The following is a 216,366-nucleotide window of genomic DNA, read 5'->3' as shown; positions in this document are numbered from 1 at the left end:
GTTCTGAGGGGAATAAACTCAAATTTTATCCTATCCCTTTTTTACGCCCTATTTCCCGCCCGGCTACTCACTCCTGACACCCAGCTGACAAAAATTTCTGGGGAGAACGCTGATGGGTATCTCGAATGAACCCGTAAAATGAGTGCAGATACACAGAACACGTACTTTAAAACAGGAGGTGGACACACAGGCCGGGAGCATGGAACTGTATAGGCTGGGAAGCGGACGCCATAGGTTAAGTGTCACAGTAGCTCACATGGCAAGCGGGCGGGGAAATATGTGATGGTGGACAGTGCTCGAGGTATGAGGTTCGAGTCCTACATAAGAATATTTTTAACAGCCAGTTGCCTGGAATGTGGTAAGGTTGAATACTTGACAGCTTCCAAGGAGTGATTTGTTTATTTGACCCTGTAAAAGGCCATATGTATCGTTGCATTGGGTGTGGTGCTGGGTTGGACGAGGATGTGGAGATGATTGGTCTGTGGCCAGTATAGGCTGGGAAGTGGGTGCTGTTAATCAAGTGTCCCAGTAGCTCACATGGCTAGTGCATGGTAGGATGTGTGATAGTTGACAGTGCTCGAGGGTTAGCAGGTTCAAGTCCCATACAATTATTTTTTTAAAGCCATTTGCCTGGGATGTGGCAAGGCTGTATACTTAATACCGGTATTTTTCACAGACTGATTTGTTCATTTGGCCCTGAAAAGCGCTGTTGGTATGGAGCTGGGTTGATAGAGGCTGGGAAACATGTAACAGGATTTCAGTTATCCATGTCGTTTAATGCAGCACCTGCTCGAACTGACGACCTCCGTGGTCGATACAGAGCTGCGCGCGATGTTGTAAGGACCATCTGGCCCGTTGCAACATCTCTGGCGAAACGGATCGGCATGCCTCGGTGATGAGCTGTTTAAGGTGACAAGGACTGGCCGGCTTCTGTGCATACACCAGTTGTTTTACATGGCCCCCACATAAAGAAATCCAGGGGCGTAAGATCTGGCGGGCCAGGGGAGAGGTCCCCCACTTCCTATCCATTTATCAGGATACGTCGCATGGAGATGGTTCTGGACGACCACCACCGGGTGCGGTGGAGCTCCATCGTGTTGAAACCACATCTTGCAGTGCTCAGCGAGTGGCACATGTTCCAAAAACGGTGGTAGTTCATCTTGGATAAACCGCAGATTGTGTTGGCTGGTCAGATGGCCCTCCAAGAAATGGGGACCGATGAGGCGATCACCCATGGTTCCACACCATACATTCACGCCCCACTGTACCTGAAAAGCAGTCTGTCGCACCCAATGGAGATAATCCACACTCCATTAATGAATATTAAGGCGATTAACGGTTCCATCGTTGTGGGATCGTGCTTCGTCCATAAATAAGAGAGTCGCTGGAAAAGTAGGATCACTGTCCACATGCTGTAGGATCCATTGACAGAACACCACCCGGGCATCGAAATCATGACCATGGAGCTCCTGGTGTATGTGCAGATGATACGAGTGAAACCGGTGGGTATGCAGTATCTGCATAAGAGATGCTCGGGTGATGTTCGTCTCGTGTGCAATGGCCCGTGAGCTAGTATGAGGGTTTCGCCGGATAGCATCAAACATTACCTTTTCATTGTCAGCAGATGACATGGGATGATCTCGAACAGGCCATGTCCTTCTCAGGGAGGCAGTATACCGAAGGTGTCTTTCCACACTCCAAAATGTCATGCCCATGGGTTGTCTATCCGGAGAGCATTCTTGGTTCAGGCGTTGTGCCTTGTGTGTGTTCTGTCTAGCTTCTCCATAGATAAGTAACATATCCACATATTCGTCTCTGGAATACATCCCGAGGCAGTGAATAAGCTTTGTGTTGTGAATTGCTTCAAAGGCAGGGAGTTCGCGCAGCTACATACTATACCCGTAACATGGTTCTCGTTAAAAGTCCCGATGAATGCGGAGTTATGCTACCCGCCAAACTCGTTCCCCTGCGGCCATGTCAGCTGCGCGTAGCGGAAGTGAAACGTCATGACTGAGTAACATGTTCTAGAGTCGTGTTACGTCAGGTGGAATGTTCCATTTACTTCCATCATTAATTGCTTTCAGACAGATTAATGGTATTAAAAAAATGAACAACATCACTGCATAGCCTGATTTTTATAGTTATAACCCCTAAATTTTATGGAAATCCGTTTAACGATACGACAGATATTGGCATTCACGACGCCCAGGGAACACTGGATAAATAGGCGAGCATTTCGCTCGTCAGATCAGTGTACCTTGTACCACAGTCGAGGCCGGTCGATCGGCTGTTGGTTCTGCTGTCACCGTGATGCTCGTCGCCAGTTCGACTTTCCGATGGGAGTTCAAGTTCGCGCATCAGTGGACTTTGATTCTACGAACGCATCTCCAGGACTTAGAAAAAATTACAGTGTGATTTGCGTGTGGTAATAGGAGTTGTGTACAAGTTAAGACGCGAACAATTTAGGCGTGTAACTCTTAACAGGAACAGTACAATTTGAATTAGTACGATACTACGTCACCAAGTACTTAAATGTAATTTAAAGTTTAAATTACCAGTGATGATAGAAATTGAATGACAGTATTTAAACTTCACATTGACTGCTAATGGTGAGAGAACCTTGTCGTTCGAGAAACTTCGACTGTACATAATTTCGTCTTTGGTCCTAACGAGTGATAAACCTGTGCCGATAGTAAGACGTAATTCAGTACAGGTGATTGAATTTAGTGACAGTGATACTATACGTTTTTTTTTACAAGCTACTGACACAGGTAGTTGAAATTAACAATGCCATTGAACTTAAGATTTATTTCCAGCCTTAAGACTGTGGTTAAATAACTGATATAGTTAATATTTCTCGTATCGAACCCAGGACGGTTCTAGAAAAGACAGTGTTTCTTCATTTATCGAGAGCGGGAGTAAATTCCTCCCAGAATATATTCTTTGATTTCATTTGTTTCTAATTCAGACTTGAACTGTGTGGAATGTTGTATTTCCTACGTCACGATTCCACCGAAATTTTCATCTTTAAGTTTGATAAAGTGACTTATTTATTTCCGTGGTTGAGACCTTACAGATGTAATTTTGAGTTCAGTTCATCAGCAATAACTGTGTTTATTAGTGGATCCCACCGTGAAGTCAAATGTGCAGACCACTACTAACCATTATCTACTCTGTGCAGGCCAGTTTCTTAGAGTCTATTTCCTGTCCAGTGCCACATTACAACTAAAACTTCAGTTGCTCCTCGACCATCCGGACTTCGAGACACTCAGGTCCTTCCAGAGGTTCAAGACCAGCTCGGAAGATGGTGGCACCATAAGTAGACTTTCTGACCCACAATGCATCAGAGTCAATTCCACCCCAGGGAGAGGTATCCATTACAACTGAAGAGCTGAGGTGATGTTGAAACCTGATTTTCTTTCATGAATAAATTTTTTTAAAAAACAGTTATTGCTCCATTATACTTATTTGCTTCCCTCTCACCTGTAACCATTCAGATAGTGACCGGTCACCACCTGGGCCGAGTCTTATGTAGAGCTAGTCGTCAAATTAAGCTTTTACGGTTACAATACTTACCTGTCATCGCATGTTGTTATCGTTTCCTATGGGGCACACTTTGCCCTACCTGTGGCCTACGAAGCTTGTAACATGTACGGCGTAGCTAACTGACCACAGACCATCGTCTCCTCATCCTCGTCCAACCCAGCACCATACCCAATGCAACAATACATACGGTCTTTTACAGCGTCAAATAAACAAACCCGTCCTTGAAAGCTATCAACTGTGCAACCCTACCACATCCCAGGCAATTGGCTGTTAAAAAATTCTTATGTGGGATTTGAACCTCCTACCTTGAGCACTCTCCACTATCACATATCTCCCTGCCCGCTTGCCATGTGAGTTACTACGACACTTGACATACGGCGCCCACTTCCCAGCCCATACAGTACCGTGCTCCTGGTCTGTGCGTCTGTACGTGTTCTGTATATCTCTACTCGTTTCACGGATTTATTCAAGGTACCCATAATGAATTAATAGTGGCGCTCACGATTTCTGCTGTCTTCTAGCCCGTAAACACACATCTCTTTATATTACCCCTGTTTAGAGAGAGGAACCGATGTCTTTCAGAATTGTTGTTAATGTGAAACAACTCAAAAAACTGGATCGCAAGGGGCTGGTGGACCACCCGGTATAATTACTCCACCACGGATCAAGATGAAATGTATTACTTGTAATCCGACCGTTCCCGGGTAGCGCTACCAGCAGCGTAAACCTTAGTTACCTGACAAGTAAGTTATCGGCCACTTCGAGGTTTAGACAAGACTTCACCTGCCAGGCATGACGACTTGAAAAATGAACAGTATTAGCTAGTTTTAATTTTTGTGACATACAAATTAAATTAGCTTACTTTCTTGATAAAAATATACCGTACCATAATAATGATCGGTATTGTATTACAGGTTTTAAATCATGAATGCCTCACTTGACACCATTATATTATTATTATTAACGTGCTTGAGAAAATTTGTTATTACCTTGTGCCTGGATACCTCAGATTACCTTATACTTTACAAGTTGTCTTTGGTACAAATGAGGGCTCTTTACTTATTATCATAAGCTATTCATTGATTTGAAACTACTGGTGTATAACTCCTCCCCTGTGAACCATGTGACCTGCCGCGGTGGTGAGGCTTGCACATTGCAGTGAAGCAGATAGCCGAACTGTAGGTGCAACAATATTGGATGGGTATCTTTCGAGAGACTAGAATAACGAATGGTTCATAGTAAGGAGGGTAGCAGCATTTCGGAAGTTGCTAGGGCAGCAGTCTGTATGATCGTCTGATATGACCGTAGAATAATATTTAACATTGCTTAGCAGTGTTGATACTGCTACACGGCTGAAAGCAGTGGGAAGCTACAGCGGTAAATAACTACTGAGGATGGCTTCCTCTCTGGGTGGGGACTACATGAGAGTGGAAATCATAAGGAAGATGAATACTGACATCCTGCGAGATGGAGCATGGAATGTTAGAAGTTTGAATCATTGTGGTAGGTTGACAATCTGAAAACGGAAATGGATAGACTAAAATTAGATGTAGTTGGTATAAGTGAAGTAGATTGGCAGGAAGAGCAGGATTTTCGGCCAGCCAACACTGAATTATCAATGCAAAATAAAGGAGTTGGTTAATAATGAATAAGAAAATGGGGCAGCGGGTAAGCTAGTATGAGCAGCATAGTGACAGAATTATTCTTGCCAATGCCCACCACGATAGTACATATATATATATATATATATATATGCCTATTACTTTAGCTTATGATGAAGAAATCAACGGAATATATGAAGAGATAAAAGATTTAATACAATATTTAAAAGGAGATGAGAATCTAATTGTGATGAGAGACTGGAATGCAGTAGTAGGCCAAGGAAGAGAAGGTAAATGCCATAGGAGAAATCAGACTGGGACGAAGGAATGAAAGAAGTCTGCTAGTGTAATTGCCTAATTGTGCACTGATCGTAATTTAGTCCTTGTTAATAATTCATTCAGACACCAAAAACAACGGCTGTATATGTGGACAATACCTGGAGAGACAGAAAGGTATCAAATAGAATTCATTATGATTAGGCAGAGATTCAGAAACCAGGTATTGGATTGCTAGACATTCCCAAGAACAGACATGGGCTCTGACCACAACTTGTCGGTCATGAAATGCCATCTGAATTGAAGTTGAAAAAAGGAATACAAGGAGATGGGATCTAGACAAGTTGAATGAAAAGAGTGTGAGAGATTGTTTCACGGAACATGTTGCACAAGGAGTAAGTGAGAAGGCTGAAGGAAACAATAGATTAAGAGTGGACAGTCGTGATGAAGAATTAGATCTGTAGGGCTGCTGAAAAAAGGTGAGATCAAGTAAGAAAGTCATCATAGGCATTTATTTGTCAACAAATGTATAGTAAATAAATACAATGTCATTTGGATTTATTAATTGTGTCGTCTCAGATGGCTGAACAGTCCGATTCTGGATGCACAGATTTGATTGCAGTGACAGCACACACTAGTTGTTGCAGCAGGTTGTTGTGCAAGAACACCATCCCTCGCATTCGCTCGTTCTTTCCTGCAGTTCCTCCTCTCAGCTTCTAATCTTCTCCTATCTTGTTCTGGGTGTTCAACTCCACTGTGTATAATTTTACGCCATTTGGACCTATCCTCGGCTGTAGTTTCCCAGTTGACTGTATCAATTTGACATATTTTGAGATTATACTTTTCTGTGTCGGTGCGACGTAAAGCCCCTAGCAAAAAAAATTATAATTTAGAACATCCTTATATTGTTAAGCTGCCCTCCATGGTTATGCAGACCATTCTTTAGTTGGAAGTACATGATTTCCTTTGGGAGGCGTGTATCTGGCTTGCAGACGATATGGCCAGTCCAGCGTAACTGATACCTGACTATCTTCGTCTCCCTGCTTTTAATGTTGGCTTCCTCAAGGATACTAATGTTCGTTCGGTGATCTTGCTATTTAACTTTCAGTATTCTCCGCAAGCATCGTCAATGGTATTTTTCCAGGCATTTTAGGTTTCTCCTGTAAGTTGTCCAGGTCTTGTAACCATAGATAAGAGTAGGGATTACAACAGCATTGTAAACGCCGAGTTTGGTTCTCACACCAATATCGTGATTGTCAAACACACTTTTAGGACACAACCGAAAGCCCCACTAGCATATCTTAAATGATATTGGATTTCTGCATCAATCTTTGCACAGGATGAGAGGTGGCTTCCAAGGTAAGGAAAATGATTTATGTTCTGCAGAGATTGGCCATTGATTGTAATACTGTACAAGTAATGAAAATCATTTTTTCCATATTGAAAGGATCTCAATAATAAATGTGAGGAATTTATTTTAACTTCAACCTATTCAATACAGTACAAGATGTTAACGTGTGTTAGTTAAACATCATTGAAATAGTTGAGACATGTTTCGCTCCTTTTGTACGGCATCATCAGTCATATCAATACCTCAAAGTTCTACCATACGTCTGGTTAGAAAATTGTAAAACATGTTGCATAAGTGAGTACCCATTAAAAAACTTTACAATATCCTGTTATTAACAAAATATCAAATTGGTAAAAAATGTGTTGCACATGCTTGTGAATTTTCACATAAAACTAGGCTGTCATATGTGTAGTAAATGACAGTGATAGTCTAAAATCGTATGCGATGCTAAAGATCGAAAACAGTTTATAATGTATATACAAATATTGGGAATGAATACAGAATACATACAATTACAAATATTATACACATATTTTACATGTGAAATGATGTGGAAAAGCATTCCAAATTCGAGCTAATTTCACATAAATGTGATCTTGAGAAAAAATATAGGAAAAAACTAAATATATTAATATAATAACCCAACAATCTCTAAAATTAAATCCTTGGGATAGAAACCGGCCAAAAAGGGTATGCTACAAAGCGCAAGATTAGAAATATTAAAACAAACAGCCGTTAGTGGCATTTGATTACAAATTTCCTATGAACCGAATATCCTGAGAATCCTTTATATTATGAATCAATGAACCAGTACATATAAATAAAAGGGCCTTAAATAATGCATGTGTTAAAAGATGGAAAAAAGCTAATTTAGGAAATCCTATAGCTAAAATTCTCATTATCAAACCCAACTGTCTTAAAGTTGATAAAGCAATAATCTTTTTTAAATCAAACTCAAAGTTGGCTCCTAGGCCCGCTATAAACATAGTAAGACCAGCTATAAGTAGTAAAAACTTGGACAATCAAGTATCAACAAACGCTCTATTAAATCGAATCAACAAGTAAACTCCCGCCGTAACCAATGTTGATGAATGTATAAAGCTGATACGGGTGTTGGAGCAGCCATAGCCGCCGGTAATCATGTAGAAAAAGGAATTTGAACACTCTTAGTTATAGCAGCTAATACCACTATAGTACTAATTAATATTATAATAAAAGAATCCTTACCAAAATCCAAGTAATATACATAATTCCAACTCCCATACACCATTATCCAGGCAATAGCTATTAATCTCCAATTCGATTAGATACGGCCGTTAATAAACCCGCATTATAAGATGTAACATTTTGATAACAAATAACTAAACAGAAGAAACAAGTCCTAACCCATCTGACTGTTCAAGATTGGAGGACATAAGCGGCGGTAACTAAAACTCGAATAGGTGTATTTATGGGAAGTAGCCTACAGTTCGATTATCTACATCTAATAACCGAAAACCGTCTATAGGTATTTCGTTGTAAGGAAGTATGTATGAATCAAATTCATAAGGAGTGGTAAAGTCTGTATATTCATAACTTCAATATCATTGATGACCCACAGTTTTTACTGTGATAAGAGGGTCTATTGATTCATCAAGAAGATAAAGAAGTCGTAGTGACGGTAGAGCGATGAAAATAAGTGTAATTGCAGGGAGAATTGTTCAGATTACTTCAATTGTTTGTCCTTCAAGTAAGTAACGATGCGTGAATTTATTGAATAATAAACTTCCTATGATATAAGCTACTAGGATAGTAATTATCAATAAAATAAAAAGTGTATGATCATGGAAGAAAATTAATTGTTCTATTAAAGGGGAGGCACTATTTTGTAGATTTAAATTCGATCAGGTTGCCATGTTCTAATAAAAGGATGAACTTTATATGTAGAGCTTAAATCTACCGCACTATTCTGCCATATTAGAAATTAGTTAACATAGGTAACTCAGAATATAAATGTTCAGCAGGATTGATATCATTCTAATGAACTTACCATGTTTATAGGAAATAATACAGTTCGATTTGAGATTATACCTTCTCAAATAATGAAAATAAGGAAGATAACTCCAATAAATGAGATAGTTGACCCTAGTCTTGAAACAACATTTCAGGATGTATAACTGTCTGGATAATCAGAATATCGACGTGACATACCAGCTAATCCTAAAAAGTGTTGGGGAAGAATGTTAGATTTACCCCTACAAATATAGTTATAAATTGAATTTTTTAATCATTTAGGTACTACATCAACTTCGTGGTTAGGGGTTTGAATGGGATTAGAAATTAATCACCTATCCTTTATTCCCTTAATAACTGATACAAAAATCTCATATCAACAGAAGCCTCTCTAAAATACTTCTTAGTGCAAGCTTTAGCTTCCGCTGCGCTACTTTTCTCTATTATTTTAATGTTTGCATTCTCTAATAATCCTTTTTTATAAATACCGAAATCTTTTCAACCCTAATATGTTCAGCATTGTTACTAAAAGTGGGAGCCGCCCCCTTCCACTTTTGGTTTCCAGCAACAATAGAAGGTTTAAGATGAAAGAACTGTTTTATTTTAATAACCTGACAAAAAATTGCCCCTCTAATGCTATTAGCATATATTATTGAAATAAACATTTTCATTAGAATAATTATCCTTGCCTCAGTACTAATTGGATCTTTAGGGGGATTAAACCAAAGTTTCTTACGAAAATTAATAGCTTATTCTTCTATTAATCATATCGGTTGAATAATTGCCGCCATAGTAGTAGGAGAAAACCTATGAGAGTTATATTTCACTATTTATTCATTCCTCACCCTGTCTATCATTTTAATATTTAATATACATCTCATTTACCACATTAATCAAAACTTCCTAACAATAACTAATATTCAAGTTACAAAATCTTGCCTATTCCTCCTTCTACTTTCTCTCGGTGGGTTACCACCCTTTCTAGGGTTCTTACCTAAATGGTTGATTATTCAAACCTTAGCTGACTTAAAGTATCAATTTATCGTAATCATCATAGTGATCATAACCCTCGTGACACTATTTTATTATCTTCGATTAACATTCCTTGCATTCCTATCTCCTATACTGAATAAAAACTAACCTTAGTTGGTTCTTTTAATCACACTTTTTTCCTCTTGTATTAACCCTTACCGGAATTTCAACATTAGGATTACCCTTTAGCTCCGTCATCTATTTTATGCAAATATTACGTTCATCATGTGGTCTAATGGAATTAGCATTGATGCTAACTTTATTTGACCACTGCTCAGTCATTATCACCTCTTGAATGGAATTCATACCAAAGACACATCGCATACAAATTACAGAACATGCTAGACAAAAAGCAAAAAGCCATAAACCACAAGTTAACATGTCTAATGGAAGAGAAAGCTAAATTCCTAAACCAAAACAGAAATAGACAAACTCCCACCTCCTTATGGAACAACACTCCAACCACGATCAACTTATCCAACACCACATTTTCGGACAATGAAATACATTTGTTTAACCAAGGCCTAAAATATAATTGGCCTAATCCACATAAAGTTGAGGACATAATTACCACAATAGCGGAAGCCGAATCAAACATAAACAAACAAATTTCTCTTGACAGACAGGACGACGTGAGATACGAGATAAAAAAGAAGCTACCCACTCTTGTTAAAGAAGATTCCAATATCAATAATTTCACCTCACTAAAGCAAACTCAAGAATTAAGAAAAAAGGTAGATACCAATAATGTTATAGTAACGAAAGCCGACAAAGACAATACCGTAGTCCTAATGAATAAACGTGACTAGGCCCTACATCCAAAAAAAAACCAGATGATTTATTTTCCGACAAATCTTACTCAATAATATCTAAAGATCCTACCTTAAAAACTCAACGTAGTCTAAAAACACTACTAAAAATCTCACCTTTCTTATTTAACGAACACGAACATCAAAAACTCATTAACATGAATCCCAAATTACCCACTGTCAGATCATTGCCAAAAATATATAAAAAGAATGTTCCCATTCGACCCATCATAAATAGCCGAAATAGTCCGACGTACAAAACTTCACAATTCCTTCAGAAATTTCTTAAGAAACATTTTACATTCCGCAACAAACACCCTATAAAAACTCAATAGAACTATGGTGAAACCTTAAATAAATTTAATTTACAACCTAACCGTATAATGTGTTCTTTTTACATTACCAACATGTACTCGAACATTCCCGCCAAGGAAACTATAGAAATTATACGAAATAATCTTTCCAAACACAGCACTTCAAGTCTATTAGATATAGAAGAATGCTTAAAATTGCTAAACTTCGTCCGCCATAACAATTATTTGACTTTTAACAACAAGATATACGAACAGGAAGGTCTAGCCATGGGAGACCCCATCTCGGGAATACTCGCCGAAATTTACATGGATAACCTCGAAAATAGTAAAATAACAAAAAGCATTAATGGATTGTGTTTTGGGCTACGCTATGTCGATGACACATTAGCAATAATCGACAAAATTTGCAACAATAGTGAAGACATACTAACCTACTTAAATAGCCTAGACAACTGCATTAAGTTCACCAAAGTGGACGAAGACAATAGTCGAATCAATTTTCTCGACATTACAATGACTAGGACCTCTAACAATTTCGATTTTCAAATTCACAGAAAACCTTCGTTCACCCCCACAACTATAAAACAAAATTCTCTTCACCCACAGTCACACAAACAAGTCTCATTTTACAGTTTTATGTACAGAGCGCTAAAAATTCCCATGTCTACCGCCAATCTGAAAAAATAAATGAATACCATAAAAGAAATAGCCAGTTTCAATGGATACAATTCCTCAATCATACATAAAATAATCAATAAAGTGAAGTTGAAATTGACCACAAACCTCTCCCCAATAAAAACAAACAAATCCAAGTATGCAACCTTTACCTATACCAATCATATCATACATCAAATTGCCACCCCTCTAAGGAAACATGATATTAAGATAGCCTTAAGACCCAAAATTCAAATCAAAAAATATTCTTCAACCACAACAAGATAAACTCGGACAACAATAAATATTCGGGTTCCTGCATTTACAGACTGAAATGTGCTGAGTGCAACAGTTCGTACATCAGTCAAATCGGAAGAAGTTTTACAACTAGATATGCTGAACATTTTAATGCCCAGAAACACAACAAACACTCAGCAATGAGCATCCAAATGAAGGACACAGTTTCACCACAATCGAACAAGACCTTCAAATTTTAAAAAGAATAGATAAAGGCAGACTCATGACCGAGTTTGAAAATTTGAACATTTTCTTGAACCAAAAATACAACAGCAATAAAAACTTAAATGATCCAATAGATAATCGAAGCCCTTTATATGAACAATTAATAATTTCGTTTAATAAGTTAAATATGAAAGACAAAAGACTTGTTGATGTCCTCAAAACAACATCTTCAAGCATCCCCACTAAGCCGTTTAACTTACTATGCCCTTGTTCTCCCTCCAATACACACAACTCCTTCCCAAGTGCCAATCACAGACCCACAGCCCCGCCTTATCAGGTCCACTCCCCTCCACTAAAACGTCACACGTACAACACGAGGAGAAAGACATTAGTGACAGCCAGTGCTCCAAAAACCTCTTAGCAATAAGTTAACAGACCAACAACACTAAAGGTAAGCTTTAACTCCATATCCTCTCAGTTCTCTAACGCATTCAGTCTTTCTCTTTTCCTGTCGTTATTTCACTTAACTGATTTAAGGATTTATCCTTCCTTTCAGATTTTTCACATACGTAAGACAGCTCAACATTAATTACATCGCACAACGTTTTGACTGTCACCCATTCAATTAATAAACCGACATCCCATACTCCAGCAACTGAAACACACCGTTAAAACGTGACATTATTAGTCAAATGGGAAGATATTAACGGCATTTCAACCGCCTTCATTCAAGCCATTAATTCAACTGTTTCAACATAGGCTCAACTTGAATCCAATATCAACTGTTGTTTACATACACTAGGCACTCTCTCTCATAGAACGTGTCCAACGGAGTTTGAATAGCCCATGAATACTTCAGCGAAGTAACTTGTTTGGGTCCAAAATACAGTATAATTATGCAACTTAGACATCTAGGTTGAATTACGACGTAATGCAACGCTTTCACATGAGCTTGTTATAAATCACATACAAACTTTCACATTTTGATGCTAATTCCATTAGACCACATCATGAACGTAATATTAAGATCAAATTTATGTGAAATTAGCTCGAATTTGGAATGCTTTTCCACATCATTTCACATGTAAAATACGTGTATGTATTCTGTATTCATTCCCAATATTTGTATATAAATTTTAAACTGTTTTCGATCTTTAGCATCGCAGAAGATTTTAGACTATCACTATTGTCATTTACTGCACATATGCCAGCCTTGTTTTATGTGAAAATTCACGAGCATGTGCAACACATTTTTAACCAATTTGATATTTTGTTAATAACAGGATATTGTAAAGTTTTTTAATGTACTCACTTGTGCAATATGTTTTACAATTTTCTAACCAGACGTCTGATAGAACTTTGAGGTATTGATATGACTGATGATGCCCTACAAAAGGGGCGAAACATGTCTCAACTATTTCAATGATGTTTAACTAACACGTTACCATCTTGTACTGTATTGAATAGGTTGAAGTTAAAATAAATTTCTTGCATTTATTATTGTAATACTGTAGTCGGAGGTCTCTTATTGGAATCTGGTGCCGGCTGGTAAAGGATCTTAGTCTTATTAATATTAATTTCCAGTCCAATACATTCATATGCTTGATTAAAAGGATTTAGGATTAATTGCAGATCTTCCTGTATGTTGGCTAAAATAACATTGTCATCTGCGTACTGAAGCTCTATAACTGACACTGAGGACACCTTGGTCTTAGCTCGCAGTCTGTTAATATTAAACAGATTCCCATCAGTTCTATACACAAGTTCTACACTTTATGGCAGTTTATCATCCACAAGGTGCGGTATAGTTCCAACAAATACTGAGAACAATGTTTGACCAATTACATAACCTTGCTTGACTCCAGTATAAATACGAAAAGGGTCTCCTGGTCTTGTATTGGAATGAACAGTAGCAAACATGCAATCATGCAGAGGTCTGAGTGTCTGTACGTATTTCTTTGGACATCCAATCATAGCTAGAATTCTCCATAGAGCTTCTCGATTAGCAGAACCAACGCCTTGACAAGATCTATAAAAGCCATATACAAGAGTTGGTTTTGCTTTCAAGACTTTTCCTGTATTTGTCTTGCACTGAAAATCATATCAATTGTACTTCTGTTTGGCCTGAAATCACACTGCTTCTGGTAGACACATTTCAGTCAATGGCAGTAGACAATTTGACAGTACTCTAGCACGAATTTTTCCTGCAACAGAGAGCAATTATATTCCTCAATAATTGCTACACAGAGTCTTGTCCCCTTCATTGAAGATAGTGATGCTGGAAGCATTCCGTAGATCAGCAGGGATTGTTCCCATGTTCCATATTTTCAAAATCAGCATGTGCGTATGCTGAATTAGCAAAGGACCACCCTCCTGGAATTCCATCTTGTATGGGTGCCTTTTTATTCTTCAGCTGTTGAATGGCCTTCTCGAGTTCTTCCTTGACATGCCAGTTTCTGTTCAGGAGGTCTTGAAAGTGTTCCTTCAAACGGGAAGCTATCGAGTCAGGGTCTTTAAGAACTTCAGTACCGTCTTTGGATTTTTGACAATTAACACCTTTGGTGGAGGGACCATAAATAGCGTTGGTGGCACTGAAGAAGACACTAGTGTAGTTGGAGGCGATTAAATTCTCCATGTCCATTGATTTGTCTATCCACCATTTATTTTTGATCATCCTGCATCTTTTCTGGACTTCTCTTTTAATTTGTTGATATCTCTGTTTCTTGAGAAGTGAATTTGGATCATTGTGCTAAGCGTTGTAAGCTTTCCGCTTTTTGTCAATTAGATCACATATTTCTTTGTCGTTCTCGTCAAACCAGTCCTGATGTTTCCTCTTAATAAAACCAACTGCTTCCATGCCAGCTGCTATAATAGCTGATTTTAATAATGACCATTGCTGCTCAGTATCTTCTGGGTATTCATTTAGAAGTCTTATCAGTCAGTACCTGATAGGCAGATTTGTTACTGTTGTTCCTAAGTTGTTCAGCATTTAGTTTTGTTTTATCGCCAATAGTTCCAGGCCACAGTAATGATTCTTTGCCAACCCCAGCAGTAAAGTCTCCTAGCAGAATACGTTTATCTGACTTGGGTACATTCGACAGGAGCTCATCAAGTTGGTTATAGAACGCTTCCATTTGACCATCTTCTGACTTCAACGTTGGGGCATATGCACTGGTTACCATAGCTCTTTGGTTGTTCTTGATTTCAGACGGAGTGTCATGAATCTTTCATTAATTCCAGATGGGAACTCATCAAGATTGCGAATAAGCTAATTCTTTATTGCAAAACCTACTCCATGAATTATTAGTTCGCCTTCACCTTTTTCTTTCCAAGAAAATGTATAGCCACCGCCATCCTCCTTGAGTTGACCTTCTCCAGCATGCCTAGTTACACTAAGAGCAGTGATATCTATGTTTCATTTCTTCAACTCACAACTTATTATTGCTGTACATCGCTCTGGTTGGTTATCTTCATCAGTGTCCATGACAGTACAAATATTCCAGGTAGCAATGTTCATGTTGCAAATCCTTCTTTTGTTTCTACCGCAAATTGATGTACCCACTAACATGGTAATCAAGTCAGGTGAGAAGTTAGACTTCCTATGCTTAAGGCACCTTTTATAGCCCCCTCCCCATTCAGGGTGAGCAGAGGGGGTCCTAAATAGGTCTGCTCAGTCACAGGTGTAGCACACTAGTTGCTCTACAGTCTGTCCTCGAGCAAAACTGCGATCACACACTCGCCACCTACGTGCTGACTCATCACTAGGAGCTCCCAGATTACACTATCCTGCCACCTGCCCCCGTCACAACTTGTTGATCGCCACAGGACTTTGATATTGAGCACATAGTGTTGCTTTCCAAACGACGCCTGTGCGCAAAATCTTTTTACGTGGGAATGCTAGTGCACATTAACAGTCACACGGCTCTTGACAGTTTCAGGACGCTGATTCAGTGGCATAGAGTCTACGACGAATGGAGCTCCAAAAACTGCTGAGGTTGTTAGACCAAATGGACATAATCTGGTGTAGTTGGAGTTGTACCTTATCTGCCATTTGGAGATAAGAGGGTATCCTCCAGGAGTGTCTTTCTAGTTGTCGACTATCTCTGATTGCGCTCCTATGACTACAAGTAGTACAGCATGCCATATATGCCATAGTAATCACCACTCTTTAATGAATGATTGAGTAGTGATCCTCCCGCACTGATTTGCTAACTGGCCGAGTTTCCCGCTGAGATTGGATACCCAACCTTCCACTGGGTTGCTCAGTTTAACAAGGACTCAATAATAATAATAATAATAATAATAATAATAATAATAATAATAATAATAATAATAATAATAATAATAATAATAATAATAATAATAATAATGTTATTTGATTTACGTCCAACTAACTACTTTTACGGTCTTCGGAGACGCCGAAGTGCCGGAATTTAGTCCCGCAGGAGTTCTTTTACGTGCCAGTAAATCTACCGACACGAGGCTGTCGTATTTGAGCACCTTCAAATACCACCGGACTGAGCCAGGATTGAATCTGCCAAGTTGGGGTTAGAAGGCCAGCGCCTTAACCGTCTGAGCCACTCAGCCCAGCAAAACAAGGACTCCTCTTGTATGTTACGTGCTTGGAGTTGGAGTAAGAGAGGCTAGAGAACTCAAACTGGCCGTGTTCTTATATTATTGTTGCTAGGTAGACTGCAACGACGCATCTCACTCCCATTACACCCTCAAGAATCAGTGGATAACTCGGGAGATATTAAATCTGACTGAATGACGGTATAAATACAAGAATTAAAAATTGAGGAGGAGAGAAAAGAATGCAGGCAATTAAAGGATGAAGTAGAAATAAAGAGCAGGGCAGCTAAAGAAGAATGGCTGAAAGAGAATGGCAAAGATTTTGAAGTTTGGCTGGTTTTAAGAAAGGTAGATATTGCATGCAGGAAAATCAAGTAAAGCTTTGGAGAAAAAATACTAGGTGTATGAATATTAAGAGCTCAGATGGAAAATCATTTCTATGGAAAGAAAACAATGCAGAAAGTTGGGAGAACATATTAAACAATGGGAGACCTAAATAGAAACTAGGTACCTGGAGTTGATGACATACCTTCAGAATTACTGACTGCCTTACGAGAAACCAGCAGGATGAGGTTATTCCATTTAATGTGTAAGATGTATGAAATAGGAGAAGTGCCATCCAGGTATTTACAGAATGTTGTTATACCTGTTCCCAAGAATTTAGGTGCTGACAAGTGTGAAAACTAGCCACCATTAGTTTAGTATCTCATGCTTGCAAAATTATAAAATATATTATTTACAGAAGAATGGAAAGACAAGTTGAAGCTGATTTGAAATAAGATCAGTTTGGCTTCAGAGGAAATGTAGGAACAGGTGAAGCAATCCTAACTTTACGTCTTAGAGGATTGAATTAAGAAAGACAAGCCCACATACATGGCATTCATAGATCTAGAAAAAGTGTTTGATAATGTTGAATGGGTAAATCTATGAGAGATTCTGAAGGTGATCAGGATCAGATACTAAGAAAGAAGAACTATCTACAGTCTGAACAAAAATAAGTCTGCAGTAATAAGAATCTAAGGCTATCGAAATGAAGTAGCAATCCAGGAAATAGGCAAGGCTGCAGTTTGTTCCCTCTCCTTTTCAATGTTTGTAGAGAACAGGTAGTAAGAGAAATCAGAAGAGGTATTTGGAAAAAGAAATCCAAGAAGAGGAAGTCAATTTGCCAATGATATTTTTATTTTGTTTGAGTTCGCAGAAGATCTGGAGAAATTGCTGAAAGGTATGGAAACAGTCTTGGGGAAGAAGTACAAGATGAATATAAATAAATCCAAAACAGAAGTAATGGAGTGCAGTCGAATGAAGTCAGGTGATGCAGGAAATATTTTATTATGAAATGAAGACTTGAAGTGGATGAATTTTGTTACTTGGGTAGTAGAATAACTAATGATAGCAGAAACAAGGAGCGCATAAAATGCAGCCTAGTACAAACAATGAAGGTTTTTGGTAATAAAAGGAATCTGCTTGCTTCGAAACATTGATATAGAAATTAGAAAGATGTTTCTGGAGACTTTTTATATGGAGATGAAACATGGACAGTAACTAGCTCAGAAAGAAAGAGAATAGAAGCTTTTGAAATATGGTGTTACAGAAGAATGCTAAAGGTAAGATGGGGAGATCAAATCTCAAATTAAGAGATACTTAATCAAATTGGCCAGAGGAGAATGATTTGGCAAAATTTGACCTGAAGAAGAGATAGAATGTTAGGACATATCTTAAGACCCCCATGAGTTGTTCAGTTAGACTTTGAGGGAAGTGTAAGCAGTATAAATTGCAGGGGTAGACCAAGGTATGAATGTGACAAACAGATTAGATTGGATTGTAGGATATGTTAGTTACGTAGAAGTTAAAAGGTTAGCACAGAATAAGGTGGCATGGAGAGCTCCTTCAAACCAATCTATGGACTGATGACCCAAACAGTAAAAACAACTGTTTAAGACTCTTAAAGTATTTTATGGTCTTTCCTTAAATTCATATCTGATTTTCCCAGTCATTTTTTACAGATTCTGTTCCTTTAAGTTCTATTATATCCTTAACTTAACACCTACCAATAAATATGCTTCCTGAGTTGCAACAGTCGCATCACTCTCTTGTGTACATAGTTTTGGGGACACCGATTACATAATCGGTCTTTCATTGGGAAAATCTACTTGGGTAAGAAATCAAAACATATCTGGAAGTAGTCTCACATGGGCTTTAATTTTTGAGATTTTAGTGTTTCTGTGTTCAAACACCTGTTATAAGTCATTATATATGACCAATTAGGGAAGTGTTCTCGTAGCATAGTGGTCAAGGCACTGGCTTCAAAACATACGGTTGTGGCCAGTATTCGGGAGATAGTGGGTTCGAACCCCACTGTCGGCAGCCCTGAAGATGGTTTTCCGTAGTTTCCCATTTTCGCACCAGGCAAATGCTGGGGCTTTACCTTAATTAAGGCCACGGCCGCTTCCTTTCCACGCTTATCCCTTTCCTGTCCCATCGTCGCCATAAGACCTATCTGTGTCGGTGCGACGTAAAGCAGGTTATAATCATCATTGTACAGTTCCAGTTTCCTGGGTACTGTTAATGAGGTTCTTCCACTTCTTCCTGTCCAGATACAACTTGTCATGGGAACATCATCCATTGTCCATCCCCTGGCAACTAGATCAACCTCTTCATTTCTTAACTCTTCCATCTTGGTCTTCTGAATGATGGATCTAAGAAATTTCATCTCTGATGCTTGCAGTCTTGATGAATCTCTTTTTGTGAGGGTGCACGCTTTAATACCATAGGTCAATATTGGTATGAAATAGCTGTTAAACATTATCAGTTTAGCTGTTTTTGGAATCATGTCATCTCGTTTAAGTGTTCTTACTTGCTGGTAGAATTCTGATCCCTTTTGCAATCTGTTTGTAATTTCCTTTCTGACCAAATTATCACTGGAGATTACACTTCCAAGATAAGGAAAACTATCCACACACTCTAGCTGGAGGTCTCCTAGTTTTACACTTGCTTGACGCCCTTCTCTGTTGATTGCCATCACCTCTGTCTTCGTCTCGCTGATGTTGAGGTTATATTCCTGGAAGTGGGATTTCCATACGTTGAGTCTGGTCTGTACTTCCTCTTCTGTTTCACCTCAAATCATGATATCAGCAGCAAAGGCCACTGCATTCAGTTCAACTAACTTTTCCTGGACGTTCTTCATTATATTGTCCATAACAGTGATGAACAGTAGTGGTGACAGTGCACTCCCTTGCTGAACTCCACTCTTGGTCCCAAACCATGATGATCGACCTTCCCCAATTTGTACACAACTAGTACAGTCTTTGTACAACGTCTGAATTTTCCTTACTAGTCCTTCAGGCACATTTCTTTTCCTCAGGCACTCCCAGATCTTATCTCTTACAACACCATCAGAGGCCATCACGTAAAACCAAACCAAACCAAACCAAACCAAACCAAACCAAACCAAACCCCATGGCACTACAGCCCTTGAAGTGCTTGGGCCTACCAAGCGACCACTGCTCATCCCGAAGGCCTGCAGATTACGAGGTGTCGTGTGGTCAGCACGACGAATCCTCTCGGCCGTTATTCTTGGCTTTCTAGACCGGGGCCGCTATCTCACCGTCAGATAGCTCCTCAATTCTAATCACGCAGGCTGAGTGGACCTCGAACCAGCCCTCAGGTCAGGTAAAAATCCCTGACCTGGCCGGGAATCGAACCCGGGGCCTCCGGGTAAGAGGCAGGCGCGCTACCCCTACACCACGGGGCCGGCGGCCATCACGTAAAGCAACTTGTAAAAAAATATGGTACACACTTTTGAAGTCCCTGTCAAGTCGTTTTAAAAAATATATAAGCTGTTAGCCTTTTTTCATATGTCCCTTTTTAAAATATATTTCATTTATATGTTTAATGGCAATATGATATCTATTAGGAAATGCTTTATGTATGCTCTACTTACAGAAAGTGATGTTATGATTAAACATTAGATGGAAATAATTTATGTAGAACTAAATCAAGACACAGAGCTAGTTGCAAATAGAGGATTGTGACAGCATTTAGTAAATTCACCGAGACTTGAAGACTGAATGCTGAAAGTTTATAATGAAGATATATGTATGATATGATGCAAAAAGAGGCAGCTTAGCTGAAACTCAAACCAGCACACCTTTCACTTTGGGAGCACTTTGATCACTGTACTACAAGAACGTTTCCCAAAATGCTGTCTTAAATGATGGCTTATAACTGGTTTATGACAAGATATTGATTTTTGAATCCATATGGATCAACTTCATGAAAGCTACACGTATATGAGTGTCCATAATATTAGACTCCCCTTATTGCGCTTGATGGTGATAATCAGCTGATGCAAGTAAGACTAAAAAGAGATTCATACGTGTGATGATAGATAGCACCTCAGTCGAAAGCGAGGAATTGCTGAAAATTGGGCTAGCCAACCTCATGTATTGCTGTCTAGCTCCAAATAGCTACCTAGCTAGCGTTTACATGCAGGTGAAAATATGCAAGCCGAAGTACCAGGTGATTTACACCCTGGGTAGTTAACCTCCCATGTAACTGCCATCTAGTTTGCCAGCAATTGGTTGAACCAACTTATAGTTGAATTGTACCAGCAATTGGTTGAGCCAGCCCATAGATGAGTTGTGCTGATTAGTACAGGGAATGAACTGTTGAGCTTAAAATGATGTAACATTGTTTGTATATATGGTAGTTATCATTATAACAACATTGACATCATGCCATCTTCCCTCTCACTCTCACTCTCACTCTCACTCTCACTCTCACTCTCTCCCCCATTTTGCAGTTCTCTGCCTAGCACAATGATGCCCATTGGTTTTAAATGGCTACCATATAACAAATGCATAGTGCACTATCCGTGGTGTGTACGAATATTACTGCGAGTCATGATGTCTCCTGGAATGACTCCTGGTTTTTACTGTTAGTGGCTAGTTAGACTTAGCTTTACTGGAAAACACTGTCAGTGTCACTGGTTCTGATGTGGAGGGTTAGGTAATCAAGTGTCAAAATTACTGATAGGAAAGGTTAGGTTAAGGTTTGTGACAAAATTACTGATTTACTGGTTAGATTCTGGTTTACTGGAAGGCTCTGGTAGTGATAGTGATGGGGTTAGGTTACACAACAGCCTTAATGTTGCTGAAAGTATCAAAATTACCGCTAGGACGATTAGGTTACTGGTACTATTTGTGACAAAAGTACTGATGGTGGCTGGTTATATCTTGTTTGCCTAAAAGCATTGTTTGGGACAACACAAAACACACCAGTCACGTCCACCACCCCTGTATCGATCGATCCATCTTTTGTTGTCTTCTTTGGCACTAAAAGATTTGATCCTGTGAAGCTCACTCGAGGGGTGCTTGTAAATAATATTGACGTGCTTGCTATTTATTGACTTTTCTCCTTTTGTCTCCTTCTTCATGGGCTTTTTCGCAATTTATTGCGGTCGGCATGCAATATGGATTTGGCCCAGTTTTTGCGGCCGGATGCCCTTCCCGATGGCAACCCAATGTGGTGAGATGTATTTACTGTTGCGTGTTTCTGTGGTGGTTAGTAGTATGGTGTGTTGTGCGTATGCGAAGAGAATTTCAGCAATGGTGGCGAGTGAATGTCTCAGTGTGCGTATCCTCTGTGCTACTTTAGTAGTAGGCCTATGTGTGGTTAATCAAGCATTTGGTGTTTTTAATTGTGTTGGAATTTCTACCGAGGAATTTAGTGGTGATGTGGGGTATAGTGAATTGGCAATCTGTGACGATATAACTGTGAAATCAGTGATTTTGCGTTTGTGCGCCACGTGGTTCAACTGTGACAAGCTTACCCATGCTACGGGGTCGGCCTGTTCAAGTGCCACGAGTGATCCGCCTGCAGGTACCCGTACGCAATGGAACGTGGAAACTTCCCTCGCCCACTCACAGGCAGGAGACTGGTTACCTACGGATCGTAAGTTTTATTTACCTTCCTTATCGATAGCTAATCTGTCTTCTTTTCTTACGGTTCCAATATCGACCCATGATCCGTTGAAATTACGCTGTCATGCACGCCGTTCCTCGTTAAGTTTGTTACTAACACTGTTACTGCTATCTGGTGATGTACAAATAAACTCTGGGCTTACAACGAATAATCAGTTCTCTGTGTACTGTCAAAATATCAGGTCCATTAAAAATAAGATTACAGACTGTGAAGTTCATGTTCAAAAATTAGCTGCTTTCGACCTTAAATGAAAGTTGGTTGACGGTTTTTGTGTTAGACTATGAAATCCCACTCTGAAGAGTTTTCCTTTTTCAGAGCTGATCGTAGAAATGGATTCCGTGGAAAGGGTGTTTTGATCGCTGTCAAATCTAAATAGCATGCGACCCTACGGTCCGATCTGATGAATGACTTGAAGATCATAACATAAAATGTCTTTCTGCATGTTTCTGTAGATCACCTCGTTCTTATCTCAAGTACTGTGAAGCTTTTCTTTCCTCTGTACTTAAATCCGTTCATTCCAAAGCTAACATTGTCATACTAGGAGACCTTAATCTGTCCACCTTCTGGGATTCTCCTTCATTAGGTCAGACTTCTAATAATCTTGACAAATGTTATCTGGGCCACTATGTTACTGGACTGAATTTCAAACAGTATGTCTTGGAAAACATCTGCAGAAATGGTTTTCTTGAATCCCTGCTTTCTTGTAATGAGCCCTCATCTGTTTCTCGGGTACGAGAAATTTTAAACTCCAACCACAAGTCCGTTGAAGCAACTTTCATTCTCACCCCTCCCCGTGCTCAGATATCTCATCAACCTGTCCTTAAGAGGTTTGTGCCTGTGAGGCGCAAAGTTGACTGGCAGACTGTTAATCGTACCCTGCCCCTTTTACTATGGCATTTGTTGTACGTGGGTTAAGTTCAAGATGCGGTGGACTTATTTTCTGATTGGACCCTTGCTGTGATCCGTGACCTCGATCACAAGCTAATCTCGCGTTCTGTGGCGTGACAACTTACAGCGGGAAGCGGTCAACCAAACATCGAACGAGGTCGGAACATTTCGGAAGACCTCGGGTAATTAATAATGAAATTCTGGAAAATAACTTTCATTGCGAGAGATTTCGGCACTGTCATTAAGAAAGAAATAAGTAATTAAGAAGTTTGGGAAATGTTTGATGAAGCCAAAGTCCACAGGTTGGAAATGCATTTAATTAGGCTCGGAGAAAAGTTGGCATCCATATTGGCATAGTGGGGTACACGTGTCAAGGACATGCAGTCAAAGTGCGCGGGGATCCTCCTGCAGGAAATTAATTAATTACGTTCGCTAAAGCAACAGGAAAAATAAGCAAACAACACCATCATGATTGGAAAAATAGGTGGAATCTCTGGGGTGAGTCTCGAAGAAATCGATCCAGTTGGCATCAATTTGAATGACTGCACAACAGTAGATAACGCTAAGCAGAGCGTCCCGTCTGCATGCATAAATACCCCGTCCTCAGGCAAGAGCGTCAGTCATCATTGAATGGTCCGAGAGTGTGGATCTGCGTCAGGCGACATTAAGAAGAAAGCTTAAAGTGGGCTAAATAGACTTGTAAAATCTCTAAAGCCAGTTGGCTTGAGGGAGGAATATATTACCAAGTGGTAAGTGGTGAACGGAGACGAATTAGATATTGATAATATTGTATCTACGATATCCATCCCGGTTGGGGAAGAAAATCATAAGTTAAATAATTGTAAGATTCCTGAACTTCTGCATAGGGAGACAGCAGATTCATAGATAGTTCTTGTGAATTACTGCGGACGATGTCATTTTTGGCAATCGATAAGGGAGGGCCGTAGTCTGGCGGAGATAAGCTTGTATCTCACGGCCAGTCTCCGCAAACTGTATTAGTTGAGTTCTCGACATGAAGCGGGGTGGTTTAACTGTTGTAATATGTGTGCAGAATACAATTTATTATAAAGTGTTTTATATATATAAAAACGTTTAATGTGTGTTGGATCAAGTCAAGCGCAGAATCTGTGTATTTATAAGGTAGCGGTTTAAGTGAAGAATGTGTCCTGCAATTACGAGAGGCAAAGTCCGAGGTGGCTGTCATATAATGAAGCCAAGATAACGCCACGCCGACGAAATTGCAGGTCTGTCTAATTTAAATATGTTTTGTAGGTAGAAATGTAAATGCTTGCCCCTTTAAATGAATAAATCATAACATCGCGTTGTATATGTGGCGTGTGTAAATCGATGAAAAGTTACTTCACTGGACAGTACACGATGATACATGTTTGGAGTAGTGACATTGCAGGTCCGTTGGAGCCTCACACTCCAGTTACGCCGTGAATATCTTGATGGTAGTGATTATTGTTTTCAGTGATATTACATAATATAAACGAGAGTTGAGTTCATTTTTATTTAGCGAGTTTCACTGCATGGGTTGAGATTGTATTGAGGAATAGATAAAATTATTCGGACATGTTGTTTAATTTCGATTTCACGCTTTATTGTAGGAAATAAACAGTAATATTTCCAAGTTGGAGTTCATTTTTGTAGCGAATTTCATTTCATGTGTTAGAGTTTCAACGAGGATCAGATTTAAATATCCGGACATTGTGTTACAAATTCGATTTCGCCTGGCAGTATGAATGTGTAGATATTATAATGTTGGCTCAACGATAGATTTAGCATGGCGCGTGTATTATATATCATAAGGATGAGTAAACACTAACATTGGCCCTAGGACAGGATTAGGGTGTCGTCTGTACATAGTCGGGTCATAAGTTAGGCATTTTTGCGAATCGACTTGAACGATGTTGGTGTTTGCAGTAGTGGATACGAACGTGAATGATATTAGCAGCTACTTTTCAGGACATCTTCCGGCATAATTCTTACTAGCCAGAAGGTGCTCCCATAATAGCGTTGCATCAGTAGCGGCATGAATGTAGGGGTTGTACCACGTGGAAACCTAGCTAATGGACTGGTCCTTACTGCTGAGCCACGCGTGTTCAAATTTGATGAACTTTTGTTCATATTTTTTTAAATTTTCTTTACTTTAAGATTTATTGTTCGGGTGTCCGGTATATTATCATAGTGCCGTGTGTAAGTGGCTAGTAAGAATTATGCCGGAAGATGTCCTGAAAAGTAGCTGCTAATATCACACTGAATTTGTGATATTCTGCTGGATTTAGAATGTTAAACTAGCAGTATTTCTTCTAATATTTTCTCTTCATGGAATTGCTTGTTGTACTCTTCTTGTTGTACTTGTTGTGTAGTTTTGTTTTAACTTTAATCACTTGTAGCGTTGAGCTAGTAGTACGTTCAACCTATAGTATTGTAAGCTATAGTGTTAAGTAAAGGAAATACTTAAGTTGTGTGTGAATTTGTGTATAATGATGCTGGATTTAGAAAGTTAAACTCGTAGTATTTCGTGTCATATTTTTTTCGTTGTTGTTGTCGTTATAGTTGTAGGGTAATGATGGTTTAACTTCACTGTATTATCACTTGTAATGTTAAGCTAGTAGTAAGCTCAACCTATAGTATTGTAAGCGGTAGTGTTAAGCACTGGAAATACTGAATTTGTGTATGATGATGCTGGATTTAGAATGTTAAATTAGTAGTATTTCTTGTAATATTACCTTTCCATGGAATTTCTTGTTGTACTCTTGTTGTGGTTGTTGTTGTTGGATAATTATGCTAACTTTACATATGACGCGAATACTCTATAACATTGTAAGGAATTATTTCCTTCGTCACCAAATTATCGGTAAACACAAGCAGTGGTGATTATATGATATTGAATGTGGGGTCTGATAACAATGTACACCTACCTGTAGAAAGAATTGGAGCAAACTCAAGCATTTTAGATTACACATTCCACTCATGCGTAGTGTTGGTTGCATATGCAGCAGAGTGCATCTTGCCTCGTCTCGAGTTCGAATAATGCACGCCTCTAGTATCCAGGTAGCCGTCATGTTCTGTACTTAACCTATTCATTCGTATACTTACCACTGCATTCAATGCCAGAATGCGTATCCATTATAATTATGTTATATTGCGTCAAAATAGACCCCGCTAGAAATGAGATAAATTAACGCCCTAGTCGCTTGTTGACACGTATTTATGGAATGGAGATGGTGCGTTGTTTGCTGTTCGCATACTGGGCGAAAACAACATTCAGCTCCGTTTACCTGTAGGTCTACGACACGCTGCTCTCCAGGCAATGCGGGGACGAAATTTCTCGCGAGAAATAGTGTATGCGCTAATCTCGGGAAATCTCGAAATATCGTCCCAGACTGCCCATCACTAGTCGACAGGGTAGCTTCTTGTGATGCAGATCGGGCCGGAGGTGTTCTGTGACGATTCCTCTTCATTGATATTATGCGTTTGTAAGTGCCAGATCATCCCAGAAGTATTTCTGCCCACAGCTGGCTGTGCTATGTGACATCTCTTCAAAATAACCGACATCCACGACACGTTGCGTTTCGGACATCGTCTTCAAGTTGTCGCGTACAACTAGTACAATTTCACATTGCACCGTCATATATCGAAGTACCTAATAATACTCTATAATATTGTAAGGAATTATTTCCTTCGTCACCATAATATGGGTAAGCACAAGCAGTGGTCGCATGTCATTGAATGTGGGGTCTGATAACGATGTACACCTACCTGTCGAAAGAATTGGAGCAAACTGAAGCATTTTAGATTACACATTCCACTCATGCGTAATGGTAGTTGCATTGCAGCAAGGTGCATCTTGCCTCTTCTCGAGTTGGTATAATGCAAGCCTCTAGTATCCAGGTACGTGTACCTACAGTAGACGTCAGGTTCTGTACTTAAACCACTCATTCGTGTACCTACCATTGCATACAATGCCAGAATGCGTATCCTTTATAATTATGTTATACTGCGTCAAAATAGACCTCGGTAGAAATGAACGCCCTAGTCGCTTGTTGACACGTATTTACGAAATGGAGAAGGCCCGTGATTGGCTATTCGCATACTCGGCACAAACAACGTTCAGCTCCGACACCTGTAGGCCTACGACACGCTGCTCGCCACACAATGCGGGGACAACGCTTTCGAGATCTCTCGAAATTTCTCGCGAGAAATAGTGCCTGTGCTAGTCTCGAGAAATCCAGAGAAATCTTGAGACCTAGTACTGAAATGTAATCTATTAAGTCCCTCTTTGACTGTTTTCTGTTTTCAGTAGCATACATTTGCACTCGCTAAAGTGAAACCGATCATAGTTTACGCATACCCAGGCTGTGCAAATGTAGAAGTTAACAGGTTCTATCCTCGCAACGTGAAAACATTAGAGATTGAGTCCAACATTTAGTATATGCATTTGTACATTGCCGTTAATATTTGTATGCAACAACAGGATAGGATTTATTGCTCGTGAAGAAGCAGTCAGTTGTGGAGGTCAATCTCGAGCTATATTGGGAAAAAGCATCAAAGAACTTGTTTAAATAAGTCTATTCCTAGGCAGAACAATTTGTAAGTTGCTTTCTCAGAGGAAGATACGAGAGCTGTTCCTTTGTTAGGAGCAACTATTAATTACATCTGATACAAAATTTCTGGTGTCCTTCAGTTAGCTGCCAGCTATGAGAAAGCCGTAATATCGCAGCAGCAGCAGCAGTAGTAGTAGTAGTAGTAGTAGTAGTAGCAGCCGTTCTCTGGATGGTGGGAATGTGGCAGTCCATTACCTGCAGAACTCCGGGAACAGTTCGGAAGTGGATGTCATGGAGCAGTTCCTTCAACATCGGTATTAAATCAAAATTACAGGGGCTTAAGTCTGACGAGTATGCGACATGAACGTCTTGGACATACCGGGTGGTTCACCAGCCCCTTATTTTTCGGAGATAGGCAACCCAAATAACACGTAGGGCCTATAACGTAAATATCGTATAATTTACTTTTATGGACACTAAATAACATGAAATGTCTTCTTATGGTCGATAAGGCTCTCCGCTACCTGTGTGTCATCACTGTAAATTGAGCCATGGACCTGGCAAAGGAAAACTACTGTGCACAATTCCGCGCCAACTACTAAGGACCATTCTGCAAACATGTGATTTATTGCGCCTTGAAATAAAACAGGTACCCGTAATACGATGGAATTAATAGGTTATGCCGCGTGTTCTGAAATGTAAAGAAGTTAAATGAACACTATAAAACGTCATTGAAGACTTTGACACGGATCTTAACTTTCGAGGTGGAACGGCCATACTTAAGTACTAACTAAACCTCTAGCAAGTATCATATATGTTGACTTTGTGGTCGAATCGGTTAAGGGCTGGAGCGCAAGGTGTGTGGTATCGGCAGCGTAATGGTTTGAATCCAGCATAAGGCAAATTTTTTGAACGACAGAGGTGCTCCGCTTTAGCGACGATACAATAATAATAGATATTTTTCTTATTGGTTTCAAGGGATGCGCTCTGATTTAGCATCTTTTCCTTAAGGAAGTCGGCCTTGGTTTTCTATTAAGGTATCGTTCCGGCATTTGCCTGGTGGTGAAAGTGGGAACCTAGGAAATCCATTTTCAGGACGGCCAACATGGGATTCGAATCCGCAACGTCCCGAGTGCAACACACACAAATAATAATCCACACTGTGATAGTACATATATCACACCCTCGCACTATATGTAGAAGTGAGAGATATTACTGTCAGTATTCGATTATTATTATTATTATTATTATTATTATTATTATTATTATTATTATTATTATTATTATTATTATTATTATTATTATTATTATTATTATTAGTATTTCAGTTGTCTATTTTGTCATTTATATTTGTAAGTTGGCAGGTCTCCATATGTGATATGAGTAATTTGTTTTGTACAACGTCTGGGGAAACATTGCTTTATTGAACTTGGAAACTTTGCATGAGTCATGTGTACATTCCAGTGTGTGGTGAGATGGACTTCTTGTTGTCGTCGGGAAGTTCTATGAATAATGTGAATAGCCCAGAATCACATGAGCTTGTTGCTGTTGTAGTCGGAAATCTCCAATGAGTCATGTGAAACACCCCAGAGTTTATGTCATGGGACCAAGAAGGAGTTCACGGCGTGGTCTTGACTCGAGGATCCACTCATGATTGGTTGGCCAGGATCAAACTTGACGTATCATCTGAGAGGAAGGTGAATGCTGGTGTCTATTTAGCGTGTTATCAAACGGCGGGAAAGACACATAATGTACGGGAAGGAAGTAGTGCTAACACACACGGGAGTGAAACTGGATATACGGTACTGGAGTGACACTGCTGCACTATACTGGACTGGACTTCAAACTTTTGTGGAACATAGTATTATTATGTTTGTGGAACGTGACTGACGCACAAACTGTGGAGTGCTTACGCATTGAGTGTTGTATCACTTTGTGGCGGCTTGGTATTACATGTTGTTGAAAGCTGGGAGGTGCTCTATCTCAGATTTTCCATAATTTATATTCAGAAACGACAAGCGTGTGTTGCTAAAATATATATATATATCTTTAAAACAAGTGTTAAAGTCAGTGAACGAGGTACAGTATCTGTGTGATATTCTAAGTGCCGATTATGAGAATCGGCAATACGTGTTGATACAGAGACAGTGAAGGGTACTTATCTACATATATGTACATTGTTCAACGGACTAACCGCAAATGGTGGCTTAGTTCTCGCTTTCGTTTTCCCACTGTTTTCTTTGTTGTTGTTGTAAACATGGAGTCTTCCAGTAATATTTTGTTTGTATATATAAGTGTATTTTGGTGTGTTGATGAGGTGCTCATGCACGGATTTTATTGAGAATATAGTTAGTTATTTTAGAATCAGTGGAGTTATTGATGAAGGTAGGTGCAGTTCCTACCTATTTAGTCTCATCCATTGCTTTCAGTTTCGACACTGTCCACTTTCGAGTCCAATTCCTGTCGTTCACCACAAGTATCTGGTCACTAATATACGCTCTCAACCCCTGAATTTTTGTTTTCACGAAATGTTTCATTCGAATTTTAAAAATTCATACTCTCCTCTCTTCCGAAATCCCTCTTAACTTCAATTTTCTCACTCCGTAGATTACTAGCGTTCTTTGTCACCATATCTGCCATCAATGAGGATAGCAGTGACACTTTTATGGGTCTGCGCCCTCCCACCTTGTCAACTCTCTCCACATTGTCTATATCGACCTCACTAAAGATAATTTTCATTTTCCTTTGTATGACATCTATCACTTTGTAAATCATGTCCACTTTAGTTTATGCCTTTTCTTCCTCCACCCCGTAAATAAATATGGGTTTTTTCTTACGATATTGTCTGCAGACTGCTATTTCTTTCTTCGGGTTTACCACCTCCTCTTCCATATTTTTTATTTTCTCGCTTATTGACACCAGTTCTCTCTCGCTTTCTTCCATCATTGACTTCGTATTTTTCATGTAATCCTGGATCCACTGTCTCGTCTTTACGTGCTCCTGTAGCATCTTTTTTAATTGCTCAAACGGACATAACTCCTATACTACCTCTTTTACCACTTTCCTCATAACTTCTATGTCTTCCCAGCTCATGTTGCTACTCCTCTGTGGACCTGGATTTACCTCCACTTCTCCCATATCCAGCAGCACGGTGACCACCACTGCCGTTAGCAGCATCTCTATCTTCCCTTCCATCTCTACCTTGAATTCCATTTTATTACTCGTCACGGTGGTAGGGAAGAATGAAGAAGGGAACGAGGGCAAATGATTCACTACAAGACCATACCACAAAAAGCAATGAAAAATAAAAGTACATAGGACAGATATCTAGTATTATGTGTAATCGACTTAGCTTAGACTGCAGAATTCATGTTAAACGATGAATGATCATCCTTAGGTGACATGATTAGGGCGGATGCGCCCGAATTTCTTCTCCGTTGGCGATGGTCTGATGATCTAGTAGCTCATGGTAGAATAAAGGTTGAACACAGCGGTAAGTTGTATCATCGTTCCATGCTGAGGGTAGACGTCCTCTTCACACTACAGCAGTTTCACAGTAATACACTGAAACTTGTACAATAAAACTGGACGCATTTTCTTTACAATATCGTAAAACGATACGGACTTTGTCACGAGTAATTAGTAGCATCAGACGTATTTTGGTCTGAAGTTATGTATTTAACAACTGACTCATACAGGCGAGCGTAGTTCCATACGTAGCTGCCTACCCAACATATGAATAGCTCCAGTCGACTGTCGAATACATCGTTCTATCGTCCACTGGGAAGGTCTGAATTAGAGAGTGACAGGTTACACTGCCCTTCGCTATGTAAGCCTCAGTTCCACCGTAAAACGGAAGTGCACGTTCAGTTGAGACTCTGAATCCTTAAATCGTCGTCTATCCAGATAATCAGATACTACTGATCTGTATTTAGGGCAGCGGCACAGGTGGCAGATTCGCTATCTGTTGTTTTCCAAACCCTTTCTTGAACGATTTAAAAGAAATTGGAAGTTCATTGAACATCTCCCTTAGTAAGTTTTTCCAATCCGTAATTTCCCTTCATATAAACGGATATTTGCCCCAATTTTTCCTCTTGAATTCTAACTTGATTTTCATATTGTAATCTTTCCTACTTTTAAAAACACCACTCAAACTTATGAGTCTGCAAATATCATTCCACGCCATTTCTCCACTGACAGCTCGGAACATAACACTTAGTCGAGCAGCTTGGCTTCTATCTCCCAACTTTTACCAGTCCAAACTTTGCAACATTTTCGTAACGCTACTCTTTTGTGGGAAATCACCCAGAACAAATCGAGCTGCTTTTCTTTGGATTTTTTAGTTCATTAATCAAGTAATCCTGATGAGGGTCCCATACACTGGAACCATACCCCCATTTGGGGTCTTACGACAGACTTGTATGTCCTCTCCTTTTCATCCTTACACAACCCCTAAACACCCTCATAACAATGTGCAGAGATATGTACGGTACCCTTTATTTACAATCCCATTCATGTGATGACCATAATGAATATCTTTCCTTATATTAACACCTAGGTACTTACTGTAACCCCCAGAAGGAACTTTCACCCCACCAACACAGTAATTAAAACTGAGAGGACTTTTCCTATTTGTGGAACTCACAGGCTGAATTTTAACCCCCTTTATCATCATACCATTGCCTGCTGTCCATCTAACAACATTATCGAGGCTATTTTGCAATTGCTCACAATCTTGTTACTTATTTATTACTCTATATGGAATAACATAATCCGCAAAAAGCCTTAATTCTGACTCCACGTTTTACTCATATCATTTATATACATGAGAAAACATAAAGGTCCAATAATAATGCCTTGAGGAGTTCCACCCTTAATTATTACAGGGTCAGATAACGCTTCGCCTACTCTAATTCTCTGAGATCTACTTCCTAGAAATATATAAACCAATTCAGTCATTCTTTTGTCTAGTCCAATTCCACTCATTTTTTCCAATAGTCTCCCATGATCCACCCTATCAAATGGCTTAAACAGGTCAATCGCGATACAGTTCATTTGACCTCCTGAATACAAAATATCTTCTGTTTCTTAATGTAATCCTACAAGTTGAGCTACAGGGGAATATCATTTCGCAAACCCAAACTGCCTTCTATCGAAGCAGTTATTTATTTCACAAACATGTCTAATATAATCGGACAGAATGCTTTTCCAAAGCTTACATGCAAATGCCTGTCAAAGTGACAGGCCTGTAATTTTCCGTTTTATGTCTATCACCCTTTCCTTTGTGCACAGGGGCTACTATAGCAACTCTCCATTCATACTAGTTAATACAAAACGCATTCATAGATTGTCTCAAAATTACCCGGAAATCGTCTTCTAAATGTTGAGATTAAAATACTTCATTATCATTAATGTCGCCTAATTGGACATCGATAAATGCATTCCTACTTATTAGGCTACAGGTGACGCTGTTGTACTTCTTCCGATAATTGAATATTCCAACACATTATTCCCTCACATTTTAGCAACTGAGGATCAGCTGTTCAGAATGTAAGGTTTTATTATTTTATTTGCTTTAGGCAGCCTTGTCTGTCTCCTTGCAAGAGATAAAATTAGATGCACGAGTAAAGTAAAACATACTCGCTCGTTAAGGTAATGCAGCACGTGTCCAGCCGACACGGGTGAAGTTAATTGATACAACACTGATATAAATCAATGAATTCTCAAGAGAAGCATACTCTCACAATATATTGTAACCGTCGAGTGCTTAAAATTACGTAGATGACTAAATTTATATCAGTTATTATCATTATCATCATCAACATCTAAGGGTTCAAATTATGCCACAGCATTACTCACCGGTGAAACAAAAGAATCCACCTACAGCCGAACAGGTTATGGTAGACAACGGTTACATTTCAATAATCATCGCCATAATTGTTTTTATTATCATATTGGGAGGATGTATTTTCTCACAACTGATTGAGGTTATGGAAGGGTTCTTCAGCCTATAAATAAGAACTAGGGTTAGCTTTCATTGGAAGGATGTTCCAGTTTAATGCTAATAAATATCAAATAAACAGAAGTGAACATAACCTATATACAATTAGTATACTCATAATATTGGCAAGTAGCATTCTTGACTTCTTTGAATTTGTTGATGGTTAACTTTGTCTATGTTCTCGACAGATCAATAATCATGTCCGTAGTCTCTAAAATAATGACTGACATACAAAAAAATGAACAAGCCCGAAAATAATTGTCCTTTACATATGATAGGAATTTAAATATCATTAAAAGTATTTCAACCACTATACAATAACACCGCTAAATGCTCAAATCTCAAGAATGATAATTTAATCAAATTTACTCATCATTGCTATTTTAATTTATTCACTCTGAATTCGAATTTTGTACGTGTTTCCGTTCATTTGGTACAAAATATTGTCCTTTCATAATACTCCATTCCTATATTAATAACAAGGAAGTGTACCCAATTATTGTCGCTGACTTTTGAACGAAACCAGTTTATTTATGTTTCAGAACATCAGAAACGACATTTGGTGCAATTTGACGTTCTATGGACCGCTGGAAGCGGAATGGGGGGGAGGGAGTGGATTATCTACTTACTTCGGCGGTACATATACTAAAATTGGAACGATACAGAGAAGATTAGCATGGCCCCTGCGCAAGGATGACACGCAAAATCGTGAAGCGTTCCAGGTTTTTAGCCGGCCCCGCGGTGTAGCGGTAGCGTACCTGCCTCTTACCCGGAGGCCCCGGGTTCGATTCCCGGCCAAGTGAGGGATTTTTACCTGCATCTGAGGGCTGGTTCTAGGTCCACTCAGCCACAATTGAGGAGCTATCTGACGGTGATATGGCGGCCCCGGTCTAGAAAGCCAAGAATAACGGCCGAGAGGATTCGTCGTGCTGACCACACGACACCTCGTAATCTGTAGGCCTTCGGGCAGAGCAGCGGTCGCTTGTAGGCCCTGGCCCTTCGGGGCTGTTGCGCCATGGGGGGGAGTATGGGGCACAAAGAAAGGGGTAGACGCGGAACCGGTCTGTTAGTTACGTTTTAGGGGTGAATTTGACTTGTTGTACGCATAGGCTGTTACAAAATGAAACCAGGTGGGATCGTTAAGTTGTTAGTGGATTTCTTCTGTATTTGGAAGGAAAAACCAACTCGGGTAGATCGCATAGTTTTCGAACAGATTAGAAAACAGCTACTTGATGAAGACGTTCTTCTTGAAGAGTATAGAACTCTTATGGTAGATGAAGAAGTCGCCGATAAAGATGATATTAAAAGTGATTTTGGGGATGATCCAATGATAAAGCTAGAACCTCAGACGACTTCAGAAAGCGATCCAGAATTATGTGGCAGTGACGAGAGTAGCGGTTCCTCTTGTTATCCATCACCACCAAAATTTCCTGAAGGTTATTTGGCTGATGTTTACAAAATCTTGATGAAGCAGCCAAGAGGAAATAATCCTCCGAAATGGTGCCCTCCTGAAGTAGCAGTAGATATGTCCCCTAGAGTCAAATTCACTACTGTAATGGCACAAAAAAGACAAATAAATCGGAAGACAGATTTTAAAACTTCGAAGAAATATTGAAATGACACGGCAGAAACAGGAAGGTGCTACAAGAAAGAATAAACAACGAGGTACATGATCAGTTCATTGCATTGCGAAAACAAAATGGAATTATTCACGACCGAACGCTACAAATCTGGGCGATGTCTTTTAAAGCACAATTAGATCCAAACAACGCCTTAAGATGCAAAGCTTCCAAATCATGACTGCAGCGGTTCAAGAGAAATAACAAGATCATTTCACGCAAGATCACGTATAAAGTTGACAGCAGATTTGTTGGTGATACCGCTGATATAGAAGAGAAAAATGATGAGCTTTTTACGGAAGTAAGGCGTTTCATCGAATAATATAACTTTACACCAGAGCAGATAATTAATGTACATCAGTCAAGATTTTGTAAAGAGTTGCGTTCTGGGAGAACTCGTGCCGTTAAGCGAGCAAGAACGATTTATGGTACTGCGGGTTCAGTTGTAGCAACCACCCATTCATACATGATAATGCCTGTTATTGTAATGGATGGCACCCTTCTTCCACACATGTATGTTCTTGTCTCGGAACCCAGTGGGAAATCTCTAACCAGCATGACACTTGAATTACCCACAGTGAAGGCATATGCTAACAAATCATCAAAAATGAAAAAAACAGGATTTGAAGGTGTTCCTGGAACAGGTGTTATGGCCGGATTTGCACGACAGGTATCGAATTGCTTCCTTTGGTTGATTCTTGAACAGCAAATAAAGATGATTTTCTATACATTGAGACAATTTCAGAAAATGTTGAATTTCACACGAAGCTGATCCCTGCAGAATGTACTGAATTGTTACAACCAGCGGACGTTTTTTCTTTCCGTCCATTCAAAAGTTGTTACGATTCATCACAGATACGATAGTGCTATCGTCCACAGTTAATGTGGCAAAGAAAACAGTTTCTTCTCATTCAATCGTTTGTGCAGTTCCAAATTGCTGCAAATAGATTCAAACAATTGATCCGATTTGCTTTCTTCAAATGTGATTACACCTATGAACATCCAGGATCATTTCAGACACCTTCCGAATACTGTTTCAAGAGTAGTTCGGAAGAAGACTGTTTCAAAGATGATTGTGTTCAACTTGCTTTCATTCGCTGTGCTCACTGTGAAAGATGTTTATTTCTAGACCACGGATTACTTATCGACCTTCGTGTCTACTACACTTGAGCTGCCATGGGTGCGTAATATATTCTATCCAGTATTTAAACGTTACTAAATGCATTTGCAAGTCCATCTAGAATATTTAGCCGCGTATGGTCTAATCTGTACGAAGATTCCTGTCTTTATATGTACTCATAGTCTATATTTGTTCGCTCGTAGCTCCCATGTTTCCTGTCCATAGCAGCTGTAATTTGCATGGTATGTATCTTTTGATGTCGTCTATTCATCACACTACGTACAAAATACTGTATATTCAAAATGTGCGTGACAATCTCCTGTGAGAAATTCGCTTATTTTGTATTTCATCCTAAGACCCTTCAATGCAGCCTTCCAATCGAATCAGGTCACCAATAACACCTGATGAGAAACTGGGTGTATTAAAAAGTACATTTTGAAACATTTATATATTTTATATACAGAAATACGTGATGACCAGTGGGTATTGATTCAAAAGTAGAGAACTCGTATGAAGGAGGTCCCTCTCTAGTTAGAAAACGCCCGACACAATGCATAATTGATTACGTCATTCGAACCGAGAGGTTCATAATGTGCTGCGTGAGCTGTGGCCGAAGTAGTAGAACTTTATGAGTACACAAGGCACTGGCTATCATGCGAAAAAGTTGAAAAAGTAAAACCGTATGTCGACTGCCGTTGAACTTTCATTTCCATGTCAGTGACTGTTAGGAAAATGTTAATGTTGGTTTCAGTGACAAGGGAGGTTGGAAACTTCTTTACCTTCATGACCATCGTTTTGAAGAACATGTCGACATCATCTTCGGGAGGTGTCTGTTTCATGAGTTCTTCCACAAGGAGTACGATCCGTCTTCTTTTTTAAAAATAAATATTAAAAATGGTGAATTTTCCTTCCGCTTCTTGGATGGAGGATGTCGCATTGAAGCAGTCTTAGAACACTGTGGCTTCGGTCGAAGTTGGGGTGTAGCAGAAGATTAAAGAGGTTCTTGTGATGGGGTGTTTGGATCACTAGGTTCCACCTGACTGATAGAGTCATTGTTCATTTCGCTTTCAGTTTCATTTGATGTTCTTTGAGTTGCAGATTCGACATCTTCAGAGGAAACCATTTTGTGATGGTACATATCACATCCCCACACTTGATTTATTACAGCATATTATTTTTTACATCTTTATATTATCATTATCATTATTTTATTACGGTATTACGGTAAGAATATTTGAAGTTGGAAGGTCTCCATGTTCGATATTAGTAATTTGTTTTGTACGGACAGTTGGGAAACACGCAGCTATTTCCAGGTGTGGGAAAATACCCAAGGGAAACTTTAGGGAGTCATACGGAGAGCCCAGCCTGGCGCATGTACTGTATATCCTCAAGTCAAACTTCGGGCCCGGTAGGGATATAGCTACGTGTTACCACGGCACGGGATGTGCCTTGCTCATGATTGGACAACCAGGCCGGCAGGAGGCTGAAGATATCGAGAAGGAGTGGGAGGAGGAAGTCTACGTGCACTTGGGAGAACACGATCCAGCGAACATAACTACCACTCGTGAACAATTTATGGAGGAGTTTACTGTGAATATTATCTACTATGTATTTTTACTCTGGACACTAACTAGGGTACGTTTAATTATGTACGGACGGAGTAGTGTTGTTGGTTGCTTGTTAATACTTATACAACACTTGTGCTAATATTCTGATTTGGTATTCTATATCTTACGTGCAATTTTAGTTAATATATGGCCCGGTTTCAAAGCATAGATCAACAACGTGTGTTTGTGCAAACGAAAGTGTCCCTAAAACCAAGTGTTGGTGTCAGTGAGAAAAAAAGGGGCAGAATATCAAAGTGATATATCTGTGCTGATTGTGAGTGCCGACTATTTGTGGATACACGAAAATAATGAAGGGACATATAACGTATACTGTACATGCATCAGTGGCGGCTCGTTTGGTAGGGGCTAAGGCTCGCATTTTAAAATTATGCAATTATATAGGCACATACCATATTTTTAAACTGTATATAAACTATTCTGTTTAATAGTTTAATATTTCCATGTTACACGTAGTGTTAGTACTCGTAATATGTAGATAAAATATACAGGTGTCCTAGCTATTACTTATTAGCCTCTTGATTTCTTCAATTTTAGTGGAAAAATCCGTACAAACACTATTCTTAATTTTAGTTTCTGAAGATTTAAATAATAACATTTTTGAGCGCAAACTTTGCACTACTTTAATTTAAATTAAAGCAATTTTTTATTTCATATTCGCGTTCTACACGAACTTTCATAAAAAAAATGTCATTCATATTTGAGGAAAAATTCGTCCAAATTGAGAAGATTATTTCACCACGGCATTCAGCGTCATAAAATAGTGCTAGATGACATGCCGTATGATAGGGCTTACATTACTGGTGTTTATATTAAAATACTTTTAACTGCATACTTTTATATTAAAATGAAATACAATATATATTAATGAATATATACAATTTGCAAGTTTCTTGCGACAAGAAAATCTTATGGATCATTAGTATTTTCTTACCGCAACTGCAGTATGTACTTTCGTATCGAAAGTTTAGCTAAAACTGACGTTATTGCCAACCCCTAACCAAATAGACTGGGGGAAAAGGCCAAGAATTCAGGACTCGAAGGAAATTTCACAACTGTGTAGCAGCAATAATGATAGGAAGCATGTTAGAGTCGTAGCGCCCTCAAACTGGCGAAGTACCATTTTTTGAACTACAAAGGATATTTTTCGATCGTACTTTTCGGAAGTGTTGATACCAAATAAAAGTTAACTATTATTGACGTGGGTTCTTACGGATACGTCAAAGATGAGGCTTCTTGTGACAAAAAAGAAATATAATCAGGAGAATAGGAGAGGAAATATCCGCCTTTCAATACAAAATTAAATGGGATAACTAAAAATAACACCATATCATATGTATGGGACCGGTTTCGACCCTGCGTAGGGTCATCTTCAGCCACGTAATTTAAAATCGGCAAGTTAATAAAAGTATACAAAACTTTTAAAAACTAGTGAACTTCCAAAAACATGAAAACACTTTAAAATACTACATACACAGAGCTTAAAAACACTTTAAATTACCATATGTGAGCCGATAAATGCTTTGTCAAAATTCGTTAATGTTAACTTATTTGAAAAAGCCCGACATAAATGGATGTCAAGAAAGGAACACACCTTATCACATTTGATAACTGCATGTGTGTCCAGCTTGTTATGGACGTTCCAGTGTTCATTTCTACTGTGATGTGTCTTCTTGAATTGATATTGATAAAATGATTGTTGATGCTTTGGATTATAAACACTATATCCGATATATGGCTGTAACATGCATCCAGGGGTTCCTAATTGAAATGAAATGCGATGTAATTAGGTTGGATAGGCAAAGAGTATCCTCCTGACCGTATCGAATAGGATCGGATTACTAAAGACACTGCAAAATGTAAGAAAAGGGAAAGTATAAGCAATGACTGTTAAGTGGAAGAGCAAAGATAATAAGTAAGTTTGTATGAGACACACCCGTTTGTTGTCCATATACGTATCAATTGTGGTGGCCACCTTTTTAATAACTGCGCCCAGGTTAAAGCAGAGCTGGTGATGGGGGGGAAAGTGGGGATAGCGCTGATCTTGCCTGTGGTGTGAACCTTTTGTCGATTGGATAAATAATTGGCGTAGATGGGGATGGTGAGATCAAATAAGCAGTTGGATTTCTCAGAGCATTCATTAGTATTATAATTCGGGTTAGAGAACTGCTCTAGATGTTTGAAATAGCTTTCTAGAATATTCAACATAAGGCCATTGGTTGCTGATTTTATGTTGATCAATTCCTGTTCAATATCCGAAAATTTGCTTTGCTAGTTGCTTTACGTCGCACCGATACGGATAGGTCTTATGGCGAAAATGGGAAACCACGGTAAACCATCTTCAGGGCTGCCGACAGTGGGTTCGAACCCACTAACTCCCGGATGCAACCTCACAGCTGCGCTCTCCTAACCGCAAGGTCAACTCGCCCGAAAATTTGTGGCTTGAGTCTACCATATGCTGCGCCATGGCTGAGAACCTATTGTACTTACTAGCATTGACGTGTTCCGCGAATCGCGTTGACCAATGTAAATGGTTAGGCTATTTGCACATTTCAACCTGTATATCCCGATATGAAATATTTGTTTTGCGCATTGACTGAATGTGAATTACAAGTAAGGCAGCATTAATATCAGTGGCGGCTCAAAATCAATTCCGCCAGTGGGGCCCGATATAAAGTTTTTGACCATGAATAGCCTATGGGATTAAGTCAACCATTTTCTATACTGTACGGTACTGTACCACAAAATCTCCAAAAGATAGTACATATAGCAATATACGAAAGCAGATCAGAAAATAAATTGCACTTCCCAGTTATGGCCATGTATTACGCCATCTATACAACAGCAACACGACTATAACGACATACACTGTAACGTCACTTTTCCACATAGTTTCCAAGAGACTCCAAATATTTCTGCGAACGCACAACCAACTTGTCGATGCCGGATGCATAAAAATTTCCTCCAGCGTTCTGCAACCACTCCGAGACAGCGGCCTTCACCTCCTCATCGGTCTGGAAACGTTGACCACCGAGCTCCGTTTTGAGCTTACCGAACAGATGAAAGTCACATGGCGCTAGATCGGGACTTTAGGGTGGATGTTGCCAGATCTCCCACTTGAAACGGTGCAGCAGTTCTCTCGTTTGGCTGACACCTTGCCGGGAAATGGCCCGCTCCCCATAGACAGCACTGATTTCACGATGAATGTCCGTGCAATTCTTCCTTTTAGCCCATAGGAATCGGATTGTCGTATGCACCTCATATTTGGAGTGAATGGCCAGTTGACGCGCCATTGCATTTGGCCGCTATTCACACAATACTGGACGAGACACCACAGCGACCTGCCTAACAGACGTGTGGGCAGTGTCTGTCCCTTTCTCCGCTGTGCCCACGTTTGCGACACACAGCGCGTTGCTGCTGCGCGTTAGTGCAACTAACTTTTTGATCCACGTACGTATATCGGCCTAAATGTATACAGTAAATAGTTAATAATAAAGAAATAGAAATGAACTCACCAAATGGCACATAATAAAGAAATAGAAATGAACTCACCAAATGGCACATTACTTACATAGTAGATTCTTCTGACTGGCAAACATTTCAATGACTCTGTTGTTGAAGTTGGGAATTTCACAAATTTCTTCCTTATGAATTGAATAAACAGCGAGTGAATTCAGTCGGTTTTGACCCATAAAAGTAATTCTTGACTCTTTTTAATGTGCTAAAACCTCGTTCTGCTTCCGCTGTTAAAACTGGGGTAGTTATTGCAATTTGTAGAATTTTGTGTACCTCAGAGAACGATTCTTCGAAGGAATGTTTCATGAAGAATGTGAACAAACCACAGACTGAAGGAATATCTTTAAAGGTATCATTGCGATAAATTACTGAAAGTTCATTTCTCCATTTTTCTTGGTAAATAAATGGACTGCAACTCGATGAAAACATATTGACTAAATTCGTTGGGAAAATTTCTCTGAACGTAGCAAATATTTTCGGATCAATAATTTCGAATCTACTAAATACACAGTTTAAAAAATAGGGGAACTTGTTTTTGAACGTATGCCATGCTCCATAAAACGATACCCCGCACCCAGGTATATTACCAACTAAACCTTTATTCCTTACCGTTCAAGTATACAAAAGAACATCCATGGATTCGCGTTCATTTTCAGAACACAAACGGAAACGTCCAAATAGGGGCGAAAACGAAGTGATATCAGTTCTCTAGGGTGTATTTTTATCACTGCTGGAGCGCTTCAGTATGGGGTATGTCCTCCACGAACATTTATCACAGCTTGGCACCTACATGGCATACTCCAGGGAAGTCGACGGAGGTCACGTTGCGGTATCAGGTTCCATTCTTTAATGAGAGCCTGTTCGAGGTCTTGGAGAGTCTGTGGTGGAACAGGACGCCCACAAACACTTCTGTCAAGCCTGTCCCACACATTCTCGATAGGATTAAGGTCGGGGCTCACTGCTGGCCATTCCATCTCTTGAATGTCCAGTTCTCGCAAGACAGCTCTGGTGATGCGCGCTACATGAGCCCTGGTATTGTCGTGTTTGAGTACGAATTCTGGGCCAACACCGTACGCAGCAATCAACATATGCTGTAGCAGTATCTGCTCGATGTACCCCGCAGCGGCAAGATTACCACGGACGACGACAAGATTTGTACGGTCATCAATATTGATGCCACCCCGTACCATCACAGAACCTTGTCCGAATCGGTCGCCTTCCTGGACTACATTTGGCATGCACTGCTCACCAAGACGTCCCCATACACCTTGACGTCCATCACGCTGTGTCAGGGGAAATCTTGACTCGCCTGTGAACAACACAGGTCTCCATTGGCGAAGTTGCCAGTTGACGTGGGTACGGGCAAACATAAGGCTAGCTGCGCGATGTTGCTGCCCCACCCGAACAGGACGTCTGGGTCGTAAGGACACTTCTTTTAACCTGTTCCTTACTGTCTGGTCAGACACCGTGCCTCTAGTGACCCTCTTGAGGTCTTGTTGCTGTTCTCTGACAGTTACTGATCGACGCCGCAACGCACATATGGTCAGATATCGGTCATCCTGTGGGATTGCCACGTGTCCACGACCTTGTCCAGCCCTACTTTTGAACTGTTCTGCCTCATTGTAGCGATTCCACAAGCGTTGAGTAATGAGGGAGAGACATTGATATCCACAGCAACACGACAAAAAGACCATCCTTCCTGGATCAAAGTGACGGCCGTTGGGACTTGAACCTCATTAAGAAGTGTCACGGGATGTGCTGGTTTACGTACAACGAGCTCAAATGACCGCAGTAGTCTGTGTACCTAACAACTACACACGGACGCACCGCTATTCCCTTTGTTTTGAGGGGTCACCTGGCAGTTTAATGAATGGCTACGCCTACAGATGGAGTATAAGTTCTCTTTGACATACCCTGAGTATCTAAGTTATCAAGGTATGCTGTTCGACCATTGGAATCCCATCTACCAAATTAACGTTCACATACCACACGTTAAAAGACATGTTCCCCTAATTTTTTTGAACTGTGTAGATAGACTGTTTGAATCGGTCTTCCTTTTGGTTGATCACTATACCACACACTTCTTTGGCATATACAGTCAGATTTACACCAGAGATGCATTCAGATCTTTTTGTTCTTGGAGTGGAACATTCATCTTCATCTACCAGATACCTTGCTTGCTGCACTGCACGGTCAGTTGTTCCAGAGTTGTGGTTGGCTGAGGACGGTTGGCCAGTTGTCGACCCATCATGCCCCACACATGCTCAATAGGAAACAGCTGATTCAAAACGTTGTTATGCATTGGATATGGTAACTGCATTGAAACTCTGCATCGGAATCGTGTTATACAAAATATCAACATGTTTCATCATCTCATAGAAGAATTCCAGAAAGAAAACAAAAATTCCGAATTACACTGAAGAAAATGGAAATTGCAACACCCAGAAGGAGTGGTGCTACATTGCTGCAATTGAACATGCAAGACGAGTGTTCGGTTGTGATTCGATTATTACACTTTTAGGTCCCTCTGACCGCAACGTTTTGCAACAATCAATACAGGATGTGCCCACCACGAGCTGCAATACATTGATGAATTCGTGGAGGCATGGAGTCAATAAGGCCCTGGATCGCTTCCTGAGGAATTTTGGCCCATGCTTGCTGCACTGCACGGTCAGTTGTTCCAGAGTTGTGGTTGGCTGAGGACGGTTGGCCAGTTGTCGACCCATCATGCCCCACACATGCTCAATAGGAAAGAGGTCCGGGGAACTGGCGGGCCATTCTAAGGTTGTGATATCGTGGAGAGCTTCTCTGGAGATGCGTGCAGTGTGAACCCGGGCATTGTCCTGCTGAAACATCCCATTAGCAATGTTCGCCATCATAGGGACAACCACTGGATTGAGTACCCTATCAACGTACTGTCGAGCAGTCATAGTGCCCTCAACAAGCACTAATTGTGATTTCACATTAAAGCCAATAGCTCCCCAGACCATAATGCTTGGTGTTGGCCCTGTATGCCTCTCAACAATAAGTTCTGGGCGGCCCCTCTCCCCGGTACGTCGGCGCACACGATTCCGGCTATCACTGCGGGCAAGACAGAAGCGCGATTCATCACTAAAGACGACCCTATGCCATTCGTCGACCCATGCCGATCTTTCTCGACACCAGGCCAGCCTTACACGTCGCTGTTGTGGGGCCATTGGAACACCTGCAGGGACACGGGCTCGTAAGCCAGCTGCACGCAGGTGATTACCAACTGTTTGTTGTGTAACGTGGGGTGCCATAGCTGCTGGAATTTGCGCTTCTGCTGCATGGGGTTCCATCTGGGCCATCCGATTGATGCGCCGATCCTCTCTCACAGTTGTCCGTCGTGCTGGGCCTGTGCCAGGTCTACGAGTGTGCGTACCTTCATTTGACCACTGCTGCCATACACGTTGTACCGTAGATGTAGCGACAGTCCTTAGCGATAACGATAGCGATAATCCAGCCTCACACAGCCCAATTATCCGAGCCCTCTCAAACGGCGACAGTTGTTGATAGCGTGCTCTTCTCTGTGGTCGAGGCATGTTTGACGGGGAACACTTCACTGCCAAGACTGCAAGTCAACTACGCTACACCAGAGTCCGTATACTGCAGTTGATTCCTCCGCGACCAATCACGTGGAGAGACCTGTAGCAACAATCTAATGGGTCTGAAACTGTGATCGTTTACACACCTACATGTCATCGTTCCATATCTCGAAAATCAACACAAACGACCAATGTCTTCATGGTGTTGCAACTTCCATTTTCTTAAGTGTATTAAGTAAATTTTAAATTAAAACCCTCCATTATTTTTACATCATCCCAACCACCTTCGTTCTCAAATTTCTCAAAACATTCCAATAAATGGGAAGTGTTTTCATGAATACTACTCACAACCCGAGAATGAAAGTTCCATCTTGTTGAAGAAACTGATCGCAATACATCACTTCTCTTAGGCGATTATGAGAAAAACATAGTGAATGCAAGTAATGTTTGCGAAGAACAACCTAACAGATTTTATGTTCTTGCTACAGCCATTTCGTATTAAAAAAGTTAGTTGATGAGCGTAACAGTGAACGTACTTGACATAAGGAAAATAATTCTGCATAAGTGCATGAACACCTCCCTTACTCCCTTGCATTACCGCGGCTCCATCAAAGGCCTAAACTATGAGCTTTCCCTCAACATTGAAAGGTCCAAGCAGTATTTTCGGAACCTTGCTGAGGCCATAGGCTGTCGTATCAGTAACATTTTCAAAGGAAAGGAATATGTCAACAGGTTTATTTACCTTAATGTACCGCAATATGATAACAAATTGGCTTTGGTAAGTAATGCCTGTTGCTTCATCTGCCTGCACACAAACGAAAGTTGCAGCGTTGATATCTTTGACCAAGTCTTCAATGTACATTTGATACATACAATATAATAGTTCGTTTTGTAGAATTTGTGACGTACATTTAGAAACTGATGTGCGAGTGCCGTTCAGATGGTCATCTAACATACTGCCGAGATTACGAAGAAGATATAACAAATCTAAGAAATTGCCACGATTTGCTGAGTCCTGCATTTCATTATGACCCCTCAGTGCTAACTCGTGAGTTCCATAATATTTTAGGCACTCTACTACTCCATTTAGTATGTGTCTTTTGTGACTACTTCATTATGTTTCTAGATTGAGGTTTTATATTCAGAGCCAATTTGTGCAGCTATGTTGACAGTCCCAAATATTTTGTATTTACAGGCATTTTCTAAGTGTAGTGCGCTTTCCTCATGTGTTTTAATTCGTTCACTTAAATGTTTTAGATCCTTACATCTGGTCGTTGACCACAACCCTTCACCACGAAATAACACACAGTAAAAACAAAACAGACTTTGTTTCTCTTCACTCACTGTTAACCGTGACTATTTACTGAAACCATGTTTTACAGAAAATTCTCTTTTTCTTGCCATCAAGTTGAGATAACGTGAATTCATTTTGTTGGTAAGCAACTAAACGATTAATATGAATATTTTCTTCTAGACTTAATGGATTAAAAGGAGTCTTTAATAAACAATCCACTAGGTTCATCTTAATATAGACACTCGCTTGTCCATCTGCCAAGCAACTGAGAATTGTCGTACCACAATAATCACACTTCCGGGCAGTGGCGATGACATTGGGGGGAGGCATTTTCTGCCCCCCCAGATGCTCCTCCTAGATGTTAAGTGCCCTTAAAACGTGGAATTTCGTAGTCTTCGGTGGCCGCTGTGGCCGTCGTTTACCGACCTCCCAAGGGCTCGAACTGGCGGACTGTCAGATAAACGACAGCCGGGATTCGCAGCCGAGATTCGATCTCAGAATATCAAGGGAAATAAATCAGTGTCAGAGTAATAACCAGTAATGCCTTGTAGTGTCAGAACATTTGTATGGTAATTATATTAAGACTTAATAATTAGAAGGAAGAAGAAGCTTTTCAGTGAAGTTACAAGTAGTGAAGAGCATTAGTCAGGCAGAGGGCTTGCGGAACGCGCCCACGAAAATATGTTTACAACAGAGGATGTTTGCTTGTTTGTGTATTGACAAGCAGAGTCTGATAGTCGGTATAGGAACAGGCGGCTCGCCGACAAATAGCACAAAGCCAGTACAGTTGTACTCCAGTAGAGACAAGGAAACAAAAGTGCAAGGAGAAGGACAGAGACAGTAGTACCCAGAGCGCGGCACCTACCGAGACAATTAGTTCAGGATAGTAATTGAGGGCGCCACCTACAAGGTGACCAGTCAGGTAACGTCCATGGGCCCAACACCTAAGGTAGTGGGAAGGGACCGACCTTTGGTTCTAGGAGAGCAGATATAACCTTAAGCCAAGATGGCGCGGGGCTCTCTCTCGACCAGTAATTCGTACTCTTAGGACCAGGCTCTTCGGAGCAGTCAGTCGTGTCAGTGAAATTGTACATACGTGTCGCAGGGCAGAATTCGGACTTAGCGCGTAGCCGTAGGTTAGGCTCGTTAAGCAAGTTCTTCTCAGACCGACTTATTCAGAACCTGTAAATGAATTTGTATATAGTGTACATAGTCGTCCTGGGTAATAAAGGAAAGTGTAGCTAATTCATCTTTTATTTCTGGAGTTGCGGGATAGAGTTCGCACCTACATTTACCTCCCTACTTTACCGCTCGGCAGGACAGGTAATACGCCAACTCCAACGGCCTGGTGACCAACCAACTAGAACGTCTCACAGGACAGATAGGTCACGACAGACCTAGGGGTAGCAGTCCAGCAGCAGACGACGCCATCCGGTGGAGACGCAGCACTACAGCCGACTACTCATCCAGCCCAGCAGTGAAGCAGCATTGGAGATTTAAGGTAAGCTGAACATTATTTCAAATGACACGACAAAATAGTTCAGTACCAGCAGACCAAGGCACTGAGATGCTCGAGGACGAGGAATCAGTAAGTATGAGTGGGCCTTTTCTAACAGTAGTGGAAGGACATCGCCTCATTGGGCGAGAGTTTGATGGCATTCAACCAGACAGATTGCATGAGTTTGTAGCAAATGTAGATGCTGCTGTTCGTATGATTAAGGATGAAGATCAAGAGTTATTTTTATGTATATTTTAACAAAAATTACGGGCAGAGCCCGAGATAAATTATTGGTCAGACGTGGTATACTTAATTTTGAGAGAGCCAAGGGGGCATTGACAGAATATTATGACCAGCAAGGCACATTAGATCTGTACATATGTCAAATGTTCCAAACAGCGCAGGATCCGCGAGAAACAGTCGCGAATTGGGCACATCAAATAGAGACATTGTCAGCTTCTTTCAGAGAGGCAATACTTGAAGACGAACTAGAGGAAGATCGCGGCGCACAGTTAAAAATTACGAGAAAAATATGTGTAGCTAGTTTCATGCAAGGGTTAGCCTATCCTAGAATAGAAGCCAGAGTACAGTCACAAAAGTGCATCACTTTTGAAAAGGCAGTTGCACTTGCACAACAGGAAGAAACCGTAATAATGTCAAAGAAGGCACGAGAGGGCCTACGACACAAACATAGCTCAGGGTTTAGCAAGCGCAGACCAGAACAGGAGCGCAGTACAGCACCTAAGTGGCATACTAAGCCAACACATGCTAGTGTTAGGGTGGTCTGCTACAATTGTAACAAAGAAGGCCACATAGCAAAAAATTGTAAGAACACAGGAACGCAAGGAGCTCACACTACACAGACCGCTAGTTCCAACACAGCTACGAGGGGTACGTCCAGTAAATTTAAATGTCGCTATTGTGGGAAGACAGGGCACGTTGAACGTGAATGTAGGAAGAAACAAGGGGATAAGGAAACAGAGGTACGAGAGACAGTGCGCATAGTACGCACACAACCAAACACAGTGACAGGTGAAAACAGAACTTGTTATCGTTGCGGCCGGAAAGGGCATATACAGGTTAATTGTCGACAAGGTGAACGCACTCCTGTGATGCGAACGGATAGCCGTAGGTGCTATTCGTGTGGCCAACAAGGCCATATTCAGAGAAATGCTGAAACGCCCTAGACAAGAACAAGGGCAATAGGGCAATGAAAGGCCAAACTCAGGGAGATCGCATAGGGGTAGTGCTGTAAAATACCGAGCCCAATGCGAACATTGTGATAGATGGTCACACCGAACCCAACAGTGTTGGTTCAGAAAAGGGGGTGGCAGTACGCACGCCACGGAAGCCACGGAGGCGGCAAACTAGAACAGGCCGTAGCAAGGGGACAGTTACGGAGGCCCGCAGACCAAATGGTCCCAAGAACTTCGATATAGAAGGCACAGTGCTAATCAAGGTCACAAACCAAGGAAGACCGTTGAGATTTTTGATAGATACTGGGTCCTATGTCAGCCTAGTAAAGAGGCAATCGGTACCCAAGGAAAGCCTGATTGACAGGAGGGAACCAATTGAATTAATGGGTGTAAGTAAAGGGATAATTTACACCCAGGGTACTGTGCGATTTGCCGCTGGAAATACAAGTCACACATTTCATGTCGTAGGGAGTGACTTTCAGTTGACGCAGGATGGTATAGTTGGGCGAGGCATCCTGACAGATAACGAAATTAATTATAAGGAGGGCCATGTCACCATAAGAGGGCGAAAATACCTTATGGGGGTGCGAGAGACGAAGCTGATCCGTCTCGAACCAAGGGCCCAAAAGGTCGTTGTCATGAAAGTAGATCGAAATCTACCTTTGAGAATTGTTGAGAAGGAAGAGGTGATACCAGGGGTGTGCCTCGCAGGGTGCCTGACCAAATCAGAGCACAACGAAGCAGTGGTTAGCATGATGAATACCACTGAAAAAGAGGTGACTTTACGCAGTCCGCGAGTGCACATACAGGAGGTAGATAAAACCTGCCTAGCACAAGTGCGGAAGGTAGAGCAGAATAGTAGAATGGCGAACGGAGAACCGGCCACACAGAAGCCCCGATCACAGCAGGTAATAGAATGTCTGCGAGTTGATCACCTCACGCAGGCAGATAAAGAAGTTTGATAGTCGGTATAGGAACAAGCGGCTTGCCGACAAAGAGTACAAAGCCAGTACAGTTGTACTCTAGTAGAGACAAGGAAACAAAATGCAAGGAGAAGGACAGAGACAATAGTGCCCAGAGCGCAGCACCTACTGAGACAATTAGTTCAGAATAGTAATTGAGGGCGCCACCTACAAGGCGACCAGCCAGGTAACGCCCATGGGCTCAACCCCTAAGGTAGTGGGAAGGGACCGACCTTTGGTTCTAGGAGAGCAGATATAACCCTAAGCCAAGATGGCGCGGGGCTCTCTTTCGACCAGTAATTCGTACTCTTAGGACCTGGCTTTTCCGAGCAGTCAGTCGTGTCAGTGAAATTGTACATACGTGCCGCAGGGCAGAATACGGACTTAGCGCGTAGCCGTAGGTTAGGCTCGTGAAGCAAGCTCTCGTCAGACCGACTTATTCAAAACCTGTAAATGAATAAGTATATAGTGTACATAGTCGTCCTGGGTAATAAAGGACAGTGAAGCTAATTCATCTTTTATTTCGGGAGTTGCGGGACAGAGTTCGCACCTACATTTACCTCCCTACTTTACCACTCGGCAGGGCAGGTAATACGCTAAATCCAACGGCCTGGTGACCAACCGACTAGAACGTCTCACAGGACAGATAGGTCACCACAAGGCGTTAAATATCGAGAAGGTGGTAGATAGCTTTATATCAAGAAATTAGATTAGAAAGCGGGCATTCCTTCAGGAAACTACATTTCCCAATGGAGATTGTTCAGGCGGTACATCTGGTGATAGAGATTTTCACATTTCGTATCACCAAATGCATAATATACAGTACGGCAACGGGATATTTATTAGGAAAATGCTTTTATGAAGCAAGTTCTAATTTTTATACTTGTGATTATTTTTGGTAGCTTCGTACATAAAATATTCCTTCAAAATATTTATTTACGAATCAAGTTCTGTTTTTCTGTTTACTTATGTATTTGAGAAAAACGCTCTATTATTGTTCTGTCTTTTTTCTGTTTGTTTGTAAATATAGGAATGTTTGCATTAATAGCTGTTCCTCATTTCACATCCCTGTGTTCAAGTTAATCATGCCCACACCCCCACCAAAAATTACCCGAAGTCGGCGCCCCTGTTTCTGTGCACAGCCAAATGAAACGTGAAATAAATCCACCGCAACGGGACAGCTTCCTCTTGCCCCAAACGACGGGATAACTCGCCAGCAACAGCCATGAACACTGCTACTCTGCCAGGCCAGCGAGGAGGGGATGTAAGCCAGTCAGTAGTATAGCAATGTATGTTCTAAAACACCGAGACAGCGCTGAATCAACACGAGGTCATTGACCGCTGGTTGAGTAGTAAGGCTAGGGGTTCTGACCCGAGTTCATTGACCCCTAGTTGAGTAGTATGGCTATGGTGGTTCGCGCATTTTGCGCACGTGAGCAAGCCTAACCCCACAGACGCCATTTTGGAGGGTCCTAACCTCGCAGTCACCAACTTGGAGGGGCCTAAACTCACAGGCGCCACTTTTGGAGGGGCTCAGTTTTGCGGCCAGATACCTTTCCCGATCTAGTTTTACGGCTAGATACCCTTCCGTACTTGGGCCCAGTTTAACGGTCAGATACCCTTACCACTTCGCGGATTTTGCATACCAGAGCAAGCCTAACCTTACAGTCGTCATCTTGGAGGAGCGTAACCTCACAGACATTTTGGAGGGTCCTAACCTCACATGCGCAATTTTGGAGGGGCCGAGTTTTACGGCCAGGTGCCCATCCCCTCCCATCTGACCTCGTTTTACGGCTAGATGCCCTTCCTTCCTTGGGCGCAGTTTTACGGTCACATGCACTTCCCTCTTGGCGGATTTTCCGTACGAGAGCAAGCCTAACCTCATAGTCGCCATTATGGAGGGTGGCCCAGTTTTACGGTCAGGTGTCTTACCTCCTCCTTATTTGACCTAGTTTTACGGCTAGATACCCTTCCCACCTCATCTGGCCTAGTATTACCGCTAGATGCCCTTGTCACTACAGACGCCATTTTGGAGGGTTGGTCTGTTTTACGTTCAGATGCCCTTCCCTCATTTAGCCTAGTTTTACGGCTAGATACCCTTCCCCCTCACAGACGCCATTTTGGAGGGGCCTAACCTCGCAGGGCCAAGTTCCAACGTCAGATGCCCTTCCACCACCTCATCTGGCCTAGTTTTACGGCTAGATGTCCTCTCACCTCACAGACGGCATTTTGGAGTGGGCTAACCTCACGGGGTCCAGTTATACGGTCAGATGCCATTCCCTCCTCCCCATTATCCTAGTATTGTACTCCTGATCTGGCCTAGTTTTACGGTCAGATGCCCTTCCCTCCTCCTCACTCGGCGTAGTTTTTCGGCTAGATGTCCCTCCCGCATCTTCATCATCCTAGTACTGTACTCCACCTGATTGACCCAGCTTTACGGCCAGATACCCTTCCCCTCTTCATCTGGCCTAGTTTTAATTCTGGATGCCCTTCCCACCCGCCATCATCCTAGTAGTGTACTCCTCGTGATCTGTCCCAGTTTTACGGTCAGATGACCTTCTTCCTCTACATCCTCCTAGTAGTGTCCTCTTTCCCGAGCTCAATAGCTGCAGTCGGTTAAGTGTGGCCAGTATCCAGTATTCGGGAGATAATGGGTTTGAACCCCACTGTCGGCAGCCTTGATGATGGTTTTCCGTGGTTTCCCCATTTTCACCCCAAGCAAATGCTGGGACTGTACCTTAATTAAGGCCACGGACGCTTCCTTCCCACTCCCAGCCCTGTCCTGTACCATCGTCGTCATAAGACCTATCTGTGTCGGTGCGACGTAAAGCAGCTTCCAAAAAAGTAGTGTCCTCGTGATCTGGCCCAGTTCTACGGTTAGATGCCCTTTCCTCCTCCTCATTTGGCCCAGATCACCCCTTTTAGAAACATAATTAGGCGATGAGTACAAGAAATATTCATCCAACGCTGGCTCCTATTATGGAAACCCTTTCTTTTTTTTGCTAGGGGCTTTACGTCGCTCCGACAGAGATAGGTCTTATGGCGACGATGGGATAGGAAAGGCCTAGGAGTGGAAGGCAGCGGCCGTGGCCTTAATTAAGGTACAGCTCCAGCATTTGCCTGGTGTGAAAATGGGAAACCACGGAAAACCGTCTTCAGGGCTGCCGATAGTGGGATTCGAACCTACTATCTCCCGGATGCAAGCTCACAGCCGCGCGCCTCAACGCGCACGGCCAACTCGCCCGGTGAAACCCTTTCTTCTGGGGAACATGTTGTCCCTTATGTTCTGAGGAATGGGGTCCTGTGTTGCCCTTCGAAGCATGATCGGAAGATGAAAGTTGTATTTCCAGTTGTTCTTGTGCCCATGATCTTCATGTATTATCATGAGACCCCATTAGGGGTACATTTAGATATCTTCAAAACTAGAAAAAAAATTAGAGAGGTGCTCATTTGGAAGAGTATGGGCGGCGAAATTCGGGAAATGTTTAAAGCTTGTAAATCGTATATGCTTAGCAAGCCCACTGTGTCAACTAAGCAATGGTTATTGTCATCTCATCAAGCATCCCGTCCTATGGAACGCTTATACATAGATTACGATGGACCCTTCCCTCAATCTAAGGGGAACGGGAACAAATTCATTTTTGTAACGTGTAGATGGCTTTTCTTAGTTTTCATGGCTATTTTCAACTAAGATGGTCACCGCTCAGTCTACTATTTATTGTCTTATTACTATTTTTGCTTCTTTTGGTCCTTGTCAATACATAGTCTCTGATAATGCCAAGGCATTCAGCTCCAATTTATTCCGCAAATTTTGTTTTGACTTATCCATCCCTCATGTAACCACATCGGCCTATTGCCCCCCAACCATCGCTTGTCGAGCGTGTTAACTGTAGTCTTCGATCGGCTCTGATCGCTTTTCATCATGAAGACCATTCTAGGTGGGATACTTCACTGCGTTGGTTATCTTTTGCGTTCAACTCGGCTGTTCACGAGTCACACAAGTTTACTCCTGCTTTCCTCATGTTCAAGTTTGTTCCTAATACGCCTTTGTCTAATATATGGTTCATCAATGAGATATTGCCAGGGACAATAGATCCCGGTAATATCAGGGACCTGTGGAAGAAGGCCAAGAGTAACTTCAAAACTTCCCATGAGAAAGTGAAGAAAAGATATGATCGTGGTCGGAGACCCGCTAATTTAAAGGTTGGGGATCAAGTCATGGTGAAAAATTTTGTTCCTCCAGGCAAGCTTGCCCCCAGATTTCATGGGCTGTGCGTTATTCTAGATTTCTTAACGCCGTTCACCCTTTTGGTGGGTAACCCAGCCACCGAACGAATTTTTAGGGCTCATCTGTCCCAAATAAAACCCGTATGATATCTCTGTCTCCAGTATAGGCCACCAAGAGATGGCGCTGCTAATTTAATTCTACTTCTTTCCCTAACAGCTTAGAATCTTAAGGTTAAAAGTGGAGGACTTCTACCCTGTTAAATCTGAAAAAATATGTAAGGTATTTTTTTACTTTGTCAAATTTTGTACAAACCTTCTGTTTTTGCTATTTGTTTTACGTCGCACCGACACAGATAGGTCTTATGGCGACAATGGGATAGGAAAGGCCTAGGAATTGGAAGGAAACGGCCGTGGCTTTAATTAAGGTACAGTCCCAGCATCTGCCTAGTGTGAATTTGGGAAACCACGGAAAACCATCTTCAGTGGTTTCCCATTTTCACACCAGGCAAATGCTGGGGTGTACCTTGTACAAACCTTCCCCGTAGCAATTTTTTTCTTCTCCTTGCTTTTCCTGTCGGCCACTACCTTGCCCCTGCCTCCAAGCCTGTACGTGGATTCCGCACACTCGTCCTCGATGTCGCCCGCCTTGACTGCCCCATCAACCAAAAAATTAAAAGAAACTCTCTCCATAAAAACAGTCACTGTCGCCCAGGAATTTATTGTTTCAGTGCCCTAATGTCATCCGAGGCCGTGTCACAACAACTGGCGAGAGGTGCCGTCGCGAGAAAAGGGCCCACCCCGCTCAGGTCCAGTCTCCTTCACAACGGAAAACTTGAGCACCATCATTAGTGGGAAGGACTGAGGTGCGGTTTCACAACCGCCCACTTCATCATTTGGTAGTACATCAATATTTGGTCCGTGGCGACACTCACCATGGCTACCCCTCTCAAGGTAGTGGGAGAGACGTATCTGAGGGTACTTGCGGGGTCCCAGGGACCCCCACCCTGGCATCGGCAGTGGCGGCCGCTCTTGCCGTCAAACTTGGACATTACTTACCTGACTTCTACAACTTAAAAATTTCAAGAATTTTTTTTTTAAAATAGCTGGTGAATGAACTCTCCATCAGGAAATTTTCTGACCTTGTTATCTGGAATTCAAAATTTTCTAACATGTAAAATTTCAAAACTGTCAGCCGTGGAAAGGCTTTAGGGGGTGGAGGTCTGTACCGGATGTACACCAACTCGGTACATTTAAAACAAGCGCTTTTAAAAAGCCATCTGTGATATGAATTACGAAACTTTCATTGGAAAAAGTTTGAACGTTAATCCTCAGATGTCTCTACTGTCGATTTATATGTTCCCTCTGGTAAGAGGATGAACAATTAATTTTCTAAGAAAGTTGTAATTTTGAGGTTTTCAGCACTGAAGTGTTGAAAATTCCTTTTTGTGTTCTTAGGATATTAGCATTGTTATCTCTTCCTTATTCTGCTTAATGTTCGACCAATCGGGAATTTTTTATATTTATTTGATTATCCAATGATATTCGTGAGTTTGTCCAGGGCTTCGGCCCAGAGAATTCTGGAACCTTCCTCTCCGCTATAAAAGCTGGGACATCTTGGGCCATGTTGTCTTTTGATGGCTCCAGTCCAGCAGTAGAGTGTGTCCGTAGAGGGGGCTGGGGAGAGCTTGCGTCGTCCATCTACGGAAGGTCCACCAGCTCAAGGTAATGGAAGACATCTTTTAATCATGTAAAAGTTTCAGGCAGCTAATTCGAGGGGAGAGTTTCAAGAATCCTATTTGAATGTGATCTTTACATGTAACTTTCTCAACAAATCTAAAGACCTTTTAGTCTAACTTAGGGAATAAAGAGTGAGAACCCTCTTTTATTCCCCTTCAACTTAGTTTTGAGGTAACTATGATTTCATAAACTTTATAATTTACCTCTTAGGCCATTCCTCTCCCATCGTCGCCGTAAGACCTATCTGTGTCGGTGCGACGTAAAGCCACTAGCAAAAAACCATAGTTCTTCCTTTAGTAATTTAAATTTTCTCTCCTTATAGTCACCTCCGTAGCATAGGCTTAGCCTCTGTTACGTGGGCCATAGGCCCACATAGGGTTTTTAATTAAGTTCTTGTGAATTTTGTAGGAGTGCAAGAGATCGCCTCCTAACATTTTGATTTTTGGCCAATAATTTTAACCTCTTCTTTTACTAAGTAAATTTAGAATGGGCACTCATTGCCTCTATTAAGGTTAACTTATCTTATTTAATTTCGAACTTAAATGTAACTTAGACTGTTGAGCGGATAAGAAAGCGGCTACTGTTTGTTGTTTTTTTTTTGTTTTTTTGTAAAATGTAGATTGCGCCTTTAAGAGGCTTGGATCTTGTAAATTTTGGAGAATAGTCTCCTAGTGAGTAATTGTGTTGAGTAAAGATGCTCTGTCTAATGTCGTAAATTTCGGAGCCAAGTCTCCTGACTTGTAACTGATTGCAGCAGCAGTAATTGTAACTTTTCAGCTACCTAAATCTTCTCTTTAAAATATCTGATTACTCTTAAACGTCAAATAACTATTGTGCTCTCCTTACGTATATCTAATTGTTATTTGTTATTGTCTAACAAAGTTTGAATCTGAAATGAAAAAACCTAGGAAAGAAATAACATTTCAATTTTTAGAGTTTTAAATTAAAATTTGATCTTTTCTACATCCACCCATTCATGCCCGCACCGTCTTACACCTCTGCGTTCCACATATCCCCGGAACAACAACGACAATAATAATAGTAATAGTAATAATAATAATAATAATAATAATAATAATAATAATAATAATAATAATAATATTGGCTTTACGTCCCACTAACTACTTTTTACGGTTTTCGGAGGCGATGAGGTGTCGGAATTGAGTCCCGCAGGAGTTATTTACGTGCCAGTAAATCTACCAGCACGAAGCTGACATATTTGAGCACCTTCAAATACCACCGGACTCTGTTTTATTACTCTAATTTATTTCAGGATGACCCAATAAATGCACACACACATATACGGTATACACACACAAGTCTCTTCAGCTATGAAATTACTTAATAATTTAATTTCGTGTGGCTATTTCTAGCCGAGTGCAGCCCTTGTAAGGCAGACCCTCCGATGAGGGTGGGCGGCATCTGCCATGTGTAGGTAACTGCGTGTTATTGTGGTGGAGGATAGTGTTATGTGTGGTGTGCGAGTTGCAGGGATGTGGGGACAGCACAAACACCCAGCCCCCGGGCCATTGAAATTAGCCAATGAAGGTTAAAATCCCCGACCCGGCCGGAAATCGAACCCGGGACCCTCTGCACCGAAGGCCAGTACGCTGACCATTCAGCCAACGAGTCGGACTATGAAATTACTAATTCATAGCAATTAGTGAGTTGAATCGCTAATTGCTGACTATGTACAAGTCTCTCTATTCTTTACATACACCAGGGAGTCCCAGGCCGGTTGGAATTACTTGGGGGACAGCCATGATCTTTACTTTCACATCTCCAAACCAATCTCCCCATACAGCAATTGGAGTTGAACACAAAGCTACGGGCTACACAATACACGATAGCTATTCCTTGGTTCGACTGCAGTAATTCACACAGTCACATTCAGTGAATAACTAAACAGCAGCAGCTCAACAGTATTCAAAAGCAGGACGATACTCACAACAGCGAATATTAACACAGGTCCAATTACTCCACACTCGCAATAGCGGCTTCCCTCGCTGACTCACGACGACCCATAGTTCACAGAACTAAACAAACACACAGTACTCTCAGGTAGTACACAGTCTTCCGTTCCACACGTCGTCTTCAGTCCAGGTACTCGCCTGACACTCCGACACACTAACAACAGCCCCTCGTTCAGACCTCGATGGGAAACTAGCGGCAGCCAACACCTCTGTTGCCCTCAGCCCGGCCACCAAACCCCAGCACAAAAAGTCTCACACTGACTCCACCTCGGAGTCCAAAACTGACTCCGAGTCCAGCACTAAGACTGACTGTGACTCCACCACGGAGCCCAACACTAGCTGACTGTCCACGGCTGGCCTCCCTTTTCATAGCTCTGATGATGTGAACCAGAACATTCGCGAGGTGACTAGAGGTGGAACATTCCCGTTGAATCTCGAAGAAACTTACAGGTAAGCCAGCCGACGAGAACAGTGCACGGAAATGCCAGCCATGCCCTCCAGGCCGGTTGGGAGCTCACCGGTCAGCTGACTCATTAGTCCCTTCCAAGAAGTACCGAAAGCGGCTACGACATGGCTGGCGATGATTAAAGCCGTACTTCGCGGCATGCCAGCTAGGAGGTCCTGGATCGTTTCCTCAGTGGAGAACGCCCCCTCTTCCAGTAGTATTTCCCGCATTTCGTTGAGGGTGTCAAAGTTGCGACGCCGGACATTTTGTCCAAGCATATCTCACAAATATTCTAAAGGATTGATGTATGAACTGCGAGCTGGCCAGTCAAGGGTACATATCATGACGTCGCATAGATATTCCTTCACACAGTGAACGGCATGGGAGCGTGTATTTTGCATCAGGATGAAATAATCACCAACCTAGGTAGCATAGGGGATTACATGCTCTGCTAACACCTCTGCGATGTAACGCAGCGCATTCACAGCACCTCAATCGATGAAAAGGAGCTCCGTCCAGGCCTCAAAGCTGACATTAGCACATACCATTATGAAGCTACCCCCAAATGGTGACCTCTCGGAGATGTTGCAAGGTGAATATTGCTCACTAAACCTATTCCACACTCTATCTCTACCATCAGGTGGCCGGAGGCAAAATCGTGACTCATCTGTTTACAGTACCATTGGCCAATGCTCCTCAGACCAATTCGGATGCTGACGCGCAAACTGCAATCGTGCTGCTCTGTTCTAGAGGGTAAGCTGTGGACCAGATGCCGGTCTTCTTAAGGTCAAGTTGGCTTCTGGAAGTCTTAGTGACATTTTCTACCGCCTCGACTCGATTTCTGGCTTGGACAGCAGTAGTGTGACGTTCCCTCAAGACTTGGATGACCAAAAGCCTATCGCCCCTAGCAGATATAGCCCTCTGGCGGCCTGATCCATGTCGTCTGTGGCAGGTACCAGCTTCACGAAATCGTCTTAGAACACGCTGGATGCTTCCATATGATGCACCGATGGCATTGGATGCATAATGAATGCCGCGTCCATCATCCACCAACACCACTGCTCCTGAAACACCTTCTGGGCTAAGAGGCATTTTAACTTGTCAAATGTGAAAGAGAAACTGAAGGCAAATAATTCTTTGTGACAGATATGTTATACATCGATAATACATCAATAGCTTCCGCCCCAGTATGGTATAACTTGAAAGGTTTTATTGCTAGTCGATGAAATAAAATTGAGTTCTTATCACTTAAGGGTGGAAAGCAGCTATTTATGTTTATTTTTGATCTATAAGCATCATATTCTTCTCCAAAACTGCGGAATACATATTGGAAACCGCCTTAGTGTAAATATTAATGCAAATAATGGAACAATTCCCTTCAATAATTGATATTTAACAATTGAGTAACTAAGAGAAGGGGCAAACCCATAAAATCAAAGTTTCGAGATAAATAGGGTTTTACTAGATTATACAAAACACAAAACAAAATTGAACATTTAAATATCAGTTTATAGTCTTTAAATTAATTACATACCAGTGTAACTCAGAAAATCACTAGTAGAAAAATATAAGTTTAATAATTAATAAACCTATATGTTTTAAAATAATACTGCATGCAAAGAAGGTAATACTGTAAATTAGGATTTTTCCGTTCTTCGTTTTTAGTGTCAAGATCTTCATTCACTTTCTTAGTAGTTGGTTTGAAGCTTAAATACAGTCCGTGATGCACTGCTGGCAGTATGGCAGTATTGCAGTAGACGCAGCAAATTTCTGTGTTTTAAATGATTAATATCCTTTCCTGATTTGTACATGATAGTCAGGCTTGTTCAACACTTCATTTGTAAGCAACACTTTCATCTTTTTGTTCTTTTGTGGCCTCCCAGGTTGTTTTTTGGAAACTATGAACTTTTATCCATGACTGTGAATCTGGGTATGAGAACTTAAGGAACAGGAAAGCTGGCTTGCCTTTTGTTATTTTTATTGTTGTTATTTATCTACTCAGTACTTTTCTACCCTCAGCACTTAGTTTGTCCTTCACTACGATGTTTAAGAGTGTTTTAAATCCTTGAAGTCTGCACAATCCATATTCACTAGTGTAAATGTTTTGTGACCCGGGCACTGTTAACAACGTTTCTCCACTGTTCGGGAGTGTAAACATAATCAACTTGACGAGACTTTTTCTCTATCATTCCGAAATCGCTGTCACTTGGCAAAAATGTGTAGCCAGGCATCAGAAACGAATATTTTATTTCATCAAACTACCCAGTATGTACCAAAATGTAGTGCATAATAAAGATAACCATATTCGTATTTTGGCCGCTACAAGAATCTGAGAAGTACCAGAGTTTTGTTTTGTATTAACTGAATGTCAGCCAAAATGTTTAGTAGGCACGAACCTATTTCACAGGATCCCCGAGAAGCAATGTTTTCTGTCCACATACACTTGATACCAGATTCCTCATTGCATACATGAACACCTAGGTTATACATCCACAACTGCCTGAGATATAGCACTTTTTCCGCAGGTTTTTTAGATAAAGGTAAAGCCTGCTGTAAGCCGTATGTGAAAACTATGTATTTATAAGTAGGATCTTTAGAGTCTTTTCTGCCATCAGTTAGAGTTTTTTTATCTTTGCTCTTTTTTTGTTTGATGAAGCCTAACTGCATAAGAAGCATCATTCTCATCCATAGCCCTCCACTAATCGCATACTGCGCAGGTGTCACTTAATGGTGCCTTAAATCCAATGTTAAAGTTTTCATTAAAATATGTACCGGTATGTATTTCTCATATGAAAGAGGAGGGCATACGTCACTCTGTTTCCCGTGTTCTTTGAAGTAGAGTCTGTGCATTTCAGAAACTGATTCCACCGAACTTACGTAGCTTTTATGTGGGTTTTCCTTTCTACTATAGTGGCTAACGTACCTAGGAAACATGTTAATATTGTTTACACGCACAATTAATTTAACAGTCAGTTACTTTTTTCAACACTGCCCGTGTCTTCCCTTCTTGTCCTGACATGGTACTGATGAGACGGAAGGTGACCCAGAAAATGAAGTACTTCCATTCGGACTTGTATCACTATCACTAAAATCATAGTCAGCTCTTCCACATGATTGTTATTTTTTCATACCACGTCTAGCAACTAAAACACGCTTTCTAGATACAGAAAAAGTGTCACGAAAAGCTTTTAAACACACACTAACATCTTCACCGCTTTCATTTTTTTAGGTAATGGTAGAATATCACCTTTCTCTTAGGCTCACTCCTTTCTTTTGCATAGGCTCTCTTACATGATTTCTGTTTAGTTAGACCAAACCAAAAAGCATTTTGCAAGTTGTAATTTTCAAGTTTGTAAAATCCTACAAAACAGTTTTCTTTTTCAATATCAGATAGTTTGTAATACACCGCTTAACATTAACCTTTTCATTCTTCACTGCGCACTTACATCCTTCACCCATTCGCTTAGCTGGCCCAGGTTTCTTAGTTGTATCACTTATATAAGCTTTACCAATATATCCCAATCTCTTAACTATGGACCTCTTCCAGTTGTCTTCGTTTCGTTTTTAGTGCTTTACATTTACTCACATTAAAACCCCTGTTTGTGGCACCACAATATATTTTACTCACACTAACACTGCTATTTGTACCATCACAAGATATGTTCTGGTTAGAAAAGTAACTACATGTCACTCTCGCCCCTTCGCTTCAGTTGACTGAGGCATGTGGGTTAGCCCCTTCTTTTACTAAGTGTACAGCTGATTCCCAAGGTCCTGACATTTCTATGTGTATTTGGACAAACAAGGAACTATCCCACAACCACAAGCAGTCCACAGGATTGCTAAGAGATACCAGCACTATGCAAAAGCACGATAAAACAAATTTCTGAACTTTTGTGGGTTAGACCCCTCTCTTACTCAGGCACTCAATTACGATTTCATTTTTACAGAGCGATCCATTTTTTTTTTCTGCCAGTGTATATCCTATTTAAAAACCAGCATTTCCCCAACATATAACATCAGTTTCCCATTTCGGTGTAACTTCTTTCATTCTCACCATACGATCATTAGAAAACACAGTTTCAGTCACACATGTTCCTATAATATATCCAAGACTTCCAAAGATATGACGCTTAATACACCTAAATTTTCACTCAGGTTGCTCTTCATTTCTTACAGTTTTATCCTGTACACTAGGTAAGTCACTGTGCCTTTAAATCACTTGATTGAACGTTAAATTATTGCGGAGCACAAAATGATCGCGTGTAGGCTTTAACACCGTGACTCCATTACTACAATCACAATAATACATTATTGCAATTGGTTACCTTAACCTGTAGATAGTGGTGTATTAAATCCTGAATTGGTGCTGTTTTCTGACCAAGCGTGGTTTAATTTGCATGGATGTGTAAACTGGCAAAATAACCAGTAATATTTACGTGAGAATCGAAGAATAATTCATGAAATTCCACTTCGTGACCTTAAAATAGAGTTTCATGCACTATTAGAGCTGAAAGAATTTTACGGCCTTTGATAATGACACAATTTATTCTGACCGATACATAGAATTAATACTGAACGACGTTTTTCCTCAACTGACTGAAAAGGAAAAGTCGCTCGAATATATCCAGCAAGACGGAGCCACAGCACATATCACTCGCAATTAAACGAATGAAGTGCGTGATGTTTTCGGGGACAGAATAGGCCTAATTACCCCAGGGCAATGGAGAGCTCGCTCTCCCGATTGAATGCCTCTCATCTTTTATTTATGGCGAGTGTTTGAAGGACGGAATACAGAGAAGAATCCTCTGAACCTTAGAAGAACCGAAATTTTAAATATTAATGAGGCTGAATTACAGCGAGTGAACCGGAATATCATCACACGCTAGAACGTTTGTCTACAGCCTGAGGGAGAGAAGTTTCAACACTTACTGTAACAGGGTAAGTTTTATTGTTTTTCTACCTACATATATTTCAATCTTACTATCCATACCTTGAGGAGACACTTCCAGTTCTTCGGGGCTGGTAGATGATTTGGAAAAGAAGTGAAGCATGAAGTAAGACGAGAAAGCTATACCCAACTAACATTGATGGAAGTTTGGAATTTAAATTGTCCGATTTCAAAACAGACGTAAGATCCCAAAATTAATTTTCACGACGCCACTCTGAATTTTAAAGTTCTGAGGGATCATTTTCACGCCGACACGGAAGCTTTTCTGCGTGAATGACTTTTTCCCTGTCAGAGTGGAATATTGAAGCTGAAAGGCATCAAAACGAAAGAAAATCATGGCAGAGTCTCAGAAAGGCTGGTCTAACCGCAAAAAAATAAATGTAGGAAGGCATGATTGAACCACACGGCTGTCTTCACGTAGAAATGGATGGAACGTTCACTCTGATGAAAGATGCCGATTCCTAGTTCAGCTCCCTTCTCGACTTCAGTTTACATTGTTACGATGTTTACAGTAGGCGAGTTAAAGAATATGCCTTTAAGTGCAGAAGCTTGAGTGAAGGCTATACTGTGATTAATGGAAAGCAGCATTTAAAGAAAATGTTGTGTTGGAAAATGTTTCCTTCAACTCACGCTGAGAGAATGTCAAATCTTGAAGGGCTTCTCGATGTCACAGTGCGGTATGGAGATTAGTTCAAAGTGCACATTCCGAAGCTAACTATTTCAGTTTCTATTATTAGCTGTAAGTGGTCAGTCAGTAAGTTGAAAATGAAAAATAAAAATCCATAACCTGTTCCCAGTCATTTGACTGGGTCAGAAACGGAATGAATGAAGCCCCCATCTAGTGGCGAAGATATGAATTGTGCCGGCTGCCGAAGCCTGTCGCACTCCTCTGGGGCAATGATTAATGACTGACAGATGACATGAAATTATATTGGAGAGTGTTGCTGGATTGAAAGATGACAGGGAAAACCGGGGTACCCGGAGAAAAACCTGTCCCACCTCCGCTTTGTCCAGCACAAATCCCACATGGAGTGACCGGTATTTGAACCATGGGACCCAGCAGTGAGAGGTCGGCGTGCTGCCGCCTGAACCACGGAGGCTACTCAGTAAGCTGAACTGAACGCTTTTCTGTTTAAGAGCGTCTATAATCCAAAATATACTGCATGACCTTGCCGTCAAGACTATGGATAGAGAAAACGTGGAAAATCTAACTTTGAGAACAACACGCATATCTTTTTACCAACGACGGCAAGAAGAAAATTATCACCATTTGTGTGTAGATTATAGAAAAATAAACTAATTACAATCGTGAAGATATTTTGTACTGAATTCGTTTCATCAATTGACAATTTTATAATCTCTTTGCATTGATTATGAACGTTCAAGAAATGAAATATTTTTGCTAAATGTAGATGTGATAGATAGATAGATAGATAGATATAAATGTGTAAATGATTTATTTGATAAAGTTTATACAGACCTATACAAAGTACAATATATTGCAGAACTGTACGGGTAAAAATGGAATGGCGTATGGGTTTTAGTGCCGGGAGTGTCCGAGGACAAGTTCGGCTCGCCAGATGCAGGTCTTTTGACGTGACTCCCGTAGGCGACCTGCACGTCGTGATGAGGATGAAGACGACACATACACCCAGCCCCCGTGCCAGCGAAATTAACCAATTATGGTTAAAATTCCCGACCCTGTCGGGAATCGAACCCGGGACCCCTGTGAGCAAAGGCCAGCACGCTAACCATTTAGCCATGGAGCAGTACTTGGATGGGTGACTGTACGGGTAACTAACAAAGACAGTGTTCCTAATTTTCTACTCTCTTAAATAAAATAGACGTAGCAATGTATTGAAGTGGAACCTCTCCTTTTTATGACAATGGATGGGAAGTAGCTAGGAATTGAAGAGAGCCATGTTGTTATCAAAATATTTACTGAAATTTGCTTCAGTATTTGGAATATGTGTCTGAAATAAACATTTTCTCAATTGAAATAATATTTAGTCAAGACAATATTAACAAGCACTCTTCTCCGTCGATACCGCCTCAAAAACTTCTCCGTTAATCTCTGATCGATGGACTAACGCCTACGGCGTGAGTGTCTGATATATAACTCAATTACACGGATTGAGTATAGGCAGCACACTATATTTGGAACCTGGAAAATCAAAAGAATCATGTTAATGTTTTGACAACTGTATATATAAAGTAAATAGTGTAGAAGATGGGCGTTAATACTAAGTGATCATTCTTACCCGAACATATGGGTTCCAGTCAAAAATACCACCGATACTCCAAAAGAAGGTGACAATAAAGGAGCTCAGAATTCCAACGTATGAAAGGCCTTCTGTACGGTGAGTAGTGTTGATGATCGATGACTGGAAAGCGGAGAAAGAGAATTCACTCGCTAGACTATCTGTTACACACAATGAAAGTACAGTATAATACTACGATTCGTATTTGATATACAGACATGGACGCAAGTATTCGTACAGTACAATATGTTACATTAAGGAACTTTTATCTCGATTAATATTTCGTGTTCATATTTTATTAATAATAATGTTATTGGATTTACGTCCCACTAGCTACTTCTACGGTTTTCGGAGACGCCGAGGTGGCGAAATTTAGTCCCGCAGGAGTTCTTTTACATGCCAGTAAATCTGCCGACACGAGACTGGCGTGTTTGAGCACCTTCAAATACCACCTGACTGAGCCAGGATCGAACCTGCAAAGTTGGAGTGAGAAGTCCAGCGCCTCAACCGTCTGAGCCGCTCATGTCGGCTTGTATTCTATTCCCCTTGGGTAACATGTATGAGATATCCCGTAATACCATAAATCAGCGACAAGTGCAAGATCGTATTTGTGTGCTAAGACGAGAAATGTTTACGTTGTAACGTCCATTTCTTCCAGAACAGAAGTACTCGCACTTGGCTGTGAACAAGGAAACAACAGACAAACTAGTTTTCTACTGTACTGTTCTCCCTCAGGTGCCTACTGCATGTTAAGCGAGCAGTATTGGGTACTGGGTGGGATACAAGTGGTTGAAATGAGTCACAAAGGGAAGGAAACTACAGTGGAAATGGGGCTGGCATTCTCATATTACATCATATTACATAACTCCAAACATTGTTGGGAGAAGTCGTTCGACTATCCAGAGTATAATTAAGTGATTGAAAGAAACGGAATTGCTAATAAACAAAGAAGGAGGTCTCCCGCAAAAACTGACCATTAGAAAAAAAAGGGACACGTGGTGCAAATGACCAAGAAATATCCAAAATCCACATCTACAGCCGTATTAGCTTATGATGAAAAACAGTTCAGAAAGCAAGTGACATCCCGAGGAATAAGGCGACTCATCAATCGTGCAGGATACAGAGCTGGGGTACCCACAAAGAAGTCCTAAATAAGCAAGGTGAATCGGCAGAACATATTCAAGTTCGCAGAAGCTTATGCAGGAAATTAGCTCGATTTCTAAAAAAGCGTCGTTTTGTCGGACGAAAATAAATTCAACCTGTTTCATAACTATGACCGTGTTTTGGTTTGGAGGAGCCCCAATACTGCTCTTGACATCCAGAATCTTCAAGCTGTTGTGACCGGGCGAGTTGGCCGTGCGGTTCGGAGCGCGCAGCTGGGAGCTTGCATCCGGGAGACAGTGAGTTCGAACCCCACTGTTGGCAGCCCTGAAGATGTCTTTCCGTGGTTTCTCATTTACACACCAGGCAAATGCTGGGGCTGTACCTTAATTAAGGCCACGGCCGCTTCCTTACCATTCCTAGGCCTTAACTGTCCCATAGTCGCCATAAGACCTATCTGTGTCGGTGCGACGTAAAGCAACTAGCAAGTTATTGTGAAACATGGTGGAGGTGGTGTTATTACTTGAGGGTGGATGGCTGCGTCTGTGTCGAGGAGCTAGTTTTCACTGAGGTGAGCTACGTGCAGATTTACTTACTTACCTATTCTGAAAGAAAATTTGAAGAAGGGAATAGAGAAAGTGGATTTTGGAAATGATTACTACTTCCAGCACGACAACAATCCCTAGCCTACAGCCGAGATTGTGAAACCATAAGTGCTTTACGGTAAGCCCCACACCTTAAAACTCCCGCACAGTCCCCCGATCTCAATCCTATTTAACACCTCTGGAATGAACTTGAAATAAGAGTACGAAAACACCACATTTCTTGTAAATATCAGCTAAAATTTGCTTCTGAAAGAGTGGCATACGGTGATACTGGAGCAGAGACAACATGAAATCTGGCTCACAGTATCAGCAAGAGACAGAGGGAGGTGATTCATTGATGAGTTAGGCTTCGATCACATTGGAGGCACCAAATTACGTGCACAAGCGTGCCTCCAATGTGATCGAAGCATTAGGCACGCTGAGTACTGAAGGACAGAATTCATCATTGTTTTTCGTTCGAGAAAGATTAATGTAACGTGAATGTACGAATACCTTTATCCGGCGTAAAACTCGTATCGAGAGATTGTCTTTGTATGAAAAACGTTAAAATTGTATCATTATTGTGTCCATGCGTTCAATTGATTAGTTAATCTCATGTATACCTGAAATATTCATACTTGTTCGTACTGAGAGCTCCACAAATGAATACTGTACTTTGGTTTTTTCCTAGTGGACCGGGCGAGTTAGCCGTGCGGTTAGGAGCGCGCATGTGTGAGCTTGCATCCGGGAGATAGTGGGTTCGAACCCCACTGTCAGCAGCCCTGAAAATGGTTTTCCGTGGTCACACCAGGAAAATGCTGGGGCTGTACCTTAATTAAGGCCACGGCCGCTTCCTTCCCATTCCTAGGCCTTTCCTGTCCCATCGTCGCCATAAGACCTATCTGTGTCGGTGCGACGTAAAGCAACTAGCAAAGAAAAGTTTCCTAGTGCCTATACGAATATTTACGTTCAAGTCTGTAGATCCAACTTCAAATAATGCATAGAGGTCCATGTTGTTTCACCTAAGGTCATATCTGATCACTAGGCCAGTACAAAACTTGTTAAGTGTGTTTGATTTTGGTGTTATCAGTCACTTGACTATTAAAGTGGGTAATTTCAATTACTTTTGACATTGGATCTGGAAGAAAAGCCCATGCTAAAAGTAAGACAGTAATCCACCATTTCCTTTTTTCTTAAAATTATGGAACACTTAGAAGAATGTCAGTCTTAGAATGACATTGTAAGCGCTGAGAACCTTTCACCTTAGGTTAACGAACGATAACTACACTCGAATCTGCCAATTATTCCGTCTGAGTTTTAGTAGAGATTATACGCTAGAGAATAATGAGCTGTCAGTGATTTGTACATTTTCAGTATAAAGATCAATTAACTGAATGTATGAACAGTTTGCTCATCAGTCGTGCAGGATACAGACACGGGGTACCCACAAAGAAGTCCTACATAGGCAAGAAGAATCTGAAGAGCATATTCAAGTTCGCAGAAGCTTATGTAAGAAGTTAGCTCGATTTCTGGAACAGCGTTGTTTTGTCGGACAATGCACAATCTTGAAAGGAAATATTACAGGCTGTTAAGGGAATTATCCTAAAATGCTGCTCTAAAGATAGGCTATCAACTGCGAGAACACACGTCGGATTTTTGCTGCATTCCTTGTCACTGTCTTCCGTGTGTCCAGAACATTGCCATTTGAAATTCGCCATATGGAAGAAATGTCTACAATATGTTGGTTATGTTTTGTTATTGCAGAATTGGCTACATCCGATTAATACTTTAAAACACGGAACTACAGGTAACGTTCGTTGCTTGGAATGGTAAATGCTTCTACTTTCGGGAGAAAGTGGATTCGTTGCTCACCCTCAGCACTCATAAACGGTTTACCATGATTTCCCATTTTTACATGTTTCACGTCACACTAACAACTGCATTTTTCGTCGACGATAGGAAAAGAGAGGATCAGTACTGGGAAGGTAGTGGGATTTGGTCTTAATTAAGATACACGGTGTGAAAATTGCACTGCAATCTGTGGTCACTTTGGTAAGAAGCCAGTACACTAGGAATAAGCTATCCCTCCGTAGAAACAAAAAATACCACAAGGTTGTCACAAGGAAAAGTCGACCAGGGAGATGCTACGAGCTAGGGCCTATTGTTTTATGAGAGGGGCGGCGTTTTGAAAATCAGTTTAGGCATTAACTGGACCTCACAACATATATTTTCGTAAACTCAAGTCTATTCGTGATCAAAAAATTAAACTGATACCAGCTGTTGGGCCTTTAAACATTTGCGTTCTCTTTCACACTCACTTCCCTCCTTCTCAAGGTCAAGTTGTCGGTGCTGTTAACATAAGAGGGTAACTCTTGCCATTTGTGTTGAACCGGTGACAGGCCTACCTATAGTCATTTCGTTTTGTAACGACACAATATGTGTCCTGTTACTAAGTAAATTGTACATCCATTGCAGTTCACAGTGATTACGTTTATACTGTACTATCACATCACCCGAGACACTGATGCTGTCTTTTCATTTTTAAATTTCTAACATTTTAAAAATGTTTCTCTTTTCATCTGACCGTTTAAGAGGGATTCGCGATTGGTCACAGAGCGCTGAGAATATTGGTTTGTGTGTAAGTGATCTGTAGCTGCACATGTTGGCCGACATGCTCCTCTCCTACAGTTCAACGTGTATACTAACAGTGGTCAAATGAAGGATGACATCAGCAACACACAGCAACTGTGGAAACCCACGTGGTAATCGTGTGCTCGCAGGGGGCTAACGAGCCTGTGTCACTGCAGCAAGTGTTAGTTTGATCCCCACGTCAGAGATGGCAACTTGAGCCATGGCTGGCTTTGCCTACAGCCGTGGACAGCCTGTTCTACCGTGGCAGCTCTCCTTTTAACTCGCACTACGCAGTGAAAGGTGGGGAAAGAAGGTAAAATCAGAAGGTTTTGGATTGTGGGGGCAGTAGAATATATCGACAGTATCCTCTGGCTTCCTTTATATCAGTATTCTGCTTCTTTTCTGGCCGTTTTACCAATACTATGCGGGTCAGTACTAATGTAGATTAAGCTCAGTTTTAAGGCCGGATGCCCTTCCTCATGCAAACCCTATGTGGAGGGATGTATTCACTGTTGCGTGTTTCTGTGGTGGTTTTTTGTGTGATGTGTTGTACGTAAATGAAGATGTGTATTAAGAGAATTACAAACATAGAGTTCTCAAACTAGATGAATTAACCAAACGCGGTTAAAATCCCAAACCCGGCAGGGAATCGAACATAGTGCCCTCTGAACCAGAGGCAACTGCGTTGACCATTCAGCCAAGGAGCCAGACTGCATTTTAGTCAGTATAATACAAAATTTTCAAAGAATTGTGGAGTCAGAACAACTGAAGAAAATGATCACAATATCTACAGGGGAAAGTTAGTTCGTTTTAGTTTTATTTATTCATTTTTACAAGGTCTGTTTATTAATCTAAGTTTACGTACGTTTTATATTAACTGACTCTGAATAAATGAGTACTGAAATGCCATTTATTATTAACAATTTATTTTCATGAAACACATTACGAAATGTTTTGTGATGTAAGTTAAATAAAATATTTATGTCATTGCTCTATGAATAATATAATTTCAGATGCAAAGTACAGGTTCTGGGTCTCTGTTATAAACCCAGACCGAGCGCACGGTATTTCTACTCTGCGCTACGGCAGCTGCCTTACGACGCGCGCGGCCGCCCTGCTTTAAGCGTGTATACAGACTTATATGAAATCTTACCTTATAAAAGATGCCGGAAGTGTAATCCTTCATAATGAGGGACTTCAAAAATGCCATTAGGATTTTCTGCACACCAATAGCGAGAGTTATGGCTGTTCACACGACCATTAAGATGAAACCAGGCAGAACACAAGCTGTGGGTGGAATAAAGGATCATTCAATGATTCAAGTTACCACTCACAATATCTCACTCTTGTGACTGGATCAGCGCGTTTTAAACAATGGGCCCGTGTAAACCTGTACGGATTACACAGCTTTGTAGCTCTGTGTGCAGAAGAAACTGAAACCCCTGCTTGTTGTGCTAATTTTGTGAGTGATGTATTCGATGACCGTTCAAGATTGGCAGCCATGTCATCTAGTTTTTCCTCTGTTAAAACTGTTCGTGTGCGCGCATGCTTGTTTATTGAGCACTGAGCCAGTAGTTTCAAATTTATTTACAATTACGTGAATCTGTATATATGCAGGTGGCACTTCACCAGGAAATTGACCGAGCGAGTTGGCCGTGCGGTTAAGAGCGTGCAGCTGTGAGTTCGCATCCGTGAGATAGTAGGTTCGACCCCCACTGTCGGCAGCCCTGAAGATGGTTTTCTGTGTTTTCCCATTTTTACACCAGGAAAATGCTGAAGCTGTACCTTAATTCAGGGCACGGCCGCTTCCTTCCCATTCCTAGGCCTTTCCTGTCCCATCGTCGCCATAAGACCTATCTATGTCGGTGCGACGTAAAGAACTAGCAAGAAAAAACCAGGAAATTGCTGAACAAATGTATCGCGTACCCGTCGAACCGATTCGTACTTAAAATTATTTTCACATGCGAAAATAAATGTCTCACCATGTTAACAGCTGAGATTCAGACTGGCGACTGCTAGGTAGAACACGTGCACGCTCCTTGCAAGGTCAAGAAATATGCGCGCGGCTTCCGTACAGCTGCTTAGGTCTGGGAGAGTAGAAACATCGCTCGACGGTCTGTGTTTATAAGGGAGACCCTGTATGTATGTGTATACACATGTTCTCCTCTCCTCATTTCTTTCCAAAAGAATATGAAAATACGTATATTTTTGAATTTCGAGTGGCTATTTCTGGCGTGGTGCAGCCCCTGGAAGGCAGACCCTCAATAAAGCACTTAGCCAAGATGCCGAAACGCCCACCCAGTTCCTCCACCGATTCACCCCCCACCTCCCAACTACATCAAATCACCAAACCCGCCGAATATCCTAGCCGGAAAGAAGGCGTTACCTTCTAGCACCGCCGTCTCAATCCTATATACTGCCTGCTCTATGCTATGCAGTTAACATGCTACTCAGCGTGAGCTCTTAGTGTCACGAACCTCCGCTAGGGGCGCCAGCTAACGCACGCAACTTATATCCGTACCCACGTTGTTGTGTTCTAGTGCGTTTGCATCGAGCATTTGTGTGTGTATCTCTGGTTGTAAAATGATTAATTGTTGTGTTCCTCTCTGTATATCAAAGCAGGAAATCCAAATTCTTCAGGTGTGATGATTCCTGTTATACCTCCAACTAAAGAACTTTGGGAAAAGATCAACCAAGGGTAATCAATGGATTTCATCCGATTATTCTCGAGTTTGTAGCCTGAATTTTAGAGATGGAGATAAAAGATAAAACTAAAAGAAAAATATATTGAAGCCACAGAGCGTGCCTAGTCGGTCTTCGAATTATCCCCATTAACTACAAACAAGAAAAACAGCTCCACAAAAGACCAGACTGCGACAAGATATTTCTTCGGAGGAAATCTGTGATAAAACAAGCTCTTCAACCGCAGGAAATACATTGGATGACGAGTACGAAATTCATTTGAACAACGATGTATCAATCCAAGTCAATATTCCAACGAGTAAGAATGACAGCAGTGATCAGAAAATCAGACATTAGAGGCTCCGATCAAGCATTCTGAGACTGCAATAACAGCTGATGAGTAACCATAATGAAGTTAAAAGACTACAGAGACAATTCGAATACAACCCAGAAATTGATTGTCTGAATAAAGTAAAGGAAGCAGCCAAATATAAAGGAAAAACGACCGTTTTTTAAAAATCAAATTTATAATTTTCGCAAGACAAAATCCGGGCAGTCAGAACAAACCACGCGGTATATGTGGCGTGGAGAATAGTATCCCAAACGGTTAGAAATATGGCAGGACTCCTGGTCTAGTGTCAGCTCGGTCACAAAGTACTCTGGACAGGTAGCCTAAATGGAAAATGTTGATAGTGTTTGTCGGGATTTCCCAATTAGTGAAGGAAAAACTTAGAGCTGAATGTAAAACTCTCAGACCAACAGAGAGGAGTGTAATAGTGATCGCCGAACCAGTGACAAGTTCGTTTGCGTGGTCAATATTGAAGGTGTATGCGGCACAGATATTGTAAAATCTGCTCTCGCGAATAAACTGTTGTGTTTTCTTGTAATCCAACTTTCAAAGAAGTTCTCTAGTCCTGCTGCCTACTTCCTCGTTAAGGCTTAGAAGTCTCCGATCTATCCCTTTTAGTTCAGAAATAATTACTGTAATGCCTTTCGGCAAAACAATCCAAATTGTGTGCATTTCTATTCACCAGCAGATAAAATACTTACAATGGTTGAATGATGATTTCATCGAGTACGTTAAAATAATTCGGTTGGAATCAAAACGTGAAACACTGTAGTGTCTGACTAATGAGACGGCAGATGCTGTTTCACTAACTGTGAAATCTATAGTGGAACGTGTGTCTTATCTGTTACAACAACGGTTATTTTATGTTCTCACTAGATGATTTTCTGGAGACGCAAGAAAAGGTCTATTTAGTTCAGTGAGATTGGGTGGTGGGTTTAATGACATGACGAACGCACGCATTATGTGCTGTAAAACGTATCCAGAAATCTGATCATAAACAAAGGGTCAGCGAAATAGTGATAGAAATGTTTTTGCGTCCACTGCTGGTAAATAATAGTAAGAAAAGGACTGAAAAGGCGCTCCGTTACTCGTGTCGAGAAAATTTTGAAATTTTTATGTACCATGCAGCAGTGGGATGTTCCTAATATATCTACCGTAACTGGTAAGATTTCATGTATTTTACGTTTCTATATCTTAAGCCAAGCGCAAATGTGAAATCTTAGTTTCTGTATGTGCATTATCTTCTAAATTAATAATATGTTAAGGATTATTTTTCATTTTATATTGGCGTTATAGACCAACTCTCATTTAACCAACATGTGCTCTGGGTGCGGTAAGTGCTGTCATCTGCAATGTCGCTGTAAACGCAATTCTCGCGGCACAGAGCAGGCAGTATACAGAGATTGAGACGGCGGTGCCTTCTAGTTACCTCTCCTAGGTTCTAGTCCCTTCGACGAGGGTGGGTGGCGTCTGCCATGTGTAGGAAACTGCGTGTTATTGTAGTGGAGGATAGTGTTTTGTGTGCGTGTGTGTGTTGCAGGGATGTTGGGGACAGTAAGAAGATCGATTCCCAGAGGCAAGGGAATTAACCATTTAAGCCTAAAACATCTCCGACCCGGACGGGAATCGAACCCGGGGCCCTCTGAACTGAATAATACTACGCTAACTATTCAGCCAAGGAGCCGGACAATACGAAAATTATAGTTCATTTATACCCAGTCGTAATCATTCTGAGCGAGAATCAGTGCAATAAGAATGTTTATCATCGCACTTACACATTAATTATATTGTGAGAAATCCATTTACGTGTGAACGAACATATTGATTTTCATTTTACATACAGTATTGTTGAATGCAAGAGCTTTCAGTTATAAATATCCCAAAGTTCTAGAGAAATGACTTTGCGAAGTGCACATAAGTATGTGACCGACAGCCGTTTGCCATGACTGCGACCCCCTTGTAGTGGCCAGCGTCCTTGACCATCTTGCAGAACATTGAGGTGTATGGAGAAAGATCTTGTTGGTCATACGAATGACATAGTGACAAATTACGGTTTTGTCTCGGCAGGAATGAACGACATAATCGCGTCGACGACATACCAGGGAAGGAGGCCGAGCCGATCTTCTTGTCGAGAGACGCACGAAGTCAATACCGGGCATGCTGGAATGCTACTGACATTAATCTGAATTTGCAACTAGTAGTTGTCGAGGATAGTATGACTGCTCGACGGTATGCTGACAGGGCTGCCCCCCGGATGACGAACGCTGCAAATGGGATGTTTCAGCCCGATCAATTCCAGGAAACTCCCTCCAACATCATTTTGTAATCCTGGTACTCATACCTAAGCGCTATTAAATATGCATGGACCGTGCGAGTTATATTCGCTGCAAGAGTCATATTCGCTTGCATTTGGGAGACAGTGGGTTCGAACCGCACCGTCGGTAGTCTTAAAGATGGTTTACTGTAATTTCTCTTCTTCTTACCTACAAATGCTGGAGCTGTATCTTATTTAATACAATCCTAGTGTCACCAAAAACTCGTATATGGTAATACGACGTTAAACCGCTAGGGCACGATGGGTAGTTGACTACCTTTAAATGTGGACCAATTGAGCCTTGCGGTGCAGGTCTCTTTAAGCCGGTTGCTCGTTTGATTTCTTTTCTCCAAACGTGAGTACCGGAACAATGAAGTGCTATCATACTACTGCATGCTCAATTACAGTTTTGCAGCCCTACTCATTTACGGTATTTCCATTTTCATTATGAATGGTGTAGTATGCACCATTGCAGTTGCAGATACAGAGCATTCGTGCCCTATGGTAAACAGCAACACGTCGTCATGATCGACCAGTGCATCGCTGGATGGTTTTTGGTCGATATCATGCTCATATTGGAAATGTCTCGGAAAATATTCAAAACCTTAAGCATATTTTATAATTATCTTATAATACAATACGATTAAATTAAGATGTTGAAGGAATAATTTGGTCATTGCAATTTTTCCCCTTGAACTGCTTACATCAAAATTGTTTTCAGATGAACTTCCAGGAAACTTTACCGTCATCACATTCATTTAATTTCGTGTTGTACTAATCGTCCAGCGGACTTAACAATCAGCGTGGATAGTCCCTATGTATTCGTTAAATTATGACACAGCCAAGGTTTCTTATTACGTTTGGCTTCAGCAAGAACAGTTCGATGACGAGTTCTGTGCACTAGTAATCAAATCCTTAGAGAAGCATGTGGTATAATAATTCTGCTGTGCCATATGGTAACTGTGACAAAATATGTAGTATCATCTCATCACCACCATCTCAGTACGTGGTCTTGAAGATGATAAATAGCACACATTGTTGAAGTGTTTGATTTGAGTGAGGAATACTGAAGGCAGAATTCAATATCTCTCCACCTGACGTGATAGATCTTTAAGTTCGAAAGTGAAGTTTACGCGGAAAGAGAATAACTATTTCCATTTAGTTTCGTGTGCCTACATTCCATGGCCTAGTTGTCACACGAGGGTAAAGAAATAACACATTAATCATCAACTATATATTCTCCAGTCCAATAGGTGAAGTCTAACTTGCAAATAAATTAATGAAATCATCAATATAATATGCCTGTATACACCAGAAACCAAATTTTGGTTTTCTTAAAATATATTGACACAAAGAATTAGTATAGACTCTCATGACTTTTAACCAATGTGAAATAGTTAACGCTTCCTTAGAGTCGTTGAGACTGTCTTCTTTTCAGACTATCTCCCTTTTTCTTTCTTCGACCTCTTTGTTTCTTTCTCAAACGTTATCGATCTTTCTCTGTTCACATTAGAGGATACACATTCTAAGCCCCCTTATACTCGTACATCCAACTTCATACAACGTGTTCATTTCTAACGGTGTTTATCTCTAAATTATCAAGAGCCTTTTAATTGTTCCCACTTGTTTCTATCAGTAATAATACTTCCTTTTTTCATATTTGTTATTTTCGTTATTGGATAAAATATCCAAAGTCCATTCTGTTTTGGTCCAGACAACAACTGATCTGAAGATAGGATGATGTATGTATACCTTTATCTGCTAATTCACCTCCTTCTTGCCAAACGTGTAGATTGCATCAGCGAACATACAGTCAAAGCCTTCTTGCACCTTGATTTAATTTTTGTCACGATGCTTTATTCCAGAAAGAATATACGATCAAATATTTGGTACGGTCCACACGTTCCAATACGTACCTCCCACCTGATATTAATTAGTACGTCGTTTCTCTTCCGAGATCACTTAAGTCGTGGAGATGCTAATTTTTGTAACAGACTCACTGTACTGTATTTCACTTCACGTCCCAATACACTCGTGTTATGCTGTAAGATTCCGCAACAGTAGGCTGTTTGACCAAGTCACCTTCTGAAGACAAACTGCTTATAGGTATGTGCCTTACCGGTCTATACCTTTCCGTAAATTATCCCCGGAACGAGTACACTACGAAACATAACGACATATCATTGCAGCACTGTCAAACACTTGTTATTACTTAGAACGAAGAACTCATTCTACCATCGACCCTCTCTGCAGCCTTGTTAATATACACTGGCGAAAAAAAATATCCGAACACCAAGAAGGAGTTGTGCTAGATTAACGAACGTTAGTAGGCGTGTTTATACATCTTAAAGGTGACGTTGATTCAAATTTCCCACAAATCGCATTAGCGTGGCGCTAGTAGCGACCCCATGGCGTTGCACATCAGGTTTGCTGTACTGTGCGAGAAAGTTAGTTACCTATGAGATTGGACGGAGAGACTGTGAGTGGGTCGAGAATGCTTTTACGACGAAGAAGAGGCCAGTATCAACGGCTCACTTCTGTTGAACGAGGCCGTATAATAGGGCTACGTGAAAGGTGGATTTTCCTTCCGCGCTATTGAAGAAGGACTTGGCAGGAATGTCTCCACTGTGCATGAGTGCCGGCAGCAGTGGTCACGAGAAGGAAGATCGGGCTCCGGACGTCCGCATGGCACCACCGAGAGGCAGGATCGCCGCATTCGGTGTATGACTGTGGCGCAGTGGACTGCGTCTGCAGCAGCAGTTCGAGCGGCAGTTAACACCACAGTGACGGAACGAACTGTTCTTAATCGGTTACCTGAAGGACAGCTCCGAGCCAGACACCCTGCGGCGTGTATTCCACTCACCCCAAATCAATGCTGTCTGTGACTTCAGTGGTGTCAAGCGAGAGCTCATTAGAGGATGGAGTGGTGGTCCGTTGTTTTCCGATGAAAGCCGGTTCTGCCTTGGTGCCTACAGGATAATGCACATCCTCATGCCGCTGTTGTAACCCAGCGTGCTCTACAGAGTGTCGAGATGTTGCCATGGCCTGCTCGATCCTCGATCTGTCCCCAATCGAACACGTATGGACAGCATTCGATGACAACTCCAACGTCATCCAGAACCGTCTTTAACCGTCTCTGTATTGACCGACCAAGTGCAACAGGCATGGAACTCCACCCCACAAGCTGACATCCGGCACCTGTACGACACAGTGCATGCACGTTTGCATGCCTGCGTTCAACAGTCAGGTGATTACACCGGTTATCAATGGACCAGCATGGCACATTTGCGATGGCTTTTCTCGCGCGGATATTAACCAATAGCCTTGTGCCTTTAATCAATTAAATATGTTGCCTCGACAAATATATTGCCAAAATTTTCGTATTCTACATTCCTTATTTTATGATGTTTGGATATTTTTTTCCGCCAGTATATTTCATATTCTGTAACACCCCCGCTTGATCCCTTATCATGATAATAACTTCTATCTTCATTCCCTGACATAAGGCCGCGTGAGTTCTATAAAACCTAAATGCCAAACTTTCTTGTAACAGTTGTACAGAGCACAACTGAAATATAGTATGTCATTTGATCTGGTGCTGGAAGGTGGTATTCTAAGCAAACATCTTCAAACATTTTACTCCTATCTTAATTAGTGTAGGAGAAAATAAATCGCAGAACTCAAGTGCACTTCGACCTTCAGACAGGTACGAGCTCCGTACATGCGAAATGGTTTCATGAAATGTGTAATATGATTTTAAATTGTGGTATGTATTGCGAACGTTTTCCTAACCGAAGACACTCAAGTGATCCAAAATGTGTCGCTTTTCTTCAGATACTTCGAGACACTGGACAACTAAAGCTTGACAGACGAGGCATAACATACGGTTTTAACATACTTTCACACCGTGGCTAATTATCGAAATTGTTTTGTCCTATAAAACAATAAATAAATAAATAAATAAATAAATAAATAAATAAATAAATAAACGACCTCAACACTTACTAGGTAGGCTATTCGGTAATGCCAGTCCAAATATCCCTATCCATTATGGCGAACACGGATTTCGGTCGAGTTGTACAACTTGGTTCGTGGAGTCGCCAGCGACGAAGCATATTCTCGCGTATGTAGTGAAGGATGCGAACATGATCTTCCGTTAACTGTACAATCCGGCTTAGACCGGCTGAGTTGATAATATGAGACCAGGTAAACTATTGGCTGCGAGTGATTGATAAGTACAGTATTCGGGATGGCAGACACTGCGAACTTCATGCATCCTCGCTTCTTGACTTTCAGAGGTTTTCCTTGTCTTTGGAAAGTGAAGTCAAGTGAATGTGGAGACGGACATAAGCAGGAAGTATTACAGGAGCTACTGAGAATGACACGAGAGAAGATACCCGAGGCAGATTTAGCGTTTATACTGCGAGAGTTTCGGAAGGGACGTGAGGAAATTTAAACAGTCGAAAACTAAAGCGGGATCCTCGCAAGAAAGTGTACATGTATCAAAAATCGTGGTACTTCGGTAGTAGTAGAGCAATAGGGTTCCCAAACCATAGCGTCAGCACTTTTTCTGCTGAGCCAACACCCAAGGTCATTGACCCCGGGTGACGTCACGACCACGTGCTATTGTTGGTAAGCAAAGCCACGTGCTTTTTTTGACAGTTGTCAAGATGTCAGGTGCCCTCTTTAAACAACAGAGCATCGCAAATCTCAGTGTCTTGACGGAGCTAAACATAATGGCTGCCAACTTATGGCGCGGAATTTAAAATCCACGTGCTTTTCCGACAGCTGTCAGGGTGACAGCTGCCATCTTTAACTACGTGAACGTGGAAGTTTAAGCATCGCTAACCACAGTGCTGCAATCTTGACGGGGCTAAACATAATTGCTGCCATCCTATGCACGTGGTGGTGAGCAATTTAAAATCCACGTGCTTTTTTGACAACTGTCTAGGTAACTGCTGCCATCTTTAACCACGTGAGCGTGGAATTTTAAACAAGTAAACATAGCTAACTTCAGTGCTGCTCTCTTGACAGACCCTAACTTTATTGCTACCACTTTGTGCATGTGGTGGCGCGCAATTTTAAATCGATGTGCTTTTTTTGACAGCTGCCACCTTTAACTACGTGGGCATGGAACTTGAACAAGTAAACATGGCTGCTATTTTAAAAACCTAAATCTTACCCCTGCCACCTTATGCATGTGGTGCAGCGGGCAATTTAAGAAAACTACATGCTTTTTTGACATCTGTCAAGATAACAGCCGCCATCTTTAACCACGTGCACTTGTTTTGAACATGACTTACTTCAGTGCTGCTATCTGGACAGAGCTAAACATCATTGCTGCCACCTTATGCACGTAGTGGCGCGGAATTTAAATTGATCTTGACGGGACTTAGCCACGCCGCGGAATTTTCAAAGCAAGCTGCTCTTGTTGACATATCGCTATCTTATAGCAAGCTGCCCTTCTCAATATACTTACCATCTTATAGCAAGCTGCTTTTCTGAACATACCATGATCTTAGAGAACATAGTCCTTTCCCGACACACTTAACATTTTATGGCAAGCTGCCTTTTTTGACACACCAACATCTTAGACAACATAGATTTAAAGCAAGCTGCTCTTCTGAACACTCTCAGACCTTAATATCACTGCTGTTATCTTAACTACGTTGTCTATGGAATTAAAAATGTAACAGCTTCCTCCTCCTTATCCTCCTCCTCCTCTTACTACTACTACTTACGCTTTTCGATTGAGAAGGAAGTGGTACGAATGTCTTAAATCGACATCACAAAACATGTTAACAATTAGTGTTGAGAACAGAAAAACTTATAACGCAAAACATTATGAGATTAATGTACTTTTGTTGATAAGAACGCACTTGTATGCAATTAGCACATAGAATTACAAATGTTGTATATCTGTATCCGACATACTGTTTTCGTAATTACTGCAGATAAAATGATTACTACTTAGCAGGGGATACTTTGTCATAAGAAGATGGATTTTGCAGGATTCGAACACAAATGAAACAGAGAAGAATTTGTTTAGTTACGGTAACAGAATAAAAAATCATACTACTGTGCAGATAAAATAATTTACTACTTGGCAGGGGAGACTAGAATCGAACACTATAGTCGATGCCGACACCTACAACAGGTGTTTTGTGTTTAGAACACTGATTGTCTGATTGTAACGTGTTATGAATATACTGTAAATTTAAACACTAGAGTTATTTGATCGCCTACTGTAATGTTAACAAGACTAGAATCGAACACCTACAACAGGTGTTTTATGTTTAGAACACTATAATTTCGTGTGGCTATTTCTAGCCGAGTGCAGCCCTTGTAAGGCAGACCCTCCGATGAGGGTGGGCGGCATCTGCCATATGTAGGTAACTGCGTGTTATTGTGGTGGAGGATAGTGTTGTGCGTGGTGTGTGAGTTGCAGGGATGTTGGGGACAGCACAAACACCCAGCCCCCGGGCCATTGGAATTAACCAATTAAGGTTAAAATCCCCGACCCGGCCGGGAATCGAACCCGGGACCCTCTGAACCGAAGGCCAGTACGCTGACCATTCAGCCAACGAGTCGGACTTTAGAACACTGATTGTCTGATTGTAACGTGTTATGAATATACTGTAAATTTAAACACTAGAGTTATTTGATCGTCTACTGTAATGTTAACAAGACTAGAATCGAACACTATAGTCGATGCCGACACCTACAACAGGTGTTTTGTGTTTAGAACACTGATTGTCTGATTGTAACATGTTATGAATATAGATTAAAACACTAGAGTTATTTGATCGCCTATTGTAATGTCAACAAGACTAGAATCGAACACTATAGTAGATGCCGACACCTACAACAGGTTTTTTTTTGTGTTGAGAACACTAAATAACTGATTGAAACATGTTATGAATATAGAGTTAAACAGTAGAGTTATTTTATTGCCTGCTCTAATGTTAATGTCCCCATTCGACAAAACAAGTTCATTCCTGTTACATTTAGCACACACTAGAATTGATTGTTCAACAAGAGAAAACATATTGACTATCAATGTTCAGAACATAAAAAGGTTACAACGCGTAGTTACTCTGCTGTATGTTTCTATTTGACAAGGCAAGTTCAATCGTGTTACAATTAGCACACCCTAGAATTCATTGTAGAACAAGCTGATGTTGTATGTCTTCATTCGACATGACAAAACATGTTTACTATCAGTGTTGAGAACAGAAGAAAACTTGTATTGCAAACACAATAGTTACTGTGCTGTATGTTTCTATTCGCGACGTACAGTTGTACTACTTCTTAATTACTACATATAAAATGATTTTAGTTACTACTTAGGAGGGGATACCTTTGTCCTAATAAGATGGATTTTGCAGAATTCGAACACATGCAACAGGGAAAATCTGTATAGTAATTTTGTTACCGTAACAGAAAGAATGTTATACTACTGTGCAGATAAAATAATTTTACTACTTAGCGGTGGCGTAATTACGAACGTCGTATTCGAACTACCACATAGTTGGTTGGAGGGCTGTGTGTGAATCGAACCACCGACCCCGCAAGCGAAAAAACAATAATCACCACTACTGATAATATTGAAAATATCGTAATTACGAATGTGATATTCGACATTAAAACTGTGAGCTTACGCGCAAGTTCCCGAGTTCGATTCCAGACATTGTCTTGAAAAGACACACATTGTAACTGTTCGTCCCCTCATCAAAACACTTGGGGAGATGAAAGTTATTATCTTGGGACACATGAATATCAAATAAACTATTTGTGGCTTCCCCGCAAATTGCCACGCAAATAGAAACAATTAACATTCCATGGTTTCCCATTTCTCTATGTGATGTTTGGGCGCCAGGGTTACAGTTTTAAACAAAACTGTATACCAAAATTTATATTTACTAGCATAGAGACTTATACTTATATCACAGGGGTAGGATTTTAAATAATTAACCATTAAATATCGCTTAAGAAAGAAAATTAACGCAATATAAAATACAAATGAATTTATTATACAAAAAATGAGATGAATCGGAAAAGTTCCTTAAAGCGTGGAGGAATTTATAATTTACTTTACTGAATTTAATTTTGCTTGCTTTATCTAATTGAAGCTCACCAATTGCAGCTTCCGTTGAAGTCATCTGGTTTCCGTGGTTACTCGTTCTCTTCTTCTCGATGTAGAATTTGTTCCATGGACATCCTTCCTTCCTTCTCTGATATGGTACGGGCTATCTGGACTAGCACTCCCTACTTGCCTAGTCTTTAAATTAGACATTGGCCCTATACTTGTAAAAACTGATCAGCGTTGATCGTGAGAGGAGAAAATTCAGAGAAATGAATTTTTCCATATTAGTAGAAATCTCAACCCAACTGAGCTATACTATTCATACGGTACAGACTTGTACCAAATTCCGTAGGCTTGAACTAAACATAGTTCTTCGTCCATAAGATTTACTGAATATAACACAAGCCGTAAGCTTGTTTCGTCTCACGCAGAGCCGATAACATAATCGCACCTAAGTACTGTATTGAAGCCACAACACATTGTACAAAAATAACTATGTCGCGGAGAGACCACACACTGTTTCAAAAATCAAATAACGTCGTTCAAAGTAGATGTTCACAGTAGAAGTAGTAGTGATGGAGTATCCGTAAGTATCTCGCTCCGCACTTGATAATATCACCGGGCTCCCCCACTCTAGGTAACAGCTTAATCTCAGATCTCTATATAACGAAACATCTGATTCGTAGATCGCATTATCATCTCCCCTTCTCTTCTTCCTTGTCGAGTTCAGTAGGCGTGGCGATGATGTACTCTGCGGGTATGCAAGCCTCGCGCGCGGGTCGCTGTTTACTGCCTTCGCCAAACCCATGAGTCACGCAAAATCCCCAGCTTCAAGAATAGCCCTCCGTATACACAAATATGAGATGAAATGAAAACAACTATGTCTCAACATATTGACCGTATTTACAACATAATGAATTCCTATCCTACATAATATAATAATTTAAATAATAAAACGATGTTATCGTATATACAATATGATTCCAAAAGGCCTTGAATACAAATGATTGACGTTGAATAAATATGTTATTACGAATAATTGCCGATGGCGGATAAACTTGATATCAAATGATATCGCGTAAAATGATATTATATTAAATTAGTAGGGCTGGAGAAGCCTGGACGGTTACAACATTAGATAATACTTTCTCAGAAAATGTGAAACCACGGAAAATTATAGTAGCAACAATACAGCACACGCACACAAATAATATAAAATTGATTGTAGAACACGCAAAATGCTGTGAGCTTAAGCGCACACGAGTTTTAAATTCTCTGCTCACACACACACACACACACACACACACACACTTGATTCACAGAAGTAGCAATTACATTTTTTAAATATTCTTTACCTGAGATACTTACATGTGAAAAGTGGAGGGAATAAATCATATAAAAAATTTGATGCATGCTCTGTGCTTGATGTGTTAGAATTGAACGAGGTGACGTGTTCGATTCTGCTCGTAGCCCATCACCGGATGTGCGAGGTAAATCTGCCGACGCGAGGCTTTACTTTGACCTTCACAGGGAACATGCATTTGCTACGTACAGTACAGGCGCTCCATACAGCTTGACCTCGAGTACTATTAATAACAATCTTCCGCCTGCGGTAAAGAAACGTATTCTCACGAACTCGGGCCTCCGGGAGTGGTAGCTAATCCCTCTAACTACTACACTTCAGAGGCAGACTAGGAGTATTCTATTCTATAAATTTTGTAGAGTGTCTCTCTTAGATGTTTAGAAATATTCAGCACGACCTACCTGTAAGAATATATTCTACACTGATAAAACACCTTAAGAACAAAGGACAAAACGATTAACTCATTCGCAACTGCAGGACTGATTACGTTTAGCATCTCCTTGGACATCACTGACATCCTGTGTAACAATGAATCCCAAAAATCTTATGAATCTTGCGAGGGATTTAAAACTGATTGATTTATTTATTTATAATACTAGAAAGTCCGCCTCTGTAGTGTAATCGTTCGCGTGAATATCTGCTACCCCCCCGGAGGCCCGGGTTCGATTACAGGCTAGAAATCGATTAGCTGTTACCCCCTAGGGGCCTCGGGTTCGATTCCCGGCTCTGCTACGAAATTTTAAAAGTAATACGAGGACTAGAACGGTGTCTACACAGCCTCGAGAGGTTAACTGAGTAGAGGTAGGTTCGAGTCCTACCTCAGCAACATAACAATATATAAAATAGGTCTACGTAAATAATCACTGACCTTAGTAGACCTCGAAACAACTCTTAGGTATACGTAAAAATCCATGACCTTGCTGGGAAAAGAACTCGGAGCTTCCGGGTAAGAGGCAGGCATTAACAGACGTAAAAAATCCTGACTTAGCCGGGAATCGACCCCGGGATAGCTCCTTAGTAAGCTAAGTAGACTTTAGGTCTACGTAAAAATCGCTGACCTGGGTAGACCACGAATGAACTGTTAGGTGTACGTAAAAATCCCTGAACTGGGTGGGAATCCAACTCGGAACTTCCGGGTAAGAGGCAGACATTAACAGATGTAAAAATCACTGACTTATAAATACATCTTCTATCATTTGCCTAGAGCGACCGCGGAAACTCATATTGCTGTAACCGCGCAGCTAACTCGCTCCTCGGTGTTACAATATTAACGCTAAATATAAATACAGCTACCGGTACGTAAAAGTCCCTGTCCTAACTAGGAATTGACAGGCTGCTGCCTATCAGCCCGATTTACCTCTTACGAAAGGCCCTTTACAACAGATAGAGGATACATGAAAATGAAAACCTACAACCTGTATTCCAGTCATTGACCGGGTCAGGGATGTAATGAATGAAGCAGATATAGGCTATTAGTACGATGGGGTCGCCACTCCCAAAGTGATTTTATTAATGACTGATAAATGCTATGAAATGAGAATGGAGAGTGTTGCTGGAATGAAAGGTGACAGGGAAAACCGGAGTACCCGGAGAAAAACCTGTCCAGCCTCCGCTTTGTCCAGCACAAATCTCACATGGAGTAACCGGGATTTGAACCACGGTATCCAGCGGTGAGAGACCGACGCGCTGCCGTCTGAGCCACGGAGGCTCCCGGAGGATACTTAGGTGCACTTATAATAAGAGCTTATGGATAGTGCATTTTAGACGTTAGACAAAGAATACCGGCAGTGTTCACAATTTGCCCAGGAATAGGCCGCTAATAGCCTCTTAGAGCCCAGTGCCCTGTCGCCTAAGCTACACAGGCTCCTTTAATAATAGGCTGCTACCATCATCCCGATTTACCTCTTACGACAAGCCTTTTACAACATGTAGAGGATACTTAGGTGCACTTATAATAAGAGCTCATAGATAGTGGATTTTAGACGTTACGCAAGGGATACCGTAAGTGTTTACAAGTTGCCCAAGAATAGGCTGCTAATACGGAGGTTGCCCGTGGGCCAGCAGAGGTGAAAGAAGGTGCCGGGGTGAATGGGTCTAATTACAATGTCACGAATTGATTTAAAACTTTAATAAAGGTTATATTTCTTTAGAATTTCAAAAATCAACAAATAACAATGTAACAGGTACCAGTAGCAATAAACAAGTCTAGGAAAGGCAAGATTGGTGGTATAAACAGATCGTGGGCTTCAAGCCCTCACTTTACAGATCCTGAGCTCCCAAATCAAATTTACAAAAGACTCAAATTTACACAAGGGCAGAAATCCCTCAATACTTGGAGCGCTTGCTCCCAACATACAATATCCAGGCTTCAAAAGGCATTCGGTAATCTTACTTTGAAAAAGAGCTAACAGGCTCTCAGTTTTCAAGCCTACTCAAGGCAACACCAAAAATATCTTACATCTTTTGGCCTTCCATGGCCCAGCTTACAAATTGAAACAGGGGTATCTCGTACCCAACCTATAGGGCCTTCGTGTAAAAAGAAATAGCAGTTAGATAAATGGCCCGAAGACAAAATGAAAGGAGGCGAATGCTTGCACTCCTAGATATGAATTCTTAAAACCTAAAGGGCACTAGGCCGATGAAACAGGAGCTATTCCCAAACTATGGAGGTGACTCGTATAAGAATAAATTAAGACTTTACGGCAACGAAAAAAAACAGTTACAAAACGTAGTCACCTCAAACCAATATGAAGGGGAGCTCGAGAGGGTACGTCACTCTCTATCCCCGATTCACAGTTAAAGATTTGATGAAGTTATTACATAAGCGGGCAGAAGTTACATTTTCAGAAAAGTAGGTTACATAGTTAAAGTTTCGGACCTCTCCCTCGGGTTAAACTGCAGAGCTAACAAGAAATAAAGATGTTAATTGGCCATTACTTGGTCGCTGTACTGCCTCCTGCTTGACACACACACTAGTTCAGATGACGATCAATTGGCCAAGAGACGTGAAAATCCGCAGTTTATAAACCCACGGGGAAAGTTTGAGACCTTTCACGAATAATCAAGACACACCCACAGGATTTCATCGGTTAACTTCAAAAGTGGCACTTAGAACCGAGGAGGAAGCCTGTGATAGGCGGAAAATTAATTACAGAAATTCGTGATTGACTAAATTCAAAACTGGCGGAAACAAAATATAAATATTGCCAACCCAAAAATGAATGAACATAATTTAGTAAACAAAAACTTATGAATACAAAACTTCTTCAAATCAAAGGTTCTTTCACTTCGCACCAGGGTGCATGATCATAGTTTTTCAGCAGTGACATCTATGGAAGAATGTCCACACTTCTTGATGAAGGGTAAACAAAGCAAGTAGAAATTCACACAGTACTGGAAACTTCACAATAACAAAATTACGTCAAATTACAGTAGTGACATCTTCTTTGTAAATATATAAGTAGGTCCTATCATCCCGATTTACCTCTTACGAAAGGCCCTTTACAACAGGTAGAGGATACTTAGGTGCACTTATAATAAGAGCTTATGGATAGTGCATTTTATACGTTAGACAAAGAATACCGGCAGTGTTCACAATTTGCCCAGGAATAGGCCGCTAATAGCCTCTTAGAGCCCAGTGCCCTGTCGCCTAAGCTACACAGGCTCATTTAATAATAGGCTGCTACCCATCATCCCGATTTACCTCTTACGACAAGCCTTTTACAACATGTAGAGGATACTTAGGTGCACTTATAATAACAGCTTATAGATAGCGGATTTTAGACGTTAAGCAAGGGATACCGTAAGTGTTTACAAGTTGCCCAGGAATAGGCTGCTCATAGCCTCTTAGAGCCCAGTGCGCTGTCGCCTGAGCTACACAGGCTCTTTCAATAATAGGCTGCTGCCGACTATCGCGATTTACCTCTTACGACAGGGTCTTATAAGAGCCCAGTGCGCTGTCCCCTGAGTTACCTAGGCTTTTAATAAAAGGCTGCTGCCTATCGGGACTTGAGCCAGGATGAACTTTCGATAACCTGCAAACTCGGCCTTACAAACTATCCTATTGTAATAATGTAGCAGCAATTTCTATCCTTAATCTTTGGGAATACCTATTAATCATATTAACTAATGTTATTTGAATTCAAACTAGATGTGATAAGAGTCTGTCTTACTTGTGTGTGTGTGTGTGTAGGGACAAGGACAAGGTTATAAGTAGTTCCTGTGTTGTCACTTCCGCTCACGTTTGCGAACAATAGCATGATCTCACAGTATGTGTCTCGATCATTTGCTCTTATGCCTTGACGCAGACTACATGCTTACAAACAAAAATTATGATTTTATCCTTTTCCTCCCTTTTGACATGTAAGTATCTTAGGTAATTATTATATGTGTGTGTAGAGTGAAGTGCGTAAGTAGTATAAACTGTGTGTTTAAGTGTAGTGATAAAATGTAAGGGCTATCTCAGAACATTCTTGTCCGTGTGTACGATAGGGAGTGATGTGTGTGCGTATATCAGAGAGTATTAGTGTTCAATTCTTTCTGTAGACAGCATTTAAAATAAGGAGTGAGGTATTTTTACTTACGGTCTTACGTAGACACTAACTGAGTGCCTGCTCGGTAACCCGGGTTGTTTCTGCGGTTTCTTATTTTGCACCAGGCAAATCATAGAAGTTGTATCTTAGCTGTATTCATATTTAGCGTTGCTATTGCAACACCAAGCAATTTGTATCCTAGCTGTATTTATATTTTCCGTCACTACTGCAACACTGAGGAGCCAGTTAGCTGCGCGGTTATAGCAATATGTGTTTCCGCGGTCGCTCTAGGCAAATGATAGAAGATGTATCTTAGCTGTATATATATTTAGCGTTACTATTGCAACACCGAGGAGCGAGTTAGCTGTGTGGTTAGAGCAATATGCGTTTCCGCAGGCTCTCTAGGCAAATGATGGAAGTTATATCTTAGCTGTATTTATATTTAGCGTTACTATTGCAACACTGAGAAGCGATTTAGCTGAACGGTTAGTGCAATATGTGTTTCCGCGGTCGCTCTCGGCAAATGATGGAAGTTATATCTTAGTAGCTGTATTTATACTTTGTGTTACTATTGCAACACCGCTGTATTTATACTTTGTGTTACTATTGCAACACCGAGGAGCGTAGCTGTGCGGTTAGAGCAATATATGTTTCCGCGGTCGCTCTAGGCAAATGATAGAAGATGTATTTATAAGTCAGTGATTTTTTCAGTCTGTTAATGTCTGCCTCTTACCCGGCAGTTCCGAGTTCGATTCCCACCCAGATCAGGGATTTGTACGTACACCTAACAGTTGGTTCGAGGTCTACCCAGGTCAGCGATTTTTTATGTAGCCCTAAAGTCTACTTAGTTTAACAAGAAGCTATCCCGGGATCGATTCCCAGCTAAGTCAGAGATTTTTACGCCTGTTAATGCCTGCCTCTTACGCGGAAGCTCCGAGTTCGATTCCCAGCCAGGTCAGGGATTTTTAACGTACACCTAAGAGTTGGTTCGAGGTCTACCTAGGTCAGCGATTTACACGTAGAAATATTTTTAATACTATTATATTGCTGAGGTAGAAATCGAACCTACCTCTACTCAGTTAACCTCTCGAGGCTGTGTAGACCCAGTTCTAGTGCTCGTACTACTTTTAAAATTTCGTACCAGAGCCGGGAATCGAACCCGGGCCTCTAGGGGGTAGCAGCTAATCGACTTCTAGCCTGGTAATCGAACCCTGGCCTCCGGGGGGTAGCAGATATTCACGCGAACGATTACACTACAGAGGCGGACTTTCTATTGTATTATAAATAAATAAATCAGTTTTAAATCCCTCGCAAGATTCATAAGATTTTTGGGATTCATTGTTACACAGAATTTCAGTGATGTCCAAGGAGATGCTAAACGTAATCAGTCCTGCAGCTGCGAATGAGTTAATCGTTTTGTCCTTTGTTCTTAAGGTGTTTTATCAGTGTAGAATAGCCTATCTTTCTTACAGGTAGGTCGTGCAGAATATTTCTAAACATCTAAGAGAGACACTCTACAAAATTTACAGAACAGAATACTCCTCGTCTGCCTCTGAAGTGTAGTGGTTAGAGGGATAAGCTACCACTCCCGGAGGCCCGGGTTCATGAGAATCCGTTCTTTTTACAGCAGGCGGAAGATTATTATTATTATTATTATTATTATTATTATTATTATTATTATTATTATTCGAGGTTACACTGTATGGAGCGCCTATTCTGTACGTAGCAAATGCATGTTCCCTGTGAAAATCAAAGTAAAGCCTCGCGTCGGCAGATTTACCTCGCACATCCAGTGATGGGCTGCGAGCAGAATCGAACACGTCAATTCGATCACTTCTAACGCATCAAGCAGATAGCATGCATCAAATGTTTTTTATTTATTCCCTCCCCTTTTCACATGTAAGTATCTCAGGTAATGAATATTTAAAACAAGTAATTGCTACTTCTGTGAATCAAGTGTGTGTGTGTGTGTGTGTGTGTGTGTGTGTGTGTGTGTGTGTGTGCAGAGAATTCAAAACTCGTGTGCGCGTAAGCTCACAGCATTTTGCTTGTTCTACAATGAATTTTACATTTTTGTGTGCGTGTGCTGTACTGTTGCTACTATAATTTTCCGTGGTTTCACATTTCTTGAGAAAGTATTATCTAATGTGTGCAATAGCAAGACAATGTCGGGAATCGAACACGGGAACTTGTGCGTAAGCTCACAGCATTTTGCTTGTTCTACAATCAATTTTATATTATTTGTGTGCACGTGCTGTATTGTTGATACTATAATTTTCCGTGGTTTCACATTTTTGAGAAAGTATTACCTAATGTGTGCCTTTTCAAGACAATCTCTGGAATCGAACTCGGAAACTTGCGCGTAAGCTCAGTTTTAATGTCAAATACCACATTCGTAATTACGGTATTTTCAATACTATCATTAGTGGTGATTATTGTCTTTTCGCTTGCGAGGTCAGTGGTTCGATTCACACACAGCCCTCCAACCAAACTATGTGGTAGTTCGAATACGACGTTCGTAATTACGCCACCGCTAAGTAGTAAAATTATTTTATCTGCACAGTAGTATGACATTTTTTCTGTTACGGTAACAAAATTACTATACAGATTTTTCCTGTTGCATGTGTTCGAATTCCGCAAAATCCATCTTATTAGGACAAAGGTATCCCCTCCTAAGTAGTAACTAAAATCATTTTATATGTAGTAATTAAGAAGTAGTACAACTGTACGTCGCGAATAGAAACATACAGCACAGTAACTATTGTGTTTGCAATACAAGTTTTCTTCTGTTCTCAACACTGATAGTAAACATGTTTTGTCATGTCGAATGAAGACATATAACATTAGCTTGTTCTACAATGAATTCTAGGGTGTGCTAATTGTAACAGGATTGAACTTGCCTTGTCAAATAGAAACATACAGCAGAGTAACTACGCGTTGTAACCTTTTTATGTTCTGAACATTGATAGTCAATATGTTTTCTCTTGTTGAACAATCAATTCTAGTGTGTGCTAAATGTAACAGGAATGAACTTGTTTTGTCGAATGGGGACATTAACATTAGAGCAGGCAATAAAATAACTCTACTGTTTAACTCTATATTCATAACATGCTTCAATCAGTTATTTAGCGTTCTCAACACAAGGAACCTGTTGTAGGTGTCGGCATCTACTACAGTGTTCGATTCTAGTCTTGTTAACATTACAGTAGGCGACAAAATAACTCTAGTGTTTAAATTTATATTCATAACATGTTACAATCAGACAATCAGTGTTTTAAACATAAAATACCTATTGTAGGTGTCGGCATCGACTATAGTGTTCGATTCTGATCTCCCCTGCTAAGTAGTAAAATTATTTCATCTGCACAGTAGTATCCTTTTTATTATGTTACAGTAACTAAACATATTTTTTCTCCGTTGCATGTGTGTATGTGTATGGTATGTTCAGAAAAGCAGCTTGCTATAAGATGGTAAGTATGTTGAGAAGGGCAGCTTTCTAAAAGATAGTGATATGTCAACAAGAGCAGCTTGCTTTGAAAATTCCTAGGCGTGGCTAAGTCCCGTCAAGATAAATTTAAATTCCGCGCCACTACGTGCATAAGGTGGCAGCAATGATGTTTAGCTCTGTCCAGATAGCAGCACTGAAGTAAGCCATGTTCAAAACAAGTGCACGTGGTTAAAAATGGCGGTTGTTATCTTGACAGATGTCAAAAAAGGATGTAAGTTTTTTAATTGCCCGCCACACCACATGCATGATGTGGCAGGAGTAAGGTTTAGGTTTTTTAAATAGCAGTACTGAGGTTAGCCATGTTTACTTGTTTAAAGTCCATGCCCACGTAGTTAAAGGTGGCAGCTGTCAAAAAAGCACATCGATTTGAAATTGCGCGCCACCACATGCATAAGGTGGCAGCAATGAAGTTAGGGTCTGTCAAGATAGCAGCACTGTAGTTAGCTATGTTTACTTATTTAAAATTCCGCGCCTACGTGGTTAAAGATGGCAGCTGTTACGTAGACAGTTGTCAAAAGAGCACGTGGATTTTGAATTGCCCGCCACCACGTGCATAGGATGGGAGCAATGAGGTTTAGCCCCGTCAAGTTTGCAGCACTGAGGTTAGCGATGCTTAAACATCTGCTCCCACGTGGTTAAATATGGCAGCTGTCACCTTGACAGTTTTCAAAAAACACGTGGATTTTGAATTTCACCCCCTAAGGTGGCAGCCATGAGGTTTCGCTCCATCAAGATATCAGCACTGAGGTTAGCGATGCTCTGTTGTTTAATGATGGCAGCTGTCAGCTTTACAGCTGTCAAAGAAGCACGTGGCTTTGTTTGCAAACAATAGCACGTGTTCGTGACGTCACTCGGGATCAATGGTCTCGGGTGCTGACTCAGCAGAAAATGTGCTGACGATATGGTTTGGGAACTCTATTGCTGTACTACTTTCGGTCATCCTTCATTTCTCACCGACCAGGGGGAAGTACGAAGCACGAAATCCAACGATGATGTTACAGTCACTGAAGAAGGGGAGCCGGATGATGCTAGCCAGTGCGAGAAAAGTCAACTACTGGAATCGCAAATAATAATTTGTTGCATTTAAATATTAGTATTTATTAAATTTATTCTAACAAGGATTTGAAAGTTCAATACATTATGTTCCATATTGCTCATGTTACACTGAGGATACCATTCGGTCCTGCCAGGCAACGTTTCCCCAAGCATTAAAATAACGTACAAAATCCAATCTGCTCTGCTTTTTAACTTATTTCTTTTTTGTATAGTTTGCTTTGGCAACGTTTCCCCAAGCATTAAAATAACGTACAAAATCCAATCTGCTCTGCTTTTTAACTTATTTCTTATTTGTAGAGTTTGCTTTACGTCGCACCGACACAGAGAAGTCTTATGGAGGCGATGGGTTAGGAAAGGCCTAGGAGTGGGAAGGAAGCGGCCATGACCTTAATTAAGGTACAGGCATAAAATTTTCCGTCTGTTAACACTGTACGTCTTCACGTGTGTTTTTGGTTTAGTACTGTACCAGCAGTCTCAAACTTATTCACAAGATCGTGAATTGAAGTTTCGGAGGCATGGGAAGCGAAGGACAGGAAGCGAGCCAGACAGCGAGATGGGCTGTGGGTATGGGAGAAGCCGACCAGGCAGGCGACCGGCCTTGGCTCACCAGCACGTGAGTGGTCAGGTTTTATAAGGAAATCCCTGCAGACCGGTGACTTCCCTTCAGACCCCAAAGACTCACAGCGCTGAAGGACGAAAAGTCTGCCACTCCCTGGAAACGTTCTGACATCGGGTATACAGTCTCCCCACACAGAGCTCCAGTAATAATGAAGGCCAAGGGTGAGCCCACCTTCCAGTAAGTGTCCAGTTTTGATAACGTATATTACTTTACCCGTGCCAATCGAATTCGACAACGCCTTTGTGGTCTAAAACTACACCGATACTCATTGTTCTAATTTTCTACGAATAAAAACTCATGCTTTATCGATATATCGGTATATTGATCGAAGAATTAGCTCGAAGTTGCAATCTTCCTTGTTCCCATGCTTCTAAATTGGTGCTTCTGTTGATTTCTCGAATAAGACGGCAACTGACCAAATCTTAAATTACTTTATGAAGCCATTTAAGCTCCATATTGTCAGTATAATTATCTATTTCAGGTTTAGTTTCATTTGCTCTATTTCTTAAATTTTTTTTAAATTCACGCGCCAGATTGCTTCTCAGATGTGGTTTTGCTACCATATTCATTCAAGCTAACCTGAATTCTGAATTATGTAGCATAGCCAGAAATGATCTCCTCTAACATGGAACAGCTATAGAAAATATTCCCTACATATGGCCAGTGCTTCCTTTGCAAACAACAAGGTGTAATCTAAGACTTTACCTTTCCCTCTTCCTTTCGTTTCCTAGATGCTTTATGCCATAGTTTTTGCCCTTAGTGTCTTATGATGTTTCGAGATAACATACAAACTTCTCCATCGATCTTCTTTCGATCACTAAAAATATTTGTTTATTTCTGTTTTGCCTCCACAGGAATTTGTGTTCGAAGACATTATATACTGCTTTGATTAAGCTTTACCGGAGATACATATTTACACATTTACACTGACTGACAGTGACAATGCAACACCAAGGAGGAGTGGTTCGAAAGGGATGAAAGTTGGGGAAAAAACAGAGACGGCACGGATGAATAATTGATGTTTATTTCAAACCGATATGCAGGTTACACAATGCGCACGGCATCGACTCAGTAGGATGTAGGACCACCGCGAGCGGCGATGCACGCAGAAACACGTCGAGGTACAGAGTCAATAAGAGTGCGGATGGTGTCCTGAGGGATGGTTCTCCATTCTCTGTCAACCATTTGCCACAGTTGGTCGTCCGTACGAGGCTGGGGCAGAGTTTGCAAACGGCGTCCAATGAGATCCCACACGTGTTCGATTGGTGAGAGATCCGGAGAGTACGCAGGCCACGGAAGCATCTGTACACCTCGTAGAGCCTGTTGGGAGATGCGAGCAGTGTGTGGGCGGGCATTATCCTGCTGAAACAGAGCATTGGGCAGCCCCTGAAGGTACGGGAGTGCCACCGGCCGCAGCACATGCTGCACGTAGCGGTGGGCATTTAACGTGCCTTGAATACGCACTAGAGGTGACGTGGAATCATACGCAATAGCGCCCCAAACCATGATGCCGCGTTGTCTAGCGGTAGGACGCTCCACAGTTACTGCCGGATTTGACCTTTCTCCACGCCGACGCCACACTCGTCTGCGGTGACTATCACTGACAGAACAGAAGCGTGACTCATCGGAGAACACGACGTTCCGCCATTCCCTCATCCAAGTCGCTCTAGCCCGGCACCATGCCAGGCGTGCACGTCTATGCTGTGGAGTCAATGGTAGTCTTCTGAGCGGACGACGGGAGTGCAGGCCTCCTTCAACCAATCGACGGGAAATTGTTCTGGTCGATATTGGAACAGCCAGGGTGTCTTGCACATGCTGAAGAATGGCGGTTGACGTGGCGTGCGAGGTTGCCACCGCTTGGCGGCGGATACGCCGATCCTCGCGTGCTGACGTCACTCGGGCTGCGCCTGGACCCCTCGCACGTGCCACATGTCCCTGCGCCAACCATCTTCGCCACAGGCGCTGCACCGTGGACACATCCCTATGGGTATCGGCTGCGATTTGACGAAGCGACCAACCTGCCCTTCTCAGCCCGATCACCATACCCCTCGTAAAGTCGTCTGTCTGCTGGAAATGCCTCCGTTGACGGCGGCCTGGCATTCTTAGCTATACACGTGTCCTGTGGCACACGATAACACGTTCTACAATGACTGTCGGCTGAGAAATCACGGTACGAAGTGGGCAATTCGCCAACGCCGTGTCCCATTTATCGTTCGCTACGTGCGCAGCACAGCGGCGCATTTCACATCATGAGCATACCTCAGTGACGTCAGTCTACCCTGCAATTGGCATAAAGTTCTGACCACTCCTTCTTGGTGTTGCATTTGCTCTGTCAGTCAGTGTATTTTAGATTCATTCACGTCGACTGCTATTGACTAGAGTAGTATCGTCTATTCTTACATGACTCTATTTTTTCTCTAGGAACATTTCAGGCAGTTCATGTGAGAGACACCTGTTGAATCAGAAGAAGACCTTGTCACAATAATTGCTGAAACCATTATTGTGACAAGGTCTTCATCGTGACGTTTACGGCAATCAATGCTTCGACCCTGTAATGCATAACCTGATGCTGATGGCTGAACCTTCGAGCATATTCTGCAATAAATAGAGAAATAAATTAAATAAACTGTATATTTTCTATTTTTTATGTTACCCCACCAACAACTTCGAAAACATTACCTAGCACTAACAACTGACTTCAGCGGACGTACATTCCTGTCTACAATACATTTTTCTTGGTGTCCTCTAGCTCCTGTATTAATCTGTACTTTTAGTTTTTAAACACCTTGCATATACTGTATGTGACCCGTTGCGCGGAAAGGGTCTCAGAGTCGGCAATGAAAATTGTTCAACAGAGCTGAAAAAAAGTGTCTTTGGAGTAAAAATTGCATTTCTATGTTTTGACTTCTTGCGCTATCTATGGGTCTTCTTAACAAACTGAGTTACACAGCAGTTCGAGTCTTCGTCACTCAGTTTCATAGAAACGTTGTACAACTGGTAAGAAAATTACTGAAAGCTGTAACTGTGTCTTTCTCAAAATACAGTTTTCTTAATAGCAACAGTCAATAATTAATATATTCCGAAACATTGCACCCAGAAACATGAAATCTTTTTTAAATGCTCAGTATCTAACGCCAATTTTAGAACCACATAAATCTCAAAAATGAAAAGATCTTACTTTAGGTCCCTTTCCGCGCAACGGGTTACATATTCAGATTGGCTAAAATTGCACTTTCCAATCACTGCAAATTCAACTGCAGTAATTAGGTAATTTTAAATTAGTGTATTAATTAGTTGGCGAAAACTCACTCGTTTTTGTTTAAACTATTAGTCCAGATGGATACCACACAAGGCTTACCACTTTTGCTAGAGGTATAATGTGGAGACTTATGTAAAATAGTCCATTCACATATCCCACATTTCGTCGCACCGTGGTATAGTCATACTCATGCATATCATACAGAGCAATCGCAAATTGTAAAGTCATTGTGACTAGCAGCCTGAAGAGCATCTTTCCCTAAAAAGAGAAAAAGGAACATAAAGCATTAAGAGTAAATTATATTCATAAATACACTAACACTAAATGCAGAATATTTTGGTTAAAGATAAAGTAAAATAAAGTGATTTATCAGCTCTTAAGAACAGTGATCGGCAGAGTGGTTGTGAACGAGCCAAAAGCGGCTGATGCTTCTGGGGCTAGGATTTGTAACATCATCTAAAACAATCGACATTTTGCGGCATGCGATACATCAGAGGTGTATGAGTATGGCCAAAGCAGTCGCTTAGCCCGTGACAACCTGAAAGCTGTTCTGAGGTTAAATTCAGCACAGAATGTGTCTAAATACTGAATGACTGATTTAAGAGATGTTTTTCTAACCTTTCATTGAGTAATTCATTCAGAGGAAGAAATATATTTCTGTGTCATGCAAATCTGCGGCTTGGTTTGATAATTTGTGACATGTAAAAACACATATTTAGACAGCTGAAGAAGGTTATTTTTCAAATGACATGTAATATTAATAGTCTCCGAGTAATGAGAAAATAGGGGTCACAATGATGATTTGAAAAATGTATGCAATGGTAAATCTGTATTGTCTTTTAATTTTCTGACAAAGTACGATCGTTTTTTATGGATTAGTGTACAATATTCCTCTATCAGCAATATCATTGAGGGTATTTGCATGAACGTCACGGACGCCCCATAGTTAAAGTGGCATAGCCTTGCCATGGAGGAACGCATGAGGGCCGGCCTGCCGATCACTGCATTAGACACAAGGCTAAATTAAAACATTTTAAAAATTATAATAAGTGCATCTTTAGTTTTACCTCAGAGCTAATATAGCTATGTCAGGATAAACATTATTTCCAGAAACAAAATTTGTTGCCCGATCACCTATTCAAGAATGATGACGTATTACAGCTTTTGGTAGGTTCATGAAGAGGCAAGTATTGTTATGACAAATAATTCCTTTTTAGGAATTAGGAAATAGGCTATACATTATAAAAGTTCAGCTGCGGTTGATGGAATGAATCCTGCTTCAAATTAAATATCGCTATCGTAATATTACATTATTAAATTTCCGTGGGGCAGAGAAAAATATCCACTAGAAGGTGTAGTTTAACGTAGACTAGAGGGTTATTCTTCTTATGTTTAACTACTACTAACTACTAAACGTTTTCATCTCCCCTGAAGGGGGAGGCGGGTCTCTTAGACCGTGACGCCGTCTCTCAGGCCAGGAGATTTGTTACGGTGAAGATGTGTGGAGAAGGTGAGGGGTAGGCGGCCGTGGCCTATACTACGATCTGTCCCGGCATTCGCCTTAGTGAAGGAGAATGGAAAACCACGGAAAACCATTCTCAGGACAGCCGACAGGCGAGGCCAGGCGAGAAATGCAGCACTGTGCCCCAGGCCCGTCTCCCGAATGCAGAGGCGTAGAGCCACGGTACAGCCGTGACCACCTCTCCTCTGCTTGGTTTCCTCTTATGTTTTTTCCTTCTCCTTTGTATATAAAATCAGAGCTATATCCACTTGGAAGTTTTAACACGAATCAAGTGAATAAAAAGCGTTATATTAGCCTATTGGTTCCAATGGATGAAAGCTCTCATAGACCTATTTTAAAACTATCTCAAATCCATTCGAGGCTTTAGCCATGGGATTAATGAGACTATCCAGAGTATTGTTTCCCCCCAAGAATGTTCCATATTCACTCCTAGCGAAAACTGGAACGATTACTTATTTCAAGTCTTGAGGCACATAATACAATCCTAGGTCATAATAATTCAAATTACAAACTATATGATCGTCTTTAAAATATCGGGATTTATTAGGTGTAATAGCCTTCTATTAGCAATATCATTGAGGGTATTTGCATGAAGGTCACGGACGCCCCATAGTTCAAGTGGCATAGCCTTGTGTACTCTTCATGGAGGAACGCGTGAGAGCCGGATTGCAAAAGTGCCTGGCCTGCCAATCACTGCATTAGACAGAAGGCTGAATTAAAACATTTTAAAAATTATAATACGTTCATTAGTGGCGGTGATCTTTGTTCTAAGGGGCACAACCAAGCACCTGGGACGACTATCAATTCAAAAGTGGTGTCTATAACTAAGACTCATATCCTCGTTCAGAATACCGTATTCGTTTTATCTTGGCACCAATAGAAACCTTGAAAATGATAAAATATACTTAATTTGTGTAATAAAATCATTCTCCATCTATCATCATAGCTGAGTAACTTAACCTGCGCTCTTTGTAGGACTGAATAATTTAATTGTTGGATGGACGAAAACTTGTGTCATGGCCTAATAGTGACTGGCTTGTGCATGATTTTATTTCGAAATGTTTCGTATTCACTGTAGGTAAATGCTAATATAGTGCGTGGTTTCCAGTTTTCAGGGTACCTAGAACAATTCTGAGTTCAAATACTCCATACTACTTTCTACAGCACATGCCTGGGGTCATCAAACCCGTACGGCAGGCAATGGCACGTCATGGCTGAGCGTGTACTGAAGCAGTAGGACGCACTTTTTGACATTTTTTTGTAAAACAGCACAATTAAATTGACATGAAATAGTTTTATTCTCAGTCATCTCAAAATATACTTCAGCTATGGATTTCCGACCTATGGTTAAAATAAAGGAATATCTGCTTTTGTCTCTTCTATCATCTGTAGAAGTTGAGTATTGAATTTAGATACACCGTGTAGAAGGAAAGAAGACGTACTGCTATTATTTTTAATAATTTAATCTGCTGTATTAAATCTATATAAATAAAATTGTTCGTGTCTGTTTGTTTGTCTGTTTGTCTGTTCCACCATCACGTCGAAACGGCTGGATAGATCTCAACCAAACTTCATATTTAGAGTATACTCATCCCGGGGAAGGTTTCGATATGCATATCATTTTAAAATCTTTGAATACACGGGGGGTTTATAGGAAAACCAGAATGGTTTTTCCACCATCACGTCGAAACGGCTGGATAGATCTCAACCAAATTTCATATTTAGAGTATACTCCTCCCGGGAAAGGTTTCGATATGCATATCATTTTAAAATCCTTGAATACACGGGGGGTTTATAGGAAAACCAGAATGGTTTTTCCACCATCACGTCGAAACGGCTGGATAGATCTCAACCAAACTTCATATTTAGAGTATACTCCTCCCGGGGAAGGTTTCGATATGCATATCATTTTAAAATCTTTGAATACACGGGGGGTTTATAGGAAAACCAGAATGGTTTTCCACCATCACGTCGAAACGGCCGGATAGATCTCAACCAAATTTCATATTTAGAGTATACTCATCCCGGGGAAGGTTTCGATTTGCATATCATTTTAAAATCTTTGAATAGACGGGGGTTTATAGGAAAACCAGAATGGTTTTTCCACCATCACGTCGAAACGGCTCGATAGATCCCAACTAAACTTCATATTTAGAGTATACTCCTTCCGGGGAAGGTTTCGATAAGCATATCACTTTTAAAATCCTTGAATACACGGGGGGTTTACAGGAAAACCAGAATGGTTTTTCCACCATCACGTCGAAACGGCTGGATAGATCTCAACCAAACTTCATATTTAGAGTATACTCCTCCCGGGGAAGGTTTCGATATGCATATCATTTTAAAATCTTTGAATACACGGATGGTTTATAGGAAAACCAGAATGGTTTTTCCACCATCACGTCGAAACGGCTGGATAGATCTCAACTAAACTTCATATTTAGAGTATACTCCTCCCGGGGAAGGTTTCGATATGCATATCATTTTAAAATCTTTGATTACACGGGGGGGGGGTTTATAGGAAAACCAGAAAGGTTTTCCACCATCACGTCGAAACGGCTCGATAGATCTCAACCAAACTTCATATTTAGAGTATACTCCTCCCGGGAAAGGTATCGATATGCATATCATTTTAAAATCCTTGAATACACGGGGGGTTTATAGGAAAACCAGAATGGTTTTTCCACCATCACGTCGAAACGGCTGGATAGATCTCAACCAAACTTCATATTTAGAGTATACTCCTCCCGGGGAAGGTTTCGATATGCATATCATTTCAAAATCTTTGAATACACGGGGGGTTTATAGGAAAACCAGAATGGTTTTCCACCATCACGTCGAAACGGCCGGATAGATCTCAACCAAATTTCATATTTAGAGTATACTCATCCCGGGGAAGGTTTCGATTTGCATATCATTTTAAAATCTTTGAATAGACGGGGGTTTATAGGAAAACCAGAATGGTTTTTCCACCATCACGTCGAAACGGCTCGATAGATCTCAACTAAACTTCATATTTAGAGTATACTCCTTCCGGGGAAGGTTTCGATAAGCATATCACTTTTAAAATCCTTGAATACACGGGGGGTTTATAGGAAAACCAGAATGCTTTTTCCACCATCACGTCGAAACGGCTGGATAGATCTCAACCAAACTTCATATTTAGAGTATACTCCTCCCGGGGAAGGTTTCGATATGCATATCATTTTAAAATCTTTGAATACGCGGATGGTTTATAGGAAAACCAGAATGGTTTTTCCACCATCACGTCGAAACGGCTGGATAGATCTCAACTAAACTTCATATTTAGAGTATACTCCTCCCGGGGAAGGTTTCGATATGCATATCATTTTAAAATCTTTGATTACACGGGGGGGGTGTTTATAGGAAAACCAGAAAGGTTTTCCACCATCACGTCGAAACGGCTCGATAGATCTCAACTAAACTTCATATTTAGAGTATACTCCTTCCGGGGAAGGTTTCGATAAGCATATCATTTTAAAATCCTTGAATACACGGGGGGTTTATAGGAAAACCAGAATGGTTTTTCCACCATCACGTCGAAACGGCTGGATAGATCTCAACCAAACTTCATATTTAGAGTATACTCCTCCCGTGGAAGGTTTCGATATGCATATCATTTTAAAATCTTTGAATACACGGATGGTTTATAGGAAAACCAGAATGGTTTTTCCACCATCACGTCGAAACGGCTGGATAGATCTCAACCAAACTTCATATTTAGAGTATACTCCTCCCGGGAGAGGTTTCGATATGCATATCATTTTAAAATCCTTGAATACACGGGGGGTTTATAGGAAAACCAGAATGGTTTTTCCACCATCACGTCGAAACGGCTGGATAGATCTCAACCAAACTTCATATTTAGAGTATACTCCTCCCGGGGAAGGTTTCGATATGCATATCATTTTAAAATCTTTGAATACACGGGGGGTTTATAGGAAAACCAGAATGGTTTTCCACCATCACGTCGAAACGGCTGGATAGATCTCAACCAAATTTCATATTTAGAGTATACTCATCCCGGGGAAGGTTTCGATATGCATATCATTTTAAAATCTTTGAACAGACGGGGGTTTATAGGAAAACCAGAATGGTTTTTCCACCATCACGTCGAAACGGCTCGATAGATCTCAACTAAACTTCATATTTAGAGTATACTCCTTCCGGGGAAGGTTTCGATAAGCATATCATTTTAAAATCCTTGAATACGCGGGGGGTTTATAGGAAAACCAGAATGGTTTTTCCACCATCACGTCGAAACGGCTGGATAGATCTCAACCAAACTTCATATTTAGAGCATACTCCTCCCGGGAAAGGTTTCGATATGCATATCATTTTAAAATCTTTGAATACACGGATGGTTTATAGGAAAACCAGAATGGTTTTTCCACCATCACGTCGAAACGGCTGGATAGATCTCAACCAAACTTCATATTTAGAGTATACTCCTCCCGGGAAAGGTTTCGATATGCATATCATTTTAAAATCCTTGAATACACGGGGGGTTTATAGGAAAACCAGAATGGTTTTTCCACCATCAAGTCGAAACGGCTGGATAGATCTCAACCAAACTTCATATTTAGAGTATACTCCTCCCGGGGAAGGTTTCGATATGCATATCATTTTAAAATCTTTGAATACACGGGGGGTTTATAGGAAAACCAGAATGGTTTTCCACCATCACGTCGAAACGGCTGGATAGATCTCAACCAAATTTCATATTTAGAGTATACTCACCCCGGGGAAGGTTTCGATTTGCATATCATTTTAAAATCTTTGAATAGACGGGGGTTTATAGGAAAACCAGAATGGTTTTTCCACCATCACGTCGAAACGGCTCGATAGATCTCAACTAAACTTCATATTTAGAGTATACTCCTTCCGGGGAAGGTTTCGATAAGCATATCATTTTAAAATCCTTGAATACACGGGGGTTTATAGGAAAACCAGAATGGTTTTTCCACCATCACGTCGAAACGGCTGGATAGATCTCAACCAAACTTCATATTTAGAGTATACTCCTCCCGTGAAAGGTTTCGATATGCATATCATTTTAAAATCTTTGAATACACGGATGGTTTATAGGAAAACCAGAATGGTTTTTCCACCATCACGTCGAAACGGCTGGATAGATCTCAACTAAACTTCATATTTAGAGTATACTCCTCCCGGGGAAGGTTTCGATATGCATATCATTTTAAAATCTTTGAATACACGGGGGGGGGGGTTTATAGGAAAACCAGAATGGTTTTCCACCATCACGTCGAAACGGCTCGATAGATCTCAACTAAACTTCATATTTAGAGTATACTCCTTCCGGGGAAGGTTTCGATAAGCATATCATTTTAAAATCCTTGAATACACGGGGGGTTTATAGGAAAACCAGAATGGTTTTTCCACCATCACGTCGAAACGGCTGGATAGACCTCAACCAAACTTCATATTTAGAGTATACTCCTCCCGTGGAAGGTTTCGATATGCATATCATTTTAAAATCTTTGAATACACGGATGGTTTATAGGAAAACCAGAATGGTTTTTCCACCATCACGTCGAAACGGCTGGATAGATCTCAACTAAACTTGATATTTAGAGTATACTCCTCCCGGGGAAGGTTTCGATATGCATATCATTTTAAAATCTTTGAATACACGGGGGTTTATAGGAAAACCAGAATGGTTTTTCCACCATCACGTCGAAACGGCTGGATAGATCTCAACCAAACTTCATATTTAGAGTATACTCCTCCCGTGGAAGGTTTTGATATGCATATCATTATAAAATCTTTGAATACACGGGGGGTTTATAGGAAAACCAGAATGGTTTTTCCACCATCACGTCGAAACGGCTCGATAGATCTCAACTAAACTTCATATTTAGAGTATACTCCTTCCGGGGAAGGTTTCGATATGCATATCATTTTAAAATCCTTGAATACACGGGGGGTTTATAGGAAAACCAGAATGGTTTTTCCACCATCACGTCGAAACGGCTGGATAGATCTCAACCAAACTTCATATTTAGAGTATACTCCTCCCGGGGAAGGTTTCGATATGCATATCATTTTAAAATCTTTGAATACACGGATGGTTTATAGGAAAACCAGAATGGTTTCTCCACCATCACGTCGAAACGGCTGGATAGATCTCAACTAAACTTCATATTTAGAGTATACTCCTCCCGGGGAAGGTTTCGATATGCATATCATTTTAAAATCTTTGATTACACGGGGGGGGGGGTTTTATAGGAAACTCAGAAAGGTTTTCCACCATCACGTCGAAACGGCTCGATAGATCTCAACCAAACTTCATATTTAGAGTATACTCCTCCCGGGAAAGGTATCGATATGCATATCATTTTAAAATCCTTGAATACAGGGGGGTTTATAGGAAAACCAGAATGGTTTTTCCACCATCACGTTGAAACGGCTGGATAGATATCAACCAAACTTCATATTTAGAGTATACTCCTCCCGGGGAAGGTTTCGATATGCATATCATTTTAAAATCTTTGAATACACGGGGGGTTTATAGGAAAACCAGAATGGTTTTCCACCATCACGTCGAAACGGCCGGATAGATCTCAACCAAATTTCATATTTAGAGTATACTCATCCCGGGGAAGGTTTCGATTTGCATATCATTTTAAAATCTTTGAATAGACGGGGGTTTATAGGAAAACCAGAATGGTTTTTCCACCATCACGTCGAAACGGCTCGATAGATCTCAACTAAACTTCATATTTAGAGTATACTCCTTCCGGGGAAGGTTTCGATAAGCATATCACTTTTAAAATCCTTGAATACACGGGGGGTTTATAGGAAAACCAGAATGGTTTTTCCACCATCACGTCGAAACGGCTGGATAGATCTCAACCAAACTTCATATTTAGAGTATACTCCTCCCGGGGAAGGTTTCGATATGCATATCATTTTAAAATCTTTGAATACGCGGATGGTTTATAGGAAAACCAGAATGGTTTTTCCACCATCACGTCGAAACGGCTGGATAGATCTCAACTAAACTTCATATTTAGAGTATACTCCTCCCGGGGAAGGTTTCGATATGCATATCATTTTAAAATCTTTGATTACACGGGGGGGGGGGTTTATAGGAAAACCAGAAAGGTTTTCCACCATCACGTCGAAACGGCTCGATAGATCTCAACTAAACTTCATATTTAGAGTATACTCCTTCCGGGGAAGGTTTCGATAAGCATATCATTTTAAAATCCTTGAATACACGGGGGGTTTATAGGAAAACCAGAATGGTTTTTCCACCATCACGTCGAAACGGCTGGATAGATCTCAACCAAACTTCATATTTAGAGTATACTCCTCCCGTGGAAGGTTTCGATATGCATATCATTTTAAAATCTTTGAATACACGGATGGTTTATAGGAAAACCAGAATGGTTTTTCCACCATCACGTCGAAACGGCTGGATAGATCTCAACCAAACTTCATATTTAGAGTATACTCCTCCCGGGAGAGGTTTCGATATGCATATCATTTTAAAATCCTTGAATACACGGGGGGTTTATAGGAAAACCAGAATGGTTTTTCCACCATCACGTCGAAACGGCTGGATAGATCTCAACCAAACTTCATATTTAGAGTATACTCCTCCCGGGGAAGGTTTCGATATGCATATCATTTTAAAATCTTTGAATACACGGGAGGTTTATAGGAAAACCAGAATGGTTTTCCACCATCACGTCGAAACGGCTGGATAGATCTCAACCAAATTTCATATTTAGAGTATACTCATCCCGGGGAAGGTTTCGATTTGCATATCATTTTAAAATCTTTGAATAGACGGGGGTTTATAGGAAAACCAGAATGGTTTTTCCACCATCACGTCGAAACGGCTCGATAGATCTCAGCTAAACTTCATATTTAGAGTATACTCCTTCCGGGGAAGGTTTCGATAAGCATATCATTTTAAAATCCTTGAATACGCGGGGGGTTTATAGGCAAACCAGAATGGTTTTTCCACCATCACGTCGAAACGGCTGGATAGATCTCAACCAAACTTCATATTTAGAGCATACTCCTCCCGGGAAAGGTTTCGATATGCATATCATTTTAAAATCTTTGAATACACGGATGGTTTATAGGAAAACCAGAATGGTTTTTCCACCATCACGTCGAAACGGCTGGATAGATCTCAACCAAACTTCATATTTAGAGTATACTCCTCCCGGGAAAGGTTTCGATATGCATATCATTTTAAAATCCTTGAATACACGGGGGGTTTATAGGAAAACCAGAATGGTTTTTCCACCATCAAGTCGAAACGGCTGGATAGATCTCAACCAAACTTCATATTTAGAGTATACTCCTCCCGGGGAAGGTTTCGATATGCATATCATTTTAAAATCTTTGAATACACGGGGGGTTTATAGGAAAACCAGAATGGTTTTCCACCATCACGTCGAAACGGCTGGATAGATCTCAACCAAATTTCATATTTAGAGTATACTCATCCCGGGGAAGGTTTCGATTTGCATATCATTTTAAAATCTTTGAATAGACGGGGGTTTATAGGAAAACCAGAATGGTTTTTCCACCATCACGTCGAAACGGCTCGATAGATCTCAACTAAACTTCATATTTAGAGTATACTCCTTCCGGGGAAGGTTTCGATAAGCATATCATTTTAAAATCCTTGAATACACGGGGGTTTATAGGAAAACCAGAATGGTTTTTCCACCATCACGTCGAAACGGCTGGATAGATCTCAACCAAACTTCATATTTAGAGTATACTCCTCCCGTGAAAGGTTTCGATATGCATATCATTTTAAAATCTTTGAATACACGGATGGTTTATAGGAAAACCAGAATGGTTTTTCCACCATCACGTCGAAACGGCTGGATAGATCTCAACTAAACTTCATATTTAGAGTATACTCCTCCCGGGGAAGGTTTCGATATGCATATCATTTTAAAATCTTTGAATACACGGGGGGGGGTTTATAGGAAAACCAGAATGGTTTTCCACCATCACGTCGAAACGGCTCGATAGATCTCAACTAAACTTCATATTTAGAGTATACTCCTTCCGGGGAAGGTTTCGATAAGCATATCATTTTAAAATCCTTGAATACACGGGGGGTTTATAGGAAAACCAGAATGGTTTTTCCACCATCACGTCGAAACGGCTGGATAGATCTCAACTAAACTTGATATTTAGAGTATACTCCTCCCGGGGAAGGTTTCGATATGCATATCATTTTAAAATCTTTGAATACACGGGGGTTTATAGGAAAACCAGAATGGTTTTTCCACCATCACGTCGAAACGGCTGGATAGATCTCAACCAAACTTCATATTTAGAGTATACTCCTCCCGTGGAAGGTTTTGATATGCATATCATTATAAAATCTTTGAATACACGGGGGGTTTATAGGAAAACCAGAATGGTTTTTCCACCATCACGTCGAAACGGCTCGATAGATCTCAACTAAACTTCATATTTAGAGTATACTCCTTCCGGGGAAGGTTTCGATATGCATATCATTTTAAAATCCTTGAATACACGGGGGGTTTATAGGAAAACCAGAATGGTTTTTCCACCATCACGTCGAAACGGCTGGATAGATCTCAACCAAACTTCATATTTAGAGTATACTCCTCCCGGGGAAGGTTTCGATATGCATATCATTTTAAAATCTTTGAATACACGGATGGTTTATAGGAAAACCAGAATGGTTTTTCCACCATCACGTCGAAACGGCTGGATAGATCTCAACTAAACTTCATATTTAGAGTATACTCCTCCCGGGGAAGGTTTCGATATGCATATCATTTTAAAATCTTTGATTACACGGGGGGGGGGGTTTATAGGAAACTCAGAAAGGTTTTCCACCATCACGTCGAAACGGCTCGATAGATCTCAACCAAACTTCATATTTAGAGTATACTCCTCCCGGGAAAGGTATCGATATGCATATCATTTTAAAATCCTTGAATACACGGGGGGTTTATAGGAAAACCAGAATGGTTTTTCCACCATCACGTCGAAACGGCTGGATAGATATCAACCAAACTTCATATTTAGAGTATACTCCTCCCGGGGAAGGTTTCGATATGCATATCATTTTAAAATCTTTGAATACACGGGGGGTTTATAGGAAAACCAGAAAGGTTTTCCACCATCACGTCGAAACGGCCGGATAGATCTCAACCAAATTTCATATTTAGAGTATACTCATCCCGGGGAAGGTTTCGATTTGCATATCATTTTAAAATCTTTGAATAGACGGGGGTTTATAGGAAAACCAGAATGGTTTTTCCACCATCACGTCGAAACGGCTCGATAGATCTCAACTAAACTTCATATTTAGAGTATACTCCTTCCGGGGAAGGTTTCGATAAGCATATCACTTTTAAAATCCTTGAATACACGGGGGGTTTATAGGAAAACCAGAATGGTTTTTCCACCATCACGTCGAAACGGCTGGATAGATCTCAACCAAACTTCATATTTAGAGTATACTCCTCCCGGGGAAGGTTTCGATATGCATATCATTTTAAAATCTTTGAATACGCGGATGGTTTATAGGAAAACCAGAATGGTTTTTCCACCATCACGTCGAAACGGCTGGATAGATCTCAACTAAACTTCATATTTAGAGTATACTCCTCCCGGGGAAGGTTTCGATATGCATATCATTTTAAAATCTTTGATTACACGGGGGGGGGGGTTTAGAGGAAAACCAGAAAGGTTTTCCACCATCACGTCGAAACGGCCCGATAGATCTCAACTAAACTTCATATTTAGAGTATACTCCTTCCGGGGAAGGTTTCGATAAGCATATCATTTTAAAATCCTTGAATACACGGGCGGTTTATAGGAAAACCAGAATGGTTTTTCCACCATCACGTCGAAACGGCTGGATAGATCTCAACCAAACTTCATATTTAGAGTATACTCCTCCCGTGGAAGGTTTCGATATGCATATCATTTTAAAATCTTTGAATACACGGATGGTTTATAGGAAAACCAGAATGGTTTTTCCACCATCACGTCGAAACGGCTGGATAGATCTCAACCAAACTTCATATTTAGAGTATACTCCTCCCGGGAGAGGTTTCGATATGCATATCATTTTAAAATCCTTGAATACACGGGGGGTTTATAGGAAAACCAGAATGGTTTTTCCACCATCACGTCGAAACGGCTGGATAGATCTCAACCAAACTTCATATTTAGAGTATACTCCTCCCGGGGAAGGTTTCGATATGCATATCATTTTAAAATCTTTGAATACACGGGGGGTTTATAGGAAAACCAGAATGGTTTTCCACCATCACGTCGAAACGGCTGGATAGATCTCAACCAAATTTCATATTTAGAGTATACACATCCCGGGGAAGGTTTCGATTTGCATATCATTTTAAAATCTTTGAATAGACGGGGGTTTATAGGAAAACCAGAATGGTTTTTCCACCATCACGTCGAAACGGCTGGATAGATCTCAACTAAACTTCATATTTAGAGTATACTCCTTCCGGGGAAGGTTTCGATAAGCATATCATTTTAAAATCCTTGAATACGCGGGGGGTTTATAGGAAAACCAGAATGGTTTTTCCACCATCACGTCGAAACGGCTGGATAGATCTCAACTAAACTTCATATTTAGAGTATACTCCTCCCGGGGAAGGTTTCGATATGCATATCATTTTAAAATCTTTGAATACACGGGGGGGGGGGGGGTTATAGGAAAACCAGAATGGTTTTCCACCATCACGTCGAAACGGCTCGATAGATCTCAACTAAACTTCATATTTAGAGTATACTCCTTCCGGGGAAGGTTTCGATAAGCATATCATTTTAAAATCCTTGAATACACGGGGGGTTTATAGGAAAACCAGAATGCTTTTTCCACCATCACGTCGAAACGGCTGGATAGATCTCAACCAAACTTCATATTTAGAGTATACTCCTCCCGTGGAAGGTTTCGATATGCATATCATTTTAAAATCTTTGAATACACGGATGGTTTATAGGAAAACCAGAATGGTTTTCCACCATCACGTCGAAACGGCTGGATAGATCTCAACTAAACTTCATATTTAGAGTATACTCCTCCCGGGGAAGGTTTCGATATGCATATCATTTTAAAATCTTTGAATACACGGGGTGTTTATAGGAAAACCAGAATGGTTATCCACCATCACGTCGAAACGGCTGGATAGATCTCAACCAAATTTCATATTTAGAGTATACTCATCCCTGGGAAGGTTTCGATTTGCATATCATTTTAAAATCTTTGAATAGACGGGGGTTTATAGGAAAACCAGAATGGTTTTTCCACCATCACGTCGAAACGGCTCGATAGATCTCAACTAAACTTCATATTTAGAGTATACTCCTTCCGGGGAAGGTTTCGATATGCATATCTTTTTAAAATCTTTGAATACACGGGGGTTTATAGGAAAACCAGAATGGTTTTTCCACCATCACGTCGAAACGGCTGGATAGATCTCAACCAAACTTCATATTTAGAGTATACTCCTCCCGTGGAAGGTTTTGATATGCATATCATTATAAAATCTTTGAATACACGGGGGTTTATAGGAAAACCAGAATGGTTTTTCCACCATCACGTCGAAACGGCTCGATAGATCTCAACTAAACTTCATATTTAGAGTATACTCCTTCCGGGGAAGGTTTCGATATGCATATCATTTTAAAATCCTTGAATACACGGGGGGTTTATAGGAAAACCAGAATGGTTTTTCCACCATCACGTCGAAACGGCAGGATAGATCTCAACCAAACTTCATATTTAGAGTATACTCCTCCCGGGGAAGGTTTCGATATGCATATCATTTTAAAATCTTTGAATACACGGGGGTTTATAGGAAAACCAGAATGGTTTTCCACCATCACGTCGAAACGGCTGGATAGATCTCAACCAAATTTCATAATTAGAGTATACTCATCCCGGGGAAGGTTTCGATTTGCATATCATTTTAAAATCTTTGAATAGACGGGGGTTTATAGGAAAACCAGAATGGTTTTTCCACCATCACGTCGAAACGGCTCGATAGATCTCAACTAAACTTCATATTTAGAGTATACTCCTTCCGGGGAAGGTTTCGATAAGCATATCATTTTAAAATCCTTGAATACACGGGGTGTTTATAGGAAAACCAGAATGGTTTTTCCACCATCACGTCGAAACGGCTGGATAGATCTCAACCAAACTTCGTATTTAGAGTATACTCCTTCCGGGGAAGGTTTCGATAAGCATATTTTTTTTAAATCCTTGAATACACGGGGGGTTTATAGGAAAACCAGAATGGTTTTTCCACCATCACGTCGAAACGGCTGGATAGATCTCAACCAAACTTCATATTTAGAGTATACTCCTCCCGTGGAAGGTTTCGATATGCATATCATTTTAAAATCTTTGAATACACGGATGGTTTATAGGAAAACCAGAATGGTTTTTCCACCATCACGTCGAAACGGCTGGATAGATCTCAACTAAACTTCATATTTAGAGTATACTCCTCCCGGGGAAGGTTTCGATATGCATATCATTTTAAAATCTTTGAATACACGGGGTGTTTATAGGAAAACCAGAATGGTTTTCCACCATCACGTCGAAACGGCTGGATAGATCTCAACCAAATTTCATATTTAGAGTATACTCATCCCGGGGAAGGTTTCGATTTGCATATCATTTTAAAATCTTTGAATAGACGGGGGTTTATAGGAAAACCAGAATGGTTTTTCCACCATCACGTCGAAACGGCTCGATATATCTCAACTAAACTTCATATTTAGAGTATACTCCTTCCGGGGAAGGTTTCGATATGCATATCATTTTAAAATCCTTGAATACACGGGGGGTTTATAGGAAAACCAGAATGGTTTTTCCACCATCACGTCGAAACGGCTGGATAGATCTCAACCAAACTTCATATTTAGAGTATACTCCTCCCGTGGAAGGTTTTGATATGCATATCATTATAAAATCTTTGAATACACGGGGGGTTTATAGGAAAACCAGAATGGTTTTTCCACCATCACGTCGAAACGGCTGGATAGATCTCAACTAAACTTCATATTTAGAGTATACTCATCCCGGGGAAGGTTTCAATATGCATATGATTTTAAAATCTTTGAATAGACGGGGGTTTATAGGAAAACCACAATGGTTTTCCTCCTTTTTCTCTTATACTATTGATTATCTGTACACTTCGTTTACCGTACGTGAAACGTCTCTTCATTATAAACAACTTTCGTTATGTTCATTATTTACCTTACTCTTTACATGACGGTGAAATTTACAATTTTCTGCTGGTACCATGCTCTGCATTGAGTGACCGACAGAGCGACAACGAACCTTCAGGTTACCATGGCAACGTCTCTGACTGCATGCCAGCAGGGAAGTAACGTATTGCCATTTTCCTCATCATGCTTTTAAATTCGTGGTTGTTCCTTGGGTAGAAGGCAAGAGAGGCGTCAATCGGCCTATCTGCGGGATATTGGCGGAATATCGTTGGATGTTATAACCGCCTTCGAATAGATTAAGTAATAACACCATTAGTCATCTTCTTATTATTTGTTTACCTAGGAATCAATGGACCTAAATTTCTCCTCTGTTACCGCTTTATTATATCCATGACTCACACTAGGATAATTTATTGAGGGGCATTTGATTTTCTAATACATTCACTTGGCATTTACATATTTGTCGTTATCCGGCTGTCCTCAGTTATAATCCATTTTCTATTACTTTCAACTTTCTTAACTGTATTATTTTCTTCCTTAATTACGCCGTATGTACGCGAGTGCTACAAACTACTGGATGTATTTCCACCAAGACTCATTTTTAGAATACACCTGTCCTTGATAGGTTTTAGGGCAAATATTGTTTCTAAATCCCTGAACTGACTGGGGGTTTATACGAAACCGAAACAGTGATTTTGCACTTCCACAAAATATACACAACCAAAGTTAATTTAAATCTACCTACCTTGGTAGAAATTAATTTTTAAACCTTTTTTCTCATGTGCATCATTTCGATACGAGGATTAATAAGGGAGATATCATTAACGGACCGTTTTTTTTTGTACAAGACCCATCGGACTTAACTCACGAGCGGGTGCGTGTAAAGCGTATTCCTTACAACTTGAAAACTACTGAAGACATTCGAACCAAAATTCATATTTAGCATCCACCTGTCCAAAGGTAGGTTTTAAACGTAAATAACATTTCATGTTCCGGAATGGACTGGCGGTTTATAGGGAACCGAAATGGTGATTTTACTCTTCCACAATATATACAGAACAAGACCAACCTGACTGGAAATCGACCAAACGTGATGGAATTCCACCTCTAAACCTTTTTTTCACGTGCATTTTTTCGTCAGGAGGATTAATAAGGGAGATATCATGAATGGTCAGTTTTGCAGGTTAAGTCCAGCGGACATAGCCAAAAAGGTGTTTTACATGGAGCAGATTCCTTATCTATATAAATCAAATCGTAACGACTGTGTGCCTCTACACTGACTATTTTGGCGAAATTTCCGTACAGCTTTCCGTTTAAGGGGTAATAATGACCATCTGCATAATTTTTGGTTTAGTTTCCTGAAAGTCCTAATTTTTACCCGCCTCGCCCAAAATCCAGATTGCGGCATAATCTGCCAGAAGAAAAAGAAGATAATTGAAATTTGACAAAATTATACGTTTTAGCCTGTAACGAACGGAAAACATCCAAGATCATTAAATTTTTCACTTTTTATCCCCGAAGAATATCGAAATATGCAGGCAATTTTAATGATGGTGCAGACCTTCGGAAATTCCTATCACATAACAGATTGCACAATCTCCGTTCAATTTGGAATGATCTACAACCTTGGTCTTATGACTTTTTGCCGTATGTTTATCCCTTTTACGTTTGATTTTTCTCTATAAATGGATGTTAAGTCAATTTGGAATTTTCACATGCATAATTCATACCTTCGATTACTTATATGAAATACAGAATCATCAAACTCTTCACGAAAATTGGCCCACCCAGTAGCCATATATGAGCCAAATGCTATGTATGTAGCTGTCACATAATTATCCGAAAAGTAATGTAATGTGAGATAATCTTACAAGAACGTTACCCTGTTCCACGTTTCTAACTCAATCTGACCCAAGAATAGATGACATATCATAGGACCAGCCATTTAGGCCACTAAATCCGGCGTGTCTTATGGTATAATCCTTTGTCGATATGACGTACGTTTAGTAGCAGTTAATCTGTAAATGAAGGTCTTCAATATTGTAAACACGCATATACTTTCGTATGTCGATCTATATATAATCACTGATGTCGATTTGTAGCGATCGAGAAAGGGTGGGTCTGCTATTGTAATCAGTACTCCCCACACCGACTTTGACTGGCAGTATGAAAGGGTTCCTTCTCCAACTCCTGTGTAACTGTCATTAGTAAGGAAGGTCTACAATTGTAATGAATAGTTCACTTCTCGATTTGACTTGCAGAAGGCAAGTAAGCATGCAGTTTTCTTTAAAACTCCCCTACCCGATAGTGTTTGGCAGTAGGCAAGGGTGCCAGCCATTATAAAGAAATGTCCTCATCTAAAATGTGACTGGCATTAGGCATAGTGGCCTGCTATTTTGATGGAAACTCACCAACTTGGTGTGACTGGCAGTAAGCTGGCTGGAAGTAGGAAAATGGGCCTGGCATTATAATGATAACTGCACAACTCAATTTCGAGTGATAGTAGGGTAATTGCCTGCCATTATAATAAAAACTGTAATCTGTGTGGAAGTAGGAAAGGGGGGCTGCCATGTTAACGAAAACTCCCCAAATCGATTCTGTCCGCATAGTAGGCAATGGGGCCTGCAATTATAATGTAAACTTCCCAACTCGATTGTGAATGGCAGTAGGCAAGTGAGCCTGCCCTTATATCACAAATCCATAACAAACACTTTACATTGGAAACAACGTACGGGGACCTCCCCATGCTCTTTCACGGATAACGCTAAGAGACATCCAATTTTAAAACAATCTTATTTACTGCATGTACACTATTTACTTCGATATTCGAATACAATGTAGAGTACCGTAGCGAAGCACGGGTACATTCGCTAGTATACTATAATTATGTATATTATGTCTGAAGTACCTATATTGTCTTTATACGTTCAGTGAAAAATGAAAACCTACAACCTGATTTCCAGTCAGTGACCGGGTCAGAGATGGAGGAATTGTGCCGGCTGCCGAAGCCTGTCGCACTCCTCCGGGGCAATGATTAATGACTGACAGATGAAGTGAAATGATAGTGGAGAGTTTTGCTGGAATGAAATATGACTCAGTGACAGTGAAACCCGATGGAAAACCTGTCCTGCCTCCGCTTTGTCCAGCACAAATGTGTGTGTAACTTTGTAATAGATAAGCCCACCATGGGAAAATCGGTGTATGGACACTGTGAAGTGGGATCACCCTAGGGGTTATCTGAACTACGGAACTCAGAAGTGAGAAGCTGACGCGCTGCCGCCTGAGCCACGGAGGCTGCTTATACGTTCAGTCACCATGCTGATGAAGGTGCAACGTCTCACCTCTACCACCTCGAGGGCAGTGTCTTGGAGCTTCAGACTCTGGGTCTGGTGATAGAACTGGGGAGGATGACCAGTACCTCACCCAGGCGGCCTAACCTGCTTTGCTGAACAGGGGCCTTGCGGGGGGGGGGGGATGGGAAGATACGAAGGGATAGACAAGGAAGAGGGAAGGAAGCCCCCGTGGCCTTAAGTTAGGTACCATCCCGGCATTTGTCTGGAGGAAAAGTGGGAAACCACGGAAAATCCCTTCGAGGATGGCTGAGGTGGGAATCGAACCCACCTCTACTCAGTTGACCTCCCGAGGCTGAGTGGACCCCGTTCCAGCCCTCGTACCACTTTTCAAATTTCGTGGCAGAGCCGGGAATCTAACCCGGTCCTCCAGGGATGGCAGCTAATCACACTAACCTCTACACCACAGAGGCGGACCCATTGCTTTCCTGTTTCAAATAATCGCTCCAGGAAGCCCTATTTGTTATTTGGGCGTAAGTCTGATTTGCTCCGATTACTGAGAGTGCGACTTGACGGAGGCTAGAGATGGCCAGGGGACAGGGTGCGATTGGCTTGAAGATCCTGCGCTACAATGTAATGGCAGAATTAACCTAAACATGTAATTGTGCCGGCGGGAATTTGAAGGGGAATGTTTCAGCAATTCTTAAAGTCTAATTTGTAATCTTTCCTTTTTGGGCCGAAATGTAGGACTTTCTGCGCAGTCTTCGGACTCTATATTCCCTACTGGGAGAACATTTAATATAAGCGGCACGAGTGGTGACCCCCAGACCTCTCCCCTTCAACGTGGTGCTGGGTGACTAAGGTTCTCAACCTCTAAATTTTCAAATTCTTCTCTCGGCTTTTAAATTTCCCCTTTTAGTCACTCTTTTTAGTATAGAATTAGCCCCTCCATCTTGCGGCCTTAAGCTCAATTAGGTTCTTGTCTCTTCCCGAAAGTTCGTTAAGGAGTGCTGGTCTTTCGCCTCCTGGCCTTTTGCTTTGGGTCTGTTTTGTGTAACCTTTTTTTTCCCCTCTTAAGGCCTTGTAGAATGGGTAATTATGCCTATGTATATTCTTTGTGATTTTTCGGGTAACCGTGTCTACGTTTTGGTTCCCTTAGGGAGCAGTACTTAAAGGTGATTGTGTAACTTTTTAATAGATAACTCCACCATGGGGTAATCGGTGTATGAACACTATGAAGTGGGATCACCCTAGGGGTTATCTGAGTGTAACTGAGATTGTAAACAGCAACTGATTGCTTGACTAAGGCTGGCCTCTATTGTATCTGGAAGCTGAGATTCCTATAATATTGTACCTGTTCGGAGCAACTATGCTCCTTCATAACATTGTACCTGTAAGGGGCAATTATGCTCCTTTCATATGTAAGTTAACGACTGGGAGTTCTCCCAATTAATTTTGTACCAGATTAAGGACTTCTAAGTCCAATGCCTTGTTTCAGCTGACGAGTTCGTTGTTAATGTAAATATCCTCGAGTTGTATTTCAACTGTTCCTTGTTACGCCATTCAATTACTTCCTCTGAATTTTAAGAGAGGAAAGAAATACAGTTTCGAAATTTATTAAAGTAAAATTTGCTCTAAGTAATTCTCTGTCCAGCCATTCAACCCTGGCGCTTCATATTCCTCTGTGAACCACGGAATAGCGTTAAAAATTATTATTATTATTATTATTATTATTATTATTATTATTATTATTAGGCCTATTATTATTATTATTATTATTATTATTATTATTATTATTATTATTATTATTATTATTATTATTATTATTATTACTAACTTTCAGGACGTCATCATGGGTAAAAAAACGGACGACAGATGGAAGTAATTTTACTATGGAAATGTTTGATAAGACCTAAGAAATGGAGAGAGTCAACGATCCAAGGCAAAATAATAAAAAAATGAGTTAAAGAAGCTACCCTCTGAAAAAGGCTTAAAGGAGTCAGTAATGTATTTTGGCTCCAGCTGGGCTGAGTGGCTCAGACGGTTGAGGCGCTAACCTTCTGACCCCCAACATGGCAGGTTCGATCCTGGCTAAGTCCGGTGATATTTGAAGTTGCACAAATACGTCAGTCTCGTGTCGGTAGATTTACTGGCACGTAAAAGAATTCCTGCGGGACTAAATTCCGGCACCTCGGCTTCTCTGAAGACCGTAAAATTAGTTAGTGGGACATAAAGAAAATAACATTTTAGGCTCCAAAATACTTGACATACTGTAAATAGTAAGGTGGGAAAAATACATTTCATTATTCTTGCAGGTACGTTTCCGAAATCATTAGGCCGATTAAATAAAGTATTTAAAGAATCCATGGAATGTGAACTGGCAAAATATATAAAAACATTGGATTCAAGATTTCATGGAATAACAAGAAACCCTCGTGATTTCACAAGTTTGAACAGACTTCAACATCCTTACAATGAAGAAAGAAAGCAAGCAGGCAGGGATTGGGCAGTGTGCTGTGTTAAGAGATAGGACCTCTTTCTTCGTATCCCCGAACAGTGTAGGTTTGGCAGAGCTATGGGGTTTAACAGAGTTCAGGTAAGTAGATTCTTCTCCCCCAAAACCGTAAAAGTAGTTAGCGGGATATAAAGCCAATAACATTATTTAGTAGATTCTTTGATAATTTGAAGGACTCCTTCGAGAGATTCCGGTCTCAACCTCATCGAATAAGACAAGACAGAAGTTTCTACTGTCACAGATAAGTAACTTAAGGTCATTTGCAAAAATTGGCACGAAGAGTGTTCGGGGAGAGACGTCAGGTAATTTCAGCTATTGTCTGCATAAGTCGGCTGGCAATTACCAGTGTGTCTTATCTTCCTTAGAAAACACATGAAATTGGAACTTTCGAGGGTGCATCCACAGACACCCATGATTTCTGAATCTGGCCATATGGACACAGAGCTTTTCTTTCGGTGGTTCATTAATAACGTAAAGCCTTCTGTCAATGACCCTATTCCCCTCATTGTGGACAATCATATGTCCCATTGTTCTCTCCCAGTTATAGTTTTCTGTATATAGAATCACGTCTCTACCACATGGTGCAACAACTAGATGGAGCCCTTCAAGAAAATCTACGCTGTAGAAGTGAAAAAATGGTTGTGTTCTCATCCAGGGGGAGCTACCACTCAAATGCAGGTATCTGAGCAATTTAAAGCGGCGTACACGACAGTAGCAAACACTGAAAAGTTCGAGCACTCATTTTCTGTTAAGAGTATCTACCTATTCAACCCTAATGTTTTCTCGGGGAAGATTTTAATCCCTCAGAGGTCTTGCATGTTAGAATACCTCAATAGGCCTTCAAAAAAGACTCGGTAGAAACAGAAGCTATGAAAGTGGCCTCAGAGGTGAAAAGAGCTAAAAGGACGATCGAGGAAACAGCAAACGATAGTGGAAGTGTCAGGATCATTGTTCTTCACCCACTGTGGAAGTACAATTAAAAAAAACTCACACCAGAGAGCATGGAAAAAGGTCTGAAAATCTACGAAATTCTCCATACAAAAATGCACTCGTGGAGAAACAATAACAAAGATTAAGAGCTTCGTAGGAAGGGACAGAGAGCAAACTCTAAGTCTGAGAAATACGAGGGAGAAAAAATACTTGCGAGGAGCACGACTAAGGTGAAAACTTACCTTCATCACGTCCAGAGCCTTCAACCTGAACTTCAAAGGTGGCCGAAAATGAGGAATGTATCTGTTCAGATTGCGGTGAAGTGCAGGATGATGTCTAAGTGCAGTGCAATGAGTGTTCTGAGTTTTGGCACAAACTCTATTGCTCTTTCGAGGGCAAAGGCGTTTTTGTTCTTGACTATAGCTAGTTGTGTCCAGACATCGTAGCTGTTTTCAGACATTTATTTCCTCACTGTGTGTATTTGAAACATGTTTTAATTTTAGTTTCGTAAATGGACAGTATAATTTTTATTTACAGGAACAGTCATAAGTCAAATATTTGATATGGGTAGACTTGGCCTCCGTAATGTGTACTCTTACCCACACAGGATGGCCAAAATTATTTTTAAAAATTAATATATATTTATAAGTGAGCGTTCATGAAGTATAACTACTAATTAAAGTTGTTGGTTTCTTTACCCTTAAAATGTTCGTGTACAAAGTCTCTCAAGGGAAGGAAGGACATTACTATCGATATGATGACACCCACAGGATCTCTAGTTTTACGCGGAATCCGAACCACAGGAATGTTATTTTCCTTTCCAAAATTCCAAATGCGTCTGCCCGGGACATAAACCACGGCCAACTTGTTAAGAAGCCAGTGAAATGATGATGATGATGATGATGATGATGATGATGATGATGATGATGATGATGATGATGCTTGTTGTTTAAAGGGGCCTAACATCGAGGTCATCGGCCTAAAGCCAGTGAAAGAGCTACTCGACTATCATGCCCCTATAATGAGATTTCTGTTGTTTTTTAGTGGTTTATCGTCGCACAAACACATGGGAGATATTTGCAGTGGAAAGGTGGGAAGGGCTAAGACTGGGAAGTAGCAGCCGTGGCCTTAATTAAGGCACAGCTCCAGCATTTGCCTGGAGTCAAAATGAGTACCACGAAAAAACTCAGGGTTGATGACAGCAGGATTCGACCCGCTACCTCCCGAATGCAAGTTTACAGCTATGCGACGCAAAACAGGCGGACCTTCGTTTTAGATTTTACTATAAATCCTAAAGATTAGGTTCAACCAGTACACGCAATACTTCATGGACAGACGATGTTCTTCTTCTTCTTCTTGAAAGTTGCTTTACGTCGCATCAACACAGATATGTCTTATGGCTACGATGGGACAGGAAAGAGCTAGGAGTGGGAAGGAAGCGGCTGTGGTCTTAATTAAGGTACAGCCCCGGCATTTGCCTTGTGTGAAAATGGGAAACCACGGAAAACCATCTTCAGGGCTGCCGACAGTGGGGTTCGAACCCACTATCTCCCGAATACTGGATACTGGCCACATTTAAACGACTGCAGCTATCGATCTCGGTCGGAGAAGATGTTGTTGTTGTTAATGAGTCATCAGTCCATAGACTGGTTTGATGCAGCTCTCCATGCCACCCTATCACGTACTAACCTTTTCATTTCTACGTAACTATTGCATCCTACATTTGCTCTAATCTGCTTGTCATATTCATACGTTGGTATGCCCCGACCGTTCTTACCGCCTACACTTGCTTCAAGAACCAACTGAACAAGTCCTGGGTGTCTTAAGATGTGTCCTATCATTCTATCCCTTCTTCTGGTCAGATTTAGCCAAATCGATCTCCTCTCATCAATTCGATTCAGTATCTCTTCATTCGTGATTCGATCTATCCATCTCACCTTCAGCATTCTTCTGTAACACTACATTTCAAAGTCGATATACTATATAAACCTACAGTAGGTTTTTCTGAAACCTCCTGTGGGCGGGGGACGCAGATGAAGAAATATACCCACAGCATCCCGTGCCTGTCGTAAGAGGCGACTAAAAGGGGCGACCAAGGAATGATGGAATTCGAACCATGAGATTACTCGTGATTAGTACCATTACACAAGGAACAACATGGGTCGATGTTACTCGTAATTAGTACCGAAGAACACTATGGGTTTGGACGTTGCGTGTGACTACTACCATCGCGTGCATCCCACCGAGGCGGGGGAGTGGGCACGCTCTTCTACACACATTAATGTCAATGCGTGAGAAAGAGCCGTGCGCTGCGCTAAATTGTGTTGCTTCCCTGTATTCAGAACGGGGCTGCGTTATCTATGAGTAGTACCACTATATGAGGAACACCATAGGTCTACGTTGCCTGTCATTAGTACCACTACGTAAGGAACACCATGGTTTGAACATTGTCCGTGGTTAGTACCACCATGTGAGGAACACCATGGGTCTGCATTGCCTGATTGTAGTACCATCATGTGAGGAACACCATGGGTCTGTGTTGCCTGTGGGTGGTACCATAATGAGTGATAGACCGTAGGGTTTATATTGCCTATGATTAGTACCACTATGTGAGAAAAGCAATCAGTATGGGTAGCCTGTGATAAGTACCATTCTGTGAGGATATGAAATATGAAATCATGCATAACAGGCTTAACTTTCACAAAGTCTGTTCGAGATGGGTTCCAAAACAGCTCAATGAAGAGCAGAAGCGCAATAGTGTGAGAATCTGTCAGCACCTACTGGACCGTCATGCTAATGAAGGCGAAACGTTTCTGAAACCGATCATCACTGGAGATGAAACATGGGTTCACCACTTCGAACCAGAGAGCAAACGTCAGAGCATGGAATGGAAGCATTCCGGATCCCCAGTCAAAGAGGAATTCAAGAGTCAACCTTCTGCAGGAAAAGATATGCTCACAGTGTTTTGGAACTCTCACGGACCAATCCTGGAACGTTACCAGGGAAAGGGAGAATCAGCAAACATTACAGTGATATGCTGGTAAACAAGCTGAAACCTGCAATTCGCAACAAACGCGGAGGTCGATTGTTGGATGGAGTTCTTTTGTTGCATGACAATGCGCGTCCACATACCACCGCCCATACCGCTCAAACCCTTCAGATGCTGCCTTTCGAGGTGTTCCGATCTCGCCCCTTCGGATTACCATCTGTTTGGTCCACTTAAAATGCTCTAAGAAGCCGTCAATTCAGCTCCGATCAACAGGTGAAGGAAGCGGTGCATACGAGGCTTGCTGTGCAACCAAAAACCTTTCTTGCAGAGGGTATCAGAAATTATGTGAAACGGTGGCCAATGTGCATTGAAGAGCAGGGAGACTATGTTGAAAAATGATATCAATAAAAAGTGTGTACTTTTTTGCAATAAATTATAAGAATTGATTGTCGATACTTACTGACTTGCCCTCGTACCAGTGTCCTTATAAAGACTCTCAGGTATGCGCACACAAGCACCCTCATTATGTTCTATCATCATTTTGTAACCCTCCCTTCCCCCTCCCCCCATCTGTTTATCCTGGCTACGCTACTGACTTTTATAGTATCACCCTCAAGTAACTAGGATAGAAATTAAATAAATATGCAAATAAATATTTGAATGTGAAAATAATAATACAGAGCACATGAGCTAAAGTTTGAAATTACTTCGCAATGAATAACGCAAAATACAAGCGTTCAGTAGTGCGCATGCGTGAGAATGTGATCGCTTACAACCAATCAGTAACCAGAAGCAAATCTTGGATTTCTGGTCTGTTGATAAATGTAGGGCCAAGGGTGGGCTAGTGTTTAGGAAGACATCGATGGCAGCGGTCCGCAGAGCCCAGAGGGGAAAACGGAGACGTTATCCTAGCTGTCTAAAATACAAGGAGGATTCTATATCGGATTGTTTAAAACGTATTTGAACCCTGCCGTGCGGGTTGCCTACCTTACAGGCGCTACTCCCAATTTCGATTCAACCCTTGAACAACTTCCCTTACTCATATCGTATTCCTTCTGAACCACTTCTTGGACATTGTCGTTTTTCAGAATTCCATAGTTCATATTTTCTCATCCGCTATATTTCTTGTTTGAGTTCTTGCATGTATTATGTTTTTCATCCCGTAATTTTTCGTGCTGACGACACTACTTAGTGATGTCTAAACGTTTTCCGTTATCAGACTCTATTGTAGATTTTATGATTTTATTTCACTACTTCCATAATCGTATGTCCATATAGTAATTATTCTCACCGTGTAAACTTCAGATACCGTAAGTAAGGTATTCGTTTGTGAACATAGAAATAAATCACGTTAAGGGAAAAAGAATCCCCATTACCTGCTCATGTATGTGTGTGTATGTTAAAATATTCAATAAGTGCTCGCAATGATTTAGGAGGTTTAACATGTAGGTCTAAGCATCACGAAAACCTATATTAAATATGGAATTTTTCGGATGCGATGAGGTAAGAACAGGTCTATGAGTTATTATCCTTAAAGGATTGGCTAAAATCTATTGATGTACATGTGAGGTAGTGGTCAGTAGTTAACTTCCAAAGAATCAAGGATTAGCTGAAGGTTGTTGATGAGGTGATCCACAGGCTTTGGCGTATTGACAACATCCACACTCTCTTCTACACATTTCATCCCCATACCGGAACACTAGGATCTAATTATGGCTTCTGATTGGCAGCCCTAAAATTATCACGCTTCCGCATTGCTAGGAAGGTATTTCGGTATTATTCACAGTGAATTAATACAATTATTACATATCCTCCACCCCTCCCCAACCCCCACCCCCACCTCGATTCCAGCAATCAGCGCTCGATTCAGTGACCGGTCGCCATAGACAGAAGAGTGACGGGTTGCCTCCTGTACATCTTACATTCACCTCCACATTTCTATTCACCTCATTCAACCCTGACGTGCCACTTCATTCCGGTATTCATCGTCTAACACACACAGGGATCCTCTCTTCCAACATTGATCGTCTAGAGCACACAGTTAAGAATACTATACTGTATTTGTTACCGCACAATCCCGTCATTTCTCATCACATTAAAGACCACTTTGTACTCTATGTGTTAAAATGAAAATTGTTCTTTTACCTTGCAATTTCCTCCCAGAGATCCGTGTTCTAGTCCGGCATATTTATTTTCACGTAACAATGTGCTAGTTTTATTCGGTATAAATTATATTGAAAATGTTTTTCTGATAGGTCTACGTTGTCAATTCGTTTAACAGTTCCGTGTTTTCCAATATTGTTCCAAAGTCTCCCGAGTTCTTTTCAGGTATTTGTGTTTCTTCTTTATTAGAATAGAAATTTAAAATAATGATCATATTTTCGTTATGTTCTTTTTTTGCTGTCTATGTCCCATCAATACCAGCGTGAAAAGACACTTTGTGGCGTGTCCTAAGCTTCAGTTGTGAAATAACATCCATCCACTCTCTTTCCGTCCTTATGTACTCCGGAATGAACTAAAATGAACAAACACTATAAGAAACCGTTTTTCTAATATAAATTATTATTTCAACTCTAATGTACCACGGCCCGAATTTTCTTAAGCAAATATTTAGTGTACATAACACCAAACCCTCATGACAGTGGCGCCTTGCTATCAAAATCCTGGTATTGTGATCTACTCTTAAACGTAGGTAAGTCTGTAAGGAAGGCAGCATAGATCATAAAAAGTAAATAAGAGGATTTGGATCTGAACGTAGCGGTTGCACTGTGAATTTTACCTACGGCTAGACTTAAGAAATATTAGGAGAGAGAAACTGAAGCATTTGCACCATACCAGCTAAGTATTACTACTTAAGAGGAATTTCTACAGTATCATGCTCGTATATCCACGGTCGAGTAAATGCGATAAAAACTAAATAACTAAGTAAATAACTCATTGAATACGACGATAATAATACAGAGCATATGAGCTACAAGTCCGCCTCTGTGGTGTAGTGGTTAGTGTGATTAGCTGCCACCCCCGGAGGTCCGGGTTCGATTCCCGGCTCTGCCACGAAATTTGAAAAGTGGTACGAGGGCTGGAACGGGGTCCACTCAGCCTCGGGAGGTCAACTGAGTAGAGGTGGGTTCGATTCCCACCTCAGCCATCCTGGAAGTGGTTTTCCGTGGTTTCCCACTTCTCCTCCAGGCGAATGCCGGGATGGTACCTAACTTAAGGCCACGGCCGCTTCCTTCCCTCCTCCTTGCCTATCCCTTCCAATCTTCCCATCCCTCCACAAGGCCCCTGTTCAGCATAGCAGGTGAGGCCGCCTGGGCGAGGTACTGGTCATACTCCCCAGTTGTATCCCCGACCAAGAGTCTGAAGCTCCGGGACACTGCCCTTGAGGCGGTAGAGGTGGGATCCCTCGCTAAGTCCGAAGGAAAAGCCGAACCTGGAGGGTAAACAGATGATGATGATGATGATATGAGCTACAGTTTTAAATTACTTCGCAATGAATAAAGGAAAGTACAAGTGTACAGTAGTGCGCTTGCGTGAGCATGTGACCGCTAAACTCTAACCAGAACCAAATCTTGGATTTTTGGTCTGTTGAGAAATGTAGTATCAAGGTTGGGCTGATAGTTGGGAACACGTCGACGGCTGCGGCCAGCCAACCCTAGAGGGGAAACCGGAACCATTATACCTGCTATCTAAAATACAGGGAGGATTGTATGTCGGTTTGTTTAACCCTTATACGCTCAGCGAGCCGATCTATCGGCTCGGGTGGTATTGCTTAAAACACTCAGCGTGCCGATCTATCGGCTTTGTGTTCGGACGGCTGTATAAGTATCTTAATGGACCCCCAGATATCAGGAAAATACATTAATAGTAGCTTTTGGATTTAGTTTACACTTTTCTCGAGAGATACAGACACTAAGCTCACCTGTTTGGAACAAATGAAGTTATCAAACCGCGTATGTTCACCGCATGACGAGTTGAAGTGTGCTGCTTGCGAATACAGTCTCATTTAAGCTTCAAAATACGTGTTTTCCTTCGTTTTATTGTTTCCATTTTAATAATAGATTATTGTTAATTATATTTTGTTTATATTCTACATTTATCAGTGTTCTCAAGTGAATTTTAGTTTAACATTTCGTGTTATTAGATTTTCGTGCCACGAGTAGGCCTAATTTTTTTACATGGCTGGGCCAAGTTCTAGACTAAATAATTCCGATGTTTTGGATTATTTAGATGCTTTAGACGATAACGGTGACGTTATAGCCGATATTGATTCGTATTTCAGTCCGACTCATTGGCTGAATGATCAGCGTTGAGGTATTCGGTTCAGAGGGCCCGGGTTTGATTCGCGGCCAGGTCGGGAATTTTAATCGCCATTGATTAATTCTTCTGACCCGTGTGTTTGTGTTTGTTCCAACACTTTCTTCTTCATATTCAGACAACACACTACACTACAAACTACCACGGTAACACGCGATAGTGATTACTTCCCCCCATATAGGGTTGGCGTCAGCAAGGGCATCCGGCCATAAACCACCAGCCAAATCCACATGTGCGACACAGTTCGCACCCGCGACCCCACAGGTGTGGGAAAAGCTGTAGATAAAGAAGAAGTGATTCGGATTTTACAGGTACTGATGATAGGAGAATGTTTTCCAAAACACAAATGCTGACTCCGGAAGGTACGTGTACAGTTCTTTACGTCAGGTGCTATAACTCATGACTAAATAAGAATACAAAAAACAAAATTATATCATGTTATACAGAATTAAATGCTCTTATTTTCAGAATGACTGAACAACAATATCACTAAAGAACATATTACTTTTTTAGTATTTAAAAACAGATTTTTATTTTTTGTAATATATTTTCAAATTTCAAAATTTATTTTGAAGTAAAATATGCCATGAACAATTTTGGGATATTTGTTTCCTAAAACGATATTAAATAGTGTACTACTGTAATTTTTTTCAATTTTGTAACTGGGGATTTCTTTATACGGCAATTTTTTTACATTTTAACATGCATAATCATGAAAAATGGCCTGAGTGTTTTGGGCTTGACCGGTGAAAATAGCCTGAGAGCAAAAGGGTTAAAAGTAGATCGTTGGCTCCTGCTGTGCGGGTTGCCTATCTCACAGGCGCTAGCCCCATTGTCAAATCAATCCTTGAACAACTTCCCTTACTCATACACTATTTCTTCTGAACAATTTCCTTGACATTGTCGTTTTTCATAATTCCTTAGTTTATATTTTCTTATCGGTCATATTTCGGATACTTGCTTCTACGTTTCTGAAGCTATCCATGTCGCCACCATGACACCTTCTACTCAGCTGTTCCTATTGGCTGCTCTGCACCTCCCACTTCCTGGGTACTCTATAACTGAAAGTTATATTCATTTACTATTCAGTAAAAATTCTCCGCTCCTACTGTGTTTCGAACTCCTGTGCTCAGCATCCACACTCCACTGCGTTACCCCAAGACCATACATCACTGTTCGATGTTGTTGTAGTGATACTGGGTAATGAAGTTCTAAAGTGAAGGGAGCTAAAAAGATTCATTCACTCAAGTACCATGAATTTGATTTAGTAGACGCAATGTACCTCTGTGGCGTAGTGGTTAGTGTGATTAGCTCTCGCCCCAGGAGGCCCGGGTTCGATTCCCGGCTCTGCCACGAAATTTGAAAAATTGAACGGGGTCCACTCAGCCTCGGGAGGTCAGCCGAGTAAAGGGGGTTCGATTCCCTCCTCAAACATCCTTGAAGTGGTTTTCCGTGGTTTCCCACTTCTCCTCCAGGTAAATGCCGGGATGGCACCTAACTTAAGGCCACGGCCGCTTACTTCCCTCTTCCTTGTCTATCCCTTCCAATCCTCCCATTCCCACCACAAGGCCCCTGTTGAGCATAGCGGGTGAGGCCACCTGGGCGAGGTATTGGTCCTCCACCCCAGTTGTATACCCCGATCCAAAGTCTCACGCTCCAGGACACTGCCCTTGAGGCGGTAGAGGTGGGATCTCTCTCTGAGTCCGAGCAAAAACCAACCCTGGAGTGTAAACGTATTAAGAAAGAAGAGGAAAGAAAATGTAGTAAAAATATATACGTAATGAATGTATTGATTTAAATAAGAATGAGTTATTTACTATTCAGAAAAATTTCCGCCGTGCTGGGATTCAAACTCCAGCTTTTAAGGGCAGAAGTACGTGAATAGAACGGAAATTTCGAAAAAATATTTTGCTCTTAATTTGAAAAGCATGCCTACCTGAACAAGAATATGTATGATTTATATGCATTTTTATTTGATTTCACAAATAAATTAAGAATAATGTGAAGCCTTGGTTTTGCCACGCCCCACTTTTCAAACTCCACTATTGACATACTTAGTCAATCAATCATAATATTTTACTAATTGCACGAGGATCTTGTGAGATGGCTCATTTCAGAAGTTGGTACTTCCCGCGTGTCGTGAACAAAAGACTGCTCACGGACGCAGTGAAAGAAACGTGTTTGTTTTTGTTATTACATGAGGTAAACATACTCCGAAAGTTGTGAATTGTAGCTCTTAGAACGTCTTTCGTAGAATGGGTGGTATTTAAAATATGTAAATATGCCACGAATTAAGATTTTCCATAGGAAACAACACCATGAAGGCAACAGATACACGAAAAATACACTGAATGTTAGTTCGAGTCCAGCGTAAGACAATAATTCATCTTCTAACCCCACAAATACAATAGACAAACATCCAGAAGGTGCGGATTCATGGTGTGGCTTTCAGAAAGAAAAGGCAGGAGGTCCTAATTACCACCATAAGAACTCACTTCCATTGGGTGTTTCGAATGCCATAAAACCTGTGTATAAGGGACTTAGTGATGACACTCTGTTATCTAAGTGTTTACATGGCGGCACACAGAATGTCAATGAAAGTTTTAATCACCGTATCTGGCAACGCATTCCAAAAACTGAATTTGTGGGCTTTAGAACCCTTCAAAAAGGTGTATTGGATGCAGTGATATGCTTCAATGAGGGCATGATGTCAAGAAAGCATGTTCTTGAAGACATGGGTATTAAGCCTGGGGCAAACATGTTGAAGGCGATGAGGGGCTTTGACAGTAACCGTGTGAAAAAATCACAAAAAGCAAGTGCAGAATCCACTGAGGAAGGTAAATTTCAAAAAAGAAACAGAAAAGGGAAGAGAGAAGATGAGGAAAGCCAGCAGCAAGAAGAACATGGTTCTGGAATGTTCTGAGACAGGTGTGAGTGAAGCACAAACTTTGACTGCAGTTTCCCGAAAACTCTTTTTTTCACATTTAGGTACACATTGCTCCTAAACTATTCTACCTAGAGATATGGAATTTTGCACACTCATGTATGACTGTACTGCGATACTAAAACCCTAGAACTTTTAATGTTGCTTCTAAATTGTGTTTTTATAAACCTTTCTTGGTTGCTAAAAGTTAAAATGTTTTAAAATTAAATTTTAATTTATAACTGAAGACATAAATATTTATCTAATGTTGAAATTCTAGAGTTTCAAGACTTTCATGCATCTATGAATGTGTGGTGATAATTAGGAAGCAGTGGTACCAATACTTCAGTAGTGATGTGTACCAACATGACTACATGTTTCAATAATACCTTGAAAAATTTCTCATATTCAAAAAATTCCTTACAAGAAACTAGAAGTCTAAATACTATAAATTGCAATCCATTAGAATCAGAAGGGCTTTGACATGGTAAAAATGTGCATTTCTATCTTTCATATTATAATAGATATTGTGAGAAATGTTATGGTAATTTTCAGCATTATTTCAGTGGGCGCTCACGTACTTCTGCCCTTAACAATCATAATACAGTGCGTTACTCCGAGACCCACATAACTGTCGAACGTTAGAATAGAGATACTGGGTAATGAAGTTCAAAAGAGGAGGGAGCTAAAATATCCATTCGCGCTGATAAGTGGAAGTATAAGGGCGATCAAGTTGTTGGGAACACGTCGAAGGCAACTGGTGCTCGATCCCAGCTGTCTTAATAGAGAGAGGACTTTCGCCGGTTTATCCAAATTACGTGGTTGACTCCTACTGAGGGGGTTGCATACCTCACGGGCGAATGTTTCACTTTCAGTGCAGCCCTTGAACGCAGTCCTTTACTCATATCGGATTTCTTCCTAACCACTTCCAGAACTACCCTTCTTCAGACTTGTTTCTTCGTTTTCTCACATCCACCATATTTCAGACATGCGTTTCCAAGTTTCTCCAGTCCTGCATATCGACGGTATGACATAATCTATTCTTCCCTTGTATCTAGCTTTCTATTGCCTGCTCTGCTTCACTCACTTCCTCGACACTCTCTTACTAAAGGCTATTTCCATTTAATATTCAGTAAAAACTCTCCGCCTCACTAGGATTCGAACTTCAGCAATCAGTACCTGCACTCCAGCGCGTTTCCCCGAGACTGCTCACAAATGCAGCACAGTGGCATGAAGATCTTGGGTGATGAAATGCCAAAGAGAGTGGACCTAGTAAGAACCATTCACACAAGTGCAACGAATTTGTTTTGTTTTGTTTTGTTTTTTGCTATTTGTTTTACGTTGCACCGACACATATAGGTCTTATGGCGACGATGGGACAGGAAAGGACAAGGAATGGGAAGGAAGTGGCGTGGCCTTAATTAAAGTACAGCCCCAGCATTTGCCTGGTGTGAAAATGGGAAACCACGGAAAAGCATCTTCAGGGCTGCCGACAGTGGGATTCGAACCCACTATCTCCCGCATGCGAGCTCACTGCTGCACGCCGAATTTGGTTTAGTGGGTACACTACTGAAATAATATGTTGAACTGAATAAGATCGAACGATTTCCAATATTTAAAAAATATTTTTGCAACTTCTAATTCGCTATCAGGATTTAATAAACTACAAGTACTGTTCCAAAAGTAAATGGCATAACAGAAAATGACGGGTATAATAGGCAGTCCATGCTAATTAAGAACTCTTGTACAGTCTACAAAATAATTTAATATTAGGATAATAATAATAATGGGAGCAGTAATATAGAATACTTAAAAGTACAACACAGCACGTCATTGACCTAATCGGAACGTGGGGCGTGGCGTGGCGTGGCGGAAGTCAATGGACTGGCTAGCCAGCTGGACTCGCACCAGTGACAGACCAACAGTTTTCCAACACCTGACATTCTATGTTAGAGTGGAAAGGAAAGAGGACTTCATTAAGGTAAGTTCCAGATTTCAAGTTCCTAAGTATTTAAACAGAATAAACACACATGTTTATACATTTCTAAATATTTGTGTGTGATATTATAGAATCTGATGATGTTTCCGGTTGTGACTTCGTGTGAAGCACGCGAGTGATATCTTCCTCTATACTAAGACTTCACGTGTTACATGAACAGGATTTCGTGAATATGTGTTCTTAGTATAAACATAGCACCTTGACTCTCAAAATATGTTCGCTAACATAATTCCCAGTGCGATTGAACGCACGTGTGTTCGTATCTATCTATTCGGTAGGTTTTGAATAAAGTTGAGTAGGTATATAAACCTAAAACACAAACTGTGTAAGTTATTTTGTGCTCAGTTTTCCTTCATCCTGTTCAATTCCCATTAAAGTTGTAGGTTCGTGGTTGGCAGAATTGCTTATGCAAGTTAAGTGTGACAATGTTAGTATATATAGGTAATTTATGCGTTACGAAATAATTACCAGTAACAATTTTTTATTAATTTGTATTCCACAACGCGTTTCAGAGCTTGTACTCTATCGTCAGGTAGTGAAATTGTGACATGTAATTGTTGCTCTATTTAATACACAGTTCTTTTCAAAGAATATACTATTTTATTGAAGACTAGGGGTATGTGCATTATGAATTTATTACACCTATGTTGAGTCAACTATAGGTGTGTGTAATCTCAGAAATATTCAGTTGCTACTGAAGCTTCATTTTTCTTTCTTTCTTTCTTAATCTGCTTAACCTCCAGGTCGGTTTTTCCCTCGGACTCAGCGAGGGACCCCACCTCTACCGCCTCAAGAGCAGTGTCCCGGAGCTTCAGACTCTGGGCCGGGGGATACAACTGGGGAGGATGACCAGTACCTCGCCCAGGCGGCCTCACCTGCTATGCTGAACAGGGGCCTTGCTGGGGGATGGGAAGATTGGAAGGGATAGACAAGGAAGAGGGAAGGAAGCTTCCGTGGCCTTAAGTCAGGTAGCATCCCGGCATTTGCCTGGAGGAGAAGTGGGGAAACCACGGAAAACCACTTCCAGGATGGCTGAGGTGGGACTCGTACCCACCTCTACTCAGTTGACCTCCCGATGTTGAGTGGACCCCGTTCCAGCCCTCGTACCACTTTTCAAATTTCGTGGCAGAGCCGGGAATCGAACCCGGGCCTCCGGGGGTGGCAGCTAATCACACTAACCACTACACCACAGAGGCGGACAGCTTCATTTTTAAATATTCATTTTCAATTTTATCATTATCTGTTAAGGATCTATTAACAGATGCCTATAAATTTCTAGAGTTTGTAAAATGTTCATTCTTATCTCTTTCGGACGTATTTGTAAAAAAGTAAGAGAATTTTGTATATTTGATGCAACAACTGCTGATTTTTCATGATTATGTAAATAAAATAAAATTCATATTATTATTATTATTATTATTATTATTATTATTATTATTATTATTATTATTATTATATAAGCACTTTCAAAATTCGTAAGACTCAGGGGTGTAGCCAAGGGGTGAGGAGTTACTGGGGTAAGAAATCCTCCCTTCTTGGAATTTTACAAAGGAAAATAAACTGAAACTGACAATAAGCAAGTGAAAGTCGACTCAAAGTGTTGGTTCTTTTGAGCATTCACAGAGACATAACTGTAAAACCAACAGGTCTCTTGAATTTATTTTCTAAGAAACCTCAAAAGTTCGATTTTAGATTGTAAATTGAACATACCATTAGCTGTAAAACTGTTGAACTTGATAACATTGTTCTCGTTTTGTAAGATCTTGTAGTGTACTGCAGTCTGAATATCAACTTGTATCAGTGTCATTATAAACGCACTCATGCATGCGCACACCACACACTGACAAGCATATTCATTATGTTCTATCATTTTGTAACCAAAATCTCCCCCCCCTCCCCCTCTCGGTCGACCGGCCTACGCTACTGGATGATACATTTTGAAATTTTAATTATCGTGTCATTTCGTTGCACTTCGTATCATTAGGGGTCCATGGCGTAGCTGCTAGACACCTTTAAACAACAAACATCATCATCAGACTATTTTAAACACCTTACACAGATCTCAAAAATCACTGCATAATAATAATAATTATTATTATGAATTTTCAGATCAAGCACATAACTATAATTTCATTAGTATCTCACCTTCTTGTGACAGTACACGTAAAATATTGGCACATAGATGAGGTAACATATTGTTCCCACGTAGTAGACCGTAACAAGCAATGGCTCATCCTCACTTATATATGCAAATCTGAGGTAGGTGCTGTATCTGTAAAACAAAAGAACACAAGTTCTCAAAGTTATATAGTCCATTCTTATATTCAGTACAGTAAGAGTTTTATCAGTAATGTATGTCCAGCCCTTGTCCCACTTCTCTACGGGGCCGGGTATGAAGTGCGAGTCAACCTCATCAGAGGAGCTGATGAGATGAAATGAACGACGTGATATATGATAGTAGGAAAGGAGAGGGTAAAACCCGGTTCCGGCACATAGCCTACTCCTGTCGAATAGAACCAATGGGTCTGCTCAGGGAATTACGTCCCAATCCGACGGACGAATCTCCATCAACAGTGGCATATTCACTCACGCCATATGAGCACTTCGGGGAGGTTTTGGAATTGAATACAGGCTTTTGGCACGCAATCTAGTGATTAGAACTTATATACCACCACATCTCCTACCCCACCAGCCAAATTCTGATAGTCAAATTTATCAGTGTATATTGTTTAATATCGAAAGAAAATGATGGGGCTGTTTGGTGTCGAGTTACTGCGTATTCATGGCGTCTTTGACAACTTCACCTTTTCTACTGTTCCTTTGTATATTAAGTATTGTATCATTTTTCAAGGTTAGGTAAGGACATCATAAAATGTCATGGGTCCAGGCCAGCTGAAATAATTGGAAAGCGTTGTTTTGTTGTTCAATGGAGAAAAATATAAACTGTTTATGAACACGGTCTATTCAGTTTTTTATTAAGGCTCTCGGCAGTGACTATAAAGTAGGCTAAATGTAGTCAAACTTGAAGGGCCTGATTATTGGACAAAGTCAAAATAGCATGTGTCTATTGTACCCGACCACCTGCCCTAAAGTACACCTGGCTAAGCTCATCGCTTCAGGATGTGGAGCGTCTGGATTGGGCCTCCCAAAACTAGCTGTCTTATCTTAATCTCAATTTCAATGGACATGGATCGAGGACATAGATATGAATGAGAGCTATTGGACGTAGTGAGATGAAAACAGATTTTTTTAACCTAGGACCTAGAAATACATGAACTAAATCCTCTGATGTAAACATTTTTCAAATCTGTCACTAAAGTGACCACGGGACCTAGTGCCCCTATGAAATTAAACATGATTCCTTGGAACGTGAGATGTCACTAGGACACTGAAATGGTGGAGCAGAAAAATCGGATCAGTGTTAAGCCTAGGGCCCTGTAAGTACGTGATTAGTAATGTGAGAGAGTAATACTATTTTCACACTCATAATTAAATAAAATCCCACAAATGTAGATGCACGAATACATATAAAAACACAACTCTTGGTATGACACCAGTTCCTACAACCCGCAAAATTACACTGAGTCTACTTCCATGGTCGCGGTCTGGACAACACGGAGGGGTCAGAACACATAACCTTGAAACAGCGCACGGCGCTGCATCCCTTATCTACCGAAATGACCTAAACAAACACATTCGGTTTCTTTTCTCCCCTAATTAGTTTCCACCAAATATCTGAATGGCTGTAAAATTATTCTTTTCGTGGGAAACTAGAGAATTTTTCATTTTATACAAATATTTTCGTGTTCAGGAAGCTTTCATTTTATTTATTTACTTTTTGCTTACAAGACAAAATGCACTCCTTTTTTAAGAAATTTTGTTATGATATTATCAGAATATCATAGTTTTTATTTATTACAACTCACCTATCATTTTTTGGATTGTGAATAATATTTTTCACTTATATATGTTTTAAATGTAACATTGTCTCCGTATTTTATTTTTATACATCGTTTTATCCCATTTAATTTCTCTATCATTTCCCATAAATATATTATGAAAAAAGCATGGTACGATATTTCAATAAAAGAGTATGTCTTTCAGTGAAACACGAATTACCTTACTAAGTGCTTACTGAAGTTTAGCTTCCTTCACCTTAATGTCTTGCGTCCAAATTTGATATCCGTGCATATTTTACTGCAAAATATATCCATTCTTCATTTAGCAGTGCTTGCAAAATTATTAATATAGAGTAATTTAAATGGTCCTATATAGTCAAAAATAAATGTCATTCTTTCTTATAATGGTCAGGTGCGAAGCCATTTGACAATGAAGTCATGGTCGAAACCGCTAACATTTCAGCCAGCCTTCGCACACAGGAATTACAAAGAAATGGAAGAATTTGACTCCCAATGAATCGACATACGAGTCCGTGTGTTTCATCCCTTCCCAGGCATATTCAAGGTTGAGACAGGTAAGGGCGTGTGGGCAGGTGGAGAAGCATGTACCTTCCCCTCTGTGCGTGTTTGGCTCATGTAGGATCTCCCGTCATTCGCTCTCTCAATCTCCCCTCGCTCTTCAGGTGTGCCCATGTGTTATGCTTCAGCATAGATCTGACCAATGAAAGAGAGATTGTAAGCTAGTACCGGGCGGTTCTGAGAGCTGTACTGATTTCCTTGCCTGAAATTAATATTTATGGCCCGAGATTTAAATGAACGCCAGTTTACAACTCTAAATAACTATTTCCCCACCAGACATTCAACAAACAAAAGAACAAAACTATATACATACATGCATTCCGGTCCCAAAGAAAACTACACTGTGAAAGGACTCGCCTTAAACGGTGTTAATGAATTATTATCTACATATTTACAAAAATGACATGCGAAACACCTCTCTCCTCTATTATAATTGATCGACTTATCTGCTTTCTACATCATATGCCAATTTATCCCCTCTAGGCTGCCCATGGAAATTTAGTTCGCCATCGATCTCACTGTGACGATTAGAGAAGTCCTTGGTTCCATCCACCCGCTGTCAATCACCTCGTGATGCCGTCTGCTTGATGTTAGTGATGTGGTGACGTAGTCCTCTGGAGCTGTGCACACCAGAGTCCTGCAGCCAGGCCCACCGCGCAGCACTTAAACCCACGGGCTCCGGTAGCCCAGCCCGTGCAGTGCCGTTCCCTTCCGACGCGGCCGCGTACTGGCCCACAGCAATGGTCTCATACAGCCCACCGCAGTCCACCGCACTGGGCAGGCTCAGTAGAATAACCTTGAGTACTTCTCCACAATAACATGTGCGCCGTGCACAACGAAATGTTCGCGTCACACTACTATTCGGATCACGCACTCTTCGCTAATAACATATTTCAAAGTAGACTAATCGCATTTTGAAATTAAACGGCAGAGATTTCTCCTGCACTGTAATAATAATAATAATAATAATAATTGAAAAGAAACAGAAACTTTATTATAAACTAATATTCGTCTGCAATTGACATAAAGTTAACTGAAAATCAATCTAAATAACACGAAGCATATTCATAGGACTTCATTCACGTTTACCTCAAAATAAAATACAAACTTAAATGACGGGTATATGCCAACAACAAAAACAAACCTGAACATAGCTTTTACATAGTGTCCGTAGTTTATTGGTCATTACTAATGGTGGTGGAATGGAATTACTGTGAACGAAAAGAAGAGCATCAACATTGTCTGGTTGTAGAAGAGAAAGAGACCGTCGCGCGTTGAGAATGAAGCCCGCTGAACTGAAATTTATCTCTGAAACTGAAATTGATGCTTGCATACATAATACTTTCTTAGCGATCTGGTGAAATTTTGGATAGTTTTGTCCATTTGTTCTCCAATAGGACGCTATATCTATCTTCTTCCATTCCACAATTTTGCTTTAAATATCTTTCCAGCTCATCTGTTGGAATTGGAGCATCATGAACGTCAGTCGACGAAGAAAACTTCATTATTTTGGCAGGTTGTGACATAGTCATGGAGTCTGATGACACGGAAACATTAGAATGCTCGTCATTCAAGCACACCTCGTTCATCATAAGTCTTTTTATCTAATCATAAAAAGACCAAATCAGTCCGACTCCTTTAATAAGAGAGTCGAATTTTGTTAGTTTGTGTATATCTGGAGGGTAATCTCAGAAACTACTGGACCGATTCTAAAAATCCTTTTACTAATGTAAATATACATTATCCCTGAGGGACATGGGCTGTATTTTCCTTTCAAAACAATTCTAGGTAGGAGCGACGGGGAGATATAAAATAATAGGGTAATATAGGCGAAATATCGAATTTGCCGTGCAAGGACGAGAAAAAGCTCATTTTAAGCCCCTTGACGCAAAGGACAAAACTCGGTAAGCCCTACGGGCCCGAAAACCATGTTTTGAAGCCCTAAAAGCAACCGTTATGGGGATATTGGCACCACACTACCCCTGCTCTCGGAATCGGATAAAGAAATGCACTGCCGTAACCATGGCAACGTCAGCTCCAGGATTCTACAATAGCGAGATTATGTGTGCACGTTTGGGCATAGCTGCCAACCAAACTTTGTACACATAATCCCTGAGCATATCTACAATATTCCTCAAGAACTTAACATGTTACAGACGTGAAGTGGTATTTTTAATCTCTTAAAAGAATAATGAGACATGTATTATTTGTTTTCGGAAAAAGCACTTAAGGGGGAGGGGTAAAAAGGACTGAAATGTGGGTTGCGAAAATTTTTAAGATGAGCATACCTACAGTATATCTCAAACACTTAACATGTTACCGATGTGAAAATTGGTATTTTTAATATTTTAAATATAAAAAACAGGTATTATTTTGTTTTTGAAAAAACACTTCATGTGGGGGGTAAAAGGGACTGAAAAAGGGGTTGAATTATTTTTATTAGGGTACTGATAGCTAAAAAACTGAAGTTGTTACAGACGTATAAATTGGTATTTAGAGTCTGCGTTAAAAAGACATAAATACGTATTCTTTTGGTTTCGGAAAATCCACCTAAGGGGGGATGAAAGGACTAAAATATTAGTTGAATTATTTGTATGAGGATACTTATATCTAAAAAGCCTAAAGATGTTGCAGACGTGAAAATGGGTATTTGAAATCCCTTTAAAAAGGATACACATTTCGGGGGGGGGCGAGGTTTTAAAATAGGTATTGAATTCTTTTCATGAGGATACAAATATCCCAAAAACTGAAGATGTTACAGTCGTGATAATTGGTATTTGGCAGCTCATTTATCGATAAACACGTATTTTTTGTTTTCGGAAAACCACTTAAGGGACAGAAAAGAATTGAAAAAGCAGGTGAATTTTTAAAATGAGTACCGGAATATCTACAGTGTATGTCAAAAACTTTACATGTTACAGACATGAAACTTGGTACTTGTGTCGTGGACGGCGATTCGCGACGCGCCTTTCGCACATATCAGAGTGAGCGAACGGACTCGAATGGAATTCGAATCCGCGAACTCCAGGGTAGAAAGCCTGTGATTTGGAAAGTAGCAGGCATATAAATGCATGTATATATGAGGGGAAATTACAGGATAGTCTGTATATGTCTATAATTCATAATTCATAAATGGTAATAATAATAATGGGAATGATAGAATATTTCAAAGAAGGATTTAGAACATTCGATGTTGCGTAGGAGCTCGTAAGCCAAGAGCTTTGTGTCTTAATATTGTGAAACATTGTGTAAGATAAATGCGCACTTCCTTTGGGTTGGGAATATACAGAGTCACGTGTAAGAGACATAGAAACAGTTTCCAAAGTGTTCTGGAACAATGTGTGTAGTGCAACGTGACAGGGAGGTTCCATACTAAGGAACCAATCACAGAACAGTACCGTCGTGACGTGAACTAGTGACTTGTGGTGGTGGTATATGAATCAGTAGGATTATTCGAGAAATGATAGAAATAAACTATATAACTTGGTAACTTGTAAACAACAATACTTTTTGACTCACAGCACTCGAAGAAGGCTTTTGACTGTGAACTCTCGGAGAGGCTATTTGACTCTGAAAACTCGAAGACAGCAGTTGACTATTAGCTCGTGACGGCCGTAGGCCCTATCGCGCAGAAAGGTGAATAATTAACTAGGGAGAACTGTTGGAGTGCTGGTAGACTTAGCATTAAGCTGCAGTACGCAATAAAGTGATAGTAAGATAGAGGGATATCAGGCTCTTGAACTGAGTGTGATTTGTTGGTGAACAATCGCAAAGGTTTTACACACCGATTGTCAAAGTAGGTGTTGGAATATAAGCTTATAGACCAGCAGCTCAATTTTAATTGGGAGAATTCACGTCGCCGCGAAGGGTAACGGGCTCCAGGGATATCTACGCAGAAGAGGAGAAGGCAAGAAAGAAGAGCGAAGACGTCAGCTGTACAAGGATCAGCTATACTTCGTAGTGAAGTATTCAACCATTGAATATATATATTATATGTATTCTTGTGTGTACTAGGAAAAGACTTATGATTTTCACAGAGATCTGAAGTTGAGAAAGGATTGGGAGTAAATGGTGTCGGAGATATTGTGTTTAAATTGTACATTTATTTTCTTGGTTTTAGAATATAATTAATTCTCAATTTTTTCCGATCTGACTATACGCTCCCAAAACTCCGAACCCAAGTCCTCAGCCTCTTGAAAATACTTACGGTTACGACACTTGGAATGTACTTTAAAACTAAAGAAACATGTCTTTTTTGTTTTCGGAAAATCCACTAGGTGAGGGTGGAGGATGGGCTGATAAAGGGGTTGAATTCTTTTTTAGGGATACTTATATCTCAAAACCTGAAGATGTTACAGATGTGGAAATATGTATTTGGAATATCCTTTAAAAATAAAGATTTTTTTACCTGAGAGAATACGTTCTCACGTGTACAGTTCTATGTCGCATGGTCACCTTAGCCCCAAAAGGCAATACCACAAACGTGGTTTACAAAGAGTTTCTGGTGTAAATAAAACTCAATTTTTCAGTGAGGTTTTATACTTTAGACATTTTCAGATAATGTCTTAGTACAGTACCGAGGAACGATTACTTTAACAAATTACGAAATCCACGCGAGAAGCCACGGGTAACTATTAGTGTGTACATAAAGTTCACCGCAGATCGTACAGCACACAAAATTAACGTCTTTCCCATCACCGTCAACTGCAGGCTTGAATACCAACCAAATACGACTTTTAAGTTTAGGATGCAGTTCAGAAGTCTTGTATTGTGCGGTTTTTAGTTCGTTTGTTTCTTCTTTTTTTACTTCACGTTCTTTTGCCATGGGTTCTCTTCTTTTGGAACTACAGTCCACATTCGTTTCAGATAACAGAATAGACGGAGAAGTCAAACTGAAAACCACAGCAAACTTGATCGTCTCCACTCGACCGTAATGCAACGCACTCCGCTGACACGCAGTACACTGTACTGTGACCGTATCGGTCATGTACATATTTATTTTTTAATTATTTGAGGCGATGAAAACTTTTGTTAAGCTCCCTTGTCCATATTACAGAAAATTGCATTAAGTTGCACCTGTTTGCACAACGCCTCTAACTTGGTAAACATGAGTCCGTCATAGCTGGAGGATTCCCAGCGAGAGAGAGAGAGAGAGAGAGAGAGAGAGAGAGAGAGCGCTACGAAAAGTGACAAGGAAAGAAAATCAATACTAATAACTCCGCCCACTAAAAATGGCCGAAACACGGCAATGCCAACGTGCAAGCTTGATTTGTATGGTAAGATTTCGAGATATGCATAACAATTAGTAAGGGAAACCTCGGCATGTCATATGTTTTCATAATAGGCCTATGCCAAAATTCGAGTTGTTTATAAAATGTTAACATGTGGAAAATACGCTACCATCTGATTATATAACCACTAGTAGCGTACCCACGCTAACGAAGTACGCAGACTACTCACGGGGGATCCCCGTAAAGGCATCATTTTGATAATAAATTTTAAATAAACCGCCGATCGATGCGTGTTCCACTCATAACAAGGGTACTTAAGAGTCTGAGTCACGCAGTTGAGCGCATTACCGATGACATACTGTACAACACGTAGAACCATTAATTTTTTTAAAAATGTGGTGGGGACTGACCGCCGTCTATTGTGCGTGTAGGGGTAATGTTATAAAAGGGGCAGCCATGATGACACAATATCCGCTTGACGCGAAAGATTGAAGGCAGACCCACGGTCCGCTGGTGTTCTGACCTTACCTGTATTTGGGAGTAATAATATACATTTTGCAAATACGCGGTATGAAAAAACTTGTCCAAATGATAGTATTGAAAGTATTTAAGTAACGTGACCGCGAGAACTGTGTTACAGTTTTGAAAAATTGTGTTTTGAGTGACGCAACTCATTTCAACGTCATTAGAGTTGTCACAGTGAAGAAGATGACCCTGGGATTATGAACATGCTCAGCAGGAATATCAGTGGATTCGAACCTGTGATCCACGTCAGCGCCATGAGAGGCTAAGCGAGAATAGGGGCCTTTTCCTGGGCCCGAACCATGGATTTCACGACATGATGATAAGTACAGAAAATATAAATTTTTATCTAAATAAATGCACGGTTACGTAATATGTAGATCACATAAATTAGGTTAGTAATGTAAATTGCATGTATTCTTGAATGAGAGAGAGAGAACTTGTGAGTGGTCTTCATATTGTTTATATATTCATATAGATGGGAATTAAAATTCTATTATACGGGCTAAAATTTCGGGCCTGAAAATTATAATTTTAATGTAATGCATGTACTTGATTTAATGGAAAAATATCAGTAAGTCTGAGAGTGCTTTAGACTAGGTGGGAAAAATGTAGATTTATATCATTGATGATTTCAAACCGTAATATGTATATTTTATTTTATGGAATATTCAAGCCCGTTTTGGTAGTGCATGGTGACAGTGTCTTCAAAATGCACTATCGGCATAATAATCATGCAGATAGGAAGGCACTCTTGCTTTAATGTAATTTTGCATGATAAGAATATGTAGATGGCTGTATTAATTGAGGAGCATCTTTTCAAAACGTATTAAATGCACTCGAGGTCAGAATACGTTTTAAAGCGGTTTCCCTCCAATTGGGATATGCTCTTTAACGCTGTTGAGTTAGATCGGGTCATTTCGTATTCTTTCCCATAGGAATTCAGTGTTGAAAAACATGATTAGGAACAAATCGTATTATGTGCACCACGGCGAACGGTTCAAAACGCATTATGTTCACGATAATGTTTCCCAGCCTGCATTTATCCCGCTCTTTTGTTGGCTCTTCCCGCTATTTTTATATCGTACTTGAGAGTGTGGTATTGCTTGCATGCCCGTTCACTTTCGATTCCCATGGAGGGCTACTTACCCATAGGAGAGTGTTTCCGCGGACCTGAAAGTAAAAAAGTGGTTCTTCCAGAATATTTTCCGTACACAGTTTAACATTGGATTTGGGACACCATCCACGGATGCTTGTAGTTACTGCGCTCGAATGCTCTTTCAGATTAAATCTGAAAAAGGTAGTTTACTAGTTGACTTAGGAGCGGATCAAATTCGCTCACAGGCTTTTCACAAACGTATGAGGAAACGACCTGCTGACACAATGTCCTTCTGCTTTGATTTGCAACAGGTACAACTACTTCCTAAATTATCAATTGGCGAAGCGTTCCATTCGCGTCAAATATCATTTTACGCACTGTGTGTTAGCGATGTCATTATTCAGAATCCAAAATTTTATGTATGGAATGAGACTGAGGCTGGAAGAGGGCCAAACGAGGTGTCATCAGCTGTTACTTCGTTTTTATATTAGGTACATTTCGATAAATCGATCACCTGTATCAGGCTGTTCGCAGACGGATGTGGAGGCCAAAACAAGAACATGCATGTTATCCATGCTCTAGTTTACTGGCTACAAACCAAAACACCCGCTAACATTTCCATGATTGTTGTCATCTTTCCTGTCAGAGGACATTCCTTTTTACCCGCAGACAAGGTTTTTGGTGTTTTAGAAATGTTTCTTCGTAAGTGCTCTGACATCGTTACTCCCGAGGAATACAGACAGATCTATCAGTCTGTGGGGATTGTAAAACATCGAGGAAAAGAATGGTTATCAGGGACTACAAGATCCTCGCCAAGCATTTTAAGAAATTGGACGGGATTAAAGAAATGAAGACGGTGATTCTGAAGAAAAGCGAGAAGAGTGGTCAGTACCACGTTACAGTAAAAATGGAACCGACGTACAGGTTTGATGACCCCTCAAAGCCATTCGTAACCCTTCTGAAACGAGGCATAAGGCATGGCCAGGTACATGAACCTCCCGTAATCGATAAACCGAGAGCATTACCAGGCGCTAAGAACTGGATGTCGAGAACCTGCTGAAAACCAGATTTGGAGACAACTGGAAGGAGTTCGACAGTTTACACTTTTATGTTTCAGCACTAAATATTGGTTTAACGTCAGATATTGGTAGGCCAACTCATGATGACAACTGTGACCGTTTGCATGAGGAAGAAGGATTACTTGCAAGACTGTAAACATCCATATAGCATTAACAATGTGTTAATAATAATAATAATAATAATAATAATAATAATAATAATAATAATAATAATAATAATAATAATAATAATCTTAATTTATTGTACATGATGCGATGCTGCTAACAATAAAGTCAATAAAAATCTTTGGGTCAAATGAACGTTTCAAATCGTATATTGTGAATAAAAGGTTGTATCAAAACGTATTTTGTTCAGTGAATTGGTTCAAACGTATTAAGTAAAATTTTATAATTAGAATGACGCCTTCATATATTGGGAAATTATTTGAATCATGGTGATTCGGGAACATAACCCCAATACCTAGATTTTGCCGTTTAGAATTTTGACATGTCTTATTTCGTTAGGAATTAAAACGTTTTTTAACTTCCTATAAAATTATAATCTGTGCACTTAATACGATTTGAAACGATGCTCCTCAATTATATGTGCAACTTGTGACAAGCCTGGACAACGAACAAACGCCCTCCCATTTTAGATAAATGTTTTCCCATTATGTCACGTATTCCTTTTCTGTAATATGAGAATAATATTATGGATACGTTTAAATCCATATTTGATTTTTTGTCTGAGTTCAAACTGTAGGAAAACATAGACTGAGATATTCTATGTAGTCGGATGGACGTGAACCGGGACATTTTAAGTCCATGGGTGTGAAATTGAAAAGATGAACAGTGGCTTGATATTGAATTAAAGAATTGTAACAGGGCAGTGAATTAATAAGCCAGTGGAGCTTTGGAATATGATAAGAGGATATCAGTTGAAATGCTATTATTTACCAAGATGTATTTTCAGGAGACGGTTTGTCTCGCCTTGAGTTTGTTGACAAGAAGTGATCTGCGGCCGCCCATTATTAGGTGCGGTTCTGCGTTGTATGATTTATGATTTTAGAAAGAGTGAGCGCTAGCAATCCCTTGTTAGGAAGTAAACTGCCAAGTGTATTGTTCAAGCCTGTCCACTACGACTGAATGTTTGGGGTTTCGCATAAACCCAATTACATTTAAAGGATTCTTTTAACTCGTTCATGTATATATCTATAAAGAAATTAAATAACTGGAACGCCAGTATTATTATTGAGTTGTTGACCTTATGAATAATTGAGATAGGGAGTTTTAGAGACCCGTTTGTCGATGGCATCTTGGTGATCATCGGTTCGAACTCCAAGGTAGACCATGGATTTTCTTTGTCACACAATATTTCTTTTACGTTATACAGCCAGTTGCATGCGTTTATTTGTTTATAGTTTGTTTTAAAATATGTGTACATATTTTTTTGAATACGCTCCTTGAGTTGTGTTTATTTTATTTGGATTCCAAAACGGGTTATGTCTCGTTATTTGCCATCGGATTCATTGTGCTGTGGGTTCGATTTCTGGACCCAACATCAGTCAAATTTTATTTTGATGATTATGATTTTATCCACTCGTGTTCGCTGGTTCTTTTGTTTACTTATTTAGTAGTATAATAATTCAGTTAGGCGACCACTCCAAGTTGTCTCCAATTTTTCGCATAGATAATTGTTTCTTCTAATAGTGAAGAAGGATTGTAACGAGAACCGTCGCATTTATAAGGATATTTATGTTCTTAAAAAGAATTTTGTACCGATTATTTAATGTAATACTTATTGCCATGTCAAAAAGGGAACGGAACAAACAACTTCGATATTTAATCGATAAATATTAACAAATATGAATTATAAATGTTTTTAATGAAATGAGTGACATCTCCAAATTTGTATTTTGTCCATCGGACATTGTATATTTTATTTTCATTATAGTAGAATTATTCAGGTTTAATTTCAATTAATCGTGATTTATGAGGGAATAATAAATTGGATTTTGATCTTTTCTTTGCTTTTCATTTTGCCGGAAAAACATTGCATCCTAAATTTCCCTCCGTTCATTTATGCCTTTAAGTTAGTTTATGATCTTTTGTCGCGAACGCACCCTGGCCCTGGGAGGCCGTTGGTTTATTTCTTTGGAACGGAGGAGTGCAGTTGATCCTTGCACGGTCGAAAGAGCTTTTGCTCACCCATCACTTTGAAGTTTATTTTTTCTTCGTTTTCCTAGATGAGGTGGCATTTGACTCTAGACTAGAAAGGTCCCATACCATCTGTTACGGGCTTACCCGTGGAAGGCAGAGGTGAAAGAAGGTGCGTGCTGGAATGGGTCTAACTACAAGGCCGAAAGATGAATTAAAATTCCAATAAAGGTTATATTTTCAATAGGCAACAATATTTAACAAATTTTCACTAGGTGAAATAACAATAAAAACACAGGTACAATGATAATATTACAAACGAAAGCACAAGTTCAGGGGTCTTTCCAAATTCTGGGCTTCGAGCCCCAATTTCACAATCCTTGAGTAACTAGCCCAACTTTACCAAATCACACATTTGATCAAAGGGCAGAAAACCCCTTCATTTAAGGAGCATTAGCTCCAAAAACCATATCTGGCCTCCTAGAGGCTCTTTACCACATCAGAAAGAGCTGACCTGCTCTCAATTTTCCAAGCTTATTAAAGGCACTGCCAGGCTTTTACACATGATTGCCATCAAGGCACAACTTACAATGAAACAGGGGTATCTAGTACCCAGCCTACTGGGCCTTAATAGAAAAATAACAGGTTAACTTACATGGCCCTAAACGCAAAAAGAATGGAGGCGTGTATCAGCACTCCCAAATATACATTTTAAAACCTAAGAGGCACTAGGCCGATGACACAGGGGCTATTCCCAAACTAGGGAGGTGACTCGTATAAGAAAAATTTTAACACATTAAGGAAGAGTAGAAAATCGGTTACGAAAACGTAGTCACCTCCAGTCAAATGAAGGGGAGCTCGAGAGGGTAAAGCACTCTCTAACCCGAATTACAGTTAAAGATAAATGAAGTTTTACAAAGACTGAAAAAGGTTTGCATTTTTCAAGAGATAGGTTACATACTAAAGGTTTCGGACCTGCCCCGCGGGTTAAACTGCTGAGCTAGCAAGAAATAAAGATGTTAAACGGCCATTACCTTGTTGAAGAGCTGCTGCCCGGATGAAGAGGCGCTACCCGCCCCTGCTACACTTCCATACACTAAACTAGATGTTGTTGAAGTGGCGAGGAGCCGTGAAAATCAGCAGTTTTTAAACACTCAAGGAAGATTCGAGACCTTTCATGAATAATTAAGACACACCCACTACATTTTATTGGTCGCTTAAAGTTACACATCAAAATCGAAAAAGAAACCTATGATTAGTTGGAAATTAATTGCAGAAATTACTGATTGGCTAAGTTCAAAACTGGCGGAAAGAAAGATTAATATTGCCAACCAACAAATGAAAGAACAAAATTTAGTAAAGACAAAAACTTCTGAATACAAAATTTCTTCAAGCAAGTTCATTCACTTCGCACCAGGGTGCATAATCCCAGTTTTACAGTAGAGACATCTATGAGAGAATGTCCACACTTCTTGATCAATAGAAAACAAAATACGTTGAAATACACACAGTACTGACAACTTCGTAATCACAAAATTTCCGGTAGTGACATCTTCTGAGAAAACTTATAAATTGATACAGTTGTTAAAGTTCAGAGTTTCTCCTGTAGAGGAGTACTTTGCGGCGGAAAATTCAAATGTGCGGCGTAGAGGTGTACCAGCCGGTACACCATCGAACGCCTTGGCGTATGGTGCTATATGGCGGTAGCCCGAAATTATGGGGACTATGATAATGTCATGTGGTTCTATGGGGCAATGGCGTGGGTGGTATGGTTGCAGTACACATTGAAGCAGTCAGCCCATAGAACTACCACACCGCTGTCCTTGGCTCACCGCGTACGAGTGACATAGCGCTGCCCAGAATGGCCAGGGTGATGACATCACGGGCTTCGTATGTTCGAGCCTTTCAAAGCCCATTGCAGTCTATTGCCGAAGCAGCTCATGGGCTGGGCCGCTCTCCAGGACTCTGGTGCACACAAGCGAATTAGTTATCGTCCTTAAGACACTCGTGCACCTTCGCGCCTATAGAAAGCGTGATCTGAACCTGAAATCTAGTTCATTCCCAATAAAGGAAAATTAGTTCGTTTCCTACAGACTGTACTGATTGATAACTAATACAGTCAAATCTGGTGTTACTTAAATACTGTAACTGACACAGAAAAATTATTCCGTTGCCCTGATATTACTTTGATTACTGCTATCACCGCTGATATCTATTTTCTTAACTTCACTGTCTACATTACTCAGACACATTGATTAACGGTTCCTTTGTCAGGTCTGATCTGACTGCGATGTGGCCTGATATGTGCACGATGACTCGTAATATTCAAAGAGCATGCTGAGGCCTCGGTTCTCCTGTATTTAAAATATCGCCCCTTCCACCGGCCCCGTGTGAATCCCCGGCAAACGTTAATACCCCTTTGCAGCGAGACTTAGTTCTCCTCAACGGGCATTCAAAAATACGTCATTCCCTTAATATTTTCATAATTATTACAAGTCATAGGTCCTAGGCGCTTGATAAATTCCACCATAATTTATTACTATTTTCGATTCGCTCCAAATGGTCTGATAATGGAAATCGGAACTTTTTCCGAGAGGATCCCAGTACTGCACTCCTCATATTTTATTGGCCTTCGTTGGTAATTGGGAAGTCCAGAAAAAATTCAACACTCTCTGTCTCTTTTAGCGGCTCACATCGCTCCCTCTCCAGTGGCGCGCTTCCAACTCTGTGCTCCTGTCTGTTAACTGCGATTTTGCTCGCTCGCGCTTCTTTATTCATGACCCGGCGAGTGCCCTTCGCACAGTATATGTGCTTAAAATGGCAATTAGTTCACTGCTTGATATGGTTCACTATGGCGCTGGGTTCATACAGACTTAAGAAATTATCGATGGTACTCACGAATGTGTCGAGTTACTTGACGCACCGACGAACGACCAAAAGGCTTTATTTCAATAGTAGTAGAGGGGCTGGGCGAGTTCTAAAACAATGGGAGCTGAATTAGCATTTTTCCCACGAGGTCATTGACCCTGGCCAAGGTCATTGACCCCATGACGTCATGACAACGTGACCATGACGTCACAAGCACGTGGCTTTGTTTGTAAACAACAGCACGTGCTTTTGACAGCTGTCATCTTGACAGACCCTAACCTTACTTTTTGGACAAGTGAACGTCGCAAATCTCACTGCTGCCATCTTGACAGGTCCTAACCTTACGTTTTGTGAACAAGTGAACGTGGCTTACCTCACTGCTGCCATCTTAACCACGTGGGCGCGGAATTTAAACGGCTGTCAAGATTTCAGCTGATATCTTGACAGGCCCTAACCACGTGGACTTGCTTGGAGCGGATTTTGAACAAGTAAACGTAGCTAACCTTACTGCTGCCATCTTGACAGGTCCTAACCTCACTTCTGCAATCTTAACCACGTGGGTGCGGAATTTAAACAGCTGTCATCCTGCCATCTTGACACGTCCTAACCACGTGTACTGGTTTGTCGCGGATTTTGAACAAGTGAACGTGGCTAACCTCATAGCTGCTATCTTGACAGGTCCTAACCCCACTGCTACCATCTTAGCCACGTGGGGCGCGGAACGTGTGACACCATCTGCAGGGGCGTAACTTGACACAGTACCTTCCCGGCACAATCTTGGAGGGGCCTAACCTCAGAGGATTATAAGTTTTAAGGCTAGCTGCCCATCTCGACATTCCCCGTCCCAACACCATCTTAGAGGAGTCTAACCTCAGAGGATCCTATTTTTAAGGCTAGCTGCCAATCCGGACACCATCTTGGAGGGCACCCTAACCTCAGATGATTATATTTTTATGGTTAGCTACCCTTCTCGACATGCCCCTTCTCGACACCATCTTGGAGAGGTCAAACCTTTTGGGGCTTAGTTTCAAGGCAAGATTCCCTTCTCGTCATGCCCCTTCCCGAAACCATTTTAGAGAGGGCGTAAAACCGAGTTTTAAGGCTAGCTGCCCTTCACGACATATGTAACGGCTCGTCACATCACCGGCATCTACTTCAAGGAAATTCGCCATGCACATAAACCTCATCATTCTATTACTGTTATGGACTCACATTCATTACGATAACACGCCGTATTTCTCTCTGCAACTGGGACTCAATAACCTCATCGTAAATATTCATTGAAAATCCTATAGTCTCTACGGACTGCAGCTCTATTCATATTCGTCATCTACTATCCACTGACTATCTTCTATCCCGCTCGTACGTCTGATGACGTCACACGATACTGTTTTGTTTGCTGCGCACGCTTCCGTAACATCTGGAATATTCCCGATGTGTTTCTCCTCAATTGTTTCCCCTCTACACAATCGTATATTAACCAGGTTTCTCTCCTTGTTAATTGAGATGGACCTTAGCCTGCATGGAGGATGGAACGCCAAACATCGTCTCCGTCATTATGGAGCTGTGCACACGAGTGCCTTTCCTGTGCTAGTACAATCAACGTCGAGGTGAGGTATGACAAACATTTCGATTCTTTCCTTTGAATTTGGAACTTCTGAAGTAACAACTTTTCCTTTGGAAATTTAATTTGGGAGCATGGCATTTTCTAACCAAGTCTTTACCTTCTTTTTATCTACGAATTACACCAAGTTATGAACTCAGGTGCAACTCTCTCTCGAGCTGTGCGTGTTCTGTATCTAGTGCTTCGCGAGTCCTATGCAAGCCTAAGCGTGAATTGTGCTTCGGATTCATGTTTATAATTATGCGAGTTTGAATGAGACTGTCGTGGAATAGCTTCCTTGCATAACTATGTATTCGCCCTGGTCGATGTGGTGATTGACTGATAACAGATGCAGTTCCTATCTGTTAATTTACTTCGGTTCGTTCTATGGACTTCACTTCGGAGGACTTTTGAATTGTATCCTGTGAATTTAATTATTGCGCCGTTCCCGCGTCCAGGTTGGATCGCGTAAGATCCAGACTAGCTCCAAGACAATATCAATTTCCAAAACGCAGACGAAATTCCGGGCTATGGGTTCCGAAACGAGAGGAAACAGCGCCGTGATGAACTGTCGGATAAACAAAACCTATGCAACGGACGTCTCCTAGTCGCGAATCCGGTTCGTTTCCAAATATTATAGCATAATTCTTAATCTATATTCACTTAAAAACTAAATACTTATCCTTGGAAGTCATTGAAAGAATCATTAATTTTATACAATACTATTTATTAAAATGAAGAAAATCTTAAAAAGTACTTTAAGTGCTTTGAATATCATTAATCATCATCGCCATATGACCTATCTGTGTCGGCGCGACGTAACGCAACTTGCAAAAAAAAGAATATCATTAAAGAAATAAATAATAATTAATTGATGTCGGATCTCATCAATTGCTTTTAAAGTATTTTAAAAATTAGAGGCCTCCAACTAATTAACAAGAAGAAACATAGTCAAATATTCATAATCTTGATTGGGAGTAATTGAAAATGTCTGATGCAAACTATTTGCATTGCTATAAACACAGATAAAATCAGAATCACGCTTTTATAACCTTCTTTCATCATCACATAATCTGGTCCTACAAACTTTCACTTGATTTAATTAATTAATCCCTACTCAATTCGCAGTATGACAAACTCATTTGCCAGTAGCTAACCCATTCAGTCATGAGGGATATTATTTGTCAAAGAAAACTTTCTTCTCAAATATCACAAACATTTCACATGTCTTCTATAACTTCTCCGAGTTATCAATGCGGTATTTCATTGGCATTTAAGAAAATATAACTCTCTAAGTCATTCTTCTATTTAAAATAAAATAGCCGAAATGGTATTACTGTTATTAGTTGAATTGCTTATTAAATAAATATTAATTTCAAAAGAATATACTCTTAAGTGCCAGTTCAGTAATTTTATGTGCCCTAATATTCAGCTATCACTCACATCTAACAGGTATATAATGTAATTCAACTATATATTAAGTAATCTGGTTTGTAAGAAGACCCTGTTACCATCAACCTTCAATTATGAATAATGTTATGTTATATTATATAATGAAAATAAATAAGCTTTAGAGCTTGTCTTATCAGAATGAGAATATCTGTGGTTAGGTATTTGTATAGAAATAGGTTACAGTCATGCTATCATCTGCGTATGGAATCATTTTCGATGATCAAATAAGTAGTTGTTAAGTTAGACATGTTATATGGATCGTAAGTAGTACTATATAAAGCTTTCTGAAGAATTAACATACGTTTGAGAACCATTATAATTATTATTTATCACAAATAGCGTTAATTAACCTAATTTCATTGCTAGAAATTATCTATCTCTTCATCTACGACGTAATAATAATCATCACCATCATTATTCCTCATACCATTCTACTATTCTTCATATATAACTCGTTTATTTCATATAACACATCTCATGTCACATCCTAATACTATACCAACATAACAATTCATCTCAACCTGACGCATGTCACTCTCTCATCGTTAATCATCCATCTAAATATGCTATTTTGTTCTCAAATTTTCCGCAAATTCCAATTATCATATCATGTCTTCCTACGACGTCATAATAACCTATCTACGATCTCATTTCATCTCAGCTTAATAGTACATGCCTTAATATAAACCTAATGTTAACCACAATATCGCATAATATCGCATTTACATGAATTAACCTCTTTTCATTCACCATTGGCAACATTTCGAAAACAAACATTAAATCATCACTGGTTAATCACTTCCTATATCAATGGACTTGTCTTTCATGTTAGGTGATTACCTAATAACCTCTGATAATGTGAATTCATTTGACTATTCACGCAACGTCACTCTTATAGGACACTTAAAATAGCACTTCATATAAATATTTCAAGTAAGGAATATAAATATAAAACGGCACTTTGCAAATAAATATTATCTGAATTACTTACTAGAAGAATGTTCTTAGTCAAGACTTATCTTTTTCTCCTGCTTTTGTAGCTGCTATCACATGTCCAGCTGGCTAGGACATGCTGTGTTCGGGTTCACGGCATCGTATTAGCCTCTCGGGAATGTTAGGGATGGTCTTCGCTCATCTCCGGTCCTCATGGGCTGGACTTGTCGATCGTGTTACCATCATCTAGGTAGCCTCCGCCTCTGCACGTCTAGCACATGACGTAGTCGGTTTCTTGCGCAGTGAAAATAGAAAAGCAGATCAACATGGTCATTTTCGTCATCTTCTGGAAACAAAGCCTACTATGATCTATTTGGTAATCTGCAATTACTGCTTCTTATATTATGATGTTTTACAGTCTTTCAATAGGTCTAGTAAGACTTCAATTTAACCGTAATATAATCTTTCTATTCCTTGCGCGACAGTTGTCATTTTTCCCGCTAGTTATTGATATTGAATTCCTTTCGTTATATATGTCTTCTTTCCGGTATCTCGTGACGTAGCACTGAGGTACTCTGCCAATTAGATCGAGCATTTTTATATTATGAAGTGCTATAAATTCTATATCACCGATGACTTGTACTATTTGCGAAGATGTTTACTATTATTTATCTTCAGCTCTATATATTTCTCTCTTCTCAATCAGCCTTCTTCCAAATGCTTCGTGTATTGCTCTGCTAGTATGTCTCTAGCGAAATCGAAATTTTTTCAATAACAAATTTTTAACAACATTCCGATGTCGTCTTTTCTCACCGCCTTTTGTCATTTCTTCCCTTCTTTTACCTGACGAAGGTATCATTCTCTTAACATTCATACACACGTTGACGTTCTATATCTGGCGTTCTTACGGCATAGTCACCATTTTTGCTCCGGATAAACTTCATTGCAAACAGTGAAATTACACATTATGTCACATTTTTTTGTATTTCCTGCTACTCTTATTAACTTCTCCATAGGAAGGCATATTTTCCTTTTTACTGCCTCCTCCTATCCTTTCCTAGTTCTTTCTCTCTTACTTTTTCTCTCGTAGGTTTTATCTTGAATTATGTTGCAAATTTTAAGGTTAACGGTTGGGAAAGTACCATATTTGTATGGTTTCCTGGTCTTTTGTGGAAATTTGTAAAGAGTTTGATTTGTTTCAATACATTTGTCTTCAAAATTTATTGTGATTTTCTCTTGTTTTCTAATCTCAACCTATCATGTTCCTTGCTTGACTTGACACACTCCGTTATTCAATGCTCATATGCACAGTTTCCACTGCGCTATCTTTTAGTAGGGCGAGAGTACAATCTGTCTTGCTATTTCGAAACTACCATTATTACCACGGCACCTATTTACCCATCTGACGAAACTGGATGTTGCGAACTGTATAAACATATTCACCTTGATACTTCACGGTGCTATAAATTATAGGGGACCTTGCCCTATTAATGTCATCATTATCATTAATATGAAGTTATCATTATTTTGTATCACCCACTACACATAACACCATCTTCGAGGGGGCATAACCTCAGAGGATTATGGTTTTAAGGCTAGCTGCCGTTCTCGACATGCCCCTACGACCTGAAGACCCTAGTTTTAAGGCAGTATCCCCTCCTTGACACTATCTCAGAGTCGGGCCTAAATAAATCTATAGCTCTTTAGTCACTGTCATGTACTCCTGCGCGACAACATTCCGTCACCTCGGATAATAATAATACCATGTAGCCTCTGCTGATCAATCCCGGGATCCTCTAAACCGGAGGCCACAACGCAACTGCATGACCAATACAATTATTATCTTGCAAGTAACGCAAAGCATAACACACCGAAGGCCTGCAGATTACGAGGCGTTATGTAGTTAGTATGATAAATCCTCTCACCCCAACCCGATTTTATGTAAGTTTTGGCGCAAATTTGGTCTTTACAACATTAATGTTGTCTGAAACCTGTCCGCTTGTTCGACTGGACGGATGATAAAATTTGAGGACTGATCCTATTATAAAGGAGACGTGCGAGATCCAGCATGAACATTGTTCGCTGACGTCACCGGATGTGATAACTCAGCAATACATGGGTATTATCTGACCTTGTCAAGACACTAGCAAGCCAGACTCCTCTATCCTATCATTTAGAAATTGCTTATCGTTATAATTGTTCTTTATATTATGTTTGCAGTAAATATGGCACATGGCCTACTAGCCTGGTGTAAATCCATCTTCAGCGGCTGGCGACAGTGGGATTCGACCCTACTACCTCCTGGATGCAAGCTCATACTCACACCTCTGACTATTCCTGTCGGTACGCCTCTGTTAATAACGAAATTAAACTAAACCCTATAGCACAACAGCCTCCCGAAGGGGCCTTGGCCTACCACGCGACCGCTCTTCTGCCCGATAACCTGCAGATTACGAGGTGACGATTGTCAACATATCATATAATCTTGCCCATAGCAACATGTCCCCTTCCTGTTACCATCTTGTAGCGCAAGAGGTGCCCGAAAGGGAACTCCTGCGCGACAACAATCCGACACCTCGGATCGCAGAGGTGAAAGAAGGTGCCGGGATGAATGGGTCTAACTACAATGTCTAGAATTGAATTTAAAACGTAAACTGAAGGTTATATTTTCAGATCACAAAATTTAACAATTTTACAGGTACAAGTAGCAATCATTAAACAAGTCCAGGAAAGACAAGATTGGTGGTATAAACAGATCGTGGGCTTCAAGCCCTCACTTTACTTTTCCTGAGCTCCTAGCTCAAATTTACAAAAGAGCACAAATTGTACAAGGGCAGAAATCCCCTAATTCAAAGAGCACTTGCTTCCAAAATTACAACATCTAGCCTTCAAGAGGGATTCATTAATCTTACAAAAACCTTGCAAAAGAGCTAACAGGCTCTCAGTTTTCCAAGCCTACTCAAGGCAACATCAACTTACAAATTCTGGACTCTGAAGACACAACTTACAATAGGAAAACGATTATACAGGGGTATTTAATACCCATCCTACTGGGCCTTCATGTAAAAGGAATAACGGTTAAATAAATGACCCGAACAACAAAATGAATGGAGGCGTATACTTGCACACCTATTTATGAACACTTAAAACCTAAACGGCACTCGGCCGATGAAACACTAGCTATTCCCGAACTATGGAGGTGACTCGTATCAGAATAAATTAAAACATTACGGAAAGGAAGAAAACCAGTTACAAAATGTAGTCACCTCAAACCAATATGAAGGGGAGCTCGAAAGGGTACATCACTCTCTATACCCGATTTACAGTTAAAGATTTTATGAAATTTTTACATTACATTGCATTTTTAGGAAAACTGGGTTACATAGTTAATGATTCGGACCTTTCCCTCAGGTTAAACTGCGGAGCTAGCAAGAAATAAAGATGTTATGTGGCCATTACCTTGTCGATGTACTGCTGCCTGATGAAAGAGGCCTCCTGCTTTGACACACACACTTAGTAAGATGACGATCAATTGGCCAAGAGACGTGAAAATCCGCAGTTTATAAACCCTCGGCGAAATTTCGAGACAATTCATGATTAAACTAGCCACACCCACTCACTTTTATTGGCCACTTTGAAAGTTACACTCAAAATCGAAGAGGAAGAAGAAGAAGAAGAAGACAGTAGAAAATTAATTACAGAAATTAGGGATTGGCTAGATTCAAAACTGGCGGAAATAAAAGGGAAATATTGCCAACCCAAAAATAAATGAGCATCAATCAGTAAAAAACTTATGAATACAAAACTTGTTTGAATTATAAGTTCTTATACCACTCACCAGGGTGCATGATCATAGTTTTTGGTAGCGTCATCTATGAGAGAATTCCAAACTTCTTGATTAATGGAAAACAAAACAAGTAGAAATTCACACAGTTCAGGAAACTTCACAATAACAAAATTATATCAGATTTTAGTGGTGACATCTTCAGAGTAAATTTCTAAGCAGGTATAGTTTCAGTTTCACTCCTTTGCCAATAGGGGAGTTCTTTAGGCGCTGTATTTGAATGCGCGGCGTTGGAGTGTACCTCCCGGTACAGACATCCCCCCCAAATGACCTTCCTGGGGTTGACACAGAAATTTTTTTTAAAAAATATTACCAGTTGAAGAAAATTTTCTAAGTTTTCTTTATTGATAGGTAGAAACTTGTTAAACTCCAGCTTTAGAGTGTCCTTGTAGTCAAACAATGTTAAATACATGTGAATATTTTTGACGATAAGTCCTGCCGCCGCTGCCGATATCCAGATGAGGTCGCCCGGACCCCTCAAGTACCCTCAGATAAACCTCTCCCGCTACTATGAGAGGGGTACTTGTGCTGATGGTCGCCGCAGATTAAAAGTGTATGTGAAGTCCCCAGATGCGTTGGCGGTAGGGGCACCGTACTTCAGCCTTAGCCGGGAAGATGCACTCCGGCGCGCCGTTCAGAAGGAGACCTTACTAGAGCGAAGAGGGCCCTTTCTTCTCTCTTGTGTCCCTCACAAGATGTTACCGTACGGCGGCAGCCAGCTGAGGGGGCACTGAAACAGTAAGATCTCGGCGACAGAAAAGTGTTGTCTGAGACTTGAGAGTACGATCTTTATTTTTGATGCTGAGGGGTGGGCGGCGTGGTAAGTGTTCGTATGACAATGGCGTGGGTATGCAGGAGACGGGGCTTGGTTATGGCCACTCAGGAATTGACAGCAGGAAAACCAGAGGGGAAGATCGTACATAACAGGTCATATACAAAATATAATAGCATAATCGGGGCAGAAGGCCTCGAGAAATTATTTTCAAAAAATATAACCTTCAAACTCCTGCTAAATTTTAGCGGCTATGAATATCAAAGAAACTAATTATACAGGTTTAACCTGAGAGAGGTGGACTCTAAAGATCCTCTCTGTGGCTTGATTGCTCACTAATAAGGTAACGGGAGTCAGAAAATCCAAAATAATGCACGGCCCATGAAATCCGGGGGCAAGCTTGCCCGCGGGAACAAAATTCCTAACCATGACTTGATCTTCGACTTTTAAATTGGTGGGCCTCCGTCCACGATCATATCTTTCCCTAACCTTTTCATGAGAAGCTTTCAGGTTGTGCTTAGCCTTCTTCCATAGATCCCAAAAATTATCGGGATCTATTGTCTCTGGAAGGATATCATTAAGTGACCAAAGGTTAGAGATCGGCGAGTTAGGCACAAATTTAAACATCAGAGAAGATGGAGTGAACTTATGGGATACTTGAACTGCCGAATTCAAAGCAAAGGCCAACCAATGCAGAGACGTATCCCACCTCGAATGAGCTTCATGACGAAATGCAATGAGAGCCGATCTCAGATTACGATTGACCCGCTCAGCCAGAGATGACTGAGGATAATACGTCAAAGTAGTTACATGTGATATAGACAGATCAAAACAAAATTTACGGAAGAGGTTGGAGGTAAACGCTTTAGCATTATCAGAAACTATATATTGACAAGGACCAAAAGAAGCAAAGATGGTATTTAAACAAGAAATGGTGGACTGAGCGGTAGCCAGCTTAGTCGGAAATAACCATGAAAACCTAGTGAAACCATCTACACACACTAGAATAAATTTGTTGGCGCTCCCCTTTGATCGGGGGAAGGGTCCGACGTAGTCTATATATTGGCGTTCCATGGGGCGCGGCGCTTGGTGAGATAATAATAGACCTAGCTTGGTGGACAAGGTGGGTTTACTAAGCAAACAATTTTTACAAGCTTTTACCAATTCGCGAATTTCATGGTCCATACCTTTCCAGATAAACATCTCTCGGATCTTTTGTCGAGTTTTGAAGATGCCTAAATGCCCCCCTAATGGGGTCTCATTATAGTACTTGAAGATCATAGGTACAAGAACCGCTGGTACCACAACTTTCACCTTTTGGTCATGCCTCGACGGGCAACACAAAACCCCATTCCTCAATACCTAAGGGACGACATGTTCCCCAGAAGAAAGGGTTTCAATAATAGGGGTCAGCACAGGATCTTCACGTTGATTTTTTTCAATATCCCTAAACAACATGGCGGCATCAGTTAGAATGGCATTTACACCCGGAGGTATGGGCGTGGGAAGAGAAGAACTATCTTCCTGTTCAAAAGTCTCCACTTCATGAGCAAACATGCGGCTTAGTCCATCCGCAACATTTTCGGATCCTCTTATATGCCGAACATCAAATTGGAAGGCAGAAATCCTGATGGCCCAACGGGCTATACGACCAGTACAAAGTGGCCTGGCTAAGACCCAACTTAAGGCTTCGTTATCTGTTTCCAGGTCGTTCTTGACATGTTCCAGATAGAGGCGGAATTTCTCTAATGCAAATAAGACTGCCAAATCCTCAAGTTCATAGATGGAATATTTGGCTTCTTGAACCGATAGTATCCTAGATGCATAGGCGATGGGTCGCCTTCCGAGTTCGGTTTCTTGAAGAAGCACAGAAGCCACAGCCGACGACGAGGCATCGGTTTGAACGATGAATTTCTTCGAGAAATCAGGCATAGTAAGGACGGGGGCGTTGCAAAGAGCTAATTTCAGGTCTCCAAAAGCGGCTTGCTGAGACGGCCCCCACTCAAATTTGACGCCTTTCCTACGCAGTAAGTTCAAGGGTGCCGCTCCGTTAGCGAAGTTAGGAATAAATTTCCTGAAGAAATTCACCATGCCGATGAATCTGGCAATACCTTTCATGTCCTTAGGCGGTTTGAAATCAAGTATGGCCTGTGTCCTAGACTGATCGATCGAAACACCATCGGGCGAAGCAATATGCCCTAGGAATGACATGGAAGGTTTAGCAAAAGCTACCTTAGATAACTTCACAGTCAACCCGGCCTTACGAAGGCGATTAAGGACCTCTTTTAGATGATCAAGGTGTTCTTCAAAGGTCTCAGAAAACACGACGACATCATCAAGATATTGGTACAAGTATTCAAATTTGATGTCGAAGAAGACCCTATCTAGCAGTCTCGGGAGCATGGCTGCCCCCGTGAGGAGCCCGAAAGGCACGCGGTTGTACTCATACAAGTTCCAATTCGTGGCAAAAGCCGGTAGATCTTTTGATTCTTCGGCCAGAGGGATCTGATTGTACGTCTGATTAAGGTCTAAGATGGTGAAGAATTTAGCTTTCCGAAACCATGAAAAACAAGAGTGAAGGTTGGTAAGAGACACAAATTGTAACAGCACTTTCCGATTTAAAGCCCTATAGTCAATCACAAGCCTGAAGCCACCTTGGGGTTTCGGAACCAGCAAAATGGGCGACGAATACGCCGATTTAGAGGATCGAATAATACCATCCCTTAACATCTGATCGATGATCTCCTTGAGAGCTTTCATTTTAGGAGGAGATAGCCTACAAGGTGGAAATCTAACCGGGATCGAATCCGTAACCTCAATCTTGTATTCAATAAGGTCAGTAACGCCAAGAGTATCGGAAAATACATCCGGAAACGACTGACACAACTAACGAATACTATCAGCCTGCTCCTCAGGTAGATGTCTAAGGTCTAACAACATCTCATCCTGGCTAGGCGAAACAGATGAACATGATGCAGAATTACACTTAAGCAAAGGAATTTTACAGTTATTAGCAAACTTGAAAGTGCACGACTTGCTCTGAATGTCGAATACTAGACCGGTATAAGATATGAAGTCTGTTCCTAATATAATGGGGCACGACATGTGCTTAGCTACAAACAGCTTTACTTTCCAGGTGAATTTAGATATACGAATTTTGGCAAAGATGAAACCTAAAATTTCTAATGGAGAGGAATTAGCCGAAATGCATTGAACCGTTGATGAACAATAATCAGAAAATTTACAGAGTGAGTTTAATTTCGAATACCATTCAGCCGAAATTATAGAAAAACACTCCCAGAGTCTAATAGGGCGGTGACTGGTTCACTATTCAACTCAATTTTGAGAAAAGGTACCATTGCGGGGGGTCTCCGCCGCAATCCTGAGGCATTCTTTAGGATCTTCAAATGATAAATTAGAAGAAGCTTGATCCGTACCTGAGCTTTCGCTGGGTTTAACAGGGGCTGAGCCTGGAAAAGATGAACACGCCGACTCAGCCGATGACCCTAGTCATTTCCTATTATTCGAGTTCGCGGAAGTTGCACAAGAAGTTGAACAGGAGTGGGTGCTATTGGCGTTAGGGCAATTATTGGCGATATGAGAATACGAGCCACATTTAAAACATCCTCGTGATGACCCTGCCCCATTCTTTGTCCCACTCGATTTTATTACTGGGCACTTGTTCGCAGATGATCCGTAGACCCACAAGCATAGCATTTGCGGGTGGTGAATGTTCGGCGAGGTGAAGGCTGAAAACTATTAGAGGATTGAGGGGGCTCCTTAGCGACTCTTAATGTGTCGGCATACCGCACTCCTTCGGCTGATACCGCCATAGTCTCCAATTCTGCAAACGTTTGAGGACGCGACGCGAAACACAAATAAGACCTATAGGGTGGGGAGATGCCCTCAACAATGATCTGCACGATTTGATCCTCAGGGAAATGAAGAGCGAATACCCTGGGGTAGAACTTATTGTCCTGGGTGAAGTCTGCAAGGTTTTCATCCAGTCGCTGTACTCTGTAATAGTACTTTTGAGTTAGGGAAGACATGGCTCGAGCTGGAATGAAAATAGCCAGCAAATGGGCGTGGAAGTCTTCTGTAGAAGATTGTTCGGCTATTTCTCTGACTATTTTGTCCGGGAGGACACCTATGAGTAAGGGTAAATAATTTGAAGGATTTGAAAAGAAGAGAGAGAAAACACTAGAGCGTGACTTTGAAATTCAAATAAGAACCTTAAAAATGAAGTGACTTCGTTAGTGGCGTTTATAGAAAACTTTCAAATTCCCCTAAGCAATATAGCCAAAGGATGAGGCAAACTACGGAACCCAGGTGACATAATAGGTAACGGCCTAGGGGGTGAAGAAGCTTCAGACGCAGCATTATTAAAAAAGCATGGTGGAATGGATGTAGGTCGATCAGGCTCATTTCCTAATGGGGCAGATGTTTGTTGAACTGCTACAGATTTCCTGCTTTCTTCGCCCTTGGAAGAATCCTCCTCACTTACGATGTTTACTACAGTGGGTTGGTCGGTTTTGGGAGAAGCAGCCCCAGTTAACAATTGAAGAACTTTACTTGACATTTCAGAACAGTGTTCAACAAGGTTACTAGCCCCCTTGGTATGCTCTTCTTTTAGTTTGAGGGACAATAGGTCCCTAACCCTATTATAAAAATGGAACAATCTAGCCTGTACTCTTTTAAGTTGTTTAGCCGAAGGATCACCCACTTCAAAAAACTAACTACGGATGGTAGCTCAGTGGTGTTGTCCGTGATAGTGGATAGAGCCTCATCAATTTCTTAATATTTAATTTTATTTACTTTACGTCCCACTAACTACTTTTTCGGTCTTCGGAGACGCCGAGGTACCAAAATTTAGTCCCGCGGGAGTCCTTTTAAGTGCCAGTAAATCTACCGAAACAAGGCTGAAGTATTTGAGCACCTTCAAATACCACCGGACTGAGCCAGGACCGAACCTGCCACGTTGGAGTCAGAAGGCCAACGCCTTAACCGTCTGAGCCACTCAACCCGGCCATCAATTTCTTTTCCCGCAAAGTGGGGATATTAATAGGTAACACTAATGAGTCTCTGAGCTTGGTGGTATCTGCCGCAACCGTGCTTCCGGATTGAACATTCCTAATAAGTAATTCTTAAATTAATTCCTCCTTGCGCAAGTAGCCGGAGGTCTTCGCGAGGGCCGGACATGATGAAATAAAAATTTATAAATTTAGAAAAAAATACCAGCGACTGAGTAAATTCTTAGAGTTCGAAACGGATACTATGTTTAGCCGTCAAAAGGGGCTTAATTGAGACCCATTCAACCACCCTCTGCTACCACTTGATCCGGGGTATCTGTGGATCGCAGAGGTGAAAGAAGTTGCCGGGATGATTGGGTCTAACTACAATGTCTAGAATTGAATTTAAAACGTAAACTGAAGGTTATATTTTCAAAACACAAAATTTAACAATTTTAGGGGTACAAGTAGCAACCATTAAATAAGTCTAGAAAAGACAAGATTGGTGGTATAAACAGATCGTGGGCTTCAAGCCCTCACTTTACTTTACCTGAGCTCCTAGCTCAGATTTATAAAAGAGCACAAATTGTACAAGGGCAGAAATCCCCTAATTCAAAGAACACTTGCTCACAAAATTACAACATCTAGCCTTCAAGAGGCATTCATTAATTTTACAAACATCTTGCAAAAGAGCTAACAGGCTCTCAGTTTTCCAAGCCTACTCAAGGCAACATCAACTTACAAATTCTGGCCTCTGAAGGCACAACTTACAATAGGGAAATGATTATACAGGGGTATTTAATACCCATCCAACTGGGCCTTCATGTAAAAGGAATAACGGTTAAATAAATGGCCCGAACAACAAAATGAATGGAGGCGTATACTTGCACACCTATTTATGAACACCTAAAACCTAAACGGCACTCGGCCGATGAAACACTAGCTATTCCCGAACTATGGAGGTGACTCGTATCAGAATAAATTAAAACATTACGGAAAGGAAGAAAACCAGTTACAAAACGTAGTCACCTCAAACCAATATGAAGGGGAGCTCGAAAGGGTACATCACATTCTATCCCCTATTTATAGTTAAAGATTTTATGAAATTTTTACATTAGCCGGCAGAAAGTTACATTTTTAGGAAAACTGGGTTACATAGTTAATGATTCGGACCTTTCCCTCAGGTTAAACTGCGGAGCTAGCAAGAAATAAAGATGTTATATGGCCATTACCTTGTCGATGTACTGCTGCCTGATGAAAGAGGCCTCCTGCTTTGACACACACACTTAGTAAGATGACGATCAATTGGCCAAGAGACGTGAAAATCCGCAGTTTATAAACCCTCGGCGAACGTTCGAGACCATTCAAGATTAAACTAGTCACACCCACCCACTTTTATTGGCCACTTTAAAAGTTACACTCAAAATCGAAGAAAAAGAAGAAGACGGTGATTGGTAGAAAATTAATTACAGAAATTAGGGATTGGCTAGATTCAAAACTGGCGGAAATAAAAGGGAAATATTGCCAACCCAAAAATAAATGAGCATCAATCAGTAAAAATAACTTATGAATTTAAAAATTCTTTGAATTTTAAGTTCTTATACCACCCACCAGGGTGCATGATCATAGTTTTTGGTAGTGTCATCTATGAGAGAATGTCCAAACTTCTTGATGAATGGAAAACAAAACAAGTAGAATTCACACAGTTCAGGAAACATCACAATAACAAAATTATATCAGATTTTAGTGGTGACATCTTCAGAGTAAATTTCTAAGCAGGTATAGTTTCGGTTTCACTGTTTTGCCAATAGAGGAGTTCTTTAGGAGCTGAATTTGAATGCGCGGCGTTAGGGTGTACCTCCCGGTATAATAATAATAATAATAATAATAATAATAATAATAATAATAATAATAATAATAATAATAATAATAATAATAATAATATGTAGCCTCTGAGCAGAGGTCGCAAAACATGTTGAGACTGTACCTTAATTTAAGTCTACAGCCTCTTCCTTTGTACACTGTATCCGGAGAGGTTTGGTGAAGGTCTTTTTTGATTTGACTGCCGTAGGTGACCTGCGTGTCGTTATGTGGACCGAGGGTCACTATTTTACTATCAGTGGACAAATCTATAGCTGTGTGTAGTCACTGTTATGTACTCCTGCGCGACAAAATTCCGACACCTCGGATAATAATAATAATAGTAGTAATAATATAAAAATACAAAAGAACGTAAAACTATCCTTAGGGGAAGCGACAGTGGGATTCGAACCTACCGTCTCCTGGATGAGGACTACTCAGCCTACGTAATTACCTCCTGAAGGGGCCTTGGCCTACCAAGCGACTGCTGTTCCACCCCATGACCTGCAGATTACAAGGTAACTTTTGGTCAACATAACATATACTCTTGCTCATAGCAACTTGTCCCTTCCTGTTACCACCTTGGAGGGACCTAAGCAGGTTCGATTCTGACACAGACCGGTGCTATTTGAAGATGTTTCAAATATAACAGCCTAGTGTCGATAGATTTACTAACACATAAAATGAACTCCTGCAGGATTAAATTCCGGCACCATGGCCTCCATCGAAATCCGTAAACGTAGTTAGTGGGATGAAAAGCCAATAACATTATTATTATTATTATTATTATTATTATTATTATTATTATTATTATTATTATTATTATTATTATTATTATTATTAAATTTTCGGAATATCTGTTCGATGAAAAAAATAAAAATCTACAGCCTGTTTTTCTACTTACTTTGACAGGTTCGAAGCCCCATCTAACAGCACAGCATCTGCACAACCCCAGAAGGCCTGCAGATTACGTAGTCAGCACGACGTAGGTTGTGTAGACCTCGAACCAAACTACAGATCAAGGTAAAAATCCCCAGGCCTTGCCGGGATTCAAACCCAGAGAAGCAGAGGCGTGGGAATCGAACCTACCTCAGGCTGGGAACTAGTAACCGTAGCCTCAGGTTAGGTACTATCCTGGTATTTGCCTAGAAGCCACGATGTCCTAAAGATGAGCGAACCCCGCACTACGTTTCGTAGCAGAGCCGGGAATCGAACCTGGACCTCTAGGGGTAACTCCTACAGAGGTGGACAAGGTACATATTCCTTAGTTGTTCCCCTCTTCGTAACCTCTTACGACATGCCGTCTGTTGTCTAACAGGCAATCTAGGTAATAATCTCAACCCCCTACACTACACGGCCGGTGCAACATTTTTTATCTGTTTAATTTTATAATATTCTCCTTCCTACTGTCTTGGTCATTTCATAGAATGTACAAGGAAGGCGCAGTGCAGTACACAGGAAGTGTTATTTGCTGACCCAAGAACTCCTTTGATAACCTCGACTATGGACTCTCTTAAGGGATGTCCAATCTACATTAAACTGACTTGTGCACTTGTATTTGATGTCCCCATAGGCGTTATAAGACCTATCTAGTTGAGGAAAGTCGAAATAAACACATAATCGTATAACCGCAGTTGCCGTGTGCATGCGAATCCCACTGTCGTCAGCCGCTAAAAATAGTTTTCTATAGTATTACACTAGGCAAATGCTGGGGTTGTACCTTAATTAAAGACACGAGAGTGAGTTGGCTGTATAATTAGGGGCACACAGCTATAAGCTTGCATCCGGGAGATAGTAGCTTCGAACCGCACTGTTAGCAGACCTATAGGTAGTTTCCGTGGTTTCCTATTTACACATCAGTCAAATGCTGTGGCTGTACTTTAACTGCCACCATCTTGTTCCAAGTTCAACTCTAAGTCTTAAGAGGTTAACGCGTGGTCATCGTAACGTTAGGCCTACAGCCCGGGTATCGAACTTAAAGTATAAAAACGTACGTATGAAGCCTTGTAGCCGCTATCTTGTTACAGGGAGTCCTAGCACTAGGAAGACTATCTTGCGCATTACTCCCTAGGCCGTCTCCTAAAGTCATATGTCTCTCCTAAACCAGCTTTCTCTATAAGAGCCTATGTATAGCCGCTATGTTACTTCAGGGGTCCTAGCACTAGGAAGTTGCACACGACCGCTATCTTACGCATTACTCCCTATGCCGTCTCCTTGTCAGCGTAACGTTAGGTCTGCAGCCCGAGTATCGATCTTCTAAAGGCCAATGCATAAAGCCTTATAGCAGCTATCTTGTTCCGTGTCCAACTCCAAGTCTTAAAAGGTTAACAGTGGTCAGTGTAACGTTAGGCCTGCAACCTGGGTATCGAACATAAATTCTAAGAGCAAACGTACGAAGCCTTATAGCCGCTATCTTATTATACATCCAACTCCAAGTCTTGAGAGATTAACGCGTTATCAGCGTAACGTTAGGCCTGCAACCCGGGTATCGAACTTAAAGTCTAAAAGCAAACGTATGAAGATAGCGCACATCTTTTTCCAAGTTCAACTCTATTTTTTAAGAGGTTAACGCGTGGTCATCCTAACGTTAGGCCTGCAGCCCGGGTATCGAACTTGAAGTTTATTTGAAGCCTTATAGCCACTATCTTGCCACGGGGGGCCCTAGCACTAGGAAGACTATCTTGGGCATTACTCCCTAGGCCGTCTCCTTAAGTCCTGTGTCTCTCCTAAACCTGCCTTTTCTATAAGAGCGCATGTATAGCCACTGTCTTACTTCAGGGGCCCCAGCACTACGAAGTTACACACGACTGCTATCTTACGCATTATTCCCCAGGCCGTCTCCTTGTCAGCGTAACGTTAGGCCTGCAGCCCGGATATCGAACTTCAAGTCTAAAGGCAAAAGTATAAAGCCTTATAGTCGCTATCTTGTTCCACGTCCAACTCCAAGACTTAAGAGGTTAACGAGTGGTTAGCGTAACGTTAGGCCTGCAGCCCGGGTAACAAACTTGATGTCTAGAAGCAAACCTATGAAGCCTTATTGCCGCTATTTTGTTCTAAGTTCAACTCTAATTTCTAGGAGGTTAAGTTAGGATAACGCGTGGTCAGCGTAACGTTAGGCCTGCATCCCGGGTATCGAACTTAAAGTCTAAAAGCGAACGTATGTAGCCTTATAGCAACTATCTTGTTCTATGAAATTTGAAAAGTAGTATGAGGCGTAGAACGGCATCTACTCCGCTACGGTGTAAACTGTGTGTCACATGTAGGTTTTACGGTCGGATGCCCTTCACTGTCAATGTTATGTAATTACTATACTGTGTTTTGTCATGAATAGTAGTGTAATGTGTTGTCTCAATATAAAAAGGGGAGTGTTGGAACAAACAGACACACACACACACAGTCTCCGAGCCAGAAGAAATATTGATTTTCCTTCATGCTGTAATGTTGTAAGTGTAGTTTCGCCGTCTGCACGAAGCAGCAAAGGCAGTGCACAGAGAAGTGCAGAGCAATGAGAAATTTTATATCTTACTTCCTGCAGCAGTGTGTGCTCTGATTAAGAGAGAGACGAATATTTCTTAACAACTCATTGCACAGATTACATTCATTATTTAAAAATATCCACTTATTGTTTTCATACATGTAAGTATATATTATGCTACTATATAGTAAATATTAAAAATGTGAACGAAGTATAGAAGAAGGGGATAGTTTGTCTACGCTAATCCTCTATTGTCATCAATAGTAGTGGTGGTGGTGATTATTTTTTAAGAATGTAAAACCGCATAAAGCCATTACGTGTGCTGGAATAGTTCATTCGTAAAACTATTTGCGTAGAGTGAAAATGTGAAACCACGGAAGTACAACTATACATTCATCTCCTATTATCATTAATATTAGTAGTGATTATTGTTTTAGGAGGAAGTACAACTGTACATCCATCCTCTTATTCATAGTAATAGTGATTGTTGATTTAAGAATGGTGTCCTCTGTCTGATGTTTATTCTCCGTTTCTTTATTCTTACAATATGACATTTAATTACGTTTTAAAGTAAGTACTGTGATGCGTGTTCACGTTCGAGCTTACAGCTTGTGTGCGCGCGTGTACATCTATCCTCATTAATAGTAATAATAATAATGTCCCACTAACTACATTTTACGGGTTTCGGAGACGCCGAGGTGCCGGAAGTTAGTCCCGCAGTTCTCTCACTTGCCAGTCAATCTACCGACACAAGGCTGACGTATTTGAACACCTTCAAATACCACCGGACTGAGCCAGATCGAACCTGCCAAGTTGGGGTGAGAAGGCCAGCGCCTCAACCGTCTGAGCCACTCAGCCCGGCTCTCATTAATAGTAGTAGTGATTATTGTTTCCTTCAAAGGTAAGTGTATGCATATTTTCTTCAATAAAATCTACGATTAAAATGTGTGCTTTTGTTAAATTCTAGACACTGTCGGGAATCGAACCCGGGTCTTCTGTCACTAAAGCCAAAGTCTCTAGGATTCAACTCTAAAAGCACGAAATGTTTCAATCAAAAATTCAGTGTTCTAGATATTTAAAAAACTTATTAAGAGGCGACTAAAAGGGTGCCGCCTGAGCTATAGAGCCACCAAACAATGTGAATTGATCTGTATCCTAATGCCTGTCGCTCATTCTCCGTTTATTCGATGTATAGCTAGGTCAGATTAACCTCTTAAGACTTTGAGTTGGACGTGTCGTTTATTTCTGTATTTCGTAATCTATTATAAGATATCATCCCGTTGCTTTTTTTCTTTTTTTACAATATAGTTAAATCACATTTCAATTATGTTTTATTGTGTAGACATCGCAGAAGAGGTAATACGAATTAAGACTACCAAGCTAAATACTGGGGTTGTACCTTTCAATCACGTATGCCGTCGCCATGATAATAGATTTATGTGGTTTCCTATTTTACACCAGGTAAATACTAGTTTTATTCACTAAGTAATGTAAACATTACAGTAGACAATTAAAAGTTTCTAGTGATCAAATCTATAAGCACGAATGTTACAATCAAAAATTCAGTGTTCTAATTATCAAAAACCTGTTGAAAGAGGCGACTAAAAGGGTACCACCTGATTAGCCGTCCGAGCTATTCAGTGTAACGGATTAATTTTTGTGACTATGTTCGATTTATACCCAGATTAGCGATTTTTGTGAATTCCTCTTGACTGACATAAGTGGTGACTAAAAGGGTAAAATTAAATTAACAACAGACAATATATGAATACATTTCCGGTCCCTCTCCCCTCCCTGTACCCACACAGCTAAAAACAGGATTTAACCTGTCTTTTTAGCGACAAGAAGGACAGCACCGTCCAAGCCATTCAGCATAACAGAGTAAGTATACACCATGCTCTGTGTGTGTGTGTGTGTGTGTGTGTGTGTGATTTAAAAATTTAAAAAGTCTTCTCCGCATAGAGAGGCGCTGTTCATAGTTATTTGTTTGTCGGATGAAGACGTAAGGCCTTATGCTAAACTCACAATGCTGTTCGATAGGAAAAATGGTACCGTATGTGTTACTACCCTCTCCCTTATAACATGTCCTTTTTCACATGTAAGTATCTCAGGTAATCAAAATGAAATACAAAATGGAATTGCTATATCTGTGAATGAAGTGTGCAGAGAAATAAAACTCGTGTGTGTTTGCGCGTTGTGATGAAATGTACGTGTGTAAGGGCTACATCACAGCATTTGCTCGTCCTACAATCAATTCCGTATTTTGCATGTGTTCGCTTTTACAATAAAGAGTGTTGTGGGCGTATAACACCAAAGAAGTAGTGCGTTTGTTGTCATGTATAGATTGTTGTTATCTTACACATCAATGAATTTCTGTGTTCGATTCCATGCAAGTATTTTTTATGGTAACTGTGTTATGAATCCTGTGTAGACAGCATACGAAATAAGGTGTGAGGTATTTTTATTTTTGCATTAATCCAGTAAGAACAAGATTCGATTCGATGGGTTGCATTGATTACAGATTTTTTCATTCTGACGATGAACTGAGAGAACAGGGTTCGAATCCATGACTTCTTCAGGGCTCGAAATCCATATGCTGCATGTATTGGAGATTTTTAAATTCTAATGCTGAACAGAAAGTGATCATATTTCGTATCCCTGATATTGTTATTCTGTTTACGGTGACTGTTGTGTTTGCGTCATAAAGTTGATGTTATATTCGCGAAATAAGGTGACAGAGAGAGAGATATGTAGTTTTATTCCATGCAGTTATCACCTGCCTGCGTGTTAATTTCTCTTGTTTTTAATCAACAAGATACCGCGCGCCCTCCCCCTGTTATGTATTTATAATGAAGCTAAGGTTTCTTTCTGTTCGGAACACGATGGGAATGTATGCTGACTATTCAAATTCTTACTGTGAGATAACAACGGTCTATACATGTTCTAAACACACACAAAAAATGATGCTCTTAGTAGAGGGCACAGCATTTCAAGTCCTCTGTAACAGGATTGATTAACAACATGTTTTATCTTGTTCAGGAGGGGAGGTCACGTGTCGGATGTGACGTAAATCCTTAGCGACTGTGTGGATAGGCTTCCTCTAAAAGTAATAGAGGGGAGGACCATCTACTTTAGGAGGGTATCTCTCCAATAACGGTAAAACTGTAAGGAGGAGGGGGATTGAGCTGACCCCCGTAACGTTACGCTGTCGAGAAGGGCAGTTAGCCTTAAACTAGAGTCCTTAGACCTCCACTTTAAGATGGTGTCGAGAAGGGCATCATGCTTTCAAACCTAGGTCCTTAGGCCCCCTCCAAGATAGTGTCGGGAAGGTTAGGCCCCACACCAAGATGGTGTCAGGAAGGGGGCATGTCTAGAAGGGCAGCTAGCCTTAAAACTATGATCTTCTGAGGTTAGGCCCTCTAAGATGGTGTCGGGGAAGGTGATGTCGAGAAGGGCAGCTAGCCTTAAAACTATAATCCTCTGAGGTTTGGCCCCTCCAAGATGGTGTCCGGAAGGGCTGCCTGTCAGGTTACGCCCCTCCAAGATGGTGTCGCGCATGGCTTTGTCCCGTCAAGATAATAGCAGTAAGGTTAGGAACGTTACCTTTTTCAAAAATTCCGCAGCACACAAAAGCATGTGACTAAGTCCCGTCAAGATAATACCAGTGAGGTTATGGCATCCAACAGTTTTCAAAATTCCGCGGCAAACAAGTACATGTGGTTAGGAGCTGTCAAGATGGCAGCAGTGAGGTTAGCCACGTTCACTTGTTTAACAAGTGCACGGGGTTAGGAACTGTCAAGATAGCAGCTGTCATCTTATCAGCTGTCCCTTATTAAAATTCCGTGTCCCACGTGGTTAAGATGGCAGCAGTGAGGTTAGGACCTGATAAGATGGTAGCAGTGAGGTTAGCGACGTTCACTTGTTCAACAAGTGCACGTGGTTAGGACCTGTCAAAATGGCAGCTGTCATCAGTTGTAGTTAAGATGGCCCCAATGAGGTTAGCGACGTTCTCTTGTCCAAAATTGTGAGGTTAGGGTCTGACAAGTGGACTGTCCAAAGCACGTGACTTTGTTTACAATCAATAGCACTTCTCCGGTCACGTGGTCATGCCCTCAAGTGGAATGAGACCTTGGCCGGGGTCAATGACCTCGGGTGCTGACTCAGCACAAAAATGCTGACGCCAGTGATATAGAACCCGTATAGCTCATATTATTATTATTATTATTATTATTATTATTATTATTATTATTATTATTAAGTGACCGCTGATACGAGAGTGGTGAACAGTGTAATACTGTGCCTACTCTTGTCGCGAGCGCCGATTCGCAACACGTCTGTCCGTGGGGAATTATGGAGCGAGAGCATCGAACAATAATCATGAGTTGGTTATCTATAACATAATATAACCATGAGTAGATCAAGTATAACATAAAAAAAGAAGGTATAGTAAAAACAGTGGAAGCAATCTTAAAGCTAGTCTCAACTTGGAACATTCAGTGAGTTGGTGAGTGAAACAATCTTGAGCAATCAGAATTTTTGTCAGGAAATGTAGTAAACAGACCAGAAGGTCATGGTTTGAGGCTCAAATTGGGTGGGCCAGTGGAAAACAAGCATGTTACTGGTCACGTAGGAAAGTTTCCCGTGAACTAAGAACGCATTTAGTGGTGCAACAATTCCTTCTAGAAAGATTTAGTGGAAGGTTACCAGTCCCATGTATGTGCAGAAAACGGGTGGAGCCACACTTGAAGTAACCAATAGGAAGCTAACAAGTCAGTGATGTTAGAGAACATTTAAGTCGGGTACGGTATGCCATGTTCTATAAACTCAGAGAAGTGATAAAGGGGAGTCACAAAGAATACTCGGGGGTCATTCGGGAGCAGTCACTAGGAAGCAGTCACTTGGCAGGGAGCAGTCACTCGGCGGTAAACAGTCGGGAAAGATAGCAGTCACAGAAGTTAGTCAGAACAGGCAGCAGTTGAACCTGCCAAACAGTAGAATTTGTTATCCGTGTCCCACAGGGTAAAGCATTAAGGACAGTTCGTAGAAAACTCACTGAGTGTTCAAAGGGGACCATAGCTTCAGTTCGCGTCAACCTTACAAAGAGTTCTGTGTTCGAGTTCTGAACACGTCAGGGCTGAATCAAGAAGAGTCTTACTGCGAGGGAATCAATAGAGAAGCAAGAAGAAACAAGTTTCCAATATCCGAGCTAAGTATCCACTAGTTTTAAGAGACTTTAAAAACTAAAAGAAAGTTAAAAGTGTTGTAAAGTGGATCATAGATGTGTGTGCTCTAAAGGTGTCAGAGAATAACAAACTGATTATTGAAACCAATTTTGAGAAGACAATATTTTTACAGGAGTGCCGTAATGTGTAATTGCATAGATGATATGTCATAGAATTTATTTGAATAAATTAGAGTAAGATTTTATGGTGTCAGAAGTTGTTGAATTAAAGTCAATCTGATATTTGAACCCTAGTGTTCAGCCTGTCCATTCTCTAGGATACGACAGTCTGGATATGTGCGATGATTTGTACAGGTGTTGTGACCACTCTTATAAAATGATTACATGCAAATGTTCGTGAGAGTACCTTTAATTTCTGGATATTCTGGCTGAGATATATCAAATTATCCCACATATTATCGATTAGCGGCAGATTACATGTTCCAGGAGTTTGAGGGAATAGCTCAACAAGATGTAGAAGCCCTATGGATATCAGTATTGTGTGTGGGCGTGCATTATCTTTTCTGAATAAGGTCGTTGTATGGTATGCAGAGTGAGGCAACATACGCATGACAGCATATGACGTCATTGACATAAGTCTGTTGAATATGAGTTGAGTATGACCCATGTGGTGTCATCTGAGATGACCCGATTTCATAAGAGATAGACGTGTGTGAAACCTTCAATACAGTTCCTTCATGGTACATAACCTGTTCTTTTGGTATATACTGCATTTATTAACAACCAAAATGGAATATAGGGGATAGACACCCAATGGACTTGACCTAAAGCATTTACCAAGAGATAATCTGGACTAAACTGCGAAAATCACGCACGAAATAGCCTCTATCAGCACTGGATAAGAATCCTAGATCTCTCAGCTTCTACATTTTGGATGGTCTCTCTACAGTCTAAGTTTCATCAATAGATTTTGCCAGAACGTTTCGATGTATTCATTCCTATTTCGTAATCTCGCATTAGAAGATAACTAATGATGCTAAGATATTTTCAATGGGATAGGTGACAACGATTTAGGAAGACAGCGCGATTGAACCTGGCTCTCTGGGAACAGAAAGACAACGACTAACAGATTGTGCAACTAATAAATAATTCAAAATTTCGTGTTACTAATTCAGCCTGGAGCAGCCATTGTACGGCAGACACCCCGATGAGGGTGGACGGCGTCCATCGTGAATAGAAAGTGCGTGATATTGCGGTGCGGTATGTGAGTTAAAGGAATGTGGGAGACAGCATAGCTGCCCAGTCCCCGAGCTAATGGAAATAACCGTTTACGATTAAAACCCATACCCAGACGGGAATCGAATTCGGGGCCTAAAGCCCCAACGGCCGAGACAGTGACTACTCACCCTGGGCACTGTGCCACTGATAATGGTAACATTTAAGTATGCAGTATATATAGGTAATATTGTTTGTTAACAAGGAAATAATGAATAAGTAGGTTATTTGCGAGTATAATGAATGTTGTGTAAACTTTCTGAAATGAATAATTAACTTTGCGTAAGGGATTTGGGGGTATCTTTGATCATTAGCCCGTAAGCTTTGACAACGTAAATGAGGTGTCCGAAACCTTGAAGCAGCCTGAGACACTCTCTCAACAATGGCACAGACATTCCGAGGCGTCTTCATCCAAGCTGGCCACTCTGTGGATTGAAGTACGATTCCTACAAGGGAGTATCAATAAATAAATAAATAAATAAATAAATAAATAAATAAATAAATAAATAAATAAACTGTGTGAAATCCGTGTCATTCTTTATCAATTCTTTTCACCACAACGTAAAGATGTTAATAGCGTAGTAAGTTTCGTTCTTCAGATAACTGCTTGTTTAAATTCGAGTCTTACTTATAAGAAGTCCGGCTCCATGGCTAAATGGTTAGCGTGCTGGCCTTTAGTCCAAGGGGTACGGGGTTCGATTCCCAGCCGGGTCGCGGAATTTAACCTTAGTTGGTTAATTATGGTGGTTTGGGGTCTGGGTTTGTGTGTGTGTTTGCCGTCTACAGAATTATAATATTCATCACAGCTAGGGCCCCATCCTCACAGACATGCAGGTCGCCTATACGCGTCAACTCGAAAAACCTGCACCAGGCCTGTGCGGAGGCCATAATCTATTATTATAAGAAGAAGAAACTATTATCACAAGTCCTATGGCGTAAAATATTAGTTCTTTTTCAATCGGTATACAAGCTAGTGAGTCGTGTTACCTCAATTTTCCTTATTTAACTGTCATTTAACCTTTATATTCGGCTGCAAACGGAATTACAAACAGCTACAATGAATTTAGAAGCTGAGACCTGCGTTTTACAATTAGAACCATGGCTGTAGAGAATAAATAACACATTAATATATTTAATTGCATTAAAGTACTTACGTTAAAAGCGAATGCACAAAAACTAATGAGGATGCGCGACCAGTGTGTCCAATTCTTGAGATTTTCACTAGAGAAATTCTGCAAATAAAGGAGAGTAAAAATTAGAAACAATCCATATTATACAATAGTTCTTTTTATTTTCCTGTGTTTGTTCTGCATTGGATAAATAGACGAAACTATGAACATTGGAAAGGAAACATTCGAATATATAATATTGCTTGGAGCATGGTGAAACTGATGGTGATTGATGATGATGATGATGATGATGATGGTGGTGGTGCTTACTGTTTAAAGGGACCTAACATCTAGGTCATTGGCCCCTAATGGTACTGACTAGAATTTAAAATATGATGATGAAAATGAATATAAATTTGGAATAATCACTGGATGTCATTCGTAATGCCTTATTTTCTTATAACATTGATTTAAAAATAGATTAACGTACTCGTATGATAAAATGAAATAAATTATTGCCTTTGAAGCGAAATCATGTATTTTACGCAAATTAAAGGTTGAAAACACATTAAATACAAAAAAGACAGACTAAAACAAACAAAAAAGAATAAAAATGTAGTTAACATTAAAATATTTCAAAAAACAAATAGCAAAATCAAATAATAATAATAATAATAATAATAATAATAATAATAATAATAATAATAATAATAATAATAAAGTTATTGGCTTTACGCGCCAGTAAATCTACCGACACGAGGCTGACGTAATTGAGCACCTTCAAATACCACCGAACTGAGCCAGGATCGAGCCTGGCAAGTTGGGATCAGAAGGCCAGCGCCTCAACTGTCTGAGCCACTCAGCCGGGCAATAGAAAATTCACTTTTAAGCGTTATAAATCAGGCCACTGCCCCTCATAACACGGATGACGAGGTCTGCTGATTGCTCGTCATCTCGTAGAATGAGGGAGATGGTACTCGGTAGTTTTGGACTGCGGCGCAGATGGGCCAGGTCCACGCACACCGTAAGGATGTATACTACGGTCAGATGACCGCCGCTAAGTACACACATGGGGGGGGGATTATCTCTTCAATAAGTAGAAGTACGTCACTATACCATGGCAGATCCGAAGACGCCATAATACCGTTGATTCTCTACGAGAAACCCGAAAGGAAGTCTTCCATACATTCAGAGCTCCTTTAATCATTCTCAGCTTATTTGAAAGAGGAGTGGCGTGCTACTCAAGCTCCCAATGGGATGTACCAAATATCTCAACTAAGGACGAATATCACAGGCTGGAACCTTGTAAAGCGACGGGGGAAGTGTGACCGCCTCCTCTACACCTATGTGGCTTGCAAGCAACATAAATGTGATTCTGAGTAGCGTATTTTGGACAGTTCGGCAACCTCCTCATTTCTCACGTCCTCCCCTTCACGGTGACGTCACATGTTACTTAACCTAACCTAACTTAACGCTAGCAAAGAGTGCAGGCTTAACCACATGGTGCGTTACCTAAACGGCTACCCTTCCTTACACCAGCTCGCATGCTTCCGACGCAAGTCTGGGTGACCTTAGGGCATCAGAGCCTGAGCTAGACTGTAGGCTTAACCTCACGCTTACTAAGAGTGCAAGCTTAACCTCACGCTGACCATACGTAAAACTAACCACTTGCCCTTCCCAACACCCACTTGTAGGCTTGGGGAGCCTTGGCTGTGTGCGCAGACTTTACCTAATATAGCTAAGAGTGTAGCCTTAACCTAGCGCTGACCATGCGGTAACATAACTGGCTGCCCTTCCCTGCCGGCTGCAATTCCCTACACAAGCTTGTAGGCTTGGAGGAGCCTCGTTTATGTGCGCAGGCTTATCCTAACAAAGCTAAGAGTGCAGACTTAACCTCCCGCTGATCATGTGTCTAACCTAACAGGCTGCTCCTCCCTGCACCGGCTCGGCTACTAGGCAGGATAGCTGCTAGACATGTCCTATGTGGAAGATTTTATGTACCCTCATAATGCAGGCTTATCCTCACGCTGACCATTATTTAACCTAACCGGCTGGCCTTCTTTACACCAGCTTGTAGGCTTGGAGAGCCTTGGCTATGTGCGCAGGCTAAACCTTACATAGCTAAAAATGTAGGCTTAACCTCACGCTGACCACGCTTTAACCTAACGAGCTGACATTCCCCACACCAGCTTTTAGACTTCTTGCGGAGCTTTGTAACATCGTGATTAACAGCCAAGTGTACTGAGAATTTGTTTAATAACCTGTGCTACTGCAGTAGTATATTAAAATATACTTGTGTTGGTGAAAACAACCTTAACTTAAAAATTCAATATTTCCTCAACAGTTAGTTGCAGGAAATTGATTTTTTGCTTGAAATGTATTTAAAAACTACCCTCTAATCGGTAATATAGATCAACTCACCTCCCAACTGTTTGTTTTCATAAATTCGGAGGTATAAATTATATCTAATTTAAAAATATATAGAATGATTTCTTATCGCCTCCTCTGCGGATCATCTACTTTCGACCTAATCATTTGCAGATCACCTACTTCTGACCGACTTCTCTGAGGATCACCTGCTCCTCACCGACATTTTTGAGGATCACTTGCGTGTTACCGACTTCTTTGAAGATCACCTGCCCCTCACCAACTCATCTAAGGATCACCTGCAGTCGGTAAAGAAGATAAAACCGCCGATTTAAACCCATACGCAGAAAATTGCTTGTTATTGCAGTAGAATAAATTTTCCACCAAGCTAAACCCCGTTTCCTTATGCAGTGAAAATTAAACAACTAAAATAATACCAGACTCAGCTTTGGGAACGGTGGTCACAGGCCCAGAGCCTCTACATTGCCCTTTCAGTTACCAGTACTCTACCACCCTCACGCCTACAAGCAACATAAATGCTACTTATAACCCCAAAGGTTAGGAAGGGCAGCCGGTTTGGAAGATACAGCCGCTGCATTAAGCTCAAACACACTAGCCTGTAGATCAGTTAGTTTAATATAACCAACGTAAAGCAGCCATCTTGCCTAGTTAAGTTAAGCCTGACTGCCTGTTTAGGCACTAGTATTCTACCACTCTCACGAGAGGTTAAGCCGCACATATAACTGAGGCCCTTCGCAACGGAGGCGGTCACGCGCACGTTATCCACAGTATAGACGGTAAGAAGCAGGCAATCCTCAGAGGAGTCGATCGGAGGTGATGAGAAGCAGGTGATTCTGAGGTGTCAGTGAGGAGCAGGTAATCACCAGAGGAGTCGGTGAGGAGCACGTGACCCCCAGAGGAGACGATGAGGAACAAGTGATCCTCAAAATATACGGTGAGGAGCAGGTGATCCTCAGATGATACAGTGAGGAGCAGGTGATCCTCATTGACATGTTGGGGAGCAGGTAATTTTCAGACGAGTTGGTCAAAAGCAGGTGATTCTCAGATGAGCCGATGAGGAGCGGGTGATCCTCAAGGCAGTCAGCCATGAGAAGATGGTCCTCAAAACAATCGGTCAAAATCAGGTGATCTCAGAAGGTAGGGTGAGGAGCAGGTGATCATCGGAGTGGTCGGTGAGGATCAGGTGATCCTCAGAGGAGTCGGTGAGGAGCAGGTGATTGTCAGAGGAGTCAGTCAAGTCAGGTCATCCTCAGAGGATATGGTGAGGAGTAAGTGATCCTCAGAGGAGTACGTGAGAGGCAGGTGATCATCAGAAGAGTCGGTGAGGAGCAGGTGATCCTCAAAAGAGTCGGTCAAAAGGAGGTGATACTCAGAGGAGGCGATAAGAAATCATTCCATACATTTTTAATGTTAGATGTCATTTTACCCCCCAAAGCTTTGAAAACAAACAGTTGGGAGGTGAGTTGATCTATATTACCGATTAGAGGATTAATTTTCATACATTTTAAGCTAAAATGAATTTTCTGCAACTAACGGTTGAAGAGATATTGAATTTTTAAGTTAAGGGTGGTTTTCACCAACACGAATACATTTTAATACCACAGTAGTACAGTAGTACAGGTTATTAAACAAATTCTGAGTACACTTGAGTAAGACGTCCTTTCAAGTTGTGATCCTGTGTTAGAGAAGGACAATTATATGGTGATTGTGAGTGGTACAAATGACATTGCTGCAAATGAAGGTGAGGAACTCATTACGACTCTCAGAGGTAAGATTTCCAAACTACCTGACTCAAAAGTAATTGTAGTTAATGTGCCACCTAGGTATGACCTTTTAGAGGACTCATGTGTGAAAAAAGCTGTACATCATGTAAATATAAAAATCAAGAGATTATGTAAGAGTTTTAGAAATGTCTATGTAGTAGATACTTTAGGTCTTGGCAGGCAAATGTTCACTAGGCATGGGTTACATCTGAATGGTAATGGAAAAGCAAATCTCTGTAGACAAATTGCTACAATTATCAACAGAGATTTGCAAACTAATCTGTACTTAAGAAAACCCATACCACTAAACTGGCACATACAGGCAAACTTGCCAGAAAACCCAGACCCTTAAATCAAGATCTATGTACAAGGATCTGGGTTCCAGGGACGTTCTCAACTCATGAGTCAAACGTTACCCAATTGCAACAGTCAAGTTTTAGGGAGGAAGGAGGTCTGAGATTGCTCTTGGTAAACTGTCAGAGTGTAGTAAATAAACAATTAAAATTCGGTACATTGAAGGAATCTTATGAGATTGATGTGGTGATAGGAGTGAAATTGTGGTTGAGAGAAGGGGTGGGTAATAGAGAATATTTCCAGAAGGGTACACAGTCTATCGTAGAGACCGAGGAGATAAAAACGGAGGGGGGGTGTTTATTCTGGTGAAGGAAACTTATTGTTCACATGAATGGTTTACCGATGAAAGGGATGAAATATTAGGGATAAAATTAGTTTGTCATAATATGAAGGAGGTGGGAATTATAGGAACATACAGGCCTGGAAGAGAGGAAAGAGACATGGAAATATTTGAGAAAATAATAGATTATACTCATGAAAACAATAATAATGATATGGTAATAATTGGGGGAGATCTAAACTTGCCTGAAGTTGAATGGAATGGAGCTGCAAGTGAAGCCCATGAACAGAAAGTGGCAAATAAGTTAATTTGGGAGGGAGGATTTACACAAGTAGTACAAGAACCGACTCGTCTCAATAACTTACTAGATGTATTCTTGGTTAAACCATGGTAAATTGTTGATAAAAATGAGGTAATTGAAGGAATAGGTGACCATAAGGCTGTAATAATGGATGTAGGACTGGTACCAAAAAGGCTTAATAAGAGGGTCACACAAGACAAGACATTGTACAGAAAAACTAAAGTTGATGAATTTGGGACTTACCTTAAATCACAATTCAGTTGTTGGATAGGTGAAGGGAGTAATGTGGATACACTTTGGGCTAAATTTAAAGGAATCATTTGGAAAGAGAGAAGAGATTTGTACCTGTCAAGAAGGGAAAAATGACCTCAGACCCTGTTTATTATACAAGGGAAATAAGAAAATTAAAAAGAAAATGTAGAATAGTAAACAGGAAAATCAAAGAGGGTAAGGAGAATAGAGAAACTAGAAAACAGCTAATGAGGGAACTGAATAGAGTGAAAAAGGAAGCAAAAGAGAATTATATGAATGGCATTCTTCAAGAGGGTAATGACCACAAAGGGAAATGGAAAAAGATGTATTCATATATTAGGAATCAAAAAGGAAAAGGAATCCAAATTCCTACAATGGTGGGAGAAGGGGGTGAACACTATTTAACAGATACTGAGAAAGCAAACCTCTTTAGTAGGGAATTCAGAGATTCAGTAGAAGATTGTCAGGACTTGGAAACCATAACAGAAGATAGAGAGGGAGAGACACATAGGGAAACAAGAAGCTTCTCATTCACAAATGAAGATATTTTCAGAGAAATCCAACTGCTTCAGCAAGGAAAAGCAGCAGGAAGTGATCAAATTACTGGGAAGGTATTAAAGACAATGGGGTGGTACATAGTGCCTTATTTAAAATTTCTCTTTGACTATGTCATAAATAATAGTGTAATACCAAAGGAATGGAAGGAATCTATAATAATACCAATTTATAAAGGAAAGGGTGATAAAAGGAAACCACAGAACTACAGACCAATCAGCCTGACCAGTATAGTTTGTAAAATACTGGAGAGTTTAATAGCAAAGTACATCAGAGGGATATGTGATGATAAAAATTGGTTCATAAGGAGCCAGTATGGATTTAGAAAGAAATTTTCTTGCGAGGCACAACTGGTGGGATTTCAGCAGGACATATCAGATCAGTTGGATTCAGGAGGCCAGTTAGAATGCATAGCCATAGATCTTTCCAAAGCCTTTGATAGAGTGGAACATGGAATATTATTAAAGAAATTGGAGGGAATAGGATTGGACGTAAGGGTTATACGTTGGATAAGAACATTTCTAAATTCAAGGGTTCAGAAAGTCAAAGTAGGAAATAATATATCACAGGAAGAGAAAGTTTGGAAGGGAATTGCACAGGGTAGTATAATCGGTCCGTTACTTTTCTTAATATACGCAAATGATTTAGGGAACAATATAACATCGAAAATACGATTGTATGCAGATGACATAATTGTTTATAGGGAAATAAACAACATTGAGGATTGCTCAGAATTACAAAGGGACCTTGAGAGTATCCAAGAATGGGTTGAAGAAAATTATATGAAGATTAATGGAGGCAAATCAACTGTTACAACATTTACAAACAGGAGCTTTAAAATTGAATCTGAATATACTTTGGATGAGGTAGTTATCCCTAAAGATGGCAAGTGCAAATACTTAGGTGAGATTTGAAAGTAATTTGCACTGGAAGTGTCATGTTGATGACATTGTTGGGAAAGCATACAGATCGTTACATGGCATAATGAGGCTACTTAAAGGATGTAACAAAGAATTAAAGGAAAAAAGTTACTTAAGTATGGTTCGTCCATTATTGGAATATGCAAACAGTGTTTGGGATCCTCACCAAGAATACCTAATAAAAGAACTAGATGGTGTGCAGAAGAAAGCAGCAAGGTTTGTAACAGGGGATTTCAGGAGAAAGAGTAGTGTATCAGAAATGTTAAAGGAACTTGGTTGGGGAACTTTAAGTAAGAGAAGGGAGAAAACTAGACTTATAGGATTATATAGAGCCTATACAGGAGAAGAAGCATGGAGAGATATCCGTGAGAGGCTTCAGTTGGAAAATAATTATATTGGTAGAACTGACCACAAGTTACAAAATTAGAAGGAATTTTAGCAGAAGCGATTGGGGTAAATTTTCATTCATTGGGAAGGGCATGAAGGAGTGGAACAGTTTACCAGGGGTAGTGTTTGATCCTTTTCCAAAATCTGTACAGATATTCAAGAAGAGAATAAACAACAACAGAGAAAATAAATGAAATGTTAGAGGGCATTCGACCAGTGCAGGATATTGTAAATAAAAAATGTGTGTGATTAAATTAATTCCATCCCCTGGTCTATGGAGTTTGGACAGCCCAAGTAGGGGACTGCCTGTAGGGGTGAAGTACAGTGGGGACTTCGAGGGCCCTGGGACCGCTACGGTAGCTGTGAAGGCCCTTCAGGAACTCTGAAAAGTGGTGGCAAAAGGGGCTCTGGTTAAGACGCAGCAGGTCGTTATGCTACTTAGGTTCCAAAATGGGTAAAATATAAATATGTAAATAAATTCTATGTTAATTTTAATCTTATACCAGTTGTATATTATTATTAGAAGTAATTTCACATACTGTATATGAGTTGACTATGTTTGTAAGATATTATAAGTAGAATTTTGTAAACAATATAAATTTATTAAGGATGATGTGTGTGTTTAATAGAACAAATTATTAGCGTAAATTGTATAATATTGTATTCTAGGAAAATTTTCTTCGTCACTTGTTAATTTAAAATTTAGTGCTTGACAATAATGTATTTAGTGTACCATTTGCCACCGAGGTAGACACCTCATTTGCAAATAAAGAGATTTTGATTTGATTTGAACCGTGATGTTAAAACGACCCCCAGAAGCCAATAAGGTGGTGTAGGGTAGGGTAGCCGGTTAGATTAACACATGGTCAGCATGAGGTTAAGCCTATACTCTCTGCTAACTTGAATTAAGCCTGCGCACATAGCCAAGGCTCCTCACAAAACAAGCCGGAAAGGCTACAAGCTGGTGTAACGAAGGGCAGCCGGTTAGGTTAACGCATAATCAACGTAACGTTAAGTCTGCACTCTTGGAGAGCATGAAACTTTCCATGTAGCTCATGTATATTAGCCATCTTGCTTAGTACCCCGAGCTGGAGCTGGTAGGGAAAGACATCCAGTTAGGTCAACGCGTGGTCAGCGTGCAGTTAAACCTGCACTATTGGCCATCTTAGGTTAAGTCTACGCACATAGCCAAGGCGCCTACAAGCTGGTGTAGGGAAGGGTAGCCTCACTGACTCCTCTGCGGATCACCTGCTGCTGACCGCATCCCCTTAGGGGCCATAGAGCCTTCGATATAGGACATGTATAGCAGCCATATTGCCTAGTAGTCCGACCGGGTATAGGAAAGGTCAGCCTGTTAGGTTAGACGCACGGTCAGCTTGAGGATAAGCCCGCACTCACAGCTATCTTAAGCTAAGCCTGCGCACATAAACAAGGCTCCTAAAAGCCAACGAGCAAGTGTAGGGAAGGGCAGACTGTTAAGTTAGACAAATGGTCAACGTGAGGTTAAGCCTGCACCTTTAGCTATATTAGGTTAAGCCTGCGCACATAGCCAAGGCTCCTCCAAGCCTAAAAGCTGGTATAGGCAAGGGCTGCCAGTTAGGTTAACACATGGTCAGCGTGAGCTTAAACTTGCACGCTTAGTAAGCGTGAGGTTAAGGCTACACTCTAGCTCAGCACTGAAGCCTTAAAGTCGCTCAGACTTTCGCCGGAAGCCTACAAGCTATTGTAGTGAAGAGCATTCTGCCAGGTTGACGCATGGTGAGCAAGACGTTAAGCCTGCACATAGTCAACGTGTAAGGATACGCCAGCGGACGTCGCCAATGCTCCGAACCAAAATAGCCCAAGCTGGTGTAGGGAAGGGTTAAGCCTGCACTCTTACCTAGCCTGAGGTAAAGCCTACACTCTAACTCAGCTCCAGACATGCGCCGGAAGCATGCGATTTGGTGTAGTGAAGGACAGCCGCTTAGGTTAACGTATCGTGAGATTAAGCCTGAACTCTTGGCTAGCATTAAGTTAGTTTAGGTTATGATAACCCTTTACCGCAGTCGTGAATATTTCTGACACAATTACAGTTGTGCGGTCCTGTGGACCGCATTCGGAAGGTGGGTCAAATAGGTAAAAATGTCCTTCTAACATTATTTTCTGCGTTCTGTACTACATATTTATTCCTTAATAAGACATATAATGCAATAAGTTTACAAAATGAAGTTCCACCGTTGTGAAAGTAATCTGTTCTTATTACACTCAAAATTACCATAAAAATTTGCAGACATGGACACAACGAAATAACTAAATATTGTTCCTTCCTAAAAACTTGAATATTGTAATTTAATGTTATACAGGACTCACTGGTGTTAAAATTGATAAGTTGTTCCAACAATAAATTATGCAGAAAAAATCTGCATTACTCAAAGTGACCCTATTCAGCTTCACCTTACGCGCACTTCGGACACACCTTACATGAACATTCCAAAAAAATTGGAACTCTGCACTTGCGACACAAGTAGCTTGTCTTCCTCTTCTTTTGGGCGGACAAATTCGACATTTCTTCCTTCCATCCCTCGGCAGTTTGTCCTCCTGGTGTAGGTCTTCATGGAGATCTACTTCGGATCCCACAACTCGACCGATAGAAAATCGCAGTTCTCGTGGAAGGCGTTTGTTTATTATTCTTTCTCGCAATGAAGGCTCAATCAGTTGTTTTGCAAGAGCTTTCATGAAGTTCATCCTGCTAAGTACAGCTCTTTCCTTGAACGACTGGTGAACAATATATGAGTTGATAATACTCATATCGAGAACACGAAAAATCACAGCCATTGGTCAGCGCTGTGTACAGCGGCTTGAACAGTATTTGGCACTCTTTTCGCCTACGGTATCAACACCACCTTTTTTGTTATTACAGTGGGCTATGATTTCAGATTTTCCCGTTTCCATGTCGTCTTCTCTGGAGTGATGCACTGTTGATATGAGAATTGCCGCTCTTCCCTTTTTAGGCACGAAGGAAATTAGTGTAATGCCTTTGGTGAAAGCATACAGTGTTGTTCCAGCTTCACGTTTCCACGACAGTAAGAAAGATGCAGGAATTTCATTTCGGTTCTTTTTCCATAGTTCCCACTAATGTTAAACCATTCTTTTGCAGCACATCCGCAAGCTCAATTGAAACATACCAGTTGTCAGCGGTAATGTTTTGGTTACCATCTGCTATCGGCTTGCACAACCTCAGGACAGCCTGAGTAGGAACAGCATATTTCCTCTCGTCTTGGGAAAGCCCTGCTCCATCAGTACCTTTCCTGCAGTAAAGATGAGTGCTGTACACATAGTTAGTCCTAGAATCGGCGAGACATTGAAGCTTCAGACCATACTTCGCTGGTTTGGAAGGAATAAACATTTTAAATTTAGAACGGCCTCTAAAGGCAATTAGCATTTCATCGACAGTAGCATTAGCCCCTAGAGTATAGGACCTCTGAGAATTTTCATTGAAATTCTGTAAAATGTTCGTTAAAGCAGCACCTGGATCAGAAATCTTACGTAAATCCCTGTCATGAGGGTTATCAAATCTCAGACAGTTGAGAATTATAGCAAACCTTGCTGATGACATTGTAATACGGAAAATATCTCGACCTGTTTCCTCTGTACAGAATAGAAAGCGAATGTCTTCGTTATTTGATTTGAATACTGCAGTGCAGATGAGAAGGCCAAGGAAACTCTTCATTTCACATAATGTACAATATCTCAATTCTGTTCTTTCAGTATTCGAGTATTTTCTCCGGATATTTTCCAGTTTTTTATTTGTCCATACCAGTACTTCATTTAGCATGTCATCACTGAACGAGTGGGTCTACTTGGGTATGTCTTCTTTGATTGGAGCAAAGTGCTGGGATCTACATTATATATATTGTGAGCTGGAGTTCAGATATTCCTGTTTGGTTGCACTGCCGACGACTTGAATCTATTTCTGCCATAAAAACTATTCCTATCGTGTTCCTCATCATTTTCACTTTCCGATTCCCCTTCGGCAATCTCCTCTCCACTTTCACTGTCGCCCGACACACTGGATTCTGAGTCATGTTCGCTATGTATAAAATCACCATCCTCTTCGTCAGAAATGTCAAAGTCGGATACATCACTTGCTAGGTCATCAATAATTTTCGAAACCATTTCATCAAAATTAGGATCGTTCGTATTCACACGCGATGGACCAGGGTTACTACATATAGTTCACCAGTTAATGTCATCAACAGATACGGAAAACAAATAAACACAGAGAACGCAAAACATGTTTAGTCTGTCACTGACTTGCACACTCACTGTCGTACGGTCCCCTGGACGTCGCGTTAACAATACGAAAGCCAACACAGCACCTCCAACACTGACTACTGCGGAAGCGAGCAGTAGACTGAGAATGAGAAAGCTACTGAGACGCGCATGTCTCCAATGCCGTCAGTGTTCCTAGAATTAGCAGTGTAAAAAGTAGTGCGCTCCCCGGGACCGCACAACTGTAGTTAAAGTTTATGTTAAGTTTAGTAAGGTGTGACATCACCGTGAGGAGGTTCCCGAACTGTCTAAAACACACTACTACCCAAAACGCATGCAACAGATCCTGCATCCGCTGCACCAGAGGGTGCTGGGAAAAATATGCATCAATAGAGTGTAACGAGCTCTAGGAGTCAGTATACAGCAGAACGTGCCCACTTTCATTGGACAACGTGTACTGCAGAGCTTCAAGGTTAACATAGATGTCTGCCATGTACACGCTACAGGTTTCCGGTAGAGGAAAATGAAACCGCTCAGTATCAACAACAAATGCACTGTCTACATTCACTTCTGCCTTTGAACTATCCGCGTAAATAACTACTGAACCTGGATACCGTCCGAAAACGGACAGGAAGAGCATCCGATAAATGGTCGGGTCCGTGTTCACCCTAGGCCCAGACAGCACACCCAGGATGATTTCAGGTTGTCGAATTAACTACGGAGGTACCTTACTCGGTCGTCTAGCGAGGCAAGCGTACAACAACCAGCTGCGTTGCTTGTGGATAAGCAGCGTACAGCAGACGGTTTGCATTGTGGAATACGCAGGGATAGCTTGGGTGAAATGGCACCCGTCGCAAATATTCAGCATAGGTCAATATTATTTGTTGGCACCTCAGGTGTAAAGGCTGCACACCGGATTCACCGAGCAGGCTAGCAATGGGGCTTGTAGGGAATGCTCGCGTTTTCAACATAACTCCACTGTTGTGGATACTATTTATTTTCACAAGGACGCTTTGCCTTGCTGATCCATAATATGTGCCCTATGAAATCGTAGGAGCACAGTGTGGTCAGACCCCACGTAATACCACTGAGGAACTTCAAAAATTATTCAGTTTCTTATCGCATTTCACTTTTAACTGAAGCAAGTGAGGCTCCCACGATAATTTACTGTTGAAAAGGAGGCAAGGAAATTGGTATGCGCCAACTACAGGAAGAGTGACCCTTGCTAAATAAAGCTCAGGACAGGGGTGAATAGTGTGCTTCCGGCATCAGTGAGCAACATAGGTCTTTGAAGTTGAAAACCAAAGGTCATGTTCTAAGTCCACTGTTCCACTCTCCTAATAGCTTGGTATAATTGTCACTCTGCGACTGCCATACTTTGTGAGCTATAATGCAGAGCAAAACCGCCTATACGGTATATAGCGACAGTATTACTGCTGAACTATCGGCAGCGACAATACCGTGTATGGCAATAGTGAACAGAGCGACACTGAGACCCGATCCTTGTGGAACTCCTTTTTCTGAACAAGCTACGTCGGAATTTCCATTGATGCAGGACTGAAAGGAAGCAATATCGTTATTTGGTGTCATAGGCCTTTTCTAAATCAATGAAAACAACCTACAAATGCTGTTTTTTAAGAAATGCGTGTTGGACAGAATTCTCCAGGCGTACAAAGTGTTCAGTGGTGGAGCGGGCAGGTTGAAAACCACATTGGTACGCGGATAAAAGTCCTATTTTCTCTAAACAGCACACAAGTTGGCGATTCACCATCCTCTCAAATAGTTTACACAGACAGTTAGTGAGATAAATTGGCCTGTACTTCCAAAATACTTAGGATATTTGTCAGGCTTGAGGAGAGGAATTACTATTCCCTCTCTCCGCTTCGATGGATATACACCACTATCCAGATTCGGTTGAACACCCCAAGAAGATCTGAGGCTATCCCCGCTGAGGTGTTTCAACATCTGGTTATGAATATTATCTGGTCCGGGAGACGTGTCCTTGCAAAGCGCAAAGCCGTTGCGAAGTTCACACTCCGTAAAGGGCACGTTATAGTCCTCTGAAGCTTGAGTGGCAAAACTAAGATGATGACGTTCTATCTCCCCCTTCAGAGAAAGGAAATCAGGAGTGTAATTCCCGGAACCAGACACATCTGCGAAATGACTTGCTAAGTGTTCAGCAACAGTGGGTGGATCAGGGACGATACTGCCTGAATGGAAATTCTCGGTGCTAACGATGGTCCTTGTACTCTAGAAAAACGTCGAAGTTTAGTCCACACAAAAGATGTCGGGTATGTGAGGTCATGGACGACACATACGGTATCTTTCCCATGAAGCTCTCTTACTCTCTCGAAAAAGAATCCGCGCCATAGCGCGAAGAATTTTAAATGTTACCAAGTAGGCCACAATAGGCTGCCTATGATAACTTTTATAGCGCGACGTCGTTCTTTTATAGCGACTGCAAATTCTTCGTTCCACCAAGGAACGAATTTTGGTCGGGAAGTCCAAGAAGATAGAATGAACTCCTCAGCAGTAACAAGAATAACTTGTATGATGAAGTTACATCGTCGTCTATGCTGCGGCTATTCGCGTCGTTAAAGAAAACTAGTTATGTGAACTTTGGCCAACCAGAACCTTTAAGAATCCATCGGTGATGATCCTCGATGGATTTATGTTTCAACAAAGTAAGAATAGTGGGAAAACTGTCACTGTCATAGAGGTCATTGAGTGCATCATGCAGGGGAACGAGCGCTCCACTGCACAGACTAACTTCAATGCGGAAGAAGGTGCCGTGCGCTACTCTGAAATGAGTTGGCTTCGCTATATTCCAAATGCACAACTCCAGCTCTCTCATTAACTGTTCCAACTCCATTCCTCTGGGGCAATCATTTCAGAGCCCCATAATGTGTTGTGGGCGTTAAAATCACCCAATAATAGGAAAGGATGTGGAAGTTGCTCTATAAGATTAATAGCATCATTGATATTAAGACGCTGGCGTAGTTGGAAATAAACATTACAAACCGTAGTCATGACAGACAACGAAACACGTACCGCTGCTGCCTCCAGCTGGATTCTTAGTGGAACCTCTTCACTGTAGGTGTTAGAACGAATAAAAATACCAACGCCACCGGAAGCCTGGTTAGCATAATCCGGTTCTGTCGAGTATAGTCTAAAAATTCTCAAGATCGTACGATGACCTGGTCTTAGATTGGTTTCTTGAATAAAGGCTATACTCGCCGCGAACTGGCTGATTAACTGGCGCAGCTGAGTAAAATGCCTGTCATTACCGTTGCAATTCTACTGTAACAGGTCCATAACGTGTTTAAAATTCGTTAGGATTTAAGCGGCGAGATGCTACTTAACCTACACTGACATCCCCATCCGAAGATGGAGATGAATGCCCGCCGGAGGGAGAGCATGTGTCCCCATTTCGCAGGAGGGATGGATGAGCGCCTGGTAAAGGCATCCTTCTTCCCCGCCTTCATTTTTTGTTTAGACCGGCTGGGATATAGATTCCGCTGGCTTGGGTGCGGCTTTCGACGAACTCTTTGGGGAGAGAGACTTAGCCTTTACCCCCTACTGTGCCGACTTATGTTTCCCAGCCGGCACAGGCTTATTTGTGGTCAAAGACTGGGATGAACCCACCTTCGAGCGTTTACTCTTTGCGGTGTTGCTCATAGGATGAACTGCTGCCTTGGGTGCAGCGATCTTCGCAGGTGCTGACGCAACAAACGACTAATCTGGTAGACTCTGTGCTATCATACTAAAGTCTAGTGTTTTCGAAGGAGCATTCGTGGAATTAAATTTACGGTGAGCTTCCTGGTAGAAAGGACAACCCAGGGTTTTGATCTCCTTCTTCTTCTCACTGAGATAGACTGGACACTTTCTATCTCGAGAAGAGTGAAGACCAGGGCAGTTAGTGCACTTGTTCGCAGGTGTGCACTCTTCCGCACTATGAGCTTCTCTTCCACATGTACCACACAAAGACGGATTCGAACAACTAGACACTATATGTCCGAATCTTTGTCATATATAGCACCGCATGGGAGGTGGGATGTACGGCCTCACATCGCAACGATAGATTGTCACCTTCACTTTCTCTGGTAACGTTGACAATTTGAAGGAGACAATGAACGGACCCGTGGCAATGTCTTCACCGTTGACTTTGCGCGTAATACGCCGGACGTGAGTCACACCAGGGTGCTTCATATCCTCCATCAACTCATCGTCTATGTTCGAGGTGAGATCATGGTGCAAGACAAATTCACGAACCTGATTCAAGGATTTGTGCGCTTCCACTTTTACGGGGATTTCACCGTACTGGTCGCACATGAGCAACGTATCAGCTTGAAGTGCAGTGTGAGTCTTCAGCAGCAAACTACCACTGCGTATGTTCTTTATGTCTTCAAGTTCACCGCAGACACCTTCAATCTGTCTACTGAACAAGATAGACTTCACCAGCTTGAAATCTTCCACATCACTTCTGGTTGCAACCAGGAACCTAGGGATGATGGATCCCATGTTTTCACATTGCGGTTTTTCCCAGATGGTTGCCCCTCCGAGGAATGCAAATTTAAAGACTTGTGTGGAGGACCACCCTGGACAGGCCTAGAAAGTTTATTCCCGGCCGTGCCCGAAATCATCCTCCCCGAATGACACCCACTCAAATCAGGGACCTATGTAGCCGAACCAAGCAGACAAGGCAATACCCACCTGGTCGTACCAGGTATTCCGATGTGGCGCGATGCCTAATACGGACTGACTGAGGCAATGAGCACTAGTATTCCCTTCCTCAAATCAACCACAATAGCATGGACCCCATAGCATATAGAGAGTGATCAGTATAGAGTTTAAGAAGTAAATGAAATGGAGTATGGCTTTTAGTGCCGGGAGTGTCCGAGGACATATTTGACTCGCCTGATGCAAGCCTTTGGATTTGACGCCTGTAGGCGACCCGTGCGTCGTGATGAGGATGAAATGATGATGAAGACGACACATACACCCAGCCCCCGTGTGCCAGCGGATTTAACCAATGATGGTTAAAATTCCCAACCCTGCCGGGAATCGAACCCGGGACCCCCGTAACCAAAGGCCAGCACTGCCTTGATAAGTTAAAAGGCCCTAACTCCAACTTTTTCAAAATGCTCTTTTTAGTTTTTCCGAATTTGTGTATAAGAATACACCTTTCTTTGCCATTAGAAAGCCCTAAATCCAAAACAGTGTTGAGTTATATTGAATTTTATATTGGCCCTAACTCCAGTTTGAAGTAGGTTTCAATGAAAGAAGGCCCTATGTAACAAAAACATATTAAAACACCCTCAATCCACAAAGAGTTGTACTTAGGACCTTCATTCTTCAAGTTAAACATCCTATCAAGGAATTAGGGCCTTCCTTCGTAAGACACCGTTGTGGGATTTCCTGGTCAGGAGGTAAGGCCTTCTTTCATCGGACCTGTCAATGTGACTGGCCGTTTTTTCCACAGTCTAGCTGGAGTGTCTGTTGACAATCCCATTGTTACTTTCTCCCTTTCTATATTGTAACACATGGAGTGCAGTTCAGTCTGTTCTCTTTTATTTACTTGTTCCATTTGTAAGTGTTAAAGCAATACCTCATTTTCTTCAAGCAGACTCTGCTATCGCATTAAGACCGAGAGAATAGCACTAGGGGGAGCGTTACATCATGGTCAGGGGAATCTGCACGCTAACCATTTCGCCATGGAGACGGACTTTTAAGAAGTAAAACTTAATTAATAATAATAAATGTTCTTCTGGCATTCTTCTGTGCGGCGACCTGCGTTGTCAGGCGGATACTACGGCTGAGTACATGGCACCCCCCCCCCCCCGACGCGCTGGGGATACCGTCTGAATTTTCGAGCCTAATCGCACACGTAAGAGGCCCCTATCCAAGCAGAATGTACATCAAATTTTGATTTCATCTACAACTAATACTCAAGAAAAAAATAAAAAGTAAAGAGGGGACCGACGGCCACATGACACTTTTAGTCGCCTTTTAGGACAGGCAGGGGTTACTTGTGAATGTATTCAGCCCCTCGTATCCACAGGAGGTACAGTACATGGTACCGTAGCCACAATCCATTTCCGCGCCTAGGTATCCCCGTTTAGTCACGTTTTACGACGGCCAACTCGCTCGGCACTACTTCTTCCGAAGAGGCACATTTCCCTGGAGTTCACTCAGTCTACAGCAGAAATTAACAGCAGAATAATTATTTGGGCCATGAATAACGTTTCTAGAGACGGGAAACTAGAGCGCACGTCTCGAAAAGAGCGAGATCTTCTGGAAGCCTTGTTCACGAAGCGCTCGAGAGGAGTAACCATGCTTCTAACATCACCCGGTACGCTGACGAGGGAACTGTTTGAATTCGACCAGACAGATGTCAGTGAAACTTCGTTGCACGGTTACTTCGTTGAAAGTGGCCGTGCGATTAGGTCACGCAGCTGTGATCTTGCATTCGGGACACAGTGGGTTCTAACTCCACTGTCGGCAGCCCTGAAGATGGTTTTCCTTGCTTTCCTGTGTTCACACCAGGCAAATTTTCTTGATGTCTTCTAGTTCACCGCAGACACCTCCAATCTGTCTACTGAACAAGATAGACTTCACCAGCTTGAAATCTTGCACATCACTTCTGGTTGCAACCAGGAACCTAGGGATGATGAATCCCATGCTTTCACACTGCGTTCCCGAGAAAATGTCTTAGTTTGTATATATCCACAACGAACGAACTGCCATGTTTTGGTAACCATGGGGGGCGTGACCGCTGGCTTCAAGCGATAGCCACAGAGAGTAGTGTAGCGGGCAGCTCCCTGTATTCTTTATTCCCTTAATATTAAGGCCACGGCCGCTTCCTTCTCAGGCCTTCATGGCCCTTGTCTTTTTTGGCCGGTATCTTCATTTCTCTTTGATTAGTGTTAATAGAGGATGGTTGCCTAGTTGTGTTCCCTCTTAAAACAATAATCACCACCACGTGTCGTAAAAGGCGATTAAGGGCCTAAGGGTCTCTTAACTTCGGAGTGTGGGTTGGCGTCCAAGGGGTCATTAGCTGAGTCCTGCATTGTTTCCACTTGTGTAAGAGGATGGTTTACTTGATGGTTTTACTTCCTATTAAAACAATAATCACCAACACCAGCACTCCAAAATATGTAGTAAGCAATGTTGCTAAGCCCAGTTTGGTGATTTATCGCGCATTCCCCTAAAGCATTCAGATTAGGGAAATTCATTATTAATAGCCTATTCCTTATCTTTACTGATATGTGGTGAAGATTTGCATCTACTGTTTTTAATATACTGGGTTTATAGTTACGATAGTCAACAAGCGAGAGGGTAGATTTAAGGCTGTGGATCATGAGAAACGCTTTCTTAGAACATAGTAAAAAAGCATTAATAGGTCTATTTGCCAGAAAATTTTGTTACAGTTAATCGCCGCGTTATTTTGAAACGATTCTACTTAATTGAGCGATTCGAAGTTTCCCTACTCCCGAGAAGATGTCTTAGTTTGTATATATCCACAACGAAAAAACTGCCATGTTTAAGTAACCATGGGGGGCGTGGCCGTTGGCTTCAAGCGATAACCAGATAGAGTAGTGTAGCGGGCAGCTCCCTGTATTCTTTACTTCCTGTTAATCATACAACGTTGCCAACATCAGAAGATGCGAACACAATAAGAATGGACCGAATTTTCGCCCGAAGGGCCGTACATCAATTAATATTTTGAAATGCATGGTAAACAATAAAATATATCAAATTTAGGGGAGTGAAACAAAGTAATAATGGCAGTGGAAAGATGGGGAAATGGGAGATATAGCGAAAATATTGCATACCCCATACATCATTATATTTCACTATTATTATTATTTCTAAAAGTACATTTTACTAGAAAGTTCCAGCAAGACCATACAAGGCGCCACATACGATGCAGGGGTTGGACTTTTACTGCACGGGAAAGGCAAAACACCGTATTTGAAGTGACCAGACCGTAGACTGGTCATCCTGGTATTGGAAGATGGCATGATTCCTAGCATTCGTGTCGGTGTCGTATGTGCTAGATTTTAGAAATCAGTGGTCCTATACAATGTGTATCGAGTAACCTGACTATATATAATGGTTGAAAAAACGTCTTGGTTAGATAAAAATGAAAGATAAAGTTGAATGGAAGGAATAATTTTTATTCATCTGCTATCCCGATGTTACTACTCATAATATTATGGCAAATACTGTGGCATAAATTTTGATGGGAACATTCCAGTAGTATGGATGTTGATAATATTCACTGCTTGTGAAAAATTAATTTTTGGAAGTTCCCATGAAGGGAATTTATTTAGAAGGAAATATTAAGTACCTCACCTGTGTTATTGTAGGTGTGGGACTCATTGATGGCGTTTAGGGCATAGTGCTGGGCAAAACAGTTGCGCTCAGACAACGGTTGTCGCCGAAACTGTTGCGCGCAGACAACCGTTGTATAAAACGGTTGCAAAACAACGTACTTCTACCGAACAAATGAGTGAGTGCGCGGCAAGGCCTCTCATCTTTCCTTGTACCGGCCAATCAGTGACGTATATCATTCTACCCAATATAAACACAAATGATATGAATGAATTGAATTCATTTACGAATTTTACAGTCATATAACATAACCATTGGATATATAAAGATTACAACGCGACCAAGAATGTAGTTTTCCAACCACCCAAAGCAAAGAAAAAAGTTGTCTTACAAAATTGATAACAGCTTTTTTCCTTGGGAACATCACATTCTTATTTTTTTCTTTTTGCTATTTGCTTTACGTCGCACCGACACAGGTAGGTTTTATGGCGACGATGGGATAGGAAAGGCTTAGGAATGGGAAGGAAGCGGCCGTGGCCTTAATTAAGGTTCAGCCCCAGCATTTGCCTGGTGTGAAAATGGGAAACCACGGAAAACCATCTTCAGAGCTGCCGACAGTGGGGTTCGAACCCACTACCTCCCGATTACTGGATACTGATCGCACTTAAACGATTGCAGCTATCGAGCTCGGTAAATTCTTAAATTTATAAATTAATGTATAAAACGTTACATTGTATATTGTGTTAAAATTTGGATTCGATCTGATGACGTGTTTTGAGAAATAATTTGTTAACTTGACGTATTGTTGAAACACGTTTAAAAACGGGCACTTCGTGCGTTCCATTTGCCATAAAAAATACTAAAGTACAAATTTAAAATTCCAAACGTTCGTGACTACCGTGAAATAAAACGAGGAAGATCATGGTGTAATTGGATTTTTATAGGCTTACTGGTTATATCATAAACAACATTTGAATGAACATAATAGTTTGGTCGACAGTAGTAATATAACTTTCTTGTTTCTAACACTCTTCTAACCTACTACTATACAATGTTACCTATTCAGACTACTGGAAATGTGGGTTAGAAGAATTTAAAATTACCGTGTGCTTGAAAATCTACTACCGTACATTACAGAAATTACAAATAAATGTATCCGAATATCAACAAAATTTACAAATCCATAACAAAATAATCTAAAATTATTGTACTTTCTGCGACGTAGAGGTGGAATAATGCTCGTAGTTCTCTTCCTTCTTTAAACTGGGGCAGTATTATGCCTTGATTAATAACTACGTTTTTAGTTGTTCGTAAAATGTTGATTCTCAAATCACGATCGCCTTTGTGAGTGTGCCTTTCATTGCAGAGTCGGATTTGAAGTCATGTTATATTTTCGTATTAGTTTTAAATGTTAAATGTCACGCCATCTAAAGATCCACTAGTTCTGTATTTTATGACTGAATGGAGGCTAATTAGAATAAATAACAAAATGAACTCTAAAAATACTCAACTAACTGCACCTTACAACACTCGAGCCATAGAACTGATGTAGCACTGTCATTATGGCTCTCGGTGACATCAGGCGCATCATTCAATAGGCAGAGCAGCTGTCCAGAACAGCCTATCTCACCTGTGAGTTACACTGGAAAACCCCAGTGTCAAGAAACGCGACGATTGCAGAAGGCAGTTTTGTATACGTATCGGTTGTGAAACTTGAAACTCCACTTGATCTGTGCTGGCGAAGACCGCCACAGCAAAACGCAACTGCAACTGTTATTTTCTCGCAACGGTTTAATTCGACAACGGTTGTATTCCGGAAACGGTTGTGATAAAACGGTTGTGTTGTATATATCCCAGCCCTATAGGGCACACCCCACCCACCTTCTTGGAGAAAACATTCCATTTTAGCTGTCTGAATCTAGGAATTACTAAAAAGAAGCAATATTTACAAGACTTGTCGTATTATCAGTTAATTCTCTGTTATTTTCTTTAATTATTAACAAAATCATTAGCGGAAGTACGCAGAAAATGTCGTTCATCGCTGCTAACTAATTGTTATAATGAAACGGCAAGTAGTCGAGACAATTCACGTGCTGTGACGAAAGGTAGCAGGGGCATTTCCTTTTTTTTCCTAGTTCATGGACACTGAGGTGTGATTCACCCGCTTGCCGCGTGCATTGGTCAGTGTGGCAGAGTCTATAGTGTCTGTTAGTTTTTAGTGTGTAGTAAATACTAAATGATTTTTAATTGTATAATCACGCCGTACTTCTATTTAATCGTAATTCATGTGAAATATCGTTACTTCGGTTAAAGGTTTATTGTATAGTATTGAATAAAAATCTCAAAATACACTATTATTACCGCACTTAAATTGGTAAACGGTCAACCTTGACATCTGTGACGAAATTCACTCGGAGAGCATGGGAAAACTTACCATTTTGTAGGGTTTTTTAGTTCTGTTGTATATGACCCCATCCCCACCCCGGCCGATATATCCCACATACTGGGATAGGCCTACTTCTTGTTGTCTGTACATGTTTTGCCCCCCTACTTGTAACACCCAATCGCCGCTACTGATTACTGCAGTCGGGCGTGCACCATTATAACTCAGTTGATATTGCACAAGGCGTTGACGTTCCTGTTCCATGACCAAACGTCTTACCGGTCCTGTTGGGAAAAGATATTGTGTTATGTACAAGGGTGTCAGAAATTTAGTCCACGACAAAAATATATTTTGACTTTCAGAAGAAACAACTCTAAATGTTTGCGGTTTTGTACGTGCTTTCAAAACTTCGTCATTCCACTCTGATAGGGTCTCAGTGATAGCCGTCTGAGGAACTAATTAGTAACGAATAAAAAAACAATGCAGAAAATGCTGCCAAATGTTGTATTATTATACAACGAAGAGAGAAAATATGACTACAACATGATGACATTCATTGTTGTTCCATTCCTGCACGGTGACATTCATGGTTCATCCCCTGCACACATCTTTCATTCATCCTCATTTTTGGGATGGCCATCATGGATTTAGCTCTCTTCACCACACCAACATAAAATTTCGCTTCTTTATTAATAGACTAGCAAGATAACCGTGCTTCGCTACGGTATTATACTGAAATTTATAATTGAATACTTATTGTTTTGGATATATAATCCGCCGAAATTCGCGATCTGACTCGTTTTCTAATAGATTACGGCAAGTTTCCTCCCATTTTTCAATCTTTCTTTCCAGCAATCGATTTCGTACTTCACGGGCTAGGTCCAGGTATTCCATCCGGTCAGTTGGGTCCCTAAATATTTGCCTCCTTTTCCTATAAGCATTTTTAATATGGATCTAATCCTTCAGGAGATCCGGCGTGGTGTCGTCTTGGGTGCCTTGGCGGTACTAAACCCGCGGCCGGACTGCGTTCTTAGTCATTATCCGTCCAGGACCCGTTTCCAGCGTGGTCCGCACATTTGACGACGGTCCACAACATTATTATTATTATTATTATTATTATTATTATTATTATTATTATTATTATTATTATCATTATTAGATGTTTCGCGCGTAGGCAAGTGTGCGGGATTTCTGGCGATACGAATGACATACTTCCGTGCATTATTGACCTTATTATAGAGGTGAACAATTTGACGGTCAATCGCATTCCTATCGTTTATTTCAAATGTGTTAAAATTTTTATTTACATGCCAGCAGAATCTACCGTAATCTAAGAACGTTCAAGGAAGGAAAAGATGGCTGTTGTAAACGAACCCAGGAAAGATTAAAAATGATCGATTTATGATCAGAATAATTACATCGAAAATCTACAGCCTCTTTCCAGTCATTCGACAGGGTCAGGAATGGAATGAATAAAGCCACATCTAGCGGCGACAATAGGAACTGTGCCGGTTGCCGAAGCACCCCTCTGGGGCAATGATCGATGAATGACAAATTAAATGAAATATTGGACAGTGTTGCTGGAATGGATGATGACAGGGAAAACCGGAGTATCCGGAGAAAACCTCTCCCGCCTCCGTTTTGTCCAGCACGAATATCACATGGAGTGACCGTGTTTGAACCACAGAACCCAGTTGTGAGAGGCCGGCGCGCTGCCGCCTGGGCAACGGAGGCTCCTTATAAGTACATTATGAACAGTAAAATCAATTGGTCTCACCTCCTTTTATACCCCACCGCCGTTAAGTTTATTTACCCCCCCCCCCCCCCCAAAATAAAATAAAAGAAGGAATGTTTTTTTATGTTTAAAGGAGGTACCAAGCACCAATGTTCACGTCTATTACCTTCAGTTTTGAGATACAAGTATCCCCATAAAAATTATTCACTTTTTGCACTTCCTTTCACACTCCTCCCCCCCCCCCTCTTAAGGGAATTATCCGGCAAAAATACTTGTTTCTTTAATAGTAAAGGATCTTCTAAATACAATTATCACGACTCTAACTTCTTCAGTTTTTGATTTATGTGTCTTCATGAAAAGAATTCAACTCCTTTTCACTCCCGCCCCCCAAGATGGTTCCCCCCGCCCAAAACGCGTTTTTCTTTGTTTTTAAAGGAGATCCAAATACCAATTTTCATGTCTGTGACAACTTTAGTTCTTATTAGATGTATGTACTCTCATACAATTCAGTCAATATATTTTCAATTCTTTCACCCCACCCCCCGCCCCTTCATTGGATTTTCCGAGAATATGTGTTTCTTTGCTTTTAAAGCAGATTCCAAATATCAAATTTCACGTCTGTAACACCATTTTCAGTCACTTATACCCCCCCTCCACCCAAGTGGGGTTTCCGAAAACTAAAAATACACGTTTCTTTATTTTTAATAGAGATAAAAAATACCATTTTTCACTTCTGTAACATGTAAAGTTTTTTTAGATATACTGTACAAATTCTCATTTTAAAATGTCACCCGTTTTATTTCCCCTTAAGTGGAGTTTCCAAAAACAAATCACCTATGTTTCTTTACATTTACAGGAAATTCCAAATACCCACTTTTTACGTCTGTAACATTTTACGTTTCTCAGATATTCTGTAGATATAGTCTTTCGAAAAATTCACCCCAATTTGTCACTCCTGTTTAACCGCCATTAATTGGATTTTCCAAAAACAAAAAATGAGTGTTTCTTTATTTTTAAAGGAGATCCCATATACATATTTTCAGTTCTGTAATATCTTCAGTTTCTGAGATATATGCATCCTCATTAAAGGCATTCAACCCATTATTCACCCTTTTACACCCCTCCTATTGGGATTTACAGAAAACAAAAAAATACGTGTTCCTTTATTTTTAAAGGAGATTCTAAATACCAAATTTTACATCTGTAAACTTTTAAAGTTTTAAGATGTAGACACACTCATTTTAAAAATTCACCCCCCTTTTCACGCCCCATTATTTGGATTTTCCAAAAACGAAAAAATACCTGTTTCTTCATTTTTAAAGTACATCCCAAATACCAATTTTCAGGTCTGTAATATCTTCAGGTTCTGAAATATAAGTAGCCTCATTAAAGGCATCAACCCATTTTTCAGCCTTTTCTGCCCTTCCCATTGGGATTTTCCGGAAACAAAAATATACGTGTCCCTTTATTTTTAAAGGAGATTCTAAATTCCAATTTTTACATCTATAAACTTTAAAAGTTTTGAGATATAGATACACTCATTTCAAAAATTCACCCCCTTTTCACCCCCCCCATTAATTGGATTTTCCAAAAACAAAAAATACGCGTTTCTTTATTTTTAGAGAAGATCCCAAACACCAATTTTCAGGTCTGTAATATCTTCAGGTTCTGAAATATAAGTAGCCTCATTAAAGGCATTCAACCCCTTTTTCACCCTTTTCCACCTTTCCTATTGGGATTTTCCGAAAACAAAAAAATACGTGTTTCTTTATTTTAAAAGGAGATTCTACATACCAATTTTTACATCTATAAACTTTAAAAGTTTTGAGATATAGACACACTCATTTAAAAATTGACCCCCCCCCCTTTCACCCTGCCATTAATTGGATTTTCCAAAAATAAAAAATACGTGTTTCTTTATTTTTAAAAGAGATCATAAGTACAAATTTTTAGGTCTGTAATATCTTCAGGTTCTGAAATATAAGTAGCACCATTAAAGGCATTCAACCACTTTTTAACCCTTTTCCACCCTTTCTATTGGGATTTTCCGAAAATAAAAAAAATACTTGTTTCTTTATTTTTAAAGGAGATTCTAAATACCAATTTTTACATCTATAAACCTTAAAAGTTTTGAGATGTAGATATACTCATTTTAAAATTTCACCCCCTTTTCACCCCCCCATTAATTGGATTTTCCAAAAAAAAAGTACGTGTTTCTTTATTTTTGAAAGAGATCCCAAACACCAATTTTCAGGTCTGTAATATCTTCAGTTTCCGAGATATAAGTAACCTCATTGAAGGCCTTCAACCCATTTTTCACCCCTTTCCACCCCTCCTATTGGGATTTTCCGAAAACAAAAAAATACTTGTTTCTTTATTTTTAATGAAGATTCTAAATACCAATTTTTATGTCTGTAAACTTTAAAAGTTTTGAGATATAGAGGCACTCATTTTAAAAATTCACCCCCTCTTTCACCGTCCCATTAATTGGATTTTCCAAAAACAAAAAATACGTATTCCTTTATTTTTAAAAGCGTTCAAAAGTACCAATTTTCAGGTCTGTAATATCTTCAGTTTCTGAGATATAAGTACCGGTATCCTGATTAAAGGCATTCAACCACTTTTTCACCCTTTTTCACCCCTCCTATTGAGATTTCCTGAAAACAAAAAAATATGAGTTTCCTTATTTTTAAAGAAGATTCTAAGTACCAATTTTCACATCTGTAAACTTTCAAAGTTTTGAGATATAGATACACTCATTTTAAAATTTCAACCCCCTGTTCACCCCCTTAGCGACGGAATAACCAAAACTCCTCTCTTAGCGAGCACCTACATCTTAACATGAATATATCCCCAAAATTTCATTTCTTTATGTCCAGTAGTTTTGGCTCGGCGATGATGAATCAGTCAGTCAGTCAGTCAGTCAGTCAGGAAAAGTTCTTTTATATATATAGATGGCATTCTAACTTCATTTTCCCAGTTCTACACTGGTATGCCAAAAATCATGGCGTAGGGGTCAAGTATAGTGTAGGCATTCCTCTAGCTGGGCGAAGTGTAGCAACTCGTCCTGGCATCGATTCCACACGTGAAAGAAGCACCCGTGGAGATGTTCCAATCATCTGGCCCCCGCTATCATGCCCCGTTCGAAAGACGATAATTCACGGCACTCTGCCACGACCAGCACAGGCGGTGTTTACACTCAATCTCGAGATGACAGATCACAGCTGATACAGGTCTGGTCACTTCCAAGACGTCACGGTACGGTGGCACTAAGACTTGGTGTTTGTAGAAAAATGGGTAAACATCCAAACTTCGCTAAACATTCATGAATGAGAATCTTCATAGTCTAGGTAACTTCGAAATCGTTAATTTTGCGTAAGCTTTATTCTACACCTACCTACGTACTCTGTATTTGATCGTCTTCCACTGTTCCTGCGTCCGAATCTGCAATGAACACCTTTGTAAATCGCATATAAACTTCGAACCATTTATTCAGCAGCAAAACTTTCTACATAAATTCACTAATGATTTCACACACCTGTACAGTGGATTTTCTCCCTCAGGAAAAGAATAGCATATACGCTACTCCATATCCGAAACTCAATAAGACTACCGTACATAGGTTCGACCAAATGTGACACAACTTTACTAAGACACGCAGTTGAATGTCAACATCCAAGTGTGACATTCATGTCTTTTCAAACAATAAGATGACATACGGGACGCTCAAATATTATCTACGCCTCTCAACTACGCTCAGAATTTTCCGGAAAATCCATATACCCAGTATGTATTCCAACACGAAGGTACAGAGAGAAAAAGAATGGGAGATGATAATAGAAGCTGCTACACTGTTTCATCTGAAGTCTCCGCTGATATGTGATAGAGGTATGAACTATACAAGTAGATGAATGCGCGTTGTTCTGTAGTTTTATACTTAGTTTCAGTTTTAGTTTAAGATTAAATCAGAGCAGAAAGTAGGTTGATGTTCTCATTAATAGGAGACCCACCTCTTAAATGATCATACGTAGTAAAGCGCTCAAAGTTGTCATTCTCCACTGATAATAATCAATTATCAAAATCAAGGTAAAGTATAAGATATTGAAGATAGGAAGAAAAGTGTTCTGCTCAAAGCACTGCCCGTGAGCATAAAGTATGTAGACCGATAAATGGATTACATGACCATTCAACAAGACCCATTGAAGATTTAGACTGGAGAAGGAAAGAAATTTTGTGTGCAAATGCACTAAGTTAGAACATACTTCTTATTCTGTTAAGTTACCTGGTAGTAACATCAATAATGTAACGCTTATATCAATATGTTCAGCTTATTTATTGAGTGCAAATATTTTGACAATCAAATGCATGATAAAATTAACAATATGGGCTCCTCTGGTAGAGATGCTTCGTGCTACTTCTATTGTCAGACAGAGGATCATATTTCACTGTGTGAATCGGAGAATGAATAATTGTGGTGAAGGTTTCATACCGTACTGGTCGAAAAACGTTACGATTAATTAGTTCAGTGTATAACGATAGAGAAGGGAACAGCGAATCAAACGTTTCTTGTACCTATTTTATCTGTCAATAAAAATGAGATGGTGTGTCCGGATTTAGTCCAGAGCCTTCTCGAAACTTCCCCTCGGGCATAAAAGCTAGGGCTTTTTCAAGTTAACTTCTCTGATAGATCGTCAAATTTCTGAGTGTGTGTGTTAAGAGAGGAGGCGGGGTTCCTCATTCTTCGGCAGGCAGAACATCAGCCCAGGTAACGGCCACCAGTCTTCTATCTCTGTAGTTATCTCCGCAAACTAACCCGAGGGGAAGGTTCTAATCTTTAACTATGTAACCGTCAATTTTCTAAAAATGCAATTTTTCTCCTTTCTCATGTTAAACTTCATATAAGTCCTAGAGGCTTAAACTGTAAATCGGGGATAGAGAGTGCGTTACCCTCTCGAATTCCCCTTCAATGTACAAGTTTAACCATACGCTGACCAGGCGTTAACCTAACCGGTCGCCCTTTCCTACACAATGGCTAAATTTTGCAGGCTTGGGGTCGTAATGTTGGAAGCTGAACTCGGAACAAGATGGCAGCTACACATTGTACTGATGGGACTAGGGAGATGGTGTAAGGCTTAATACATATGCTTTATTCATAGGGGCATAATATTGAAAGGCGACCATAACTCTTAGAGCTGTGTGACCGAATGAAGGTCTAAAAGGCAAAAGGGTAGAAGGAAAAGGGCAGAAGGCCTAAATGGCAAAAGGACTATATGGCTAAAGGACTAAAGGGCAAAAGAGCAAAGAGGCAAAAGGGCTAAGACGATAAATGGCAAATGGCAAAACATCCTCACCCCGATTGGGAATCGAACTCAGCACTCTTTCCCTTGGACTGCGGACTATCATAGTAACTAAATAACTTTCGAGCTACAAGAAATTATAGACATCCCCAACCCGACTAGAAATCGAACCCGTGGCTCCTCTACTTGGGTAGCAAACAAGCATGCTAACTAAATGACTTTATATTAAAAGCTTGTGCGTTTAATTGAAACACCTGGCTTTAGCGCTATAAGAATTGAAAGTTAAAAATCACCGAGCGAACTAAGATTCGAACCTGGAGCTCACTTGGACTCAAAACTAACGAAGTGCATAGGAAGAAATAAAAGATAAAAATCTTCAACTCGACTAGGGTTCGATAACAAGCTGCTTACTTTCACTACCGGGCGAGTTGGCCGTGCGGTTAGGGGCGGGCATCTGTGAGCTTGCATCCTGGAGGTAGTGGGTTTGAACCCCACTGCCGGTAGTCCTGAAGATGGTTTTCCGTGGTTTCCCATTTTCACACCAGGCAAATATTGGGGTACCTTAATTAACGCCATGGCCGCTTTCTTCACATTCTCAGAAGAAGAACTTACCTTACCAAGTATTCACAAGAGCTTCCTGATGACTAATAACAGACACGTTGTTGATAGCCCCCAACATTAAATAGCAATCCAAAGTTCGAACGTATGCATATTTGTTTCACGCGCTGACCGAGCGATGACATGTACGAGCACTTCGTGAAATGCATAAAAAGCCGCCTTCACATATTTTTGCTAGGCTAGTAACCCTTGCTGCTCGTAGAAACAATTTTGCTAAGACATGACATTATTCGCTTCATAATGCATTTTCAGCATTCCTTTATCTGTAGAGTACTGAGCTGTGTTAAATGCAAAGAGCAATGAACTTTTTTATTTCCTGCCTCAGCAAATACTTCCAGGTCTAATCAATTTGTTCGTACATATTGCAGCGACCGCACTTCATACTACATTTGTCGCATTGTCTTTCACCGTAGTCTGTTAAAATACTTTGTGTTTAGTTCACACGAGCCTTCAGTGAAAGAATCTTTTTTTTGCTATTTGCTTTACGCCGGTCCTACACAGATAGGTCCAAATCAAAATCAAATCAAAATCACTTTATTTGCAAATGAGGTGTCTACCTCGGTGGCAAGTGGTACACTGAAATACATTATTATCAAGCACTACTTTTTAAATAACAAGAGAAGAAGACATTTTCCTAGAATACAGTATTATACAATATTTACACTAACAATTTTTTCTATTAAACACACAGCTCATCCTCAATAAATGTATATTGTTTACAAAATTCTACTTATATCTCCTGTACTTACAAACATAGTCAACTCACATACAGTATGTGAAATTACTTATAATAATTCTATACAACTGCTATTTAAGATTAAAATTTACATTGCATTTTTTATTTTCCCCCCTTTTGGAACCTAAGTAGCATAATGACCTGCTGCGTCTTACCAGAGCCCCTTTTTCTACCGCTTTTCAGAGTTCCTGAAGGGCCTTCACAGCTACCGTAGCGGCCCCAGGGCCCTTGAAGTCCCCACTGTACTTCACCCCTACAGGCTGTCCCCTACTTCAGCTGTCAAATCTCCATAAACCAGGGGATGAAATTTATTCACTTTTTTTTTTTAAATTTACAATAAACAGTACTGGTCGAATGCCCTCTAACATTTCTTTTCTTTTCTCTGTTGCTGTTTTCTTCTCTTCTTGAATATCTGTACAGATTTTTAAAAGGATCGAACACTACCCCTGGTAAACTGTTCCACTCCTTCATGCCCTTCTCAATGAATGAAAATTTACCCCAATCACTTTTTCTAAACTCCCGTGTAATTTTGTACTTGTGGTCAGTCCTGCCGATATAATTATTTTCCAACTGAAGCCTCTCATGGATGTCTCCTCATGCTTCCTCTCCTGTACAGGCTCTATATAATCCTATAAGTCTAGTTTTCTCCCTTCTCTTACTTAAAGTTTCCCACCCAAGTTTCTCTAACATTTCTGATACACTACTTTTTCCTCCTGAAATTCCCTGTTACAAATCTTGCTGCTTTCCTCTGCACGCCATCTATTTTCTTATTAGGTATTCCTGGTGAGGATCCCAAACACTGTTTGCATATTCCAATAATGGACGAAGCATACTTTAGTAACTTTCCTCCTTTAATTCTTTGTTGCATCCTTTAAGTAGCCTCATTATTACATGCAACAATCTGTATGCCTTCCCAACAGTGTCATCAACATGACCCTTCCAGTGCAAATTACTTTCAAATCTCAGGTTTAAGTATTTGTACTTGCAACCTTTTGGGATAATTACCTCATCCAAAGTATATTTAAATTCAGTTTTAAGGCTCCTGTTTGTAAATGTAACAGTTGATCGTAACAGGTCTCATGGCGACGAGGGTTTAGGAAAGGCCTAGGTATGTGTAGAAAGCGGCCGTGGCCTTAATTAAAGTACAGCCACAGCATTTACTTGGTGCAAAAATGGGAACCCACGGCAAACCATCTTCAGGGCTGCTGACAGTGGGGTTCGAACTCACTATCTCCCGGATGCAAGCTCACAGATGCGCACCCCTAACCGCACGGCCAAATCATCCGGTAGTGAAAGAAAAAAGCTGGTCATCTATCCCTAGTCGGTTTGAGGATTTTTAACTCTTATTTCTTCTAATGCACTTAAGCTCTTTAATTTTGAGTCCAAGTGAGCTCCAGGTTCGAATCCCAATTCAGTCGGTGATTTTTAACCTTCAATTCTTGTAGCACTAAAGCCAGGTGTTTCAATTAAACGCACAAAAGTTTATATACAAAAATTTAATTAGCATGCATATTTGCTGCCCAAGCAGAGGAGGTACGGTTTCGATTCCTACTCGGGTTGTAGATTTTTCAATTTCTTGTAGCTTGAAGGTTGGGTGTTTTGAATTTAACACACAATCGTTTAGTTACTATGATAGTCAGCAGTCCAAGCAAAAGAGTGTCGAGTTCGATTCCCGGTTGGGGTGAGGACATTTAACCCCTTTGCCTGATTGCTCTCTTGCTCTTTATCCTTTAGCCCTTTTGTATTTTAGTCCTTTTGTCCTTTAGCCATTTGGCCTTTTGCCATTTTTTTCCTTTTACCATTTAGCCCTTTTGCCATTTTGCTCTTCTGCCCTTTTTTCCTTTATCCCTTTATGCAGTCACTCAGCTATAAGACATAAGGTCACCTTCCTACATTATGCCCCTATCAATAAAGCACATGTATTAAATCTTACACCAACTCCCTAGTCCCATCAGTATAATGTGTAGCCGCCATCTTGTTCCAAGTTCATCTTCCAAAATTACGGCCCCTGCAGGCGTAAGGTTAAACCCACACTTCTAGCCAGCGTATGGGGAGGGGTGACCGGTTAGGTTAACGTCTGGTCAGCATCAGTTTAATCCTAAACTTTTAGCCAGGGTGTAGGGAAGGGTAACCGGTTAGGTTAACACCTGGTCAGCATAATGATAAGCCTGCACATTTAGCCATGGTGTACGGAAGGGCAACCGGTTAGGTTAATGCCTGATTAGCATAATTTTAAGCCTGCACTTTTAGCCAGGGTGTAGGGAAGGGCAACCGGTTAGGTTAAAACCTAGTTAGTTAAAGGTTAAGCCTGCACTTTTAGCCTGGGTGTGAGTTAGGCTAGGTTAAGTTAATGCCTATCAGCGTGAGGTTAAGACAGCACTCTTATCTAGCCTGTAAAGTTATGCCTGAGCTAGTATAAGCAAGTTCAACTAGTTAGGTTAATGCCTGTTCAGTGTGAGATTAAGCCAGCATTCTTAGCCATTAACATCATGTAAGGTTAAGCCTGCACTGTTATGCAGTTATCCTGGGCATTGAACTTAGGTCTGTAAGGTTAACACCCTTAGGCCTGGCGATGAACCCGGGATCTGTGAGGTTGAGCCTAGGCACATAGGCAGCATTACGTCATGTGTGGTTAATGGCACGCTCTTAGCCAGCAGCTCGCCACTAAGTTAGGTCATGTAAAGTTAAACATGCACTCTTAATCAGCATATTCCGTGTGTTGGAGGCCTCTCCCAAGGGCGTGTGGTGGTGGTGACTCCAGAACCCGCGAAAAGTATCTACTCCTGTTACATGGAAATAGCAATCCAACATTCCATGATCGAGACATACTTTTATGTCAGAGGACCAACTTTGGTAGGTATGCCCAGTTTGAAGAAAGTAGCTGTGTATTAGATTTGAAAAAATATTTAAGAAACTGTGAAAAATGTAGAGTATCAACACTGGAATGACACGACTTATTACCCACTCCCAACGAAGAGCAATTGGGAGTTCCCAGCCAGCAAAGGTGAGTCTATGAAATATAAAATTTGAAGTATGTTTTCTATGAGTATAAAATCCACATCTCCTCCTAAAACAGTGGAACAATTTTGACCAAACTTGGTACACTTATGACACACTATCTGGAGACAAGCACTGTGGGGTAAGCCACACCTAGCACCCCCAGGAATGGGGTGGTATATAAAAATAATTGAATCTATAGTTTTCGGGGTCGATGAGCTGAACAGTGACTCTCCAGATGTTGTTTAAGTCCAAGTTCAGCCCTCATCAGCATAAGGGGTGAGAAGGAGTGAAAAAGAAAATGTTCAAAAATGACCGAGATTATGGACTTATTTGTGTGTTCCAACATAGCTGTCAACCAAACATGGCATACATATTATGACTTACTATCCGAAAAAAATAATGTGGCGGTAGGATACCCTTAGTACCCCTAGGAATGGAGGTAGAAAGGGGTGAAATATAAATATAACACAAAATGACCAATATTAACATAGAATCCATAGTTTTCAAGATCACTGATATGAATAGTGACACTCCAGATGTCTTTTAAGTCCAAGTTCAGTCCCCATCGGCATGGGGCATGAGGAGGGGTAAAAAAAGGTAATGTCGAAAATACAGAGATTATGGACGAATGTATGTTCCAGCATAGCTCTGAATCAAACTTGATACACTTGATTACTGTAGGGGCAATAAACCCCTAGCACCTCTAAAGGAATGAGGTGAAATGAAAACATTTCCTAAAATCACCAATATTGGTGTCCAATCCATATTTTTAGGGTAACTGAGATAAACTGTGACACTCTGGATGCCGTTTAAGTCAACGTTCATTCCCAATCAGGATGGGGGTTAGAAGGGGTGAAAAAGAATGTTGAAAATGACCGAGATTATGGATGTACGTGTGTATGTTCCAGCATAGCTCTCAACCAAATATGGTACACATATGACTTACTATTTGGGAAAGAAAACTGTGGGGTAAGACACCAGTATCAGTGGTGGTGGTAAGGAGGTGAAATTGGAGTTGATAAGGGGTGAAAGATAAAATATCCAAAATTGTCGAGATTATGGATGTACGTGTGTATGTTCCAGAAGTAGTTCTCAACTAAACTTGGTACACACATGACTTACTATATGAAAACTTACTGTGGGGAGGTAACACACCCTAAGCACCCCTAAGGGAGGTATGAAATATAAAAATAATCAAAAGCGACTGATATTAATGTCGAATCCATAGGTTGCTGAGTTGAACTGTGATACTCTGGATGCCAGATAAGTCATGCTTCAGCCGCAGTGGAAATGGAATGTAAAAATAACCAAGATTATGGATGTATGTGGGTATACTCCGGTATACCTCTTAAACAAACTTGGTTCATATATGATTTACTATCTGGAAACAAATGGTTGGTGGTTGGAAACCCATAACGCCACTAGGGAAGGGAGTTAAATGTAGAAATAATCAAAAACTATGTATATCAGTGTCAAATCCGTAGTTATTGGGGTTGCTGAGATGCATAGTGACACTCCAGTTATGGTTTAAGTCAAATTGCAGTCCCTCTAGGCATGAGGGTTGAGAAGAAAAGGAATGTCCAGAATGGGCGAGTTTATGGATGTGTGTATTGTGTGTGTGTGTGTGTGTGTGTGTGTGTGTGTGTGTGTGTGTGTGTGTGTGTGTGTGTGTGTGTGTGTGTGTGTGTGTGTGTGTGTGTGTGTGTGTGTGTGTTCCAGCATAGCTTTCAATCTAACTTAGCACACATTTGACTTACTGTCTACAAAAAGAAATTGTATGGGTGTGAGACATCCTTAGTAGCACCCCTACGGGTAGGGACATGTAAGAATAATCGAAAACGCACAATATTATTTTCGAACCCATAGTTTTCGGGGTCATTCGGATGAACAGTGACACTCCAGGCAGTAGCGTAGCCAATATGGTTGCAAAATTATGATAGAACATAATGACGGTGCTTGTGCGTGTGTGGTGCGCAAATGTGTGAAGGTCACAAGGACACTGATAGAAGTAAATTAAGTTGATATTTAGATTGCAGTACTGGTACATTATAAAATCTTACACTAAAATACAGAACAAGAACAATATGACCAAAGGAAATTGTTTTATGGCGAATGGTATGTTCAGATTTTTCTTCCTTTGTTTCTTTACCATCCAGGGTTGGATTTTTCCTCGGACTCAGCGAGGGATCCCACCTCTACCGCCTCAAGGGCAGTGTCCAGGAGTGTGAGAATTTGGGTCAGGGGATATAACTGGACAGGAGAACCAGTACCTTGCCCATGTGACTTCACCTGCTATGCTGAACAGGGGCTTTGTGAGGGGATGGGAAGATTGAAAGGGACACACAAGGAAGAGGGAAAGAAGCGACCGTGGCCTTAAGTTACGTACCATCCCGGCATTTTCCTGGAGGAGAAGTAGAAAACAACAGAAAACCACTTTGAGGATGGCTGAGGTGGGAATCAAACACCCCTGTACTCAATTGACCTCCCGAGGTTGAGTGGACCACGTTCCAGCTCTCACACCACTTTTCAAATTTTGTGCCAGAGCCGTGAATTGATCCCGGGCCTCCGAGGATGGCAGCTAATCACACTAACCACTACACCACAGAGGTGGGTGTGTTCAGATTACAATCTAAAATCAAACTTTTGAAGCTTCTTAGAAAATAGATTCAAGAGATCTGTTGGTTTTACAATTTTGTCTCTCTAAATATTCAAGAGAGCCAAAACCCTTTGAGTCAACTTATTGACAATTTCTCTTTATTCTTTCTTTCTTAATCTGTTTAGTTTTCCTGGAGAAGAAGTATGAAACCACAGAAAACCACTTTGAGGATTGCTGAGGAGGGAATTGAACCCCTCACCCAACTTAGTTGACTTCCTGAGGCTGAGTGCACCATTTTCAAGTCCTCACTTTTTGAATTTCGTGGCAGAGCCAGGAATCGAATCTGGGCCTCCGGGGGTGACAGCTAATCACACTAAAACTACACCACAGAGGAAGATCACATTTTACTTACTAATACTTTAATGCGTTTGTTTATTTTGGTTCAATCTGGAGTATCTAAAGACAGAAAGAGAGAGGGTAGACGTTATATCGAAACTCGAGAGTTTTAGTCACACTTGTATTGGTCGAAGTTCATGAAGGTACTTAAATGATGTGTAACAATGATTTGATCATTTATGTGAAATTGGGCACAGAATTTGTGTTGTTCATATCAGAAAGGATACTTAGAAATACAAAAGGTTTTCTCCTTATAATAAATGTAGCATACAATAAACATGAAACAGACAGCTCATAAAATCATTAAAAAAAGTAGTAGTAGTAGTAGTAGTAGTAGTAGTAGTAGTAGTAGTAGTTGTTGTTGTTGTCGTCGTTGTTGTTGTCGTCGTTGTTGTTGTTGTTGTTGTTGTTGTTGTTGTTGTTTTGTGGTTGCAAGGCTGATTGGTGTCAGTCTTAATAAGAAGAATATATTAGGACCGAATGGCCATTATGGTATACAAAATGTTATAATTTACAATATTCCAGTAATGATTTTGTTCTCGTTGTACATTTGTTGAAATGGTACAATTCACATTGCTTATTGTACAACACACATATATACTGTAGAGACAGGTCGTGAAAACCTCGGTGCACACATAGTTGTTGGTGAAATCCATGCAATGCTAGTCAGTTCAAGGTGCTTCTTAGGTCGTTGCTTGGTCCTGTCCAACTTTGATCCAACATGGCCTCTGTTGAGTAGAAGTCTGGGTCAATCTCTGCCCTTTTCCTTTGCCTGGTTAGGAGCGATTCCTGTTCCTGCTGTGTGGATGGGAGTGGCAGTCTGATTCTCAAATCTTCTATCAAATCTTCTATTAGAAATGTTTCTTTGGCTAGCTCATATGCCAGTTTTTGAGCGCGACATCTTGGAGATTCCTAGAATCATTTTAAGGAATCTAGCCTTGACGTTTTCTATGGTCTTTAAGTTGGTTACTGTTAGATTCTCCAGATTAGTTCTAGCCCATAGGTTAGTGCTGGAAGCACCTTGGCATAGAACAGAGCCATGGCTGTGGATATAGACAATCTAGTGGGTTCACTAATATCATATACCTATACTTCTTGTTGCTGCCATAGACTTCACCTTTATATGGTTTCTAAATGAGGTGGCTGGTCTTAATGACGTTTGGAATTGTATACACCATACCTATAGCGTGGCGGGTAAACACACACATACAATTTTTTGAAAGGATCAAATATTTCCCGGTGAATTTGGGCTTCCCCAAGGACAAAGTTTTACTCAAAAATGAAATAATCTAAAATTGAAATTGAACACATATAAATAACTCTAAAACTACATAATAGATCATAAAATATTGATCATTGTCTCAGTAAGGAATTCTACAATAATTCACTTCACACATAATTAACAGACAATACAAACCTTAAAGGTAAACATTCAAAACCTATCCAGGCAAAGCAGGGTACTACCACTAGATTTTTATAAAACTCAAGTTAACTTTTAATAAGATTTCATATTTCTGTGAAATGAAATGTCGTATGGCTTTTAGTGCCGGGATATCCCAGAACGGGTTCGGCTCACCAGGTGCAGGTCTTACTATTTGACGCCTGTAGGCTACCTGCGCGTCGTGATGAGGATGAAATGACGATGAAAACAATACATACACCCAGCCCCCGGGCCATTGGAATTAACCAATTAAGATTAAAGTCTCCGACCCGGCCGGGAATCGAACCTGGGACCCTCTGAACCGAAGGCCAGTACGCTGACCATTCAGCCAACGAGTTGGACATATTTCTGTAATAAAATTACAGAATAACTAAGGAAAGTAGGTGCATGGATTTTCGTTGTAAGCAGGTATTAAGGAGTATGAGGGATGAATTAGGGAGTTTGAGGGAAATAATTAGCATCAACCAATCATTACAGATCTGAATTTAGGGCAGTCACACAGGCGGCAGATTCCCTATCTGTTGTTTTCCTAGCTTTTTCTTGAATGATTTCACAGAAATTGGAAATGGACTCTCCTTCCTATAACGAAATATTTGCCCCAATTTGTCCTCTTGAATTCCAACTTTATCTAATTGTGATCTTTCCTACATTTAAAGACGCCTCTCAAACTTATTCGTCTACTAAGGTAATTCAATGTCATCTCTTCACTGACAGCTCGGAACATACCAGTTATTGGAATAATAAAAATAAGTTAATTTATTTTTATTATTCCAATCAAATATCATCAATACGGTTCAAAAATTATATTTATCACATGTAACATACCAGTTAGACCAGTTAGTCAAGCAGCTCGTCTTCTATCTCTCACGTCTTCCCAGCCCAGACTTTGCAACATTTTTGTAACGCTACTCTTTTGTCGGAAATAACCCAGAACAAATCAAGCTGCCTTTCTTTGGATTTTTTCCAGTTCTTGAATCAAGTAATCCTGGTGAGGGTCCCATACACTGGAACCATACCTCCATTTGGGGTCTTACCAGAGACTTGTATGTCTTCTCTTTTACATTCTTACTATAACCCCTAAATACCCTCATAACCATATGCAGAGATCTGTATGAATTATTTACAATCGCTTTTATGTGTTTACCCCAATGAAGATCTTTCCTTATATTAACACCTAGGTACTTACTGTGATCCCCATAAGGAATTTTCACCCGATCAACACAGTAATTAAAACTGAGAGGACTTTTTCCTGTTTGCGAAACTCACAACATGACTTTTAACCCTGTTTATCGCCATACCATTGCCTGCTGTCAATCTCACAACATTATCAAGGTCATTTTGCAGTTGCTCACAATCTTGTAACTTATTTATCACTCTATACAGAATAACACCATCCAAAAAAAGCCTTATCTCTGATTCCACTTCCTTACTCATATCATATCATATCATATCATATCATATCATATCATATCATATCATATCATATCATATCATATCATATCATATCATATCATGTCATGTCATGTCATGTCATGTCATGTCATGTCATGTCATGTCATGTCATGTCATGTCATGTCATGTCA

General features: G+C 40.7%; 1 protein-coding gene and 1 non-coding gene across 5 annotated transcripts; one reads left to right on the top strand and one right to left on the bottom strand.

The window, feature by feature from the left end:
* The first annotated feature begins 34,658 nt into the window (after positions 1–34,658).
* On the top strand, positions 34,659–34,761 carry LOC136865048 (U6 spliceosomal RNA). The gene has a single exon (XR_010859436.1). It is a non-coding gene; the product is annotated as a U6 spliceosomal RNA (small nuclear RNA).
* Positions 34,762–65,696: 30,935 nt separating this feature from the next.
* Positions 65,697–215,988, bottom strand: LOC136863239 (uncharacterized). Of its 4 annotated transcripts, none has more exons than XR_011017786.1 (5): positions 154,326–154,436; positions 135,012–135,138; positions 98,155–98,362; positions 66,021–66,143; positions 65,697–65,923 (listed from the first exon to the last, which is right to left on the bottom strand). XR_011017786.1 is itself a non-coding variant. In XM_068225886.1 (5 exons), exons 1-5 carry the CDS (start codon positions 215,979–215,981, stop codon positions 65,846–65,848), a joined length of 450 nt encoding a protein of 149 aa, XP_068081987.1. In that variant the 5' UTR covers positions 215,982–215,988; the 3' UTR covers positions 65,697–65,845. The 4 variants fall into 4 exon arrangements, 2 of the variants coding, with proteins under 2 accessions (XP_068081987.1, XP_066995725.1); XM_068225886.1 differs by lacking the exons at positions 135,012–135,138; positions 154,326–154,436 and adding exons at positions 176,839–176,916; positions 215,970–215,988 and having other exon boundaries at positions 98,204–98,362; XR_010859178.2 differs by lacking the exon at positions 154,326–154,436 and having other exon boundaries at positions 135,012–138,290.
* Positions 215,989–216,366: the final 378 nt, after the last annotated feature.

The sequence above is a fragment of the Anabrus simplex genome, chromosome 2 (genome assembly GCF_040414725.1).
Source record: "Anabrus simplex isolate iqAnaSimp1 chromosome 2, ASM4041472v1, whole genome shotgun sequence".
Lineage (NCBI taxonomy): Eukaryota > Metazoa > Arthropoda > Insecta > Orthoptera > Tettigoniidae > Anabrus > Anabrus simplex.
This window is presented reverse-complemented; position numbering and strand designations above follow the sequence as displayed.

What these genes read in the sequence shown, in the direction of transcription:
- LOC136863239 (XM_067139624.2), bottom strand. Translation starts at nt 135,182, where the DNA reads ATGGACTATATAACTTTGAGAACTTGTGTTCTTTTGTTTTACAGATAC. An exon ending in ACGTGTACTGTCACAAGAAG is followed by an intron (nt 98,363 to 135,011) that starts GTGAGATACTAA and finishes TTCTCTTTTTAG; the next exon opens with GGAAAGATGCTCTTCAGGCT. An exon ending in ACTGGAACCCATATGTTCGG is followed by an intron (nt 65,924 to 66,020) that starts GTAAGAATGATC and finishes TTGATTTTCCAG; the next exon opens with GTTCCAAATATAGTGTGCTG.